General features: G+C 43.6%; 15 protein-coding genes and 2 long non-coding RNA genes across 26 annotated transcripts in view; 5 read left to right on the top strand and 12 right to left on the bottom strand.

Moving 5' to 3' along the window:
- Window positions 1–2497, bottom strand: part of LOC309441340 (UDP-glucuronosyltransferase 1A1-like) — a gene marked incomplete at its 5' end in the record, with an annotated part of 7829 nt that extends 5332 nt beyond the window's left edge. The window contains 2 exons of the mRNA XM_082055973.1: window positions 155–666; window positions 2146–2497. Coding sequence (XP_081912099.1) covers window positions 155–666; window positions 2146–2497 — 864 coding nt within the window. The remainder of the gene's footprint in view (window positions 1–154; window positions 667–2145) is intronic.
- A 3551-nt stretch (window positions 2498–6048) lies between these two features.
- On the bottom strand, window positions 6049–13904 carry LOC309441569 (UDP-glucuronosyltransferase 1A9-like). Its single transcript, XM_082056370.1, has 5 exons — window positions 13830–13904; window positions 9058–9189; window positions 8704–8791; window positions 7704–7923; window positions 6049–6347 (listed from the first exon to the last, which is right to left on the bottom strand). Exons 1-5 carry the CDS (start codon window positions 13887–13889, stop codon window positions 6050–6052), a joined length of 798 nt encoding a protein of 265 aa, XP_081912496.1. The 5' UTR covers window positions 13890–13904; the 3' UTR covers window position 6049.
- Window positions 13905–22438: 8534 nt separating this feature from the next.
- LOC309441623 (UDP-glucuronosyltransferase 1A8-like) lies at window positions 22439–52152 on the bottom strand (the record flags this gene model as incomplete). The annotated part of the gene is made up of 5 exons (XM_082056452.1): window positions 50855–52152; window positions 25373–25504; window positions 25019–25106; window positions 24093–24312; window positions 22439–22736 (listed from the first exon to the last, which is right to left on the bottom strand). Exons 1-5 carry the CDS (start codon window positions 51698–51700, stop codon window positions 22439–22441), a joined length of 1584 nt encoding a protein of 527 aa, XP_081912578.1. The 5' UTR covers window positions 51701–52152.
- On the top strand, window positions 22486–54815 carry LOC309441630. Its single transcript, XR_014184438.1, has 3 exons — window positions 22486–22621; window positions 54106–54339; window positions 54461–54815. It is a non-coding gene; the product is annotated as an uncharacterized lncRNA (long non-coding RNA).
- Window positions 35631–36592, bottom strand: LOC309440958 (UDP-glucuronosyltransferase 1A1-like; the record flags this gene model as incomplete). The annotated part of the gene is made up of 2 exons (XM_082055263.1): window positions 35631–35657; window positions 35732–36592. 2 exons carry the CDS (start codon window positions 36590–36592, stop codon window positions 35631–35633), a joined length of 888 nt encoding a protein of 295 aa, XP_081911389.1.
- Window positions 54816–57133: 2318 nt separating the features above from the next.
- On the bottom strand, window positions 57134–68246 carry LOC309441622 (UDP-glucuronosyltransferase 1A8-like). The gene is made up of 5 exons (XM_082056451.1): window positions 67283–68246; window positions 59433–59564; window positions 59079–59166; window positions 58062–58281; window positions 57134–57552 (listed from the first exon to the last, which is right to left on the bottom strand). The coding sequence occupies exons 1-5, from the start codon at window positions 68126–68128 to the stop codon at window positions 57255–57257; spliced, it is 1584 nt and encodes a 527-aa protein (XP_081912577.1). The 5' UTR covers window positions 68129–68246; the 3' UTR covers window positions 57134–57254.
- Window positions 68247–69209: 963 nt separating this feature from the next.
- LOC309441629 lies at window positions 69210–94806 on the top strand. 3 transcript variants are annotated; one of them, XR_014184435.1, is made up of 10 exons: window positions 69210–69382; window positions 72548–72765; window positions 73313–73386; window positions 74972–75102; window positions 89152–89385; window positions 90676–90742; window positions 91345–91510; window positions 92352–92482; window positions 94161–94394; window positions 94516–94806. It is a non-coding gene; the product is annotated as an uncharacterized lncRNA (long non-coding RNA). The 3 variants fall into 3 exon arrangements; XR_014184436.1 differs by lacking the exons at window positions 90676–90742; window positions 91345–91510; window positions 92352–92482; window positions 94161–94394; window positions 94516–94806 and adding an exon at window positions 89507–90438; XR_014184437.1 differs by lacking the exons at window positions 89152–89385; window positions 90676–90742; window positions 91345–91510; ... (1 more) ...; window positions 94161–94394; window positions 94516–94806 and adding exons at window positions 76800–77033; window positions 77155–78129.
- On the bottom strand, window positions 74920–87375 carry LOC309441626 (UDP-glucuronosyltransferase 1A8-like; the record flags this gene model as incomplete). Its single annotated transcript, XM_082056455.1, has 5 exons — window positions 85931–87375; window positions 77102–77233; window positions 76748–76835; window positions 75727–75946; window positions 74920–75217 (listed from the first exon to the last, which is right to left on the bottom strand). The coding sequence occupies exons 1-5, from the start codon at window positions 86981–86983 to the stop codon at window positions 74920–74922; spliced, it is 1791 nt and encodes a 596-aa protein (XP_081912581.1). The 5' UTR covers window positions 86984–87375.
- On the bottom strand, window positions 79317–85866 carry LOC309441624 (UDP-glucuronosyltransferase 1A6-like). The gene has a single exon (XM_082056453.1). It carries the CDS (start codon window positions 81125–81127, stop codon window positions 80249–80251), a length of 879 nt encoding a protein of 292 aa, XP_081912579.1. The 5' UTR covers window positions 81128–85866; the 3' UTR covers window positions 79317–80248.
- LOC309441627 (UDP-glucuronosyltransferase 1A8-like) lies at window positions 92300–98943 on the bottom strand (the record flags this gene model as incomplete). The annotated part of the gene is made up of 5 exons (XM_082056456.1): window positions 97987–98943; window positions 94463–94594; window positions 94109–94196; window positions 93107–93326; window positions 92300–92597 (listed from the first exon to the last, which is right to left on the bottom strand). Exons 1-5 carry the CDS (start codon window positions 98830–98832, stop codon window positions 92300–92302), a joined length of 1584 nt encoding a protein of 527 aa, XP_081912582.1. The 5' UTR covers window positions 98833–98943.
- Window positions 98944–103482: 4539 nt separating this feature from the next.
- USP40 (ubiquitin specific peptidase 40) lies at window positions 103483–176649 on the top strand. 6 transcript variants are annotated; one of them, XM_082056447.1, is made up of 32 exons: window positions 103483–103598; window positions 103848–103945; window positions 104147–104214; window positions 129211–129324; window positions 129906–130070; window positions 130639–130785; window positions 132583–132726; window positions 133650–133778; window positions 134294–134395; window positions 134737–134844; window positions 136514–136835; window positions 137360–137441; window positions 138203–138374; window positions 139202–139286; window positions 140331–140401; window positions 141579–141898; window positions 142834–142960; window positions 143569–143626; window positions 144301–144354; window positions 145160–145248; window positions 145911–145997; window positions 146809–146845; window positions 147806–147870; window positions 148472–148546; window positions 150391–150517; window positions 151371–151465; window positions 152618–152736; window positions 153129–153194; window positions 153438–153648; window positions 153787–153882; window positions 154698–154792; window positions 155107–157710. In XM_082056447.1, the coding sequence occupies exons 2-32, from the start codon at window positions 103915–103917 to the stop codon at window positions 155213–155215; spliced, it is 3570 nt and encodes a 1189-aa protein (XP_081912573.1). In that variant the 5' UTR covers window positions 103483–103598; window positions 103848–103914; the 3' UTR covers window positions 155216–157710. The 6 variants fall into 6 exon arrangements, with proteins under 6 accessions (XP_081912573.1, XP_081912570.1, XP_081912574.1 ...); XM_082056444.1 differs by lacking the exons at window positions 103483–103598; window positions 103848–103945; window positions 104147–104214 and adding exons at window positions 124114–124221; window positions 127722–127939; window positions 128489–128556; XM_082056448.1 differs by lacking the exons at window positions 103483–103598; window positions 103848–103945; window positions 104147–104214 and adding exons at window positions 124305–124452; window positions 127722–127939; window positions 128489–128556.
- On the bottom strand, window positions 104247–123300 carry LOC309441628 (UDP-glucuronosyltransferase 1A8-like). Its single transcript, XM_082056457.1, has 5 exons — window positions 121861–123300; window positions 112948–113079; window positions 112594–112681; window positions 111612–111831; window positions 104247–105545 (listed from the first exon to the last, which is right to left on the bottom strand). The coding sequence occupies exons 1-5, from the start codon at window positions 122701–122703 to the stop codon at window positions 105248–105250; spliced, it is 1581 nt and encodes a 526-aa protein (XP_081912583.1). The 5' UTR covers window positions 122704–123300; the 3' UTR covers window positions 104247–105247.
- On the bottom strand, window positions 112942–120931 carry LOC309441625 (UDP-glucuronosyltransferase 1A1-like). The gene has a single exon (XM_082056454.1). It carries the CDS (start codon window positions 117018–117020, stop codon window positions 116142–116144), a length of 879 nt encoding a protein of 292 aa, XP_081912580.1. The 5' UTR covers window positions 117021–120931; the 3' UTR covers window positions 112942–116141.
- LOC309440957 (anterior gradient protein 2-like) lies at window positions 159453–164165 on the bottom strand (the record flags this gene model as incomplete). The annotated part of the gene is made up of 6 exons (XM_082055262.1): window positions 159453–159502; window positions 160606–160669; window positions 161179–161255; window positions 162482–162534; window positions 162924–162987; window positions 164027–164165. 6 exons carry the CDS (start codon window positions 164163–164165, stop codon window positions 159453–159455), a joined length of 447 nt encoding a protein of 148 aa, XP_081911388.1.
- Window positions 176650–177991: 1342 nt separating the features above from the next.
- On the bottom strand, window positions 177992–183166 carry LOC309441339 (anterior gradient protein 3-like; the record flags this gene model as incomplete). The annotated part of the gene is made up of 7 exons (XM_082055972.1): window positions 177992–178041; window positions 178903–178986; window positions 179628–179691; window positions 180201–180277; window positions 181490–181542; window positions 181932–181995; window positions 183028–183166. 7 exons carry the CDS (start codon window positions 183164–183166, stop codon window positions 177992–177994), a joined length of 531 nt encoding a protein of 176 aa, XP_081912098.1.
- A 3587-nt stretch (window positions 183167–186753) lies between these two features.
- Window positions 186754–228373, top strand: TRAF3IP1 (TRAF3 interacting protein 1). Of its 2 annotated transcripts, XM_082055408.1 has the most exons (15): window positions 186754–186938; window positions 187715–187783; window positions 191832–191993; window positions 193754–193894; window positions 194062–194529; window positions 195525–195602; window positions 202531–202606; window positions 207720–207818; window positions 211750–211840; window positions 212551–212634; window positions 213273–213393; window positions 213540–213576; window positions 214482–214558; window positions 225079–225302; window positions 227968–228373. In XM_082055408.1, exons 1-15 carry the CDS (start codon window positions 186816–186818, stop codon window positions 228131–228133), a joined length of 2016 nt encoding a protein of 671 aa, XP_081911534.1. In that variant the 5' UTR covers window positions 186754–186815; the 3' UTR covers window positions 228134–228373. The 2 variants fall into 2 exon arrangements, with proteins under 2 accessions (XP_081911534.1, XP_081911535.1); XM_082055409.1 differs by lacking the exon at window positions 195525–195602.
- Window positions 228374–257320: 28947 nt separating this feature from the next.
- Window positions 257321–268123, top strand: ASB1 (ankyrin repeat and SOCS box containing 1). 2 transcript variants are annotated; one of them, XM_082056086.1, is made up of 5 exons: window positions 257321–257458; window positions 257601–257742; window positions 260683–260985; window positions 265421–265806; window positions 267699–268123. In XM_082056086.1, exons 1-5 carry the CDS (start codon window positions 257398–257400, stop codon window positions 267830–267832), a joined length of 1026 nt encoding a protein of 341 aa, XP_081912212.1. In that variant the 5' UTR covers window positions 257321–257397; the 3' UTR covers window positions 267833–268123. The 2 variants fall into 2 exon arrangements, with proteins under 2 accessions (XP_081912212.1, XP_081912213.1); XM_082056087.1 differs by lacking the exon at window positions 260683–260985.
- The last annotated feature ends 14614 nt before the right edge of the window (window positions 268124–282737 follow it).

The raw sequence follows: 282737 nt of genomic DNA, 5'->3' as shown, positions 1-282737 counted from the left end.
TCATCTATCAGAGCTACTTCCAAATCAAGCCATCCTGGTATTCGATCACATTTGTGCTCAAGCACAAATACTACTATAGGAAGCATTTAAAAAAGCAAATCTTAAATAATCACTAATAAATGCTATAATGCCCTTAATGGAAACAGCGACAAACCTTCGATAATGACTTCCTCTGAGCGCAGTTGATGCCTCCAACATAGACCATATTTGGCATTATTGGGCGCGGGTACTCAAAAACGAAGTCATATCTCATCAGCCAAATGGACGCTTTGCTAAACAGTTCCAGTACTGTTACTTCTCTTTGAAGAACCTCAGAAGCTACTTTCTCATATTTTGAATATAAGAGATAGCACAGCAAATCTTCTGAAATCCCAACCAGAAGGTTCTTCACACGCTCCGTAAATGTCATGTGATCTGAACTGGATGTGAAAGTCTTCGGCACATAAGAGAAAGGACTGGGGCACTGGGCGGCTTTGTAGTCCAAGGTACATGGAAGACCACGCATAAAGTACACTGAAGGGAGAGAGAGATTCTCAGCAAGAATTGGCCCACAGGGCATTACAGGATCCGTCATAATGGCATCAAATTTGGTATCATTGAGGTACTTCATTAGTTCTTTATTATACAAGAGTTGCCGACAAGCAGAAGAGAATATGTTGGTCAATTCTGACATATTGATGACTAAAAATGCAAATTTTTCTAGAATGGGAGAGTTATCAAAACTGTTTTCACCAATGGAATTGTAGCCTTCATCCAGAAACTCCTGTGTGTAAGGCACAGAGTATGTTTTGATGGTGAACGACTGTGAGCTGTTCAGGAGCAAATTGGCTTCAGGAATCACTGCAACAATTTCATGCCCTCTCTCCCAGAGTTTCTCCAGAACCACGCGCATGCTCAGCCAGTGACTTCCATCCTGAGGCACGACCAAGAGCTTCCCACCTTCTGCCAAACTCCAGAAAGAAAGAAAAAGAACAAGCCCGTTGGGTATCTGGTATCTCCACACAAATACCATGGTGCTGTTGGCAGGAAAATAAACAAACGAACTGTTCCTTCTTCTTCCAAGTCACGTATGAAAGCAAAATATCGTTGCACCTCAGTTATAACTTCGTGGTCTTTATACCTTCATGGTCTTTAATCCCTGTCTCCACAAAATGTTTACTGACAGAGGTTGGTGTTCAAAGATCATGTTTTAAACTGTGATAAAAGCATTTATAACAGTACTATCAAGGGATCTAAATCAAGAAGTACTTCCATGCATTTGTCTTATCTTAAATGATTCAGAACAATTAGCAGGGCCTTCAAATTGCAGAGGTAGCAGTTGTTTTTAAAGGGATTTTTCTGGATCAGGGCTGTTTGAGGTGAGTCGCTGTGCACATGACTGTCCTGTGCCAGATTTAAAGTCAGGAGCACTTCTCTCCAGCTTTTATGGCCACTGGGTTTCTCCAGAGAGTTTATAGTACAAGAAGCATGTGGTGCTATTGACACAGAAGACCTAGATCTCCAACCTTCCCTCTTACACCTTCGCTCAGAAAGGTGCCTGGAGTTCACAGGCGATGTTCTACACGCTGAGCAGGAGCTGGCACGCCAAGCAGTGGTGTCACCAAAGTTTGTGTAACACATTAACCAAACGCCTCTTTGTGTAGACAGTGATGCAGCAGAATATGCAGCTCTTGCTCAAGAGGGGAGCTCAACTCCGTAAGAGTCCATAGGTGAGCAGCTCAAGGTCAAAGATCTTTTTGAAGGCAATGATACCACAGCATATGTAGTCCTTGCTCAAGAAGGGCCGTAAGAGTTCATAGGTGAGAGGCTACAGGCCAAATAGTTATAGATGTTCTTAATAATACCTGCTTTACAAAAGAACTTTATAAGTCTTGGCTGTGGTATAAGCCAAGATAGTCCCACTCCAAGGACTTGTTTAGATAGCCAAAGCAGATTGATTTGCATGGGATTTCAGTGACTTATTAAATAATTCTTAAGAAACTGAGTTGACACGAAGGCAAATGATGCAATGGATAGTCAAGGGGTAGATGGGTGAGTAGGAGTAGGAAAGGATCTGTAAAGACAGCATCAAATCCTTAAGATATGTGACAAGCTCTTTGTTGTCCAGTAAGTGTGAACAGGTAGACAGGAACAAGGCAGAGGAATTTTTCACTAGTTCATGTGTTTTAAAAAATATTTCCAGAAAAGATCCTTCTTCAAACGCATTCTGGCCAGTTCTCCAGAAAGTGCGATCCAGCTCTTCCTGCGTGAAAGGCACTGGGTACGTTTTCATAACAAAATTCTTTGTTGGCTTTATGTGGAGAGTGATTTCAGGTGCTACGACGACTATTTCATGTCCCTTCTGCTTCAGACCATCCAACACTTCCCGCATGCTGAGCCAATGGCTCCCATCCACCGGCACCACCAGCAGCTTCCCACCAGCAGCCAAGCTGAGCATGGACAGGAGCAGAACCAGCGTTGCCGTGACTCGTGCATGAGCACTAAGCACCGGGACCATTTCTGCAGAAACCTGGTGAGTGCTGCCCACAAAGAAAACCACTGGTGACACTGAAGCAAGAGCACCAGCTCTGCGCTTTTAAGCAATCTGTGCTTCTGTCTAACTTTTGATCTTTGGAGTTATTTGCTGTGTGGTAAATGGATAATCACTGTTTAGATTAAAGGCTGCAGAACAAGAGATCAGTAATCTACATCATTGCATAGTAAATGTGGTGAGAGTGCCAGATATGCTCTGCCTGGTTCCATTAGAAAAGCTTTGGCAGCTCTGTTGCCTTTGAGCAGAATCTGCCAGGCCACCACAGCCCCTTCAGGCAAAGTGAGATTGACTTTTCTCTCAGATCTCACATAGCCATCACCACAGTCAAACCTTGTACATGGAGACAGTGCTTCTTAGCCTCAGAGTCCACAACCTGCAGCACTCCTGCTGATTCCAGCTTTGGAAATAGCCTTGGGAAGCAGACAAGTTCATTGACAAAGAAACAAGTAGTAAGGCAGCAAAGGTACACCAGGACAGAAGCCTGATGTGCCTTTCTCAGTAAGTAGCGGACCCTGCAACGATTTGCAAAGTTGTATGAATTATACCTGACTGCAAGGCTTCGACAGCCCCTCAGACTTGCCTGCTGCTCATCCATCACTCAGAAAGGCAGAGAGTACCAAGTAACTCAGCATCCAAGTGAGAGTGCACAGGGTGAGGCAGCACCAGGACCCATCTGTGGGTGTCTGGCCCTGGGATCCCTGCACAGAGGAGGAGGAGTAGGTGCTCCTGTGCAGGTTGCAGCTGTTTCTTGCTCTGCCCTTGAATAATGGGCATATTTAACTTCTCAGGGTGTCTTGCAAGGGACAGAGTCCTTCTGAGCGCTGTGTCCCTGTGGGCCCGGGGTCTTCTTGGACCCATCCGCCCAGACCACATATGGCAGTGGAAAAACCTCACTGCTGCCCTTGGGAACTGCCTGTAGCTGCAGAAAAATGTCAGCAATTCCTGTCATTTCCCACGGTCTGTCTGGTGGGAAGCAGAGAGAGATGCTGAGAGCATCCTCCCAGCAGAACCAGGGCTGCTCTGTCCCCCAGGACACCCCCATCCTGAAGCCAAAGAGGCTCTCACCTGTGTTTTGCAGTGGGGGGGTCTCCAGGTCACCAGAAAAGCCAGGGGCAGCACTGGCTTGCACTACCTTGTTTATTTTTTTTTTTTTCCCAGTCTTTCTTTTGCAAATCTGGATGTTAAAATCCAGGCAAAAATAAACACAGAAAATCTCTCTGGTTGTGAGCAGAACAGAACAGCTCTCCTTTCCTTTCACAGCTTCAATGGGGTGCTGTGTGAGTGCTCGGTGATGCTGAGAGGTTGCTGGAGGCTGGAGGTGATGGATGATGTGCAGGTGGTGTGGATGCCCATGAGAATTGGGCACTGCATGGGGACAGGCTGAGGAGCAGAGAGACCATCCTCTTGAACTAAAGTACATGCTTTTTCAAGCAGCAATAGAAAATAACAGCAGCAGGTACTTAGCAGGACACCTGTGCTGCCATAATGTACCTGGATGCCTCCGTCTGTTTTGAGCCCCAAATATTAACTTACATTTAAGGTCTTTTCTGACTTTTTCTATAAGTAGCAGTGTGGGGACTGTGGAAACCTCAGGATGTGACCTCTCAGCATGGACCAAGTCATGAGCCAGTGAGACAGTAATGCTGAGCAGTGGCTTTTGTGCACTGAGGTGGCTTTCACACTGTGGGGCATCGAACCTTTCCCTTCTCCAGCTCTCTCCATGACTGAACAATATCAAGAAGGAAGACGTAAGCACCGTTACTGTTAGTATTGTGGATTTGTTTATAGGGCTGGGGTTTGGGTCTTTACCTGAGCATCACTTACAAAGAGTAAATCAGTTGGGTTTGGTAAACAAAGGTGCTTACAAAGGTCTCATCACCTGACAGGTAAGCTCCAACTACAGCACTCTACCTGATGGGGAACTTGGGTAAATACCAGTGGCTTTAGAGCCACTTCCCTGTGTTTAGGATATTGTAAACACACACAAAACCCATTTAAGATGTGCGTCTAGCTTGGCTTATGTGACATATACAGAAAGCGTATAACATTTGCCTCTTCTATGACAACAACTACCCAAAGATTTCAAAGTGTTTGATAAACCTGATGGTCTTACACTAGAGCAAATTGTTCTCCGAAAGCCCTTGAAGCAAAGTCTTATGAAATCCCTATATACCCTCCATATCTCCATTGCAGCCGCAGGAGATTCAAACAGCCCCAGCGAGCACCAGTGACCAGGAGGGTTGTGAACAAGCCGTGCAGACAGGGATCAAGAGGGCGCAGCAGTTTGTGCAGGAGGGTGGGTGAGAAGGGCCGTGCACCCTCCTCGTAGGCCCACAGCCCAGGGGCCCATGACCAAGGTCTGCAAGGAGAAACTGGACCAGCAGCACACATTGGATACCGCAGTGGGTGACTGTCAGTTAAGGGGCGCTGAGGCACCATCTGCTGACCTGACAGGGAGTCAGGACAGGTGTGCTGCCTTCTGGGAGCTAAGGACTGACAAACATTCCTTAGCTGTCTCCTGAGATGAGAATGAGAAGACCAGCCACCTCAAATGTATGTACACCAATGCGCACAGCCTGGGGAGCAAACACGAGGAACTGGAGCTCCACAGCCATTCTGAAAGTTATGATATCATAGGAATAACTGGAAGATGGTGGGACAATTTACACAACTGCAGGACTGCAATGGATGGCTATAGGCTGTTCTGTAAAGACAGGCAGGGCAGAAGAGGAGGAGGAGGAGTAGTGCTTTATGTTAAGGAGAACCTTGAATGTATAGAAGTCAACTATGGTGATTGTGAAAGCCTTTCAAATGCCTCTGGGTCAAGATCACTTCCTATGACAAAATAACATGCTTGGTTGCTGTGGGGAGAGCAGTGGACGTTGTCTGCCTGGATTTCTCTGTTGCTTTAGGTGCTGTTTCCCACAGCCACCTCCTAGAGAAACTGATGTGTTACAGTCCACACAAGTGGTCTCTGCAGTGGGTGGGGAACTGGATGACAGGCGGCACCGAGAGGGTGGTCCTTTTCAAACTGACAACCTGTCATGAGTGGGGGCCCAATGCTGTTTAATGTCTTCATGAATGATCTGGAGGGTGGGATCAAGCATAGCCTGATGAAACGTGGTGATGATATCACACTAAGTGGGGAAGTAGACACTTTGGAAGGGAGAACCACCCTGCAGGGTGGAAAGGTTGAACCAGATGATCCTTGAGGTCCCTTCCAACCATGTATTCTATGTTTCCTAGAGCCCTTTGTAGAATAAGACATGGACTCCGGGAGCCTTGGACTCCACATTATCTTTCCAAACGACTGGAGTTATACAAGTTATTTTTAACAATCAATTCTTAATTAAAAGCAAAAATTATATCAGTGGAACAACCCCTCCTATGGTGCTATTTAAAGGAACACAATTATTTCCTGTCTGAAGGTCAGCAATTATTTGAGTGAAATTTGAGATGTTCTTGATCCTTCTGGTCTGGAGCAGAGTCCTTATTCCCTACCACTGGTTCCATCTGCTAGTGAGACTTTGCTTTGGTTGGCTTTCTTGCTCTTCCCTTCTTCGAGCAGCACCTGCGGCAGCAGAACAGGCAGCACTTCAGAGAAATGAAGAGGGAGAGGAGCACCACGGCCAGGAGGAAGGCGATGACGTCCAGGGAGTGGTACTGGATCCAGTTCAAGTCGTGAGCAGCGGGGCGCAGGTGTGGGGCCCCTTTGTGTCTCATTACAAACTCCACCCAGTGCACGGCCAGGTCCAGCGGGTGGATGGGTCTGTCGAGGTGAAGCTCAGAGAGGCGCTTGATGTTCTCTTTGTACCTGCCAAGGAAAGATGTTGGGTGTTTTCAGTGACTCCTGCTGCTGAGACTGAGACCTCAGAAAAAAGGCATGCAGTGTTAGTTGTGTGGTGGCCCACTGGGGTCTTCTCTGGTGGTGTCCTCCCACCCCATGAGAAGGATAATGGCAAAGATACAGGCTCAGAGAAGTGCTGTTTTCAGTGATAAACAAAGGAGAAAAGGTATGAGTAAAGAAGAAAAAGCTCAATTTGAGCTGTCAGCAAAATCTTTGGGGTGAAAGTACCTGGCTGAAATCTGAGACTGGGTGTAGAAAAGCCATCTAGCTGAAGATCATGATCTATTCTTATTGTAATTAGTAGTAGTAGTGTCATGTATTGTTATAAGAACAGTGGTTAGGAAACCATGGCAAAAGGTGCCATTTCTTAGAAACACATTGGGGGAGAGGATGCCAAGGACTGAGAGGCCCTAAAACCAACAGAGAATGGGAATGGGGAAGAGGACGGTATGTCCTACAGCTCCACTTCATTGTGATGCCTTAAAACACGTTGGGCACGCTGTCTACAGGACATAATGTCTAGTGTGGTTCCAGGTACCTCCTCAGTGTACCCAAGCACATTTTTCCTGCTCTGTGCTGGGATTGTCCAGCCTTTCTGAGCCAGGGAGCAGCTGACTGTGCTCATACAGCTCCTCATGAGCACTGTGTGTGTGTGGGGGGAAATGACTGAGAAAACAAATCTGTAAAACAAATGAGTGATAATAGCTATGTTTAGGGAACCCTGCCAGCTGGAGGGCAAAGTTTCTTGATGCAGAACAGTCTCAGGACCTATACAGAGGCACTGCAACTTGTCTCCTTCCTCCTGCTGCTGTGCAGGCAGCATCTCTGGGGAAGCCTCATGCAAAGAAAACCAGCCGGGCAGCTGAGCCTTTCAGTCTTTTCAGGCTGCCCACTGACTCATGTCACCACTGACTGGGGCAACAAAAGCAGTTTGCCACATCTGCCTTCACCGATTGCATTTTCTACCACATTGTATCAAAACCCTCTAGGTCACTGCTTGGTAAATTTGGCTTTAAGCAGGTGACGTATTTTTTGTCAACTTGATTTCTTCTACTGCACTTATACCCCATGTTCTCTGATACCTGCATCGTCTCATATCAGCCAGTTCTTGTCACCTGATGATTACAATCCTGGGCAGTGAGAAGGACAGTGCTGTTATGGGGACAGGACAAGGTTAACCCTGGGTAAGCATCAGCTTCTCAGTGATGTGGCTTTGATATAAGAAGGCATATAAGAACAGATTAGCGTTCTGTTAAGCTGGAAGCCAGAGTGCTGGTGTTACACAAGAGTAGAAGGAGAAGAGCTGTTTTTCTATATACTGACTTCTTATCATTAATAACTGCTTTCAGGGCAGTGGATATGTCCTGTGAAGTCATTTCAAGTATATTCAGCGTCAGTCCTGCTCCCCGTGACTCTATTCGCTTGGCGTTGTCCATCTGGTCTCCAAATAACGGCATTAGTACCATTGGCACTGCGTTGCATATGCCCTCGTAGATACCGTGTGAGCCTCCGTGGGTAATAAAGGCACGAGCCTTAGGGTGAGCTGTAGAGGAAAGACAGACTTGCTTAGCTTTTTGATTTCTTAAGTCACAGTAATGCATCCCTGGGGAAAGAACTTGGGCAAAATTAGCACTGGCAGTCATAAATCAAGAACTTTGGGCTGTCACGTGTATCATTACTTATGGACAGACTCAGGGCTGCAGAGAATGGGGCATTACAAGGGACTGAGTGAACCTTGGGTTGTAGAGCTCGCTCTTGGTTTGGGTAATCTCTGGAAAGCCTTGGATAATCCTCCAAAGCTTTTCAGATTTTAGGATGAAATCAGAGCCAAGTGATGTTAAGGAGGTTGTTACCATCACTTGTTTTTACCATGTCTTCCATTTGCTGGCTTTTCAGATGGCCCACAGCTGAGTCCTGTTGTCTAACCAACAAGTGTACACCTGCCAACAGCATGTACTATTTTACCACTTGAAAAGCCTGATGACCCGTCTGGAAATGCTCTCTCGGGCACCTTAAATTTTATGTTCAGTCCAGTAGATAAAAACATGATAAAAATGCACAGCTGGCTAGTCAGAGGTAAAGACCCCCATTTTTGACAGAAAGGGTAGTGAAGCGTTGGAACACCTTCCAAACAGTGGTCTTCCATAATTTGGCAATTTTGAAGTTGCAACCAGATAAGTTTCTAAACAGCAAAGGCCGAAAGTAAATCCTGTGACCCACAGTGATACAGGGACTCAGCAGAGATGATGCTAATGGGGCCTTACCATAGCAGTATCAGACTAAAAGAAACACGCTGGAGTCATTCAGGGTATCTCAGACCTACCTAGAAGATCATTCTGTGGCAGCCATTTGACGAGCTTCACGTTCTTTGGCAGGTTGTGAGGCACCTTTCCCGTGTATCGCCACAAAACCTGTCAAGACAAGTAAGCACAACATCAGTTCTCAGCAACTGGTCTCTTGCTGCTCCTCAGTGGGTTTGAAAAGCACAGCTAAAAACTTCCACGATGCACAAAACCTGTTTTGTCTTGCGGAGCAGCTGGGCTGATACTTCCTTCTGGCATCAGGGAGCAGGAGAAAGAAGGGAAGACCAAGCACACCAAAAAGCAAAGGTAATCATGTACTGTATTTGAAAAGAGCGTTGAATTGCTGTGCTGGAATTGGGAGAGGGAAACCATACCGTTTGAGGGACAGAGCCCAAGGCATCTGCAATTTCTTCGGCTTTCTTCATAGGAATCTCAGAGACCATGGAGCCCAGCGAGAAGACAACAATGCCATGTTCTCCAGAGGCATTCACAATGGCTTCAAATTCCTGCCAACACAGAGTGCATCCCGAGTCAAAGTCCTTTCCATGTTATGTGCTGTACTTTGTCACATTTGCACAAAACTGGGAAGACAATAATATGAGCAGCTAACACAACAAAGTTATGATCAGGAAATTCAGTTATCTATACAAAAATCAGTTCTGGGGGGAAAAAATGGGCAGTGGTGGATGAACAGAGTTATGGAGGTGTGCAGGATCGTTAGCAGAGGAGGGGCCCAGAGAAGATGAGAAGATACTGGAATGCCCACAGCCAGATCTGATCAGACTATAAACGGGCTTCCCACTGAAGATTCCCCTTGTGTGGTCTTCTCAGAGCAGCGGGTCTGTGCTGGAGCCCTCCCCTTAACTGGGACACTGTCTAAGTAAACTTCCCGGGATTGGAAGCGCCTGAGCTCCTCGTTTGGGTGACTGATAATCTACTAGATATATCCTTGAATAAGTCCTTGCCCATCAGGCAAGTGTAGTTCTTGCCGAACCAGGTGAGTGTTTGAGTACCTGACACGTGTGTTGTGTTCTGTGCTACTGTTTTCTGCCTTGCGGTCAGTGCTGCCCTTGGTGTTGTTCTGTGCGTCTGCTTAAAGCAAGTCCGAAACCAGCACAAACCCGATAACCAGTCAGAGAGGCGCAATTCTGAAAAAGAGCTGGAAATAGGTTGTTTGGAAGTGGAGTTATGGCGAGAGAGAGAGTGAGTGCGTTTGTTAGAACCAATGATTCAGCTCATGTTAACCAGAGCAAGATCCCTCCGCAGCGTTCCCCAAATTCGGAAATTGATTGCGAGCATAGACCCCGAAGATTGGGATGGAGACATATGGGGACAGCCTGAAAATAGTGTTGATGAAGAGGAGGTGGAGAAATAGGATGTGCGACCTCTTATTAAAACTGAGGCACGTACAGGACCATGGGGTGGACACCCCAAACTGCCATTTGTAGCACCCTGTGGATGGGACCTGATCTCACTGATTTGCAAGCTAAATTCTTACGCAAGCTGGGTGAAACAGAAACTTGATATGTTTGGCGTGTTTCACTAACAGGGGCTGATCAGATATTACTGAGTAATGAGCAAGCTGCGGGCTTTTGGTGACTTGGTGTGTTCTTCAGTGTTGGTCCGGATGGTGATCAGCCCATAACATCTCGTGTGGCTTACTGGGCTGGTGGCATGGATCCCAAGGAACGTGGGGAGCCCATCACCATTAGGATAAAAGGCTTATCAGAGCTGGCTGAGGGAGTTCAAAAGGCTGCTTGTATACAAGCAATGTATGAGGGAGGGCTGCCAAAAACTTTAAAGATATGTGCCCAGACCCTCAGGGAGAGAATTCAGGAGGCTATCAAGCGTAACAAGCAGAACAGCCAAAATGCCACTGCACGTGTATTAACCTTGGCTGAAATCGTGCACAATTTAGTCACCTACGGGTGTGAAATGGGATGGGTGGACCTGGGCGACAGCACAAACTGGAACAGGAGAGTTTGGAAAATGAGCCGCAAAACTCTCCACGAATGGTTCCCCCTCCGTTGGGAACCTGAGCCCTTCCACGGCTGGTGGTGCAAAGCAGGGCAGCCTGTGGCATCAGGCGCTTGCATTAGGGGTTTAATGACACTGCATTTATTGGGCCTGCGTTGAGTATAATTATATTGAATCACTGCCAATTTTTTAATCTGTTTTGTTTGTTCAATTTAAATACAAGAAGGACTAGGAGATCTGCCACTGGAATCCAAGAGCAAGAGCATTCTGATGAAGCATAAAAACAGCTGAAGGCTGGAGCAAGAATCCTACACCATAGAAAAATATTTGGTAAAGACAGGGAAGGGAAGACAAAACTGGAGGGAATTATTGCAGGCATCAGAGTTAAGTGGAATCAAATGAACTAAATGTCCCTGTAAGTCTGGCAACTGAAATGTTATATCTAAGGTCTGAGGGGATAACAGAGATCGACCCTGTCCTACCAGAATTCTCAGAAGACATGCTCTACATTAAGGCACCATAGATATCTGGTTGGGAGGTCAAGGTGCAGTTCTGTATAAACTCTCAGATATCTGGGAACTGCAAAATCCTCCCTAAATTACCAATGTGCTTTTGGTACAAAATTCTTTGGCAGTTCCTGATGCAGTGGAATGGGTATGGCTATTTCAGAGCATTTTCAGCACTATTTATTCTCTATGGGACCAGTCACATCAGTTTTACTCTGTTCTTTGAATGCTTTTGCATGACAAGGTCTGACTCTCTGCTCAGGAACGCCAGTACCATTAAGAAGCTTTTTGTAACACTGCTTTGGAAATAGGTGGGTTATTGTTCTAAAGCCTTTTTAACCAGGCTCTGCTTGTATAGGTGGGTTCTACACATGACCCTTATGAAATATCTGCAGTAGACATTAACCGAAAAATAAGAGAAAGCATTAAGAATTAGGAGGATTTCTTTGGGGAAAGTGGTAGATATCTCATACTTAGGAACTTCGGCATAGTTCAAGCAAAACATAGTTGCAGTCCAGATCTGGGACAGAGTATTTTGCACAGAAGATCTCTCGCTCCTTCGCTGGGTGATGGGGGTTTCACTCAGGTCTGCCACTGTCTGAAATTGCTGCAGAAATGGACCTCTGCTCAGGGCAGAAGACTAGCATTACCCCAGCTAGCACCAAGTCCTGTAAACAGGCATACTAAATTGAATTACTGGAAATAGGCTGCTGGAAAATACTGAGAGAAAAGCCCAGCTTTTCATGCTGCCAGGAGCTCCATCTCACGGTGAGAGTGAACAGTGCAGTCATAGCCAAGCTAGAGGGGATAAAAAAAGGTAACTAACCTGTGGTAACGCTTTTTCCTGAGTGCAGCTTATGCCTCCGATCAAGACCATATTAGGCATTAGGGGCCTGGGGTACTCAAACACAAAGTCCTATTTCATGAGCCAAACAGATGTGTGGTCGAACAGCTCAAGCATTGTTGCCTCTTGTTGGAGGAATTCCCTGATCAAACGATCATATGGTGAATAAAGAAAGCTGCAAGCCAGGGAACTGCTCAGGCTAGCTAGGAGGTTGCCGGTGCGCTGCAGGAACGCCATGCGGTCTGTGTAGCGAGTGAAGAACCTGGGAACGTAAGGAGGAGGATTTGGGCATTCCACAAATTTATCTCTGGCGCAAGCACCGTGATTTCATGTCCCCTCTCTCTGAGCCGCTCCACAACCGGGCGCATGCTGAGCCAGTGGCTGCCATCGATAGGGACAACCAAAAGCTTTCCTCCTTCAGAAAAGGTCCACAGGAGCAGGAAAAACACAGCTCAGGAGGCAAGAAGATTATGTCCTGGATTTGAAGAAGCCATTTTCCGTGAGCTGTCAGCGAAGTTTTAACCAGCTGCAAAACTGCTGCAGGGGATGAGGAATGAATAGCAGGGTACTTTGCACTTTGTTCTTCACTAAGGTAAGTGTTTAATGTTTAATGGACCATATGTCTGTGAGCAGAAACAAGGGTAATTTTTAACTGTGGGTAAAGACTGGATTTATCTTTGATGAAGACTGAAGGCTTTAAGCAACTGGGCACTGCAAGGTAAACTTGAATGCTTGAATTAATAGTAGAGGATTCAAATGCTCAAGATGAAGCCTCAAGCAGTCAGCAATGTCTCACACTGAAAGGCTGAACAGAGTTAAGATTGGGAGGTATCACCTGACTGAGCAATCTCTATCTTTTTAGCTTCCAGTTAATGATGAACTCCCTGCCTTGAGTCTGCTCAAGTGATTGGACACAGAACTTGGAACAGAAGTCTGACCCGTGGATTAACTTGTGCTCTCAGAACCTAAACAGGAAGCAATGAATTGACAGAGATTTGATATCCAGTGGGTTGATAAGGTTTATCTTCAGATTTGTTCCTATACTGTACCAGTTATCAAAGCAAAAGCCCTGAGTCTACAGTAGTAAAGGTGATACAAGCTCAGCAATAACTTCTGCTGCTGCAACACCACCGCGGTCTGAAGAACGCAGTAAATGACAGGCATCTGCATTATATGCACAGCCCACTAGGGAGATTTGAGCAAGTTAGGGAAGGAGGGTAGATACTTATAGTCCTGAAGGTTTCTGTTTCCAATCATCCTCTTCTACGCTTTCTTCCACAAATGTGGAAGGAGCTCCCTCTACTGTTTTTGATTGCCTACCCTGCTCGGATTTGGGGTATTCATGCACATTATTGATCTCTGTCGCACACTATCAGTGCCTGGGTATACCCACAGAGTTAATTCCACCTTTCTACTTTGTGCCCAGTTAAGTCTCCTACAATTAATCAATATTCCACAACTGTTAGGGGTATGAATATGATCTAGCATGATTTTGTCTTTTATCTGGATACAGTAGAACTGCCATGATTGTTTGACATTTCTTGATATGCTTCCAACAAGCTAAGCTATACCTAGGCAGCTGTATAGCTTAGACAACTTCACCTAAGCTCTTCCGGAGAGAAACCCTTCAGCTGCTCACAGTGCATTGAAGCTAAGGTCTTGTGATCATCTATCAGAGCTACTTCCAAATCAAGCCATCCTGGTATTCGATCACATTTGTGCTCAAGCACAAATACTACTAAAGGAAGCATTTAAAAAAGCAAATCTTAAATAATCACTAATAAATGCTATAATGCCCTTAATGGAAACAGCGACAAACCTTCGATAATGACTTCCTCTGAGCGCAGTTGATGCCTCCAACATAGACCATATTTGGCATTATTGGGCGCGGGTACTCAAAAACGAAGTCATATCTCATCAGCCAAATGGACGCTTTGCTAAACAGTTCCAGTACTGTTACTTCTCTTTGAAGAACCTCAGAAGCTACGTTCTCATATTTTAAATAAAACAGGTAGCACAACAAATCTTCTGAAATCCCAACCAGAAGGTTCTTCACACGCTCCGTAAATGTCATGTGATCTGAACTGGATGTGACAACTTCACCTAAGCTCTTCCCGAGAGAAACCCTTGAGCTGCTGTTTTTAAGGGGATTTTTCTGGATCAGGGTGGTTTGAGGTGAGTCACTGTGCACATTTCTGTCCTGTGCCAGATTTAAAGTCAGGAGCACTTCTTTCCAGCTTCTATGGCCTCTGAGTTTCTCCAGAGAGTTTATAGTACAAGAAGCATGTGGTGCTATTGACACAGAAGACCTAGATCTCCAACCTTCCCTCTTACACCTTTGCTCAGAAAGGTGCCTGGAGTTCACACGCGATGTTCTACACGCTGAGCAGGAACTGGCACGCCAAGCAGTGGTGTCACCAAAGTTTGTGTAACACATTAACCAAACACCTCTTTGTGTAGACAGTGATGCAGCAGAGTATGCAGCTCTTGCTCAAGAGCAGCCGTAAGAGTTCATAGGTGAGTAGCTCAAGGTCAAAGATCTTTTTAAAGGCAATGATACCACAGAATATGTGGTCCTTGCTCAAGAAGGGCCATAAGAGTTCATAGGTGAGAGGCTACAGGCTAAATGTTTTTAAAAGTTCTTAATATTACCTGCTTTTCAAAAGAAGTTAATAAGGCTTGGCTGTGGTATCCTGTGGAAATCCTGTTCTCTCTAACACTCGACTACAGCCTACAGCTATTCAGTGGGAAGTAACAACGCTGACAGAGCCCATCTTCTCTGGCTATCAGTGAATAGTATAATATGGGCTCCAAATGGCAGTTTGAAAGATTCAGACTGAACATTTGGAAAAAGCTTTTTACCTCTGAGCTTTTGAAGGTTTGCCTGTATAAGAGCATGGCTGACGTAATCTGATGTGGAAGATAGTCCCACTCCAGGGACTTGTTTAGATAGCTAAATCAGGTTGATTTGCATGGGATTTCAGTGAATTATTAAATTATTCTTAAGAAACTGAGTTAACACTACAGCAAATGATGCAATGGCTAGTCAAGGGGCAGATGGGTGAATTAAACAGGCCCTGCTAAACAAAATCCACACAAGATAAAGGAATGGTACGGTAGCTAAAAAAGAGCAGTTTCTGGGTGGAGAAGAGGAACTGTTTCAGACTCCGAATGAAGCAGACTTGATCAGAGAGAGCTCTGAATGGTTTCTTCGTGCTGTGCAGCAGCCTGGAAGAGTCGTCGTGGAGCAGGTAAGAGCGATGGGAAATCTGGTTCATGGATGTCTACCTTTGCTGGGTGTGACAAGCACATTTCGAGGGTAATACCAAGTGTGTCCTAAAAAGGTTCTCCATATGGCACGTTAAAAGTTATTCTAATAAGCCAGCAAGAAGGACTGTAACATCTAAGAACTCTACATTTGAGAGGAAGGAGTTTCAGGCACCAATACAGTCCCTTTCTGCAGCCTGTTTAAGCAGAACTTTCTGTCTAGATGACCATGAGGTGATATTAAAAGACCAAAAACTAAAGGAGGTGGACAGAAGGTATTGTCGTGTACCAGAGGGTTAGCTGCAGTACCTGTGAGTGCATTTTCACATTTCAGGAATGAAGAGGAACAGATCTCATGTGACAAGGCGATGCAGCATTACCTATGCCCTAAGGTGGTAGTAACATACTCCGGTAGGTACCACAAATTTGCACACATGCTGTTGCCCTATGCTAACGTATAAGGGGCCCTCGATTCTCTTATCTGATGTAAAGTCACTTCCAAGTTCTGCTAACATTTCAGCCAAATGTGTATTATCTGTGTAACACTAATATAGAGGATGCTTCAAAAGATTTCAAAGCAGCAGTATATTTCACAATGGCAACATGTTACAATTACACAAAAATTAACTAATAGTTTAATAAGTTATCAAGTTTTAGTAACTTTTTAATAAATGATCTATGTTTCCTGCACCTGGTGTATGGAAACTTTCAGCCCTGCCCTTTCAAGTGGTATAAGTTTCATTCATGGGTGGTTTGTGGTTGCAGAGATAGTGATTTGAAATTGGGTCCATCGTTTAAACAGCCTCTATAATGGTATAAACCAACATTAAACTGAAGAGGAAACAAAGAAAGGAAACAAACCAAACCATAACAATACAAAATCCCCCTCAACACACATCTCATGGCTAATGGCAGAATCATAAGAGTTCAAAAGTTGCATAACTGGATTTAGAGTAGCACGCAAACACCATTTCACATCTCTACGAGTCCAGAGACTGAAGTCCACTAACTGAACAGCAAGTTCGGGCAATTCCAAAGGCAAGGGTGATAAGAGATATCTATCACGAGAAAGTAAATCTGAAGGACAGGGTGGAGTGCTAAGGCTGTATGCTGTGATTACCTCTTTTGTAAGTCTGCAAATCCTGACAGGCAGAATGTACCTCTTATTAACCACCCAAATCCCTTTTACATTCATAGGTTCTGCCTACAAAAAATCTGATGGTGTTGAGAGGCTTTTGGTTTTTTTTTTTTTTTGAGAATGGTGTGAAAATTTGCTGCCTTTTGTTTGCTTTAAGTTTGCTGCCAACTCAGTCGGTGTTAGTCACAGGTTAAGTACGGGGAGAAACTCTGTATCAGTTCCCCTTTCACCACCGTTAAACTTTTCCAGATTTTATAGACCTCTGTCACGAATCCTCTGCCATAGTTTTTTTCATAGGTTTAGCTATATGGTTTATTGTGTCTCTGCTTTTCTAGACCGAGTGGCAATTTGGAATCCTCTTAATGCTTCATTTTTGCTGTATGAGATGCAGCTTTTTCTGAAAAATTAGCCCTATTTCATTGGTTTGCAAAGTCAAGATCTGAAAAACTTATTTAACAGGAATAGTTATTTCTAAACATAGAAGCTGTTCTGTTACTGTACAAACCACCAAATATATTTGAATACACATTCAAAAAATCTGAAATAAATCCAACGTTCATTTTATAAGAGTAAAGTAAGGTAACTTATACTACAGGTGAGACTGCAGCCAGCTGACTGAGGAGGTGATCCTTCTGTGTTCAGCACTTGGGAGACATGTGAAAATGTGTACCTGGTCTGGGGCTCTCCAGTACAAGAAAGACATTGGTGTGCTGGAGCAGGTCCAGCAAAAGCCAAGGGGATGGTTAGGGGCTGGGGACCACTGAGAAACATGAGCTTGCTCAGGATTCAGAAGAGAAGGCTGACAGGAGATCGTACTGCTGTCTTCAGCTCCCCTTGTGGGAAAGCATAAAGAAGACAGAACCCAGCTCTTCTCAAGGACTCACAGTGACAGGACAAGAGGCAACAGACACAAGCAGCCACATGGAAAATTGGAACTGGATACAATAATAAATTTTAGATATATTAAAGTGTTTTCACTATAATGGTCATAGGAGATATTCAAATACATTCAACATGACATAGAATGGAGCAACTTGAACTGGATATGCTTTGACTAGGAGGCTGGCTGAGAGGTCCTGCAAATGACCTTCCAAATGAAAGTATTTAAGGGTCTATGATAATTCAAAACATAGAGAATCCTTCTTTAAAGAAAAAAAGACAGGAATGTAGAGGAAATCAGCAATGACAAGTTGGTCCACAGGATGTGTTGAAGGACTGCCTTTGCAGCACATCAACAGCCCTGGGTGATGAAGCACTGAGCAACCTGCTCTAATGTCCAAGCTGGCTTTGGGCAGAGGCACAAGGCCAATGGCGAGTTTCCCAGAGCTAATTCCAGACACAGCTCTTTATCTGTCTTTATACTGTGAGATTAGGATGTCTTTACTGAAACAAGCACTGGTATCTCTTTGCAAAGCAATAGTAGTTTGAAATCTTTCTACTGTCAATTACCCACAGAAAGAGAATTTTCTAACTAAACCTACATTACGAATTTTCAAGAGTACACAAGAGCCTGCGAGAAGGACAAGAAAAAGGAGAGTATGACCCACCTGTGTCAGATTCTTGTGAGCACAAGTTACTCCACTAACCATGACCATGTTGGGCATCAATGGTCTCGGATAATGAAAAACAAAGTCTGTCCTGAAGAGCCAAATGGAAGCCTGGCGTAAGAGATCCATCACAGTCACGTCCCGCTGGAGGAATTCAGAAGCCAGTGTTGCGTATGGTTGAAAAACAAAATCACAGAGAAAATAATTTGGGATGTCAAATATTAGATTCTTCACCCGCTGGAGAAAGTTCATGCGATCTGTATGATCTGTGAACATCCTGGGGACATAGGAAGGAGGTCTGGGACACTGAGTGGCTCGTAAGTCTAAATCACATGGTAAGCGTTGCAATAAAAACACAGAAGGGAGTGAAAGATGCTCAGCCAGTATCGGCCCACAGAGTAGGAAAGGATCTGTAAAGACAGCATCAAACTGACTCTCCTTAAGATATGTGACAAGCTCTTTGTTGTACAGTAAGTGTGAACAGGTAGACAGGAACAAGGCAGAGGAATTTTTCACTAGTTCATGTGTTTTAGAAAATCTTTCCAGAAAAGATCCTTCTTCAAACGCATTCTGGCCAGTTCTCCAGAAAGTGCGATCCAGCTCTTCCTGCGTGAAAGGCACTGGGTACGTTTTCATAACAAAATTCTTTGTTGGCTTTATGTGGAGAGTGATTTCAGGTGCTACGACGACTATTTCATGTCCCTTCTGCTTCAGACCATCCAACACTTCCCGCATGCTGAGCCAATGGCTCCCATCCACCGGCACCACCAGCAGCTTCCCACCAGCAGCCAAGCTGAGCATGGACAGGAGCAGAACCAGCGTTGCCGTGACTCGTGCATGAGCACTAAGCACAGGGACCATTTCTGCAGAAACCTGGTGAGTGCTGCCCACAAAGAAAACCACTGGTGACCCTGAAGCAAGAGCACCAGCTCTGCGCTTTTAAGCAATCTGTGCTTCTGTTGAACTTTTGATCCTTGGAGTTATTTGCTGTGTGGTAAATGGATAATCACTGTTTAGATTAAAGGCTGCAGAACAAGAGATCAGTAATCTACATTGTTGCATAGTAAATGTGGTGAGAGTGCTAGATATGCTCTGCCTGGTTCTGTTAGAAAAGCTTTGGCGGCTCTGTTGCCTTTGAGCAGAATCTGCCAGGCCACCACAGCCCCTTCAGGCAAAGTGAGATTGACTTTTCTCTCAGATCTCACATAGCCGTCACTACGGTCAAACCTTGTACATGCAGACAGTGCTTCTTAGCTTCAGAGTCCACAACCTGCAGCATTCCTGCTGATTCCAGCTTTGGAAATAGCCTTGGGAAGCAGACAAGTTCATTGACTAAGAAACAAGTGGTAAGGCAGCAAAGGTACACCAGGACAGAAGCCTGATGTGCCTTTCTCAGTAAGTAGCGGACCCTGCAACGATTTGCAAAGTTGTATGGATTATACCTGACTGCAAGGCTTTGACAGCCCCTCAGACTTGCCTGCTGCTCATCCATCACTCAGAAAGGCAGAGAGTACCAAGTAACTCAGCATCCAAGTGAGAGTGCACAGGGTGAGGCAGCACCAGGACCCATCTGTGGGTGTCTGGCCCTGGGATCCCTGCACAGAGGAGGAGGAGTAGGTGCTCCTTTGCAGGTTGCAGCTGTTTCTTGCTCTGCCCTTGAATAATGGGCATATTTAACTTCTCAGGGTGTCTTGCAAGGGACAGAGTCCTTCTGAGCGCTGTGTCCCTGTGGGCCTGGGGTCTTCTTGGACCCATCCGCCCAGAGCTCCCATGGCAGTGGAAAAACCTCACTGCTGCCCTTGGGAACTGCCTGTAGCTGCAGAAAAATGTCAGCAATTCCTGTCATTTCCCGCGGTCTGGCTGGTGGGAAGCAGAGAGAGATGCTGAGAGCATCCTCCCAGCAGAACCAGGGCTGCTCTGTCCCCCAGGACACCCCCATTCTGAAGCCAAAGAGGCTCTCACCTGTGTTTTGCAGTGGGGGGGTCTCCAGGTCACCAGAAAAGCCAGGGGCAGCACTGGCTTGCACTGCCTTGTTTATTTTTCTTTTTTTTTTCTTTTTTCCCAGTCTTTCTTTTGCAAATGTGGATGTTAAAATCCAGGCAAAAATAAACACAGAAAATCTCTCTGGGTGTGAGCAGAACAGATCAGCTCTCCTCTCTTTCAGAGCTTCAAAGGGGTGCTGTGTGAGTGCTCAGCGATGCTGAGAGGCTGTTGGAGGTGGGAGGTGATGGATGAGGTGCAGGTGGTGTGGATGCCCATGAGAATTGGGCACTGCATGGGGACAGGCTGAGGAGCAGAGCGACCATCCTCTTGAACTAAAGTACACGCTTTTTCAAGCAGCCATAGAAAATAGCAGCAGGAGCTTAGCAGGACACCTGTGCTGCCATAATGTACCTGGATGCCTCCGTCTGTTTTGAGCCCCAAATATTAACTTACGTTTAAGGTCTTTTCTGACTTTTTCTATATGTAGCAGTGTGGGGACTGTGGAAACCTCAGGATGTGACCTCTCAGCATGGACCAAGTCATGAGCCAGTGAGACAGTAATGCTGAGCAGTGGCTTTTGTGCACTGAGGTGGCTTTCACACTGTGGGGCATCGAACCTTTCCCTTCTCCAGCTCTCTCTCCATGACCGAACAAGCATCCAGGTCCGTATCAAGATAGAAGACATAAGAGCCATTAGTGTTAGTATTGTGGATTTATTTGTAGGGCTGGGGTTTGGGTCTTTACCTGAGCATCACTTACAAAGAGTAAATCAGTTGGGTTTGATAAACAAAGGTGCTTACAAAGGTCTCATCACCTAACAGGTAAGCTCCAAATACAGCACTCTGCCTGATGGGGAACTTGGGTAAATACCAGTGGCTTTAGAGCCACTTCCCTGCCGAAACTTTAGTTGAGTTCAGGATATTGTAAACACACACAAAACCTATTTAAGATGTGCGTCTAGCTTGGCTTATGTGACGTATACAGTAAGCGTATAACATTTGCCTCTTCTGTGACAGCAGCTACACACAGATTCCAAAGTGCTTGATAAACCCGACAGTTTTACACTAGAGCAAATTGTTCTCCTAAAGCCCTTGAAGCAAAGTCTTATGAAATCCCTATATACCCTCCATATCTCCATTGCAGCCGCAGGAGATTCAAACAGCCCCAGCGAGCACCAGTGACCAGGAGGGTTGTGAACAAGCCGTGCAGACAGGGATCAAGAGGGCGCAGCAGTTTGTGCGGGAGGGTGGGTGAGAAGGGCCGTGCACCCTCCTCGTAGGCCCACAGCCCAGGGGCCCATGACCAAGGTCTGCAAGGAGAAACTGGACCAGCAGCACACATTGGATACCGCAGTGGGTGACTGTCAGTTAAGGGGCTCTGAGGCACCATCTGCTGACCTGACAGGGAGTCAGGACAGGTGTGCTGCCTTCTGGGAGCTAAGGACTGACAAACACTCCTTAGCTGTCTCCTGAGATGAGAACGAGAAGACCAGCCACCTCAAATGTATGTACACCAATGCGCACAGCCTGGGGAGCAAACATGAGGAACTGGAGCTCCACAGCCATTCTGAAAGTTATGATATCATAGGAATAACTGGAAGATGGTGGGACAATTTACACATCTGCAGGACTGCGATGGATGGCTATAGGCTGTTCTGTAAAGACAGGCAGGGCAGAAGAGGAGGAGGAGGAGTAGTGCTTTATGTTAAGGACAGCCTTGAATGTATAGAAGTCAAATATGGTGATTGTGGAAGCCTTTCAAATGCCTCTGGGTCAAGATCACTTCCTATGACAAAGTAACCTGTTTGGTTGCTGTGGGGAGAGCAGTGGACGTTGTCTGCCTGGATTTCTCTGTTGCTTTAGGTGCTGTTTCCCACAGCCACCTCCTAGAGAAACTGATGTGTTATAGTCCACACAAGTGGTCTCTGCAGTGGGTGGGGAACTGGATGACAGGCTGCACTCAGTGGGTGGTGGTAAATAGGTCCTTTTCAAACTGACAACCTGTCATGAGTGGGGGCCCAATGCTGTTTAATGTCTTCATGAATGATCTGGAGGGTGGGATCCAGTATAGCCTGATGAAACGTGCTGATGATACCACACTGAGTGGGGAAGTGGACACTTTTGGAAGGGCGAACCACCCTACAGGCTGGAGAGGTTGGACAAGATGACCCTTGAGGTCCCTTCCAACCTGGTATTCTATGATTCATAGAGAGGTTAAAAAAGTATGAGAGCCCTTTGTACACTAAGACAAGGAAGCCAGGAGCCTTGGACTCCACACTATCTTCCCAAATGACTGGAGCACTTCTATACAACTTATTTTTAACAATCAATTCTTAATTAAAAGCAAAAATTTTATCAGTGAAACAACCCCTCCTATGGTGCTATTTAAAGGAACACAATTATTTCCTGACAATTATTTGAGTGAAATTTGAGATGCTCTCTGATCCTTCTGGTCTGGAGCAGAGTCCTTATTCCCTACCACTGGTTCCATCTGCTAGTGAGACTTTGCTTTGGTTGGCTTTCTTGCTCTTCCCTTCTTCGAGCAGCACCTGCGGCAGCAAAACAGGCAGCACTTCAGAGAAATGAAGAGGGAGAGGAGCACCACGGCCAGGAGGAAGGCGATGACGTCCAGGGAGTGGTACTGGATCCAGTTCAAGTCGTGAGCAGCGGGGCGCAGGTGTGGGGCCCCTTTGTGTCTCATTACAAACTCCACCCAGTGCACGGCCAGGTCCAGCGGGTGGATGGGTCTGTCGAGGTGAAGCTCAGAGAGGCGCTTGATATTCTCTTTGTACCTGCCAAGGAAAGATGTTGGGTGTTTTCAGTGACTCCTGCTGCTGAGACTGAGACCCCAGAAAAAAGGCATGCAGTGTTAGTTGTCTGATGGCCCACTGGGGACTTCTCTGGTGGTGTCCTCCCACCCCATGAGAAGGATAATGGCAAAGATACAGGCCCAGAAAAGTGCTGTTTTCAATGATTAAACAAAGGAGAAAAGGTATGAGAAAAGAAGAAAAAGCTCAATTTGAGCTGTCAGCAAAATCTTTGGGGTGAAAGTACCTGGCTGAAATGTGAGACTGGGTGTAGAAAAGCCATCCAGCTGAAGATCTCGATCTATTATTATTATAATTAGTAGTAGTAGTAGTACGTATTGTTATAAGAACAGTGGTTAGGAAACCATGGCAAAAGGTGCCATTTCTTAGAAACACATCGGGGGAGAGGATGCCAAGGACTGAGAGGCCCTAAAACCAACGGAGAATGAGAGTGGGGAAGAGGAGGGTATGTCCTACAGCTCCACTTCTTTGTGATGCCTTAAAACACGTTGGGCACGCTGTCTACAGGACATAATGTCTAGTGTGGTTGCAGGTACCTCCTCAGTGTACCCAAGTACATTTTTCCTGCTCTGTGCTGGGATTGTCCAGCCTTTCTGAGCCAGGGAGCAGCTGACTGTGCTCATACAGCTCCTCATGAGCACTGTGTGTGTGGGGGGGGAAATGACTGAGAAAACAAATCTGTAAAACAAATGAGTGATAATAGCTATGTTTAGGGAACCCTGCCAGCTGGAAGGTAAAGTTTCTTGATGCAGAACAGCCTCAGGACTGTACAGAGGCACTGCAACTTGTCTCCTTCCTCCTGCTGCTGTGCAGGCAGCATCTGTGGGGAAGCCTCATGCAAAGAAAACCAGCCAGGCAGCTGAGCCTTTCAGTCTTTTCAGGCTGCCCACTGACTCATGTCACCACTGACTGGGGGAACAAAAGCAGTTTGCCACATCTGCCTTCACCGATTGCATTTTCTACCACATTGTATCAAAACCCTCTAGGTCACTGCCTGGTAAATTTGGCTATAAGCAGGTGACATATTTTTTGTCAACTTGGTTTCTTCTACTGCACTTTCACCCCATGTTCTCTGATACCTGCATCCTCTCATATCAGCCAGTTCTTGTCACCTGATGATTACAGTCCTGGGCAGTGAGAAGGACAGTGATGTTATGGGGACAGGACAAGGTTAACCCTGGGTAAGCATCAGCTTCTCAGTGATGTGGCTTTGATATAACAAGGCATCTAAGAACAGATTAGCATTCTGTTAAGCTGGAAGCCAGAGTGCTGGTGTTACACAACAGTAAAAGGAGAAGAGCTGTTTTTCTGTATACTGACTTCTTATCATTAATAACTGCTTTCAGGGCAGTGGATATGTCCTGTGAAGTCATTTCAAGTATATTCAGCGTCAGTCCTGCTCCCCGTGACTCTATTCGCTTGGCGTTGTCCATCTGGTCCCCAAATAACGGCATTAGTACCATTGGCACTGCATTGCATATGCCCTCGTAGATACCGTGTGAGCCTCCGTGGGTAATAAAGGCACGAGCCTTAGGGTGAGCTGTAGAGGAAAGACAGACTTGCTTAGCTTTTTGATTTCTTAAGTCACAGTAATGCATCCCTGGGGAAAGAACTTGGGCAAAATTAGCACTGGCAGTCATAAATCCAGAACTTTGGGCTGTCACGTGTATCATTACTTATGGACAGACGCAGGGCTGCAGAGAATGGGGCATTACAAGGGACTGAGTGAACCTTGGGTTGTAGAGCCCTTTCTTGGTTTGGGTAACCTCTGGAAAGCCTTGGATAATCCTCCAAAGCTTTTCAGATTTTAGGGTGAAATCAGAGCCAAGTGACTTTAAGCAGGATGCTACCATCACTTACTTTTTTACCATGTCTTCCATTTGCTGGCTTTTCAGATGGCCCACAGCTGAGTCCTGTTGTCTAACCAACAAGTGTACACCTGCCAACAGCATGTACTATTTCACCACTTGAAAAGCCTGATGACCCATCTGGAAATGCTCTCTCAGGCTCCTTAAATTTTATGTTCAGTCCAGTAGACAAAAACATGACAAAAACCCACAGCTGGCTATCCAGAGGTAAAGACCCCCGTTATTGAAAGAGTAGAGTCAATTGGTGGAACACCTTTCCAAATCCTTTGACCCACAGTGATACAGGGACTCAGCAGAGATGATGCTAATGGGGCCTTACCGCAGCAGTATCCGACTAAAAGAAACACGCTGGAGTCACTCAGGGTATCTCAGACCTACCTAGAAGATCATTCTGGGGCAGCCATTTGACGAGCTTCACGTTCTTTGGCAGGTTGGGTGGTGCCTTTCCCGTGTATCTCCACAAAACCTGTCAAGACAAGTAAGCACAACATCAGTTCTCAGCAACTGGTCTCTTGCTGCTCCTCAGTGGGTTTGAAAAGCACAGCTAAAAACCTCCACGATGCACAAAACCTGTTTTGTCTTGTGGAGCAGCTGGGCTGATACTTCCTTCTGGCATCAGGGAGCAGGAGAAAGAAGGGAAGACCAAGCACACCAAAAAGCAAAGGTAATCATGTACTGTATTTGAAAAGAGCGTTGAATTGCTGTGCTGGAATTGAGAGAGGGAAACCATACCGTTTGAGGGACAGAGCCCAAGGCATCTGCAATTTCTTCAGCTTTCTTCATAGGAATCTCAGAGACCATGGAGCCCAGCGAGAAGACAACAATGCCATGTTCTCCAGAGGCATTCACAATGGCTTCAAATTCCTGCCAACACAGAGTGCATCCCGAGTCAAAGTCCTTTCCACGTTATGTGCTGTACTTGGTCACATTCGCACAAAACTGGGAAGGCAATAAAATGAGCAGCTAACACATCAAAATTATGATCAGGAAATTTAGTTATCAATAGGAAAGTGAGTCCTGGGTGAAAAAAAATCGGCACAGGTGGATGAACAGAGTTATGGAGGTGTGTGAGTGTTTGCAGAATTGAAGCCTGAGCCAAAATGGACATGAGAAAATATTTACTCTAAAACCTTCATGCAGCAAAGCCTGCCTGATCACAGACAGCAGTTTCTGTGCAGTAAACAAGATCCTGTAGCAATACCCAGGTGAATATATTGTGCTTTATTTTCACATTTATTACAAGTCAGATGCTCTGGATTTGGAGTTGATGCTCTTCTTTTCAGACCACGTAGCTGCAAGAGAAAATGAAGATTTTTGCAAAGTGTTCTGACAGCAGAAAGCTCTAACTTCTAATATCTGCATTTTTTGTGCCTGCTTTGAGTATAATCATATTGAATCACTGCCAATTTTTTAATCTGTTTTGGTTTTTTTATTTAAATACGAGAAGGACTAGGAGATCTGCCACTGGACTTCAAGAACAAAAGGATTCTGTTGAAGCACAAAAACAGCCAAAGGCTGGAGCAAAAATGTTGCACCTTAGAAAAATATTTGGTAAGGCCAGGTAAGGACAGACAAAACTGGAGGGAATTACTGCAGGCATCAGAGTTAAGTGGAATAAAATGAACTAAATGTCCCTGTAAGTCTGGCAACTGAAATGTTATATCTAAGGTCTGAGGGGATAACAGGGATTGACCCTCTTAGTTTATGCCCCATTATGTATTTTTGTGGCTGACCAGAATGCCAAGGCTCTTTGCTTGAGACTGGATCCCACAGCGAAGGAGCCATTGAAGGTTTGGTGACAGCCGCATCCTGAAGAGCAGACCTCGTGCTCTCCTGGGGACAAGCAAGGTGAAATGCAGTTCTAATTTCAGGGCTTGGTTCTGTCCTACCAGACTTCTCAGAAGACGTGCTCTACCTTAAGGCACCATAGATATCTGGTTGGGAGTGCAGTTCTGTGTAAACTCACAGGCATCTGGAACTGCAAAATCCTCCCTAAATTACCAATGTGCTTTTGATACTAAATTCTTCGGCACTTCCTGATGCAGTGGAATGGGTATGGCTATTTCAGAGCATTTTCAGCACTGTTTATTCTCTATGGGACCAGTCACATCAGTTTTACTCGTTTCTTTAAACGTTTTTGCACGACAAGGTCTGACTCTCTGCTCAGGAACACCACTACCATTAGGAAACGTTTTGTAACACTGCTTTGGAAATAGGTGGGTTATTGTACTAAAGCCTTTTTAACCAGGCTCTGCTTGCATAGGTGAGTGCTACACATGACCTTTATGAAATATCTGCAGTAGACATTAACTGAAAAATAACAGAAAGCATTAAGAATTAGGAGGATTTCTTAGGGGAAAGTGACAGATATTCTATACTTAAGAAGGTGGGCATAGTTCTAGCAAAACACAGTTGCAGTCCAGATCTGGGACAGAGTATTTTGCACAAAAGATCTCTCGCTCCTTCGCTGGGTGATGGGGGTTTCACTCAGGTCTGCCACTGTCTGAAATTCCTGCCGAAATGGTCCTCTGCTCAAGGGCAGAAGACTAGCATTACCCCAGCTAGCACCAAGTCCTGTAAACAGGCATACTAAATTGAATTACTGGAAAGAGGCTGTTGGAAAATACTGAGGGAAAAGCCCAGCTTTTCATGCACGCTTCTGTGGGAATCTGGAGGCCTCCCACGAAATAACATATTCCTCATTGCCCAAGGGATGCAGAGATGCAAAATGCTTTCCTAGCCACTTCTACCTCACTCTTTCTCTTGTTATTTCTTGTTACTGCCAGGAGCTCCATCTCACGGTGAGAGTGAACAGTGCAGTCCTAGCCAAGCTAGAGGGGATAAAAAAAGGTAACTAACCTGTGGTAACGCTTTTTCCTGAGTGCAGCTTATGCCTCCGATCAAGACCATATTAGGCATTAGGGGCCTGGGGTACTCAAACACAAAGTCATATTTCATGAGCCAAACAGATGCGTGGCTGAACAGCTCGAGCATTGTTGCCTCTTGTTGGAGGAATTCCCTGATCAAACCATCATATGGTGAATAAAGAAAGCTGCAAGCCAGGGAACTGCTCAGGCTAGCTAGGAGGTTGCCGGTGCGCTGCAGGAACGCCATGCGGTCTGTGTAGCGAGTGAAGAACCTGGGAACGTAAGAAGGAGGATTTGGGCACAGGGTAGCGTGGAAGTCTAGGCTGCACGGCAGTCCCCGTAGGAGGTACACAGAAGGCAGGGAGAGGTGTTCAGCCACTATTTGTCCACATGGAAAAAAAGGATCCATAAAGACAGCATCAAATTTGCTTTCTTCAAGGTATTCAATCAGCTCTTTGTTAGACAGAAGATGTTTGCAGGAATCAAAGAACATGCTTGTAATATTTGCTATTTTTGAGAATTTTTCAAAGAAGGATTGGGGTGTGAAACTGCTATACCCCATCTTTTTAAATTCTGCCTCCACGTACTCCCTGGTATAAGACACAGAGTATGTTTTCACGGTATAATGCACCGATGAAGATGAATCTATCCGCAAATTTATCTCTGGTGCAAGCACCGTGATTTCATGTCCCCTCTCTCTGAGCCGCTCCACAACCGGGCGCATGCTGAGCCAGTGGCTGCCATCGATAGGGACAACCAAAAGCTTTCCTCCTTCAGAAAAGGTCCACAGGAGCAGGAAAAACACAGCCCAGGAGGCAAGAAGATTAAGTCCTGGATTTGAAGAAGCCATTTTCCGTGAGCTGTCAGCGAAGTTTTAACCAGCTGCAAAACTGCTGCAGGGGATGAGGAATGAATTGTGGGGTACTTTGCACTTTGTTCTTCACTAAGGTAAGTGTTTAATGTTTAATGGACCATATGTCTGTGAGCAGAAACAAGGGTAATTTTTAACTGTGGGTAAAGACGGGATTTGTCTTCTATGCAGAGTGAAGGCTTTAAGCAACTGGGCCTTTAAACAGTCAGCGATGTCTCACACTGAAAGGCTGAACAGAGTTAAGATTGGGAGGTATAACCTGACTGAGCATTCTCTATCTTATTAGCAAACAGTTAATGATGAACTCCCTGCCTTGAGTCTGCTCAAGTGATTGGACACAGAACTCGGAACAGAAGTCTGACCTGTGAATTAACTTGTGCTCTCAGAGCCTAAACGAGAAGCAATGAATTGACAGATATTTGATATCCAGTGGGTTGATAAGGTTTATCTTCAGATTTGTTTCTATACTGTACCAGTTATCAAAGCAAAAGCCCTGAGTCTACAGTAGTAAAGGTGACACAAGCTCAGCAATAACTTCTGCTGCTGCAACACCACCGTGGTCTGAAGAACGCAGTAAATGACAGGCATCTGCATTATATGCACAGCCCACTAGGGAGATTTGAACAAATTAGGGAAGGAGGGTAGATAGTTATAGTCCTGAAGGTTTCTGTTTCCAGTCATCCTCTTCTACGCTTTCTTCCACAAATGTGGAAGGAGCTCCCTCTACTGTTTTTGATTGCCTACCCTGCTCGGATTTGGGGTATTCATGCACATTATTGATCTCTGTCGCACACTATCAGTGCCTGGGTATACCCACAGAGTTAATTCCACCTTTCTACTTTGTGCCCAGTTAAGTCTCCTACAATTAATCTATATTCCACAACTGTTAGGGGTATGAATATGATCTAGCATGATTTTGTCATTTATCTAGATACAGTAGAACTGCCATAATTGTCTGACATTACTTGATATGCTTCCAACAAGCTAAGCTATACCTAGGCAGCTGTATAGCTTAGACAACTTCACCTAAGCTCTTCCGGAGAGAAACCCTTCAGCTGCTCACAGTGCAACGAAGCTAAGGTCTTGTGATCATCTATCAGAGCTACTTCCAAATCAAGCCATCCTGGTATTCGATCACATTTGTGCTCAAGCACAAATACTACTATAGGAAGCATTTAAAAAAGCAAATCTTAAATAATCACTAATAAATGCTATAATGCCCTTAATGGAAACAATGACAAACCTTCGATAATGACTTCCTCTGAGCACAGTTGATGCCTCCAACATAGACCATATTTGGCATTATTGGGCGCGGGTACTCAAAAACGAAGTCATATCTCATCAGCCAAATGGACGCTTTGCTAAACAGTTCCAGTACTGTTACTTCTCTTTGAAGAACCTCAGAAGCTACTTTCTCATATTTTAAATAAAAGAGGTAGCACAACAAATCTTCTGAAATCCCAACCAGAAGGTTCTTCACACGCTCCGTAAATGTCATGTGATCTGCACTGGATGTGAAAGTCTTCGGCACATAAGAGAAAGGACTGGGGCACTGGGCGGCTTTGTAGTCCAAGGTACATGGAAGACCACGCATAAAGTACACTGAAGGGAGAGAGAGATACTCAGCAACAATTGGTCCACAGGGCAATACAGGATCCGTCATAACGACATCAAATTTGGTATCATTGAGGTACTTCATTAGTTCTTTATTATTATAAGAGATGCCGACAAGAAGAAGAGAATATGTTCGTAAATTCTGACATATTGATGAGTAAAAATGCAGATTTTTCTAGAATGGGAGAGTTACCAAAACTGTTTTCACCAATGGAATTGTAGCTTTCATCCAGAAACTCCTGTGTGTAAGGCACAGAGTATGTTTTGATGGCTACAGGCCAAATGTTTATAAATGTTCTTAATATTACCTTCTTTTCAAAAGAACTTAATAAGTCTTGGCTGTGGTATAAGGCAAGATAGTCCTACTCCAAGGAGTTGTTTAGATAGCCAAATCAGATTGATTTGCATGGGATTTCAGTGACTTATTAAATTATTCTTAAGAAACTGAGTTGACACGACAGCCAATGATGCAATGGATAGTCAAGGGGTAGATGGGTGAATTAAATAGGCCCTGGTAAACAAAGCAGTGGGAGCACATGTGAAGGCACGTGAAAACTTTCAAGATAAACCTAGAAAAGCAGATATCTGCAGTTTGTGCTTGAAGAAGTGCCTGGCCAAGCAGATTTTATCTGTCATTAAGGAATATTGCATGGAAAGGGAAAAGGTGGATGCCAAAAGTTGGCAAATTTACAAATCCAAACAAGATAAAGGAATGGTACAGTAGCTAAAAAAGAGCAGTTTCTGGGTGGAGAAGAGGAACTGTTTCAGACTCCAAATGAAGCAGACTTGATCAGAGAGAGCTCTGAACGGTTTCTTCGTGCTGTGCAGCAGCCTGGAAGAGTCGTCGTGGAGCAGATAAGAGTGATGGGAAATCTGGTTCATGGATGTCTACCTTTGCTGAAGGTAGTTGGGTGTGACAAGCACATTTCAAGGCTAATACCAAGTGTGTCCTAAAAAGGTTCTCCATAGGGTACAATAAAAAAAGTTATTCTAATAAGCCAGCAAGAAGGACTATAACATCTAAGAACACTTCATTTGAGAGGAAGGAGATTCAGGCACTAATACAGTCCCTTTCTGCAGCCTGTTTAAGTGCCACAGGACAGCCTGTGCTCCAGATGGACAGACAGCAGCTCTGCAGAAAATTACCTGGAGTCTTTGTGGACAAGAAGATAAAGAAGATAAATAAGAATCAGCAGTGTGGCCTGCAGCCTTGAGACAATACTGTCCTGAGCTATACAGGTGAGACTGCAGCCAGCTGACTGAGGAGGTGATCCTTCTGTGTTCAGCACTTGGGAGACATGTGAAAATGTGTACCTAGTCTGGGGCTCTCCAGTACAAGAAAGACATTGGTGTGCTGGAGCAGGTCCAGCAAAAGCCAAGGGGATGGTTAGGGGCTGGGGACCACTGAGAAACATGAGCTTGCTCAGGATTCAGAAGAGAAGGCTGACAGGAGATCGTACTGCTGTCTTCAACTCCCCTTGTGGGAGAGCATAAAGAAGACAGAACCCAGCTCTTCTCAGGGACTCACAGTGACAGGACAAGAGGCAACAGACACAAGCAGCCACATGGAAAATTGGAACTGGATACAATAATAAATTTTAGATATATTAAAGTGTTTTCACTATAATGGTCATAGGAGGTATTCAAATACATTCAACATGACATAGAATGGAGCAATTTGAACTGGATATGCTTTGACTAGGAGGCTGGCTGAGAGCCCTGCAAGTGACCTTCCAAATGAAAGTATTTAAGGGTCTATGATAATTCAAAGCATAGAGAATCCTCCTTTAAAGAAAAAAAGACAGGAATGTAGAGGAAATCAGCAATGACAAGTTGGTCCACAGGATGTGTTGAAGGACTGCCTTTGCAGCACATCAACAGCCCTGGGTGATGAAGCACTGAGCAACCTGCTCTAATGTCCAAGCTGGCTTTGGGCAGAGGCACAAGGCCAATGGCGAGTTTCCCAGAGCTAATTCCAGACACAGCTCTTTATCTGTCTTTATACTGTGACATTAGGATGTCTTTACTGAAACAAGCACTGGTATCTCTTTGCAAAGAAATAGTAGTTTGAAATCCTTCTACTGTCAATTACCCACAGAAAGAGACTTTTCTAACTAAACCTACATTACGAATTTTCAAGGGTACGTGAGAACCTGCGAGAAGGACAAGAAAAAGGAGAGTATGACCCACCTGTGTCAGATTCTTGTGAGCACAAGTTACTCCACTAACCATGACCATGTTGGGCATCAATGGTCTTGGATAATGAAAAACAAAGTCTATCCTGAAGAGCCAAATGGAAGCCTGGCGTAAGAGATCCATCACAGTCACGTCCCGCTGGAGGAATTCAGAAGCCAGTGTTGCGTATGGTTGAAAGGCAAAATCACAGAGAGAAGAATTTTGGATGTCAAATATTAGATTCTTCACCCGCTGGAGAAAGTTCGTGCAATCTGTAAGGTGTGAACATCCTGGAGACATAAGAAGGGGGATTGGGACACGGAGTGGCTTGTAAGTCTAAATCACATGGTAAGAGTTGCAAAGAAAACACAGATGGGAGTGAAAGATGCTCAGCCAGTATCGGCCCACAGAGTAGGAAAGGATCTGTAAAGACAGCATCAAACTGACTCTCCTTAAGATATGTGACAAGCTCTTTGTTGTACAGTAAGTGTGAACAGGTAGACAGGAACAAAGCAGAGGAATTTTTCAGTAGTTCATGTGTTTTAAAAAATCTTTCCAGAAAAGATCCTTCTTCAAACGCATTCTGGCCAGTTCTCCAGAAAGTGCGATCCAGCTCTTCCTGCGTGAAAGGCACTGGGTACGTTTTCATAACAAAATTCTTTGTTGGCTTTATGTGGAGAGTGATTTCAGGTGCTACGACGACTATTTCATGTCCCTTCTGCTTCAGACCATCCAACACTTCCCGCATGCTGAGCCAATGGCTCCCATCCACCGGCACCACCAGCAGCTTCCCACCAGCAGCCAAGCTGAGCATGGACAGGAGCAGAACCAGCGTCGCCGTGACTCGTGCATGAGCACTAAGCACAGGGACCATTTCTGCAGAAACCTGGTGAGTGCTGCCCACAAAGAAAACCACTGGTGACCCTGAAGCAAGAGCACCAGCTCCGCTCTTTTAAGCAATCTCTGCTTCTGTCTAACTTTTGGTCCTTGGAGTTATTTGCTGTGTGGTAAATGGATAATCACTGTTTTGATTAAAGGCTGCAGAAAAGAGATCAGTAATCTACATTGTTGCATAGTAAATGTGGTGAGAGTGCCAGATATGCTCTGCCTGGTTCTATTAGAAAAGCTTTGGCAGCTCTGTTGCCTTTGAGCAGAATCTGCCAGGCCACCACAGCCCCTTCAGGCAAAGTGAGATTGACTTTTCTCTCAGATCTCACATAGCCATCACCACAGTCAAACCTTGTACATGGAGACAGTGCTTCTTAGCCTCAGAGTCCACAACCTGCAGCACTCCTGCTGATTCCAGCTTTGGAAATAGCCTTGGCAAGCAGACAAGTTCACTGACAAAGAAACAAGTGGTAAGGCAGCAAGGGTGCACCAGGACAGAAGCCTGATGTGCCTTTCTCAGTAAGCAGCGGACCCTGCAATGATTTGCAAAGTTGTATGGATTATACCTGACTGCAAGGCTTTGACAGCCCCTCAGACTTGCCTGCTGCTCATCCATCACTCACAAAGGAAGAGAGTACCAATTTACTCAACGTTACACAAAATGGCTTGAAATACACATAGTGAAAAGGCATCAACTGAGCATAATTTATAAGAGAAAAGGTATAGCTGCCTAATGGGAAAATGGAAAGTGGGGAAGAAAGTAAAGAAAAATAATTTCTTTCATGAGTATTTGCCTAACTCACTCAAACAGGAACTTGATTCCTATCCGCAATACAAAATTCCACACTTGTGAACACGTACGTCTATCAGAGCAAGAATGAAAAACACAGCATGACCCACCTGTGTTAGCTTCTTGTGAGCACAGTTTATTCCTCCAATTACAATGATGTTGGGCATCAAAGGTCTTGGATAATCTAACACAAAATCAAACCTCAAGAGCCAAATGGAACCCTGGCGTAAGAGATCCACCACAGTCACATCCCGCTGGAGGAATTCGGAAGCCAGTTTTGCGTACGGTTGAAAAACAAAATCACAGAGAAAATAATTTGGGATGTCATATATTAGGTTCTTCACCCGCTGGAGAAAGTTCATGTGATCTGTAAGTTCTGTGTACATCCTGGGGACATAAGAAGGGGGACTGGGACACTGAGTGGCTGGAAGGTCTAAACTACATGGTATGCCTCGCAAAAGAAACACAGACGGGAGTGAAAGATGCTCAGCCAGTATCGGCCCACACGGTAGAACAGGGTCTGTAAGGACGGCATCAAACTGACTCTCCTTGAGATACCTGAGAAGCATTTTGTTGTCCAGTAAGTGTGAACAGGTAGACAGGAACAAAGCAGAGGAATTTTTCAGTAGTTCACGTGTTTTAAAAAATTTTTCCAGAAAAGATCCTTCTTCAAACGCATTCTGGCCAGTTCTCCAGAAAGTGCGATCCAGCTCTTCATGCGTGAAAGGCACTGGGTACGTTTTCATAACAAAATTCTTTGTTGGCTTTATGTGGAGAGTGATTTCAGGTGCTACGACGACTATTTCATGTCCCTTCTGCTTCAGACCATCCAACACTTCCCGCATGCTGAGCCAATGGCTCCCATCCACCGGCACCACCAGCAGCTTCCCACCAGCAGCCAAGCTGAGCATGGACAGGAGCAGAACCAGCGTCGCCGTGACTCGTGCATGAGCACTAAGCACAGGGACCATTTCTGCAGAAACCTGGTGAGTGCTGCCCACAAAGAAAACCACTGGTGACACTGAAGCAAGAGCACCAGCTCTGTGCTCTTAAGCAATCTGTGCTTCTGTTTAACTTTTGATCCTTGGAGTTATTTGCTGTGTGGTAAATGGATAATCACTGTTTAGATTAAAGGCTGGAGAACAAGAGATCAGTAATCTACATCGTTGCATAGTAAATGTGGTGAGAGTGCCAGATATGCTCTGCCTGGTTCTATTAGAAAAGCTTTGGCAGCTCTGTTGCCTTTGAGCAGAATCTGCCAGGCCACCACAGCCCCTTCAGGCAAATTGAGATTGACTTTTCTCTCAGATCTCACATAGCCGTCACTACGGTCAAACCTTGTACATGGAGACAGTGCTTCTTAGTCTCAGAGTCCACAACCTGCAGCACTCCTGCTGATTCCAGCTTTGGAAATAGCCTTGGGAAGCAGACAAGTTCATTGACAAAGAAACAAGTGGTAAGGCAGCAAGGGTGCACCAGGACAGAAGCCTGATGTGCCTTTCTCAGTAAGTAGCAGACCCTGCAATGACTTGCAAAGTTGTATGGATTATACCTGACTGCAAGGCTTTGACAGCCCCTCAGACGTGCCTGCTGCTCATCTACCACTCACAAAGGAAGAGAGTACCAATTTACTCAACGTTACACAAAATGGCTTGAAGTACACATAATGAAAAAGCATCAACTGAGCATAATTTATAAGGGAAAAGGTATAGCTGCCTAATGGGAAAATGGAAAGTGGGGAAGAAAGTAGAGAAAAATAATTTATTTCATGAGTATTTGCCTAACTCACTCAAACAGGAACTTGATTCCTATCTGCAATACAAAATTCCACACTTGTGAACACGTACGTCTATCAGAGCAAGAATGAAAAACACAGCATGACCCACCTGTGTTAGCTTCTTGTGAGCACAGTTTACTCCTCCAATTACAATGATGTTGGGCATCAAAGGTCTTGGATAATCTAACACAAAATCAAACCTCAAGAGCCAAATGGAACCCTGGCGTAAGAGATCCACCACAGTCACATCCCGCTGGAGGAATTCAGAAGCCAGTTTTGCGTATGGTTGAAAGGCAAAATCACAGAGAAAATAATTTGGTATTTCAAAGATTAGATTCTTCACTCGCTGGAGAAAGTTCATGTGATCTGTAAGATCTGTGTACATCCTGGGGACATAAGAAGGGGGACTGGGACACTGAGTGGCTGGAAGGTCTAAACTACATGGTATGCCTCGCAAAAAAAACACAGACGGGAGTGAAAGATGCTCAGCCAGTATCGGCCCACACAGTAGTACAGGGTCTGTAAGGACGGCATCAAACTGACTCTCCTTGAGATACCTGAGAAGCTCTTTGTTGTACAGCAAGTGTGAACAGCTAGAGAGTGCAAGATCAGAGAATCTTTTCATGTTCTTGTATATTTTAAGAGATCTTTCCAGAAAAGTTCCTTCTTCAAGTACTGTTTGTACAAATGCTTCGAAAGATTCATGCATCTCTTCCTGTGTGTAAGGCACTGGGTACATTTTCATAACAAAATTATCTGTCGGCTTTATGTGGAGAGTGACTTCAGGTGCAACGACGACTATTTCATGTCCCTTCTGCTTCAGACCATCCAACGCTTCCCGCATGCTGAGCCAATGGCTCCCATCCACCGGCACCACCAGCAGCTTCCCACCAGCAGCCAAGCTGAGCATGGACAGGAGCAGAACCAGCGTCGCCGTGACTCGTGCATGAGCACTAAGCACCGGGACCATTTCTGCAGAAACCTGGTGAGTGCTGCCCACAAAGAAAACCACTGGTGACACTGAAGCAAGAGCACCAGCTCTGCACTTTTAAGCAATCTGTGCTTCTGTCTAACTTTTGATCTTTGGAGTTATTTGCTGTGTGGTAAATGTATAATCATTTAATTGATAAAGGGCTGCGTAATAAACATTTAATTCCAGCCAAGCCCACAGGCTTGTGGTGCGTGGTGGATGCACCAAATAAACCCTATCAATTTTTATTAGAGTAACAGTAAAGTGTGTCCTAGGAAGGAGGCAGGGTTGATTCTGGGTGGGACTGCACTTCTTCCCTCTGGATGAACCTTTTGCAAGTGCAGGAGATATGTCATGTGCTGCCCAGATAAAATATTCCTGGCTCTGTGCTTTTAAGCAAGCTGTGTTGTGGTTCTCTGAGTGGTCTTTAGATTTATTTGCTGTGTGGTAAATGTATAACTATGTGTATGGCAAAGATGGAATAAGGGGTGTTAAGGTACAGCCGATTTGGCAGACAACAATCAGAGTGGCAGCTAAACTGGGAAACACCCACTTCTTTGTAGTGGAGGAACACTAGGATTTAAGAAAATGTGGGATCCTTAAATAAATGGTCTGCTCAAAAATGCACAATAATTCCACAATTAACAGATCATTAATTTTCCAAACAAAGATTTTCAGTATAAGGAAAATCTTCCCCTCCTACCAGTCCAAATCATTTTTTATTTGTTAAAGGCTGGAAAAATATTAATGCTTCACATAGGAAATGGTCTGGTTTCTTATCCAGTTCTATATCTTGACACTGTAATGGAAATGGAAAATTGGCTACCGAAGTTCATTTCCCTGAAAGGCCTCTTTTTAGAAGGATGAAGTAGGAGTTGGAGGGAGGAAGGATAAAGGCATATTGTTTTGCCAGATACATTTAAAACTGGATTAGCAACTTTGAAATTCCATTCTGGATCAGCCTAGGAAGAGCACACTCTAGGGTCACGAAAGCAAACACTAATGCATAGACAGGATTTGCAGACAATCAGACATAATTATAATAATTATTGCACATAAGTAATTTTGACCATAGTGTAATTTACGATAGAGGTTGATGGTATGCACTAGAACTTTTTTAAGGACATTTACCAAATTACTGGATTTCTAGGTACACCCTTTGCAGGGAAACGTTTCAGAAGGCAGTGTGAGCTGCTGCAGATGGCTCAGTGCTGGGTAGCAGCTACGAAAACCTCCAATGGTTCTGCAGAAAATTGCGTAAGGAATCCATACAATAGAAGGATAAGCCTAGACTGACAAAGCAACTAGTCATGCATCATGACACTTTATTTCTAGATTATGGAAGGGTGGTTCTCCTAACCAAAAAGGTTCATTGTTTTTAAAAATCAGTTGTGAAAGTAAAACAAATAGTTTCAGATAATACCGATCTGGTAAAAATAAGCAGCAGAGTTGCCTGCTAAGTTGGGGATCACCCTCACTGGTGGGTGTGTGCCTTGTTAGGGAGAGTGCACTGATAAACTACTTCCAGCTCGCCCAAAGAAAACAACTGCATAAGCAAAAATGCTTAGATCCTGCTAATGCTATAGAAGACTACCTGCAAGAGTGGGAGAGAATTAAAATCAACCCAGTTTTTCACCTGTTTTGTCTTTACAGTATACCTTAATGCAAGTATAAATCCCACAAACTCAAGTATACAATTATACATAGAGCATTTGTAAACAGCCTTTTCCCTTCAAAGCTTAACATACTTCATAAAGGAAATCACTGACCTGAGATAAGGGCTTTTTCTTTCCACAATTTATACCTCCAATGAAAACTATGTTGGGCATCACTGGCATGGGATACTCAAAACCAAAATCCATTCTTTTAAGCCAAATAGATCCATGGCTTAAGAGCTCTTTCATTGTTACTGGTCTGTGGAGAACATCTGAGGCCAGAAGTTCAAATGGCAAATAGGCAAAATTGCAAAGAAAGGATTCTGATGATTTCAGAAATAAGTTTTCCACATGCTGTAGAAACGTCATGGGGTCTGAGCTGTCTGTAAATGTTCTTGGGATGTAGGAAGGAGGGTCTGGTCACTGGGTAGCCTGCAAATCAAAACTGCAGGGGAGTCCCCGCAAAAAGAAAACAGATGGGATAGAGAGATGCAGAGCCAGTATTTGTCCACATGGTACAATGGCATCTGTGAGAACAGCATTAAATTCACTCCCTTCAAGATATAGCATCAGATCCTTATTGTGCAGTAAATTGGTACAGGAAGAGATGTAGAGACTGGAGATGACTTGAACTTCTTCATAAAGCGCAGCAATCCTTTGAAGAAAAGGTCTTCTCTCAAAAAGATCATTCACAAATGAATGCATGCTTCCTCCCAGTTCTTCCCTCGTTAAAGGTACTGGATACATTTTGAGAGTGTTATTCAGACGCCTTCATGTTCAAGCTTACTTCTGGTCCGACAACAACAATTTCATGACCTTTCTGGCTGAGGGCCACCAGCAATGAGCACATGCTGAGCCAGTGACTCCCATCCATTGGTACCACCAACAACTTTCCACCAAGGGCTAAGCAAAACAGAGACAGGAAAACCACAACTCCTATAGAAACTAAATAACTGGATTTACTTACATGAGCCATGTTGCTAGAAATCCAAGGCTCATCTGCCCTGACATAACAGATTTTCAGGAGACCCCACAGCCCCTTGCCAGATTCTTGCATTCCCCTTAATGATCTGGTTTTCCCAGCAAAACCAGTCATTGTTCAAGGCACTGATGAGTCATTTAAGGAACAGTGATAAATCAGCTTGGGTTGGGCAGAACTGGGCTTGGTATCTGAGGCAGCCTTGTGATGAATCCTTTCTGATTCATTCCCTGAGCTGATGGATGTTGAATTGAAAATACAATCAGACTGTGTAAAAACAATATCGCAAGTCTTTGAATAGTGCTGGCACTTGGAAGTAACTGCGCTTGCAGATGTTAAAATGGCTTTCTTGCTTTCATTCTTCCCTTTCTTTTCGATAAGCATTTTACAGTTGTTCTGAAATGGTTGTCAAGTTTATATTTAAATCTAATTATAAAATTATGCCACTATACAGCACAATATCTGTGCAAATCCTAAGGAGGAGGCTCTGTGACTGACAGAGAGCTCAGCACTGAGGCCAGGGACACCACAAGGTACAAATTTATTACAATAAACAACATTGCAGCAGAGGCTTGTATCAGCAAAGGAAAACCCCTGAATCTGTGCTGTCAAGCACAATACCTCTTTGTTTTCATCCTGACCTACATCTCTGTGCTGCTCTCATTTATTTTCTTTCTTCAGGAGCAACAGAAAGGAAAAGCCACTCAGTTCTTCTTGTACCTAGTTAAATATAGGAAAGCCTGGACAGAAATAGCCAGCAACAGCCCTCTTGTTTCAGGCCAGGAATGGATTTTAAATGGTAAGAGGTGGTGTTACTACTTCAGATGAAAAACTAAAAGTAAGAGACGGTGTCTGAGCAGTTAATAAGTATTTCTGATAAACTTGGCAACCTGCAGGATTATATTGTTCCGTGAGATGTAACTGTGTGATTTAGAGGCATAGGTGGAAGACAAGAAGAAATCAGGATGGAAGAATCAGTACTTCTGCAATAAATATTGCTGCTGGACTATGATCTTTATCCCCTGAGCACCATGAGAGTGAGTTTGTCTTCAGAGGAAAGTCTGATTTTAATCTGGAGCTGCCACATGGCCACTCCTGGAGGATCTGCCTGGGATTGGCCCTGAGGAGCCCTTAAGCAGCTCTGATGGACAGAACAGATAGGAAAAAAACTCCTCTCATAAAAGCAGCGGTGTAGGGGGCTGGTGGTAATTTGAAAGGCTTTTGTGAAACAGCAAGTTCTGAACACTAGCAGCTCAACAGAAATGGGCAATACTTTCAATGGGCAGCATCAGGTGAAGTACCGGGAGGGGTAAAGCAAAGCCTGAGGGCGGTTAAGGTTGGCTCTGGCAAGGTTTGTAAAAGGCTTGTAAAATGCAAATCTGTTTTCTTGTGAAGCTTCACTCATTTGTGTTCACAAAGGCCCATGAATTTGGGGGAAGAGTAGGAGTGGTGATAGGCGGGAGGAATCCATCCCCTAAGACTCAAGGAAGGCTGGCAAGTGAAAAGAGTTCAAGGGAAAAATAGAAGAAAGTCTGTTTATTTTTAAGTAGCATTTACAAAGGATAAAACTTTATCCTTTCTAGGAAACAAAGCAATTTAGTGCATTTTTTGCATTAATTCCTGGGTGAGATGCTGTTTGTGTACCTGACTTCAGCTGGAACTGAACATAGCATAGCATGTGATCCCCTCATTGAACGAAATCCCTGTGTTGGGCAGACCCAAGGAAGGGAGATGGAATCACATCTCGTTCTCCTGGTCCACCATTCCACTCAGTTTTTGGCTATAGAGAAAGCATTAACCTAAATTATCTCTTTAGGCAAGAAATGTCCATATCAAACACACCATTGGACCTCACTCAGATGGTACAGGTGTATGACTGCCAGAACTTTTCCCATGTTATACCTTTCCCAGCCAGACACTGACCTGAGATAATGGTTTCCTCTGTCCACAGTTTATGCCTCCAATGAAAACCATATTGGGCATGACAGGCATAGGATATTCAAAGACAAAGTCAGTTCTCTTCAGCCAAATGGATCCATGACTTAAAAGCTGTGTAACTGTCATTGGCTTTTGGAGAAAGTTTGAGGCCAGGCTTTCAAATGGTGAGAAGAATATACTGCAGGTGAGATGGTCTGCAGTGGCGAGCAAGAAGTTCCTCATTCTCTGAGGAAATGTCATATGATCTGTATAGAGTGAGAAAAGTCGTGGGACATAGGATGCTGGGTCTGGACTCTGAGCAGCTTGAATGTCTATACCACACGGGATGCCCCGCAAGAAGAAAACAGTAGGGATAGAGAAGTGCAAAGCAACTATCTGTCCACAGGGTGTCAGAGGATCTGTAAAGATGGCGTCAAATTTACTTTCTTCGATGTATTTCATAATCTCTTTGTTGTACAGTAAGGAACTGCAGAAGGCTTCAAACATGGCAACAGTCTTTCTGAAATGAACCCAGGTATTCACAAATCTCGTCAGGAAGGGCTCTTCACTAAAACAGTTTTCACTGAGTGAGCGCATATGTTTTTCCATGTCTTCCTTTTTGAAAGGCACAGGATACATTTTCATTTTGTACATCTCCGAGGAATCTATCAGGATCCTGCTGTCTGGGGTGACGACGACTATTTCATGGCCTCTCGCGCCCAGCTCAGCCAGCACCTCCTTCATGCTCAGCCAGTGGCTGCCCTCCATGGGGATCACCAGCAGCTTCCCGGCGGTGGCAGCGCCCAGACGGCACAGGAGTGGCAGCAGCACTGCCAGCAACATGCTGCGAGTCCGACAGGCAGGGACTCATGCACAGAGGAGCCGGGTGGGTTCACAAGCTTTTGTAGCTATAGTCCACCTCTGCAAACAGCGCTTTCTGATGTTGCTTTGCCCTTTGGCTTGTCTGGCATTTCGGGCCCTCGCATGTTTGCACACAATGGCAGTTGCACTAGGTGATTAATGATTATAAAAGGTTGGGGAGGAGGTTCGTACTTCAGAAGCGGGCTTGTGTGAGCATGAGAAAGGTGTGTTTCCCATCATATACTTCACTCTCCTAAGCCGTGAGTACATCTCATTGCCACAGCCTTCTCCTTCCCATAGTAGGTCCATGACACTTCTTCCCACCAGCCACCTTTACTGACATGACATTTACTGACAGCGTGCTCTGAGATACATGGGAACCCCAGAAGGAAACACATCCACAGGGCAGATGGGCAAAAACACTGCTGGGATTACCCCACATGGTAGTACTGAGTCTAGGAAGCGTGCATCAAAATTAGGTTTTTTCCACCTAGTATTGGAGTTCTCTACGTCACTGAAGGCTGACAGAGTTGTCACAGAGTGTAGTAAACTGATATTCTTTTAATAAGTATTTTCTAATGCAGCTAAGGCAAGTTGTACAGCAAAACATAACTTATAGTAAAGATAAATATGAGGAATCAATGTTAAAGTACCTGGGTTTTGGGTTTTGCTTTTTTTTAATAACCAAAACCAGTTGGTACAACTGAAAAAATGAATTATTTTTTCCATTGATGCAAACATGCTTTTTTTTTTAAAGATAAGTAGCCAACAGAAAATCTTTCCACATCTCTATATATCTATCTAACCTCTTACCAAGTATAAAACTAAATTGCAAAACAGCAGGTCACCATTGTACCTCAGATAACATAAACTAACAACAGGTTTCTAATAATGAACCCATGAGTTCATGGTCCACGTCTGTTTACTTCATGACTGAAACAGTTAATGGACTCTGATCCTTCTTGATTGTAAACTGCTGGGGTTTTAGATGTTGATGATAATCTCTCATCATAAAAATTTAAAAATAGGTGGCTGGGCAGGTGCCTTTGGGTTACAATTTGCTTGTCCAGAACATTCAGGGCTCTACATTACTGGTGGAGCTTTCTGCATGCTTATATTCTCTAGCCTGGTGGGAAAGCTTTGATGTTATTGAGAACATGCCCTCCAAAAAGAACAGACAGCTCCATCACATGCACAGTCCCCAGTTTACAACAGTCCCCAGTTTACAACATAGGACTAACTTAATGGGAATTTTTCAAACAGCCCAGGAGAAGGTGATGTGCAGAAACAGATCTGCTGCTCATAACCTCTGAAAAGGCTGTCAGATGAACACTAGAAGATGATGTCTTCAAGCTAGACTGACAGATGAAGACAGACAGTCATGTGTATCCCATGTGGGGCATTTATAGATACCTGCTTGAGTCTTTAATAACCCCTTGGCAAATTTTCCCACTCCTGACTCCATGTCCTTTTGAAAGACTCCTTGCGACTCTCCTTCATTTGAACATATATAACCAGCCAGAGTAAACCCAGTGGCATTAGAGACTGTCCTGGTAAGCGGACAGGCTCTGCCACTGCCAACACAAGCACTAAACATACTTATCTGGACAAAAGGGGAGGATATTAGGGCTTTCTTCTACACCACTCCGTTTCACTAATACTTGCAATACTTGAATATCTCTTTGCTGCTCTTCTGACTGCTATAGAATATGCTGTACTTGATTCAGAGACGTGGTTGATATCCAAAAGCCTGAATGGGAATTTATAGAAGGCATCCCCACCCAGAAAAGCTTAAAAACAATTAAATAGCCTACAAAAGAAGGAGCAGATTCATTTTTAAAAGGCTTTCCTTGACACCTTTACATAATAGGAAGGATGTAAACGAATCAATCTGGCAGATGGATATGACAGAAAAAGAACTGATGAATAGCTAAAATGTTATTTCCTATAACCTTCAAAGTATATGAAAGGAAAATGGGTACGCAGAAGTATGGATGGACAGTCCACGAGACAGCTGGAAAGGGATGACACCATGGGGCAGACAGAGGGCAGACTGTGCTTATGGATGTTCTTCAGGCTCTTTCAGAGCAATATAGCCAAGTCCTTGGAGCCTGGTCTTGGTTGTAGGGACAGCTCTTATGGAGATGGACATGGCATAAAAAACCTCGATGAAATGGAAGCTACTACGTCTGGCTCCTGTTAGTAAAGAAAGTTTGCAGCTCACCAAAATTCAGGTGAGCTTCAGTTCAACAAAACAGCGTATTATTTGCATTAAAGTTACATGTCACTTGGATTTTCATATCTGATAAGACATTGGGTTTGCCAGCATATGATTTAACCTGAATGTTGGATACTAGGAAATAACATTTCTGCATCATGCAATATTTCTCATTAGCTTTCTATCTTTAAATACCAAGGTGCTGCCAGTTAGGTTTTGATCTAAGGATGCTCAAATATTTATGTTCTTGCCTTTTCAATAAAAACAAAACGAAATTTCATACCTGAGACAGTTTTTTCTTCTGATCACAGTTTATCCCTCCAATAAAAACCATGTTTGGCATCACCGGTCTCGGGAACTCAAACACAAAATCAAATCTCATTAGCCAAACAGATCCACGGCGTAGAAGGTCTGTAGCTGTCACTTTCTTTTGTAGTATCTCATTTGCAAGTTCTTCAAATAGAAATAATATAGGCTTACAGTAAATGACCTCCAGCAAATGGACTAGCATGTTCGTCACGCGTTGAGCAAATGTCATCTGATCTGAATGATTTAGGAAGGGTCTGGGGATATAAGAAGGAGGGGTTGGACACTGGGTAGCTTCAGAATCCATACCGCAAAAAAGTCCCCGCAAGAAGTACACAGAAGGCACTGAAAGATACTCAGCAATTATTGGTCCACACATCAGAACTGGATCCGTGAAAACCACATCAAATTTGCTCTCTCTCAAATACTGCATCATGTCTTTGTTGTGAAAAAGGCTCTCACAGTTGCTCAAAAATAATTTGGTAATTTCTAACGTGCCTTGATGTATTGAAATAATTTTATTCAAAATAGATTCTTCAGAAATATGAGCATTAACAAAGGACTTGAGCATAACAGAATAATCTTCCTCTGTGTAACGTACCGGATATTCTTTCACTGTATAATTCTGAGGCTCCTTTGGCTTCAAATACAAACTTGTTGATGGTACAACCACAACAACTTCATGTCCATTTTGCTGGAGTTTCCCCACCACTGGGCGCATGCTGAGCCAGTGACTTCCATCTTGAGGTACCACCAGGATCTTTCCACCTTCAGCAAAGATTAAAGATGATACCAGAAGAAGAAATATCCCAGTATGTTGGTAAAAACACTGAAATGGAAGACCCATTTCAGTGGAAGTAAACTGGAGAGTTCTGCTCTGTACACATCTGACATAGATCCATGCAAGCTCTAACTTGTCTGCAGGAAACTTATTGACTGCACAAGTAAACGTTTAACTTCCCAGTATCACTGTGGTTATCTGTCAATATTTAACTGCAATACAGGAAATGGGAGCATACTGCTCTTGAAAAGAGGTGTCCATCTTTGTACTTGTTATTAATTTTCAAGCTTGAAAGTATGTTAGCACGTTCCTTCCTTCGTGAAACTAAGAAGAGTGGGATTGTCATCATGTAATAATATTTGTAGTTAATGCCATTGACTTGGTAGGTACCCAGTGAGAAAAACCTGGTTTTGCTTTCAAAAGGCAACCTGTAAAATACACCCAGCAGAAGGAATGGAAATTGCAACACCATTTCTTTTATGGGCTAGCCTGAGAACACCTGACCAGTCTGTGAAGGTTGATAGGTTCCCACCCCCTGGAAGCTGTCAATACTGCATGTCCTATGAATATATCACAGCTACCAGGATGTACCATGCAATTCCAAATCTGAGGAGAAGAACAGTCCTGTTTGGCTTTTCTCTCCATGCTACTAGACAAAAAAAAAAAAAAAAAAAAGAAAAAAAGAAAAAACCACAGAAAAAACCCAAAACCAAAACAACAACAAAACAAAACACACACACCCCCCACACACACACACACAAACAAACAAACAAAAAACCACCTAAATGATGGTTTCAGGGCAAGTGAATGCAAAGGAGGCCATTGGAGACTTTTTGGGGATACAAAGAAGGAGCCTTGGTCTTGGTCACTGTCCTGAAAACCCTTTTTATATATTGTGAGCAAGACAAAATTTAGGAGGAGCTATAATATTTTTTACTAATCACACTGATAATACACATAGAAAGCCCCAACTTTGATGAGAAGTGGGGTCATCTCTTGGTTAAATTAGCCAGGAACTTGGTAGTCAGTCCTGTGGGTTTGAATCCACTCACAGGAAGGCACAAGCTATCGGTGGAGTTCATGTCTCCCGAGAGAGGAACTGATTTCTGGGCTGTTATAAAAAATATAGGTGGTAATACCCTGGTTAGTGTTTTCACTAAAGCTCTGTTAGGGTGGTGTGACTCCTTCTTTGCCGGCATTCACTGCCATCCCCTGGGAACATGCAGTGAACTGAGGCCCTCAAGGCTTTGCTGGAGGAATGTTTTGTCTTTATGCAAGTAAAAGCAATGCCAGAGCAGTCTTTTGGGTAGTGCTAAGGAAAAAATCCTTGCAAAGGGCACCTCTACCCCTTTCAGGTTGGAAGGGTGTGGTGCTCGTTATCAATTCCTGTGGTATGTGCAGGTGAGCAGCATGGAGTAGTTGAAGGAACAAAGGGCTCAAGAAGAGAGAACTTCTTGTATTGTGGCTGCTTCTTGCATCTAGGAGGTAAAGCTTTCCTGCTGGGTACTGAAGGATAGATATTTTATGTCAAACACAGCTGAAGCTCGGGTGACTCAGGACTGCGATTTATTTTCCTCCCAGGAGTATCTCTCACCACAGGACTTGTGTGGGTTACTCCAGGCTGTCTCTTTGAGCTGGCAAGGAGCATTGCTGTGCTGGAGCTTATCTCTGACTGGGACTGGTGGTGACCTGTGGATTTCTTCTAACCTGAGCAGAAAACAGTGAGTGGCACTAAGGAAAGAGGATATAGCAAATGGATACCTCAGCAGCCACTTGCTGTATGAGCAACACTAAAACTAAACTAAATGTTTTTGAGACAGCATGGAAATGTTGGTTTCAGTGCTGGATTTGTTTTCCTGTTGGTAGGTGAGATTGCTTGCCTCCTTGTGCTCTGGGTCTTGCAAACAGGATCAGGTTGCTAAAATGCACAAGCAATGATCTAATTTCATTTCCCAGGATTTGTATGATGGATGAGGCTTATATATGGACGAATCCTTGTGCAACTGAACCTACTCTTCTTATTTTTATTTTTTTATTTTTAATGCTAAACTGCATCAGGCAAAGGGATTCCAGTAAATGCAGAGTGGTAGTTGCTGATGCGAACCTGTCTGCTTTCCCCTATTATATTTTGCATAGCTATGCAGAGACACTGGCATTTGCCAGCACAGGATAAGATAGAATGTAGTTTGGCTAGCATGACTTTGGAGGAAAAATAACCCACAGAAGTGATGAGATGTTGACAGCCAGGAAGAGAGGGCTCAAAGAGTGAGAACTCTACACTGAAGAACTATGTTTTCCAGCTTCTTTCAATATCTCTTCAAAATATGAGAGGCACAGGGATGTGGACAAAAGCAGACTGAGGAGGACAGGGAGATGACGTGTTTGGTTAAAGCAGCTGTTTCAGGTTTATATATACTGCACACTAAAGATGTGCAACGCACAACGGCTAAACTTTCTTTTTCAAAAGTAGTGCTGATTGTATTGTCTGGTATTGTGTATTTTGATTTTGCAATATAAAGCAGATGAACATTATTGTCAGCTTTAAAAGTGTTCAACTTCCTTTACAAAAACATAAACAGTGACAGCTGGCTGCTCTGAACTGTCACTAGGTTCATCAACACCTTGAATATTGCATGAAAAAAGCAACCCTAGCATTTGGTTCATGAACAGTGTGATGACTACTGCTCCAGTGCTGAAAATGAAGAGATCCCCTATAGCTGTACTAGTCTGGTTAGCAAAGTAACAGTACCCGCAGACACAACAGGGTCCCTTCTGAGGTCTCACAAAGTGGCTTTTGTGTTGAACAGGCTTTTAAAAAGTGTTGCTTTGTGTACCAGGTATGTGTGCGTGCTTTGGTACTGCTTACTGTATTCTTCGGCTTCTTGTCAAAGTCTTTGTATTCTGCTTTAATTGCATGTTTCAGAGGACCAGTTAGGAATGCCTCCTTATCAGAGCGTCCTAGGTGCTGCTGGCTCTGGCAGGAGGGTTTCAGAACAGGACCTGTTTGCTTAATCCTTGTGCTGGAGGGACAAACCACAGGGTCTTTATTCAGCTCTACTTCTCCATTGCTTAACTACCTACTTAAACACTACTTAACTTAAAACTTAATGTCTCACTCTTTGAGCCCTTTGTTTCTCCAACTACTCTATGCTGCTCACCTGCACATACCACAGGAATTAATAACGAGCACCACACCCTTCAAACTAGAAAGGGGTACAGGTGCCCTTTGCAAGGATTTTTTCCTTAGCACCACCAAAACTTAATGTTTTAAGTTAACAAGTTGTTTGAATAAGTAACATGAATACAAGAAGCATTTTGAAAGGCTGCTATAGCTTACATTTCTGAACTTTGATCAAATTTTGTTCTTACACGCTGCACAAAATAGCAACTTCACAGTAACTTTGGCCAAAAGTGTCTCAGGGCTCACAGTCTGAGTTCATTTGCAATGTTCTCTTAATGAGGGACCATTTATCCTGCCAGCCTTCAGGTCCTTCTGGAGTCATTAGAGGCTGATGCTGGCATGGGACCTCTGCTCAGCCGAGATACCGGCTCTGACTTCCTGCGAGCCTTTTATCAGTCTTCCAGACACATTGGGATTTGGCAAGTGGATTGATGTGTCTGTTAATGAATATGTACTTGCTGCTGAGACAGATGCCTATGCGAAGTGGGACATGAGGAAGCCCAGCCTGCAGCAGCCACTGCAGTTATCTTAGTCAATTAGTGCAGTTTGTGTTCCCCCAGGTCCAGTCCTGTAGTCGCATGTTCTCCCACTCCTTTTACACAAGAGCACTGCAGGATGGAGAGGATCCTTATAGCTCAGGAGGGTCAGGGAACGCGGGATTTAATTCCCAGCTCGGTGCTGGATAAGACACGCTTGCCCAGTTCTGCAGAGGCAGGAGCTCCACAGCAGCCTGGTGCAGGTTCTCCACAGAACCGTGTGAGATATGGCAGCGAGGAGTCCTCTTCTGGAACGAGGCCACAGCGCCTGGTTTTTCTGCCTGTGCAAAACTGTGGACAGTGTTGAAAGGTCTGTGGCTTAAGCTTCTCGTCTGAGAAAATAAAATGCGTCTTCAATCTCTTGTTCTCTCTCCCTTTTCTGGTCATCCTTTTTGTTTTCTTGTTGAATAACGGGCTACTGTGTTTCAGAGAACTATCTATTCTAATAATACAATTGTATTTCTGAAAAGTCATGACCAGCCCAGGGTTTACTACTGTGTACGGATAAGCAGATTGGTTTTTTTTTTTCCCCATGCATGACTCACTTCACATTTGTTTACACTCTGCTGCATTATTGCCTTGCTACTGAGCACTGTTTGAAGTGAAAAAGGAGAAATTCTTCTGCTCTCTGCAGAACATGTTGCTGTAAAAGGTGGACTGAAGATACGCAAGTACTTTCAAGGTTTGGAACATGTGGTTTCCACCAAATGACAAATGTCAGTGTGAAGATGGGAGATGCCAGGTATAAAATGAGGGCAGGATGGCACTACCCTTGTAGTAAGCAACAAACTGCAGCTCTGAGACCTTCAGATATAGAAGTAAAGACTTAAGTCATGCAACCAGCAAGAATTTACATCTTAAATCTCAACCTATGAAGCAACAGTTTCTTGAGCCTAAAGTAAGACAATGTCATATTTATAATATTATTCTAGGATTTGAATTTACAATGTTATTCTTTATCAGGTTCAGTGGGCTCTGCAGAAGCCTGTCAAAGAGTATGAAAGGAATGTGAAAGAATGAAAAAAACATCAGCTCAAAACTGCTGTCCTGCAATTGTACAGTGAAATTGTGTGACCACAATTCAGAAGCAAGGCAGTAATTTCCTATCATAGGAAAGAGATTTGTGTCCTGCTTTGTGCCTGGAAAGAAGTGTCCAGTGCTATTAATTCTTTAGAGACCATATAGTAACTATCAAAATAGATTTAAATTTCTAGATTAGGTTTAAAAACCCTGCAGAACAATTCTGATAAAAGCAAATGTCAACAAACAGGTATGAAAACTTAGCTGAGTTTTCCATACAAGTGTATTTCACCAAATACACTCTTTCAGATTAATTCTTCCCATTTCAACAGGACATTTATGTTTCACCATGACCTACAAACAGAAACAACCTAGTTTGGAAGCCACAAGTCATGAAAACACAGACAAGGCAACTTAACTGACTTTACTGAGCACAGAGTTAAAAACAAAAGATGACTCTCAGAGCGTGGTCTTTGGGTTTTGGTCAGGTCAAAGAACGATGTCAGACTCCAGGAAAACAAAATAAAAATGCACGTAGTCGGTGAATATACATTCACAGAGGACGGTAATTTGTAGCTGGCCGATGAAGTCCATTTCTTGTTGGACTTGCCCCAAAATCCTCATTAATTCAAATAAGTCACCTACCTCCATGATGATAATTTGATTTCAGCCTGTGCAAAACAACTGCAAAAATCTGGCTGCATTAAATCATTACCAGAAGTATAAAACTTAATTAGCACTAAATTTCCAGACAAGCTGTAATCACATTCCATTGCAAAATGTGTAATTTGGAGGAAAAAGAACATACCTTAGGCAGTGGTTTCTTCTCAGCACAGTTTATACCTCCAATAAAGACCATATTGGGCATCACTGGTCTGACGTACTCAAACACAAAGTCATATCTCAGAAGCCAAATGGAAGCAGAGTTGAACATGTCTAGCAGGGATACATCTCTCTGAAGAACTTCGGAGGAAAACACTAGTGCTTCTTTGTAGAAACCGTTACAGTACCCAAGCTCCAGGAGGGAAACCAGTGCGTTTTCCACTCTCTGGAAAAAAGTCATGCGGTCTGAGTTGAAGGTGAATAGTCTCGGAGCGTAAGACAGAGGGCTTGGGCACTGCGCTGCTTCGTAGTGTAAGTTGCAAGGGAATCCTCTCATGAAGAACACAAACGGAAGAGCAAGATAATTAGAAATTGTTGCTCCACACATAAACACGGGGTCGGTTAGGACAGCATCAAAGCCACTTTGATTCAAGTACTGCAAAGTCTCCTTGTTCCTGAAAAGGTCCTTGCACTGAGCAAATAATATATGGAGAACGTGCACAGAGGCGTTGTACATCGCTAGAGTGTTCAGCGGAAAAGGCAAGTCCTTCAGGTGAGCAGCAAGGTAGTCACGAAAGCCATTATCCAGGTCTTCTACTGTGTAAGACACTGGGTATGTTTTTACCGTGTATGCCTCTGTCTTTCCTACCTGCCAGCTTACTTCTGGTGTAAGCACCACCACTTCATGTCCTCTCTCGGTGAGCTTTTCAACCACAGGCTTCATGCTAAGCCAGTGGCTTCCATCCATGGGCACCACCAGGAGTTTCCCTCCATCTGAGAGGCTGGGAATGAGGAGGATAAAAATCCAGGCACAGCAAAGCCGCAAAGTCATGTTCCTGTGGTGAGAGTGCACACTGTGAAAGCCTTCTTTAAACTGTAGCTTGGAGACACTTTTGAAGGAAGCCGATTGGCTTATCTGTTGAATTGTGCTTCTCTGTCTAGTTAATGATTTAGTGCTCTGGGTTGTGGGTTGTTTTTTTTTTATTATTCATTATTTGTAAAGCCAAATGCCATGACCCCTTTCTGTGCTGAGTCATTGGATTTCCTCAGCGTTCAATGGAGAACTAGCTCCTCAACCTGCCAGTCAGATTCATTCAGACTTCTCTCTTGAGCACGGATGTTCAGATAATTTCTCCGAGGACAGAACAAGACACTCTCAGGATAAAGGGAAAGGGCCGATGAGCCAACTCTTTGAGCTGGCAGGAATCTCCACAGTCTGCAATGACACCAAGAAGAGACACTGAGAGAGGCTGACTGAGGGGGAAAAGCTCTCAGATAGAAGTGAAAAAAGTACTCTCCTAATCTTTGGTGTTATAAAATGTAAGCACAAAAAAGATGAATAACTGAAATATGTTATTTCCAGATTTATATAAAACACACATTTGATCATTGGGAAGATGACCAGTTTAGTAAACAGTGTTTTCTCGTGAAAATTTTTTGTTTTGGTCTTGGTTTTGTTTTCTTTTGTTCTGGGTTTTTTAAAAGTATTTTAATTTTTATTGGCGGTGGGAGGTGGGTTGGTGTGTTCTTGTTTTTTTTTTTTATTTCTTGGCCACTCTGCATTTGCTGGCAAGGGGTAAACAGAGAGCTGTTAGGAAAAAGTCCTCTCCTCCTTCTGCAGCTGGAAGAATTTGCCATCCAAACCTCGTACACCCTTAATGTGAAGGGACTGGCTGCAAAGGCAAGTGCAGGACAAGCAGGGTGAAGTTAATCAGTACCTTAGAGGTGTTTCTGAGTGTTTGAGAGTTTGCCAGCAGCTCCCTGGTTGGCTTGGCTTTTTGGCAAGGGTTTCTTGGTTAGTTAAACTTTGCTGGGTTCAGGGGAGCGTGAGATAAGAATTGCTCTCCTCTCATACGTGCAAGAAGGCAGTAGAGACTTTGAATTTGGGTGAGAGGTCACGTAGCTGGGGGCTGCTGTGAGAGAAATGGACAAGCCCAAGGGAGAGAGGCTGAGCTGGGCAGCTGCAGTGAGAAGGAGCAACATTGTGCGTGACAGGTGTGATCACAGCGGATCACAGAGAGAGCCAGCACTGGCAGCAAAAGAGGTGCCGGCTGGGCCAGTCCAGGCTTGGTGCAGCATTACTGTGTTTCCCCAAAATAAGACCTACCCTGAAAACAAGCTTTAGCATGCTATTTCAGGATTTTGGAAGATGCTCGAAATATAAGCCCTGCTCAAAAAATAAGCCCTAGGTGCAGTTCATAAAAAACCATCAATCTAAATAGAGTCCAGGCAGCTATGCATGCCAATTAATTTTACTTTTTTTGCTATAGAATGCAGCAGGACAGATAGGGTTTGCTGAATTATCATGATGTTCCAGAAGATGGTGATATCACTGTATTTGAAAAAATGTTGATTTTTGTTCTTGAATATGGGTAGGTTGTCATACATGGAAAAAGGAAATAGAGTATAAGATATCCATGATGGAAATCAGCGTTTGGAGAGTTATAATGCTGCTCCAGAATGTGAGATGTGACTATACTTGAATAAATGTTGATTTTTTTGTTGTTGTTCAAGAATAAATGTAAATTGCTGCTCATGGAAAAATAAGACATTCCCTGAAAATAAGCCCTAATGCGTCTTTTGGAGCAAAAATTAATGTAAGACCCGGCCTTATTTTTGGGCAAACAGGGTAGGAAGGCAGCAGTGAGCACCTGCTTGTTGAAATGCGATGTATTTGATTCCAAGTTAAAAGTCTAGTCAGTCCTGTGCTAACAGGTGTTACCATCACTTACTTTTTTACCATGTCTTCCATTTGCTGGCTTTTCAGATGGCCCACAGCTGAGTCCTGTTGTCTAACCAACAAGTGTACTCCTGCCAACAGCATGTACTATTTTACCACTTGAAAAGCCTGATGACCCATCTGGAAATGCTCTCTCGGGCTCCTTAAATTTTATTTTCAGTCCAGTAGACAAAAACAGGACAAAAACCCACAGCTGGCCAGTCAGAGGTAAAGACCACCGTTTTTGACGGGTAGTGAAGCGTTGGAACACCTTCCAAACAGTGGTATTCCATAATTTGGCAAATTTGAAGTCGCAACCAGATAAGTTTCTAAACAGCAAAGGCCAAAAGTAAATCCTGTGACCCACAGTGATACAGGGACTCAGCAGAGATGATGCTAATGGGGCCTTACCGCAGCAGTATCAGACTAAAAGAAACACGCTGGAGTCAGGGTATCTCAGACCTACCTAGAAGATCATTCTGTGGCAGCCATTTGATGAGCTTCACATTCTTTGGCAGGTTGTGGGGCACCTTTCCCGTGTATCTCCACAAAACCTGTCAAGACAAGTAAGCACAACATCAGTTCTCAGCAACTGGTCTCTTGCTGCTCCTCAGTGGGTTTGAAAAGCACAGCTAAAAACTTCCTCGATGCACAAAACCTGTTTTGTCTTGCGGAGCAGCTGGGCTGATACTTCCTTCTGGCATCAGGGAGCAGGAGAAAGAAGGGAAGACCAAGCACACCAAAAAGCAAAGGTAATCATGTACTGTATTTAAAAAGAGCATTAAATTGCTGTGCTGGAACTGGGAGAGGGAAACCATACCGTTTGAGGGATGGAGCCCAAGGCATCTGCAATTTCTTCGGCTTTCTTCATAGGAATCTCAGAGACCATGGAGCCCAGCGAGAAGACAACAATGCCATGTTCTCCAGAGGCATTCACAATGGCTTCAAATTCCTGCCAACACAGAGTGCATCCCGAGTCAAATTCCTTTCCACGTTACGTGCTGTACTTTGTCACATTCGCAGAAAACTGGGAAGGCAATAAAATGAGCAGCTAACACATCAAAATTATGATCAGGAAATTTAGTTCTCTATAGGAAAATCAGTTCTGGGCAAAAAAGAACGGGCACAGGTGAATGAACAGAGTTATGGAGGTGTGTGAGTGTTTGCAGAATTGAAGCCTGAGCCATAATACACTATGGACATGAGAAAATATTTACTCTAAAACCTTCATGCAGCAAAGCCTGTCTGCTCACAGACAGCAGTTTCTGTGCAGTAAACAAGATGCTGTAGCAATACCCAGGTGAATATATTGTGCTTTATTTTCACATTTATTACAAGTCAGATGCTCTGGATTTGGAGTTGATGCTCTTCTTCTCAGACCAATGCAGGTGCAAGAGAAAATGAAGATTTTTGCAAAGTGTTCTGACAGCAGAAAGCTCTAACTTCTAATATCTGCATTTTTTGGGCCTGCTTTGAGCATAATCATATTGAATCACTGCCAATTTTTTAATCTGTTTTGTTTGTTTGATTTAAATAAAAGAAGGACTAGGAGACCTGCCACTGGAATCCAAGAGCAGAAGGATTCTGTTGAAGCATAAAAACAGCCAAAGGATGGAGCAAAAATCCTGCTAACATGAATGTTTTTAATTCACGTCTTTTTTATTACATTAGTGCATGCTTTTGCACAGATTTGACACCTGCTTTTAGAATGAACAGAATAAGATGAAAAAAGTTATAAACATTCTTCTGTTGGGACTTAAAGGTTCATCGTGTAGAGGTGGGTGGATTCAATTGCATATTTAAAGTAAATGGATTATTTTCTATTTTTAAGGGACTGTTTTGCCTTTACAATGTTTGGGGACTTATTTGAAGAGGACTTTTCCTTTATATCAAACAATCATTGTGGAAAAGGAAAGAAATCAATGCCTCAGTGGTATCAAAAATCAGGGTGGGGAGAATAATGCTTGACAGTTAAAATACAATAAATCTTTATAGAGGAGACATTGTCTTTTTTATAAATAGGGTTTTTTTTTTACAATTACAGAGCGCTGTTTTCTCTAGGACCTGAAGAACTTGGGACTCTGGATGTCAGCAGTAAACCAGATACAGAGGTATTTAAAACTTTTTTGTCATTAATCACTGCTCAGTGTTGGTTTGAAAGAATATTGCTTCAATTTGCATCAAACTCATGGGAATGAATGAAAACCTAATTTTGATACTGAAAGATAGTTTGGTTGGCTGATACTCTGTTTTGCATGCAGATGTAAGATTTCAGGGCCGTAGGCTTTTCCTTCAAAAGTAAGATATTGAGCCTGTTTCTGTTGAAATTGGTAACGGAGATGATTTTGTCTTCAAGTGGAGGAGGAACAATCCCAAATTCTGCACAGTCCTTTTTCAGATTTTTCTTTTCTGTAATTAAAGCTGTGGTGATAGGACTTACTGTTCACCAGAAAAAAAAAAAAAATGGAAATATGTGTGCGGTCCAGGTCATTGCACTGAGGGTCTCTGAAGGTTTAACATCCCACGCACGCCCAGATGGTATGAGACTGGAATTCGATGTTTGCTGAAGAAGTGCTTACTAAAATTGACTCCAGAATTTCATTCTTTAGTACTAGGGTTAAAGTGACACAACTGGTTGTTTGGAATTTTTTTTTCTTTGTAAGTCAAAGATAAATATAGGCAGCTGCGAGGTCTCGCTGGGTCTCATTTCCAGATGCACTGCTGTCACCTGGACCATGGGCACCGCAGAAGCTGCCACTTAGGGAGCGTGTGGAGCTGCAAAAGCTGCACTTTAAAAGCAGATCAGCTCTCATGCACCGTGGGGACTCCTTCTGCATGGCCCAAGGAAGAGGTTTCCACGTGTTTACCAAGGGCAGGAGGTGAGGAGGGGAAGGCAGAGGATGAAAAGCAACAGTTGGCATCAGTCCTGGACGGGGTGCAGGTGGTGTGGATGCCCATGAGAATTGGGCACTGCATGGGGACAGGCTGAGGAGCAGAGCGACCATCCTCTTGAACTAAAGTACATGCTCTTTCAAGCAGCAATAGAAAATAACAGCAGCAGGTACTTAGCAGGACACCTGTGCTGCCATAACGTACCTGGATGCCTCCGTATGTATGCCTCCGAATATTAACTTACGTTTAAGGTCTTTTCTGACTTTTTCTATATGTAGTAGTGTGGGGACTGTGGCAACCTCCAGATGTGACCTGTCATGAGTGGGTGCGCAACACTTTTTAATATCTTCATTAGTGATCTGGAGGGTAGGATCCAGCATAGCCTGATGAAACGTGCTGATGATACCACACTGAGTGGGGAAGTGGACACTTTGGAAGGAAGAACCACTCTGCAGGGTGGAAAGGTTGGACCAGATGATCCTTGAGGTCCCTTCCAACCTGGTATTCTACGATTCATAGAGAAGTAAAAAAAAAAAATGTCACCGTGAGCCCTTTGTACAGAAAGACGTGGAAGCCACGAGCCTTGGACTTCACACTATCTTCCCAAATGACTGGAGCACTTCTATACAAATTATTTTTAACAACCAATTGTAGTTTAAAGGAATGTTTTTATTTCCTGACTGAAAGTCAGCAATTATTTGAGTGAAATTTGAGATGTTCTCTGATCCTTCTGCTCTGGAGCAGAGTCCTTATTCCCTACCACTGGTTCCATCTGCTAGTGAGACTTTGCTTTGGTTGGCTTTCTTGCTCTTCCCTTCTTCGAGCAGCACCTGCGGCAGCAGAACAGGCAGCACTTCAGAGAAATGAAGAGGGAGAGGAGCACCACGGCCAGGAGGAAGGCGATGACGTCCAGGGAGTGGTACTGGATCCAGTTCAAGTCGTGAGCAGCGGGGCGCAGGTGTGGGGCCCCTTTGTGTCTCATTACAAACTCCACCCAGTGCACGGCCAGGTCCAGGGGGTGGATGGGTCTGTCGAGGTGAAGCTCAGAGAGGCGCTTGATGTTCTCTTTGTACCTGCCAAGGAAAGATGTTGGGTGTTTTCAGTGACTCCTGCTGCTGAGACTGAGACCCCAGAAAAAAGGCATGCAGTGTTAGTTGTCTGATGGCCCACTGGGGACTTCTCTGGTGGTGTCCTCCCACCCCATGAGAAGGATAATGGCAAAGATACAGGCTCAGAAAAGTGCTGTTTTTAGTGATAAACAAAGGAGAAAAGGTATGAGAAAAGAAGAAAAAGCTCAATTTGAGCTGTCAGCAAAATCTTTGGGCTGAAACTTCTCTGATACCTGCATCCTCTCAGATCAGCCAGTTCTTGTCACCTAATGATTATGACCCTGGGCAGTGAGAAGGACAGTGCTGTTACGGGGACAGCACAAGGTTAAGCCTGGGTAAGCGTCAGCTTCTCAGTGATGTAGCTTAGATATAAGAAGGCATGTAAGAACAGATTAGCATTCTGTTAAGCTGGAAGCCAGAGTGCTGGTGTTACACAACAGTAGAAGGTGAAAAGTTGCTTTTCTATTACTTACTTTTTATCATTAATAACTGCTTTCAGGGCAGTGGATAGGTCCTGTGAAGTCATTTCAATTATATTCAGTGTCAGTCCTGCTCCCCGTGACTCTACTCGCTTGGCGTTGTCCATCTGGTCTCCAAATAACGGCATTAGTACCATTGGCACTGCGTTGCATATCCCCTCGTAGATACCGTGTGAGCCTCCGTGGGTAATAAAGGCACGAGCCTTAGGGTGAGCTGTAGAGGAAAGACAGATTTGCTTAGCTTTTTGATTTCTTAAGTCACAGTAATGCATCCCTGGGGAAAGAACTTGGGCAAAATTAGCATTGGCAGTCATAAATCAAGAACTTTGGGCTGTTGTGTATCACTACTTATGGACAGACTCAGGGCTGCAGAGAATGGGGCATTACAAGGGACTGAGTGAACCTTGGGTTGTAGAGCCCTTTCTTGGTTTGGGCAATCTCTGGAAAGCCTTGGATAATCCTCCAAAGCTTTTCAGATTTTAGGATGAAATCAGAGCCAAGTGATGTTAAGGAGGATGTTACCCTCACTTACTTTTTTACCATGTCTTCCATTTGCTGGCTTTTCAGATGGCCCACAGCTGAGTCCTGTTGTCTAACCAACCAGTGTACTCCTGCCAACAGCATGTACTATTTTACCACTTGAAAAGCCTGATGACCCATCTGGAAATGCTCTCTCGGGCTCCTTAAATTTTATTTTCAGTCCAGTAGACAAAATATGACAAAAACGCACAGCTGGCTAGTCAGAGGTAAAGACCACCATTTTGACAGAAAGGGTAGTGAAGCGTTGGAACACCTTCCACACAGTGGTGTTTCATAATTTGGCAAATTTGAAGTCACAACCAGAGAAGTTTCTAAAGGATGAGCTCTGGTTCAAACAGCAAGGGCTGAAAGTAAATCCTGTGACCCACAGTGATACAGGGACTCAGCAGAGATGATGCTAATGGGGCCTTACCGCAGCAGTATCAGACTAAAAGAAACACATTGGAGTCACTCAAGGTATCTCAGACCTACCTAGAAGATCATTCTGTGGCAGCCATTTGACGAGTTTCACGTTCTTTGGCAGGTTGGGTGGTGCCTTTCCCGTGTATCTCCACAAAACCTGTCAAGACAAGTAAGCACAACATCAGTTCTCAGCAACTGGTCTCTTGCTGCTCCTCAGTGGGTTTGAAAAGCACAGCTAAAAACTTCCACGATGCACAAAACCTGTTTTGTCTTGCGGAGCAGCTGGGCTGATACTTCCTTCTGGCATCAGGGAGCAGGAGAAAGAAGGGAAGACCAAGCACACCAAAAAGCAAAGGTAATCATGTACTGTATTTGAAAAGAGCGTTGAATTGCTGTGCTGGAATTGGGAGAGGGAAACCATACCGTTTGAGGGACAGAGCCCAAGGCATCTGCAATTTCTTCGGCTTTCTTCATAGGAATCTCAGAAACCATGGAGCCCAGCGAGAAGACAACAATGCCATGTTCTCCAGAGGCATTCACAATAGCTTCAAATTCCTGCCAACACAGAGTGCATCCCGAGTCAAATTCCTTTCCACGTTACGTGCTGTACTTTGTCACATTCGCACAAAACTGGGAAGGCAATAAAATGAGCAGCTAACACATCAAAATAATGATCAAGAAATTTAGTTCTCTATAGGAAAATCAGTTCTGGGCGAAAAAGAACGGGCACAGGTGAATGAACAGAGTTATGGAGGTGTGTGAGTGTTTGCAGAATTGAAGCCTGAGCCATAATACACTATGGACATGAGAAAATATTTACTCTAAAACCTTCATGCAGCAAAGCCTGCCTGCTGACAGACAGCAGTTTCTGTGCAGTAAACAAGATCCTGTAGCAATACCCAGGTGAATATATTGTGCTTTATTTTCACATTTATTACAAGTCAGATGCTCTGGATTTGGAGTTGATGCTCTTCTTCTCAGACCAATGCAGGTGCAAGAGAAAATGAAGATTTTTGCAAAGTGTTCTGACAGCAGAAAGCTCTAACTTCTAAGATCTGCATTTTTTGGGCCTGCTTTGAGCATAATCATATTGAATCACTGCCAATTTTTTAATCTGTTTTGTTTGTTTGATTTAAATAAAAGAAGGACTAGGAGATCTGCCACTGGAATCCAAGAAAAATATTTGTTAAGGCCAGGGAAGGAGAGACAAAACTGGAGGGAATTACTGCAGGCATCAGAGTTAAGTGGAATAAAATGAACTAAATGTCCCTGAAAGTCTGGCAACTGAAATGTTATATCTAAGGTCTGAGGGGATAACAGGGATCGACCCTCTTAGTTTATGCCCCATTATGTATTTTTGTGGCTGACCAGAATGCCAAGGCTCTTTGCTTGAGACTGGATCCCACAGCGAAGGAGCCATTGAAGGTTTGGTGACAGCCGCATCCTGAAGAGCAGACCTCGTGCTCTCCTGGGGACAAGCAAGGTGAAATGCAGTTCTAATTTCAGGGCTTGGTTCTGTCTTACCAGACTTCTCAGAAGACGTGCTCTACATTAAGGTACCATAGAGATCTGGTTGGGTGTGTGGTTCTGTATAAACTCACAGATATTTGGGAACTGCAAAATCCTCCCTAAATTACCGAAGTGCTTTTGATACGAAATTCTTCGGCACTTCCTGATGCAGTGGAATGGGTATGGCTATTTCAGATCATATTTAGCACTGTTTATTCTCTATGGGACCAGTCACATCAGTTTTACTCCTTTCTTTACATGTTTTTGTGTATCAAGGTCTGACTCTCTCCTCAGGAATGTCACTACCATTAAGAAACTTTTTGTAACACTGCTTTGGAAATAGGTGGGTTATTGTACTAAAGTCTTTTTAACCAGGCTCTGCTTGCATAGGTGGGTGCTATACATGACCTTTATGAAATATCTGCAGTAGACATTAACTGAAAAATAAGAGAAAGCATTAAGAATTAGGAGGATTTCTTTGGGGAAAGTGACAGATATTCTATACTTAAGAAGCTGGGCATAGTTCTAGCAAAACATAGTTGCAGTCAGGATCCGGGACAGAGTATTTTGCACAAAAGATCTCTCGCTCCTTCGCTGGGTGATGGGGGTTTCACTCAGGTCTGCCACTGTCTGAAATTCCTGCAGAAATGGTCCTCTGCTCAAGGGCAGAAGACTAGCATTACCCCAGCTGGCACCAAGTCCTGTAAACAGGCATACAAAATCGAATTACTGGAAATAGGCTGCTGGAAAATACTGAGGGAAAAGCCCAGCTTTTCATGCACACTTCTGTGGGAATCTGGAGGCCTCCCACGAAATAACATATTCCTCATTGCCCAAGGGATGCAGAGGTGCAAAATGTATGTTTGTGGGCAGATACAAGGGTAATTTTGACTGTATGTAAAGAGTGGTTTTATCTTCAGGTCAGAGTGAAGGCTTTAAGCAACTGGGCACTGCAAGGTAAACTTGAACGCTTGAATTAACATTACAGGATTCAAATGCTCAAGATGAAGCCTCAAGCAGTCAGTGATGTCTCACACTGAAAGGCTGAACAGAGTTATGATTGGGAGATATCACCTGACTGAGCAATCTCTATCTTATTAGCAAACAGTTAATGATGAACTCCCTGCCTTGAGTCTGCTCAGCTGATTGGACACAGAACTCGGAACAGAGGTCTGACCCGTGGATTCCCTTGTGCTCTCAGAGTCTAAACAGGAAGCAATGAATTGACAGAGATTTGATATCCAGTGGGTTGATAAGGGGTATCTTCAGATTTGTTCCTATATTTTACCAGTTATCAAAGCAAAAGCCCTGAGTCTACAGTAGTAAAGGTGATACAAGCTCAGCAATAACTTCTGCTGTTGCAACACCACCATGGTCTGAAAAACAAAATAAAGGACAGGCATCTGCATTATATGCACAGCCCACTAGGGAGATTTGAACAAGTTAGGGAAGGAGGGTAGATACTTATACTCCTGAAGGTTTCTGTTTCCAGTCATCCTCTTCTATGCTTTCTTCCACAAATGTGGAAGGAGCTCCCTCTACTGTTTTTGATTGCCTACCCTGCTCGGATTTGGGGTATTCATGCAAATTATTGATCTCTGTCGCACAGTATCAGTGCCTGGGTATACCCACAGAGTTAATTCCACATTTCTACTTTGTGCCCAGTTAAGTCTCCTACAATTAATCAATATTCCACAACTGTTAGGGGTATGAATATGATCTAGCATGATTTTGTCGTTTATCTAGATACAGTAGAACTGCCATGATTGTCTGACATTACTTGATATGCTTCCAACAAGCTAAGCTATACCTAGGCAGCTGTATAGCTTAGACAACTTCACCTAAGCTCTTCCAGAGAGAAACCCTTCAGCTGCTCACAGTGAAACGAAGCTAAGGTCTTGTGATCATCTATCAGAGCTACTTCCAAATCAAGCCATCCTGGTATTCAATCACATTTGTGCTCAAGCACACATACTACTATAGGAAGCATTTAAAAAAGCAAATCTTAAATAATCACTAGTAAATGCTATAATGCCCTTAATGGAAACAGTGACAAACCTTCGATAATGACTTCCTCTGAGCGCAGTTGATGCCTCCAACATAGACCATATTTGGCATTATTGGGCGCGGGTACTCAAAAACGAAGTCATATCTCATCAGCCAAATGGATGCTTTGCTAAACAGTTCCAGTACTGTTATTTCTCTTTGAAGAACCTCAGAAGCTACTTTCTCATATTTTGAATATAAGAGATAGCACAGCAAATCTTCTGAAATCCCAACCAGAAGGTTCTTCACACGCTCCGTAAATGTCATGTGATCTGAACTGGATGTGAAAGTCTTCGGCACATAAGAGAAAGGACTGGGGCACTGGGCGGCTTTGTAGTCCAAGGTACATGGAAGACCACGCATAAAGTACACTGAAGGGAGAGAGAGATTCTCAGCAACAATTGGTCCACAGGGCAATACAGGATCCGTCATAACGGCATCAAATTTGGTATCATTGAGGTACTTCATTAGTTCTTTATTATATAAGAGATGCCAACAAGGCGAAGAGAATATGTTGGTAAATTCTGACATATTGATGAGTAAAAATGCAGATTTTTCTAGAATGGGAGAGTTACCAAAACTGTTTTCACCAATGGAATTGTAGCTTTCATCCAGAAACTCCTGTGTGTAAGGCACAGAGTATGTTTTGATACTGAATGACTGTGAGCTGTTCAGGAGCAAAGTGGCTTCAGGAATCACTGCAACAATTTCATGCCCTCTCTCCCAGAGTTTCTCCAGAACCACGCGCATGCTCAGCCAGTGACTTCCATCCTGAGGCACGACCAAGAGCTTCCCACCTTCTGCCAAACTCCAGAAAGAAAGAAAAAGAACAAGCCCATTGGGTATCTGGTATCTCCACACAAATACCATGGTGCTGTTGGCAGGAAAATAAACATATGAACTGTTCCTTCTTCTTCCAAGTCACATATGAAAGCAAAATATCGTTGCATCTCAGTTATACCTTTGTGGTCTTTATACCTTCGTGGTCTTTAATCCCTGTCTCCACAAAATGTTTACTGACAGAGGTTAGCGTTCAAAGCTCACGTTTTAAACTGTGATAAAAGCATTTATAATAGTACTATCAAGGGACCTAAAGCAAGAAGTACTTCCATGCATTTGTGTTATCTTAAATGATTCAGATCAATTAGCAGGGCCTTCAAATTGCAGAGGTAGCAGTTGTTTTTAAAGGGATTTTTCTGGATCAGGGCTGTTTGAGGTGAGTCACTGTGCACATGACTGTCCTGTGCCAGATTTAAAGTCAGGAGCACTTCTTCCCAGCTTTTGTGGCCACTGGGTTTCTCCAGAGAGTTTATAGTACAAGAAGCATGTGGTGCTATTGACACAGAAGACCTAGATCTCCAACCTTCCCTCTTACACCTTCGCTCAGAAAGGTGCCTGGAGTTCACACGCGATATTCTACACGCTGAGCAGGAGGTGGCACGCCAAGCAGTGGTGTCACCAAAGTTTGTGTAACACATTAACCAAACGCCTCTTTGTGTAGACAGTGATGCAGCAGAGTATGCAGCTCTTGCTCAAGAGGGGAGCTCAACTCCGTAAGAGTCCATAGGTGAGTAGCTCAAGGTCAAAGATCTTTTTGAAGGCAATGATACCACAGCATATGTGATCCTTGCTCAAGAAGGGCCGTAAGAGTTCATGTGAGGTGGCTACAGGCCAAATGTTTTTAAATGTTCTTAATAATACCTGCTTTTCAAAAGAAGTTAAGACTTGGCTGTGGTATAAGTCAAGAGAAGTCCCCACTTGTGTCCTGTGCTTACCAGAAGGGGAGGGCAGAATTTCTGAGTTGCTTCCACCTGTGTTACGACAAGATTTTTAAGGAAAAAGAAAACAAACCATGTTGGAGATCCTGTTCCCTATGACACTTGTCTACAGCCTACAGCTATTCAATGGAAAGTAACAATGATGACAGAGCCCAACTTGTCTGGCTATGAGTAAACAGTATAATATGGGCTCCACATGGCAGTTTGAAAGATTCAGACTGAACATTTGGAAAAAGCTTTTTACCTCTGAGCTTTTGAACTGAGGCCCTCGGGGCTTTGCTGGAGGAATGTTTTGTCTTTATGCAGGTAAAAGCTGCTGGAGATTCAGAGATAAAGAGTATTTCAAGTGCCATGATAAGAAGTGACCAAATCCCTTTGGAACTTGCTGTTATGTTACTTTCTCTGAACGTGGTATGACCTTCAAGAGCAAAATTAGCTGGCTGTAAACAGCCAATACACTCTCTGTGTGAGCACAAGTCTCTTGCCAGCATGGCTACATTTTCTTACGGACTCAAAAGATTATCTTGTTTTTGCACCAGACCATCAGAGAAAAGCTGTGGAAAAAGTGAGGCAGCGACAGGAAGAATTAAAAAAAAAAAACAGACGTTAACAAAGAATAGACAGACAAAGTATGCAGTTCTTGAGCTAGGACAGAAATGTCTCATTCATTTTTCAAAATAGCCTGTGTTATGTTCATTATCCACTAGCAAAGGGCACTTAATGTTTTAAGTTAACCAGTTGTTTGAGTAAGTAACATGAATACAAGAAGCATTTTGAAAGGCTGCTATAGCTTACATTTCTGAACTTTGATCAAATTTTGTTCTTACACGCTGCACAAAATAGCAACTTCACAGTAACTTTGGCCGAAAGTGTCTCAGGGCTCACAGTCTGAGTTCATTTGCAATTTTCTCTTAATGAGGGACCATTTATCCTGCCAGCCTTCAGGTCCTTCTGGAGTCATTAGAGGCTGATGCTGGCACGGGACCTCTGCTCAGCCGAGATACCGGCTCTGACTTCCTGCAAGCGTTGTATCAGTCTTCCAGACACATTGGGATTTGGCAAGTGGATTGATGTGTCTGTTAATGAATATGTACTTGCTGCTGAGACAGATGCCTATGTGAAGTGGGACATGAGGAAGCCCAGCCTGCAGCAGCCACTGCAGTTATCTTAGTCAATTAGTGCAGTTTGTGTTCCCCCAGGCCCAGTCCTGTAGTCGCATGTTCTCCCACTCCTTTTACACAAGAGCACTGCAGGATGGAGAGGATTCTTATAGCTCAGGAGGGTCAGGGAACACGGGATTTAATTCCCAGCTCGGTGCTGGATAAGACACACTTGCCCAGTTCTGCAGAGGCAGGAGCTCCACAGCAGCCTGGTGCAGGTTCTCCACAGAACCGTGTGAGATATGGCAGCGAGGAGTCCTCTTCTGGAATGAGGCCACAGCGCCTGGTTTTTCTGCCTGTGCAAAACTGTGGACAGTGTTGAAAGGTCTGTGGCTTAAGCTTCTTGTCTGAGAAAATAAAATGTGTCTTCAATCTCTTGTTCTCACTCCCTTTTCTGGTCATCCTTTTTGTTTTCTTGTTGAATAATGGGCTACTGTGTTCTAATAATACAATTGTATTTCTGAAAAGTCATGACCAGCCCAGGGTTTACTACTGTGTACAGATAAGCAGGTTGGTTTTTCTTCCCCATGCATGGCTCACTTCACATTTGTTTACACTCTGCTGCATTATTGCCTTGCTACTGGGCACTGTTCGAAGTGAAAAAGGAGAAATTCTTCTGCTCTCTGCAGAACATGTTGCTGTAAAAGATGGACTGAAGATACGCAAGTACTTTCAAGGTTTGGAACATGTGGTTTCCACCAAATGACAAATGTCAGTGTGAAGATGGGAGATGCCAGGTATAAAATGAGGGCAGGATGGCACTACCCTTGTAGTAAGCAATAAACTGCAGCTCTGAGACCTTCAGATATAGAACTAAAGACTTAAGTCATTCAACCAGCAAGAATTTACATCTTAAATCTCAAACTATGAAGCAACAGTTTCTTGAGCCTAATGTTCAGTGGGCTCTGCAGAAGCCTGTCAAAGAGTATGAAAGGAATGTGAAAGAATAAAAAAAACATCAGCTCAAAACTGCTGTCCGGCAATTGTACAGTGAAATTGTGTGACCACAATTCAGAAGCAAGGCAGTAATTTCCTATCATAGGAAAGAGATTTGTGTCCTGCTTTGTGCCTGGAAAGAAGTGTCCAGTGCTATTAATTCTGTAGAGACCATATAGTAAGTATCAAATTAGATTTAAATTTCTAGATTAGGATTAAAAACCCTGCAGAACAATTCTGGTAAAAGCAAATGTCAAGAATCAGGTATGAAAACTTAGCTGAGTTTTCCATACAAGTGTATTTCACCAAATACGCTCTTTCAGATTAATTCTTCCCATTTCAACAGGACATTTATGTTTCACCATGACCTACAAACAGAAACAATCTATTTTGGAAGCCACAAGTCGTCAAAACACAGACAAGGCAACTTAACTGACTTTACTGAGCACAGAGTTAAAAACAAAAGATGACTCTCAGAGCGTGGTCTTTGGGTTTTTGGTCAGGTCAAAGAAAGATGTCCAGGACAAAGAAAGCAAAGAAAGACTCCAGGAAAACAAAATAAAAATGCATTTAGTCGGTGAATATACATTCACAGAGGACGGTAATTTGTAGCTGGCCGATGAAGTCCATTTCTTGTTGGACTTGCCCAAAAATCCTCATTAATTCAAATAAGTCACCTACCTCCATGATGATAATTTGATTTCAACCTGTGCAAAACAACTGCAAAAATCTGGCTGCATTAAATCATTACCAGAAATATAAAACTTAATTAGCACTAAATTTCCAGACAAGATGTAATCACATTCCATTGCAAAATGTGTAATTTGGAGGAAAAAGAACATACCTTAGGCAGTGGTTTCTTCTCAGCACAGTTTATACCTCCAATAAAGACCATATTGGGCATCACTGGTCTGACGTACTCAAACACAAAGTCGTATCTCAGAAGCCAAATGGAAGCAGAGTTGAACATGTCTAGCAGGGATACATCTCTCTGAAGAACTTCGGAGGAAAACGCTAGTGCTTCTTTGTAGTAACCGTTACAGTACACAGGCTCCAGGAGGGAAACCAGTGCATTTTCCACTCTCTGGAAAAATGTCATGCGGTCCGAGTTGAAGGTGAATAGTCTCGGAGCGTAAGACAGAGGGCTTGGGCACTGCGCTGCTTCGTAGTGTAAGTTGCAAGGGAATCCTCTCATGAAGAACACAGACGGAAGTGCAAGATAATTAGAAATTGTTGCTCCACACATAAACACGGGGTCGGTTAGGACAGCATCAAAGCCACTTTGATTCAAGTACTGCAAAGTCTCCTTGTTCCTGAAAAGGTCCTTGCACTGAGCAAAGTCTATATGGGAAGCATGCACAGAGGCGTTGTACATCGCTAGAGTGTTCAGCGGAAAAGGCAAGTCCTTCAGGTGAACAGCAAGGTAGTCACGAAAGCCATTATCCAGGTCTTCTATTGTGTAAGACACTGGGTATGTTTTTACCGTGTATGCCTCTGTCTTTCCTACCTGCCAGCTTACTTCTGGTGTAAGCACCACCACTTCATGTCTTCTCTCGGTGAGCTTTTCAACCACAGGCTTCATGCTAAGCCAGTGGCTTCCATCCACGGGCACCACCAGGAGTTTCCCTCCATCTGAGAGGCTGGGAATGAGGAGGATAAAAATCCAGGCACAGCAAAGCCGCAAAGTCATGTTCCTGTGGTGAGAGTGCACACTGTGAAAGCCTTCTTTAAACTGTAGCTTGGAGACACTTTTGAAGGAAGCCAATTGGTTTATCTGGTGAATTGTCCTTCTCTGTCTAGTTAATGATTTAGTGACAAGGGGTGAGCAGAGAGCTGTTGGGAAAAAGTCCTCTCCTCCTTCTGCAGCTGGAAGAATTTGCCATCCAAACCTCGTACACCCTTAATGTGAAGGGAGCGGCTGCAAAGGCAAGTGCAGGACAAGCAGGGTGAAGTTAATCAGTACCTTAGAGGTGTTTCTGAGTGTTTGAGGGTTTGCCAGCAGCTCCCTGGTTGGCTTGGCTATTTGGCAAGGGTTTCTTGGTTAGTTAAACTTCGCTGGTTTCAAGGGAGCGTGAGATAAGAATTGCTCTCCTCTCAGACGTGCAAGAAGGTAGTAGGGACTTTGGGTTTGGGTAAGAGGCAGCGTAACTGGGGGTGCTGTGGGAGAAATGGACAAGCCCAAGGGAGAGGAGCTCGGGGAGGGGACTGGACCAGAAGGGCAGGAGGAGAAGCAGCCCCAGCAGCTGTGAGGTGCTGCCAGGCTGGTGCATGAGCTTCCCCCCTGCCTGTGTAATTCAGAAGGCTGGGCCGGGCCTGTCTGCTGGTGCCCTGGGAGCTTTGGGTCACGGTGGAGACGTCTCGCTCTCCTCCTCGGGCAGGTCCAACCCCCCAGCAGAAGCTGATTCTCCTCCAGGCCGCCACGCTGGCGAAGCAGTGCAGGCCCCGAGGTCTCCATGGCAACGCCGGAGGGGGTGGGTGTGAGGGCGGGAAACTACAGCCCCCAGAAGGCCTTGCGGGGAGGCCGCTCCTCCCGGCAAGCAGTGCGGCCGCCCGCGCCGCACTACGAGTCCCAGCGGGCCGTGCGCACTCTCCCGCCCTGGGGAAGCCGTTGCCGGGCAGTCTTCGGTTTGCATCGGCACCCGGTTCCTTCCCGCCGCTTGCAGGAGGCTTCCCCCGCTCTGTGGAGCGAGGAGGGGCAGCTGTTGTTGGCCAGGTGAGTGAAGTCCTGGCGCCGCGGCTTTGCGGTCCCAGCATGCTTTGCGCGGCGCCACAACAAAGATGGCGGCGGCGGGGCCGTGGCGGTTGGTGCCCGCCCGGGCTCCAGACGCTGCCTCTGGGCACTGAGTCGGGCAGGCGGTCCTGGGGTCGCTCCCCGGCGCTGCGGACCGGCCGGGGTGCAGGCGGCAGGCCTGGGGCCCCGGTCCTCGTTCTCTTTTCGGTACCGGTGAGTCCGGGCCCAGCCCCGTGGGGGCTCCGGGACTGGAAAGGGAAGGGCTGTAGGGAGGGCGGGGTCAGGATCGGATTGCTGTGGGGAGAGCACGGGTGCAGCGTCATGGGGGGTGTGAGAGGGGCCAGAGCCGAGGTACAACGTGGGAGGTTCCCACCTGGGGCTTTGGGATCTCCTTTCATGGACTTTCTCCAGCTTTGGCAGAGCAAGACCCTCGTAAGTGATGTGTGCTGAGTTGGCGCTGCTGTGTGAGGGCACTGGACCAGAGTGTTGTGGCTCAACCCGAGCTAGCAATACAACCACGATAGCTGCTCACTCACTCCCTGCCCCAATAGGGGAGAGAATCGAAAGGGAAGGGAGAAACTTGGACTGAGATAAACACAGTTTAATAAAATAACAAAATATGAATACACTACTAGTAAAGATATATATATATATGTATATATGTATAAAATAGAAATAAAAGATACTCAGGGCAATTCCTCATAAACACACTGAGGAGCCAGTGCCAGGAAACAGTACCTGGTCCCACAGCCAATCCCAGAGAGAGAAAAGAGGAAAAAGGCAGAAAGGCTCAGAGGCCTCTGCAAAACAGAAAAAGGCTGAACTAAAGTGCCTGATCCCAACTCCCCTGGCTGAGTGCCAGTGAGAGATTGAAAGAGAGGAAGGAGGAAGGCACAGCTCTCCTTATATCTGAAGCATTATGCTAATGGGATGGAATATTCTTATTGATCAGTCTGGATGTCAGTCAAGCTCTGCTCCATCTATGCCCCCATTCCCTAATCCCTCACACCTGTGGGCAGAGCATTCAGAGTGTCCTTGGCTCTCAGACCAGGACAATAAAAACATTAACTCTGTGCAGGGCTGTTATCTTATTGTTCTCAAACAAAGTCCAAATAATGAGTGTGCTAGCTATGGCAAAGAAAGGTTTCTAACTGCATGTAGAAAATTAACCCATTCTCAGTCAAACCAGCACACACAGTCATCATCCAGAAATTCATTCTGATCTGTATTGCCTTGTGGCTTTTAAGGGAAGGAAGCTGCTAGCAATGCTTTGAGGATCCTGAAATAAGGAGTGAGGGAGGATTTGGCACCGTCCTGCTGAAGTGCTGCTCTGGAGCTGTGGGTGGAACAGCAGGCTGTCAGTAAGATGATCACTGTCTCCTAGATATGCACCTGTTTATGGTGAACAAACCTATTAGAAGCAAGCTGTTGTGCATTCGGATGAGGAAAATAGGAAGAGTTGTAATCTTTGGTTGGTTAAAGTGCAGCAGGCCTGACTGGAAATTAAATGCAGTCTGAGGGGCAGTTTGGAAAGAGTCCTAAACCTTGAAGCATGGGAGGTGGGAGGTTTACAGGTTTTTGCGGGGCTTGTAGTGATCAAGGTATAAGAGCTGCATTCAGAGGAGGAAAACCTAATGCAAAGGGATCAAAATGATTTATTTCCTGTCCATATTCATTGAGAAGGTTCTCCAGCCATGTAATTTTATTTGGTGGGGATTTAGAAGGGGATATGCCTTGTATGAAGTGCTGAAGAAGCATTACAGAACAAGCAGAGTGAACATGGCCGTGCTGCTTCATAGTCAGCTGCCCTGAGCACAGCCCTTCACCTGAAAACTGCTCTAAAATGGGCTTAATGGAATGCTGTTTTGTACAAAGAATTGTAGCAGATGCCTGAAGATCTACTGGTTGGTCTGTCATCTACATTTAAATTTTCAAATGGTGTTCAATAAGGTTTGCTGCTGGAGGCTCTTAAAGAAGTTAAGCTGACACAGGAGAAGGTTATTGCTTGATTAAATAATTAGGTAAAAGATGGGAAACAGAAGATCAGCTGTCCCAGAGGGGAGTGAGGGGGAGTCTGTGTCTTTGCTAGAGAATGTGTTCAGCCTATTATAATCTATCAGGAAAAAACAGTGAATGCTGAGGTGATGCAACAGCAGGTAATATTAACCGTACATGAGTACAGAGAGATGCAGCATGAGGCAGAGAGAATCGCAACCTTACAGTTATGTATAGATATTAATGTAATGTGAGTGAACAGTGCTGGGGTTTGAAGTGAACACATAGGAGCTAAGTCTTGGGATAATAATGAACATTGCTTAAAGCAGTTTAGTGCTCAGCAGTTGTACAAAAAGAGAACAAACCAGAGAAGCATTATCTATAAATATATATATATATATATCTGAAATTGTCTATAGACATGGTTTGCACATATCTTGAACACTGCAGGCAGCTGCAGTCCTCTGATCTCAGAAATAGCAAGGCAGAAGGTTAAGGGGTTCAGTGGAGGTAGATAAGGATAATCAGAGACAGGGAACACATTCAGTTGTAGGACTGAATATGTGTTCATGGAGGCTTTTATCTGGAAGATAAGTTTGAGAGCAATATGATAAACTTCGGTAAACTCTTAAGTAGAATAAAGTTAGTTGGGGAGTGATTATTCACTGCTTCAGTATAATTCAAAATTACTCCCTGCTATTACAAGAGATACAGCATACCAAGTGAAATTACGGGGTGGCAAGTACAAAACAAAAGGAGGTTACTCTGGGAGTCCTGGTACATGCTAAGAGGTTGCAAGGATTCCAAAAAGATCTGTGAAAAAATCCCCATAAGTGGAATTAGATGTCATTGAGTTTGTGATTCAACTGTCTGGAAGCAAAGATGATGATTTCATAAAATACCACTGGATTTTGGACTGTTTATTACACTCGTCGCATCTGAACTGGTCAAGGCTACAGACAGGTTATATGTGCTCAGGGGTTTGTTGAGAGACAGCGCAGGGATTTTGATGAGTTTGAGAGGTTTTGCTCACCTTCCCTGCAGGAAAGTGGGCACCCTGAGCACTGGTTAATTATGGATGGTTAGAAGGCGCTGTTTGTTTTGATACGAGTGTTTTTGATGATGCAAAAATGAAATGCCATGTATTTGATTCCAAATTAAAAGTCTATTCAGGCCTGTGCTAATGTGAATGCTTTTAATTCATATAGTTTTTATTACATTAGTGCATGCTTTTGCACAGATTTGACACCTGCTTTTAGAATGAACAGAATAAGATGAAAAAAGTTATAAACATTCTTCTGTCAAGGCTTAAAGGTTCATCATGTAGAGGTGGGTGGATTCAATTGCATATTTAAAGTAAATGGATTATTTTCTATTTTTAAGGGACTGTTTTGCCTTCACAATGTTTGGGGACTTATTCGAAGAGGATTTTTCCTTTATTTCAAACAATCATCGTGGAAAAGGGAAGAAATCAAAGCCCAGAGATTCTGAGCCTCCAGCTCCGAGGGATTTCACCAACCTCAGTGGTATAAAAAATCAGGGTGGGACCTGCTACCTCAATTCCCTTCTGCAGACTCTGCTCTTCACACCTGAATTTAGAGGTAATGTGTTCAAAACAATCTTAAAATAGTGGTGGGATTGCTGTTTTACGGTGACTTGCATTTCTAGGTATTTAGTAAAAAAACGCCACAAACACAGTTTATTTGCAGAAACAGTTTGCTTCAGTTCACTTCAAAGAAGTTATTACAGAGTACGCAGAGCTGTTGGTCTGTAAAATTAGTACAAATTGTACAAATTAGTACAAAATTAGCACAAAATGTAACTACTGTAAGGATTATGTTTTCTCACAGATGGACAACTACAGATTGTGTAAATAAGAGAGGTTATTGCTGCCCATAAAGTATCATTCATTTTTTAATGCAACCACTACAATTCCTGAAAAAAACAGGTATTTTGCCATCTAAATACCTTGTGCTTTATTGTTATAGCTTGAGCCAGTTGTAAGGGTGACTGATGTTCAGAAATGTTGTTTCATATCATCTTAATTTGCCAAAAAGAAGAATAATGCGTGACGGCTAAAATAGAATAAATCCTTAAAGAGGAGACATTGTCTTTTTTATAAATAGGGTTTTGGTTTTTTTTTTGCAGTTACAGAGGCGCTGTTTTCTCTAGGACCTGGAGAACTTGGGACTCTGGATGTCAGCAGTAAACCAGATGCAAAGGTATTTAAAAGTATTTTGTCATTAATCACTGCTCAGTGTTGGTATGAAAGAATATTGCTTCAATTTGCATCAAACTCATGAGAATGAATGAAAACCTAATTTTGATACTGAAAGACAGTTTGGTTGGCTGATACTCTATTTTGCACCCAGATGTAAGATTTCAGGGCCGTAGGCTTTTCCTTCAAAAGTAAGATATTGAGCCTGTTTCTGTTGAAATTGGTAACGGAGATGATTTTGTCTTCAAGTGGAGGAGGAACAATCCCAAATTCTGCACAGTCCTTTTTCAGATTTTTCTTTTCTGTAATTAAAGCTGTGGTGATAGGACTTACTGTTCACCAGAAAAAGAAAAAAAATGGAAATATGTGTGCGGCCCAGGTCATTGCACTGAGGGTCTCTGAAGGTTTAACATCCCACGCACGCCCAGATGGTATGAGACTGGAATTTGATGTTTGCTGAAGAAGTGCTTACTAAAATTGACTCCAGAATTTCATTCTTTAGTATTAGGGTTAAAGTGACACAGCTGGTTGTTTAGAAATTTTTTTTTCTTTGTAAGTCAAAGATAAATATAGGCAGCTGCGAGGTCTCGCTGGGTCTCATTTCCAGATGCACTGCTGTCACCTGGACCATGGGCACCGTAGAAGCTGCCATTTAAGGAGTATGTGGAGCTGCAAAAGCTGCATTTTAAAAGCAGATCAGCTCTCATGCACCGTGGGGACTCCTTCTGCATGGCCCAAGGAAGAGGTTTTCACGTGTTTACCAAGGGCAGGAGGTGAGGAGGGGAAGGCAGAGGATGAAAAGCAACAATTGGCATCGGTCCTGGACGGGGTGTGGATGCCCATGAGAATTGGGCACTGCATGGGGACAGGCGACCATCCTCTTGAACTAAAGTACATGCTCTTTCAAGCAGCAATAGAAAATAACAGCAGCAGGTACTTAGCAGGACACCTGTGCTGCCATAGCGTACCTGGATGCCTCCGTATGTATGCCTCCGAATATTAACTTATATTAAGGTCTTTTCTGACTTTTTCTATATGTAGTAGTGTGGGGACTGTGGCAGCCTCCGGATGTGACCTGTCATGAGTGGGTGCGCAACACTTTTTAATATCTTCATTAGTGATCTGGAGGGTAGGATCCAGCATAGCCTGATGAAACGTGCTGATGATACCACACTGAGTGGGGCAGTGGACACTTTGGAAGGAAGAACCACCCTGCAGGGTGGAAAGGTTGGACCAGATGATCCTTGAGGTCCCTTCCAACCTGGTATTCTACGATTCATAGAGAGGTTAAAAAAAAAATGTCACCGTGAGCCCTTTGTACAGAAAGACGTGGAAGCCAGGAGCCTTGGACTTCACACTATCTTCCCAAATGACTGGAGCACTTCTATACAAATTATTTTTAATAACCAATTGTAGTTTAAAGGAAAGTTTTTATTTCCTGACTGAAAGTCATCAATTATTTGAGTGAAATTTGACATGTTCTCTGATCCTTCTGGTCTGGAGCAGCGTCCTTATTCCCTACCACTGGTTCCATCTGCTAGTGAGACTTTGCTTTGGTTGGCTTTCTTGCTCTTCCCTTCTTCGAGCAGCACCTGCGGCAGCAGAACAGGCAGCACTTCAGAGAAATGAAGAGGGAGAGGAGCACCACGGCCAGGAGGAAGGCGATGACGTCCAGGGAGTGGTACTGGATCCAGTTCAAGTCGTGAGCAGCGGGGCGCAGGTGTGGGGCCCCTTTGTGTCTCATTACAAACTCCACCCAGTGCACGGCCAGGTCCAAGGGGTGGATGGGTCTGTCGAGGTGAAGCTCAGAGAGGCGCTTGATGTTCTCTTTGTACCTGCCAAGGAAAGATGTTGGGTGTTTTCAGTGACTCCTGCTGCTGAGACTGAGACCCCAGAAAAAAGGCATGCCGTGTTAGTTGTCTGATGGCCCACTGGGGACTTCTCTGGTGGTGTCCTCCCACCCCATGAGAAGGATAATGGCAAAGATACAGGCTCAGAGAAGTGCTGTTTTCAGTGATAAACAAAGGAGAAAAGGTATGAGAAAAGAAGAAAAAGCTCAATTTGAGCTGTCAGCAAATTCTTTGGGCTGAAAGTTCTCTGATACCTGTATCCTCTCAGATCAGCCAGTTCTTGTCACCTAATGATTATGACCCTGGGCAGTGAGAAGGGCACTGCTGTTACGGCGACAGGACAAGGTTAACCCTGGGTAAGCGTCAGCTTCTGAGTGATGTAGCTTTGATATAAGAAGGCGAATAATAACAGATTAGCATTCTGTTAAGCTGGAAGCCAGAGTGCTGGTGTTACACAACAGTAGAAGGTGAAAAGTTGCTTTTCTATTACTTACTTTTTATCATTAATAACTGCTTTCAGGGCAGTGGATATGTCTTGTGAAGTCATTTCAAGTATATTCAGTGTCAGTCCTGCTCCCCGTGACTCTACTCGCTTGGCGTTGTCCATCTGGTCTCCAAATAAAGGCATTAGTACCATTGGCACTGCGTTGCATATGCCCTCGTAGATACCGTGTGAGCCTCCGTGGGTAATAAAGGCACGGGCCTTAGGGTGAGCTGTAGAGGAAAGACAGACTGGCTTAGCTTTTTGATTTCTTAAGTCACATTAACGCATTCCTGGGGAAAGACCTTGGGCAAAATTAGCACTGGCAGTCATAGATCAAGAACTTCGGGCTGTCACGTGTATCATTACTTATGGACAGACTCAGGGCTGCAGAGAATGGGGCATTACAAGGGACTGAGTGAACCTTGGGTTGTAGAGCCCTTTCTTGGTTTGGGTAATCTCTGGAAAGCCTTGGATAATCCTCCAAAGCTTTTCAGATTTTAGGATGAAATCAGAGCCAAGTGACTTTAAGCAGGATGCTACCATCACTTACTTTTTTACCATGTCTTCCATTTGCTGGCTTTTCAGATGGCCCACAGCTGAGTCCTGTTGTCTAACCAACAAGTGTACACCTGCCAACAGCATGTACTATATTACCACTTGAAAAGCCTGATGACCCGTCTGGAAATGCTCTGTCAGGCTCCTTAAATTTTATTTTCAGTCCAGTAGGCAAAAACATGACAAAAACCCACAGCTGGCTAGTCAGAGGTAAAGACCACTGTTTTTGACAGAAAGGGTAGTGAAGCGTTGGAACACCTTCCAAACAGTGGTGTTTCATAATTTGACAATTTTGAAGTCACAACCAGAGAAGTTTCTAAAGGATGAGCTCTGGTTCAAACAGCAAGGGCCGAAAGTAAATCCTGTGACCCACAGTGATACAGGGACTCAGCAGAGATGATGCTAATGGGGCCTTACCTCAGTAGTATCAGACTGAAAGAAACACGCTGGAGTCACTCAGGGTATCTCAGACCTACCTAGAAGATCATTCTGCGGCAGCCATTTGACGAGCTTCACGTTCTTTGGCAGGTTGGGTGGTGCCTTTCCCGTGTATCTCCACAAAACCTGTCAAGACAAGTAAGCACAACATCAGTTCTCAGCAACTGGTCTCTTGCTGCTCCTCAGTGGGTTTGAAAAGCACAGCTGAAAACTTCCACGATGCACAAAAGCTGTTTTGTCTTGTGGAGCAGCTGGGCTGATACTTCCTTCTGGCATCAGGGAGCAGGAGAAAGAAGGGAAGACCAAGCACACCAAAAAGCAAAGGTAATCATGTACTGTATTTGAAAAGAGCATTGAATTGCTGTGCTGGAATTGGGAGAGGGAAACCATACCGTTTGAGGGACAGAGCCCAAGGCATCTGCAATTTCTTCGGCTTTCTTCATAGGAATCTCAGAGACCATGGAGCCCAGCGAGAAGACAACAATGCCATGTTCTCCAGAGGCATTCACAATAGCTTCAAATTCCTGCCAACACAGAGTGCATCCTGAGTCAAATTCATTTCCACGTTACGTGCTGTACTTTGTCACATTCGCAGAAAACTGGGAAGGCAATAAAATGAGCAGCTAACACATCAAAATTATGATCAGGAAATTTAGTTCTCTATAGGAAAATCAGTTCTGGGCGAAAAAAAACTGGCACAGGTGAATGAACAGAGTTATGGAGGTGTGTGAGTGTTTGCAGAATTGAAGCCTGAGCCATAATACACTATGGACATGAGAAAATATTTACTCTAAAACCTTCATGCAGCAAAGCCTGCCTGCTGACAGACAGCAGTTTCTGTGCAGTAAACAAGATGCTGTAGCAATACCCAGGTGAATATATTGTGCTTTATTTTCACATTTATTACAAGTCAGATGCTCTGGATTTGGAGTTGATGCTCTTCTTTTCAGACCGTGTAGCTGCAAGAGAAAATGAAGATTTTTGCAAAGTGTTCTGACAGCAGAAAGCTCTAACTTCTAATATCTACATTTTTGGGGCCTGCTTTGAGTATAATCATATTGAATCACTGCCAATTTTTTAATCTGTTTTGTTTTTTGATTTAAATACGAGAAGGACTAGGAAATCTGCCACTGGACTTCAAGAACAAAAGGATATTGTTGAAGCATAAAAACAGCCAAAGGCTGGAGCAAAAATGTTGCACCTTAGAAAAATATTTGAGAAGGCCAGGGAAAGATAGACAAAACTGGAGGGAATTACTGCAGGCATCAGAGTTAAGTGGAATAAAATGAACTAAATGTCCCTGTAAGTCTGGCAACTGAAATGTTATATCTAAGCTCTGAGGGGATAACAGGGATCGACCGTCTTAGTTTATGCCCCATTATGTATTTTTGTGTCTGACCAGAATGCCAAGGCTCTTTGCTTGAGACTGGATCCCACAGAGAAGGAGCCATTGAAGGTTTGGTGACAGCCGCATCCTGAAGAGCAGACCTCTTGCTCTCCTGGGGGCAAGCAAGGTGAAATGCAGTTCTAATTTCAGAGCTTGGTTCTGTCTTACCAGACTTCTCAGAAGACGTGCTCTACATTAAGGCACCATAGATATCTGGTTGGGAGTGCAGTTCTGTGTGAACTCACAGGCATCTGGGAACTGCAGAATCCTCCCTAAATTACCCATGTGCTTTTGATACGAAATTCTTCGGCACTTCCTGATGCGGTGGAATAGATATGGCTATTTCAGAACATATTTAGCCCTGTTTATTCTCTATGGGACTAGTCACACCAGTTTTACTCCTTTCATTAGATGTTTTTGTGTACCAAGGTCTGGCTCTCCTCAGGAACGCCACTACCATTAAGAAACTTTTTGTAACACTGCTTTGGAAATAGGTGGGTTATTGCACTAAAGTCTTTTTAACCAGGCTCTGCTTGCACAGGTGGGTGCTACACATGACCTTTATGAAATATCTGCAGTAAACATTAACTGAAAAATAAGAGAAAACATTAAGAATTAGGAGGATTTCTTTGGGGAAAGTGACAGATATTCTTTACTTAAGAAGGTGGGCATAGTTCAAGCAAAACATCGTTGCAGTCAGGATCTGGGACAGAGTATTTTGCGCAAAAGTTCTCTCGCTCCTTCGCTGTCTGAAATTGCTGCAGAAATGGTCCTCTGCTCAAGGGCAGAAGACTAGCATTACCCCAGCTAGCACCAAGTCCTGTAAACAGGCATACAAAATCGAATTACTGGAAATAGGCTGCTGGAAAATACTGAGGGAAAAGCCCAGCTTTTCATGCACACTTCTGTGGGAATCTGGAGGCCTCCCATGAAATAACATGTTCCTCATTGCCCAAGGGATGTAGAGGTGCAAAATGTATGTTTGTGGGCAGATACAAGGGTAATTTTGACTGTAAAGAGTGGTTTTATCTTCAGGTCAGAGTGAAGGCTTTAAGCAACTGGGCACTGCAAGGTAAACTTGAACGCTTGAATTAACATTACAGGATTCAAATGCTCAAGATGAAGCCTCAAGCAGTCAGTGATGTCTCCCACTGAAAGGCTGAACAGAGTTAAGATTGGGAGGTATCACCTGACTGAGCAATCTCTATCTTTTTAGCATCCAGTTAATGATGAACTCCCTGCCTTGAGCCTGCTCAACTGATTGGACACAGAACTCGGAACAGAAGTCTGACCCGTGGATTCACTTGTGCTCTCAGAGTCTAAACAGAAAGCAATGAATTGACAGAGATTTGATATCCAGTGGGTTGATAAGGTTTATCTTCAGATTTGTTCCTATATTTTACCAATTATCAAAGCAAAAGCCCTGAGTCTACAGTAGTAAAGGTGATACAAGCTCAGCAATAATTTCTGCTGTTGCAACACCACCGTGGTCTGAAAAACAGAATAAAGGACAGGCATCTGCATTATATGCACAGCCCACTAGGGAGATTTGAACAAGTTAGGGAAAGAGGGTAAATCCTGAAGATTTCTGTTTCCAGTCATCCTCTTCTACGCATTCTTCCACAAATGAGGAAGGAGCTCCCTCTACTGTTTTTGGTTGCCTACCCTGCTCGGATTTGGGGTATTCATGCACTTTATTGATCTCTGTCGCAAAGTATCAGTGCCTGGGTATACCCACAGAGTTAATTCCACATTTCTACTTTGTGCCCAGTTAAGTCTCCTACAATTAATCAATATTCCACAACTGTTAGGGGTATGAATATGATCTAGCATGATTTTGTCGTTTATCTAGATACAGTAGAACCGCCATGATTGTCTGACATTACTTGATATGCTTCCAACAAGCTAAGCTATACCTAGGCAGCTGTATAGCTTAGACAACTTCACCTAAGCTCTTCCGGAGAGAAACCCTTCAGCTGCTCACAGTGCAACGAAGCTAAGGTCTTGTGATCATCTATCAGAGCCTGAGATTGCTACTTCCAAATCAAGCCATCCTGGTATTCGATCCCATTTGTGCTCAAGCACAAATACTACTATAGGAAGCATTTAAAAAAGCAAATTAAAAAAATCACTAATAAATGCTATAATGCCCTTAATGGAAACAGTGACAAACCTTCGATAATGACTTCCTCTGAGCGCAGTTGATGCCTCCAACATAGACCATATTTGGCATTATTGGGCGCGGGTACTCAAAAACGAAGTCATATCTCATCAGCCAAATGGATGCTTTGCTAAACAGTTCCAGTACTGTTACTTCTCTTTGAAGAACCTCAGAAGCTAAGTTCTCATATTTTAAATAAAAGAGATAGCACAACAAATCTTCTGAAATCCCAACCAGAAGGTTCTTCACACGCTCCGTAAATGTCATGTGATCTGAACTGGATGTGAAAGTCTTCGGCACATAAGAGAAAGGACTGGGGCACCGGGCGGCTTTGTAGTCCAAGGTACATGGAAGACCACGCATAAAGTACACTGAAGGGAGAGAGAGATACTCAGCAACAATTGGTCCACAGGGCAATACGGGATCCGTCATAACGGCATCAAATTTGGTATCATTGAGGTACTTCATTAGTTCTTTATTATATAAGAGATGCCGACAAGTAGAAGAGAATATGTTGGTAAATTCTGACATATTGATGAGTAAAAATGCAGATTTTTCTAGAATGGGAGAGTTATCAAAACTGTTTTCACCAATGGAATTGTAGCTTTCATCCAGAAACTCCTGTGTGTAAGGCACAGAGTATGTTTTGATGGTGAACGACTGTGAGCTGTTCAGGAGCAAAGTGGCTTCAGGAATCACTGCAACAATTTCATGCCCTCTCTCCCAGAGTTTCTCCAGAACCACGCGCATGCTCAGCCAGTGACTTCCATCCTGAGGCACGACCAAGAGCTTCCCACCTTCTGCCAAACTCCAGAAAGAAAGAAAAAGAACAAGCCCGTTGGGTATCTGGTATCTCCACACAAATACCATGGTGCTGTTGGCAGGAAAATAAACATATGAACTGTTCCTTCTTCTTCCAAGTCACATATGAAAGCAAAATATCGTTGCACCTCAGTTATAACTTCGTGGTCTTTATACCTTCGTGGTCTTTAATCCCTGTTTCCACAAAATGTTTACTGACAGAGGTTGCAGTTCAAAGATCATGGTTTAAACTGTGATAAAAGCATTTATAACAGTAATATCAAGGGATCTAAAGCAAGAAGTACTTCCATGCATTTGTGTTATCTTAAATGATTCAGAACAATTAGCAGGGCCTTCAAATTGCAGAGGTAGCAATTGTTTTTAAAGGGATTTTTCTGGATCAGGGCTGTTTGAGGTGAGTCACTGTGCACATGACTGTCCTGTGCCAGATTTAAAGTCAGGAGCACTTCTTTCCAGCTTTTACGGCCACTGGGTTTCTCCAGAGAGTTTATAGTACAAGACGTAGATCTCCAACCTTCCCTCTTACACCTTCGCTCAGAAAGGTGCGTGGAGGTCACAGGCGATGTTCTACACGCTGAGCAGGAGCTGGCACGCCAAGCAGTGGTGTCACCAAAGTTTGTGTAACACATTAGCCAAACGCCTCTTTGTGTAGACAGTGATGCAGCAGAGTATGCAGCTCTTGCTCAAGAGGGGAGCTCAACTCTGTAAGAGTCCATAGGTGAGCAGCTCAAGGTCAAAGATCTTTTTGAAGGCAATGATATCACAGAATATGTGGTCCTTGCTCAAGAAGGGCCGTAAGAGTTCATAGGTGAGAGGCTACAGGCCAAATGTTTATAAATGTTCTTAATAATACCTGCTTTACAAAAGAATTTTATAAGGCTTGGCTGTGGTATAAGCCAAGATAGTCCTACTCCAAGGACTTGTTTAGATAGGCAAATCAGATTGATTTGCATGGGATTTCAGTGACTTATTAAATTATTCTTAAGAAACTGAGTTGACACGACAGCCAATGATGCAATGGATAGTCAAGGGGTAGATGGGTGAATTAAATAGGCCCTGGTAAACAAAGCAGTGGGAGCACATGTGAAGGCACATGAAAACTTTCAAGATAAACCCAGAAGAGCAGATATCTGCAGTTTGTGCTTGAAGAAGTGCCTGGCCAAGCAGATTTTATCTGCCATTAAGGAATATTCCGTGGAAAGGGAAAAGGTGGATACCAAAAGTTGGCAAAATTACAAATCCAAACAAGATAAAGGAATGGTATGGTAGCTAAAAAAGAGCAGTTTCTGGGTGGAGAAGAGGAACTGTTTCGGACTCCAAATGAAGCAGACTTGATCAGAGAGAGCTCTGAACAGTTTCTTTGTGCTGTGCAGCAGCCTGGAAGAGTCGTCGTGGAGCAGGTAAGAGTGATGCTTTTCAAAAGAAGTTAAGACTTGGCTGTGGTATAAGTCAAGGGAAGTCCCCACTTGTGTCCTGTGCTTACCAGAAGGGGAGGGCAGAATTTCTGAGCTGCTTCCACATGTGTTATGATAAGATTTTTAAGGAAAAAGAAAACAAACCATGTTGGAGATCCTGTTCCATATAACACTTGTCTACAGCCTACAGCTATTCAATGGGAAGTAACAATGATGACAGAGCCCAACTTCTCTCGCTATCAGTAAATGGTATAATATGGGCTCCAAATGGCAGTTTGAAAGATTCAGACTGAACATTTGGAAAAAGCTTTTTACCTTTAAGCTTTTGAACTGAGGCCCTCAGGGCTTTGCTGGAGGAATGTTTTGTCTTTATGCAGGTAAAAGCAATGCCAGAGCAGTCTTTTGGTTGGTGCTAAGGAAAAGATCCTTGTCAGGAAAAAAGCTGATGCAAAACTATCAACAGCACGAAGGTTCTCCTGTTCCTTCCTTTTATAAGTGGTGGTGGGCTTCCCAGCATACTTAGTATGGAGGAACTAAACCCTGACAGGGTTTGTCTCAGTAGACCGCCAAAGGATGCCAGCACTGTTCTGTGTAGCACCCCACGGTCTCGCTGACGTGGAGGAACCACCTTTAGATATGGAGAACTGATTCCTAGAAAGGGCTAAATATGGAGGAGCGAGAGGCTGGAGATAGTTTTGTAAGGCACAGACAATGTGAACACTCAACAGATTTACAAATAATTCTCATTAAATGCTGGAGATTCAGAGATAAAGAGTATTTCAAGTGCCATGATAAGAAGTGACCAAATCCATTTGGAACTTGCTGTTATGTTACTATCTCTGAACTTGGTATGACCTTCAAGAGCAAAATTAGCTGGCTGTAAACAGCCAATAGAGTCTCTGTATGAGCACAAGTCTCTTGCCAGCATGGCTACATATTCTTACAGACTCAAAAGATTACCTAGTTTTTATACCAGACCATCAGAGAAAAGCTGTGGAAAAGGTGAGGCAGCGACAGGAAGAATTTTAAAAAAAATAATAGACGTTAACAAAGAATAGACAGACAAAGTATGCAGTTCTTGAGCTAGGACAGAAATGTCTCAGTCATTTTTCAAAATAGCCTGTGTTATGTTCATTATCCAGTAGCAAAGGGCACTTAATGTTTTAAGTTAACCAGTTGTTTGAATAAGTAACATGAACACAAGAAGCATTTAGAAAGGCTGCTATAGCTTACATTTCTCAGCTTGGATCAAATTTTGTTTTTACGCACTGCACAAAATAGCAACTTCACAGTAACTTTGGCCGAAAGTGTCTCAGGGCTCACAGTCTGAGTTCATTTGCAATGTTCTCTTAATGAGGGACCATTTATCCTGCCAGCCTTCAGGTCCTTCTGGAGTCATTAGAGGCTGATGCTGGCACAGGACCTCTGCTCGGCCGAGATACCGGCTCTGACTTCCTGTGAGCCTTGTATTTGACTTCCAAACACATTGGGATTTGGCAAGTGGATTTATGTGTCTGTTAATGAATATGTACTTGCTGCTGAGACAGATGCCTATGCAAAGTGGGACATGAGGAAGCCCAGCCTGCGGCAGCCAGTGCAGTTATCTTAGTCAATAAGTGCAGTTTGTGTTCCCCCAGGCCCAGTCCTGTAGTTGCATGTTCTCCCACTCCTTTTACACAAGAGCACTGCAGGATGGAGAGGATTCTTATAGCTCAGGAGGGTCAGGGAACGCGGGATTTAATTCCCAGCTCGGTGTGGATAAGACACACTTGCCCAGTTCTGCAGAGGCAGGAGCTCCACAGCAGCCTGGTGCAGGTTCTCCACAGAACCGTGTGAGATATGGCAGCAAGGAGTCCTTCTGGAATGAGGCCACAGCGCCTGGTTTTTCTGCCTGTGCAAAACTGTGGACAGTGTTGAAAGGTCTGTGGCTTAAGCTTCTCGTCTGAGAAAATAAAATGTGTCTTCAATCTCTTGTTCTCACTCCCTTTTCTGGTCATCCTTTTTGTTTTCTTGTTGAATAATGGGCTACTGTGTTTCAGAGAACTATCTATTCTAATAATACAATTGTATTTCTGAAAAGTCATGACCAGCCCAGGGTTTACTACTCTGTACAGATAAGCAGATTGGTTTTTTTTCCCCATGCGTGACTCACTTCACATTTGTTTACACTCTGCTGCATTATTGCCTTGCTACTGGGCACTGTTTGAAGTGAAAAAGGAGAAATTCTTCTGCTCTCTGCAGAACATGTTGCTGTAAAAGGTGGACTGAAGATACGCAAGTACTTTCAAGGTTTGGAACATGTGGTTTCCACCAAATGACAAATGTCAGTGTGAAGATGGGAGATGCCAGGTATAAAATGAGGGCAGGATGGCACTACCCTTGTAGTAAGCAACAAACTGCAGCTCTGAGACCTTCAGATAGAGAAGTAAAGACTTAAGTCATGCAACCAGCAAGAATTTACATCTTAAATCTCAAACTGTGAAGCAACAGTTTCTTGAGCCTAATGTAAGACAATGTCATATTTATAATATTATTCTAGGATTTGAATTTACAATGTTATTCTTTATCAAGTTCAGTGGACTCTGCAGAAGCCTGTCAAAGAGTATGAAAGGAATGTGAAAGAATGAAAAAAACATCAGCTCAAAACTGCTGTCCGGCAATTGTACAGTGAAATTGTGTGACCACAATTCAGAAGCAAGGCAGTAATTTCCTATCATAGGAAAGAGATTTGTGTCCTGCTTTGTGCCTGGAAAGAAGTGTCCAGTGCTATTAATTCTTTAGAGACCATATAGTAACTATCAAAATAGATTTAAATTTCTAGATTAGGATTAAAAACCCTGCAGAACAATTCTGGTAAAAGCAAGTGTCAAGAAACAGGTATGAAAACTTAGCTGAGTTTTCCATACAAGTGTATTTCACCAAATACACTCTTTCAGATTAATTCTTCCCATTTCAACAGGACATTTATGTTTCACCATGACCTACAAACAGAAACAATCTATTTTGGAAGCCACAAGTCGTCAAAACACAGACAAGGCAACTTAACTGACTTTACTGAGCACAGAGTTAAAAACAAAAGATGACTCTCAGAGCGTGGTCTTTGGGTTTTTGGTCAGGTCAAAGAAAGATGTCAGACTCCAGGAAAACAAAATAAAAATGCATTTAGTCGGTGAATATACATTCACAGAGTATGGTAATTTGTAGCTGGCCGATGAAGTCCATTTCTTGTTGGACTTGCCCCAAAATCCTCATTAATTCAAATAAGTCACCTACCTCCATGATGATAATTTGATTTCAGCCTGTGCAAAACAACTGCAAAAATCTGGCTGCATTAAATCATTACCAGAAATATAAAACTTAATTAGCACTAAATTTCCAGACAAGATGTAATCACATTCCATTGCAAAATGTGTAATTTGGAGGAAAAAGAACATACCTTAGGCAGTGGTTTCTTCTCAGCACAGTTTATACCTCCAATAAAGACCATATTGGGCATCACTGGTCTGACGTACTCAAACACAAAGTCGTATCTCAGAAGCCAAATGGAAGCAGAGTTGAACATGTCTAGCAGGGATACATCTCTCTGAAGAACTTCGGAGGAAAACACTAGTGCTTCTTTGTAGAAACCGTTACAGTACCCAAGCTCCAGGAGGGAAACCAGTGCATTTTCCACTCTCTGGAAAAATGTCATGCGGTCCGAGTTGAAGGTGAATAGTCTCGGAGCGTAAGACAGAGGGCTTGGGCACTGCGCTGCTTCGTAGTGTAAGTTGCAAGGGAATCCTCTCATGAAGAACACAGACGGAAGAGCAAGATACTTAGAAAGTGTTGCTCCACACATAAGGATGGGGTCAGTTAGGACAGCATCAAAGCCGCTTTGATTCAAGTACTGCAAAGTCTCCTTGTTCCTGAAAAGGTCCTTGCACTGAGCAAGGAACACATGGAAAACATGCACAGAGCTGTTGTACATCGCTAGAGTGTTCAGCGGAAAAGGCAAGTCCTTCAGGTGAGCAGCAAGGTAGTCACGAAAGCCATTATCCAGGTCTTCTACTGTGTGAGACACTGGGTATGTTTTCACCGTGTACGCCCCTGTCTTTCCTACCTGCCAGCTTACTTCTGGTGCAACCACCACCACTTCATGTCCTCTCTCGGTGAGCTTTTCAACCACAGGCTTCATGCTAAGCCAGTGGCTTCCATCCATGGGCACCACCAGGAGTTTCCCTCCATCTGAGAGGCTGGGAATGAGGAGGATAAAAATCCAGGCACAGCAAAGCCGCAAAGTCATGTTCCTGTGGTGAGAGTGCACACTGTGAAAGCCTTTTTCAAACTGTAGCTTGAAGACACTTTTAAAGGAAGCCAATCGGTTTATCTGGTGAATTGTCCTTCTCTGTCTAGTTAATGATTTAGTGCTCTGGGTTGTGGGTTGTTTTTTTTTATTATTAATCATTATTTGTAAAGCCAAATGCCATGACCCCTTTCTGTGCTGGGTCATTGGATTTCCTCAGCGTTCAATGGAGAACTAGCTCCTCAACCTGCCAGTCAGATTCATTCAGACTTCTCTCTTGAGCACGGATGTTCAGATAATTTCTCCGAGGACAGAACAAGACACTCTCAGGATAAAGGGAAAGGGCCGATGAGCCAACTCTTTGAGCTGGCAGGAATCTCCACAGTCTGCAATGACACCAAGAAGAGACACTGAGAGAGGCTGACTGAGGGGGAAAAGCTCTCAGATAGAAGTGAAAAAAAAAATACTCTCCTAATCTTTTGTGTTATAAAATGTAAGGGAAAAAATAGGAACACCTGAAATGTGTTATTTCCAGATTTACATAAAACACACATTTGGTCATTGGGAAGATGACCAGTTTAGTAAACAGTGTTTTCTCGTGAAAAGTTCTTTGTGTTTTGGTTTGGTTTTTGGTTTAGTTTTGGGGTTTGGTTTGGGGTTGATATGGTTTGGGGGTTTTTTTGGCCACTCTGCATTTGCTGACAAGGGGTGAGCAGAGAGCTGTTAGGAAAAAGTCCTCTCCTCCTTCTGCAGCTGGAAGAATTTGCCATCCAAACCTCGCACACCCTTAATGTGAAGGGAGCGGCTGCAAAGGCAAGTGCAGGACAAGCAGGGTGAAGTTAATCAGTACCTTAGAGGTGTTTCTGAGTGTTTGAGAGTTTGCCAGCAGCTCCCTGGTTGGCTTGGCTTTTTGGCAAGGGTTTCTTGGTTAGTTAAACTTCGCTGGGTTCAGGGGAGCGTGAGATAAGAATTGCTCTCCTCTCAGACGTGCAAGAAGGCAGTAGGGACTTTGGATTTGGGTAAGAGGTCACGTAGCTGGGGGCTGCTGTGAGAGAAATGGACAAGCCCAAGGGAGAGAGGCTGAGCTGGGCAGCTGCAGTGAGAAGGAGCAACATTGTGCGTGACAGGTGTGATCACAGCGGATCACAGAGAGAGACAGCACTGGCAGCAAAAGAGGTGCTGGCTGGGCCAGTCCAGGCTTGCTGCAGCATTACTGTGTTTCCCCAAAATAAGACCGACCCTGAAAACAAGCTCTAGCATGCTATTTCAGGATTTTGGAAGATGCTCGAAATATAAGCCCTGCTCCAAAAATAAGCCCTAGTTGCAGTTCATAAAGAACCATCAATTTAAATAGAGTCCAGGCAGCTATGCATGCCAATTAATTTTACTTTTTTTGCTATAGAATGCAGCAGGACAGATAGGGTTTGGAGAGTTATCATGATGTTCCATAAGATGGTGATATCACTGTATTTGAAAACAATGTTGATTTTTGTTCTTGAATATGGGTAGGTTGTCATACATGGAAAAAGGAAATAGAGTATAAGAAATCCATGATGGAAATCAGCGTTTGGAGAGTTATAATGCTGGTCCAGAATGTGAGACGTGACTATACTTGAATAAATGTTGATTTTTTTGTTGTTGTTCAAGAATAAATGTAAATTGCTGCTCATGGAAAAATAAGACATTCCCTGAAAATAAGCCCTAATGCGTATTTTGGAGCAAAAATTAATGTAAGACCCGGCCTTATTTTTGGGCAAACAGGGTAGGAAGGCAGCAGTGAGCACCTGCTTGTTGAAATGCGATGTATTTGATTCCAAGTTAAAAGTCTAGTCAGTCCTGTGCTAACAGGTGTTACCATCACTTACTTTTTTACCATGTCTTCCATTTGCTGGCTTTTCAGATGGCCCACAGCTGAGTCCTGTTGTCTAACCAACAAGTGTACTCCTGCCAACAGCATGTACTATTTTACCACTTGAAAAGCCTGATGACCCATCTGGAAATGCTCTCTCGGGCTCCTTAAATTTTATTTTCAGTCCAGTAGACAAAAACAGGACAAAAACCCACAGCTGGCCAGTCAGAGGTAAAGACCACCGTTTTTGACAGAAAGGGTAGTGAAGCGTTGGAACACCTTCCAAACAGTGGTATTCCATAATTTGGCAAATTTGAAGTCGCAACCAGATAAGTTTCTAAACAGCAAAGGCCAAAAGTAAATCCTGTGACCCACAGTGATACAGGGACTCAGCAGAGATGATGCTAATGGGGCCTTACCGCAGCAGTATCCGACTAAAAGAAACACGCTGGAGTCAGGGTATCTCAGACCTACCTAGAAGATCATTCTGCGGCAGCCATTTGATGAGCTTCACGTTCTTTGGCAGGTTGTGGGGCACCTTTCCCGTGTATCTCCACAAAACCTGTCAAGACAAGTAAGCACAACATCAGTTCTCAGCAACTGGTCTCTTGCTGCTCCTCAGTGGGTTTGAAAAGCACAGCTAAAAACTTCCTCGATGCACAAAACCTGTTTTGTCTTGCGGAGCAGCTGGGCTGATACTTCCTTCTGGCATCAGGGAGCAGGAGAAAGAAGGGAAGACCAAGCACACCAAAAAGCAAAGGTAATCATGTACTGTATTTGAAAAGAGCATTGAATTGCTGTGCTGGAACTGGGAGAGGGAAACCATACCGTTTGAGGAACGGAGCCCAAGGCATCTGCAATTTCTTCGGCTTTCGTCATAGGAATCTCAGAGACCATGGAGCCCAGCGAGAAGACAACAATGCCATGTTCTCCAGAGGCATTCACAATAGCTTCAAATTCCTGCCAATATAGAGTGCATCCCGAGTCAAATTCCTTTCCACGTTACGTGCTGTACTTTGTCACATTCGCACAAAACTGGGAAGGCAATAAAATGAGCAGCTAACACATCAAAATAATGATCAGGAAATTAAGTTCTCTATAGGAAAATCAGTTCTGGGCGTAAACAAACGAAACGGGCACAGATGAATGACAGAGTTATGGAGGTGAGTGTTTGCAGAATTGAAGCCTGAGCCATAATACACTATGGAGATGAGAAAATATTTATTCTAAAACCTTCATGCAGCAAAGCCTGCCTGCTCACAGACAGCAGTTTCTGTGCAGTAAACAAGATGCTGTATCAATACCCAGGTGTATATATTGTGCTTTATTTTCACATTTATTACAAGTCGGATGCTCTGGATTTGGAGTTGATGCTCTTCTTTTCAGACCATGTAGCTGCAAGGAAAATGAAGATTTTTGCAAAGTGTTCTGACAGCAGAAAGCTCTAACTTCTAATATCTGCATTTTTTGTGCCTGCTTTGAGTATAATCATATTGAATCACTGCCAATTTTTTAATCTGTTTGGTTTGTTTGATTTAAATAAAAGAAGGACTAGGAGATCTGCCACTGGAATCCAAGAGCAAAAGGATTCTGTTGAAGCATAAAAACAGCCAAAGGCTGGAGCAAATATTCTGCTAACATGAATGCTTTTAATTCACATCTTTTTTGATTACATTAGTGCATGCTTTTGCACAGATTTGACACCTGCTTTTAGAATGAACAGAATAAGATGAAAAAAGTTATAAACATTCGTCTGTTGGGACTTAAAGGTTCATCGTGTAGAGGTGGGTGGATTCAATTGCATATTTAAAGTAAATGGATTATTTTCTATTTTTAAGGGACTGTTTTGCCTTCACAATGTTTGGGGACTTATTTGAAGATGACTTTTCCTTTATTTCAAACAATCATTTTGCAAAAGGAAAGAAATTGAAGCCTCAGTGGTATCAAAAATCAGGGTGGGGAGAATATTGCTTGACAGTTAAAATACAATAAATCTTTATAGAGGAGACATTGTCTTTTTTTATAAATAGGGGTTTTTTTACAATTACAGAGCGCTGTTTTCTCTAGGACCTGAAGAGCTTGGGACTCTGGAGGACAGCAGTAAACCAGATACAGAGGTATTTAAAACTTTCCTGTCATTAATCACTGCTTAGTGTTGGTATGAAAGAATATTGCTTCAATTTGCATAAAACTCATGAGAATAAATGAAAACCTAATTTTGATACTGAAAGACAGTTTGGTTGGCTGATACTCTATTTTGCACCCAGATGTAAGATTTCAGGGCCGTAGGCTTTTCCTTCAAAAGTAAGATATTGAGCCTGTTTCTGTTGAAATTGGTAACGGAGATGATTTTGTCTTCAAGTGGAGGAGGAACAATCCCAAATTCTGCACAGTCCTTTTTCAGATTTTTCTTTTCTGTAATTAAAGCTGTGGTGATAGGACTTACTGTTCACCAGAAAAAGAAAAAAAATGGAAATATGTGTGCGGTCCAGGTCATTGCACTGAGGGTCTCTGAAGGTTTAACAGCCCACGCACGCCCAGATGGTATGAGACTGGGATTTGATGTTTGCTGAAGAAGTGCTTACTAAAATTGACTCCAGAATTTCATTCTTTAGTACTAGGGTTAAAGTGACACAGCTGGTTGTTTAGAAATTTTTTTTCTTTGTAAGTCAAAGATAAATATAGGCAGCTGCGAGGTCTCGCTGGGTCTCATTTCCAGATGCACTGCTGCCACCTGGAGCATGGGAACCCTAGAAGCTGCCACTTAAGGAGCGTGTGGAGCTGCAAAAGCTGCATTTTAAAAGCAGATCAGCTCTCATGCGCCGTGGGGACTCCCTCTGCATGGCCCAAGGAAGAGGTTTCCATGTGTTTACCAAGGGCAGGAGGTGAGGAGGGAAAGGCAGAGGATGAAAAGCAACAATTGGCATCGGTCCTGGACGGGGTGCAGGTGGTGTGGATGCCCATGAGAATTTGGCACTGCATGGGGACAGGCTGAGGAGCAGAGCGACCATCCTCTTGAACTAAAGTACATGCTCTTTCAAGCAGCAATAGAAAATAACAGCAGCAGGTACTTAGCAGGACACCTGTGCTGCCATAGCGTACCTGGATGCCTCCGTATGTATGCCTCCGAATATTAACTTATATTTAAGGTCTTTTCTGACTTTTTCTGTATGTAGCGGTGTGGGGACCGTGGCAGCCTCCGGATGTGACCTGTCATGAGTGGGTGCGCAACACTTTTTAATATCTTCATTAGTGATCTGGAGGGTAGGATCCAGCATAGCCTGATGAAACGTGCTGATGATACCACACTGAGTGGGGAAGTGGACACTTTGGAAGGAAAAACCACCCTGCAGGGTGGAAAGGTTGGACCAGATGACCCTTGAGGTCCCTTCCAACCTGGTATTCTATGATTCATAGAGAGGTAAAAAAAAAAAAATGTCACCGTGAGCCCTTTGTACAGAAAGACGTGGAAGCCAGGAGCCTTGGACTTCACACTGTCTTCCCAAATGACTGGAGCACTTCTATACAAATTATTTTTAACAACCAATTGTAGTTTAAAGGAATGTTTTTATTTCCTGACTGAAAGTCAGCAATTACTTGAGTGACATTTGAGATATTCTCTGATCCTTCTGGTCTGGAGCAGCGTCCTTATTCCCTACCACTGGTTCCATCTGCTAGTGAGACTTTGCTTTGGTTGGTTTTCTTGCTCTTCCCTTCTTCGAGCAGCACCTGCGGCAGCAGAACAGGCAGCACTTCAGAGAAATGAAGAGGGAGAGGAGCACCACGGCCAGGAGGAAGGTGATGACGTCCAGGGAGTGGTACTGGATCCAGTTCAAGTCGTGAGCAGCGGGGCGCAGGTGTGGGGCCCCTTTGTGTCTCATTACAAACTCCACCCAGTGCACGGCCAGGTCCAGGGGGTGGATGGGTCTGTCGAGGTGAAGCTCAGAGAGGCGCTTGATGTTCTCTTTGTACCTGCCAAGGAAAGATGTTGGGTGTTTTCAGTGACTCCTGCTGCTGAGACTGAGACCCCAGAAAAAAGGCATGCAGTGTTAGTTGTCTGATGGCCCACCGGGGACTTCTCTGGTGGTGTCCTCCCACCCCATGAGAAGCATAATGGCAAAAATACAGGCCCAGAAAAGTGCTGTTTTCAGTGATAAACAAAGGAGAAAAGGTATGAGAAAAGAAGAAAAAGCTCAATTTGAGCTGTCAGCAAAATCTCTGGGGTGAAAGTTCTCTGATACCTGTATCCTCTCAGATCAGCCAGTTCTTGTCACCTAATGATTATGACCCTGGGCAGTGAGAAGGACAGTGCTGTTACGGGGACAGGACAAGGTTAACCCTGGGTAAGCGTCAGCTTCTCAGTGATGTGGCTTTGATATAAGAAAGCATATAAGAACAGATTAGCATTCTGTTAAGCTGGAAGCCAGAGTGCTGGTGTTACACAACAGTAGAAGGCAAAAAGTTGCTTTTCTATTACTTACTTTTTATGATTAATAACTGCTTTCAGGGCAGTGGATATGTCTTGTGAAGTCATTTCAAATATATTCAGTGTCAGTCCTGCTCCCCGTGACTCTACTCGCTTGACGTTGTCCATCTGGTCTCCAAATAACGGCATTAGTACCATTGGCACTGCGTTGCATATGCCCTCGTAGATACCGTGTGAGCCTCCGTGGGTAATAAAGGCACGAGCCTTAGGGTGAGCTGTAGAGGAAAGACAGACTTGCTTAGCTTTTTGATTTCTTAAGTCACAGTAACGCATTCCTGGGGAAAGAATTTGGGCAAAATTAGCACTGGCAGTGATAAATCAAGAACTTTGGGCTGTCACTTATATCATTACTTATGGACAGACGCAGGGCTGCAGAGAATGGGGCATTACAAGGGACTGAGTGAACCTTGGGTTGTAGAGCCCTTTCTTGGTTTGGGTAATCTCTGGAAAGCCTTGGATAATCCTCCAAAGCTTTTCAGATTTTAGGATGAAATCAGAGCCAAGTGACTTTAAGCAGGATGCTACCATCACTTACTTTTTTACCATGTCTTCCATTTGCTGGCTTTTCAGATGGCCCACAGCTGAGTCCTGTTGTCTAACCAACAAGTGTACACCTGCCAACAGCATGTACTATTTTACCACTTAAAAAGCCTGATGACACATCTGGAAATGCTCTCTCAGGCTCCTTAAATTTTATTTTCAGTCCAGTAGACAAAAACATCATAAAAACGCACAGCTGGCTAGTCAGAGGTAAAGACCACCATTTTTGACAGAAAGGGTACTGAAGCGTTGGAACACCTTCCAAACAGTGTTGTTTCATAATTTGGCAATTTTGAAGTCACAACCAGATAAGTTTCTAAACAGCAAGGGCCGAAAGTAAATCCTGTGACCCACAGTGATACAGGGACTCAGCAGAGATGATGCTAATGGGGCCTTACCACAGCAGTATCAGACTAAAAGAAACACGCTGGAGTCACTCAGGGTATCTCAGACCTACCTAGAAGATCATTCTGTGGCAGCCATTTGACGAGCTTCACGTTCTTTGGCAGGTTGTGGGGCACCTTTCCCGTGTATCTCCACAAAACCTGTCAAGACAAGTAAGCACAACATCAGTTCTCAGCAACTGGTCTCTTGCTGCTCCTCAGTGGGTTTGAAAAGCACAGCTGAAAACTTCCACAATGCACAAAACCTGTTTTGTCTTGCGGAGCAGCTGGGCTGATACTTCCTTCTGGCATCAGGGAGCAGGAGAAAGAAGGGAAGACCAAGCACACCAAAAAGTAAAGGTAATCATATACTGTGTTTGAAAACACCATTGAATTGCTGTGCTGGAATTGGGAGAGGAGAAACATACCGTCTGAGGGACAGAGCCCAAGGCATCTGCAATTTCTTCGGCTTTCTTCATAGGAATCTCAGAAACCATGGAGCCCAGCGAGAAGACAACAATGCCATGTTCTCCAGAGGCATTCACAATAGCTTCAAATTCCTGCCAATATAGAGTGCATCCCGAGTCAAATTCCTTTCCACGTTACGTGCTGTACTTTGTCACATTCGCACAAAACTGGGAAGGCAATAAAGTGAGCAGCTAACACATCAAAATAATGATCAGAAAATTAAGTTCTCTATAGAAAAATCAGTTCTGGGCAAAAAAAACGGGCACAGATGAACAAACAGAGTTATGGAGGTGTGTGAGTGTTTGCAGAATTGAAGCCTGAGCCATAATACAGTATGGACATGAGAAAATATTTATCTATCTTCATGTAGTGAAGCCTGCCTGCTCGCAGACGGCAGTTTCTGTGCAGTAAACAAGATCCTGTAGCAATACCCAGGTGTATATATTGTGCTTTATTTTCACATTTATACAAGTCAGATGCTCTAGATTTAGAGCTGATGCTCTTCCTCTCAGGCCATGCAGGTGCAAGAGAAAATGAAGATTTTTGCAAAGTGTTCTGACAGCAGAAAGCTCTAACTTCTAATATCTGCATTTTTGGGCCTGCTTTGAGTATAATCATATTGAATCACTGCCAATTTTTTAATCTGTTTTGTTTGTTTGATTTAAAGAAAAGAAGGACTAGGAGATCTGCCACTGGAATCCAAGAAAAATATTTGGTAAGGCCAGGTAAGGACAGGCAAAACTGGAGGGAATTACTGCAGGCATCAGAGTTAAGTGGAATAAAATGAACTAAATGTCCCTGTAAGTCTGGCAACTGAAATGTTATATCTAAGGTCTGAGGGGATAACAGGGATCGACCCTCTTACTTTATGCCCCATTATGTATTTTTGTGTCTGACCAGAATGCCAAGGCTCTTTGCTTGAGACTGGATCCCACAGCGAAGGAGCCATTGAAGGTTTGGTGACAGCCGCATCCTGGAGAGCAGACCTCGTGCTCTCCTGGGGACAAGCAAGGTGAAATGCAGTTCTAATTCAGGGCTTGGTTCTGTCTTACCAGACTTCTCAGAAGACGTGCTCTACATTAAGGCTCCATAGATATCTGGTTGGGAGTGCAGTTCTGTGTAAACTCACAGGCATCTGGGAACTGCAAAATCCTCCCTAAATTACCAATGTGCTTTTGATACAAAATTCTTCAGCACTTCCTGATGCAGTGGAATGGGTATGGCTATTTCAGAGCATATTTAGCACTGTTTATTCTCTATGGGACCAGTCACGTCAGTTTTACTCCTTTCTTTAAACGTTTTTGCATGACAAGGTCTGACTCTCTGCTCAGGAACGCCACTACCATTAAGAAACTTTTTGTAACACTGCTTTGGAAATAGGTGGGTTATTGCACTAAAGTCTTTTTAACCAGGCTCTGCTTGCATAGGTGAGTGCTACACATGACCTTTATGAAATATCTGCAGTAGACATTAACTGAAAAATAACAAAAGCATTAAGTATTAGGAGAATTTATTTGGGGAAAGTGACAGATATTCTATACTTAAGAAGCTGGGCATAGTTCTAGCAAAACACAGTTGCAGTCCAGATCTAGGACAGAGTATTTTGCACAAAAGACCTTTCGCTCCTTCGCTGGGTGATGGGGGTTTCACTCAGGTCTGCCTCTGTCTGAAATTGCTGCCGAAATGGTCCTCTGCTCAAGGGTAGAAGACTAGCATTACCCCAGCTAGCACCAAGTCCTGTAAATAGACATACAAAATTGAGTTACTGGAAAGAGGCTGCTGGAAAATACTGAGGGAAAAGCCCAGCTTTTCATGCACACTTCTGTGGGAATCTGGAGGCCTCCCACGAAATAACATATTCCTCATTGCCCAAGGGATGCAGAGATGCAAAATGCTTTCCTAGCCACTTCTACCTCACTCTTTCTCTTGTTATTTCTTGTTACTGTCAGGAGCTCCAGGTGAGAGTGAACAGTGCAGTCATAGCTAAGCTAGAGGGGGTAAAAAAAGGTAACTAACCTGTGGTAACGCTTTTTCCTGAGTGCAGCTTATGCCTCCGATCAAGACCATATTAGGCATTAGGGGCCTGGGGTACTCAAACACAAAGTCCTATTTCATGAGCCAAACAGATGCGTGGCTGAACAGGTCGAGCATTGTTGCCTCTTGTTGGAGGAATTCCCTGATCAAACGATCATATGGTGAATAAAGAAAGCTGCAAGTCAGGGAACTGCTCAGGCTAGCTAGGAGGTTGCCGGTGTGCTGCAGGAACGCCATGCGGTCTGTGTAGCGAGTGAAGAACCTGGGAACGTAAGAAGGAGGATTTGGGCACAGGGTAGCATGGAAGTCTAGGCTGCACGGCACTCCCCGTAGGAGGTACACAGAAGGTAGGGAGAGGTGTTCAGCCACTATGAGGGCAGGATGGCACTACCCTTGTAGTAAGCAACAAACTGCAGCTCTGAGACCTTCAGATAGAGAAGTAAAGACTTAAGTCATGCAACCAGCAAGAATTTACATCTTAAATCTCAAACTATGAAGCAACAGTTTCTGGAGCCTAATGTAAGACAATGTCATATTTATAATATTATTCTAGGATTTGAATTTACAATGTTATTCCTTATCAAGTTCAGTGGACTCTGCAGAAGCCTGTCAAAGAGTATGAAAGAAATGTGAAAGAAAGAAAAAAACATCAGCTCAAAACTGCTGTCCTGCAATTGTACAGTGAAATTGTGTGACCACAATTCAGAAGCAAGGCAGTAATTTCCTATCATAGGAAAGAGATTTGTGTCCTGCTTTGTGCCTGGAAAGAAGTGTCCAGTGCTATTAATTCTTTAGAGACCATATAGGAACTATCAAAATAGATTTAAATTTCTAGATTAGGATTAAAAACCCTGCAGAACAATTCTGGTAAAAGCAAATGTCAAGAAACAGGTATGAAAACTTAGCTGAGTTTTGCATACAAGTGTATTTCACCAAATACACTCTTTCAGATTAATTCTTCCCATTTCAACAGGACATTTATGTTTCACCATGACCTACAAACAGAAACAACCTAGTTTGGAAGCCACAAGTCATGAAAACACAGACAAGGCAACTTAACTGACTTTACTGAGCACAGAGTTAAAAACAAAAGATGACTCTCAGAGCGTGGTCTTTGGGTTTTTGGTCAGGTCAAAGAAAGATGTCAGACTCCAGGAAAACAAAATAAAAATGCACGTAGTCGGTGAATATACATTCACAGAGGATGGTAATTTGTAGCTGGCCGATGAAGTCCATTTCTTGTTGGACTTGCCCCAAAATCCTCATTAATTCAAATAAGTCACCTACCTCCATGATGATAATTTGATTTCAGCCTGTGCAAAACAACTGCAAAAATCTGGCTGCATTAAATCATTACCAGAAATATAAAACTTAATTAGCACTAAATTTCCAGACAAGATGTAATCACATTCCATTGCAAAATGTGTAATTTGGAGGAAAAAGAACATACCTTAGGCAGTGGTTTCTTCTCAGCACAGTTTATACCTCCAATAAAGACCATATTGGGCATCACTGGTCTGACGTACTCAAACACAAAGTCATACCTCAGAAGCCAAATGGAAGCAGAGTTGAACATGTCTAGCAGGGATACATCTCTCTGAAGAACTTCGGAGGAAAACGCTAGTGCTTCTTTGTAGTAACCGTTACAGTACACAAGCTCCAGGAGGGAAACCAGTGCGTTTTCCACTCTCTGGAAAAAAGTCATGCGGTCCGAGTTGAAGGTGAATAGTCTCGGAGCGTAAGACAGAGGGCTTGGGCACTGCGCTGCTTCGTAGTGTAAGTTGCAAGGGAGTCCTCTCATGAAGAACACAAATGGAAGAGCAAGATACTTAGAAAGTGTTGCTCCACACATAAAGATGGGGTCAGTTAGGACAGCATCAAAGCCGCTTTGATTCAAGTACTGCAAAGTCTCCTTGTGCCTGAAAAGGTCCTTGCACTGAGTAAAGAACACATGGAAAACATGCACAGAGCCGTTGTACATCGCTAGAGTGTTCAGCGGAAAAGGCAAGTCCTTCAGGTAAGCAGCAAGGCACTCCGCAAAGCTATTATCCAGTTCTTCTAGTGTGCGAGACACTGGGTATGTTTTCACCGTGAATGCCCCTGTCTTTCCTACCTGCCAGCTTACTTCTGGTGCAACCACCACCACTTCATGTCCTCTCTCGGTGAGCTTTTCAACCACAGGCTTCATGCTAAGCCAGTGGCTTCCATCCATGGGCACCACCAGGAGTTTCCCTCCATCTGAGAAGCTGGGAATGAGGAGGATAAAAATCCAGGCACAGCAAAGCCGCAAAGTCATGTTCCTGTGGTGAGAGTACACACTGTGAAAGTCTTCTTCAAACTGTAGCCTGAAGACACTTTTGAAGGAAGCCAATTGGTTTCTCTCTCTGTCTAGTTAATGATTTGGTGCTCTGGGTTGTGGGTTGGATTTTTTTATTATTATTCATTATCTGTAAAGGCAAATGCCATGACTCCTTTCTGTGCTGAGTCATTGGATTTCCTCAGCGTTCTTTGTGGTTTGTTTTGGTTTTTGGTTTAGTTTTGGGGTTTGGTTTGGGGGTTGGTATGGTTTGGGGGTTTTTTGGCCACTCTGCATTTGCCGACAAGGGGTAGGCAGAGAGCTGTTGGGAAAAAGTCCTCCCTTTTGCAGCAGGAAGAATTTGCCATCCAAACCTCGCACACCCTTAATGTGAAGGGAGCGGCTGCAAAGGCAAGTGCAGGACAAGCAGGGTGAAGTTAATCAGTACCTTAGAGGTGTTTCTGAGTGTTTGAGAGTTTGCCAGCAGCTCCCTGGTTGGCTTGGCTATTTGGCAAGGGTTTCTTGGTTAGTTAAACTTCGCTGGGTTCAGGGGAGCGTGAGATAAGAATTGCTCTCCTCTCAGACGTGCAAGAAGGCAGTAGGGACTTTGGATGTGGGTAAGAGGCAGCATAGCTGGGGGCTGCTGTGGGAGAAATGGACAAGCCCAAGGGAGAGGAGCTCGGGGAGGGGACTGGACCAGAAGGGCACAGGAGAAGCAGCCCCAGCAGCTGTGAGGTGCTGCCAGGCTGGTGCATGAGCTTCCCCCCTGCCTGTGTAATTCAGAGGGCTGGGCAGGGCCTGTCTCCATGGCAACGCCCGGGGGCGGGAGGGGGGGTTAGCCCCCAGAAGGCCTTGCGGGGAGGCCGCGCCTCCCGGCAGGCAGTGCGGCCGCCCGCCCCGCACTACGAGTCCCAGCGGGCCGCGCGCACTCTCCCGCCCGGGGGAAGCCGTTGCCGGACAGTCTTCGGTTTGCATCGGCACCCGGTTCCTTCCCGCCGCTTCCCGAGGCTTCCCCCGCTCTGTGGAGCGAGGAGGGGCAGCTGTTGTTGGCCAGGTGAGTGAAGTCCTGGCGCCGCGGCTTTGCGGTCCCAGCATGCTTTGCGCGGCGCCACAACAAAGATGGCGGCGGCGGGGCCGTGGCGGTTGGTGCCTGCCCGGGCTCCAGACGCTGCCTCTGGGCACTGAGTCGGGCAGGCGGTCCTGGGGTCGCTCCCCGGCGCTGCGGACCGGCCGGGGTGCAGGCGGCAGGCCTGGGGCCCCGGTCCTCGTTCTCTTTGCGGTACCGGTGAGTCTGGGCCCAGCCCCGTGGGGGCTCCGGGACTGGAGAGGGAAGGGTTGTAGGGAGGGCGGGGGGCAGGATCGGATTGCTGTGGGGAGAGCACGGGTGCAGCGTTATGAGGGGTGTGAGAGGCGCCAGAGCCGAGTTACAACGTGGGAGGTTCCCACCTGGGGCTTTGGGATCTCCTTTCATGGACTTTCTCCAGCTTTGGCAGAGCAAGACCCTCGTAAGTGATGTGTGCTGAGTTGGCCCTGCTGTGTGAGGGCACTGGACCAGAGTGTTGTGGCTCAACCCGAGCCAGCAATACAACCACGATAGCTGCTCACTCACTCCCTGCCCCAATAGGGGAGAGACTCAAAAGGGAAGGGAGAAACTTGGATTGAGATAAACACAGTTTAATAAAATAACAAAATATGAATACACTACTAGTAAATATATGTATATGTATAAAATAGAAATAAAAGGTACTCAGGGCAATTCCTCACAAACACACTGAGGAGCCAGTGCCAGGAAACAGTACCTGGTCCCACAGCCAGTCCCAGAGAGAGAAAAGAGGAAAAAGGCAGAAAGGCTCAGAGGCCTCTGCAAAACAGAAAAAGGCTGAACTAAGATGCCTGATCCCAACTCCCCTGGCTGAGCACCAGAGAGAGAGTGAAAGAGAGGAAGGAGGAAGGCACAGCTCTCCTTATATCTGAAGCATGATGCTAATGGGATGGAATATTCTTATTGATCAGTCTGGATGTCAGTCAAGCTCTGCTCCATCTATGCCCCCATTCCCTAATCCCTCACACCTGTGGGCAGAGCATTCAGAGTGTCCTTGGCTCTCAGACCAGGACAATAAAAACATTAACTCTGTGCAGGGCTGTTATCTTCTTGTTCTCAAACAAAGTCCAAATAATGAGTGTGCTAGCTATGGCAAAGAAAGGTTTCTAACTGCATGTAGAAGATTAACCCATTCTCAGTCAAACCAGCACACACAGTCATCATCCAGAAATTCATTCTGATCTGTATTGCCTTGTGGCTTTTAAGGGAAGGAAGCTGCTAGCAATGCTTTGAGGATCCTGAAATAAGGAGCGAGGGAGGATTTGGCACCGTCCTGCTGAAGTGCTGCTCTGGAGCTGTGGGTGGAACAGCAGGCTGTCAGTAAGATGGTCACTGTCTCCTAGATATGCGCGTTTTTATGGTGAACAAACCTATTAGAATCAAGCTGTTGTGCATTTGGATGAGGAAAATAGGAAGAGTTGTAATCTTTGGTTGGTTAAAGTGCAGCAGGCCTGACTGGAAATTAAATGCAGTCTGAGGGGCAGTTTGGAAAGAGTCCTAAACCTGATTATTACATCTTGAAGCATGGGAGGTGGGCGCTTTACAGGTTTTTGCGGGGCTTGTAGTGATCAAGGTATAAGAGCTGCATTCAGAGGAGGAAAACCTAATGCAAAGGGATGAAAATGATTTATTTTTTGTCCGTATTCATTGAGAAGGTTCTCCAGCCACTTAATTTTATTTGGTGGGGATTTAGAAGGGATATGCATTGCATGAAGTGCTGAAGAAGCATTACAGAACAAGCAGAGTGAACATGGCCGTGCTGCTTCATAGTCAGCTGCCCTGAGCACAGCCCTTCACCTAAAAACTGCTCTAAAATGGGCTTAATGGAATGCTGTTTTGTACAAAGAATTGTAGCAGATGCCTGAAGATCTACTGGTTGGTCTGTCATCTACATTTAAATTTTCAAATGGTGTTCAATAAGGTTTGCTGCTGGAGGCTCTTAAAGAAGTTAAGCTGACACAGGAGAAGGTTATTGCTTGATTAAATAATTAGCTAAAAGATGGAAAACAGAAGATCAGCTGTCCCAGAGGGGAGTGAGGGGGAGCCTGTGTCTTTGCTACAGAATGTGTTCAGCATACTATAATCTATCAGGAAAAAACAGTGAATGCTGAGGTGGTTAATTTTTCTCGCGAAATCAACCAGTGTATTTCAGTAAACACATGTTGCATCAGTGAAGCTTCAAAGTCTTTGTGCTCATGCATGGCTGAGCGATGCAACAGCAGGTAATATTAAGGGTACATGAGTACAGAGAGATGCAGCATGAGACAGAGACAATCGCAACCGTACAGTTATGTATAGATATTAATGTAATGTGAGTGAACAGTGCTGGGGTTTGAAGTGAACACATAGGAGCTAGGTCTTGGGATAATAATGAACATTGCTTAAAGCAGTTTAGTGCTCAGCAGTTGTACAAAAAGAGAACAAACCAGAGAAGCATTATCTATAGAGATATATATATATATATCTCTAAAATTGTCTATAGACATGGTTTGCACATATCTTGAACATTGCAGGCAGCTGCAGTCCTCTGATCTCAGAAATAGCAAGGCAGAAGGTTAAGGGGTTCAGTGGAGGTAGATAAGGATAATCAGAGACAGGGAACACATTCAGTTGTAGGGCTGAATATGTGTTCATGGAGGCTTTTATCTGGAAGAGAAGTTTGAGAGCAATATGATAAACTTCTGTAAACTCTTAAGTAGAATAAAGTTAGTTGGGGAGTGATTATTCACTGCTTCAGTATAATTCAAAATTACTCCCTGCTATTACAAGAGATACAGCATACCAAGTGAAATTATGGGGTGGCAAGTACAAAACAAAAGGAGGTTACTGTGGGAGTCCTGGTACATGCTAAGAGGTTGCAAGGATTCCAAAAAGATCTGTGAAAAAATCCCCCTAAGTGGAATTAGATGTCATTGAGTTTGTGATTCAACTGTCTGGAAGCAAAGATGATGATTTCATAAAATACCACTGGATTTTGGACTGTTTATTACACTCGTCGCATCTGAACTGGCCAACGCTACAGACAGGTTATATGTGCTCAGGGGTTTGTTGAGAGACAGCGCAGGGATTTTGATGAGTTTGAGAGGTTTTGCTCACCTTTTCTGCAGAAAGTGGGCACCCTGAGCACTGGTTAATTATGGATGGTTAGAAGGAGCTGTTTGTTTTGATACGAGTGTTTTTGATAATGCAAAAATGAAATGCCATGTATTTGATTCCAAGTTAAAAGTCTATTCAGGCCTGTGCTAACATGAATGCTTTTAATTCATATATTTTTTTATTACGTTAGTGCATGCTTTTGCACAGATTTGACACCTGCTTTTAGAATGAACAGAATAAGATGAAAAAAGTTATAAACATTCTTCTGTCAGGACTTAAAGATTCATCATGTAGAGGTGGGTGGATTCAATTGCATATTTAAAGTAAATGGATTATTTTCTATTTTTAAGGGACTGTTTTGCCTTCACAATGTTTGGGGACTTATTTGAAGAGGATTTTTCCTTTATTTCAAACAATCATTGTGGAAAAGGGAAGAAATCAAAGCGCAGAGATTCCGAGCCTCCAGCTCCCAGGGATTTCACCAACCTCAGTGGTATAAAAAATCAGGGTGGGACCTGCTACCTCAATTCCCTTCTGCAGACTCTGCTCTTCACACCTGAATTTAGAGGTAATGTGTTCAAAACAATCTTAAAATAGTGGTGGAATTGCTGTTTTACGGTGACTTGCATTTCTAGTTATTTATTAAAAAAACGCCACAAACACAGTTTGTTTGCAGAAACAGTTTGCTTCAGTTCACTTCAAACCAGTTATTACAGAATACGCAGAGCTGTTGGTCTGTAAAATTAGTACAAATTGTACAAATTAGTACAAAATTAGCACAAAATGTAACTACTGTAAGGATTATGTTTTCTTACAGATGGACAACTACAGATTGTGTAAATAAGAGAGGTTATTGCTGCCCATAAAGTATCATTCATTTTTTAATGCAACCACTACAATTCCTGACAAAAACAGGTATTTTGCCATCTAAATACCTTGTGCTTTATTGTTATAGCTTGAGCCATTTGTAAGGGTGACTGATGTTCAGAAATGTTGTTTCATATCATCTTAATTTGCCAAAAAGAAGAATAATGCTTGACGGTTAAAATGCAATAAATCTTTAAAGAGGACACATTGTCTTTTTTATAAATAGGTTTTTTCTTTTTGCAATTACAGAGGCGCTGTTTTCTCTAGGACCTGAAGAACTTGGGACTCTGGATGACAGCAGTAAACCAGATGCCAAGGTATTTAAAACATTCCTGTCATTAATCACTGCTCAGTGTTGGTATGAAAGAATATTGCTTCAATTTGCATCAAACTCATGAGAATGAATGAAAACCTAATTTTGATACTGAAAAACAGTTTGGTTGGCTGATACTCTATTTTGCACCCAGATGTAAGATTTCAGGGCCGTAGGCTTTTCCTTCAAAAGTAAGATATTGAGCCTGTTTCTGTTGAAATTGGTAATGGAGATGATTTTGTCTTCAAGTGGAGGAGGAACAATCCCAAATTCTGCACAGTCCTTTTTCAGATTTTTCTTTTCTGTAATTAAAGCTGTGGTGATAGGACTTACTGTTCACCAGAAAAAGAAAAAAAATGGAAATATGTGTGCGGCCCAGGTCATTGCACTGAGGGTCTCTGAAGGTTTAACAGCCCACGCATGCCCAGATGGTACGAGACTGGAGGTACTTAGCAGGACACCTGTGCTGCCATAGCGTACCTGGATGCCTCCGAATATTAACTTACGTTTAAGTTCTTTTCTGACTTTTTCTATATGTAGTAGTATGGGGACTGTGGCAACCTCCGGATGTGACCTGTCATGAGTGGGTGCGCAACACTTTTTAATATCTTCATTAGTGATCTGGAGGGTAGGATCCAGCATAGCCTGATAAAACGTGCTGATGATACCACACTGAGTGGGGAAGTGGACACTTTGGAAGGAAAAACCACCCTGCAGGGTGGAAAGGTTGGACCAGATGACCCTTGAGGTCCCTTCCAACCTGGTATTCTATGATTCATAGAGAGGTAAAAAAAAAAAATGTCACCGTGAGCCCTTTGTACAGAGAGACCTGGAAGCCAGGAGCCTTGGACTTCACACTGTCTTCCCAAATGACTGGAGCACTTCTATACAAATTATTTTTAACAACCAATTCTAGTATAAAGGAATGTTTTTATTTCCTGACTGAAAGTCAGCAATTATTTGAGTGACATTTGAGATGTTCTCTGATCCATCTGGTCTGGAGCAGCGTCCTTATTCCCTACCACTGGTTCCATCTGCTAGTGAGACTTTGCTTTGGTTGGCTTTCTTGCTCTTCCCTTCTTCGAGCAGCACCTGCGGCAGCAGAACAGGCAGCACTTCAGAGAAATGAAGAGGGAGAGGAGCACCACGGCCAGGAGGAAGGCGATGACGTCCAGGGAGTGGTACTGGATCCAGTTCAAGTCGTGAGCAGCGGGGCGCAGGTGTGGGGCCCCTTTGTGTCTCATTACAAACTCCACCCAGTGCACGGCCAGGTCCAGGGGGTGGATGGGTCTGTCGAGGTGAAGCTCAGAGAGGCGCTTGATGTTCTCTTTGTACCTGCCAAGGAAAGATGTTGGGTGTTTTCAGTGACTCCTGCTGCTGAGACTGAGACCCCAGAAAAAAGGCATGCCGTGTTAGTTGTCTGGTGGCCCACTGGGGACTTCTCTGGTGGTGTCCTCCCACACCATGAGAGGGATAATGACAAAGATACAGGCCCAGAAAAGTGCTGTTTTCAGTGATAAACAAAGGAGAAAAGGTATGAGAAAAGAAGAAAAAGCTCAATTTGAGCTGTCAGCAAAATCTCTGGGGTGAAAGTTCTCTGATACCTGTATCCTCTCAGATCAGCCAGTTCTTGTCACCTAATGATTATGACCCTGGGCAGTGAGAAGGACAGTGCTGTTACGGGGACAGGACAAGGTTAACCCTGGGTAAGCGTCAGCTTCTCAGTGATGTAGCTTTGATATAAGAAAGCATATAAGAACAGATTAGTGTTCTGTTAAGCTGGAAGCCAGAGTGCTGGTGTTACACAACAGTAGAATGCAAAAAGTTGCTTCTCTATTACTTACTTTTTATCATTAATAACTGCTTTCAGGGCAGTGGATATGTCCTGTGAAGTCATTTCAAGTATATTCAGTGTCAGTCCTGCAGGTGCAAGAGAAAATGAAGATTTTTGCAAAGTGTTCTGACAGCAGAAAGCTCTGACTTCTAATATCTGCATTTTTTGGGCCTGCTTTGAGTATAATCATATTGAATCACTGACAATTTTTTAATCTGTTTTGTTTGTTTGATTTAAAGAAAAGAAGGACTAGGAGATCTGCCACTGGAATTCAAGAAAAATATTTGGTAAGGCCAGGTAAGGACAGGCAAAACTGGAGGGAGTTACTGCAGGCATCAGAGTTAAGTGGAATAAAATGAACTAAATGTCCCTGTAAGTCTGGCAACTGAAATGTTATATCTAAGGTCTGAGGGGATAACAGGGATCGACCCTCTTACTTTATGCCCCATTATGTATTTTTGTGGCTGACCAGAATGCCAAGGCTCTTTGCTTGAGACTGGATTCCACAGCGAAGGAGCCATTGAAGGTTTGGTGACAGCCGCATCCTGGAGAGCAGACCTCGTGCTCTCCTGGGGGCAAGCAAGGTGAAATGCAGTTCTAATTTCAGGGCTTGGTTCTGTCTTACCAGACTTCTCAGAAGACGTGCTCTACCTTAAGTAACCATAGATATCTGGTTGGGAGTGCAGTTCTGTGTAAACTCACAGGCATCTGGGAACTGCAGAATCCTCCCTAAATTACCAATGTGCCCTAAATTACCAACGTGCCTAAATTACCAATTACCAATTCTTCAGCACTTCCTGATGCAGTGGAATGGGTATGGCTATTTCAGAGCATATTTAGCACTGTTTATTCTCTATGGTACCAGTCACGTCAGTTTTACTCCTTTCTTTAAATGTTTTTGTGTACCAAGGTCTGACTTTCTCCTCAGGAATGCCACTACCATTAAGAAACTTTTTGTAACAGCTTTGGAAATAGGTGGGTTATTGTACTAAAGTCTTTTTAACCATGCTCTGCTTGTATAGGTGGGTGCTATACATGACCTTTATGAAATATCTGTAGCAGACATTAACTGAAAAATAAGAGAAAGCATTAAGAATTAGGAGGATTTCTTTGAGGAAGGTGACAGATATTCTTTACTTAAGAAGGTGGGCATAGTTCAACAAAACATAGTTGCAGTCAGGATCTGGGACAGAGTATTTTGCACAAAAGATCTCTCGCTCCTTCGCTGTCTGAAATTGCTGCAAGAGGAGGAGGAGTAGGTGCTCCTGTGCAGGTTGCTGCTGTTTCTTACTCTGCCCTTGAATAATGGGCATATTTAACTTCTCAGGGTGTCTTGCAAGGGACAGAGTCCTTCTGAGCGTTGTGTCCCTGTGGGCCCAGGGTCTTCTTGGACCCATCCATCCAGAGCTCCCATGGCAGTGGAAAAACCTCACTGCTGCCCTTGGGAACTGCCTGTAGCTGCAGAAAAATGTCAGCAATTCCTGTCATTTTCCGCGGTCTGGCTGGTGGGAAGCAGAGAGAGATGCTGAGAGCATCCTCCCAGCAGAACCAGGGCTGCTCTGTCCCCCAGGACTCCCCATCCTGAAGCCAAAGAGGCTCTCACCTGTGTTTTGCAGTGGGGGGGTCTCCAGGTCACCAGAAAAGCCAGGGGCAGCACTGGCTTGCACTGCCTTGTTTATTTTTCTTTTTTTTTTCCCCAGTCTTTCTTTTGCAAATGTGGATGTTAAAATCCAGGCAAAAATAAACACAGAAAATCTCCCTGGGTGTGAGCAGAACACATCAGCTCTTCTCTCCCTTCACAGCTTCAATGGGGTGCTGTTTGAGTGCTCAGCGATGCTGAGAGGCTGTTGGAGGTGGGAGGTGATGGATGAGGTGCAGGTGGTGTGGATGCCCATGAGAATTGGGCACTGCATGGGGACAGGCTGAGGAGCAGAGAGACCATCCTCTTGAACTAAGGTACATGCTTTTTCAAGCAGCAATAGAAAATAACAGCAGCAGGTACTTAGCAGGACACCTGTGCTGCCATAATGTACCTGGATGCCTCCGTCTGTTTTGAGCCCCAAATATTAACTTACATTTAAGGTCTTTTCTGACTTTTTCTATATGTAGCAGTGTGGGGACTGTGGCAAACTCAGGATGTGACCTCTCAGCATGGACCAAGTCATGAGCCAGTGAGACAGTAACGCTGAGCAGTGGCTTTTGTGCACTGAGGTGGCTTTCACACTGTGGGGCATCGAACCTTTCCCTTCTCCAGCTCTCTCCATGACTGAACAATATCAAGAAGGAAGACGTAAGCACCGTTACTGTTAGTATTGTGGATTTGTTTATAGGGCTGGGGTTTGGGTCTTTACCTGAGCATCACTTACAAAGAGTAAATCAGTTGGGTTTGATAAACAAAGGTGCTTACAAAGGTCTCATCACCTAACAGGTAAGCTCCAACTACAGCACTCTGCCTGATGGGGAACTTGGGTTAATACCAGTGGCTTTAGAGCCACTTCCCTGCCGAAACTTTAATTGAGTTCAGGATATTGTAAACACACACAAAACCCATTTAAGATGTGCGTCTAGCTTGGCTTATGTGACGTATACAGTAAGCGTATAACATTTGCCTCTTCTGTGACAGCAGCTACACACAGATTCCAAAGTGCTTGATAAACCTGACAGTTTTACACTAGAGCAAATTGTTCCCCTAAAGCCCTTGAAGCAAAATCTTGTGAAATCCCTATATACCCTCCATATCTCCATTGCAGCCGCAGGAGATTCAAACAGCCCCAGCGAGCACCAGTGACCAGGAGGGTTGTGAACAAGCCGTGCAGACAGGGATCAAGAGGGCGCAGCAGTTTGTGCGGGAGGGTGAGTGAGAAGGGCCGTGCACCCTCCTCGTAGGCCCACAGCCCAGGGGCCCATGAGCAAGGTCTGCAAGGAGTAACTGGACAAGCAGCACACATTGGATACCGCAGTGGGTGACTGTCAGTTAAGGGGTGCTGAGGCACCATCTGCTGACCTGACAGGGAGTCAGGACAGGTGTGCTGCCTTCTGGGAGCTAAGGACTGACAAACACTCCTTAGCTGTCTCCTGAGATGAGAACGAGAAGACCAGCCACCCAAAATGTATGTACACCAATGCGCACAGCCTGGGGAGCAAACACGAGGAACTGGAGCTCCACAGCCGTTCTGAAAGTTATGATATCATAGGAATAACTGGAAGATGGTGGGACAATTTACACATCTGCAGGACTGCGATGGATGGCTATAGGCTGTTCTGTAAAGACAGGCAGGGCAGAAGAGGAGGAGGAGGAGTAGTGCTTTATGTTAAGGAGAACCTTGAATGTATAGAAGTCAACTATGGTGATTGTGAAAGCCTTTCAAATGCCTCTGGGTCAAGATCACTTCCTATGACAAAATAACATGCTTGGTTGCTTTGGGGAGAGCAGTGGACGTTGTCTGCCTGGATTTCTCTGTTGCTTTAGGTGCTGTTTCCCACAGCCACCTCCTAGAGAAACTGATGTGTTACAGTCGACACAAGTGGTCCCTGCGGTGGGTGGGGAACTGGATGACAGGCTGCACCCAGAGGGTGGTGGTAAATAGGGAGTGGGGAAGTAGACACTTTGGAAGGGAGAACCACCCTGCAGGGTGGAAAGGTTGGACAAGATGATCCTTGAGGTCCCTTCCAACCAGGTATTCTATGTTTCCTAGAGCCCTTTGTACACTAAGACGAGGAAGCCAGGAGCCTTGGACTCCACGCTATCTTCCCAAATGACTGGAGCACTTCTATACAACTTATTTTTAACAATCAATTCTTAATTAAAAGCAAAAATTATATCAGTGAAACAACCCCTCCTATGGTGCTATTTAAAGGAATACAATTATTTCCTGACTGAAAGCCGGTAATTATTTGAGTGAAATTTGAGATGTTCTCTGATCCTTCTGGTCTGGTGCAGAGTCCTTATTCCCTACCACTGGTTCCATCTGCTAGTGAGACTTTGCTTTGGTTGGCGTTCTTGCTCTTCCCTTCTTCGAGCAGCACCTGCGGCAGCAGAACAGGCAGCACTTCAGAGAAATGAAGAGGGAGAGGAGCACCACGGCCAGGAGGAAGGCAATGACGTCCAGGGAGTGGTACTGGATCCAGTTCAAGTCGTGAGCAGCGGGGCGCAGGTGTGGGGCCCCTTTGTGTCTCATTACAAACTCCACCCAGTGCACGGCCAGGTCCAGGGGGTGGATGGGTCTGTCGAGGTGAAGCTCAGAGAGGCGCTTGATGTTCTCTTTGTACCTGCCAAGGAAAGATGTTGGGTGTTTTCAGTGACTCCTGCTGCTGAGACTGAGACCCCAGAAAAAAGGCATGCAGTGTTAGTTGTCTGATGGCCCACTGGGGACTTCTCTGGTGGTGTCTTCCCACCCCATGAGAAGGATAATGGCAAAGATACAGGCTCAGAGAAGTGCTGTTTTCAGTGATAAACAAAGGAGAAAAGGTATGAGAAAAGAAGAAAAAGCTCAATTTGAGCTGTCAGCAAAATCTTTGGGGTGAAAGTACCTGGCTGAAATGTGAGACTGGGTGTAGAAAAGCCATCCAGCTGAAGATCATGATCTATTCTTATTGTAATTAGTAGTAGTAATAGTATGTATTGTTATAAGAACAGTGGTTAGGAAACCATGGCAAAAGGTGCCATTTCTTAGAAACACATCAGGGGAGAGGATGCCAAGGACTGAGAGGCCCTAAAACCAACGGAGAATGGGAATGGGGAAGAGGAGGGTATGTCCTACAGCTCCACTTCTTTGTGATGCCTTAAAACACGTTGGGTACGCTGTCTGCAAGACACAATGTCTAGTGTGGTTGCAGGTACCTCCTCAGTGTACCCAAGCACATTTTCCCTGCTCTGTGCTGGGATTGTCCAGCCTTGCTGAGCCAGGGAGCAGCTGACTGTGCTCATACAGCTCCTCATGAGCACTGTGTGTGTGTGTGTGTGGGGAAATGACTGAGATAACAAATCTGTAAAATAAATGAACGATAATAGTTATGTTTAGGGAACCCTGCCAGCTGGAAGGCAAAGTTTCTTGATGCGGAACAGCCTCAGGAAACAGCCTCATGCAAAGAAAACCAGCCAGGCAGCTGAGCCTTTCAATCTTTTCAGGCTGCCCGCTGACTCATGTCACCACTGACTGGGGGAACAAAAGCAGTTTGCCACATCTGCCTTCACAGATTGCATTTTCTACCACATTGTATCAAAACCTTCTAGGTCACTGCCTGGTAAATTTGGCTTTAAGCAGGTGACATATTTTTTGTCAACTTGGTTTCTTCTACTGCACTTTCACCCCATGTTCTCTGATACCTGCATCCTCTCATATCAGCCAGTTCTTGTCACCTGATGATTACAATCCTGGGCAGTGAGAAGGACAGTGCTGTTATGGGGTCAGGACAAGGTTAACCCTGGGTAAGCATCAGCTTCTCAGTGATGTGGCTTTGATATAAGAAGGCATATAAGAACAGATTAGTGTTCTGTTAAGCTGGAAGCCAGAGTGCTGGAGTTACACAATAGAAAAAGGAGAAGAGCTGTTTTTCTATATACTGACTTCTTATCATTAATAACTGCTTTCAGGGCAGTGGATATGTCCTGTGAAGTCATTTCAAGTATATTCAGTGTCAGTCCTGCTCCCCGTGACTCTACTCGCTTGGCGTTGTCCATCTGGTCTCCAAAGAACGGCATTAGTACCATTGGCACTGCGTTGCATATGCCCTCGTAGATACCGTGTGAGCCTCCGTGGGTAATAAAGGCACGAGCCTTAGGGTGAGCTGTAGAGGAAAGACAGACTTGCTTAGCTTTTTGATTTCTTAAGTCACAGTAACGCATCCCTGGGGAAAGAACTTGGGCAAAATTAGCACTGGCAGTCATAGATCAAGAACTTTGGGCTGTCACGTGTATCATTACAAGGGACCGAGTGAACCTTGGGTTGTAGAGCCCTTTCTTGGTTTGGGTAATCTCTGGAAAGCCTTGGATAATCCTCCAAAGCTTCTCAGATTTTAGGATGAAATCAGAGCCAAGTGACTTTAAGCAGGATGCTACCATCACTTACTTTTTTACCATGTCTTCCATTTGCTGGCTTTTCAGATGGCCCACAGCTGAGTCCTGTTGTCTAACCAACAAGTGTACACCTGCCAACAGCATGTATTATTTTACCACTTGAAAAGCCTGATGACCCGTCTGGAAATGCTCTCTCGGGCTCCTTAAATTTTATTTTCGTTCCAGTAGACAAAAACGTGACAAAAACGCACAGCTGGCTAGTCAGAGGTAAAGACCACTGTTTTTGACAGAATGGGTACTGAAGCGTTGGAACACCTTCCAAACAGTGGTGTTTCATAATTTGGCAATTTTGAAGTCACAACCAGGTAAGTTTCTAAAGGATAAGCTCTAGTTCAAACAGCAAGGGCCGAAAGTAAATCCTGTGACCCACAGTGATACAGGGACTCAGCAGAGATGATGCTAATGAGGCCTTACCTCAGCAGTATCAGACTGAAAGAAACACGCTGGAGTCACTCAGGGTATCTCAGACCTACCTAGAAGATCATTCTGTGGCAGCCATTTGACGAGCTTCACGTTCTTTGGCAGGTTGTGGGGCACCTTTCCTGTGTATCTCCACAAAACCTGTCAAGACAAGTAAGCACAACATCAGTTCTCAGCAACTGGTCTCTTGCTGCTCTTCAGTGGGTTTGAAAAGCACAGCTGAAAACTTCCACGATGCACTAAACCTGTTTTGTCTTGCGGAGCAGCTGGGCTGATACTTCCTTCTGGCATCAGGGAGCAGGAGAAAGAAGGGAAGACCAAGCACACCAAAAAGCAAAGGTAATCATTTACTGTATTTGAAAAGAGCGTTGAATTGCTGTGCTGGAATTGGGAGAGGGAAACCATACCGTCTGAGGGACAGAGCCCAAGGCATCTGCAATTTCTTCGGCTTTCGTCATAGGAATCTGAGAGACCATGGAGCCCAGCGAGAAGACAACAATGCCATGTTCTCCAGAGGCATTCACAATGGCTTCAAATTCCTGCCAACACAGAGTGCATCCCAAGTCAAATTCCTTTCCATGTTATGTGCTCTACTTTGTCACATTTGCACATAACTGGGAAGGCAATAAAATGAGTAGCTAACACATCAAAATAATGATCAGGAAATTTAGTTCTCTATAGGAAAATCAGTTCTGGGTGAAAAAAAACGGGCACAGGTGGATGAACAGAGTTATGGAGGTATGTGAGTGTTTGCAGAATTGAAGCCTGAGCCATAATACACTATGGACATGAGAAAATATTTACTCTTAAACCTTCATGCAGCAAAGCCTGCCTGCTCACAGACAGCAGTTTCTGTGCAGTAAACAAGATCCTGTAGCAATACCCAGGTGAATATATTGTGCTTTATTTTCACATTTATTACAAGTCAGATGCTCTGGATTTGGAGTTGATGCTCTTCTTTTCAGACCATGTAGCTGCAAGAGAAAATGAAGATTTTTGCAAAGTGTTCTGACAGCAGAAAGCTCTGACTTCTAATATCTGCATTTTTGGGGCCTGCTTTGAGTATAATCATATTGAATCACTGCCAGTTATTTAATCTGTTTTGTTTGTTTGATTTATATACGAGAAGGACTAGGAAATCTGCCACTGGACTTCAAGAACAAAAGGATATTGTTGAAGCATAAAAACAGCCAAAGGCTGGAGCAAAAATGTTGCACCTTAGAAAAATATCTGATAAGGCCAGGGAAAGATAGACAAAACTGGAGGGAATTACTGCAGGCATCAGAGTTAAGTGGAATAAAATGAACTAAATGTCCCTGTAAGTCTGGCAACTGAAATGTTATATCTAAGGTCTGAGGGGATAACAGGGATCGACCCTCTTACTTTATGCCCCATTATGTATTTTTGTGGCTGACCAGAATGCCAAGGCTCTTTGCTTGAGACTGGATCCCACAGCGAAGGAGCCATTGAAGGTTTGGTGACAGCCGCATCCTGGAGAGCAGACCTCGTGCTCTCCTGGGGGCAAGCAAGGTGAAATGCAGTTCTAATTTCAGAGCTTGGTTCTGTCCTACCAGACTTCTCAGAAGACGTGCTCTACCTTAAGGCACCATAGATATCTGGTTGGGAGTGCAGTTCTGTGTAAACTCACAGGCATCTGGGAACTGCAGAATCCTCCCTGAATTACCCATGTGCTTTTGATACGAAATTCTTCGGCACTTCCTGATGCAGTGGAATAGATATGGCTATTTCAGAGCATATTTAGCCCTGTTTATTCTCTATGGGACTAGTCACACCAGTTTTACTCCTTTCATTAAATGTTTTTGTGTACCAAGGTCTGGCTCTCCTCAGGAACGCCACTACCATTAAGAAACTTTTTGTAACACTGCTTTGGAAATAGGTGGGTTATTGCACTAAAGTCTTTTTAACCAGGCTCTGCTTGTATAGGTGGGTGCTATACATGACCTTTATGAAATATCTGCAGTAGACATTAACTGAAAAATAAGATAAAGCATTAAGAATTAGGAGGATTTATTTGGGGAAAGTGACAGATATTCTATACTTAAGAAGCTGGGCATAGTTCTAGCAAAACATAGTTGCAGTCAGGATCTGGGACAGAGTATTTTGCACAAAAGATCTCTCGCTCCTTCGCTGGGTGATGGGGGTTTCACTCAGGTCTGCCACTGTCTGAAATTGCTGCAGAAATGGACCTCTGCTCAAGGGCAGAAGACTAGCATTACCCCAGCTAGCACCAAGTCCTGTAAATAGACATACAAAATTGAGTTACTGGAAAGAGGCTGCTGGAAAATACTGAGGGAAAAGCCCAGCTTTTCATGCACACTTCTGTGGGAATCTGGTGGCCTCCCATAAAATAACATGTTCCTCATTGTCCAAGGGATGCAGAGGTGCAAAATGTATGTTTGCGGGCAGATACAAGGGTAATTTTTACGGTATGTAAAGAGTGGTTTTATCTTCAGTGCAGAGTGAAGGCTTTAAGCAACTGGGCACTGCAAGGTAAACTTGAACGCTTGAATTAACATTACAGGATTCAAATGCTCAAGATGAAGCCTCAAGCAGTCAGTGATGTCTCCCACTGAAAGGCTGAACAGAGTTAAGATTGGGAGGTATCACCTGACTGAGCAATCTCTATCTTTTTAGCTTCCAGTTAATGATGAACTCCCTGCCTTGAGTCTGCTCAACTGATTGGACACAGAACTCGGAACAGAAGTCTGACCCGTGGATTCACTTGTGCTCTCAGAGTCTAAACAGGAAGCAATGAATTGACAGAGATTTGATATCCAGTGGGTTGATAAGGTTTATCTTCAGATTTGTTCCTATACTGTACCAGTTATCAAAGCAAAAGCCCTGAGTCTACAGTAGTAAAGGTGATACAAGCTCAGCAATAACTTCTGCTGTTGCAACACCACCGTGGTCTGAAAAGCAGAATAAAGGACAGGCATCTGGATTATATGCACAGCCCACTAGGGAGATTTGAACAAGTTAGGGAAAGAGGGTAGATACTTATACTCCTGAAGATTTCTGTTTCCAGTCATCGTCTTCTACGCTTTCTTCCACAAATGAGGAAGGAGCTCCCTCTACTGTTTTTGATTGCCTACCCTGCTCGGATTTGGGGTATTCATGCACATTATTGATCTCTATCGCACAGTATCAGTGCCTGGGTATACCCACAGAGTTAATTCCACATTTCTACTTTGTGCCCAGTTAAGTCTTCTACAATTAATCAATATTGCACAACTGTTAGGGGTATGAATATGATCTAGCATGATTTTGTCGTTTATCTAGATACAGTAGAACTGCCGTGATTGTCTGACATTTCTTGATATGCTTCCAACAAGCTAACCTATACCTAGGCAGCTGTATAGCTTAGACAACTTCACCTAAGCTCTTCCGGAGAGAAACCCTTCAGCTGCTCACAGTGCAACGAAGCTAAGGTCTTGTGATCATCTATCAGAGCCTGAGATTGCTACTTCCAAATCAAGCCATCCTGGTATTCGATCACATTTGTGCTCAAGCACAAATACTACTATAGGAAGCATTTAAAAAAGCAAATCTTAAATAATCACTGATAAATGCTATAATGCCCTTAATGGAAACAGCGACAAACCTTCGATAATGACTTCCTCTGAGCGCAGTTGATGCCTCCAACATAGACCATATTTGGCATTATTGGGCGCGGGTACTCAAAAACGAAGTCATATCTCATCAGCCAAATGGACGCTTTGCTAAACAGTTCCAGTACTGTTACTTCTCTTTGAAGAACCTCAGAAGCTAAGTTCTCATATTTTAAATAAAAGAGATAGCACAACAAATCTTCTGAAATCCCAACCAGAAGGTTCTTCACACGCTCCGTAAATGTCATGTGATCTGAACTGGATGTGAAAGTCTTCGGCACATAAGAGAAAGGACTGGGGCACTGGGCGGCTTTGTAGTCCAAGGTACATGGAAGACCACGCATAAAGTACACTGAAGGGAGAGAGAGATACTCAGCAACAATTGGTCCACAGGGCAATACAGGATCCGTCATAATGGCATCAAATTTGGTATCATTGAGGTACTTCATTAGTTCTTTATTATATAAGAGATGCCGACAAGTAGAAGAGAATATGTTGGTCAATTCTGACATATTGATGAGTAAAAATGCAAATTTTTCTAGAATGGGAGAGTTATCAAAACTGTTTTCACCAATGGAATTGTAGCTTTCATCCAGAAACTCCTGTGTGTAAGGCACAGAGTATGTTTTGATGGTGAACGACTGTGAGCTGTTCAGGAAAAAATTGGCTTCAGGAATCACTGCAACAATTTCATGCCCTCTCTCCCAGAGTTTCTCCAGAACCACGCGTATGCTCAGCCAGTGACTTCCATCCTGAGGCACGACCAAGAGCTTCCCACCTTCTGCCAAACTCCAGAAAGAAAGAAAAAGAACAAGCCCGTTGGGTATCTGGTATCTCCACACAAATACCATGGTGCTGTTGGCAGGAAAATAAACAAACGAACTGTTCCTTCTTCTTCCAAGTTACATATGAAAGCAAAATATCGTTGCACCTCAGTTATAACTTCGTGGTCTTTATACCTTCGTGGTCTTTAATCCCTGTCTCCACAAAATGTTTACTGACAGAGGTTGCAGTTCAAAGATCATGGTTTAAACTGTGATAAAAGCATTTATAACAGTACTATCAAGGGATCTAAAGCAAGAAGTACTTCCATGCATTTGTGTTATCTTAAATGATTCAGAACAATTAGCAGGGCCTTCAAATTGCAGAGGTAGCAGTTGCTTTTAAAGGGATTTTTCTGGATCAGGGCTGTTTGAGGTGAGTCACTGTGCACATGACTGTCCTGTGCCAGATTTAAAGTCAGGAGCACTTCTTTCCAGCTTTTGTGGCCACTGGGTTTCTCCAGAGAGTTTATAGTACAAGAAGCATGTGGTGCTATTGACACAGAAGACCTAGATCTCCAACCTTCCCTCTTTCACCTTTGCTCAGAAAGGTGCGTGGAGGTCACAGGCGATGTTCTACACGCTGAGCAGGAGCTGGCACGCCAAGCAGTGGTGTCACCAAAGTTTGTGTAACACATTAACCAAACGCCTCTTTGTGTAGATAGTGATGCAGCAGAGTATGCAGCTCTTGCTCAAGAGGGGAGCTCAACTCTGTAAGAGTCCATAGGTGAGCAGCTCAAGGTCAAAGATCTTTTTGAAGGCAATGATACCACAGAATATGTGGTCCTTGCTCAAGAAGGGCCGTAAGAGTTCATAGGTGAGAGGCTACAGGCCAAATGTTTATAAATGTTCTTAATAATACCTGCTTTACAAAAGAACTTTATAAGGCTTGGCTGTGGTATAAGCCAAGATAGTCCTACTCCAAGGACTTGTTTAGATAGGCAAATCAGATTGATTTGCATGGGATTTCAGTGACTTATTAAATTATTCTTAAGAAACTGAGTTGACACGACAGCAAATGATGCAATGGATAGTCAAGGGGTAGATGGGTGAATTAAATAGGCCCTGGTAAACAAAGCAGTGGGAGCACATGTGAAGGCACGTGAAAACTTTCAAGATAAACCTAGAAGAGCAGATATCTGCAGTTTGTGCTTGAAGAAGTGCCTGGCCAAGCAGATTTTATCTGCCATTAAGGAATATTTCATGGAAAGGGAAAAGGTGGATACCAAAAGTTGGCAAAATTACAAATCCACACAAGATAAAGGAATGATATGGTAGCTAAAAAAGAGCAGTTTCTGGGTGGAGAAGAGGAACTGTTTCAGACTCCAAATGAAGCAGACTTGATCAGAGAGAGCTCTGAACGGTTTCTTTGTGCTGTGCAGCAGCCTGGAAGAGTCGTCGTGGAGCAGGTAAGAGTGATGCTTTTCAAAAGAAGTTAAGACTTGGCTGTGGTATAAGTCAAGAGAAGTTCCCACTTGTGTCCTGTGCTTACCAGAAGGGGAGGGCAGAATTTCTGAGCTGCTTCCACATGTGTTATGATAAGATTTTTAAGGAAAAAGAAAACAAACCATGTTGGAGATCCTGTTCCATATAACACTTGTCTACAGCCTACAGCTATTCAATGGGAAGTAACAATGATGACAGAGCCCAACTTCTCTCGCTATCAGTAAATGGTATAATATGGGCTCCAAATGGCAGTTTGAAAGATTCAGACTGAACATTTGGAAAAAGCTTTTTACCTTTAAGCTTTTGAACTGAGGCCCTCAGGGCTTTGCTGGAAGAATGTTTTGTCTTTATGCAGGTAAAAGCAATGCCAGAGCAGTCTTTTGGTTGGTGCTAAGGAAAAGATCCTTGTCAAGAAAAAAGCTGATGCAAAACTATCAGCAGCACGAAGGTTCTCCTGTTCCTTCCTTTTATAAGTGGTGGTGGGCTTCCCAGCATATTTAGTATGGAGGAACTAAACCCTGACAGGGTTTGTCTCAGTAGACCGCCAAAGGATGCCAGCACTGTTCTGTGTAGCACCCCACGGTCTCGCTGACGTGGAGGAACCACCTTTAGATATGGAGAACTGATTCCTAGAAAGGGCTAAATATGGAGGAGCGAGAGGCTGGAGATAGTTTTGTAAGGCACAGACAATGTGAACACTCAACAGATTTACAAATAATTCTCATTAAATGCTGGAGATTCAGAGATAAAGAGTATTTCAAGTGCCATGATAAGAAGTGACCAAATCCATTTAGAACTTGCTGTTATGTTACTATCTCTGAACTTGGTATGACCTTCAAGAGCAAAATTAGCTGGCTGTAAACAGCCAATAGAGTCTCTGTATGAGCTGTATGAGCTGTCTCTTGCCAGTATGGCTACATATTCTTACAGACTCAAAAGATTACCTAGTTTTTATACCAGACCATCAGAGAAAAGCTGTGGAAAAGGTGAGGCAGCGACAGGAAGAATTTTAAAAAAAAAACCAGACGTTAACAAAGAATAGACAGACAAAGAAAGTATGCAGTTCTTGAGCTAGGACAGAAATGTCTCAGTCATTTTTCAAAATAGCCTGTGTTATGTTCATTATCCAGTAGCAAAGGGCACTTAATGTTTTAAGTTAACCAGTTGTTTGAATAAGTAACATGAACACAAGAAGCATTTTGAAAGGCTGCTATAGCTTACATTTCTCAACTTGGATCAAATTTTGTTTTTACGCACTGCACAAAATAGCAACTTCACAGTAACTTTGGCCGAAAGTGTCTCAGGGCTCACAGTCTGAGTTCATTTGCAATGTTCTCTTAATGAGGGACCATTTATCCTGCCAGCCTTCAGGTCCTTCTGGAGTCATTAGAGGCTGATGCTGGCACAGGACCTCTGCTCGGCCGAGATACCGGCTCTGACTTCCTGTGAGCCTTGTATTAGACTTCCAGACACATTGGGATTTGGCAAGTGGATTTATGTGTCTGTTAATGAATATGTACTTGCTGCTGAGACAGGTGCCTATGCAAAGTGGGACATGAGGAAGCCCAGCCTGCAGCAGCCACTGCAGTTATCTTAGTCAATTAGTGCAGTTGGTGTTCCCCCAGGCCCAGTCCTGTAGTTGCATGTTCTCCCACTCCTTTTACACAAGACCACTGCAGGATGGAGAGGATTCTTATAGCTCAGGAGGGTCAGGGAACGTGGGATTTAATTCCCAGCTCGGTGCTGGATAAGACACGCTTGCCCAGTTCTGCAGAGGCAGGAGCTCCTCAGCACCCTGGTGCAGGTTCTCCACAGAACCGTGTGAGATATGGCAGCGAGGAGTCCTCTTCTGGAACGAGGCCACGGCGCCTGGTTTTTCTGCCTGAGCAAAACTGTGGACAGTGTTGAAAGGTCTGTGGCTTAAGCTTCTCGTCTGAGAAAATAAAATGTGTCTTCAATCTCTTGTTCTCACTCCCTTTTCTGGTCATCCTTTTTGTTTTCTTGTTGAATAATGGGCTACTGTGTTTCAGAGAACTATCTATTCTAATAATACAATTGTATTTCTGAAAAGTCATGACCAGCCCAGGGTTTACTACTGTGTACGGATAAGCAGATTGGTTTTTTTTCCCCATGCATGACTCGCTTCACATTTGTTTACACTGTGCTGCATTATTGCCTTGCTACTGGGCACTGTTCAAAGTGAAAAAGGAGAAATTCTTCTGCTCTCTGCAGAACATGTTGCTGTAAAAGGTGGACTGAAGATACGCAAGTACTTTCAAGGTTTGGAACATGTGGTTTCCACCAAATGACAAATGTCAGTGTGAAGATGGGAGATGCCAGGTATAAAATGAGGGCAGGATGGCACTACCCTTGTAGTAAGCAACAAACTGCAGCTCTGAGACCTTCAGATAGAGAAGTAAAGACTTAAGTCATGCAACCAGCAAGAATTTACATCTTAAATCTCAAACTGTGAAGCAACAGTTTCTTGAGCCTAATGTAAGACAATGTCATATTTATAATATTCTAGGGTTTGAATTTACAATGTTATTCTCTATCAAGTTCAGTGGACTCTGCAGAAGCCTGTCGAAGAGTATGAAAGAGATGTGAAAGAATGAAAAAGACATCAGCTCAAAACTGCTGTCCTGCAATTGTACAGTGAAATTGTGTGACCACAATTCAGAAGCAAGGCAGTAATTTCCTATCATAGGAAAGAGATTTGTGTCCTGCTTTGTGCCTGGAAAGAAGTGTCCAGTGCTATTAATTCTTTAGAGACCATATAGGAACTATCAAAATAGATTTAGATTTCTAGATTAGGATCAAAAACCCTGCAGAACAATTCTGGTAAAAGCAAATGTCAAGAAACAGGTATGAAAACTTAGCTGAGTTTTGCATACAAGTGTATTTCACCAAATACACTCTTTCAGATTAATTCTTCCCATTTCAACAGGACATTTATGTTTCACCATGACCTACAAACAGAAACAACCTAGTTTGGAAGCCACAAGTCATGAAAACACAGACAAGGCAACTTAACTGACTTTACTGAGCACAGAGTTAAAAACAAAAGATGACTCTCAGAGCGTGGTCTTTGGGTTTTTGGTCAGGTCAAAGAAAGATGTCAGACTCCAGGAAAACAAAATAAAAATGCACGTAGTCGGTGAATATACATTCACAGAGGATGGTAATTTGTAGCTGGCCGATGAAGTCCATTTCTTGTTGGACTTGCCCAGAAATCCTCATTAATTCAAATAAGTCACCTACCTCCATGATGATAATTTGATTTCAGCCTGTGCAAAACAACTGCAAAAATCTGGCTGCATTAAATCATTACCAGAAATATAAAACTTAATTAGCACTAAATTTCCAGACAAGATGTAATCACATTCCATTGCAAAATGTGTAATTTGGAGGAAAAAGAACATACCTTAGGCAGTGGTTTCTTAGCACAGTTTATACCTCCAATAAAGACCATATTGGGCATCACTGGTCTGACATACTCAAACACAAAGTCATATCTCAGAAGCCAAATGGAAGCAGAGTTGAACATGTCTAGCAGGGATACATCTCTCTGAAGAACTTCAGAGGAAAACGCTAGTGCTTCTTTGTAGAAACCGTAACAGTACACAGGCTCCAGGAGGGAAACCAGTGCGTTTTCCACTCTCTGGAAAAATGTCATGCGGTCCGAGTTGAAGGTGAATAGTCTCGGAGCGTAAGACAGAGGGCTTGGGCACTGCGCTGCTTCGTAGTGTAAGTTGCAAGGGAATCCTCTCATGAAGAACACAGACGGAAGAGCAAGATACTTAGAAAGTGTTGCTCCACACATAAGGATGGGGTCAGTTAGGACAGCATCAAAGCCGCTTTGATTCAAGTACTGCAAAGTCTCCTTGTTCCTGAAAAGGTCCTTGCACTGAGTAAAGAACACATGGAAAACATGCACAGAGCTGTTGTACATCGCTAGAGTGTTCAGCGGAAAAGGCAAGTCCTTCAGGTGAGCAGCAAGGTAGTCACGAAAGCCATTATCCAGGTCTTCTACTGTGTGAGACACTGGGTATGTTTTCACCGTGTATGCCCCTGTCTTTCCTACCTGCCAGCTTACTTCTGGTGCAACCACCACCACTTCATGTCCTCTCTCGGTGAGCTTTTCAACCACAGGCTTCATGCTAAGCCAGTGGCTTCCATCCATGGGCACCACCAGGAGTTTCCCTCCATCTGAGAGGCTGGGAATGAGGAGGATAAAAATCCAGGCACAGCAAAGCCACAAAGTCATGTTCCTGTGGTGAGAGTACACACTGTGAAAGCCTTCTTCAAACTGTAGCTTGAAGACACTTTTGAAGGAAGCCAATTGGTTTATCTGTTGAATTGTCCTTCTCTGTCTAGTTAATGATTTAGTGCTCTGGGTTGTGGGTTGTTTTTTTTATTATTATTCATTATTTGTAAAGCCAAATGCCATGACCCCTTTCTGTGCTGGGTCATTGGATTTCCTCAGCGTTCAATGGAGAACTAGCTCCTCAACCTGCCAGTCAGATTCATTCAGACTTCTCTCTTGAGCACGGATGTTCAGATAATTTCTCTGAGGACAGAACAAGACACTCTCAGGATAAAGGGAAAGGGCCAATGAGCCAACTCTTTGAGCTGGCAGGAATCTCCACAGTCTGCAATGACACCAAGAAGAGACACTGAGACAGGCTGACTGAGGGGGAAAAGCTCTCAGATAGAAGTGAAAAAAAAAAATACTCTCCTAATCTTTTGTGTTATAAAATGTAAGGGAAAAAATAGGAACACCTGAAATGTGTTATTTCCAGATTTACATAAAACACACATTTGGTCATTGGGAAGATGACCAGTTTAGTAAACAGTGTTTTCTCGTGAAAAGTTCTTTGTGTTTTGGGGGTTGGTATGGTTTGGGGGTTTTTTTGGCCACTCTGCATTTGCCGACAAGGGGTGAGCAGAGAGCTGTTGGGAAAAAGTCCTCTCCCCCCTATTGCAGCTGGAAGAATTTGCCATCCAAACCTCGCAGCACCTTTAATGTGAAGGGAGCGGCTGCAAAGGCAAGTGCAGGACAAGCAGGGTGAAGTTAATCAGTACCTTAGAGGTGTTTCTGAGTGTTTGAGGGTTTGCCAGCAGCTCCCTGGTTGGCTTGGCTATTTGGCAAGGGTTTCTTGGTTAGTTAAACTTCGCTGGGTTCAGGGGAGCGTGAGATAAGAATTGCTGTCTTCTCAGACCTGCAAGAAGGCAGTAGGGACTTTGGATTTGGGTAAGAGGCAGCATAGCTGGGGGCTGCTGTGGGAGAAATGGACAAGCCCAAGGGAGAGGAGCTCGGGGAGGGGACTGGACCAGAAGGGCAGGAGGAGAAGCAGCCCCAGCAGCTGTGAGGTGCTGCCAGGCTGGTGCATGAGCTTCCCCCCTGCCTGTGTAATTCAGAAGGCTGGGCAGGGCCTGTCTGCTGGTGCCCTGGGAGCTTTGGGTCACGGTGGAGACGTCTCGCTCTCCTCCTCGGCCAGGTCCAACCGCCCAGCAGAAGCTGATTCTCCTCCAGGCCGCCACGCTGGCGAAGCAGCGCAGGCCCCGGGGTCTCCATGGCAACGCCGGGGGAGGTGGGTGTGACGGCGGGAAACTACAGCCCCCAGAAGGCACTATGACTCCCAGCGGGCCGTGCGCACTCTCCCGCCCGGGGGAAGCCGTTGCCGGGCAGTCTTCGGTTTGCATCGGCACCCCATTCCTTCCCGCCGCTTCCCGAGGCTTCCCCCGCTCTGTGGAGCGAGGAGGGGCAGCTGTTGTTGGCCAGGTGAGTGAAGTCCTGGCGCCGCGGCTTTGCGGTCCCAGCATGCTTTGCGCGGCGCCACAACAAAGATGGCGGCGGCGGGGCCGTGGCGGTTGGTGCCTGCCCGGGCCCCAGACGCTGCCTCTGGGCACTGAGTCGGGCAGGCGGTCCTGGGGTCGCTCCCTGGCGCTGCGGACCGGCCGGGGTGCAGGCGGCAGGCCTGGGGCCCCGGTCCTCGTTCTCTTTTCGGTACCGGTGAGTCCGGGCCCAGCCCCGTGGGGGCTCCGGGACTGGAGCACATGGCGGGTGGAGAGGGAGGGGTTGTAGGGAGGGTGGGGGCCAGGATCGGATTGCTGTGGGGAGGGCACGGGTGCAGCGTTATGAGGGGTGTGAGAGGCGCCAGAGCCGAGTTACAACGTGGGAGGTTCCCACCTGGGGCTTTGGGATCTCCTTTCATGGACTTTCTGCAACTTTGGCAGAGCAAGACCCTCGTAAGTGGTGTGTGCTGAGTTGGCGCTGCTGTGTGAGGGCACTGGACCAGAGTGTTGTGGCTTAACCCGAGCCAGCAATACAACCACGATAGCTGCTCACTCACTCCCTGCCCCGATAGGGGAGAGAATCAAAAGGGAAGGGAGAAACTTGGATTGAGATAAACACAGTTTAATAAAATAACAAAATATGAATACACTACTAGTAAATATATGTATATGTATAAAATAGAAATAAAAGGTACTCAGGGCAATTCCTCACAAACACACTGAGGAGCCAGTGCCAGGAAACAGTACCTGGTCCCACAGCCAATCCCAGAGAGAGAAAAGAGGAAAAAGGCAGAAAGGCTCAGAGGCCTCTGCAAAACAGAAAAAGGCTGAACTAAGATACCTGATCCCAACTCCCCTGGCTGAGCACCAGAGAGAGAGTGAAAGAGAGGAAGGAGGAAGGCACAGCTCTCCTTATATCTGAAGCATGATGCTAATGGGATGGAATATTCTTATTGATCAGTCTGGATGTCAGTCAAGCTCTGCTCCATCTATGCCCCCATTCCCTAATCCCTCACACCTGTGGGCAGAGCATTCAGAGTGTCCTTGGCTCTCAGACCAGGACAATAAAAACATTAACTCTGTGCAGGGCTGTTATCTTCTTGTTCTCAAACAAAGTCCAAATAATGAGTGTGCTAGCTATGGCAAAGAAAGGTTTCTAACTGCATGTAGAAGATTAACCCATTCTCAGTCAAACCAGCACACACAGTCATCATCCAGAAATTCATTCTGATCTGTATTGCCTTGTGGCTTTTAAGGGAAGGAAGCTGCTAGCAATGCTTTGAGGATCCTGAAATAAGGAGCGAGGGAGGATTTGGCACCGTGCTGCTCTGGAGCTGTGGGTGGAACAGCAGGCTGTCAGTAAGATGGTCACTGTCTCCTAGATATGCGCGTTTTTATGGTGAACAAACCTATTAGAATCAAGCTGTTGTGCATTTGGATGAGGGAAATAGGAAGAGTTGTAATCTTTGGTTGGTTAAAGTGCAGCAGGCCTGACTGGAAATTAAATGCAGTCTGAGGGGCAGTTTGGAAAGAGTCCTAAACCTGATTATTACATCTTGAAGCATGGGAGGTGGGCGCTTTACAGGTTTTTGCGGGGCTTGTAGTGATCAAGGTATAAGAGCTGCATTCAGAGGAGGAAAACCTAATGCAAAGGGATGAAAATGATTTATTTTTTGTCCGTATTCATTGAGAAGGTTCTCTTGCCACGTAATTTTATTTGGTGGGGATTTAGAAGGGGATATGCGTTGCATGAAGTGCTGAAGAAGCATTACAGAACAAGCAGAGTGAACATGGCCGTGCTGCTTCATAGTCAGCTGCCCTGAGCACAGCCCTTCACCTAAAAACTGCTCTAAAATGGGCTTAATGGAATGCTGTTTTGTACAAAGAATTGTAGCAGATGCCTGAAGATCTACTGGTTGGTCTGTCATCTACATTTAAATTTTCAAATGGTGTTCAATAAGGTTTGCTGCTGGAGGCTCTTAAAGAAGTTAAGCTGACACAGGAGAAGGTTATTGCTTGATTAAATAATTAGCTAAAAGATGGGAGACAGAAGATCAGCTGTCCCAGAGGGGAGTGAGGGGGAGTCTCTGTCTTTGTCAGAGCATGTGTTCAGCCTATTATAATCTATCAGGAAAAAACAGTGAATGCTGAGGTGGTTAATTTTTCTCGTGAAATCACACAGCGTATTTCAGTAAACACATGTTGCATCAGTGAAGCTTCAAAGTCTTTGTGCTCATGCGTGGCTGAGTGATGCAACAGCAGGTAATATTAAGGGTACATGAGTACAGAGAGATGCAGTATGAGGCAGAGACAATCGCAACCATACAGTTATGTATAGATATTAATGTAATGTGAGTAAACAGTGCTGGGGTTTGAAGTGAACACATAGGAGCTAGGTCTTGGGATAATAATGAACATTGCTTAAAGCAGTTTAGTGCTCAGCAGTTGTACAAAAAGAGAACAAACCAGAGAAACATTATCTATAAATTTATATATATATATATCTCTAAAATTGTCTATAGACATGGTTTGCACATATCTTGAACATTGCAGGCAGCTGCAGTCCTCTGATCTCAGAAATAGCAAGGCAGAAGGTTAAGGGGTTCAGTGGAGGTAGATAAGGATAATCAGAGACAGGGAACACATTCAGTTGTAGGGCTGAATATGTGTTCATGGAGGCTTTTATCTGGAAGAGAAGTTTGAGAGCAATATGATAAACTTCTGTAAACTCTTAAGTAGAATAATTTTAGTTGGGGAGTGATTATTCACTGCTTCAGTATAACTCAAAATTACTCCCTGCTATTACAAGAGATACAGCATACCAAGTGAAATTATGGGGTGGCAAATACAAAACAAAAGGAGGTTACTGTGGGAGTCCTGGTACATGCTAAGAGGTTGCAAGGATTCCAAAAAGATCTGTGAAAAAATCCCCCTAAGTGGAATTAGATGTCATTGAGTTTGTGATTCAACTGTCTGGAAGCAAAGATGATGATTTCATAAAATACCACTGGATTTTGGACTGTTTATTACACTCGTCGCATCTGAACTGGCCAACGCTACAGACAGGTTATATGTGCTCAGGGGTTTGTTGAGAGACAGCGCAGGGATTTTGATGAGTTTGAGAGGTTTTGCTCACCTTTCCTGCAGAAAGTGGGCACCCTGAGCACTGGTTAATTATGGATGGTTAGAAGGAGCTGTTTGTTTTGATACGAGTGTTTTTGATAATGCAAAAATGAAATGCCATGTATTTGATTCCAAGTTAAAAGTCTATTCAGGCCTGTGCTAACATGAATGCTTTTAATTCATATATTTTTTTATTATGTTAGTGCATGCTTTTGCACAGATTTGACACCTGCTTTTAGAATGAACAGAATAAGATGAAAAAAGTTATAAACATTCTTCTGTCAGGACTTAAAGGTTCATCATGTAGAGGTGGGTGGATTCAATTGCATATTTAAAGTAAATGGATTATTTTCTATTTTTAAGGGACTGTTTTGCCTTCACAATGTTTGGGGACTTATTTGAAGAGGATTTTTCCTTTATTTCAAACAATCATTGTGGAAAAGGGAAGAAATCAAAGCGCAGAGATTCCGAGCCTCCAGCTCCCAGGGATTTCACCAACCTCAGTGGTATAAAAAATCAGGGTGGGACCTGCTACCTCAATTCCCTTCTGCAGACTCTGCTCTTCACACCTGAATTTAGAGGTAATGTGTTCAAAACAATCTTAAAATAGTGGTGGAATTGCTGTTTTACGGTGACTTGCATTTCTAGTTATTTATTAAAAAAACGCCACAAACACAGTTTGTTTGCAGAAACAGTTTGCTTCAGTTCACTTCAAACCAGTTATTACAGAATACGCAGAGCTGTTGGTCTGTAAAATTAGTACAAATTGTACAAATTAGTACAAAATTAGCACAAAATGTAACTACTGTAAGGATTATGTTTTCTTACAGATGGACAACTACAGATTGTGTAAATAAGAGAGGTTATTGCTGCCCATAAAGTATCATTCATTTTTTAATGCAACCACTACAATTCCTGACAAAACCAGGTATTTTGCCATCTAAATACCTTGTGCTTTATTGTTATAGCTTGAGCCAGTTGTAAGGGTGACTGATGTTCAGAAATGTTGTTTCATATCATCTTAATTTGCCAAAAAGAAGAATAATGCTTGACGGTTAAAATGCAATAAATCTTTAAAGAGGACACATTGTCTTTTTTATAAATAGGGTTTTTTCTTTTTGCAATTACAGAGGCGCTGTTTTCTCTAGGACCTGAAGAACTTGGGACTCTGGATGACAGCAGTAAACCAGATGCAAAGGTATTTAAAACTATTTTGTCATTAATCACTGCTCAGTGTTGGTTTGAAAGAATATTGCTTCAATTTGCATCAAACTCATGAGAATGAATGAAAACCTAATTTTGATACTGAAAAACAGTTTGGTTGGCTGATACTCTATTTTGCACCCAGATGTAAGATTTCAGGGCCGTAGGCTTTTCCTTCAAAAGTAAGATATTGAGCCTGTTTCTGTTGAAATTGGTAATGGAGATGATTTTGTCTTCAAGTGGAGGAGGAACAATCCTGAATTCTGCACAGTCAACAAACCCTTTACCGAGCAAGGAGTTTGTTAAATCTGTACGTCGTGATGTCTTATCGCTGAGTTCTTAGGGTTTAGTGTCATGAAAAATATCAGAGAATGTTTCCCTTTGTTTTTTTTTTAGCCATGGTGGTAACTTAATTTTAATCCTTGTAGTTTTACTTTATCACAAGATGTATGTTCCATGACTATTTGGCTGAGTAAGATGAGACACTGTAGATTTTTGGGAACCAAGTCTGATGTTTTTGTGTGAATGAGTAACCTGTGTTAAGAAAGCCATAGGTAGTGGTTTATTACAAGTTTTGGACTTTTTAAATCTAAATGATTGGTTTGAAGACTTTCTGATTTGTTGGGTATGGTTTGTTTTTTATTTCTAGGTTCGATTAATTCCTTTACAACTTCAACGGTTATTTGCTCAGCTTCTGCTCTTGGACCAGCAGGCTGCATCTACAACAGACCTCACAGAGAGCTTCGGGTGGAACAGCCAGGAGGTACGAATCACCGTCAGTGATACCGTTGTTGATAAACTTCTTCCTGAAGGGAGAAGATTCTTTTTTTAAGTCTGACAATTAAGAAATACCTGAAAATACTTCAAGCTGTGGAGACAGCATTGAATTGGATCAACTATTGTTGTATACTGCTGTATCTCCACATGAAGTACATTCCAGTTGTTTACAGTGAGCAACAGAAGAAAATTGTTCCGTTAGATACAATTTCTGTAGCTTTTCCTTTGCTTTTACAGGAAGTTTTCTCCAAGAGTAATTTGGGTTCTTGTCCTCAAATCTTAGACTCTTACCTAAATTGAACTGTCCTCTTAGAGTTTAGTCTAAATCTACCCAACTGAAAGCATCTTGTGTGGGTTATAGTTTATGTACTTGTAGCTACTCAAAGAGCATAAGTAAATTAAGAATAAAAAAAATAATAAAGGTAGTAAATATATGGGTACTCGTTGAGCTGTCTTTATCACACTTAATATATGTTGGTTTTAAGCAGTAAGCAAAGCAGATGGCGCTATTTTATTTCTTCAAGTTTGTTTATTTTTGGTTTTTGTTTTGTTTGTTTAATCATGCAGGAAATGAGGCAGCATGATGTGCAGGAATTAAATCGGATTCTGTTCAGTGCTTTGGAAACTTCCCTTGTGGGGACTTCGGGTCATGACCTCATTAATCGATTGTACCATGGGATTGTTGTCAACCAGATTGTTTGTAAAGAGTGCAAGAATATCAGTGAAAGACAGGTAAAGCTAGAGGATTTTCCAGGTTAGGTTTCCGGTCAGTCTGTTGAAGATGTTTTAAATGTTCTTTATTTAAATCTCAAAAAATAATGCCGTCTTTGAGTGTCACTGATGGCCTTATTGAATCTAGGTAGTGTGCATTAGTTAGAGCACTGCAGACGTGAAAATATGAGAATTATTCATGACGTTGTTACGTCTTGGCTGGCATTTTCTAAACCACCTACTTCAGGCTGTGACTCAGAGGTAAAAAAACAAGTGTGATTGCATTTTCTGAGTTGATAAGCGTTGCCTTTGGTAGGTCTGGTTATTAGATAGCTGAACAATTAGGTAATAACAGTAAAACATATGTTTACAGTCTTTTATGGTCTTTGTAATGAAAAAAAAGGTGTCTTTTATTTATTTATCTTTTTTTTTAATTCTCTTCTGTGGATATATGGGATTATTTTCCCCATCAGCAACAAAGGCAGAATGAATGCTGACATCTGCTGTGGTGCATGGGGTGAATATCTTTCTAATTTACCATGAACTTACACTACTTACTACCTTATTTTTTTGTTGTACTTCTGCTTAGGAAGATTTCTTAGATCTAACAGTGGCAGTAAAAGGTGTAGCTGGCTTGGAGGAGGCTCTGTGGAACATGTATGTGGAAGAAGAGTATTTTGAAAATGAAAACTTGTATCGATGTGGAACCTGTGATAAACTTGTTGAAGCTTCAAAGGTAATGCATTGGTGATTCTCAGTGTTCCGTTTGCTAACAGTTAGAAACTTCGTTTACATTGCTGTGTCTGCCCTCTAACTCTAAACCAAAAAAACTTGTATCAGATGATATATAAGAGGAGGATGCTAAAATCTGACCTGTTTTTCTTTAAACCTCAGCAACTGTGTCAAGAAAAGCTCACGTGACTCATTTCTTGTCTTGAATATTGTTGCAGTCTTTATTCTAACCAATGGTGAATGGGATGGCATGTAGCTTCCAGAGTATTGCCTCATTCACACACCTCTACTGCCCCTGGCTTTGGGCATTTCAGAGGATAGGCTAAAAGGTAAGCTAGAGCATAAATTAAAAATAGATGGATGGAAATTCTCTCATAAAGAGTACAAATGGGAGACAAAAATAATGAATAGCTGTTGCTCTGCACAAGGAAATGGGATCTGTTGATCCAGCTATTGCATTTTTTTGCTGATACTGAACAGGTTCTTGCACTGAAAAATTAACACCTTTGTAGGTGTTTTTAGTATGTTCTGTAGTGCTAGAGCCTGCAGGTGCGTAAGAATGTATTCATGCAAGGAACCATTCAGACAAAACCGGGACACAGACAGACAGCTGTTGGTGTGCGCTGACATATTCTGCTGTCTTCCCAACAGCAAAGCCTTTGGCCTGCTGGGTGACTCTCTTCTGCAGCAGAATGAGTGGAATCCAACCCTTGTGTGCGTGCTCCTTAATGTGGGAGTGGGTGCAAAGCCGAGCTGAGTGCAAGTGAAGTTAATCAGTTATTTGGGATTTCATGACCTTTTGCCCAACCTCACGTGGCTTGATTAGAAGGGCTTGTTTGAGTTAAACTTTACTAGGTTCAAGGTAGTGCGAGAACACTTGCTAACCTCTCAAATGCGCTCATCCACGCAAGAAGGCAGTGGGAACTCTGATATCGGGTAAGAAGTAACATAGCTGGGGTATGCAATTTTAATTGTACAATCTGATTATCACTTGGAACACCATACAAAATCCTTTGTGCTACTGAGCTCTGCTATGTAGTCTTCACAACTGATACAAATGGAATACCTCATTTAGGGGATTTCTTAAACCATGTGTGTGTTCCTGGGAGGCTCTCCATCATGGCTCTGCAAATGGAGAGTTGGATGGAGACATTGGGAAGGCTCAGAAGTGTGTCTGTTGAACTTAAACTCAGAGGTGATACAAGATGGTTGGTGTTGCTTCACACCAAGGTTCTTGATGTGCTCACACACCATGTTGTTTGATATTGATCAATAATATTGCTTACTAAAATGGATTCTGTTGGCTTTGCTGTGTTGAAGGTCCTCTCTTGTATCAGTGAGGGTGACTTTAGCCTTTGCTTGGTTGTTCTGTGCAAGGGGCCAAGAGCAAAGGTATTGGGAAAATGCTGTATAGTCTGACTTCATAGGCAAGCACAAACCCAGGGGTCTGAAACAGTTCAAGAAAATCCTCTTGCGAGGAACACATGGGTTATGGAAATGTAATTACTGACTAGAGTTTCAGCAACGTCCTGCTTTGTTTTTTGTAGCAGGATAAAGTATGGGACTGGTGATCACCATTCAGGGAAGGTATAGGAAAGGTGTGGAAAGATCTTCATTGCTGTTAGGATGTCCAGTTGGTAGGGAAATTGAAAATTAGGGAAGACATCTTAAAAATGAAAACACTGGCCATGTCTGCCTGTTGGAACAAAGTTTTGTTGGAAAATAAAGAGTTGACCATAGCAAGGTAGAAACGCTGTTGTTATAACTGTGTGCTTACAGTTTTTTAAAAATCATTTTACAGTCTGCTAAACTACGCAAGTTGCCGCCTTTTCTCACCGTTTCCCTCCTGAGATTTAACTTTGACTTTGAGAAGTGTGAAAGATATAAGGAAACAAGCTGCTATACATTCCCCATCCAGATAAATCTGAGGCCTTTTTGCGAGCAGGTTTGTATTATTATGTTTGTTAAAGTTTCTACATACTCATCAGAGAACTAATATCTCAAGGACAAGTTATCTTTTATTTTGCATTTTGTCAGGGCAAGGTATTTGAGAAAATTTGTAGGGTTCTTCTGTGTCCCTAATTCCAAATGTATAGAATTCCAGTTTGTTTCCAAAAGACCACTTTCTAACTGACTGGGAAAGGGTATAATAATTACCTAAAATTTAATCTGACGTTTTCTTGTAAGAAAGATTATCACCTGGAAATGGAAGTTTATTTTTGTTTTGTCATTGTCTGATAACATAATATATAGATTTAGCTATATATGTTTCATGTGCCTGAATTTATTTAATTTTTCTTAGGAATCCATCTTTGCATTCATATGTGTGTATTTTGATTATAAACTGAGCAATACTGGTGCTTGATGACAATTTTTGATCGTTAAATAAATAAAGAATATACTTAATAGAGGCAGTGTTACTGAAAAAGGCATTTTTCTTGCTGAAATATTGTAATGCAAGCTTGGAAATTTCTCAGTGTTTGCATTTTAGGAAGCCTTTTTTTTCCCAGTTTGTTTGTGGACATAAATGTTTTCCATGTTTTTTCTCTAGTCTTTTAAACAAAATAAGTCTGGTTATGAATGAACACCTTGAGCTGTTCTTCTGTTTGCATCAATATTTCATTATTTTAGATTTCCAATATTGTTCAGAATCATGCCTAACAGGTTGCTTAATAAGCCTGTGCTTTGGTCCGTGGTTTGTGTCACTCCATGCTTGTGTTCCTCAGCACTCAAAACCCATTTCAATTTCTGCACATGCGAATGCAGACTGAAAAATACCTGAGGCTACACTGCTGGTATAAATCTGTCCTTGTGTGAAAGACTTACTGATATATGTTATTGTTACTGTTGTTGTTTTTCTTTTTTAAGACTGAAATGGATGATTCAGAGTACATATATGAGCTCTTCTCTGTTATTATACATAAAGGTGGCTGCTATGGAGGACACTATCATGTTTATATCAGAGATGTGGATGAATTAGGAAACTGGCAATTACAAGTAAGTCATGAAGGCTTTTCTTACTTGCTTGATATGTCTCGTTTTTCAGAAAAGTATTATGAGCTAGTGGATGAAATCTACATCCAAACTAATTAATATTTCAGTGAGGTGTTTGGTCTCTTACTTCATTGAGAAGGCTAGTGTTCAACAGTATATGATCTCTGTCAAGATTTTTTTAGCAAATGTTAGCTTTCTGATCTGCTGAACTATCTTATGTTACCAGGCTCACTTTTACTTTCCCAAATGAATTAATACTTTTGCTCAAGACTAGCACAGTGATTTTAGTGGATGGCTCTGTCTGGCTGTTGGTAAATAACACAAATGCCTTTTTTATTTAAAATTGATAGCAGATATTTTGTATAACAATATACAGCTGTCGCAGGTGGGAGAGGCAGCTTATCAGAACTTCCATCACACTTCTAAATTGCGGATGCTTATGTTAGTGCAGACTGTAATTGAAAACCACTAGCTGTGTGTGAAACGGTATTTGTGATTCTCTTATTTTTCTTATCCAGGAAGAAGAGGATAGGCTGATTGAAGATAAAGTTTTAAGAGATGTTGAAAATGCCAAAGAAACGGAAAATCCATTGGCAGTCTTAAAAGGGATTTTATCAGAGGTATGGTATGTAAAGAGTTTATTGCTTTGATTTTTTCATAATGGGAAACCTAGAAGAAGGGGCTGGTGTATGCAAGAGCGAGCAGGTTTAAGTGTATATAACGCTTCTGAACTTATTGTGAAACAGGCAAAACTTGTAAGCTGACTTTAATAGTGGCTCTTCATACAGAAAAGGGCCATTTTTGAGTATTTCTTCAGTTGCTTACCAAAGCCGTTTCAAAGGGTGATATTACATTGGCTTGTTTACAAACGGGGATGTTTAAGCACTTCAGAGTTGGCTTCTTTGTGCTGATCCCTTGACTTCTGTACCCTTTGTTATCTTGGTTTTTAATTTCTCTGTAGGAAGAATCAAAACAAATTCCTGTGGATAAATTAGGGCAGAAATTACTGGAGAAAAAAGGGGTGTCCTGGAATAAGAAATATCGAAAACAATATGGAGCATTACGAAAGGTAATATCCATGTATGTAAGTTTTTTACTGTTACGATAGCTTCACATTTATACTCCTATTGAATAGTCAGTAAGATAGAGCACGTGTAAGAGAGGTTTGTGAGATAAATTAGTACATGTGGGAGCATGAACAAGATTTTCCAGGAATTGTCTGCCTGAAAGCTTGTATCTTTTTTCCATCTATATGGTTGGCCTATAAAAAAAATGAACCTTTCCTACTGAACCTTGTGTCTGTGAATGAAGCTGCAACAACACTCTTACCACTTGAACAGAGAAGCACTTACGAGAATTAAAGGAGAAATACAGTACCTCTTCACAGTCATAACATAAATGAGGTTTTGAAAATACATGTCACTTTTTGGTTGATTAGGGCATATCCATAAAATCAGTACTTGCAGTAAAGTCTAGTTTGTCCAGTTGGTTACTGTATTTTCTAATACTTTAAGGAAAATACTTCAGCATTTGTGTTATGTGGAAAATTCATGTTTGACTGTGTTTTTAATAGAACTAACAATGCTGTTTTCACAATAATTATTTAAATGTAGTTGTGAAATCATTATGTGAGTCTTTGGCAGAGGTAGATGCTTTTCTGACTTTGACAGGGAAACGATAGAAACAAGTTGTGATCGACCCAGTATTAACCATTTCTAAGTTTGAGTGCTATTGTGGATATTACCCAAGTTGACTTTTCGCAAGTGCTAGATTTATACTAAAAGCACATTGATCAGTGCAGCATGTGCCTTATTTCAATAACTGTTTTGTTTTAGAAGTATCAGATGAGTTTTGGATTATGATTAAAACTGAAATTCAGATTTGGGGCATTTGTTTTTGTTTGTGTCTGTTTCTTTTCTTGAGGGATTGGGGTGTTTTTGTAGTTTTGGGGGGACTAGGATTTGAGTGTAGTTGTTGTCCACTTCTGCCCAACATCCTTCAAGAGCCACGATTTTGTTTTGTGTAATTTGGACACCAAGCTTGTTTGAAGTATCTGCTTGCTGCTAAAATGAAAGTAGAGAACAGAGTGGATAAGCTGAGCCAAACTGAGTAGGTTTGAAGTTCTTGAGATACCACAATGGGTGGCATTAATTTGGGTAAGATACAGCTCATCAGACCAGAATTGAGCTCAAGATCCTGGTCTAGTGAACACAAATGGGAGCAGTTGTGCAGAGACTAGAGAGTGAGAAATACCAGTGTTAGAGGGCTAAACTAGTTGGGATGTTACTCTGTGTGTCTGGTAAAGCAGAAACTATTTTTTTATTGTCTGTAGAGCATCATGCCCTGTCTTACCTTCCCAGGGATGGAGTGTATGCACTTGGGACAAGTGTTTTAAAAGGACTCCAGTGTCTCAAGCAATCTTTGGAATTCAGAAGTTAATCTGATTTAGTTCTTAGTGATTCATGGATGTTGCAAACAATTCTTTTGCAATTTCTCGCATGATAGTTTGAAACAAAGCTAGCAACAGCATATAAAAGATCAGGCAGATCAATGGTGGTAGGAAAATTACATTTTTTTCTGTCTAAACTGGGGAAATAAATGAGGAAATATCATAAAACCAAGTTTGAAGGAATGGGGTTTGTGTATTAATTTGAGGATGAATCAGGTGAAGTAGCTAATGCAGGCTGCTATACTTAAGACTGGGTATCTTCTTAATCTTGTCCTTCCTTTCCTTTTAGTATTTGCAAAGCCATCCTCAGATATTTCAGTTCAGTCCTGTTGAAAATAAGGTTGGTCTGAAGGAAAAACACAAGCTCGAGTTTAAGTCAGATTCTCAAGGACAAGATCTCCAAAGCCACCCTCAGAAGAATGATGTCCAGTGGAATTCAGAAAAAAAACCTACAGGGCCAAGGGACAGTTCTGCTGGTGGCCATTGGTTTGATCTGAATGATTCAAAAGTCCAGCCGATCAAGGAGAAGGATATTGAGAAACAATTTCAGGGTAAAGAGAGTGCCTACATGCTGTTTTATCGAAAATCTCAGTTGAAAAGACCACCTGAAGGTACACTAAGCTTATCTTGGTATTCTGGGGGCTTCCTTTGTTGGCAGTTTGTTTTATGGAGGACAAAGGCTGTTGGACCTTTCTTTCCTTTCCAAGAGCTTTCCAAGAGCTGAAAGTACATTTTCTTTCTATGCTCATTTGAAAAAAGGGTTACCTAAGATACACGGAGGATACCTCTAAGGAAGTAGTGACCAGTTAATTGACTGTAGCCAACGCTAAGTTTTTTCTAGTATGCTTCACAAATACTGGCAGAACTTCTACTGAAAAAAATACACGTTTTTGCTGACAGCATTCATGTATCAGTTTCTCTTAGGGCCAGATCGATGGGAAGAAGTAAAAGCACTTGTTTGTTTTTTTTGCATCATCTTGCAGTTTAATTTTCTCTATTACAAAAGGATGCAACATTATTGCTCTGACCTTTCAATGATTACCGTACTGTAATGTCTCATCTTGATTGCTTTTCTTGTTTGCCGAAATATATTTGAAGCAGCTGAGACCAAACTAGGCTATGTTATTTGTTGCAGCACGAGGAAATCCAAGGTACCAAATTCCTGAACACCTTCTGAATGAAATGAATGCTGCTAATACTGAACTGCAAAAAAAGAGGTATATTGATGTAAATGTACCTATCTCTTAAACAGCATTCTGAATCTGTAGATCTCCAAAGTGATATAAAATGAAAGAAACTCATTGAGCTAAGCCAGATACTAAAATGATTCAGTGCCATAGGGGTTAATGGAGGAATACGACTTGTATGCGCACATTCTGCCTTCACTGGTTCCCTGCCTCCCTGTTAGTGGTGTAACTGGGCATTCTACAGTATTTCAAGGGAAATTTACAGTTTAAAATTGTACCTTTTTTCCCTGTGAAAATCAATGTAATTCTGGAAGGAGAAAAGAATACTTATGTTTTTAGAGGGAGTTCTCCACTGGGAGAAGCGGGAATGACTTGCTTTACTGTGAAACAGCAGGTAAGTGGTATCCTTTGCCAGAAATGTGAAGGAGAGAGCTAGTGGTGTTCAGCTTGGTCAAAACTTCTCCTTCTGTTCAGGAACACGCAGTACTGATGATACTCCTGAATAAGGGTTAAGCTATCAAAATTTAGACACACACAGAAAACCCAAATGTTGTGTGATATTTTTGTACTGTGCAAATTTCACTCCTTTGTGTATTTGCTGCTACGTTTCGCATCATCTCTAGTCATCTTTAAACACCTCTGCATACCCCTTGGTGGAGGAGAGAATGTGTCAGTGACTTTAGTTGTGAGGATATGAGATCCAGGACAACTACACAGAAGCACCTCTGAGATAAGCTAGTTGTTTGTCAATATTAAATTCACCTGTTTATTGTTGTGTTATTCTTTCAAAGAGCGGAATGTGACTCAGCAAACAACGGCATTGATTTACACCTCCATTTGAGCTCATGTTATAAGTTTCATAATGGGGCTTTGCATCCTTCCCTTACTTGGAAAGACAGTGTTGTGGATTTGACTATTGATAGAAGAAAAACACTGGGAGACCTTCGACAATCAGTATTCCAGGTATTTGCTATATTTGATTAGTTCAAACAGTTTCTGCTTGAGCTACAACGATATTTACCTATGTATTTATATTGCAATTTTTACCTCAATGAGACATTTTCAACAGTAAATGTTATGTTAGGAAACTAAAAGCTATATGGATTTACATAGAAGGAAACATTGGTTTGAGAGCTGGTGTTGAAGTATTAAAGAAGCCATTAAATCGATGAAACTTCAATTATGCAGACTTTAAAAAGCTCTTATATGCTAATAATTCATATTTGGGCAGAATACATGTGGCGATGTATTGACACTTTGCAAACTATTCTTAACATTTCAGTTTGTGACAGATTTGTCTTTGTATTTTTAGGGAGCTAGCTGGCCTTTGAAGGAACTAATCAGAGTAGTGTAACAAAAAAGAATATAAGTTAAAAGAGATGGTTAGCTTAGCTATTGAATGTGGTATCTTTGCATTTGTTCTCTACTATGTTAAAGGAATATGACAATATGTAGAATGCCTTTTCATAGATATCCAAATCAAAGCTAATTTAATGTCAGGAAACCCTGTTTGCTTTTCCTGTACCTCACAACCTTTGGTTAGTGTCAAGTTGAAACATTATTTTTGTCTATCTGGTGACTACTCTGAAAGACCAAGTCCTAAATGCTTGTTTTCTTTGTTACTGGCCTTCTTGAAGTAAATAGTTGTGACTTGTAAAGTGTCAAAGTGAACTTAGTAGCCACGTTTTAACAGCTTTCAGCAAAGCTGTAATTTTGAGTGATGTGAGTTATTGATTGCTCATATTTTTATATATATATATATATTTTTAAAATCTATTATTCCCTATTAGATGTTGGAATCTTGGGAAGGAGACATGATTCTCAGTATTGCCAAGCCTTTACCAGCAGGACTGCATCTTTACCAGATGCTTGACGGTAAGACTACTACATACAAGGCTTCCATTGTATTTATATGTTGTATTTGCTGCAGGCATTGACCATTTAATATGCAAAACATCTTGAAGACATGTATTACTGAACACTCTTAAACTCATGTGCAAGCCCACTGCTGTGATTTAGGACACTCTTGTTAGAGAAATGAAGGGATTTCAGACCTTTATATGTAATCTTTGTTGGAAAGTATAGTAAGGCTGCAGATCTTATGCAAGTTAAACATATTTGGTGACAAAAATATTTGTTTCTATTTTAACCTTAATTTGCTTCTTAATGTTTGCTTTCATAGTAATTACCTAGTAGGCAGAAGAGAGGAGCCAGGTGTGACATCTGAGAAAAATGTAGGTTAAACTAAGCTGATGTAGGAATTTTGTAGAGCAAAATGCTTACCTAAAGAGTAGTTGAACAATTTATTAAGAGTATTGTGAGTTCTGTCTCCAGCTTTGCATTGTTATGCAATTTTAGGTGTTAGTCTTCAAAAATTCAGCCATTTAAAAATGTTATAGTCTTTGTGGCCTGTTTCAGAAAATGAGGGTTCTACCAGAGCATAGCCCAACTTTCTGTGATGTTGAAATCAAAATACACATATCCTTATAGCTGCTTTAAATATTCCTCCCCATTAGTATTTCAAAGAATGGGCTTGGAATGTACAGTATGTAACTTGTTTATTGAATCCAACCTTTTTATTTTCAGTCTATTGATTCACTGTTAAATCTCATGTAGATATTCCTGACAAGGCAGCTTGACCAGTCAAGTGTTACCTTGGGCCCCAGTTTGCAAGGGAAATGGAACTGGAACCTCCATGCTGCAGCTGTCTGTACTCAGCCAGAGTAGGGCTGTGCACCCACCTGTGCTGCTCTTCCCACAGGAAAGCAGCATAGCTTACTCTCTCTAAATGCTGATCACACAGAAGCGTTTGTTGTGATCCACTTGAGCCAGAGTAGAATGTGCCAGCATGTTTCAGTTTACCAGCTGACCCTGCTGTTTTGAGCAGGGGCAGTAACTTGATTATTTGCTCCTTTTTAGGAGATGAGCTGACGCTGGACAGCATTGGGCTGGCTGATGGAGCAGATGTCTTCGTGTGGAATGGGAAAGAGGTAAAAGAACCAAATACCCTCTCTCCTTGTCAGCTCTGAAGAGATAAGATGCAATCTCCAGACCCAGTTCTGGAGATGTTGGTTTGTTCTGCAGATGTGCTACTGCCATACCAACATTGGCTTTGGGGACACTACTTCAGCCGCATCTAGGATACTTCTTTTTACAGCTTGTCAGTGTACCTTGTGTGATGTACAATGTTCTGCTTGATAAAATTATAAACAGAATTATACTATGCAGAGTGCAATAGCATCAGGTTGATAGATACCTGTGGATATCCAAGGCCAGTTACAGTGGAGTGTATTCTGAAAACAACCGGTGCTTCTTGGAAGGAGATTGGGTGATAGTAATGCAATAACAAAAACTTATGCCCTGTAGGGAATCATTTCACATATAAAGTTAGACCTGTCAATGAATACTTTTGTATATGGCCTCCCTGGAATACTGTGCTCCTTTTCTAGTGTCCCATCTTCCTTTTAATGTAATATTAAGGCTTCTGCATAACTTTCAAATGCATGCTTCAGTGGTTATATAACATAGCATTTTATCCCATCTCTGTAATGAAATACAGTATTAGTTTTAAAAGACTTTTTAAATTGTAAAAGTATACATTTTTCTTTCTGATTTATCAACAAAAACCAAAACAAATAACAAAACCAAAAGAAAACCTCTAGCAACAGAGTCATTCTTGTCTTGGTTGTCTTGTCTTTCTGATATGGTCTTCACTACTCCAGCTTCCTGTGTGATTGAATTATTTTCAGCAAGAACCTATATTTTTTGCCTAGGTTGAATATATAGAAAGGCCAGATTTTAAAATCTCACTCTCTTGATCTGCCTCAGTCACACTTTTGGGTGGTTCTTTAATATCCTGAGGGACTAAATTCCTCTGTTCTTAATCTGATGGAGATCAAGCGTCCACTGGTTTCCCTGCTACTTTTACCAATATATTTACTGTATATGCAACCTTGGAACATACCTTAGCATTACGTTTTTTCTTCCCAGCACCTTTGTGTTATTCTGGTTGTTTGTTCAGTAGGCATTTGGTCAAAGGTGGTTTATTCCTAATGAGGAGAGAGGGTCCATCTTTTTGTCCAAATAATTTTATGATTGTCATTTATTGCTTTCCATTTTTTTCTGTATTTGATCACCACCGCATAAATCTTGCATTCCTTACCTCAGGTTGGTGGTACGAAAGTGATGACAGGCCCTGATCATGAACCCGTGGTCATAAACGTTCTTCGTTTAGTGGAGTATAATGAAGGAGGGAAGGGTCAACATTTCACAGAATCACAGCACGTCTTTTCATGCAGCACAAAACTGGGTGACCTGCGCAGAGCCTTGGCACCCTCAGGAGGAATCATGCTAAAGAATGGCTCAGGACCAGATAAAGAAGCTAAGAACTGGGAAGTTTTTCTTGAAGAAGATATGAAGGAAACAGTCAAAAGTGTTGGTCTGACAGATGGATGCTCAGTACTAATCTTAGACAGCCATGACCAGAGGTAACCATTTTGATCACAAGTATAATTAAACACCAGAGCAATTTTGGCAAAATCTGTTCAGTTAAAATTAGGCCATCTATATGTATATATTTTTTTAACTAATTTTCACTTTGAGCTTTTTAATTCAAGATAACATAATCTTAAATTTTGAGGATCAGCTGCTTATCAACTGTTAGATTTTCTTTGCTCTTGAAGTGCAGATGCAGCCACATCCTTTGACTTACACTTGCAAAGGGAAAAACCTAGCAGGAACAACTTGTGCCCAATGTGCTGGCACCGTCTTTGGCATAACCTGAATTTCTGAGGCTTGAGTCGTGTGGTTCTCCGAGGGAGTTGGTGTGACAAGAAAACAGAGCAGTATCAGAAAGAGTATTGCCTGAATCTCCCAGTTGAATCTGAAGTTGCCAGGGGCAAATTTCTGGTCTCATTTACTTTCCCAGTGTATAGCCCTGAGGTTACATTCCTCTTTTCAGAGACATGTATATGTGCTTGTTATGTAAATTCTGATTTCCTAGTTGAAACAGCACTGACACATTGAGATTAAATCAAGCAGTGAGAGGGTTCTTCACCAAGGACTGTTACTGTATATATGTACTGTAGCAAGGAGAGAGAGAAAAATCTCAAGTTTTAGTTATAACTAGGTATATTTTTACCGTATTTTGTTTCAGAAGCCTTAAATCCAGCCTCAGAAAGTGACTTAGACTCTGAAGTACCTTCAGGAGCTTCAGTCCCATTGAAAACCAGTTACCAAAACATAGCCCAGAGGTGCCTGGATGCTGCCTGAGGCCTCTGACTCTTACTCTGCTATGTGCCATCTCTATTAATGACCTAGACATTATTTTGATGTATTTCAGAGCTTTGGTATTTAGCGATCTAGCCCAGACAATGTGTAACTTTCCTGTCTTTGATGAATTTTGCACTACTCGTTTTTACAGCTTCGTGAATGTGTCAAGCGGCAATTTGACGGCTTTTACATATGACATCAGCTGGCTCCAAGTTAAAAACTTCTGCAGAGAGGATGACGAAGAGAAGCACGTTAAAATTACTGCCACTATTGAAACAGTAAGGATGTGATTCTTCGGGGGTGTAACACAGGCTGTTTCCCTGAAAAGCTTGGCCAGTGCACGTGTGCCAATGAATGAGGAGTGAATTTAGCCTCAGGGATGAAGTTTTCCTGTGATGAGAATAGCGTGCAACTTGGAGTTACCCTTACTGGGATACTTTGTGTGCTGTGCAATAAGGCTATAATGCTGATAACTTAAACCAGCTGTTTTTTGCAAGGGGTGGACCTCTCTGGTACATTTTCTGCCTTTTGATTTTTTTCCTGTTACAGAAAATATGAAGTGCTATGTAGTTTTGCTCACAAAATTACCGTTTGTGCAAAATTAGTCTTTTGATAAATCCATAAATTAAATGACACTTTATTTTCTTTGGAATCCTGTTTTTAGGGAAAATTTCCACAAATGTGTAATGATATCAATGCATTTACTTATTATATCTATTTGGTATGATAATGTGAAATGTTTTCTCACCTGAACAGAGTGTTAACAGCAATAAGAACATAAATAGGATGCATTTCAGGTGAAGGCTGCCTTTTGTGGGCTGGCATTTGAACAGCGGGTGTGTTACTGGCATTCTGTATTAGAGGTGTTAATATTGCTTTCTTTCAGGTGATGTCAGATATCAAAAAGAAAGCAATACGGGAGCTTCAGCTAGAGGAGGAACTAGGTAAGTGTTCAACAGCTTTACTTTTAGATCTGGTAATGTTAGAATTTACTGGCTGACTTTCTGCTTTTTGCATCAGACTATTCAAAACAACAAATCGACTGCTGTTAGGTGGGTATTTTTTGGAAATAAAGAGGGTGCGGAGGACTTCAAATTCATCTAATTCTGAATAAAATTATTATTTTTCCTAACTTAAAAAAGTTGGTGTAAGTCTTGATTAAAATGTATTTTCTGAAACTCTTATTTTTCAGAAACTGTTTTAGTAGGAATTATCAAGTCATCTTACTAAAGTTCTACACTGAGAATTGAAGTAGGGTTTTTTGTAACCTTATTCCTTTCTTTAAGACACTCCAATTTTCTTTCTTTAAAGTTTTTGCTGATGCCTTAACCTTTGAAAGCACTTGGTCAGTTTTGTAGTATTTTCCTGATTGTGGATAACAGCTGGTTTCAAAGAGAAAGTAAACTTTTGCTAAAAGGATAAAAACAGGGACTGTTCATGAAGTCTCTAGGCACCTCTTTCCAATTGTACTTTTGCTTTAATACCTCCAGAGCGAGGCCTCTATGATAAACCTGTTGTTGCCATTAATCTTAAATACGTTATCTGTCTAAACTTCTGAGCCAAATTTCTCCTCATTTGAATTACTTAATACATCTCTTTCCTGCCCTTTTTGTTACAGCAAATGACAGCTGTCTCAGACCTGTTAGCGGAAATGGGAAACTTCTGTCTCCAGGTAAATTTATTTATTTAATCAATATTCAGTAAGATGTTCAATTGGGAGAATTTCAGCTTCCCTTTGTCCTTCCCTGGGAGAAGTACACATATATAACTCCACTAATTTTCAGGCTTAACTTCAGTTAAGCAGCTCTGTGGGTTTTGTTTTGGTTTGTTTTCCACCGGTTTTACTATTTATTAACAGTACCAATACAAAGCTAGAGGCTAAACTTAAATGTTCAGCTTCATTTTACTAGTCGCATCCCTAATGAGTAAGACTGATCAGCATACCTGCCATTGTTTATTGAGCCCTGGCCATGTGCTTCAAGACTTGAAATTAACAGAAAGTTCTTTTTCCAATACTTATTTTACAAATTGAAAACTCTCTAAGTGATTTGTGTTGAATCACAAAATGTAGTAGTGGAGTAGTCAAGCAGTAGACAGGGAGCCCTGGGAGGCTGGAAAATGTCAGTCCCTGGAGGTGTTCAGAGCTTCACTGGAAAAAGCCCAGAGTGAACTGATCTGACGTCAGGGTGCTTTCTGCTCTGAGCAAGGGTTTGGTCCAGACAATCTACAAAGGTATATTCCAACCTGAATTCTTCTGTCTCCCCATATACAAGGGGTGGTGGGGAGGAACTGTTATACAAATGTTTCTTTGCTGTGGTTGTAGGGTGCTGACAGATCCAATATCAACACTGTGGACATGAAGTTCTCTAAATGTCACTAAACATTTTTATCTTACTCTAAAGAGCAGCATAATAGAACAGATACTTTCAGGAAGCATCAGCTTATGATGTTCTCTGTATTTTTTGTCCTTCCTGAAGTGCCTGAGGATTATACTGTCAAGGAGGCAGAACTGAAAATGGGAAGCTTGCTGGGGCTGTGTCACGGGCAAGCTCCAACATCCACTCAGGTATAGTACTGCTGTGACTGAAGAGAGTCTCGTGCTGCTTTTCTGCTTTGTTTGCATTTCCCAATATTTTATGTAGTCCTCTTTTTACTCTTTTAGTGGTTGTAAATGGCATGGAAATAAATGCTCAGTGACGCTGAGAATCATACATATTGGCACAAAGGCTCACACCATTTATCTTGGTTGCAGAAGGCCAAGAACATATATATGACCAGTTAATATAGCTCATTTGACTAGTGGTAAATCGTTTATCATTAGTCTGTTTGTGGTTGTTCAGCTTTGGTGCTCTGTGTGTATACTTTTGTAAAGAGCACAAAGTAAGAAAAGGGAGATATTGTTCTTGATATCTACAAGTTTTAAATACGGAAGAGGAAAAAATAGTTGTATATTTCTAAAGATCAGAATGCTAGCAGGTTTTTCTTTCTCATTTGCAGCAGGCTAAGTGTGTGTGCAGATAGTTAATGAACATCTGCTGATGGCCATAACTCAATTGCATGTGCTCCTGTTTGTCCTCCTTAGATTATTTGCTTTAGCTCAAAGGAGTTTGTGGTGTTTGACTGATGGCAGGTTTGCATTAGCTGGTGTGTGTATGCATTAGGGGGTGTTACATCACAGTATTTTCATACTTAAATATGTATTCTGATAGCTTATACTTGCTTCTTTAGCTCTTCCTGTATTTTATTGTTGGGAGTGACCAAAATGCAGGCCCTGAGATGGAGATAGTTGTGGAAGAGACTGTGTCTGTCAAAGAGGTAAGTCTGTCTGTTTTTAAAAGCTTTTGTCATGCCAGGGTCAGGTCTGCTGCTCCTGGAGAACTTTGCATTATACCAGTGTGTCACTTCAGGTCATCAGGAGACACCGAGGCAAAGGAAGCATTTCAGCTCCAACAGGCCGGTGGGGAAGAATGCCTTGATCTTTCCCCAAGTAGTAAAGAGACCTCCTTGCTTTTTCCCAAGGATGAACACAGCCTGACTGCTTTGTGCGTGGTTCACTGCTTCTTTTATACACAGCAGTGCTCAGAGTGATCTGCAGTCACGGCAGAGCCAGCCACAGTTCTGTTGTGTTCTAGTTCATCCCACTCTGAATGCGCAGAACTGGGGTAAAAAGGGTCAGGAAGAGCTGTGGGCAGAGCCAAGGAAGCAGTTCTGGGTACTGCTAGGCCAGACTTCTGGACCAGAGTCCCAGCGTGAACGAGTAGTGGCTGGAACCTCTTGAGTTTGCAGGCTTGAGTTCTAAAAGGTGCATCTTCAACCTCTGGGACGGAATTTGCTCAAGTGAAGTAGCAAGCTCACAGCACAATCTTTTGATTTTCTAACAGTTTGTAAAAGCTGACTCACCGGAGGTAGTTAATTTTTTGCCTGAAAGCAACCTCATATTTAAAGGGTTTAATATATAGCTGAAATACACCATGTCTGTGTAATTATGTTGTTGTTTTTAGGAATTCACCATGAATCAGTTGCTTAGTTTTTATGTTAGAATATTCTAGTGTGGATTTGCTGCAAACTTGTATTTTGCAACCTATATGTTGAGACAAGTCTCACTGTATGGCTTTTTTTTTTTCAGTGTCTAAATTTAATGCTGGAAAAAGCTGGATTATCAGGTTAGTTCTATGTGCTATTATTTAATGATTTTTAAAGGAATTTCCAGATTTCTAAGACAGCTCTTGCTGCCCTAAAACTTAAAAGTCAATAAGTTTATGACAGTGATCTATGTGCCGTAGTAATGTGAGGAGGGGAAAGAATGATCAGCTTGCAGTCTTGCTGTGATAAAAGCTGGCTGTGCAGTTAGTTGCTCTCAAAAATCAGTTTAAAGCTTTGTATTTAATCAAAATATGGCAAACCCCACAGTTCCTAGACTACTTGCCTGGGTGCCTGTGCAGATGGAGGAATTTGGCTGCTTTGACATGATTTTCTATCAGAGTGGGAACCAGTGCATGAGAATAACTGCAAAAAATAATTTTTGTTTTCTTTGCAAAAACAAGCTATTCAAAATGAGATCATAGTTGCTCATTATTTGGGAATCTGAGCGATAGCAGTTTTTGTTACTAAGATTTTATGTGAGGATTAAGGCGGAGAAATAGGCAGCAGTAGCATGGCACATGAATTTCCTGGCTGAACAGCTCTTGCCATTGATGCTGACAGGGAGGAAGGAGGAGAAGAGACTTGGAGTGATGTTGTTCTCCAGCTTTCGTTCTAAACATTCATTTAATACTGAATTTGTGTTACAATGGAGTGATGGTTGCAAAATCAGCCACACGCCAAAAACCATAGAAGCTCACCTGAAGGACGTTCCTGTCAGGATATACATGGACTGTCCCAAGTAAAAATTAAATATTGTACCCTTGGTACATGTACAGCTGAGTTGAAGTAGTTAATAATGTCTTGAAATAAACGTAACCTGGGAAAGGATGTGAAGGTGGTTCAATTTGTCAGAGTGATGTTAGGAAAACAAGAAACAAGCAAGAGAACTTCTTAATGCTTATTCAGGTTTTTGAAATGTTTTTTCAAAGCAGTGTTGTTGACTAATTAGTTTTGCATATGTATGTTTTTGTTTTTGTTAGGTGACAACTGGCATTTGAGAAGGATGGACTGGTGCTATGAAGCAGGGGAAGCATTAAGTCAGGAAGTAAGAGGATCCTATTATGTTTGACTTGAATCATGCTGTAGTCTATTGACTTCATTTTTCCGTAGAGATTTTCCGTGGAGGGATCTGCCGTAAAGCAAATGTGTGGTGGTTTTGTGTGTGCTACATCAGTACACACATTGTTTTATTTTCACAGGGCCTTATGAAGTCAGTGTTGGGGTGACCATGGTTAAGATGTAAATCTTGTGCACCTGCCTTATTTTCAGGGACTAGGATTCAGCTGTACCCGCATAGTTTTTTTTTTCTAAAGTCTGGGCTTCCTGTGCATTGAAGATAATTCTGCAAAGAAGCATGAGGTGTCAGCTGTTGAGCTGCAGAGGTGCAAAGGAAATCCAGAGCTCAGCAGGATGCTCTGGAAGGGGCTGCTGCAGAGCAGACTCCTGTAGGTGCAGCACTGTGTGCTGCTGCAAAGCTGTCTGCAGCTGCTGGGTATTAAATGGATGTTTCTGTGCCCTTTGATGGAAAAGCAAAACACCTTGGAATTTTGGCATGCATGGCTTAAATAACCACCAACATATATTTTAGGAAACAAAGCACCAGAAAGTGTAGCCTCACCCAGATGCTGTGCTTTTTCTTCCTACAGAATGCCACTCTGAAGGAACTTAATGTTTGCAGAGGAGATACGTTGGTTGTAACGGAAGGAAAGCTTCCACCAAAGGTAAAAGAAGAGAGATGGTGTTCTTTAGTTTCTTGACAGTGTCTGGAGATGTGAATATGATAGTAGTTTGTTTTGTTTGTTTGTTTGTTTGTTTTCTCTTGCTTATTTTAAAAATATTTCAGTTGAAAAAATCTAATCTTTAATAATAATGCTTTTTGTAGTTTTAAAGATTTTATTTCAAACATTTATAATATTCCTAGTCTACCTATTCTTCTTTCAACTTGTGTAGTAAGAGGCTTCCCAATGGCAGCGTATTTATCTAGGAGTGTGTTGAGGTTAATTTCAAACATTTAGAATATTCTTAATCTATCTATTCTTCTTTCAACTTGTGTAGTAAGAGGCTTCCCATTGCAGCATATTTGACTAGAAGTGCGTTCAGGTTAATCAGTATTTCTGGCACACAAGGTTGTTGTGAGGGCACAACTCTTAGGCTACTGCTTCTTCACAAAATCAGCCGTCTCTCTGCCCTCTTTTCTTGATTCATTGCTCTTCTTTTTGTGCTGCTGTGGAGAGTCAGGCTTCACCTTCACCACCCTTTTCCTCAGACTGAAGGAACTACAGTTCAAGGCTGCGGGGACCTCCTTGGTGGCCTCCAGGGGAGGGTGCACGTCCCCTCGGCGCAGCAGCCAGATGGAAGCGCTGTCTTCTGCTCCCCTTTTCTTGGGCCTCAGAGCTGAGGAGATGGCACCCGGTCGGGAGGGGTGGGGTAGGGAAGCGGGTAGAGGAGTGGGAGAGAAGGTCTCATGCTGCTCACGGTGATCCACAGGAGGATTGCTGACTGCCAGGCGGTGGAAGAGCTGAGGCTGCAGGGTGGCTGCCGTGGAGGTTGGGCGTCCAGCTAATGCCAGGTGTGGAGGCTGCACCGTCAGTAACACGCTCGCCAGGTGCGCTTGCGCCAGCGTAGTGTCTTGAAGGGGAGCCCTGGCACGGTGTAGTGGTGCCAGGGGAGCCATGTTGGGGATGGATCCACTTCCATCGGCTCTTCTTGTTCTTGGGGTGGATCCACCTCCATTGGCTCTACATCATCAGCCGCATGAGCGTTGCCCATCACTCCCATGCAGCTGATGGTGCCTCCCCTCCAACACGGCCTCCTCTTCCTCCACAGTACCTGCAGCCACATCTCTCTTCTCCGGCTCAAATGCGAGCAGCCACGCACTTTGCTGCGCTGAAAGCACTTTGCACCGGCCATCGCTGCTGTGAGAGAACCTCAGAGCTCCGTGAGTTCTGGGTCAACTGTCCTTGTACTGAAACTGATTCTGGAACAGAATGCGCTGAGGTGGTTTGTGACTTCACTTGGATGGTGATGTGGCCGAAGATGGCTGTTTTGGGAGTTGAGGGGCCTGTGACCTGAAACGTGCCCTAATGTGGGAGAAGGAGAAGGTTGCGGGGCTGAGGAGCCCCATTCCTGGCGATGGCTCCCTGTGCCATTCTGCTGCCCCTTGGGCCCAGGGACTGCCCTCCCCCTTCCCTCTAAATTCGTGTTTTTGCTTACATTGTGCTTTTGAGATTCTCATGCTGAAGCTTTCCTGCAGAGACACAGTGGTACAAGATTTCCAGTTTATCCAATAAATTTTTGAGTTCTTCACAAATATTGTTCATAAAGCATCTGATCTTTACCCCCTGTATGGATTACATAAAGCTCAGATTTTTGCCTTGCGTAGGCCAAGTCTCATACAAGTGGCTGCATGAGAACAAGTGAGAACTTATGATGTGGGATCATAGATGAATGCTTATGCTTTTACAAAAGCTCAGATTTGAACAAGTCTTCCTGAGATGAAGATAAAATTTTTCCTTGTCTGCCTTGGAACACATAAGCTAACCAGTACTTTCTGTTCATTTTTCAGGGTTTCCTGAAAATACCCATCTGGTGGTTCAAGCCTTCAAGTCATATGAAACATGGAGAGAATGCACAAGAGCAAGTGAATGGGGTGACCTGCAAGATGGATGCTTTGCAGGTGTCTCCTGCAGGAGGTGAGCTTGGTCAGTTTTTGAAAGGAATCGTATGGCCACCTTGTCTGTGATTGCACTGACAGCCTTGAGTTAAAACTAAAACTTTGATCCAAAGCCTTAAAATGTTTCTAAAACCTATGAGTGACTGTCCAAGTTTCAGCAGAATTATGGTGAAAGGAGACACTTGGGATACAGATGCTATTTTTCACAAGGCCACGAATGCTGTATGATTCTGTTCTGACATTTCTTAGCTGCCTGTGGTCAAGGGCAAGATTAAATTTTGAAGCAAGAGCTCTTTACCCGTCAGTAGATAAAATGGCTTCTCCATACCTGAGGGCCCTGGTAGTATTGTAAAGCATCTGCTCACTGAGCATACAGGTGACTGGCTTCAAATGCCAGTGTTGCTGAGACTTCCTTCACTACTGAGTTGTGTTGCAGAGCAGGTCCCATCTCCTTTTAGAAGGTTGCTTTGTATTGTTCTCATTTTCTCTCAAACTTTTTCAGAGTTTTATTTTTTCCCCTAATGATTTCAGCAGCATAGGAAAGAGCAGATTACACCTTGCTTGCATCAAGGTCTGCATTTCCGAGTCATAACCAATAATTAAGGTTATTTACCAATGTGAATAACTGGTCTTAGTTTCAGAATTTGCAGTTGAGGATCAGTTTGAATTCTTCCTGTTTGGCAACTAACAGGATGTATTTTTACCAACTATATATTATGTTTCTTGAACTGCACTCCCCCAAAAAATTGAGGTCAGGTCCCTTCTCTAAGTGAAATCTCACTTTGAGGTGACTGTTATCTCTTAGGATGATAAACAAAGTCGCGTTGACTCTTCTGTTTCTTTCTTCCTCCCCCGTCTCTCATCATCTAAAGATTCACCAGAATCCCTCCACACAGACACGGATCTTTGTTATGCTGGCAGTCTAGAGATAGAAGGAGAAGCTTCTTTGGAAGATCTGAAGATGCAGGTTAGATGTTCTCCTGTGCTGAAATGTACAGTGGCACTGTGATGAAGTGAGCTCTATTAATACCTATTTTTTATTTCCTTTTCCCTTGTCTCCAGTATGTTGTGATATGGCATTTGCTTATATGCCATGTTCAGTGGTAAGTACCAAGAGGCAGTTGGAGCATGTAGCTCAGAGACTTCCTTAGTATGTCCCTTGCAGTTGCCATTATACCTGTCATGTGTCCTGACCTGCAAAAGCCTTGTTGCACTTCATGGGGAACTTTGGCTTGCAGCCCTCTCTTTATTTCACAGTGTAAAAATCCCTCATGAGAAGCACACGCATACAAGCACTTCCTAAAAAGCCACTTTCCATTTTCACATTGTTCCTGTATTAGTTTTCTGCGTTGTCTTTTTTTTTTTTTTTTTTTTTTAAATGAATAAAAAATTGCTTTTGATGCACAGAATGTCACAATTGTCATTCAGGAAGGTACAGCTTAGTTTCTTTAGCTAGAAACCAAGGTGCCTTTCTATGTTTTTTTTTAACCATATAAGTATGATTTTAATACACTGAAGAACCCCAAACCAACCAAACCAAAACCCCACCCGAAAGGAGAAAAAGACATAAACCAATCCTTTAATGAGGCTCATTATCGTTTAGCCAGTTGGTTGTTCTACTTAAACTGCCTAGGAAAGGATATCTCATTGGATTCTGATCCATTCCAGCACTCTTCGGGTATGACATCAGTGTCAGTCTCTGCCAAACTATCACTATGAAAAACTGACCATTTGCATCTTGTGAACAAGGAAAATTGTCTTAGCATGGAAAGAGTGTTGTGTCCTTGAGACGGGCTTAAAGGAGTCTGCTCAGCACTTGTCTAGAGATTGGGGCAATGACTCTGCCAGCCTCATTCCCTCCCAGTTATATAAATTTAGGTTGAAAAAAGAAATTCAGTACTTTTGAAAAATAAGTTGAGAAATGTTGGGAGGGAGTGAAGTCCAACTTGCTTTGAGGTTGAAAAGCCAATATGTCGATCATGGCCACTACCTGTAAGTCACAAACACCTTGCCCTATTTGCGATTGCTTCAGTATGGCATTAAGAATTGGTGAAGTGGTTTTCTTTTTATCCAAGGAGACTGGCTGCTGAAATTATTGAAGAAACATTTCTTTTTTCAGGCTCTGACCTTACCATGCTGCCAGGAACAGGTTGTCCCACTGCCCTCATTTCTCAGAGCATGGACAGTGGACAGTAAGCGCCCAGGCAAGCTCTTACGGAACAACAGGCAGCAACTCAAGTAGGTTTCTTATTGAACGCTCAGGCAGCATTTGCAACAGGCTGAGTGTTGATGGGTTGTGGGATGGATTGGTGGGGAAATAATGAGCTCAGTGAAATGCCAACAGGAAGCTCATTTCTGGTTACATTAATGGTGAGCACATTTTTTTTTAATGTCAGAGGGGGAGCTGTGAGCATAAGCAGATTGTACCATGCTTATTCAGCTGAGCTTTATTTTAGGTGTTTTTAAATGCAATTTTTTCTTTTTGTCCAAGTTTTTAATTTTTGTTCCAATAGTCTCTTGTTTTGGTTTTCCAGAGAAGAACAAATCTACTTGACTAGAACTGTGATTTTTCTTCTTGGGAACTTTAAATATATGACTAGTCATGTGTATAATCTTTGTTTTGTTTCCAGCCACTATAAGCTGGGTGCCAGAGTGGAAATCTGCATCGAACCTTTGCAAAAAGAAGAGCATTTGGGGTAGGATCTCAAGATCCTTATTTCTTACAGCAATGCATTTGAGATGAGACTTAATTGAGCAGCTATTAACTTAAATACTGTCTGTGAGGATTACAGATACCAGGATGCAACAAGACTTGAGCTTATGTTTTGTTTTCCACAAAGAAAAATAAGGGAGGGCAGGAGGGGTGAGTGAAAACTGGGAATTCTGGGTTCTGAAAGCAGGACTCACAAGAAGGGTCTGTTTTCTCTTCCTGCTGACAGGCCCCTTGAGCTGCTGCTTCGAGTCCAGATGGGCATCCCAGGGGAGAGGGACTACTATGACTCCACGGATTTGGTGTGGGATATCTCCAAAGAATGCACAGCCTGGGCACTGAGGCAACGAGTGGCTTCTCACTATTGTCTCCCTGTAGATAAAATTGAAATAGCCAAATACTTCCCTGACAGATTTGAGTGGCTACCAATATCGAGCTGGGTAAGATCTGGAATGACACAATCCAAGTGTTGTTTGAGACAAGTATGTGTTGGTTTGTAATGCAGTTCTTGAGCAAATGTGTTTCAGGAGACTTTTGAAATCTGCCATGTACCAATCTTCTGCTTTGATTTTCTTCAGACACAGCAAATTTCAAAGAGGAAACGGAAGAAAAAACAGGAGAGTTTACAGTCAGCGCCTTATCACCTGAAAGATGGAGACGTCATTGGGGTGAAGGTAAACCAGCCTTGCTTTAATTGTTGCACAAGGATTAGGTTCAGACACTGTGCCCTTTGCAGTATCTTAATTTCTTCCTGGTTTTCCTGCATCCTGCTACGTCTTTATGAAAGTACTGGTATGTGGACCTCAACAGTACATTGTGTGGAGAGGAAACTTGTTGCTACTAGTGCTCTTTCTTCTGCTGTTCTTAACCAGCCTGATGGAAGTTTCATGCTTTTCCCCTTGGATATTGGTGCAGCCACTTTCTGCTCTGTGCTTGAACACTATCCAGAAGAATGTGAATCTTTTCTCTTGCCCTAATTTTATTGACTGTGGTGGGTTTTGTTTGTTCTTTTTTTCCCAACTTGGAGTAAAATCCAAGAGTGGTGCCCTTTAAAAATCATATTATAAATTTAAACCCATTACATTTTCCAAAGAATTATTGCAGATCTAGTCATGTTTTAAAGGAAGAATTACACAGCAGCATATCGAGCTCTGAAATAGCAATAAGGCTTATTTAGGACACCTCTGGGAGAACATACATACTCTCTGGCTTTTAAAGCAGTAGGTGAAAAGTCCGATGTCCTTTTGTGAAGCCTTAAATTATGGAGGGAAATCTCAAATAAGACAAATTCACTGCTAAATGTAACAACTAAACAGAGGAGTCTTTTTTTTTTTTTTTTCCTTCTTGAGTCTTTTCCACTTAGCTTGAAGTTAATTGCTGTAAAACTAGTTAGAGGAAATGCTCTGAGCATTAATTATGTAAACTGAGCAACATACGGGAAATAGTTTGAGCTTGTAATTTTCACCTGCCAAATCCTTTTTTACCACAGAACCTTCTCCTTGATGACACTAAGGACTTCAGCACAGTGAGAGATGATGTTGGAAAAGAGAAACAAAGGCAGCTTGCATTAGAAAAAAAGAAAAGGTATTGAGTACTTGCATGTATTTTTCTTTAAAATATGTAAACTGGTCTTTGCTAATATTTGGACTCACTTGATACCTGGATAATTCTTTGGGAGAGGGCTAACTGGCTGCTCTCAGAGCACACAATTCCAGTAGTTCTGAAAGAAGCTCTCAGTTAATTCAAACTCCTGGCTTCAAGTGTCACATTTCTACACCGAGCCTCTGTTTTTATTCTTGCAACACACCACAACATTCCTCCCTGCCTCTGGAGATGCACAACATTGGTGCTATGGCTCAGCACTAATACTAGGCGTTTTTTTCTGTTTTCTTTAACAGTCGGCAAGCTGAACGCTTACAGGACCGTGTTTTCTCTGAGGAGAAGCTGAATATGAAGCACCGTAAACCAGAAGTGGCTCTTTCTATCAACGTGGGCGTTTTCAGATAGCACCAGGAGATGCTTTGCTGAGCAGACCTTACTACCGATGTGCTGAATTGGAATGGAGTTACCTCAACTGGACCAGCAAGAGGGTCTTTCCCAAAGTGTCTTCAAGAATCACCAGGACAAACTGGATATAGAGTTCAGGATAACGCTGATTTTTCTTCTGGTCTCTCTTGGGGAAGTGCTTTAGCATCCCTTTGTCAATGTGGTACTTACTCTCAGGCTAGGTGAACGCACTTGATCCACAAGAAAACGGATTAATATATTGTGTAACCTTTTGGTGATTGTTTTGTAATCACCCTAAATACTTTTTTTTTTTTTTTTTTTCTGATCAGATGCTGATGTCTTGCACCTTCACTACAGAGTTTGCTGGATTTTTTAATGTAGTCATAATCATCTCTTTTGAGAATTATTTTTTCATTTCTGATCACTGAAGTTTCAAGCAATACCAGAATTTGCTTTTGTCTCTTTATATATAAACCTCAGTCTGTAGCAGCCGGAGTCAGATTCCAGGAGTGAAGGAAATGTGGAAATCTCTGGGCCAAGGGTGCTAAATAAGCTCTAAATGGGCAAGTTGAGAATTTGTCAAGCTCTAAAACCTGAAGACCTTTTGTGATACAGAACAACAGTGCAGTAACCGTAAGGTTTCTAGCGTTATTTTGTTGTCCATCAGCTTCATTAACAACAAATGGGTGGAAAAAATGGGCAGATCTGATGTTTGGCCTTCAATGTGTTTTATTGTATTTAGGAGAAGGCTTGCATTTATTTTCAGTACTCTTCTTCAGAGCACTTTCCCTCATTTGTCTTTTGAATTTTTCTAATATTCTTTGTTACTCTTGAGCTCATGTTTCTCTTGGTCTCCCGAAGCTGATTTCCAGTCTCTATAACAGATGAGGATCTGCACGACTGACAACTGGCTGAACTCAGTATCAAAGGTTCTAGAGTATTGAGCAAAATGTGTACTGAATGCTCGGGAGATTGGATCTCCAGATTGAGAACATGTGTAAGTAGCTGATGAGAGACCACATTTTCCTAACCCTGAGGCTGGGAATCAGGGTTTACTTGAAGCTGATGTTTCAGCATCTTTATCAAAACTTTTCTAACGGTTACAGTACTTAAACTGTACTTCCCCCACTGCAAGTGTCTCTTTATAACTTAATATCCAGTCAGGTTCACAATTTTCTTAGAGCACAGCTAGTACTGACAAATTAACCCAAACTCTTCACAGAGTTAATTGTTTATAATCAAATTCTAAACGTGTTTTCAATGAGAAGGTGAAGGAAGATAACAGGTGAGCATTTCTGGGCAGCAGTCAGGTGCTGGTGGCACCTCAAGAGCTTGGCTTTCACAGCTGGGAACCCGTGCAAGTGCATCATGGTATCAAGTGAAGTCTGTTCTCAAACGCTGCAGGGCTGTCTTGGACTGCAATCCTGTTCTGAAATGAGCAAAGCAATCACTCAAAAGTAGCTTTTGAACATTGCCTTAAGTATCCTTAATGAAAGCTGAGATAATGAGAGGACAAAGACCAAGTTGCTTTTGGAGTTTCAGTTAATTCATGTATGTGTAGAAGATTTTGTAGTAGCAGATGCCCGTACAGCAGACTGCTAAAACGTTGGCTAATGTGAGAAGGCCTCTCATTTACCTTTTCTAGGTTAGCAATATTCTGGTATTTTAGAAAGTTTAAAGGCAAAAACTGACACTCAGCTATCAAAAAAAAAAAAAAGGCAAAAGCACCTTAAAGCATATCATCAGTATTTATTTCTTTGCATATCTTTAAAGTTCAGCAGGTGCTTCTGCACTTTGACTGATGGATACAAGGGAGGGATATTTCAGTCTCCTCACTGTTTTGGCTGTAGATAGGCTGTACTTTAATCTTGAAAGCCTAGTTTTACGGATCCATTTTCTGACTGACATGAGGGCAGCCAATTGCTTTCCCCATCTTATTTTGCGCCTTTGCCTTCTACCATGTCACAAGTGTTCTTGCAAGCCAGGGCCGACAGGAATGATCGCACGTGCTGGTCACTAAGGTAAGCAAGAAAGGTTTGTGTTTGCAGGTTGTTCCATTGCATTGCACTTACTTTGCTGTCACTTGATTCCTTCCAGTTCTGTGCTGGGCAGCTGTATGGAGCTCAGCCTTCCCACCCGCCTTTAATAGCTCTCGTCTCTTCTTGAAAACACAAAGTTTGGAGAAATCGCAGTACAGATTCCAAGTGCTAACGTGTGGGTTTTAGTACGTGCCTTGGTTCAAGTGTAATGTAGCAGCACCTGCACTGAGTCTTGGATTATTTCTAATGTGTATTTTTTTTTTCTTAGAATTATTGTGGTTCATTCCACAATGAGACAGTTCACTAAAAATGGGGGTGGAGAGAGGGAACACCTTTTTAAAATGGAGTCTTTGTGATTCCACAGTTTATGATGGTTATATTCCAAAGCCTGGAAAAGCTTTCACCTTTATTTTTCAAGTGTTCTTCAGAAAATAAAAAGTCATTTCTATATGTCTATTTGATTTGTCCGTGTATGTCTCAGTGGTACACTGGTTGGGAATGCCATGAATCGTTTTCTAACATGTGATGGAGCACAATGTTCATGAAGCTTTCATTTCCAAGTCTGTTCCTAAGACAACATTCCGATCTCTGTGCGAGAAGTTTCCCCAGCGCGGCTGGGGTTGTGCAAGGACCTGGGTTCATTTGGAGGACTGGGGTTTCGATGCAACTTAAAGTCAGCTCTAGGAATCTTATTGTGACAAAATTGGTGGGTGTTCTTTTTCTTTTCCTTATAACTCCTCCCAATTACTGAGGTGACTGTGGAGCAGGAAGAAGTGGCCAGTTCAAAAGCCAAGTCCTTGTCCCCCACTTCACTCCTCCCTCAGTGGCCACTGAGCAGAGCTGCTGCGTTCTGGAGGGTGTTGCAGGTACAAACCCCAAGCAGGAGCGATGGTGTGGAGGGTGTCCGGGACAGGAGGCTGCAGGCTGGGCTGGGGCAAAGCTCTGTGGTTCTGGGACATTGCCTGTCACTGAGGAGTTAACCTGCAGCTGTATCCAAGGCCACCACATCTGGAGGAAACAATACCAATGTGGGTTTGCAAGCCAGCTTAGAGAGACCTTGAGGTGTGACTTCTGTGAAATTAGACCTCTGCTCTTCATGCCTCAACACTCCTCCCATCCACCAGCCCTTTTCCTCATAAATAGAAAGGTATTTATTCGCTACCGTGGTTTATTTTCCCATCAGATGCTCGTGACAGGGACAGGCTGTGATGTTTGGATTCTAAGTAGGTAGAGCCTCCATAGTTTCTGTTAAACTGACACCTGCTGTTCTGATTTAGCTAATACACTTAGGATTATTACTGCAGAAAAAAGAATATAGCTGTAGCTATAAGGTATGTATGGAGTGTACCTTCCTTTGGGGTGGTGTACAGGACCACTGAGTGTTCTGCAGTCGTAATTTAAGTGATTTACAAATTCTTCATTTTCTTACCATACACTGTGAGCACGGCTGGAGGATGAATGTATTTTGTTAACAGCCAGGTTGTGATTAAGAGGGACTTGCTCCGTTCTGCACAGTGTTGGTGGTGGGTTTTTGTTGGTTGGTTTGGTTGGTTTGGTTTTGTTTGGTTGGTTTGGTTTTGGTTTTTAGTTATGGCTGTGCCCATAAACTTATGTGGAGACCAAAGAAAGAAAATTTGGAAAGGAAATGGGCTGATCCTTTATTTTTGTTGTTTGAATTATGCAGCAAAAGTTTTAAGAAAGAATAATAAAACAGTTCTCTGAAACTCAAATGAGTGAGCATGGCAATTCACAAAGCAACAGAAAGACAAAACCTATCTTAATGTGGACTGTAGTTCCATGCTTTTGTTTTTTACTGTACTAAAAGGCTTTCAAAGTGAAATACGTATGGGTTAAAATGACAGGGAAAAAAAAATTGTGTGGTGCAAAAATGACCAATAAGTAGAAGGTAGCTGGGCACACACAGGACAAATTTAGAAAAGACATCTATAATGTAAGTATCCCTTCCAGAATTATGCTAATTGGAGTCAAGATATGTTTGTAAACACTAGCAAAGAAAATTATTCTCTGTTAATGATAATCATAGCGTCATGAAGATAAACTGCTATTTAAAAATGAGTGGGTGGCGCCTCATTCTGGGTACCAGTTGCCCCATGGGGTCTCTGAGCTCTTGTGCTGGGGCTCTTGGCGTCCCTGGGGCTGTTCTCTCTGTCCCCTGTGTGGATGGTGCTGCCCCTTCCTCAGAGCTCGGTGTGCAGGAGCAGCTTCGCTTGTCTCATGTTGTCAATCACTGCGGAGAGATCACTGAAGATAATGAAGGTGGACAGGTAAGATTCCCCCATCTACACAGCTCAAGGTCAGAAATTAAAGCCACTCTGGATAGCTAGACTGGAAAGAGTGGTGCAGATGCTCTTTTCTACATTCTGCAGGTGTCTCGTGAGGCTCAAAGCTTTGTCGGAGTGTCAGACAAAAGTCTGTGTGCTACTGAGGTGGAAAAACTATCGAAGAGGACTGTGAACCCAAATCACAGGATTGTTCTTTGCCTAATTGTCTGTGGGAAGGGGTTTGTTCTGTTACCCACAGATTTTAAAGCTGGCTTATCCAAATGTGCTGTGATCTGGGGATGGAGACCTCAGGAAAACACAATCTTCTAAGCGTTGTTAAGTGGGCAGCCAGGAGAGGGGAGTGCAGAGACACCAACCCTTAGGAACTAATTCCAGTCTGGGTCCAATGTGTCTTTTTAAACTTTGGTTACTGTTGGGATGAGATGTATCTAAACAGCTTCTGCAGTTCTGGTTATGAACCTGAGCAGCCCATTCAAGTCTGCAAATGCCTTAAACCATAGCAGGTGGGGGTTTGGGGGCCAAACTTACATGGCTTTTGGAAACTCCCCCAGCAGGGTTTAGACACTGAAAACTACTCTCCCTGTACTTTACTACCCAGTTCTTCAGAAATTTTTTTTTACATACAAGCCTTGTCTGGTGGCTCAAGAGTCTTGTCCACTGTCCCCTTTGCGCTCAGAAGTTCAAAGGTAAGTTTGCCTTTTTTTATAGTTGTGGGTCACGATTGGTGAAGGGCCTTTGTCCGTGGACAGAGCATTTCCCGCTCATCTGAGGACAGGCTCAGAGTAAGAGGCTGCGTTCAGATGTTGTGGCCGGTGTCACAGACAGAACTCTTAGAGGATGTGTGTTCAGTGTCAGTAGCAGTGACACGCAGTTCATTTCCCCTTGTGGAACAAGACTCTTGGGGTCCTGTTGCCTTGGAAATTCTGAGTTATTCGTACAGCTTTTTTTACTCAAAAGAACATGAGGTACTTCTTGGAGTGAAGTGAATTCAATAAAACCCTATAGAAAAACTGCTGCCCTGATTATCGCCCTGACCCCAGCGACTCACCCACAAAGAGGATCCGAGGGACGTAATGGCCATCGGGCGCCATGTTGTCATCGCTGCTGGAATGCTGTTGGAGTTACACAGCCTCTTAGTGACAGGTCCCTGTCCCAGCACTACACAGCAACTGAATCAGCTGTGCTTGTCTCGTCTGCCAACAACTAACAGCTCTGGTGTGATCAAACACAGAGTTTCTCTGTTCTGCCCAAGCTGTCCCGTGCCAGATGTTTGAGGATGAGGACAGAGCACTCTGGCGGGTAACACAGTCTGATGACTGCGTATTTTTTTTTATTCCCTTTTTTTCCTTTTATGAGTATATGACCTGTTGTCGGAGAATACAAAATAGTATTCGCATACAAATAAGTATATGTATGGAAATGTCTCCTTGTCCACTCTCCATGGAGGAACTGTGGTGGTATTTTGCAAACCCTGTTGTACATTTCCCTGAGAAACAGGAGAAAGAGGAGAATTTCAAATCCAACTTAAGAGCTGTTCAAACTGTATTGATTTCTGCGTTTAATGTGGCTCATTCCATTCCCCAGTAAACATTTTGATTAGTATTTTAAACTTCAGACTTACCACCAGATTGAGCATCATAAAGTCCTCCTGAGCCATCTGCTGAATCTCTGGGCTAGAAGCAAATGCTTTCCTTAAAGCTAAAAGAAAGACAAACACATTATTCAGCTTGGAAAAAAAAACGGGATCACAGCTTTTCATAGTTTTCCAGCATCTTATATAGATTCTAAATACACCTGTAAATGACCGGCACTGCTTTCTGATGTGCACATGGCACACAGAGTTTGAAGGACTTGGTTCTTGTGAAATAAAATGCAAAAGACATGTAGTCCTTGAGAAACTGAAAAGCTGGTGTACAGACATATTTCCCTCCCAGTGGCTGAGCAGGTATGAAGGCACATGGCTTGGCTTTATTTTATCTTATCTATTTTATCTATTATTTTATCTATATTTTATATTTTTTTTTTTACTATTGGCCCTGCACTACAGAGCCATCTGTACAATTTATGCTGTAGGCATCTGGGGGAACAAATCCTCAGAGAAATTTCATTTAAAATGGTGGGACCAGGCTTCTCTGACAAACCTCACTTTGTCCTCAATACCGAGGAGGTTATCAAGTGACAGTGAGTGATCTGACACACTCTTTGGCAGGAGGCCTCGTAAGGAGTAAAGAGAAGGTGTGTAGAACACATGGTAGCTGACGCTCTTGCAGGTCAGAAGATGATTTGAGCTTTCTAATGCTGTCAGCTATTGCGCTTCTAAGATTTTTGTCTGCAGATGAAAATATGCCACTAGAGGCATGTTACAGCCTCTGCGAAGCAGTGAATATATAAAGATAATTTTCTTGGTGTCTGACTCCCCCTTCCTGCAGGATACCTGTAACTTCCAAGCCATGGTACGGAACAGTGCAATGGAGGCAGCGCCATGCCCAACCTCACTCGCTTGACACAGTCAACTTTCACACTTTCTTTCTTGGGGGGATACAACTTCCCCAAGCTTTTTAATCACATGAGCTGCTGATTTCCACGCTTGCTTGGGCCCAGGGCTGGAGTTGGGAGCAGGCAGGAAGGAGAATTGACAGAACATCAGGGTTAGGAAAGAGAATAAAGTAGGAAAGCTCAGTGTCCACCTGCCTTTTTCATAGCCATGTGTCTCTGCCAGGGAAGTTTTGATGCAGAGCACGTTATTGCTCAGAAAAACTTTACAACTGTTTTATTCCAAGGGTTCGCAGTGGATTTACTGTCTCTCCCTCTTTCCCTGTGTGTTCTGGAAAGGCTTCACACCAAGGGCTCAAATGCTTTGTAAGAAAGGAGTGATGAAAAGATGTGGATCCCCCAGGTTGTGTGGAGGGGTTTGCATTGCTCACCTTGACTGTAAGGACACTCTTCCAAGTGGTGAATAACCATCAGTGGATTCTTGCTGAAACGACATTGCAGGAAAGGAGCGGGGAGGCAATTCAGACCTTTTACAGACCACACTTGAAAGAGTAAAGGCACTGAGTTGCTCCAGGGATGTATTTACATTTGGAGGAGCAATAGCAACTGGGCTACTAGGGACATGTGGACACAGTCACACATGAAGGGGCCTCTGACTGAGAAAGTAACACTGGAGGCAATGCAAAGGCATCTGCTCATCTTCCAGAAGGTGAGCTCTCACCAAAATCTTCTTCAGCCTCTGCACCATACAGCAAAATACAACCTGCATCTTGCTTGCAAGGTGTAAGGCTCGGTTCACACATCATGTTAGACCCTAGCTTTGCTCTGTGCAGTTAAGTGTATGAAATGGCATAACAAGAATGAAGGAATTACCTGTGTTTTGATCGTGCTAAACCTTCTTCATATGTCTGCACCCATTCAATGTCGTCTCCCCAGCCTGTTGAGAGCACCCTTAGTTAATTGTCTGGTCCGTATGGATGAGAATGTTCTGCTGAACAGGGAGCTCAAGCCATATTTACAATTGGGTGGCACAAACCAGGCACCTTCCCTCAGGGTGTCCAGACCCTCCACGTGGTTTGTGGGCTCCAGGAGAGCCCCAAGCAGAAAGGTGCAAAGAAACAGCAGATAGTGAAGGGGGGTGAAACCTCAGCTTTGCTCAGGCTCGGGAGGTGGTTTAGGATTACAGACAGTTATTTTATTTCCAGCCACTTGAAAGCTGGAACCCAGAGTTCCTCCCTGCCCATGTCCAACCTCTCGAAGCACTGAACCAGCCTTGCTGCCTGTGTATGGCTTCCCGCAACAAGGGATTGCTTGATGGGCTGGGGAATGGAAGGATGCAAGCGCATTTTCGGTGTGAAGTGCTTGGATATTACTTGATGGAAAAAGCCTGGACCTGCCTCTGGAGCCCCTTCCAATGACTACAGCGCCCTGCTCATACCCTGCATCATCCAAAGGAGAATCAAGAGAGGAAGAAGAGGTATCTGCTGCCCATGCCTGGCCAACCATGCTGGTAGGAAAGTGAACAGCAGAAGGGTTGAGCTTGCTGCAACCTGGCTGTATGGTCTGCTTTGGCTTAACATGCCTTTGGAGGGGTGGGAACTGGTGGGGCTGCATCCTGAGTTAAGCCTCTGAAAGCTGCTGCAGCAGCCGCTCAGCAGCCAGTGTAGCATCCTGGCTCTTGGCTCTGTCCCTAGCCCAGGTCTGGAGCAGAGCACCTGGACCTGTTCCCAAGCACAGAGCGTGAGGACTCTTCTCCCGTGCTGAACGCACCAGTGCTCTTGGCCACGGTGGAAACGGCACTTGTGAAAGTTCAGTTTGGGCTTCTGCTTTGGAATGGCAACATAGTGTGGGATCTACGAGCTGCTGCTCTCAGGCATTTGCCTGCCTGGATATATGGGCTGAGGTGCACAGAAGACGCTGTGAACAGAGGGAAATAGGGCTGTTTCAGGACTGCCTCAAGCATCCCAGTCACTCACCTCGAGAGAGTGTCTGTGGGGTCCGTACCTGAGCCGGGCTTTCTTCCTCTTCATCACGGAGCTGCTGGATCTTCCTCTGTGCAGCCAGCGTTAGGCTGTTGCAGAGAAGGAGGGAACCCAGGAACAGAAAGGTGTGCATGCTTCTGGCTGGCAACAGCTGAGGGAGAAGGATCAGCTCAGGCAGGCAGAAACTGACAAGTACCTGAAACCTTCAGGCAAAGAAAAAAAGAGGTCCATGAAACATTCATCTCCCTGTCAAAAATGGTCTGACTTCAAGGCTGACACTCAAGCAGGAGCTTGGGGAGCCTCTGGAGTGACTCTAAGAGTTTATCTTGCTAGTTAATCTCATCAAGAAAAAAAAAGCTGTATCTGTCTGCACTTATGCCTGCAGCCTCCCTTGTTGCTGAATTCCAACATTTGTTCGCACATTTCCTACCACTAATACAAATACAGAGATAAGCTGCTCAGTCCACTATGAAGTCTTCAGCCAAGCATGGATCAGCCAGAGCTCTAGGTAAGTTTGGTAGGAAATAAGGTGGCAGAGAGGCAATGCAGATCAGGTCATCTCTCTCCGAAGACCTGAATGCACGAGCATGAGGTGCCAGCTGTTGAGCTGCAGAGGTGCAAAGGAAATCCAGAGCTCAGCAGGATGCTCTGGAAGGGGCTGCTGCAGAGCAGACTCCTGTAGGTGCAGCACTGTGTGCTGCTGCAAAGCTGTCTGCAGCTGCTGGGTATTAAATGGATGTTTCTGTGCCCTTTGATGGAAAAGCAAAACACCTTGGAATTTTGGCATGCATGGCTTAAATAACCACCAACATATATTTTAGGAAACAAAGCACCAGAAAGTGTAGCCTCACCAGTATGCTGTGCTTTTTCTTCCTACAGAATGCCACTCTGAAGGAACTTAATGTTTGCAGAGAAGATACGTTGGTTGTAACGGAAGGAAAGCTTCCACCAAAGGTAAAAGAAGAGAGATGGTGTTCTTTAGTTTCTTGACAGTGTCTGGAGATGTGAATATGATAGTAGTTTGTTTTGTTTGTTTGTTTGTTTGTTTGTTTTCTCTTGCTTATTTTAAAAATATTTCAGTTGAAAAAATCTAATCTTTAATAATAATGCTTTTTGTAGTTTTAAAGATTTTATTTCAAACATTTATAATATTCCTAGTCTACCTATTCTTCTTTCAACTTGTGTAGTGAGAGGCTTCCCAATGGCAGTGTATTTATCTAGGAGTGTGTTGAGGTTAATTTCAAACATTTAGAATATTCTTAGTCTATCTATTCTTCTTTCAACTTGTGTAGTAAGAGGCTTCCCGTTGCAGCATCTTTGCCGTCTCTCTGCCCTCTTTTCTTGATTCATTGCTCTTCTTTTTGTGCTGCTGTGGAGAGTCAGGCTTCACCTTCACCGCCCTTTTCCTCAGACTGAAGGAACTACTGAGGCTGCGGGGACCTCCTTGGTGGCCTCCAGGGGAGGGCGCACGTCCCCTCGGCGAAGCAGCCAGATGGAAGCCCTGTCTTCTGCTCCCCTTTTCTTGGGCCTCAGAGCCGAGGAGATGGCACCCGGTCAGGAGGGGTGGAGTAGGGAAGCGGGTAGAGGAGTGGGAGAGAAGGTCTCACGCTGCTCATCGTGATCCACAGGAGGATTGCTGACTGCCAGGCGGTGGAAGAGCTGAGGCTGCAGGGTGGCTGCCGTGGAGGTTGGGCGTCCAGCTAACGGAGGGCGTGGAGGCTGCACCGTCAGTAACACGCTCGCCAGGTGCGCTTGCGCCAGCGTAGTGTCTTGAAGGGGAGCCCTGGCACGGTGTAGTGGTGCCAGGGGAGCCATGATGGGGATGGATCCACTTCCATCGGCTCTTCTTGTTCTTGGGGTGGATCCACCTCCATTGGCTCCACATCATCAGACGCATGAGTGCTGCCCATCACTCCCATGCGGCTGATGGTGCCTCCCCTCCAACACGGCCTCCTCTTCCTCCACAGTACCTGCAGCCACATCTCTCTTCTCCGGCTCAAATGCGAGCAGCCACGCGCTTTGCTGCGCTGAAAGCACTTTGCACCGGCCATCGCTGCTGCGAGAGAACCTCAGAGCTCTGTGAGTTCTGGGTCAACTGTCCTTGTACTGAAACTGATTCTGGAACAGAATGCGCTGAGGTGGTTTGTGACTTCACTTGGATGGTGATGTGGCCGAAGATGGCTGTTTTGGGAGTTGAGGGGCCTGTGACCTGAAACGTGCCCTAATGTGGGAGAAGGAGAAGGTTGCGGGGCTGAGGAGCCCCATTCCTGGCGATGGCTCCCTGTGCCATTCTGCTGCCCCTTGGGCCCAGGGACTGCCCTCCCCTTTCCTCTGAACTCATGTTTTCACTTACATTGTGCTTTTGTGATTCTCATGCTGAAGCTTTTCTGCAGAGACACAGTGGTACAAGATTTTCAGTTTATCCAATAAATTTTTGAGTTCTTCACAAATATTGTTCATAAAGCATCTGATCTTTACCCCCTGTATGGATTACATAAAGCTCAGATTTTTGCCTTGCGTAGGCCAAGTCTCATACAAGTGGCTGCATGAGAACAAGTGAGAACTTATGATGTGGGATCATAGATGAATGCTTATGCTTTTACAAAAGCTCAGATTTGAACAAGTATCACAGTATCACAGTATCACAGTATGTTTGGGATTGGAAGGGACCTCAATAGATCATCTAGTCCTAAGCCCTGCTGGAGCAGGAACACCTAGGTGAGGTCGCACAGGAACATGTCCAGGCGGGTTTTGAATGTCTCCAGAGAAGGAGACTCCACAACTTCCCTGGGCAGCCTGTTCCAGTGTCTGTCACCCTTACTGAGAAAAAGTTTCTTCTCAAATTTAAGTGGAACCTCTTGTGTTCCAGCTTGATCCCATTACCCCTTGTCCTATCATTGTTTGCCACTGAGAAGAGCCTGGCTCCATCCTCATGGCACTCACCCTTTATATATTTATAAACATTAATAAGGTCCCCCCTTAGTCTCCTCTTCTCCAAACTAAAGAGACACAGCTCCCTCAGCCTTTCTTCATAAGGGAGGTGCTCCACTCCCTCAATCATCTTCGTTGCCCTACGCTGGACCCTCTCCAGCAGTTCCCTGTCCTTCTTGAACTGAGGGGCCCAGAACTGGACACAATATTCCAGATGTGGTCTCACCAGGGCGGAGTAGAGGGGAAGGAGAACCTCTCTCGATCTACTAACCACCCCCCTTCTAATACACTCCAGGATGCCATTGGCTTTCCTGGCCACAAGGACACAGTGCTGGCTCATGGTCATCCTGTTGTCCACCAGGACCCCCAGGTCCCTTTCCCCTACACTGCTCTCTAATATGTAATCTCCCAACCTATACTGGAACCTGGGGTTGTTCCTGCCCAGGTGCAGGACTCTACACTTGCCCTTGTTAAATTTCATTAGGTTATTCCCCGCCCAACTCTCCAGCCTGTCCAGGTCCCGCTGGATGGCAGCACAGCCTTCTGGCGTGTCAGCCACTCCTCCCAGCTTAGTGTCATCAGCAAACTTGCTGATAGTATACTCAATTCGCTCGTCCAAATCGTTAATGAATATATTGAATAATATTGGCCCCAGTACTGACTCCTGAGGCACTCTACTAGATACTGGCCTCCAACTAGACTCCGCACCATTGACTACCACTCTCTGGCTTCTCTCCCTAAGCCAGTTTGCAACCCACCTCACTACCCTAATGTCTAGACCACAGCTCCTCAACTTAGCTGTGAGGATGCTGTGGGAGACTGTGTCAAAGGCTTTACTGAAGTCAAGGTAGACCACATCCACCACTCTGCCATCATCCATCCACCTTGTTACATTCTCAGAAAAGGCTATGAGGTTGGTCAAGCATGACCTACCCTTGGTAAAGCCATGCTGACTGCCCCTAATAACGCTCTTATCCTTGATATGCCTTGAGATGGCACCAAGGACAAGCTGTTCCATTACTTTCCCAGGGACAGAGGTGAGGCTGACCGGTCTATAATTACCCGGATGATCCTTCTTGCCCTTTTTGAAGACTGCAGTGACATTTGCTTTCCTCCAATCCTCGGGCACCTCTCCCGTTTCCCAAGACTTGGCAAAGATGATGGAGAGCGGTCCAGCAATGACTTCAGCCAGCTCCCTCAGCACCCGCGGATGCATCCCATCTGGACCCATGGATTTATGGATGTCCAGACTATTTAATTGCTCCCTAACCCAGTCCTCATCGACTAAAGCAAACTCCTCCATTGACCTGGCTTCATCCGGGGTCCAAGGGGTACAGGGCTCCCCAGGACAGCCTCCGGCAGAGTAGACAGAAACAAAGAAGGCGTTCAGTAATTCTGCCTTCTCTGTATCTTCCGCCACCAGGGCACCCACCCCTTTCATCAGTGGGCCTACATTGCCTCTGGTATTAGTTTTATCTGCTATGTATTTGAAAAAGTTTTTTTTGCTGTCCTTGACCCCTCTCGCCAGCTGTAATTCTAAGGAGGCCTTGGCTATCCTAGCTGCCTTCCTACATCCTCTAACAGCAGCCTTATATTCCTCCCAAGTGGCCAGCCCCTGCTTCCATGACCTGTAAACTCTCCTCTTCTGCTTGAGCATACCCAACAGATCCCTATTCAACCACGCAGGCCTCCTGGCTCCCTTCCTTGACTTCCTACGTGTGGGGATGCTCTGATCCTGAGCGTGGAAGAAGCAATCTCTGAATGCCACCCAGCTATCTTGGGCCCCTTTTCCTTCAAGCAGTCTTGCCCATGGGATTTCCCCCAGCAATTGCTTGAAAAGGCCAAAGTTAGCCCTGCTAAAGTCCAGGGTTGCAATTCTACTTGCTATTCTGTTCCCGCCACACGAGATGCTGAACTCCACCATCTCGTGGTCACTGCAACCCCGGCAGCCCTCAACCTTTACTGCTTCGACCAGACCCTCCTTGTTAGTGAGGATGAGATCCAGCAGTGCACCTCGCGTAGTTGGCTCCTCCACCATCTGCATGAGGAAGTTATCATCAATGCACTGGAGGAACCTCCTGGACTGTGGCTGGCTGGCTGAATGGTCCTTCCAGCAAACATCAGGGAAGTTAAAATCACCCACAACAACCATGGCCTGTGACTGTGAGGCCACTCTCGGCTGCCCATAGAAGGCCTCATCAACTTCCTCAGCCTGATCTGGTGGCCTGTAACAGACGCCCACAACAGTGTCAGCCCTGCCAGCCTGCCCCTTGATCCTGACCCATCTCTTCCTGAGATGAAGATAAAATTTTTCCTTGTCTGCCTTGGAACACATAAGCTAACCAGTACTTTCTGTTCATTTTTCAGGGTTTCCTGAAAATAGCCATCTTGTGGTTCAAGCCTTCAAGTCATATGAAACATGGAGAGAATGCACAAGAGCAAGTGAATGGGGTGACCTGCAAGATGGATGCTTTGCAGGTGTCTCCTGCAGGAGGTGAGCTTGGTCAGTTTTTGAAAGGAATCGTATGGCCACCTTGTCTGTGATTGCACTGACAGCCTTGAGTTAAAACTAAAACTTTGATCCAAAGCCTTAAAATGTTTCTAAAACCTATGAGTGACTGTCCAAGTTTCAGCAGAATTATGGTGAAAGGAGACACTTGGGATACAGATGCTATTTTTCACAAGGCCACGAATGCTGTATGATTCTGTTCTGACATTTCTTAGCTGCCTGTGGTCAAGGGTAAGATGAAATTTTGAAGCAAGAGCTCTTTACCCGTCAGTAGATAAAATGGCTTCTCCATACCTGAGGGCCCTGGCAGTATTGTAAAACATCTGCTCACTGAGCATACAGGTGACTGGCTTCAAATGCCAGTGTTGCTGAGACTTCCTTCACTACTGAGTTGTGTTGCAGAGCAGGTCCCATCTCCTTTTAGAAGGTTGCTTTGTATTGTTCTCATTTTCTCTCAAACTTTTTCAGAGTTTTATTTTTTCCCCTAATGATTTCAGCAGCATAGGAAAGAGCAGATTTAACCTTCCTTGCATCAGGGTCTGCATTTCCGAGTCATAACCAATAATTAAGGTTATTTACCAATGTGAATAACTGGTCTTAGTTTCAGAATTTGCAGTTGAGGATCAGTTTGAATTCTTCCTGTTTGGCAACTAACAGGATGTATTTTTACCAACTATATATTATGTTTCTTGAACTGCACTCCCCCAAAAAATTGAGGTCAGGTCCCTTCTCTAAGTGAAATCTCACTTTGAGGTGACTCTTATCTCTTAGGATGATAAACAAAGTCGCGTTGACTCTTCTGTTTCTTTCTTCCTCCCCCGTCTCTCATCATCTAAAGATTCACCAGAATCCCTCCACACAGACACGGATCTTTGTTATGCTGGCAGTCTAGAGATAGAAGGAGAAGCTTCTTTGGAAGATCTGAAGATGCAGGTTAGATGTTCTCCTGTGTTGAAATGTACAGTGGCACTGTGATGAAGTGAGCTCTATTAATGCCTATTTTTTATTTCCTTTTCCCTTGTCTCCAGTATGTTGTGATATGGCATTTGCTTATATGCCATGTTCAGTGGTAAGTACCAAGAGGCAGTTAGAGCATGTAGCTCAGAGACTTCCTTAGTATGTCCCTTGCAGTTGCCATTATACCTGTCATGTGTCCTGACCTGCAAAAGCCTTGTTGCACTTCATGGGGAACTTTGGCTTGCAGCCCTCTCTTTATTTCACAGTGTAAAAATCCTTCGTGAGAAGCACACGCATACAAGCACTTCCTAAAAAGCCACTTTCCATTTTCACGTTGTTCCTGTATTAGTTTTCTGCGTTGTCTTTTTTTTTTTTTTTTTTTTTTTTTTTTTTAATGAGTAAAGAATTGCTTTTGATGCACAGAAGGTCACAATTTTCATTCAGGAAGGTACAGCTTAGTTTCTTTAGGTAGAAACTAAGGTGCCTTTCTATGCTTTTTTTTAACCATATAAGTATGATTTTAATACACTGAAGAACCCCAAACCAACCAAACCAAAACCCCTCCCGAAAGGAGAAAAAGACATAAAACAATCCTTTAATGAGGCTCATTATCGTTTAGCCAGTTGGTTGTTCTACTTAAACTGCCTAGGAAAGGATATCTCATTGGATTCTGATCCATCCCAACGCTTACTCTTTTGGGTACAACATCAGTGTCAGTCTCTGCCAAACTATCGCTATGAAAAACTGACCATTTGCATCTTGTGAACAAGGAAAATTGTCTTAGCATGGAAAGAGTGTTGTGTCCTTGAGACGGGCTTAAAGGAATTTGCTCAGCACCTGTCTAGAGATTGGGGCAATGACTCTGCCAGCCTCATTCCCTCCCAGTTATATAAATTTAGGTTGAAAAAAGAAATTCAGTACTTTTGAAAAATAAGTTGAGAAATGTTGGGAGGGAGTGAAGTCCAACTTGCTTTGAGGTTGAAAAGCCAATATGTCGATCATGGCCACTACATGTAAGTCACAAACACCTTGCCCTATTTGTGATTGCTTCAGTATGGCATTAAGAATTGATGAAGTGGTTTTCTTTTTGTCCAAGGAGACTGGCTGCTGAAATTATTGAAGAAACATTTCTTTTTTCAGGCTCTGACCTTACCATGCTGCCAGGAACAGGTTGTCCCACTGCCCTCGTTTCTCAGAGCATGGACAGTGGACAGTAAGCGCCCAGGCAAGCTCTTACGGATCAACAGGCAGCAACTCAAGTAGGTTTCTTATTGAACGCTCAGGCAGCATTTGCAACAGGCTGAGTGTTGATGGGTTGTGGGATGGATTGGTGGGGAAATAATGAGCTCAGTGAAATGCCGACAGAAAGCTCATTTCTGGTTACATTAATGGTGAGCGCATTTTTTTTTAATGTCAGAGGGGGAGCTGTGAGCGTAAGCAGATTGTACCATGCTTATTCAGCTGAGCTTTATTTTAGGTGTTTTTAAATGCAATTTTTTCTTTTTGTCCAAGTTTTTAATTTTTGTTCCAATAGTCTCTTGTTTTGGTTTTCCAGAGAAGAACAAATCTACTTGACTAGAACTGTGATTTTTCTTCTTGGGAACTTTAAATATATGACTAGTCATGTCTATAATCTTTGTTTTGTTTCCAGCCACTATAAGCTGGGTGCCAGAGTGGAAATCTGCATCGAACCTTTGCAAAAAGAAGAGCATTTGGGTTAGGATCTCAAGATCCTTATTTCTTACAGCAATGCATTTGAGATGAGACTTAATTGAGCAGCTATTAACTTAAATACTGTCTGTGAGGATTACAGATACCAGGTTGCAACAAGACTTGAGCTTATGTTTTGTTTTCCACAAAGAAAAATAAGGGAGGGCAGGAGGGGTGAAAACTGGGAATTCTGGGTTCTGAAAGCAGGACTCACAAGAAGGGTTTGTTTTCTCTTCCTGCTGACAGGCCCCGTGAGCTGCTGCTTCGAGTCCAGATGGGCATCCCAGGGGAGAGGGACTACTATGACTCCACGGATTTGGTGTGGGATATCTCCAAAGAATGCACAGCCTGGGCACTGAGGCAACGAGTGGCTTCTCACTATTGTCTCCCTGTAGATAAAATTGAAATAGCCAAATACTTCCCTGACAGATTTGAGTGGCTGCCAATATTGAGCTGGGTAAGATCTGGAATGACACAATCCAAGTGTTGTTTGAGACAAGTATGTGTTGGTTTGTAATGCAGTTGTTGAGCAAATGTATTTCAGGAGACTTTTGAAATCTGCCATGTACCAATCTTCTGCTTTGATTTTCTTCAGACACAGCAAATTTCAAAGAGGAAACGGAGGAAAAAACAGGAGAGTTTACAGTCAGCGCCTTATCACCTGAAAGATGGAGACGTCATTGGGGTGAAGGTAAACCAACCTTGCTTTAATTGTTGCACAAGGATTAGGTTCAGACACTGTGCCCTTTGCAGTATCTTAATTTCTTCCTGGTTTTCCTGCATCCTACTACATCTTTATGAAAGTACTGGTATGTGGACCTCAACAGTACATTGTGTGGAGAGGAAACTTGTTGCTACTAGTGCTCTTTCTTCTGCTGTTCTTAACCAGCCTGATGGAAGTTTCATGCTTTTCCCCTTGGATATTGGTGCAGCCACTTTCTGCTCTGTGCTTGAACACTATCCAGAAGAATGTGAATCTTTTCTCTTGCCCTAATTTTATTGACTGTGGTGGGTTTTCTTTGTTTTTTTTTTCCCAGCTTGGAGTAAAATCCAAGAGTGGTGCCCTTTAAAAATCATATTATAAATTTAAACCCATTACATTTTCCAAAGAATTACTGCAGATCTAGTCATGTTTTAAAGGAAGAATTACACAGCAGCATATCGAGCTCTGAAATAGCAATAAGGCTTATTTAGGACACCTCTGGGAGAACATACATACTCTCTGGCTTTTAAAGCAGTAGGTGAAAAGTCCGATGTCCTTTTGTGAAGCCTTAAATTATGGAGGGAAATCTCAAATAAGACAAATTCACTGTTAAATGTAATAACTAGACAGAGGAGTCTTTTTTTTTATTTCTTTTTTTGCCTTCTTGAGTCTTTTCCACTTAGCTTGAAGTTAATTGCTGTAAAACTAGTTAGAGGAAATGCTCTGAGCATTCATTGTGTAAACTGAGCAACATCTGGGAAATAGTTTGAGCTTAGAATGTTCATCTGCCAAATCCTTTTTTACCACAGAACCTTCTCCTTGATGACACTAAGGACTTCAGCACAGTGAGAGATGATGTTGGAAAAGAGAAACAAAGGCAGCTTGCATTGGAAAAAAAGAAAAGGTATTGAGTACTTGCATGTATTTTTCTTTAAAATGTTTAAACTGGTCTTTGCTAATATTTGGACTCACTTGATACCTGGATAATTCTTTGGGAGAGGGCTAACTGGCTGCTCTCAGAGCACACAATTCCAGTAGTTCTGAAAGAAGCTCTCAGTTAATTCAAACTCCTGGCTTCAAGTGTCACATTTCTACACCGAGCCCCTGTTTTCATTCTTGCAACACACCACAACATTCCTCCCTGCCTCCGGAGATGCACAACATTGGTGCTATGGCTCAGCACTAATACTAGGCGTTTTTTTCTGTTTTCTTTAACAGTCGGCAAGCTGAACGCTTACAGGACCGTGTTTTCTCTGAGGAGAAGCTGAATATGAAGCACCGTAAACCAGAAGTGGCTCTTTCTATCAACGTGGGCGTTTTCAGATAGCACCAGGAGATGCTTTGCTGAGCAGACCTTACTACCGATGTGCTGAATTGGAATGGAGTTACCTCAACTGGACCAGCAAGAGGGTCTTTCCCAAAGTGTCTTCAAGAATCACCAAGACAAACTGGATATAGAGTTCAGGATAACGCTGATTTTTCTTCTGGTCTCTCTTGGGGAAGTGCTTTACCATCCCTTTGTCAATGTGGTACTTACTCTCAGGCTAGGTGAACGCACTTGATCCACAAGAAAACGGATTAATATATTGTGTAACCTTTTGGTGATTGTTTTGTAATCACCCTAAATACTTTTTTTTTTTTTTTTTTTCTGATCAGATGCTGATGTCTTGCACCTTCACTACAGAGTTTGCTGGATTTTTTAATGTAGTCATAATCATCTCTTTTGAGAATTATTTTTTCATTTCTGATCACTGAAGTTTCAAGCAATACCAGAATTTGCTTTTGTCTCTTTATATATAAACCTCAGTCTGTAGCAGCCGGAGTCAGATTCCAGGAGTGAAGGAAATGTGGAAATCTCTGGGCCAAGGGTGCTAAATAAGCTCTAAATGGGCAAGTTGAGAATTTGTCAAGCTCTAAAACCTGAAGACCTTTTGTGATACAGAACAACAGTGCAGTAACCGTAAGGTTTCTAGCGTTATTTTGTTGTCCATCAGCTTCATTAACAACAAATGGGTGGAAAAAATGGGCAGATCTGATGTTTGGCCTTCAATGTGTTTTATTGTATTTAGGAGAAGGCTTGCATTTATTTTCAGTACTCTTCTTCAGAGCACTTTCCCTCATTTGTCTTTTGAATTTTTCTAATATCCTTTGTTACTCTTGAGCTCATGTTTCTCTTGGTCTCCCGAAGCTGATTTCCAGTCTCTGTAACAGACGGGGATCTGCACGACTGACAACTGGCTGAACTCAGTATCAAAGGTTCTGGAGTATTGAGCAAAATGTGTACTGAATGCTCGGGAGATTGGATCTCCAGATTGAGAACATGTGTAAGTAGCTGATGAGAGACCACATTTTCCTAACCCTGAGGCTGGGAGTCGGGGTTTACTTGAAGCTGATGTTTCAGCATCTTTATCAAAACTTTTCTAACGGTTACAGTACTTAAACTGTACTTCCCCCACTGCAAGTGTCTCTTTATAACTTAATATCCAGTCAGGTTCGCAATTTTCTTAGAGCACAGCTAGTACTGACAAATTAACCCAAACTCTTCACGGAGTTAATTGTTTATAATCAAATTCTAAACGTGTTTTCAATGAGGAGGTGAAGGAAGATAACAGGTGAGCATTTCTGGGCAGCAGTCAGGTGCTGGTGGCACCTCAAGAGCTTGGCTTTCACAGCTGGGAACCCGTGCAAGTGCATCATGGTATCAAGTGAAGTCTGTTCTCAAACGCTGCAGGGCTGTCTTGGACTGCAGTCCTGTTCTGAAATGAGCAAAACAATCGCTCAAAAGTAGCTTTTGAACATTGCCTTAAGTATCCTTAATGAAAGCTGAGATAATGAGAGGACAAAGACCAAGTTGCTTTTGGAGTTTCAGTTAATTCATGTATGTGTAGAAGATTTTGTAGCAGCAGATGCCCGTACAGCAGACTGCTAAAACGTTGGTTAATGTAAGAAGACCTCTCATTTACCTTTTCTAGGTTAGCAATATTCTGGTATTTTAGAAAGTTTAAAGGCAAAAACTGACACTCAGCTATCAAAAAAAAAAAAGGCAAAAGCACCTTAAAGCATATCATCAGTATTTATTTCCTTGCATATCTTTAAAGTTCAGCAGGTGCTTCTGCACTTTGACTGATGGATACAAGGGAGGGATATTTCAGTCTCCTCACTGTTTTGGCTGTAGATAGGCTGTACTTGAATCTTGAAAGCCTAGTTTTACGGATCCATTTTCTGACTGACGTGGGGGCAGCCAATTGCTTTCCCCATCTTATTTTGCGCCTTTGCCTTCTACCATGTCACAAGTGTTCTTGCAAGCCAGGGCCGACAGGAATGATCGCACGTGCTGGTCACCAAGGTAAGCAAGAAAGGTTTGTGTTTGCAGGTTGTTCCATTGCATTGCACTTACTTTGCTGTCACTTGATTCCTTCCAGTTCTGTGCTGGGCAGCTGTACGGAGCTCAGCCTTCCCACCCGCCTTTAATAGCTCTCGTCTCTTCTTGAAAACACAAAGTTTGGAGAAATCGCAGTACAGATTCCAAGTGCTAACGTGTGGGTTTTAGTACGTGCCTTGGTTCAAGTGTAATGTAGCAGCACCTGCACTGAGTCTTGGATTATTTCTAATGTGTATTTTTTTTTTCTTAGAATTATTGTGGTTCATTCCACAATGAGACAGTTCACTAAAAATGGGGGTGGAGAGAGGGGACACCTTTTTAAAATGGAGTCTTTGTGATTCCACAGTTTATGATGGTTATATTCCAAAGCCTGGAAAAGCTTTCACCTTTATTTTTCAAGTGTTCTTCAGAAAATAAAAAGTCATTTCTATATGTCTATTTGATTTGTCCGTGTATGTCTCAGTGGTACACTGGCTGGGAATGCCATGAATCGTTTTCTAACATGTGATGGAGCACAATGTTCATGAAGCTTTCATTTCCAAGTCTGTTCCTAAGACAACATTCCGATCTCTGTGCGAGAAGTTTCCCCAGCCCGGCTGGGGTTGTGCAAGGACCTGGGTTCATTTGGAGGACTGGGGTTTCGATGCAACTTAAAGTCAGCTCTGGGAATCTTATTGTGACAAAATTGGTGGGTGTTCTTTTTCTTTTCCTTATAACTCCTCCCAATTACTGAGGTGACTGTGGAGCAGGAAGAAGTGGCCAGTTCAAAAGCCAAGTCCTTGTCCCCCACTTCACTCCTCCCTCAGTGGCCACTGAGCAGAGCTGCTGCGTTCTGGAGGGTGTTGCAGGTACAAACCCCAAGCAGGAGCGATGGTGTGGGGGGTGTCCGGGACAGGAGGCTGCAGGCTGGGCTGGGGCAAAGCTCTGTGGTTCTGGGACATTGCCTGTCACTGAGGAGTTAACCTGCAGCTGTATCCAAGGCCACCACATCTGGAGGAAACAATACCAATGTGGGTTGGCAAGCCAGCTTAGAGAGACCTTGAGATGTGACTTCTGCGAAATTAGACCTCTGCTCTTCATGCCTCAACACTCCTCCCATCCACCAGCCCTTTTCCTCATAAATAGAAAGGTATTTATTCGCTACCGTGGTTTATTTTCCCATCAGATGCTCGTGACAGGGACAGGCTGTGATGTTTGGATTCTAAGTAGGTAGAGCCTCCATAGTTTCTGTTAAACTGACACCTGCTGTTCTGATTTAGCTAATACACTTAGGATTATTACTGCAGAAAAAAGAATATAGCTGTAGCTATAAGGTATGTATGGAGTGTACCTTCCTTTGGGGTGGTGTACAGGACCACTGAGGGTTCTGCAGTCGTAATTTAAGTGATTTACAAATTCTTCATTTTCTTACCATACACTGTGAGCACGGCTGGGAAAAAAAATAGTGTGGTGCAAAAATGACCAATAAGTAGAAGGTAGCTGGGCACACACAGGACAAATTTAGAAAAGACATCTACAATGTGAGTATCCCTTCCAGAATTATGCTAATTGGAGTCAAGAAATGTTTGTAAACACTAGCAAAGAAAATTATTCTCTGTTAATGATAATCATAGTGTCATGAAGATAAACTGCTATTTAAAAATGAGTGGGTGGCGCCTCATCCTGGGTACCAGTTGCCCCATGGGGTCTCTGAGCTCTTGTGCTGGGGCTCTTGGCGTCCCTGGGGCTGTTCTCTCTGTCCCCTGTGTGGATGGTGCTGCCCCTTCCTCAGAGCTCGGTGTGCAGGAGCAGCTTCGCTTGTCTCATGTTGTCAATCACTGTGGAGAAAGCACTGAGGATAATGAAGGTGGACAGGTAAGATTCCCCCATCTACACAGCTCAAGGTCAGAAATTAAAGCCACTCTGGATAGCTAGACTGGAAAGAGTGGTGCAGATGCTCTTTTCTACATTCTGCAGGTGTCTCGTGAGGCTCAAAGCTTTGTCGGAGTGTCAGACAAAAGTCTGTGTGCTACTGAGGTGGAAAAACTATCGAAGAGGACTGAGAACCCAAATCACAGGATTGTTCTTTGCCTAATTGTCTGTGGGAAGGGGTTTGTTCTGTTACCCACAGATTTTAAAGCTGGCTCATCCAAATAGGCTGTGATCTGGGGATGGAGACCTCAGGAAAACACAATCTTCTAAGCGTTGTTAAGTGGGCAGCCAGGAGAGGGGAGTGCAGAGACACCAACCCTTAGGAACTAATTCCAGTCTGGGTCCAATGTGTCTTTTTAAACTTTGGTTACTGTTGGGATGAGATGTATCTAAACAGCTTCTGCAGTTCTGGTTATGAACCTGAGCAGCCCATTCAAGTCCGCAAATGCCTTAAACCATAGCAGGTGGGGGTTTGGGGGCCAAACTTACATGGCTTTTGGAAACTCCCCCAGCAGGGTTTAGACACTGAAAACTACTCTCCCTGTACTTTACTACCCAGTTCTTCAGAAATTTTTTTTTTTTTTTTTTTTTCCCCAGAAGGCACACTAAATTTACTTCATGTTTATAAGGGGCTTTGAACTTTTTGTACTGCAGAAATAGATCCAGCATTTCTTGAGATTCTCCGATTCCCTTTTCCTTTAACCACTTTTTCTTGTATAACCTTCAGATGGCTAAAAAGGGATCATTGAGGTGCCCATTTCACTCACAGGTCGAAATATCTTCTGGTTCACAAGTGTACATCCTGTTCCAGTATTTGCTAGTTAGATCAGCTCGAACCATCATTGAAGGATCTTGGGGTGGGAAAAGAAGTAAGAGACATGAGCAACAAAGGTTTTGTGAAGTGGCACAGTGGTGAATAATTTTGTGATGGTAAATGCCTTTTGAAATGGTGTTGATTTGCCTTTTCGTGGCAGGAAAGGTACATCTGGAAGCACCAGGCTCTCAGCAGCTTGACTTTAATGAGGAAGTCTGCTTCTGAAATCTGTCGTGAGTAGATGCTCTACATACAAGCCTTGTCTGGTGGCTCAAGAGTCTTGTCCACTGTCCCCTTTGCACTCAGAAGTTCAAAGGTAAGTTTGCCTTTTTTTATAGTTGTGGGTCACGATTGGTGAAGGGCCTTTGTCCGTGGACAGAGCATTTCCCGCTCGTCTGAGGACAGGCTCAGAGTAAGAGGCTGCGTTCAGATGTTGTGGCCGGTGTCACAGACAGAACTCTTAGAGGATGTGTGTTCAGTGTCAGTAGCAGTGACATGCAGTTCATTTCCCCTTGTGGAACAAGACTCTTGGGGTCCTGTTGCTTTTGAAATTCTGAGTTATTCCTACAGCTTTTTTTACTCAAAAGAACACGAGGTACTTCTTGGAGTGAAGTAAATTCAATAAAACCCTATAGAAAAACTGCTGCCCTGATTATCGCCCTGACCCCAGCGACTCACCCACAAAGAGGATCCGAGGGACGTAATGGCCATCGGGCGCCATGTTGTCATCGCTGCTGGAATGCTGTTGGAGTTACACAGCCTCTTAGTGACAGGTCCCTGTCCCAGCACTACACAGCAACTGAATCAGCTGTGCTTGTCTCGTCTGCCAACAACTAACAGCTCTGGTGTGATCAAACACAGAGTTTCTCTGTTCTGCCCAAGCTGCCCCGTGCCAGATGTTTGAGGATGAGGACAGAGCACTCTGGCGGGTAACACAGTCTGATGACTGCATATTTTTTCTTTACTCCCTTTTTTTCCTTTTATGAGTATATGACCTGTTGTCGGAGAATACAAAATAGTATTTGCATACAAATAAGTATATGTGTGGAAATGTCTCCTTGTCCCCTCTCCATGGAGGAACTGTGGTGGTATTTTGCGAACCCTGTTGTACATTCCCAGAGAAACAGGAGAAAGAGGAGAATTTCAAATCCAACTTAAGAGCTGTGCAAACTGAATTGATTTCTGCTTTTAATGTGGCTCATTCCATTCCCCAGTAAACATTTTGATTAGTATTTTAAACTTCAGACTTACCACCAGATTGAGCATGATAAAGTCCTCCTGAGCCATCTGCTGGATCTCTGGGCTAGAAGCAGATGCTTTCCTTAAAGCTAAAAGAAAGACAAACACATTATTCGGCTTGGAAAAAAAACCGGGATCACAGCTTTTCATAGTTTTCCAGCGTCTTATATAGATTCTAAATACACCTGTAAATGACCGGCACTGCTTTCTGATGTGCACATGGCACACAGAGTTTGGAGGACTTGGTTCTTGTGAAATAAAATGCAAAAGACATGTAGTCCTTGAGAAACTGAAAAGCTGGTGTACAGACATATTTCCCTCCCAGTGGCTGAGCAGGTATGAAGGCACATGGCTTGGCTTTATTTTATCTATTATTTTATCTATATTTTATATTTTTTTTTTTACTATTGGCCCTGCACTACAGAGCCATCTGTACAATTTATGCTGTAGGCATCTGGGGGAACAAATCCTCAGAGAAATTTCATTTAAAATGGTGGGACCAGGCTTCTCTGACAAACCTCACTTTGTCCTCAATACCGAGGAGGTTATCAAGTGACAGTGAGTGATCTGACACACCCTTTGGCAGGAGGCCTCGTAAGGAGTAAAGAGAAGGTGTGTAGAACACATGGTAGCTGATGCTCTTGCAGGTCAGAAGATGATTTGAGCTTTCTAATGCTGTCAGCTATTGCGCTTCTAAGATTTTTGTCTGCAGATGAAAACATGCCACTAGAGGCATGTTACAGCCTCTGCGAAGCAGTGAATATATAAAGATAATTTTCTTGGTGTCTGACTCCCCCTTCCTGCAGGATACCTGTAACTTCAAAGCCATGGTACGGAACAGTGCAATGGAGGCAGCGCCATGCCCAACCTCACTCGCTTGACACAGTCAACTTTCACACTTTCTTTCTTGGGGGGATACAACTTCCCCAAGCTTTTTAATCACATGAGCTGCTGATTTCCACGCTTGCTTGGGCCCAGGGCTGGAGTTGGGAGCAGGCAGGAAGGAGAATTGACAGAACATCAGGGTTAGGAAAGAGAATAAAGTAGGAAAGCCCAGTGTCCACCTGCCTTTTTCATAGCCATGTGTCTCTGCCAGGGAAGTTTTGATGCAGAGCACATTATTGCTCAGAAAAACTTTACAACTGTTTTATTCCAAGGGTTCGCAGTGGATTTACTGTCTCTCCCCCTTTCCCTGTGTGTTCTGGAAAGGCTTCACACCAAGGGCTCAAATGCTTTGTAAGGAAGGAGTGATGAAAAAATGTGGATCCCCCAGGTTGTGTGGAGGGGTTTGCATTGCTCACCTTGACTGTAAGGACACTCTTCCAAGTGGTGAATAACCATCAGTGGCTTCTTGCTGAAACGACATTGCAGGAAAGGAGCGGGGAGGCAATTCAGACCTTTTACAGACCACACTTGAAAGAGTAAAGGCACTGAGGAGCTCCAGGGATGTGTTTACATTTGGAGGAGCAATAGCAACTGGGCTACTAGGGACATGTGGACACAGTCACACATGAAGGGGCCTCTGACTGAGAAAGTAACACTGGAGGCAATGCAAAGGCATCTGCTCATCTTCCAGAAGGTGAGCTCTCACCAAAATCTTCTTCAGCCTCTGCACCATACAGCAAAATACAACCTGCATCTTGCTTGCAAGGTGTAAGGCTCGGTTCACACATCATGTTAGACCCTAGCTTTGCTCTGTGCAGTTAAGTGTACGAAATGGCATAACAAGAATTAAGGAATTACCTGTGTTTTGATCGTGCTAAACCTTCTTCATATGTCTGCACCCATTCAATGTCGTCTCCCCAGCCTGTTGAGAGCACCCTTAGTTAATTGTCTGGTCCGTATGGATGAGAATGTTCTGCTGAACAGGGAGCTCAAGCCATATTTACAATTGGGTGGCACAAACCAGGCACCTTCCCTCAGGGTGTCCAGACCCTCCACGTGGTTTGTGGGCTCCAGGAGAGCCCCAAGCAGAAAGGTGCAAAGAAACAGCAGATAGTGAAGGGGGGTGAAACCTCAGCTTTGCTCAGGAGGTGGTTTAGGATTACAGACAGTTATTTTCTTTCCAGCCACTTGAAAGCTGGATCCCAGACTTCCTCCCTGCCCATGTCCAACCTCTCGAAGCACTGAACCAGGCTTGCTGCCTGTGTATGGCTTCCCGCAACAAGGGATTGCTTGATGGGCTGGGGAATGGAAGGATGCAAGCGCGTTTTTGGTGTGAAGTGCCTGGATATTACTTGATGGAAAAAGCCTGGACCTGCCTCTGGAGCCGCCTTCCATGACTACAGCGCCCTGCTCATGCCCTGCATCATCCAAAGGAGAATCAAGAGAGGAAGAAGAAGTATCTGCTGCCCATGCCTGGCCAACCATGCTGGTAGGAAAGTGAACAGCAGAAGGGTTGAGCTTGCTGCAACCTGGCTGTATGGTCTGCTTTGGCTTAGCATGCCTTTGGAGGGGTGGGGACTGGTGGGGCTGCATCCTGAGTTGAGCCTCTGAAAGCTGCTGCAGCAGCCGCTCAGCAGCCAGTGTAGCATCCTGGCTCTTGGCTCTGTCCCCAGCCCAGGTCTGGAGCAGAGCACCTGGACCTGTTCCCAAGCACAGAGCGTGAGGACTCTTCTCCCGTGCTGAACGCACCAGTGCTCTTGGCCACGGTGGAAACGGCACTTGTGAAAGTTCAGTTTGGGCTTCTGCTTTGGAATGGGAACATAGTGTGGGATCTACCAGCTGCTGCTCTCAGGCATTTGCCTGCCTGGATATATGGGCTGAGGTGCACAGTAGACACTGTGACAGAGGGAAATAGAGGTGTTTCAGGACTGCCTCAAGCATCCCAGTCACTCACCTCGAGAGAGTGTCTGTGGGGTCCGTACCTGAGCCGGGCTTTCTTCCTCTTCATCACGGAGCTGCTGGATCTTCCTCTGTGCAGCCAGCGTTAGGCTGTTGCAGAGAAGGAGGGAACACAGGAACAGAAAGGTGTGCATGCTTCTGGCTGGCAACAGCTGAGGGAGAAGGATCAGCTCAGGCAGGCAGAAACTGACAAGTACCTGAAACCTTCAGGCAAAGAAAAAAGAGGTCCATGAAACATTCATCTCCCTGTCAAAAATGGTCTGACTTCAAGGCTGACACTCAAGCAGGAGCTTGGGGAGCCTCTGGAGTGACTCTAAGAGTTTATCTTGCTAGTTAATCTCATCAAGAAAAAAAAAGCTGTATCTGTCTGCACTTATCCCTGCAGCCTCCCTTGTTGCTGAATTCCAACATTTGTTCACATGTTTCCTACCACTAATACAAATACAGAAATAAGCTGATCAGTCCACTATGAAGTCTTCAGCCAAGCATGGATCAGCCAGAGCTCTAGGTAAGTTTGATAGGAAATAAGATGGCAGAGAGGCAATGCAGATCAGGTCATCTCTCTCCGAAGACCTGAATGCACTTGGAGCCAGGTGTGCGACTTGGAAAACACAGGCTGAAATAGTGATGGGGCAGCAGGTGCCCTCTGTCCCATCAGCAGCCCCTTTCATCATGTGAAATCTCTCTATGTTAGCTGCTTTGGCCCAGCAGCCCCTCCTCACTCAGGGTACAGTTTGGTGGTGTAATAACGAGCAATCACATGCAGCAAAAGCCCAGCCATGAAGAGGACCCTGCCAGAAAAGAAACACTTGGTCCTCCCCAGCAATGAGATAATCTCATAAAGAGAACTGGTCTCTCACCTGGCAGCTCCTGCTGAAGCTTCAACACGGGTATCCTTGCTGCAGGCTCTCTCCTCCAGCTCAGGTAGGGCAAGGTCTCTTTATATCTCTGTATTTGCACAATACCTGGGTATGAACATCAGCTGAAATTCCAGGATATCCTGCTCCTGCCAAGGCAGAGAGCAACCTTTTAACAAAAGCTTTCTTCAATCAGCCCAGCATGTTTTTAATTGAGGTATATTGATTTATGAAAGCATTCACACGGAGTTTATGGTAGGCACACCTCGCTCCTTGGGGGTGGGCTGCGGGTCTCCAGGTACAGTGAAGTCTCACAAAGTGAGAGATACACAGGGGATCTGCATACAGCTCTCCTGACACCCTTCATGCCAAGAGTAGTGCAGAATGCAAATTCCTGTAAGGAAAACAAAGAATTAAGAATAAAAAGAAATGACAGTGTAAACAAAGTGGTATGGACCCAGGAGGTCAGGGTAAGGTTTTAGAAGAGCTGGAGATATTGTGTCCCCTCTGTTCCTAATGCTTGGTTACTCAAGCAGAGGAATTCTTGTTCTAAAGCTGTTTTGTGTGAATGCCTTTCCTTGGCACTTTTTGACAAAACAGGGCCTGCATTTAAGGTCCAGCAGGACTTGGATTTTCAACTTGAGTGCTTGCTTGTCTTTCCCGAATGACATGGGACAACAGCCCTGGGCTGTTTCCTGGCCTGACCCTGTGGCTGGCGATGGCTGTGCTCACAGAAGGGGGGCAAGTTCTTCTTTGGAGTCCTCTGTGCAAAAGGAGCAGCTCTTTCCTTTGACTTGCTCTCTGCTCTCACCTCCTCAAACCTTTTCATTGAGCCTGTGTATCAGGTCCCAGGTTCAGGGGGTTGTATACGTATGTTCTTCTGAGCCTGAGTTGTGTAGCAGAAGACGGACGATATTTCAGTAAAATTCAAAAGTTCTGCTTATTTGCAAAACCAGACTACAAAAATGCAAACATGCTGCAGTGCTATGAATGACAAGCTTTTCTGAATAACAAGAGAAATTAAAGCCATTATGGACAGCTTTAACAGAGGTTGGTGAAAGGAAACTAAGCACACCTCTCATGGAAAGTACTGGTTTTAGTTTCAGTTATGGCAGGGCAGATATAATAGATCACAGCATAACTGCAGGCATGGTATATTACATTGCTCCAGTAGACCCAAAGGCAATGGTTTCTCCTGATAAAAGAAATCTGATTGTGCAACACGCACCCATTAATTGTAAAATTCTTTTTATTTAATAGGATAAATCAAATAAGCTTTTCCATTAACACCCCTTGGAGTAAACATGTGGCAGCTTATTGTGGTTTGGGTCTTATCCAACACATCAAACACAACAGGCCAAATCAAATTCATGCTAAGATCCTGAGTGGTCCCTTCCATTAAATATCTTAAGCAGGTAAAGATAAGAAGAACAAAATACCTTTAAAAGTTTTGTGTAGAACCTGTACTGAAACAATTAAAGCTAGTGGGAAATATCTGCCTAAGAAATCACACAGTTCTGTTTGTCCAGTCGTTATCTCCACACAAAACGTATTTAAGGTGTATTTTATCAACTGATTGCTTTATTAATCTGAAAAACAACAACTCACAAAGGCAATTCACCTCATTCCTCTCTCGCTTCCCACAGCAAAGCCCTCCTGAGACACAGCAGCTTTTTATCACCTCGAGGATGGGAAGGAAATGAGGCACAAACCAGGGGCCATGCCAAGCCCCAAAACACGTATGTAAGAAGCCAGGACCTCAGCTGGCAGGAAAAAAAGGTTTGCTGAGATTTATCCTGTCTTTAAGAAGCTGAAAAGGCACAGAAGATGCCTACGACTGTGTATGACTTGTTACCAGGTAGGCTGATGCAAAGACATAAGTTTGCCATAGATTTTATCCTAGCAGATGTGGTTCAGAATTGGAAGTGAAGTGTGTTTTAAAGTGTGAAGTCTCTTTGGCTTCATGTGAATGGGCAACTCCAAATGCGCGCTTTGAATCTATACGCATGTTTGCTCTTCTTCCTATACAAATAGTTAATATTCTGATTAATGCAATTAACTCTGCTTTCTGTACCGCTGCACACCCAGCACATCGCTTGCTGTTGGACAGAAAGCTGCTTCCATTGGTGAACAGTTCTAAATCTGGGTTAAGCAACGGGGTGTCCTTCACGTATATGTATATATATTTATATATGCGTGTATAGATATATGTATATATATGTGTGTATGTGTATATATGTATATATACATACTTGTTGCAAAACAACCCTGTTGTAACCAATCTTGCTCCGAAACTGACATGGCAGTTGCAGGGTTCAGAGTGGTCATCATGGAGAGGGCAGCATCATCTTGCTCTAGCAAAATAGCTTGGTATTTTGGGAGCCTGATACCCCATTTCCCCAAAAATAAGCCCTATCCTGAAAATAAGCCCCAGCATGATTTTTCAGGATTTTTTGAGGATGCTTGAAATAAAAGCCCTAATTGCAGTTCATTAAAAAGGTCAATTTAAATAGTGTCCAGGTAGCTATACATGTAAAAAAAAAAAAAAATTGGCAACAGAATGCAGCAGGACAGATGTAAGAATGTGATGACATGGCTGTATTTGAATAAATGTTGATATTTTTGTTGTTGTTGTTCAAGAATAAATGTAGATTGTTGTTCAAGGAAAGTAAGACATCCTAAACCCTAACGCATCTTTTGGAGCAAAAATCAATATAAGATCCCGTCTTATTTTCGTGGAAACAGGGTTGGGGACACCCATAACCGCCTTTTATTCTTTTATTTTCTAAACACAAAGTTGCCCTTCGCAACCGCCCCCCCCCCCCACCCCGGCTCTGCGCCTGCGCGCCGCGGCCGCGGGGCATGCCGGGAACGCTGGGGCCGGCGGCGGCGGCCGCGGGGAGGGCGGCGCGGTCCCGCCGCCGCTATGAACGAGGCGGTGGTGCGGCGGACGCAGGAGTCCTTGGGCCGGGTGATCCGCAAGCCGCCGCTGACCGAGCGGCTGCTGGGGAAGCCGCCGTTCCGCTACCTGCACGACGTGATCACCGAGGTTGAGCAACCTCAGGGAGCCGGCCCGCGGGCCCGCGCCGCCGGTTGCCAGGCAACAGCGCCCTGCCTGCGGGCTCGGCCGCCCCCTGGCGGGCGGGGGGGGTGAAGACTGGGGGGACGCGGGGGTTTGGGGGAACACCCGGGGAGCGGAGCGATGTCCCGGCCGGGATGTGGACCCCCGGCACCTCCCCGGGGCATGCGCAGGGCTGGGCGGTCACTCCTGCTCCCAGCAGCGAGTGAAGCTCCGGGGTTCCGGAGTAGCGGCTGAATCTCAGGGGGTTTAGGGTGCTTGGTGACGGAGAAGAGCAGACAAGGGGTCTGACTCCTTCCTTCAGCCTGGCGTCGGTTTGATCTTCCGTGAGACTTGCTCATTGGTTGTTTTTCTATCTCCTATTTTAAAATTAAAAAAAAAAGCCTTAATTTTAATATTTACCACACAGCTGCTTTTTTATATACTCACATGTAAAGAAATCAATAAGGGAATAATGCAGACCCGTGTTTAAAATGCATGTGCCGGTGCCTACATTGTGAATCTCACCAACCATCGTGTTAAAGACGGAATTAATCAGGCAGGCCTGAGCTGTAAGCAAGGATTAAGTGTCCTTGTTCTATCAGAGACACAGCAGAACTCTGAACCTGCTCTAGAAATAGTTCTAAATGATATATCTATCACCTCTGAAAGCAAATAAGGCCAACATATTTCCCATTGTCACACAAGCCTTATTGTACAGAGGCCTTCAGATATTCTTAACTTACTTTTTTTCTTCTGTTTTGAAGGTAATTAGAGTGACAGGTTTTATGAAAGGACTTTACACAGATTTTGAATTGAAATCAGAGAATGTTAAGGTGGGTATGAAAGTATGAAACATCCTTATTTATTTAGCTGTAATATTAGTATTCTTTGAAACTTGCCGCAGGGTACTCTTGGTCTTTTCTGTGTTCAGTGTCAAGGACTTGTCTTTAGTTTTGTGAAGAAGCTGTAAAAGCTGTTGCCTGTTGGTTACATTATTCATGGGGTGAACACCTATAGATTGCATTTGTGGATGTGACACAAACAAGTTGTCATGTGTAAAGAACTGTTTCTGTAAAGATCTCAAAGCAGTGGGTTTTAATCTACAACCAGGTCTCGGTTTCCCAAATATTGTTGTGTTATAGATGAAAAGTATCATCATGAACACTAGAAATTTACAAGCAGCTTTCTAAAGAGTCTGGTGGTCTCTCAATTGAATGTGTAGGTTTATATTTATTGCTTTATAGTAGATGTGTGTGTATACAAATATGATGTAAATATTCTTGCTTAATATCCCTGGAGTTGCTGAGACATTAACTTGGTATATACATTCCACAATGGGCTTATTACAGTATACAAAGAGCTAATTACGGCAGGAGGATGTTAATGTTATTATTGAAAGTTGTTTTTCTTAAGTACAAGGGTGACTTTGGTCTCTGCTGCTCTTCCATTGTCTGCTGCTCTACTGAGCTGATGCTGACTTCACCTACCAACTTGTTTGGAAACTTTGGTCGCTTATTTGTGGCAAATACCACAGTGTTTGTATGTCGCTAGTTAGACAGCTACATCTGTTGGTGATTGTTCAACATAGCAACTGAAAGTACGAAGTTTGTGAGCCTGGCTTGTCGCTCGTACAGCCAGGTGCATGGGTGTTTTATGCACTTCTTGAAGCTGATTATTGATTTGTGTGTTTATTTCTGTGACTGTTGATATTGTTATACAATGGGTTTATTGTTTTTATCGGTACTGTCCCTATTGAAGCTTGTCCATAGTTTCTGTGTTGAAGAGCAGGTTAGCACATGCTGCCTCTTCTTTGGAGAGCACTGTGTTTTATTTGTGGGTTGAAAAAGCAGCTTTCCTAGCAACTCCTGAGTAGGTTTTTGTCAGTACCTACATACTGTGATAGCTGCAAAGTTGCACCAAACTTGGGTGCCTCTCTGAGAATTTCTCTCACAGTCCATAAGATCGTGGTTTTCAAGAGTTCAGGCAGAGGAGTCCAAAATGGTGTGATGTGGGGGGAAAACATCTCTAGCCTGTGTTCCTCTTTTCGAAACACTGGTCAGGAGGGAGACTTGGCTGCCACAGGATGCTTCCTTACTGCGATTTCTGTTGGAGTTGTAGAAAATCAGGAGAGACCAAAACTGCCCCCAGAGAGCTAGAGTCTGAGAGCAGTTGTATATATTTCTATGCAAGGGTGAACTGCTTTGTGTAACTCCAGGAAATAATACTCATCTGGTGTGATGATCTGACGGTAGATGCACAGAGTTGGAAAGGGCAGGAGGCTTTCTGAAAAAAAGAAAAGGTCTGTACCCACCATGAAATAGTCCCAGTGCTGCAGTCCAGCGTCTGCTATGGGCTGGGAAAAACTGGACAGAGTTTGCAAGCTGGCTGTGCTGTGCTGTTGCAGTTCGCGTGATCCATTCTCTGTGGCAGCTGGGGCTGGCTCCTGGTCTGGACATATCCCCTTTCGTGCTGCGCTCTGTCATGCACACATACGTGCAGCAACTGTCTTCGTTTCTAGTTTCAACTCACCTCCTCCACCTGGATATAGCAATGGGGTCCTAAAGTACCCACTGTTTCTTCTTTGCTACCTTTTATGTCTCCACTGTTGGGATAACACATATTTCATGGATAGCTGGTCGCCTCCTCCCATGTGGATGGGAGGCAGGCTGGAAGCATCCCACGAGCCAGATGTGCCCTGCAGAGCATGCACATAGACCTCACTGAGTTCTGCTTTGTTTCAGGGATGTACAGTCAAAGCAATCAATGAAAGAGAGATGTAAGGGAAATGGAAACTGCGAGGACGCCTACGTGGGGAGATATTCCTGCCTGCGTGTTTATCAGAAAGGTTCTTCTTGTTTGCTTTAGTAAAAAGTTTTCTCTTATAAATGGAAAGATTTGGTATCAGGCTTGCACTTTTAATCTTCCGCATCAGCTTTATATATATATATACACAAATAAGTCTTTATATGAAAAGTCTTGCTGCTTGGAATAGCGGAGATATCTTTGTTTGAAAGCTACCCAGTAAAAAAATATTTTCTTAAGCTCTGGACACTGTTTCAGATGGTTGTTTCTGTTTTGATAGAACTTTGTTTACTGATGCCGGTAGGAGCACTGGATTTCTCATTGGGTTCTTGAGGATTTCTTATATGGACAGAACACATTGATAATGTAACTGCTGAAAATGATGAGGATGCAGGAGAAAATTTTGGATCTTTATTTGAAAACTTGTTTGGTTTAGAATAGTGTCCTGTCTCCTTCCCTAAATTAATAGATTGCATATGTTCTTGGAAGGATGGATAATTACTTTAATAGAAGGTTGCAGTATTTCCTTCTTTCCTTTTTTATTTTTGAATGCAGGGAGCACTGGTGAGGGTGAAGTGCTCCTTATGTTAACGGAGACAATCTGAAAATCCCAGTTCTGTGGCAGTTCTTTGTTTTAATCCTTTTGGAAGAGTCAAAGATGGGAAGAACGTAGACTCCAGAGACTGTCTTCCCATGTGTTGCACTATCATTTACGTGTTTGCAGCAGAACCTGGTTCTTGTTTATAGAGGGTGGCTCTGGGACTTGAGATGACACATGAACAGCTCTATGCAGCTCTGGTGCCACAGGGGTAGATGATGCTCCCAAATGTCCTGTAAAGAGTGTTGGCCTTGCTCAGCTGAGGAAACACTGGCTTCTGTTGCTTTCCTCTGTACATCTGTCGAATTAGATCTGTGTCGTTCCGTATCTGTGCACCTGAGATACTCTGACAGTGCAAAATCAGGTGTTTTACAGGATAGTAACAACTGCTCCTTTTCTGAATTAACTGAAATGGCAGTGGTCCACTTTTCAGTTATCAGTTTGAGTGCTGTAGTTTATATTCTTTTGAACCAGTGCCTATTAGAACATGTATGCAGAGTTCTTTTCACATGGGTTTACTTTTTAACAGGTGAGTAGAATACTTTATCCCCACTCATGACTGTAAAGGATGAGTGAGTAGACTTCTGTGCTGGGCGTGGTAATATTCCTTGAATTTTATTATGTTTTATTAATGAAACCCCCTTTTTTACCCCCTGAATATTCTGCAGCTGCAGAGGCTTCACACCATGATTTCATTCTCTGGGCCAGGAACTCTACAATAAAATTTTACTGGGTGGGGGTTGGTTTATTTTGTCTTTATTTTTTTCTTATGATTTTGCATAATCACCAACAGGCATAATCTCTACTGAAGGGCACTTGAGGAAAGTTGTTTGTAAAGTATAATTATAAAACTAAAACACATCTGGTAATTGCAGAGATAAAAATATGTGCCTGTATCCCTTTCCCACCATGTTTCATCTGTTTTCTTTAGTCACTTTAAGTCTGGTTTGTAAACTATGTGTGCAAATATGTAAAGCCCTCAATTTAGACTCTCCCATAACTTTGTGACTTTTGTGCTGAAAAATGTTCAGGGCAGGAACTGTCCTGAGTAATATCTGCTGTAACAGTCCTGTTACAATTCTTTAGAGATTCTTTTGTTAATACTTGCAATCATTTCTTAAACAAAGCTTTATCTCCTTTACCATGTAATGCTTGAAAATAGAGTGCCAAGGGTCTTACAGCAGTCTTAAAATGCAATGGAGCTAAGTGATAAACATATTAAAAAGACAAAGTTATACTTTCATTTTGGTTATTGCAGTTCAATGTTCATCCATTATCAAAAATTTCATTGCTTAATCAAAAATAAATAGCTAATTAGAAATCTGGGCCAGCCCTCTTTCCTGACCTTACAAACCATGTGCTGCTCTTGTACAGATGCTTTCTGCAACTATTCCTCTCATCAGATTTTTTTTCCAGTCTTTAAGTGGTGTGTGGAGTTATTTTGAAGTCTCAGTATTCTTTCTGAATTGCTCTTTCACCAGGATAAAGATGCCAAAATCAGCTTCCTTCGGAAGGCAATTGATGCTGTTGTAATGGTAACAGGAGAGCCACTGTCAGTGAAACCAGAGCGTGTTGTGGCCGGACACGAACCTGAAAAAACCAATGAATTTCTTCAAGCAATTGGGAAGTGTTGCTTAAATAAAGTAGGACATTACTATATGTATTTTGTACACATAGTGATTTATTATCAGGGCTTATTTGTAATAAACTTCATTGACACTCATCTGCTGTTTTTAGTTACACAAGATACACATTGGGTCACCACCATAATAAAAACAGATAGATGGTATATGACCCTTAGCAGAGTTTGAGCCAGGTCTCCCTTCAGATATGTTCTGGATATTTTAGTGCTTTTAATGTATACTGTTTTTTATTTTTCACCTTATTAACATTTATTAGGTTTGAAGAACAATATGAAGCCTCAGAACTTGTAAAATTTTGGGATGCAGACAAATTAATTATATGACCAGATGCTGCCACCTTTGACTTTATTTACTTTAGAATTTCAGTCAAATTTCTTAATTCTCTAATGAAAGTAATTTTTCCTATATGCTGCCTTTTTTTTTTTTTTTTTAATTTTTATTTTTATTTTATTGAATGTGGAAATGCAGCAAAAAAGAAATGTGAAAACCTGTTAAAAATAACTGCAGGGTCAGTTCTTAAAATAATTGTTGCATTCTTAAAATAATTGTTGCATTAAGAGTAATGAAGAGCATTTGCATGTAGGTGTTACAGAGATTTTTGAAATACAAATGTATTATCTAAACCCCTTGAATTAGTAAGTGTGAAGAAATAGTGTATAATTAACTGTGAAATACTACAGTGCTTACAGACTGTCTGCAAGTTTAGTTTGGATTATTTTTGTCTGATAATCTACTAATAGAATTTTATGTTATTTTGTTTTAATTAGCTGAGTGCTGTGAGCATTTTAATTATTAATTGCTTGAGATCAGAAAGTTGATAAACATATGCACAGAGATTGGACGAGTTTGAAAATGTGCTTGATGGAACAGCGTTGTAGAATGTTGTGATGAGATTTAATATCTAGAGGATACAGTCTACCCATTTGAGCCAAGATAATTATCACCTTGGCTTTTGTTGTGAAACACAAGCTTGATGTGCATTGGGAATGAAATTTCCTTCAGTCTCTAGCTTGATACTTTTAGTGCTGAGCTGAGAACACCGCTTAGTTACTTAGTTCAGGCAAGTGTTGCTGGTGTGCAGAAGATAGTCTCCAAATTCATAGTTTTGTATTTACATAGTTTTTGTATTTACAAACCAGGAGAGAATCAGGAGTCAACCCCCAGGGCAATATCAGTTTTAGTGATCTAAAAGCTGTTCCTGTTTCAGGAAGAATTCCTTGGCAAGGTGATTTTTTTTTTTCTTTTTTTTTTTTTGGTTAATATAGTCAAAGTCTTTGCCACTTGGACATGAAAACATGTTAACTTTCTGTTTAAATTATCTAATTAATAATTGCTCATCATCTTAGCAAATAAACTAGGTGCAGAAACTGAGCACTAACTGCAGCTTATTGGAAGTCATTCTTAATGTACTTTTCTTTAGTGACTGTTGCTGATTGAGCAAATATTAGGTGAAATTGGAGTGACCTAAAAGTGGATGCAATTACAACATAGTGTGGTTTTCAGAGTGTTTAACCAATTTAGCAGTTATGGTATAAGGTTTTGACTCTCATTTACATTACCATTTTGAAAACCATTTGGTTTGTTGCAAAGAGATTTATTATTGTGCTATAATACATAAAACCACCATATATTTATATAGTTCTGGCACATACAGTCAAATTGTTACAAGAATTACAAGGAGGTATTGATTACAGAGACAGGAAGGAGGTATTTAGTAAAATAATTTACTCATTTCTATAAAGTTTTTCTATTCCTTGCAGTTGTCCAGTGATGCTGCTGTAAAAAAGATCTTAGCTGGGGAAAGAGCTGATGCTAAAGGGAAACCTCCATCCTCTAAATCTCGAGATAAAGAAAGCAGAGGATCCAAACCAGAAGAACAAAAGCGCCATAAGGATAAAGAGGTTGGCATCTGCAACTTTTGCGGGGTACAAGGGCTACTGCTTTTTATGGTTTATTTTTTTGTCGTTTGTTTGTTTTTTTTGGCTTGCATTTTTTACTGTGGAAAGTAACTACGTGATAAGATTTGCCATGTACTGGAATTAATTTTTAGCTTTTATTTTCTGTTTAGGGTAGAGGAGACATTGAAATTAAAGAGAGAAGTTCAAGCAGAGACAGAAAACCCAAAGGAGATTTGAAAGAGAGTGAAGAAAGAGAAAAGGAAAGTGATAAACAGAAGGATAATGAAGACAGGCACAAAGACCCTGAAAAAGACACCTTTAAGGAAGGTGGAAAACAAGAAAGGGAAAGAAGCAAAAGCAGAACAACCAAGCAAGGAAGAGAAACAGAAAACAACAAGGGAAAAGGAGACATAGAACGAGATGATCTCAAGCGTGATAAAGGACAGGAAAGGGAGAAAAAAGATGAAGCAGGAAGAGAAAAGGACTCACTGAAAGGAAGAGACAAAGAAAAGGCTAGGGACAGAGAACGAGAGAAAGACAGAGAGAGAGGAAAAGATCGGCAAAGGGAGAGACAAAGGGAAAGAGAAAAAGATGGGGAGCATTTAAGAGAACATGGAAAGGATAAAGCAGAGAAAAAGGTAATTGAAATCTTATTTCAGAGAACAGTAATGACTTGAGCCATCAGACTCATCTGACTGTGTTTCCTAAAGACCTGATCAGAAGTTTCTTTTCTGCACACCTCGTGTCTGAATCCTTCTGATCACAACACATTACTTTTGGCAGAGAGGGGTGGCAGCGACTGTTGGAACTGTGTACTTACATCCTCATGTGTCTTCCCAGTAATGCATGGTGTTGTTGCAGCTGTAGCCAGATTTTAGATAAGCCGGGGCTGAAGAGAGTTCCTTGGGGCAATAATTAGTCATTAACATCTCTCTTGAGCTTACTTCTGTAGCAGGACACACATGATGGAATTGTATGTCTGTATTTGTTTTCTTTCTGGCTTTGTAGATTAAGCTGCTTGCTTTCAGCTTGATTTTTATTTATTATTTTCTTTTTCCTGTTGGGAAGCCCATCTAGGTTCTTGCAAAGGTGCTCTATTTGCAGTGGACTCTGCACATCACGTTGCATCTTTGAGAAGGAACACATTCACCATTTCTCCATACTTCAGATCTCAGTGTGAAGTCCTAAACTGCCTCAGGAGCCATCACTTCATTGCTTTTCATATTGTTCTTTTTATCTTCTCTCTTCCTCCATTGAGTATTTCCTGTTCTCCTTTTTTCTTCTGTGCTTGTTAATGGTGGAAATTTGGAACTAATGGACACCAAAGGTGCTTCTGTGAGGGGGTAGTAGTTTAATTTTGTTAGATATGAGAAAGCACTTCTGTCAGTACCTGTCTGCTGGCCTTAAGGATTCTTACTTTCTGGTATTACTCAGAAAGAACAATGTTAAACTGTTGATTTTGCTTGGTCAGTCACCTGTGCAGGTGAGTCGAGGTGAAGAGGGCAGGTAGGTGGATAAGAACACTGTTGTGAAGTGCTCAGTTCTACTCCATGCTAATTTCCACTTTCACGTTATTCAGGTAAGCAGCTCCCTTCTCAGCACACTGAATCTAAAGCAGTTAATTTCTTGTCAGTCAGCAGATGCTGAGGAATCCTCGCGTAGAAGAATGCAGAAGCCCACTAAAGACAGCAAGTGCCAGCCAGATAATGAGGTTAGTAGTACAGAAGATCTGGGAGGGTGAATATTGAAAGTGTTGCATTTTAGAATGATTTGGGAGGCTGCACGGAAGGAACGTAGGATTGAAAGGTAGGTAGTTGACAAGTTTTAGGGCTGTAAAATAGATGCTTGCCTGGTTTTATTTATTTATAAATTTAGCTGAGCTTGGGCAAAAAACCATCTACTTGGTTTACTTCATTTTCCGGATTTTAGTTCTGTGTATTGATATGTTGGGTACTTCAGGAAAAAAAAACCAGTTATTTGTTCAAGTTTTCTTTATATTCCTCTGAATCTTTCCTGGAAAGCTGTTAGGATTATTTTTTATTTGTACTTTAAGAGAAGTTACTGTTTTGGCAAGAAAACGAGTCCAGTGTTGTGTCTGGGCCTACATTTTGCAGCTGGATGATGGAAGGGTAGAATAGCAACTCACTGATTTCCTCTGAACAGTAGCTGTTGCTTGTGATACCATTGTGTCTGCATCTGCTGCTTCTTGATGACCTGAGGCAATTTGGGGAATTATGAAGCCATATGGCTAAATGTTTAAAGAGCGAGGCTTCAATAAATTAACCTAAAGCAGCTCAGGGTAGGAAAAAATAAGCAGGATCCCAAGTCTAGCAGGAGTCTCTGCTGAGAGCCTATGGGCCACTGACATCATTGTGTCTTCTACATGAGATGACAAATTTATAGCTATCCTTTGACTGAAATCCAACCAAACTTTTTAAATTATTGGCACTTGGAGGGAGAGCTTATAAAACAGTTTTTAGCCTGAAGCAAACGTTCATGGCCAAGTTAAACTTCCTGCAAATTTGGTCTCTAATGGAAATTCTGAGCCTCATCCCAAACTATCGTCGTGCTCTTGGGCACCACAATAATACATTGGGGCAGTAAAGTTTCATTTCCCGTCTTAAGTGCTTTTGGGAGTGATTCCAAGGCATATGGGTTTATTACCTTAAATCTAGGTGACATGCTTTTCCTTTGCTTGCTTGCATAACAGTAGACGCTGCTTAGTTTTTAGGTGATGAAAACACACACTTTAGACCGGTGCATGACAAATGGACGTCTTCTTAAAACTGTGCCAGAAAGGAATGAAATGTAAATGTTCCCAATGAATTTTTAGAGCTGGAGAGCTAAGATAGCTGCACAAAGTGATTTAGAGGAAATTCCAGCATGAAATGAATTCTGATGGATTGGGGTTGATCATCCTATCCTCACAGTAGTTTTGCAGCAGGGTAATGCCTTTATTTCCAGGGATTTACCCTGATTTAAACTCCTGTAACTCCATTTAAGTCACATGGCAGAGAAACAAGTGTACTAAAAAGAAGGGAAACAGTTTGTGTCTTTATGCACCTGGAGAGTATTGAGTCGTAGTTTGTAGTCTCTGCTGCATAATTAATAAATCTTCCTCATCTGTCTTTAGCTTTTTGAAAATATAATACAAGCGAAACAATTGCAGGAGCCCCTCTCAAGCAATGGCTGATATGCCAGTACCGAACACGTCACCCACTCTTTTCTGCCCTGAGGATTAACCTCCCCTTGTTTACTGGTTTGTTCCTGTCACGCTCACTTGCTGCCTTACCCTGGCTCCTCGTCCCACTCTGGATTTTTATCCTCGCTCTCGTAGCCACAGCTTCTCTTTCTTTCCAAGCCTAGTCTTATGTGGCTTCATGGTGTTATGAGCTATTTGTCTTCCACTTGGTTTTTATCTTCCTTCTTTCATATTTGAATTAGGCTCTTTCTTCAGACACACTGCTTGGCAGCATAAGGACATAGAAACAGTGTGGGGGGAAAAAGCAGTGGGGAAATGGCAACTTTTATTTCTTTGAGATGTCTGTGGAATTTCAGGCTGAATGGCTGCTATGCTGCATTTACTTTAGAGAAAAAATTAATTTAGCGCTTTTTTTTTCCCATATCCTACATGTGCAGCAAAGCTGTCACTTAAAGCTTAGTTCCTGGCTTTGCTCCTGTGAGATTAGGAGTCTAAATAAGATTCTATCCATATTCATGCAAGCCTTAATTTTTCTTGCTGCTAATTATCAGAGGCTAGCTTTAAAATGCTACTTAAATTTTGACAGGTTGACCTTTTTTTTTTTTCCTAAATGTATTTTCTTGGTACCGAAGAAACTCTCTATGTTACCCAGCATGTAATAATCATCACGTGAGTATCTATAATTTTCTGGAACTAAAAGAAAGCAAATATTCGTCGGAATTAAGAAGAGACATTTGGCTTACACATGGCCATCAGAAGAAGGCTCCTTGCTGCTTCAAGGCTACTGTTTGTGATCAGAGCGAGTTGTATTCTGTTAGGTCTCAGTCCATCTCAAGCAAAAGTCTAGTTTAAAATGGAAGCATCGTAACATGACTGACTGACCTCCTAAGTAATAAAGATAACTTTGTCTTTTGACAAAAGGTGATCGAGGTCATAGAGCTTCTGAGTGTATGGTGCTGTTTATATGAAAGTGGCTGCAGAACAGGTATGTCATTTACCCCTCAGGCCAAACACATTGGAAAAGTCTCTTCTATTTTACAGATGGCTGCCGAAACTCTTGGCTGAAGCTTTTTCTAATATCCTGTCACTTTTGGCCACTTCTCTAATGACTTTTATTTTTGCCTACAAACTGTATTGCTCTGGAACTGGTCACTTGAATCAGCATCTAAGTCATATCTAATAAACTTCTATTTCTGTTGCAACTCATCTCAACTGTATAATGAAACAACTACTGAATGAAAAAAAGACATAACTGCCCCAGAAGCAGCAGGAGAGAATTGTTATGTGGAAATCTACTGGATGTGCCTCTGATGTTTTTGTTCCAGTGCTGTGAACGACCCTCTTTTTTTGGTGTCAGTTATTCATCACTGGCTCATGTAACAGAAACCTATCATTAAAACTTAGACTTTAAAAAGTGGGATTTTTCTAACAGTTCTTTTTGCATTTGAAAGGTTTTAATTAGCAGAAGCTAACACCAATAAAAACACTTTGTGAGCCTTCAGTTGAGGAGAAGGTAATTGATCAATATTTTCCTAATAAGTTTTATCACTACAGCAAAGCGACCTTAGCAAATAGACATCTTGCCTTGTTGCTGTTGCACACTAATAAATTATACCTGTTAATAATGATAGCCATTTTAGGAATAAATACTGGGAACAAAGTTTGAGGGAAAGAGCAAAGACAGTTTTTGAGGGATATGTAGCTTGCAGTAAAAGCATTAGCAATGAGCTGTGTTTATTTGCTGAGGAATAGGCTGTTGTACAATATTTAAAAGTGTATTTGTGTATATGGTTTTATTTATGTAAAACATCTAATATTTATATACATAGTATTTACATTACACATGGAAATATAGCTCTGGGCACTGTGGATGTAATTAAAAGCCATCCAAAACATTGTGGAGAGATAGAATCACAGAATCATTTCAGTTGGAAGAGACCCTCAGGATCATTGAGTCCAGCCATAGATGATTGAGTTATATTCCTGTTCACAGACTTAGTTATTTTTTTTATTTTTAGTGAACTGTTGATGCATCTGATGAATTAGAGGGGGAAAATACCAGTGACTTATTTATGTAATGAGTTGTCCCCTCTCTTGCTTGGATAGGAGTGTTTTTTCTGCTTTTTGACTGCCGATGCATGGAGCTGCCGTGGCTAGGGGAGGTGTGTGTTGAGCATGTACAGAATTCGTTATGAGTGCAGTATAAAAGTCACCGATAGCAACTGTTCATGGCATCTAATAAATAGACAGTTTGGTTGTTGCATGGAAAGGAGAAGGAACTGGCAGTTTGGCAGGTTGTCTTTTCAGAGCATATTTCTCTTCTTGACCTCCTGAAACATAAGAAATTGTTGTTTTCTTCTATCTTACATTAAAAGTCAACCTATTTAAAGTTTAATAATAAGGACAAAGTAGCAGTTTGGATGGTTCACAGCAGGCTGCTGTATCCTCTCCAAGTAGAAACATAATTACTCAAAACTGGGAAATGTTCATACATCTAGGATTCCACTTTAATATGTTTTTTCCAGGATGGTGTGAGATGAAGTGTAAGATTTTGTTTTAATGGCTCCAGTGACTGCTTTTCAAAGTCTTGGAGCCTATGAATGTTTAAGAAGAAAAACGACCTATTTTATCTCCCTTTGGAAAGACTCAAATCATAAATATTGTGGGATTTATGTTTTTGTGTGCTACCATAGTGATTAAATTTTAGCTTTTACTTTGCACCTGTTGCCAGTGTGCACATGTGGCTCTACAAAAATGTTAAGCGGTGTTTGTAGTCACTACCTGACATAAATAAATGACTGAATCCACTCCTCCAGAAGCCTCAGCACCTATTCTCAACTCCTTCCCCACCTGTGCTAATAATTACATCACCCCAGGAGCTGCTGAAGTCTGAGTGAACCAGATGTGGCCTGTGGGCCTGTAGAGCCAGACTCTGATGGTATGTAAGCTTTACTTTTGCTCCTTGCATAGTGTCATGGTTGTGAAAGATGGTAGTAATTAAGATGAACCGAGATTAAAATTAACTACTTGAATATTAGCTATGCATTTTGGACTTCTGTCTATTTTTCTTTATAATATGGCAGCCTTCTCTAAAGAGTGAAGCAAAAACATTAGTAGCTCTGGTTGTGGGTCAAATAATAATTGTAATAAACCAGTGAAGACAGTGAAAGTGAAAACTAGTTCATGTCAAAGCAGGACTGTGTACAGGCCATTCAGCTAGATTTTTACAGAACATAGGATGTGGGGCTTGCTTTTGGCTGATCAAATACCTTGAAATTCTGAGCACAACTGTTATATGACATTCATGGAGGTGAAGGAGATGTAGTTTCCAAAGGACCTAAACTAACTGTTGAAGCCGACTCTAGTGTAGACTTCTGATTAAGCATCTCCAAACAGTTAAATTTTTCAGTTGCATACCGTGATTATCTGTTGTTAAGGAGCATTTCCCCTTCGTTTGTCAAGAACTTTGGTTGAGCTCATGGTGCATTATAGCATATAGAAAAGCAACATTTGCCTTCAAAGCAAACTTATCACCATGTTCCTGACATGCCAACTTAATTCCTGTCCTTCCTGTAGCTGTGTCTCCAGCACCAGTGGGTACGTTACTGTAAGCTTGTAGAGGTGGGATGTTTCTCTTGCATGTGCACCTAAAGTAGTTGGAGTAAAAATACATGCCAGCATCCTATGTTTTTAAACATCTTGTAGTGCTATTTTCCATTATGACATATATGGTCCATTGCCCAGTATGCAAGATGTTATGGAAAATGAATGTTTTACATGGTGTAATTTGACAATTTTCTCTTGCAGGCTGATGGAACATATAATGTTAACATTTGCATAGAAATGGAAGAATTTGTAATTCTCATTTATGTTATCAATATAGTCAGTAGGGCTGCCAATAAATCTTGGGTGTAAACTGCATGGACTATTAATTCATGCAAACTAGAAAAAGTAGATAAGGAGGAAATCCTGTGAGGTGCTAAACATATTTCAGGATTTTCGCTAAGATGCAGAGATGTGTTATAGGGATAGAAAGCACAGAAACATAAAATGGTATTTATAATCACCTATTCATCTATTGTGTGCAGAGGTGGTTGCTTCCTCGTTAGAAACAAATGTTGCTAAAAAAATCAGGGAGTTAGGTAAAAGGGACAGGAAAGTTATCATAGAATAGAAACATAGAATTGTTTCGGTTGGAAGAGACCCTCAGGATCGTTGAGTCCAACCACAACCTAACTGCAGCACTAAACCATGTCCCTAAGAACCTCATCTAAATGCCTTTTAGACACCTGCAGGGATGGTGACTCCACCACTTCCCTGGGCAGCCTGTTCTAAGTTACTAGAAGCACGAATGGCTTGTTGGAAGCTACTAGTTTATTAGTATGTACATCTGCTCCTTCTGCTGGCCAAGGTTGGTGTAAGGGGATGGGCTGACTCCTTCCCACCTTGATCCCGTACCCAGGAGCATTGTTGGTCTGGCAGGAGCCCTCCTTTACACCTTGCACCTTCTCTAGAGGCATTTGGGCCTTGGCTGTGCAGCAGGTAGTAGTAAATGTGTAGTATACCCTGCCTGTAGCAGTGGCAGCTCTCACAGACTTGCCCTTCCACAACACGGTGCCTTTGCAGAAAGTGTTGGCAGTCAGGTGTTCTTGGCTTCAGGCACTGTAAGCTATATCCAGAGAAAACAAAATCATTCTTGTGTATGCTCACCTGCTTTAATTTCCTGGCCTCTCCGAATCATTTTCGGCCTAAGGTCAAAGTCCTTAGAAGTGGCGTGAATTTTCCTCCAGTTTGATCTTTGCCACTTTTGAACTCTCATCGTCCTTCCTGTAACAGTCGCATGTTCAGGTCATTCGTTTCTTGTTTGCTGGACTTTCTGGCAGGACCCATTTCTCAGTTCTTCCATGACCTTTGTCCAGGAAAGCTGCCACTTAACTAAAGGACTATGCAGGTCTAGTGGCATAGTTTTTTAGTCTTTGCTTCTAGTTTGGAATGAAGTTTAAAAGACTTCCCAGAAGGTTGAAGAGGAACTATGTAGCTGATGTAGTTGAAACATATGGGTGATCATAAGCATCTTATTCCTTTTGGTAGCTCACTGGTAACTGAGCTTTGTGTCCCGAGACCAGAAGTGGCATCGTAGATGCTCCACAGGTTTCACAAGATTGCTCGGCCTTGAGTAATTTTAGTTCACATTTGGAAGTTGTTTTTACAAGAATGAAATCTAATCATATAGGTTCATTTAAAAGCAAATAGCTAGCCTGTATCCAGAAAAAATACCTGCGGACTTTGAGGAAAATAGACTTGACATAGTCTTATATGTGTGGGTCAGTTTTGTAAGTGAATATTTTTTATGTATAATATACGTAGATAGAAAGCAACACATATAGGTGAAGTTTATATATAAATATATACATTTGTGGGCTTTTTTTTTTTTTAGAGTGAAAGTCCTGCAGGAATATCAAGGCAGCCTTCAACAAAAGGATCAAGGCAACATGCCAGACCCGGAGGAGAAGGTAACTAGAGGGAGGATATTATTTCTATTAAATATGCTGGAGGGTTATTGAATAGGAATAGCATAAATACTTAAATATCCGTGTTTATTATTTTCAGTGCTTGTTTTATACTCCCACTCTGCATTTATGAATCCAATAGGCAATTTTTCTGCATGGGTTTGGTACATAGAAAGTGCTACTAGGTTCAATTTGCTCTCATCCCACATGCACAACTGCAGATGTAAATTCGGCCTGCTCTTGATATGTATTTTCTCTTGGAGTGCCCTTTTTTAGATGGTCTACAACTATTTATTTTTCTGTTCTTTTCCCGAGAACTGTTTCTTTGCTTCATTATCTAGCAAGTTCAGACAGATATGTCTTCCAAAATTTTGGGAGGCTTTTTTTTTATCCCTTTCACTGAGGATTAGAGTATGTCTGCATTAATAAAATTATTGCATGTTACCTTTACATAAAGTCACAGGTAAAGGTTTGTTAAATGTTTACTATAGAGCAGTATTTTTGTTTTAGTATGACTTAAGATACATTGTTTAAGGTTGTTTTAATAAGATGAAAGACACTTGTGTGTATCCTTTAGGGATAAATCGTACAGCCATGAACCCTGAATTTGTAACTTCTTCACTTACTAATACTTAGGAAGAGTTCTCTTCCTTAATTTGGCTAGGGAATCCAAACTTCATTTATTTTCTGATCTCTTCAATTGTTTCTCAAGGATCTGAAGTCTTAATGTTTGGTGTGTATAAGTTTTGGGTTTATAAATGAAGAGATCATATTTGTCAAAAAAAAAATGACCAAAAGGAAAAAGGCTCATTCCCTGAGATTAACTGAATACTGGCCAGTGCAAAAAGAAATTTCCCGGGGTATTTGTTTGCTAAGCGATATATTAAGCCATCCACATTTGTGTAAACTTTCTGGGGTTTCTTTGGTGCAAAGGTGGTGGGGTGAATTCAAGATTAGCCAAAACCTTTCTGAGTGATTTCCATAGCTTGGGACATTTACAGTACTGCAAGAGTAAGCTGGAGAACATGTGAAGATAAGGTGTTAGGCAGAACCTCTGGCATTTGATGATTAGAGAAGATTTCTCAGAGTATTGAAACAGTGGCACATGTTTGTAGATCTTTGACTTTCTCCGATGTCTGTCGTTAGAGCTGTGGTCAGCTGTGTTGCACCTGGGCTGGTGTTAGGAGCTTGTGATTTGGGTTGTAACAGGAAGGAATCCTGTCCCATGTCACCTTCTACAGCAGCTCAGCCGTGTGTAAGGAACCAAGCCCTTTGGCATTTCTGCTGAGAGTGCTGGAAAAGAAAGGCCGGATATTGATTTGTTATTGAGGAATTATCAGGAGGAAAAGAGGATCTGTAAAGGGCCTGTCTCTTTGTGCTGGGCAGGAGCTGCGCCTGGTTGCCCCTGATGGGTGTGTGGTGTCAGGACTCCAGAATGAATCCTGGCTGTGCTGGTCTGGACAGCAGACAAGGAGGTAGTTCTGGAGTCATCTTGTCCTTATGTCGGTGCTAGATCTGTCCAGACTGTCACTTGTGATAAGAGATCTGTGGTATCCATGCTTGCCCAGTAGGAGGTGGATTGATGTAAACTGTAATTGTATTGATTACAGGCCATTTTACCAACCTTTGGATGGTAACTTCTTCTGAGTCTTTGTTGACTGGAGCTATTTAGCAAACGGTATAATCATCAATAAACATTCCTTCTCATCTGCGTGGCACCTGCATTAGTCATTTCTCCTTGTCCCTTTAGGCAAGACTGAAGTGAAGATTTTAGTCCTGGAATAGTTTTGACTGAGTATAACGGACAGTTGTTCTAGGCTTTACAAATAAGTAAATAATTTTATTTTAGCTGTTAATGTATTTCATTGCAATTGCTTATGTCACCAGCTTTTAAAAATACTGTATTTGCATACTAAATGGAAACTAGATTCTCTTCAGAATATCCCAAGTACTTAATACTTTCACATCAGGAAGAAAGGAATCTAAACTTATTACTGCTAGTCCTTTGTGTAGGAAGGCCAATAGAAGGAGGCTGGAGAAACACATAGGTAAGGAATAAAACCAGCTGCTAACCAGAGCTCATGTGATGACAGTGCAACTGCAAGACCTGCTTATTTACCTTGATTCAAGTTTTCTGTCAATGATTTTGTGCCCTGGGAGATGATATTTTATTTTTAATGAAGAATCCAATATACATAAGTTAGTTTAACACATCAGTTCAGAAGATACAATAACACCTGTGAATTGATACCTGTTAAACAGCTAATTCTGGCTAAAGACGTACTGTTTAGACTAATGAAGCACGAAGATCTTAATACACTCAATCTGCCAATGTCACTATTTTTAATCTATATAAAGAGATTCTGTGTTGCTGTATCATCACAACCACCTATGGGGTTTTTTTTGGTTTGTGTTTTAGTAGGTTTCCATGTGTCTGAAGTAAAATCCTGAAGTTGTATCAGAGTTTGGGTAGTGTTTTCATATCAACCAATAGCCACGTTTTCAAAAGGGCTTTGGGGAAAAAATAAAAGAACGTTTAGATACCTTAAATACTTTGAGAAAGGTCTGGCACTTTGGACATGAACGTCTGTTGACTTAGGGGCTTAATTCAAGTTGGTGCTTGAAAATTGAAAATTTTATGTCACATCTCATGTACTTATGTGCTGTGAGGTTTTAATAATTTTGTAGATGAAAAATACCATCTGGATTCCATTAAATGTAGTCTTATTTTACTACTTAGTGATCCTTAGCTGATCCTATAATTTTTTTATTTCCCAAGATTTGAATATTTGTTTTATAGCCTGAACTAGCACTGAACTACGGTGACCAGACATGCCCCATTTTATAGGAACATCCCTTCTTTAAAATCAGGATCCAGTTTTTCTGATAAATGAAATATGGTTAACGACTTATCCTGTGTTTTGGTTTTAGGGTAAATATTTTAATATACTCATCTTTTCATGATGCAGCAGGTCAGCACACTCAAATTTCAGTTTAACTCTGTGAGAAATACTTTTGGGCATTAGCCCTCAGCAGAGCTGCAATTGGTGAGTAAGGCTGCTCCAGTAAGTCATCCAGAGCGTAGTAAAAACCTTCTGGAGTGATGTGGATGCCTGTTGCACAGTCGTTTCTGTAGTTATTGTTGACAACAATCAGAGCTTCCTATGTTTTCTAGTATTAACTGGAGATAAATAAACGCACAACAAGAGAACACACAAGGGCTAGTGTCACGACTGAACATGTAATAAAGAAAACAACTGGTGAATGGAGTTAAGCAAAACCAGGTATTTTTGTTATCCTAGTAATGAAAACAAGTTATACCAACATTTGCTTACTTCCAGTACAAACAAATTCCTAACGGTATTGGAGCAAATGTGTGGTTTCTTTTTTTTCTAATATAGTTAATGTTACATTTATTACTACTCAGGCAAAGACTGCTTTTATAGTTGCAACATGCCTTGCAGCAAAACTTGGATCATGGAATAGAGACCATTTTTGCTAATTTAAAAGCTGATTGGTAAATAGAACATGATTTTATTTTAAAGGTGCATTTGGTCTTAATGGCGACCTGAACAGGTTTCCTTTCAGACATTGAATTAGTTTCTAAATGAAAATGGTGGAGTAAACTGCTTCGCTTTCCACTGTTGGTTTGGCTTTTCTGCTGAGCTCCAGAGCTTCTGGGTAGCTTGTAGCACTGATGGATAGGTAGGTGATGAATGTTTAAATGCTCTTTCAGTTTTATTAAACAACGACTCACCCTGGCCTTAGCACAGGTAAAGTGCTTCTTGACCTTTCTCTGCTGCGTATTAATCTCCTCCTAAACTAGTAGAACTCAGTATTCCTACTGCAACGGGGGGAGTAGATCCTCTGCTATTGATCTGTATGTCCTGAAAGCTTCAGCTTTATGTTGTGTGCAGTAGTTTCATTGCTGGTTTTGAAAGTTTTGGATGTTCCAACCCAAGCATTAGGCAGGACTCTGTCTAGTAAAACTTTTCCTGTGCACTCAGATCTATTTGCTGGTTTGTTCTGGTGGTGGAAACATCGCCTGAGGTGTTGTGGCTGTAGATGGGGGCCTTGGAATCCGTTCTTTACCTTTGCATTACAGTTACCTGTTTGCAGATAAGGAGACCTGGAAATGGTGCGTTCAGTTCCTGGGTAGTGCTTCGGGTACCTCTATTTTAAGCACTTTCTGTATCTATTATCTTGTCTATTTCTGAATTTGTTCTACTTCTGTTGCGTTTTGAGGAGTGTGAGAACTGAACATATTACTCCAAGTAAAGGCGGGGTATGTGTGTATATATATATATATGTATACATAGATATATTTAATAAGACTAAAGCGAAATATTTTACCCATTTAACTTTTCGTGACCACGTGTGTTCAGTGCACTGGTATATTTTCAGGAATTATGTATAACCGGTACTGAAAAATTTCTCCATTGCGTCCCTCTGCCCTGAATGTCTCTTCTCCCTGGGCAGATAATTTAGAAATCAGATGTATACCTGAATATTTCAGCCTTCTTCTGCTGAGTGTTACTTGGCTTTTGTCAGTGTTGTTCTGTTGTAACTGGGGGAATTAATTTAAGGTAATTGGTAGATTAAATGTTCTTTCATTTCTTTACAAAAATAAAACTGTTTTAGGTAACATCAGAGGTGAATAACATTTGTGAACCAGGCGCTTCTATGGCATTACCAGCAAGTTATGGACTTCAGCTTCCAGACATCAGCTTTTCTTGCTTGAAATTTCTCAATGGCTTTAGTATGAAATGTATTTAAAACTAAAGCCTTTGAAACAAACTGAAGTGCATTATGCATTCCAAGGAGTATGTGTACAATATTGTGTATTGTAGCAATTATGAGGTAAATATTGTAACTATAGGTAAATATTTACTTTTTTAAGGTAAGTATTGTGTTGTTCCAGCTATTGATAAGGAGTTAAATCAGTGGTCATGTAAAAAGTCTTTGTGAAGTTTGAATGTTATTAATTTACACTCAGGATGGCTTCTTAAACTAGGATGGCCCTTAAAGAAATAGTAACAGGTATTTAGCATGGCTTTTTATTTTAAATTTTTATTGTATCTTTGGTTTCATTTGATTATAAACTGTTTTGTTATAGGAACTGTGGAAACAAAGAGCATGCCAGATAGGATTTCAGAGGACAATGCTGCTAAACTGCAAGAGAAAGCTGAACCAGGACTTGCAGTAAAACAGAAAGGTGGGGAGAATAAAAACTTGACTGCCTTGGAAAGTTTAACTTGAGTGCTGTGGAGTCGAACTTGAATCCATGCAGCTAAATGATTTAAGGAGGGTGATTTACACTTAATCCAACTGCTGCCCTGTGTTTTAATCACATCTTGTGATTAATGTCCTGTTTTGAAAACTGTGTGTTCCTTGATAAAACAGTTACTTGACATTCTCTCCTTCCTTACCCTTATGCAAGTTTTCAAAGAGGCCAGTGCTTACAGTGTCCTGAGGAAAATGCAGAGCTGCTGTGCCTGAATCCCTTGGTGACTTGTTCTGTGTGAGAACTGAATCATTGCACGTTGCCTTTTTGTACAAATATTTGGGAGTCTCAGTGTTTGCATTTTACAGGATTTTAGAGGAAAATTCATCTCTGCATTCTTGTTTCTTCATTTGTTTTTCAAGTTGTATATAGCTCCCAAGACAAAGGTTGTTCGTGAGGTATTTGTATCCAGCTATGGTATTTGTGGAGCTATAGAAGCAAAATGTAGGAGGAAGAACTGAGATTTAAGCAAAAAGCTACATTTTTGTTTTCTCCGGATCCAGATGCTTGACCTAGTTGGGACAGTGGATACCATGTACGTGGGAGGTCAAAGGCTCTTTCCCAGTCCACCTGTGGCCTTCAGGGCCTCGTAGCTGTGTCAGTCTAATGAAATGTAGATGGTTGGCCAAGACATTTGTGTGACCTTACACAACTGGGAGAACTTCCACGCTAATTCGTCTTAATCTTTTGGAGCTGTTTTGTCTATTGGAATCTATCTGTTATGGAATATATCTTCATATTCCTCTCTTTCTAATTTGAGTGTTTGTAAGAGGAGAACCCCAGGTTCATTATTGATTTGGGTTGGATTCTCAGGTGGTGTAAGAACCAAATATTGTATTAACTGTTCTTTATTTTCAGCTTTATTCAATAAGATGGTGTAATGTATTAGTGCATTAGTGAACCTTAATTTTTTCTAAGTTCTTATAGAAATGAAATAGTTGTTCATACACCTAATTGCTTTCATAGTTGGAATGTAGAATCAAGTGTGACAATCGATAAGAACAGTCATTGCAGATAGCTAATTTGGTTGCGTGTTTGGCCAGTAATCATAAAGAGATGAACGATCCCTTCTGCTGTCTATTTGAGTCTTCAACTGCAAATTGAAGTTGTGCAAATTTCCAAAGGAAGAATCGTTTATAGGATTTTAAAAACATTGTTTACTGGATGAAATAAACTTATTTTCCTGGACCTTTTGGAGTTTCATTTCTTCATTCTGCTTCAGTCTTATATTCTGTTTCTGAGCATTGAGGCTCTGAATGTTTCCATTGTGGTGGGTTTTCTTTTTCTTTATAAACGAGGATTTGTCAGCATATCAGTTGTTCTCCCGTGGTGTCCTCCATTAGGAATCCTCACTGGCTAGTTCATGGCAGCGTCTTAAATAAGTGTATGTTTAAAGCTTTCTGGCAAAGGAGTGTTCTGGCTGTCTCAGCTATTTGCTCATATGCCCCTGAAGTTACTTAGGTTCCACTTTCTTTAGACACGTGCACATAAATGCTAGCAAGAGATAGGCCAAGAGGAAACGGCCTCAAGTTGCACCAGGGGAGGTTTAGATTGGATGTTAGGAAAAAATTCTTCATGGAAAGGGTTGTTGGGCATTGGAACAGGCTGCCCAGGGAAGTGGTGGAGTCACCATCTCTGGAGGGGTTTAAGAGGTGTTTAGACAAGGTTCTTGGGGACATGGTTTAGTGCCAAAGCTAGGTTATGGTTGAACTCGATGATCCTGAGGGTCTCTTCCAACCAAAATGATTCTATGCATAAGCACTGTCTCATTTGCTTACATAGCTGGTCCACGATACTGTTTGGTTGTGCATTAGATTTGTCCTCCAGTGAACTCCAATGGAATTAAATGGAAACTGGGTGTTGAGACTGCTTGAAAATCACAGTCACTGCTGTTCCACAACTCCAAACCTACCTTTGGAGTTAGAGAAGAGCTGAAGATAGTTCTTCCACAAGGTTTTCAAGGGCTTAGGTGGTACCTTGTAACACTTTTTTTTAAGTAGTCCCTTCTGTGAACTGCCTCTGAATTTCCTCTGGACCTTTAATTTTCATATTTGTGGACTGTGTAAACTTACTTTGAGGGGTGAGCAGTCCCCATGCTTTAGTAGTTCTAAGTAGACTGGCATGGCTTTGCCTCTCAAATCTGTTGTACCGTTCACACATCTCATTCAGCTTTCAGGAGCGTCTGCTTGGAGACAAATCAAGACAAATATTTTGATCCTCCAATGTCTTTTGACTTTCAAAAAAGTTTCATTTCTGATGAATGTGTTTTGCTTGGTGACCAGAATAGTGATGTCTTTAGCAGAGAAGTGTGAGTTTGTTGGAAACTACTCCCTAATGTGTTTGTCCCTGTTCTTCTGGTCCCGGTAGCAGTTCCCAAGTAAGAGGTTGGCTATAGTTCTTGTGTTCTTCATGCCTGACTTGGTCAGATTATTATTATTAAAGAATTTGTACATCTTCTTTGAAAAATCAACATCCTTGTTATTTCCAGGTGAATTTGCCAGCTACTCAGAGACAACATAGTGACAAAAGATCAGCACTGAACATACCAGTGATAGTTAAAAACTTCTAATAGAAAAAAATACGGCCTTTAAATAAAGCCCTTTTCTAGTTTAGTGCATTTTTTTCCTTTTATGCTATGGATTAAATAATTTTTAAACTGTAACAAAACATAATTTAGCTGTGTTTGAATGCTTTCAGTGGCCTTTTTCCAAGTAGCTTCTATTTAAAATGATACCAAAATCCATCTATGAAAGTGCTTTCTGCTTTGGATTAAGTGTTTTTTGGGGAAAAAAAAAGTAATAGTTTATGAGAACTTTATGGGTTCTAACTTGAAAATAAGCAGAACCTGTGGGGAACTGTTTGCAATATATTACAGGTAGTTATTGCAACAACTAGATTAATAAAAAGTACTTTTTCCATTTTCTTAATGTCAGTACATGACATTATTTCCCTTCTATTAGTTGTTGCATTTATGACTTCTGTTCATATTAAAAGTGAAAGTGATCCACAAAACTTCTCCTCAAATAACTGGATAATTGGGCCAGTAACAGTCAGTGAATCTGGAAATCTGGTATACGGGGGGTCCTGAAGCATCCCTTGGTTGGCTCAGTGCAGGTGTGACAGCGCTGGGCTGTGATACCGTCACCGTTCTGACATTTGAGAGATAAACTGGTCAGAGTAACTCAGTGGGAAACCTATCAACTGGGAAGCAGCGGTTAAACTGGTTCTGTCTTGATTTAAATTGCGAATGGGGTCAACTCTATGGAGAACATAATTGTGGTGGGATTACAGGACAAGCCCTCAAATCATAGAATCCTTGATGTAGAAGGGGACAGACAGACAGAGGTCAGCCAGTGCAACCCCCTGCTCAAATCTAGGTCAACTAAGAATACCAGTAGACTAAAATAAGAAGTTAAGGTAAACAAAAGAAAGGTTAAAAAAACCCAACGTAATAGAGAATACAGATTTTTTTAAATAATATTTTTTCTTTTATGATTTTGTGTAATGAGCAACTTGAAATATTGCAGATGTTACCATGCAACTATGGAAGAATTGAGTGAGGTGATGTCATTTTCATAGATGAGGGAATTTCACAATATTAAGAAACAAAGAATAAAGTTTGAACGCCATTTCAGTGTCCCTTTTGAATTGTGAATGTTGAGAGATGTTTAAAGATGGGAAGCTCACAAGATATTTAACTTTTATATAAGCTTACAGAATTTTATTTCTAATTTTAAAAGTTTGTCATGTGATGCATTTTGTGAGCACACATTCAAGTATTGTGCTGATAGGGTCAGTCATAAGAAAAGTTAGATTTGCCTTGACAGCTAAGCGAAAATTGTTTGCTTGTTTCATTTAATAGAAGGAGAAGCAGAGAACTTGGCTCCTGAGCAGGCTGCAGTATCTGAAAATGCTGAAGTACCTCATGATCTTCCACCTCAGCCCATCCAAAGGTTTGTTCCTATCATTTATTCTGTTTGCCTCAAACTATGATGTGTATGGAGGTCATACAGTCAGTCCATTTGAAAACAGCAGGGAAACTTGGAACAAGACATTTCTGCTAGTGGTATCACATAATAAATATTAGCCCACATATGCTTGCCTTTATTCATTTTCATTTCCTTCTACAAAGCAAATTTTTAACTTTGTGAAGTGTTTCTGACTTATTTTCTTAATCCATGAAGTGCTCCAATGTAACATTAAAATATGAGGGATACATGGAGAGTCTAATGAGAAGAACATTGCATTGCATACACACAATTGCCTTTTAAATCCCAATTTACTTTTTCTTTGCCTGGCAAAGTGTAACAGTATCACTTGTGAAAATCTTTTTTTTCCATTTATTCTGCAGGGTGTCCTGTTAATGCTAAATTTGTTGTTAATGGTAAATAACTGTGCTGTACACAAGTTATTTTTTAGTGAGACAAAGCAGAAGGTGGTTCTGCACAAAATCATAATTTTTTATTTTAGGACACATTTTCTAGATTTTCCTAGACTCCTACTGGTATAACAAGTATTGCAATATTGGATTGCATACTGGGGATGTTTTCAGTGTTTTTATGCTTTGGTTAGTTTACTCAGCTCGTGTGTGTGTACATCTGTTCCTTTGGATGACACGATGCTGCTGCTTCTAGTAAATGAAAATTCCTCTTTGTAATTGCAGACGTATTCCCCGTCCTAGCAGTGCAAGACCAGCACCGCCCCGAGTAAAACGTCAAGAAAGCTCAGAGGTCTTACCTCCAGAAAGGTAAGGAATGTGGGAGATGGAGAGCAGATGTTTCTAGCTCTTGTGCCCCAATATTCTCAGATCTTCTGTGCCTCACCAGCTGCTCAACAGCTTTAGGATGGATCATCCCACTCTTCACTGACTCAGAGTGGAAAATTCAAGCCTGATTTATTTATCTTATTGTTTCTGCAAATCCTGTGCATTATCTAAAAGCTGTGGTTGGTAGTCACATGTAAAAGTTCAAAAATATACCTATTTTTTGTTTGCCTTTGGGAACTCTGAAACAGATAACCATAGAACATTAATCTAAACTGCGACTAGAAGAGATCTGTGAAACGTGCAGTGCATATCCCATGTTCAAAAAAGGCTGAAACAGCCATTTGAAACTACGGACCAAATGGCTTACATGATCTCTGATAAGTGCCAGTCACTGAAGTGGTGTGTTTAGAAGGAAGATAGACATCCTTCTGCAAGAGAAAGATGGCAAAACTGTTTTCAGAGTTGGGCAGTGGATGGAAATGACAGAATTTGAGGTGCTTTTAGTTGGTGCTGCTTTATTTTGTGAAAGGGAGGGCACTGCTCTCTCTTCTATTCTGCATAGATCTTAATAGGTTGGGGCAGATCTTAATAGGTTTTAATTTTCATTGTTTCTCTTGCAGGAGTGGTAGTGGTAAAACAGCCTCAAATGTGATCACAGACCAGCAGGTTCCTGATGATGATGATGACCAGTTCGTGGTGGAGGCAGCACCACCACTGCCAGAAATGCCAGGAATGGAAATGGTCTGTTCGTGTTGAAAATTACAGAACCTTTTTCCATACTTTGTAATTTACCTGTTTAAGTAGCTTCTAGCTGAATATTTTTGAATAGCTGTATATTACAGCAATGTAAACTTCTTGTAACTAAAACTCTCTTCCTGCCTGTGTAGGAGCCAGAAGTGGAGCTGGTTGAGGATGAAAAGCATGGTATGTTAGCTTTTACATATGTTTTTATATATATATATATATATAGCATAAAACCATGGTTTTAAACAACATGCTGAACAATTAGAATGCTGAATTAAACAGCAAAATACCTCCTATGGGTAGGAGCTTGCAACTTTTGCAAGAGAAAACAGAAATAATTTATCAAATGCAGTCTTGTTTAGTTGAGAAATATTTGCCACTGATGTTAAGTACAGTTTTTCTATACATCTTTAAATGTCAGCAGGATTTTAAAATCTGCATAAAAGTGATAATTTTTATTTGAGGGCCAGGTACAGCTTGTCAGCTCTGAGATATGAGATGGAGTTGGCTGTTCAAGGCAAGTTAGAGAAAAGCTTTTGGAAAAATTGGTGGACTGGTTCTTAACATTTTTGCTTATTTGTAACGTCAGATCTCTGATTCAGGGACTTCCGTTATGGTTACACTGGATGTGATTTCGGCAGATATAGTTACTGTATCCAAAGATTCTGGCAAACGAATGTGTATATCTGTCTATATAGTTATCTTTATCCATAGATTCTGGCAAACGAATGTGTATATCTGTCTATATACTTATCATATGCAGTTCTTGAATTCTTCCAAAAGAGGGGTGCAAAAGAAAAGCCTTTTGTTAATACAGCTCAAGGGCCTGGTTCTGCACCAAGACTCATTCAATAGATGATACCGATGATACAGTTTGATTTTAGAGGATGCTGGAGAAAACAGATGAAATAATAAATAGCTTGTATCTCAGTGATTTAAGTATATAACAGAATGCTGTTCATGTTGCTCTAAAAATTGTTTACATTGAAAAAAATTAAGGAGTTGGCTTTGGTTTTATTGTCCAAATGTTTAAAATGATATTTTTGTGCCAACCAACCCTGAGAAATATACTGATTTTTCAACAGGTGGGCTTGTAAAGAGAATCCTAGAAACAAAGAAAGATTATGAGGCATCACAGAAATCATCAAAGACAACAGAGAGGGTAAGATGGTAATGGCTTTCATAGACCTGTGAATATTAAATATTGTAATTGTGACCTTTTTCTCTGCCTTAAATGTGTTTTTTCCATTTATGAGCAAGCTTTCTTCCTTGATGCCTTGATGTGTTATGCTGCTTCTTTTCTCCATTAAGCTGTCAGATATTGTCACCATCTCTGTGTGGTGCTCTTTCTCACATTTAATTTTTGTGGTGTTTTGTTTTCTTCTTTTATTTTTTTTCCTAGTTTGGTTTTCCTGGGAGCCTTCTTTAGCCTTTTATTGTTTTCCAGAACAAAGTCTGCTTTTTTCAGCCTTGCCCTAGGTGTAGTAGGGCATGCTCTGCATTTGTACAGCTGCAACATTATTGTTTCAGTCTCTGGATGTTTAAAGAACAGTATCATACTGCTCAGCAATCATTATCATTGTCTTAAAAAAAAGGGATTTCTGGTGTTGTTAACCATATAAAGCATTTTTGTATCACCAAATATTTCCCTCATAACATCCTAGCACACCCCAGCATTCAGGTCTGAATGTATGAAGTGATTTGATTTTATTTGATTTTTTCCCACTATCAATAGTTTGGAATGGGAAGTTTTTGTTGTTTTTGGCTTTTTGTGTTGCTTGGGTTTTTTTTGTTTTATTTTGATCTCTTAGACCCCTCGGTCAGTTGCCAAGGGGAGATGCGCCGGAGCCAACCTCATCCACATTGGAGCAGCCGTCTGAAAACAGTAGTGACTTTTGAACCCTTGACCACTTGACTGTCTCTCTTGGCTTTATCAACTATAGTAATTTGCGATGAGTAATGATATTATGAAAGCTTATGAGGAAAGTGTACAACGAAAAAAATAAATGTCCCTAAGGAACTAAAGCCATGGTGGCCAGCAGACTGTTTTGAAAACTCAGTTTGACCTTATAATCGCCTCTACAATCTGCAGCAAAAGTGACACAGTGTTAACTTTTAGGATTGGAATTTTGGACGGGTAAAATCAACAATTCTCTTCTCTGAAACAGAGATACTACCATATACTTTTGTGTACAGTGGTAATGGGTTGTGCTGCCATACAGAGAAGCATTTTAATTTCTTCCCCAGCAAACTGAGAAAGTTGGGATGGCAGATCAGACCCTTGCGGGAGTATCTTCCTATCCAAAGTTTGGGATTATCTGAGATCCGGGCCCGCTTGGCTGGAAGAAAATTCTTTCCAGGGCTGAGATTATAGAAAGAAATGAATTAGTAAAATAGGAAAATACCTTTAGTTTTCCTGTTCACGATCTGTTATGAATAATTACAGATTTATCCAACTTGCTGAATTATAGACTGTTTACTACAAACGTGCGACTTGTAACGTCTGTGTACTGATCATTGAAACACTGTTGGCTGTTTCTAATGAATGTGTCTGACGTGAAAATTCACCTGCTTGAATAAGTTCTGTCTTTATATAACTGCTCGGAGAAAAGGAAGGTTAAAATTATGTTGCTGTTTATGCAGTAGCTGTAAAGGTGGTTACTGGAATGTGTGTTTAGCTGGCACTTGCGAGAAAGGGAGATTCAGCTGTTCCTGGTTTTGTAACTAGGTGGTGCTGTTGAATCAGTCTCAAGACTAAGTGTTGGGACAGCATTAGTTGTTCATTTAATAATGCCTTCCACCACTACATAATTGTGCTGTAGGCTGTACTGTTTGGTCTTGTATCCTGTCAGCTCAAGCACTGGACATAGAAAGGGACAATGAGGGCACGTTTACAAAACCACATGGATTTCATGCTCAGGAAGCTTCCTCTGGTGTTTGTGCTAAATTTTCTGGGGCTTTTTCTGAATAAGACTAAATGATTCCCTTTTAACCCTTAGATTTTTTTTAAAATGCACGCAGACAATTGCATCCTCCTACAATAACCGTTTAGTCCCGTTGCCTGTTTTCAGTCTAAAACATTCATTCAGTCCTTGTTTGTCTTTTGTTGCATCTTTTGAAGCATTGACCTGTGTTAGCAGCACTGATAATAGACAACTAATTCTGGAAAAAAACGTGCTGACTTCCTGGTCCATCACGTGAAAACTTGCATGCAGCGCTGAGCTCCTGGAATATCATCTGATCTCCTATCCAAGCAGCTGGCTGCAAGTGCGCTAGGTTTCTTTGCTGCTACTGCTTTTCAAATTATTTTGAAGAAGGTGCTGTGATCCAGAGAGGAGAAGCTTAGTTCTCCTGACAGCAGAGAGAAAATCAATGGAAAAGAGGATTAAAAATGCTCGGGGTTAGTGACTGGGACTTGACAGATGTAGTACAGAAAACACGAGCTGGAGACATTACTGAATCCTGGGAATTTATTTTACAGGGTAGAGACACTATGATGCGGGAGACAGTAAAAAATACATTGCCAATGTGGTGTTGCCTCTGGGAATATTTCAGGGACCAGATATGCAGAGGGTGGCAGGTAGGGGTCTGGCATGCTCGTGTGGCCATATATCACCTGTGAGCATGGCTCATCTCTGAGTGATGTTCCTAACATCACGAGGAAGACAGCGGCAGGATTTTCTTCTCGCAAGACTGCAGACCAGCAGTTTTGGGGAGGAACAGTTACAGGTCTGTGGAATCTTTTTGGAGAGAGGCAGCAAAAGTAATTAAAGAAGGAAGAGTTTCAAGTGGTTTATTCCAGCCAAGTGGTCTCCAAGTGGAACCACGTCCTGTGGTGTTGGTGGGACTGTGAGAGCGGGTCGGTGAACTCTGTGCTGTGTTCAAGTGGCCGTAGGTTCTGTGCCAGGTCTGGCTCTGCAGTCTGCTGGGAAGCAGCATCCGTCTGACATTTGACCATTTCTCCCCAGACTGTCAGCTCTTTTATTTAATTTGTTTTCCATCGAACTCTCCAGAAGAAATATCTTCTACACCAGTGTGCAACTGTATTCCAAAACGTTATGCATTGGAGAGTGGTATGGAGTTGTACTTCTTTATTCTGGAGTAAGATAACCAAAAGTACAGTGAAAACGTGAAAGAATTCTTGTTTTGGGAAATCACATGTGGTGAAATGACAGTCATCCTTGTGTCTGTCAGTGAGAATGTTCATCTTTCCTTGTTTCATTAGACTATTCAATACATACAAAATGAATGAAATATTTTCCTAGTTATATTCATTAGTCTTTAAAGCCTTGTTCTTCTGCCAGTTGGGAAAATGAAGGGAGAAAAAAATCAGTTTATAGTCTGAGTGCTGGAACTTTTGGCTAATACTTTATTAAGTCCAATATTCAGCAATAAAGTGATTAATGGATCTACCTGATTTATTATGGATTAATCAACTAGAAATTAGGTGAAGTTGGTGAATTAATACTTAATCCAAAGGTAACACTGGTGAACTCTTGGGGATGTTTCACACCTTTACTTCTAACTGCTGAGGAGCATTTATTTGTGTTAAAAGCATTCCTCTGAAACCTGGTATGTGCTGCATTTCCCAAACATGCATTTGCTTTTTAAGAAGTTCTATAAAAAAAAAGAAAAGAACAGAAGAGTGAGAGTTTCATAATGTAGGTTTTGCATGTGCAGAAACTTAAAATAATATACATAATTTTCAGGTCAAACAAAGAGGTCATTCTGGAAATACACAAGATTTTTGCTGTCTTGATTAGCTGTGTTCAGCCTAACAAATTCCTAAAAAGACTTCCTAAATGTATTTGTTTAGAATGTAACCCTCTAATGTTAAACAGAGAAAGAAACAGATGTTACATTTTGTATTCCACTTCATTTATTTGATGTGTGGAAAATGTAAGCAGGTTATTAAATAGGTTAAGCAAGTGGGATCACAGAATTCCCATCTTTGCCCTACCAAATACAGTTCACAGGCTTCAGAAAAGAGGCAGCTTTGAGGTTTCTGCAGGGAACAAGTGATATTGAATAGCTTAGCACCTGGATAATATTAATGTTAATTACAAATGTGATAAATTAAGTATGCACTTCTAAGCTTAGAACAAATACAATCATTGCTGATTCTGTTTGTTTAAAGTTCTTCAGGCCACTGATTTTTTTACATTAATCCATCAGCTGCACGACATTGGGTGTCACCTCCAGTCAGTGCAATTAGTAACGTGTCGTGTTAACCAGATGTGATCCTATGTCCCACCACTTCAGTATTTTGAAGAGGCTCAACATTCAAACGCACAACTTCTCAGCATCCTGCCAGCTTAATATGTCACAAGAAATGCTGACAGTAAAATTGAATAGGAGTTACCTGCAGAAGGGCTTTCATCTTTGTGTGACAGCTCTGTTTATGATGATGTGACATTAACAGAGTGATCTGAATAAAGCCTCAGTGAGAAATTTTTGGTGTAAGTGTGGAACTTCTCAAAATTAAGAAGGGTATCCAGCAGTCTGGTTATGGACAAGCACTGTAAGAGCTTAAATTGAATGAGTGTACACGTGAGAGTCCTTGTTATACTACTACCAGCTCTCAGGAAAAAAAAAACTGGTCCCCAAGTAATTGTGTTTCAAGCTGAGAACACGGGATTAGGAATTTTGTCACTCTTGTGATATTCCTGCTATCATGGCTCCTTTGCTGTGGCCTTTGCGCACCAAATGTTCTCTTGCATGGGTACAGTATAGATACAACATGAGACAGCAAATGGGTATGTTAAACAGAAGAGGATATATAAAAGTGCAGTGAGCTGTGATCTCCATCCCTAGGAGAGGATGCTGTGCAGCAGCTTTGTGCTGTGGGACACAGTAGAGGTGACTTTGACCTATTTCAAGAAGCTTCTCAATGGATTTGGCTGGGATATTCTTCTGGGGCATAGACCAGTGTGAAAGCAGTTGTTTGACACAAGGAACATGCTTATTGCAAATTCTTTTTGAACAAGAAAGAGGCTGTTCTTTCAAGAGAAGGAGGTTGTGGACCCAGAGTTTCAGCAGGGTGAGCAGAAAAGGAAATCTGGGCAGGACTGGTGCCCAAAATGCCATGATGGCTAAATTAGTACCCTCTGTTGTTGTTAATTACTGCTAGAGTTGTCTATTGGCATGTGTGTGGTCAGGCTTGTAGAATTCTGCTTAATGTGCCGAATACTGCACCAAATATGCAAGGTTTTATGAACCCACTTTTTTCTAACATGGACTGAATGGGAAGGAAGATAAACTGGCTTTGGGGGCTGAGGTGGGGTATTTATGTACATCTGAAAAGTCCAGCTCTTTTTAAAGGTATCAAATGTGAACTAGGGGGAGAAGCCCCCCTAGTTCCCCTCCGAAAGTCCCCCTCCAAGTCCCCTCCGAAAAAAGAAAGCCTCCTTTCAAGAGCTCTCCTTTTCTTTTGGTGCCTTCCAACTTAGAAACAGGTCAGACTAGCTCTGGTAAATCTAGTGGTAAAGAACATTGTGTCTCCGATTCCATGGCCTGTTACTGAACTCGGTACCTGGCATAAGCAGAAAAAGCATCCTGCTCATTTGAAATGATTTAACATTCACAGAAACACGGAGAGAATAGTAAAAGTGTTTCTTATGGTGATCCCTAGAGAATAGTTACAATTGACTTTAAATGCAGACTCTGTAAAAACCAGGAAAAGAAAACACCCTTTATGATAAAAAAATATTTTGTACAATTAAAAACAAAACCCCACTTTGTTGGTTTTGCATTGAATGTATCAAAATTACTTGTCCAAAATGAAGTTTCTGTCCTGTCCCATAGAAAAAGGTAGGGGGAAAATTGTGTAGCTCAATAAAACTATGATTACTTGGGTCTGTTTTCATAATGAGGCAAAATACAATAGGTAAAAGGGGCTGTAGAAACTATTAAGTGCTTGATGGATGCTTGTTCTAATTTGATTCATATTTTAAAACTGTTAATTTTTTTTAAATGGAAACAAAGGAGAAACTATATAAAAGTAAGCAAATACTGTCTCTAGAAAGAAACTTTTCAAACAGTGAGGGGAAAACAAACATCATCTCTTTAGCTTAGTAGATGTCAGGCACTTCAGATGCCCTCAGCAGCCCAGCTATAGGATGGATGTCTTGTGAATGATCCATTTTATGGAGCTGTGCACACCGCAATATTTATACTAATTGCTTTAGCAAGGGTAAATTAAACACAAGTGCATTCTGGTGGGTTCTGGAGCCCTGTTGAAAATTTCCCCTTCACTGAAGAAAAAGAAAATTCTTGGTTTTTAATTTCTCGGGTCTCTGCATCCGAGTCCACGTTGTGTTCTGTTCGCATTGAGGTAATGGGAAAGGCAGACTTTTTCCCAGGAATCCAAAATAAACATTTATCTTGGTGCCTTATGAAAAACACGAAGGAGAGGAAGCGTGTTGGGTCTACAGAAGTGATATAGGCTTTTATATGGGGGTAATTTATTGATTCTTGGGCTTTTGTGAAAGGAGAGTTCATTGAGGTGTACGGCCTAATTAAATAGACTGGAACAATTCTGATTCTGGAGTTTTTCTTAAAACTGAATATATCCTGTTAGGTGTTTGTGCAGAATGAGCAAAGGTGGCATTCAGGACTGTTACCACCCACGTTGCCTGTTGTAATAAACCATCTGCCATAATTCTTAGTGATTTAAAAGAGTGGCCCACGTAGATTTTTAATGCATAACTGTAATTATGAAACTGAGAACAGACAATATGGCCGTTTTACCCCCCTTAATTACTTATAATCAGCAATAGCTGGCAAAGCTTGAGTTCTTCGTGGTGATAATTCTCTGTCCTGAGCTCAGCGTTCTGTAGACTGCAGGAAATATAACATGGTGTGTTTGTAGAACAAGTGTTAGTGAAAGGAAAGAAAGGATCGATGGGTATTTTTTAACTCGTGTGAGGAGGGATGACAATGTGCCAGCTGAGCTACTGCACCTTCAGGTGCTCGGAAGTTTGTCTTGGTACCTTGAAATTTACGTGCTTCTCTTCAGAGAGAGATATACTAAAAAACTCTTGGATGTTCTTGCACCATTTAGATATACAGCACGTGTTTCAAAGACGCTTTTTTAACAAGCCTGTTGATGTACCTCTTTAAGTCTGATTAGTATTCAATAGTGGTAGTATGTTTCAGTACTTGAAATAGATTTTGATGGGATAATATTTTGTCCTCCTTATGTCAGTTTTGAAGAATTGAACTACACAAAGAGTATGCTGGAGTTGCAAGGACACTAACATTATTTTTGAATATTTACTAATACACTTTAAAGGCATTTTGCACATTCATAGAAAATATTTCACAGTCTTTTATTTCCACCTGAGCTTTTCGAGCAGCTGTGTATTTTAGCATGGCATATTTCAAATGGTTTTAATGTATACAATTCTTGTTTGCTTGTTTAGTGAATTGTGGGATTTTTCACTTATTTCTTTTTTTCATGCCATATTTTCTGGTGTTGGGAAGTGTGGCTGATGGGACTGTCTGGGTATAGGGGAGATCATGCCTGCATAACAAGAACGTAAACCACTGAACTTGGCATTTGGAAAATAAAAATGAAGTATTCTTCAGGTTTTCACACACCCAACTATATCCTCAGATAGTGGACTGGCTGAGTGTTCTTGCTTCTCAGTTGTATTTGAAAAAAATTCCTTATCTCTTGGCTGTGGCTTCTTATAGGGGTGGCAGGGAGGGAAGTAAGTGGTACATGCACTTGAGAGGAGAGGAAAAACATAACAAAAAGACTTCTGGGAAGCTGTTGGTTATGATGCAGTGCTGCTCTGCTGCTGAACTGAAGGTGAGTTTCTTTATATGTAACTTCTCAGTTAGGTGTGGGAAGTATGTGCCACGGGTTGAGCCTTCTCTACGGCTTTGATGGTGCACAACACGTAGCAAGAACTTGTCTAGGAAAAATGACTTGGAATAGAGAGCAACACTGTGAGACTGCAGATCTGTTCATACATGTTTACTACCTGCAGCAAGGTGGTGAGGCAAAAGAATATTTCCAGGAGAGAAACTCTTGCCAACCTGAGATGTGTGCTGAGTCTGAGGCTGCTGTGCAGGACCCTGTTCTGTTGTCTGCACCTTCAGGGGCACCGGGGAAAAAGCTTTATTCTCTGGGGAGCTGCAAGGTCAACAGGGAGAAAAGCTTTATGACATTGATGGAAATGTCGTTGGCCATTGTGCTCAGAGCTTGGCCAAGGAGAAGACCCAGGGGAGAAGATCTGCTCCTCACTGAGTGGTTCCTGGTTGAGTTGACCACTGCAGGGGTTCCTGGTTGGGTTGCTCCTTGTTGAGTTGCTTCTGGTTAGGTTGGTCTTCACTGAGTGGCTCCTGGTTGGGTTGTCCATTGAGTTGCTCCTTGTTGAGGGGTTCAAGGTTGGGTTGCTCCTGGTTGAGCTGATCACTGCGGGGGTTCTACACTACTCTTCCGAGCAGCTGTGCTCGGAACGGGGGTGCTCACCAGTTCTCGAGGGATGAAACAGGTCAAGATGCAGCATTTTCATCTTTGCATCCTAAAGGATAGCAAACACACGGATGGCTTCAGAAAGTATCTAAATAATGTATTTTATGTAATGGAGTATAATGAAACACCTGCTTCTGTGAGAGAAGTATGGACTGAGTAAGAAGGAATTAAGATTAGTGTTATTTTTAACAGTTTAGCCAGCTCTCGTGAATTGACTTAGGAAGCAAAGGTCACAAGTTCAGTAGCATTTGTCACTTCAGCCCAGTTCCTAATTAAACAACTTTAACATTATAAAATCGCAGTAAACTCAGAAGTCCCACAGTTTTCATGCGCTGCATGTGTGGTAAAACACAAGCATCAGACGTAAGTAAATCACAGCCTTCAAATCTTTAGAAGTATTTTTCTAAAATATATATACATATATATATATATATATCTCTCTGAGTTCACCGGTAAGCCAAGGGCTGCCGAAATGTGTTTGGCATTAGTCCCTGCTGCCAGCTGAACAAACAGTTCACAGCTCGCACAGGAAGACAATCCCATGGGGTAGGAGGGCAGGAGGGGACAGCGTGGTAGATTTGGTGTCCCAGCACGAGAGGACACTGCCACCTCTGTGTTTATCCAGCACTGGGAACTCTGCTTAGGAATTGGTTGAGCCTGCGGTTGGGGTGGTAGGGAAAGAGCTTTCTAGTTTTCTGGTGTATGCTAAATGAGCAAAATTACTCTAAATAAACTTTACTTAAAGCTTGATGTGTCTTAGAGAAAAAACTCAATTTGGGAATTTGACTTGTGGGGCTCTTGGAAAGAAATAAAAAATTAGACTGTTTTTCTTGAAGGGGGAGAGAAAGCAGCGGACGTTTTTTGAATGGTGATTGTTGTTTTCAGGGAGGGCTTTCCTGGAATAAGGTTATTACAGTGTGTTAGCAATGTGGCATCATTTTGCTCTTTTTATGGCATCCTTTTGCTCTTCGTGACTTCGCCACTGTACCAAACACTTTCCCCGTATTTAACTTGCAGTAAGCCAGGAGGCTTCAGGAGATTGACCACAGAGACTCTGCTGGCGGCACATGAGGGAAGTGCACACCAGACCGAATTATTTTTGAGCAGTCGAGTTTATTGAGGCCACATCTGCAGCCTGCATGATTTTACAACCACTGTTAACAGAAGTACAAGGCACGGAATACCCGCCGTCTACTTGAGCCGTGCAGCATGAAGTGCTGTTATTAGGAGCTGGTGATCCGGCTGCAAACAGTGGAGGGGGAGAAGCATCCTGAAGGGAGCGATTTGGAGAAGCAGGAGGAGCCCGTGCCCTTCAGCATCTGCTGTAGCCCCCAAGTAGCAGCAAAACACCGTGGCAAGCAGGTCCAATGAACGTTTATGGTGCAGCAGCCTGTAACATGAGTGGGGATGCTTCTGCTTCTCCAAATGACTGCCTTTCAGGTTTCAGAATCCTCTTTCTCCAGAGTTTAACATGACTTGTTTTTCAGTGTCGTTATGCATGATGATCTGCAGCAGTACTGAGTAAATGCCAACTCACCAAGTGCTGGGGCAGGACTCTGGAGTGATGCTGGGACAGTCCAGCATTGCCCCACAGAGCGGGCAGGGGGAGGTTGGATGGATGGATGGATGGATGGATGGATGGATGGATGGATGGATGTGTGATTTACACAGCAAACGTGTTGGCAGCCAGTGGTAGCAGCAGATTGATAGCTACAAGTGTTGTTGAGTATTACATGTCTGTTAAGGGCTTCTGTTCAATGATTAAGCCACAGAACTTTCCCTTTAAATGTATAGGAATAAGTTGAAGTGATGCTGAATGAGAAGGACGTTCCCTCTCCCTACACCCGCTGCTTTGGGGGAGATCATGTCAAAAATAAGAACATCAGTGAGATCATTTATGGGATCCAATACTAATTTTACTTTTGTGCACTTGTGATCTGAAGAGCAATTTAATTTTGCTGATGCTGTTGCAGAGCTTTCTAGCAGCCCCAGTAGCAGTGTTAGTCTGGACATGGCAGCTCTCTGCTCATCTCTTGCTAGACTGTTGCTTCACTTCTTCTCTTTCCTGCAGACTGTCATAAACATTTATCCAGACCCTTCACCATTAGCAGCCTCTAAAACTTCCTTCATTAAGTACCTCATGTGCAACAAATATTTTTCCAAATTTTGATGCTTTCCTTCTTCATCCTTTCTATCAGGAGAAGCCCTTTGTGTCGGAAGCAGCTCAGAAGAGAGAGAGAGACTTGGTAGCCAAAGAAATCGAGAAGTTTCAGGTGTCTATTCAGACTCTGTGCCGCAATGCGCTGACGCTTGGCAGGATCATGGATTACATGCAGGAAGACATGGATGCCATGAAGAACGAGCTGCAGATGTGGCGGCAGGAGAACAGGCAGCACGCAGAAGCTCTGCAGAAAGAGCAAAGGTGAGTGTGCTCAGGGACAGTTTGCTTTATCTCTCGAGACAAGTTTCTGGCTTTAGGAGAGGAAAGAGTTTTGCTTCCTTTTTCCAAGCAAATTTGTCATCATTTTTGTGGTTTGGGGAATTTTTTTTTGCAGTCTAATTTTTTTTTTTTTTAAGTGTTAAAGTCTTAAGGGCTTTTCAGCTCAATTTCATATGAAGTAGATGACAGCAGAAATGCAAATGTTTTTGTGAGGTGAGAGGCCTTGATGCTTTGTTTTCTTTTTCTTACAACTATATAAGAAGCAATAGGGGTAGAGCTCAGTAAAGAAACTATGTTTTGCATCAGGACAAGTAGTGGGTTCCTGAGTCACAACCTGCTCTCTTTGTGCCACTGAATTAGTGTGTTCTTGCACTGTTTTTAATAACAGTTGTTGTCTGTGTGAGATTAAAAAACAACACTGAACAGCCAGGAGAGTGAAGGTAACGTGCACAATAGATACAAGGAGGTCAGGCCTAGAAACAGTTTCTTTGTCCTTACTTTTCTCACCAATGGGTCTTTATTCTCCTTGAAAACAGAATGTCCCTTCCAGTTGTGTGTCCTCTGATCTTAAACATGAGTTAGATATCAGTCTTCTTGGATTCACAGTCAGCCTAGATAGATTTGCTGCTCCCTAGATCCATGTGCTTTATTCACGCAGAAGCAAGTATGCGTGGTATTCTTAGCTAATTCCTATCTTGGTAGGTAGCAACGTGTTAAATGTTGGAAATTTACAGTTGCTGGCTTAGTCCACTGCTGGGGTGGGAATTAGGGCTTTGGTTCACATATAAAGTGTAATGATGTTAATTCCTTGCACTTACATAGCACCTTCTAGCCCAAAACCTTGACAGGCATTAAAACCAGTGGTTGGCCTCAGAATGCACCATCCCTGCAAAGAGAGAGGAAATGGTGTTTGGCTTTATTTTCCAGTTGGAGAAACTGAGGCATTGACTCACTCACCTTTGCACCACAACTAGCGACAGGGAGTAAGTCTTGGGCTTTTCTCCAGGCATGTACTTGCTCAGTGCATCCCCTCTGGCCTCACCAAACAAGTCATTTATACCTCAGCTGGTTTCTCAGCCCAGCGACTGTACGTGCTTCACTGGACTCGTATGTTCTGCTGAGTTCCCAGGCACGGTGTGCTGAGGACCAGACTGTCTCCTTGATATTGGTGCAGAAGGAGAGGGGGAGTGGGAAGAAGGAACTGCCCAGCTGGTTTTGTTTGCAGATTCATGTCAAGCCAAGCTTGACAATAGTCAAGCTGCTGTGTGCGAGACTGCAGTCAGGCTGGCATCGCCTCAGCACAGCCACTCGGTTCCCTTTCGGGAACTAAGATCACTGCGCCTTACCCCTGCACTCTGCAAAATTTCATCAGTGTAGTGCTAAGGCCTGTCCAGTCCTTCAGCAAAGAATTACAGAGTATCAGACATGAAAAAGACAATGCTTCCCATATGTGCTGGGATTTGGATGCGTGTCTTTGTTTTTTTGCTTCTGTGCAAGACAATTGAAGGATCCCATTGGGGAAATGGTGGTGCAGTTTCTAGTGATGCTTTCTGTGATTTATGCTAATGTGGGAGAAAAGAGGGGAAACTAAATGATGTTGAGATGCTGACTTTAGCTAATGAGTCCTCAAAGTGACCGGGTAATCCAGAATGACAGCAGGCTAGTTCAGTCTGTCATTTCCCTGGCCGTTCAGCGTTCCTGAAGATCAGCAAAGCATTATGGAAAGGGGCACTTTTGTTTTAAAGTCAAACAGCCCCATTCACATATGATGCCTCAGTGTACTTGTTTATTAGAACAGGATGTATTAAATTTTCTGTCAGTGTAGGATTGCCTGCCCTTGTCAGCAGCCAGCGATGGGTCAGTTTTCATATACCTTTCCTGTTTTCAGGCATCTACCTGCTGTAGCTTGGTGCTGCTGGCAGCTGCTGGTTTGTTGCAGGAAATAGCTGGTAACAGGCCAGCAACCTCCACAGCAGTTGTATTTGTCCCTCTCTGCCACTGCTTCTGTCCTTTGAGCTCTTGTGGTGAGGCCCAAAAGGATAGTTGCTACCATGTGTACCATGGTAGGACCCAGGGGCCCCTGTGAAATGTGGGTGTCTTTAAGTCATAGAACGGTTTGGGTCAGAATGGGCTTTTAAAGATCATCTAGTCCAACCCCACTGCCATGGACATCTTGCAATAAACCAGGTTGCTCAAAGCTCCATCCAGCCTGACTTTGAACACTTTCCAAAGATGGGGCATCCACAGCTTCTCTGGTCCTTGTTGGGGTATATCCCACAGAGTCAAGTGCTGCTTCATCCCTGGGACAGGTGACTGCAGCTTTTGGCTGGGTGAAACAAAGTGTTTGTCATGTGTATAGTGTGGGGTGAAATAACTGCAAAGCAAAGAGATTTTAGCAGAAAAGCTAAATTAGTCAAGAAGTGATTGTTAACTGTTGGATTGTGGGTGATCTCTCTTCAACAATATTCCTTCTCTGTCCATGTTGTTAGCTTTGTGCTTCTTATTCTACACTTTCTTTCAGGAAGGGTTGGCACAACTTAAATTCTTTCCCAGTTTTCAGGTATTGAATGTACTTTTTATAGAGGCTTACGGAACTTGAAGCAGCATAATGTTCCCAATAACATTAGGCTCTTTGTGTGTCTTTCAGCATCACAGACAGTGCTGTAGAACCATTAAAAGCTGATCTGGCTGAACTGGAACAGTTGATTAAAGACCAGCAAGACAAGATCTGTGCTGTAAAAGCTAATATTTTAAGGAATGAAGAAAAAATCCGGAGGATGGTTCTTAGCATAAACCTGTCTTCAAGAAGGTGAAGAAGAAGGGGAAAAAAAAAGCCTTGGGACTGACTGACATTCCTACCAAATGAAAACAAAATAGTGGAGAAGACTAAGATATGCCTTGTTTAGATATAAAATGTTTAGGGACCAGAAGCCTTTAAATTATATGAAATCCCATTGTTGCATTGATCTTTAGATGTTGCTGTTACGCAGGATAAAAATTATATTCATTTGAATGCTCATGTTGCAGAGCTATTAAAATAATTTGTTTGTTTATTTGTGAACTGCTGTTACTTGCTTACCAGGTGTTCACAGCTTCTTTCCCAGTTTCTGAGCCGCTTCCCTCTGCATCTTCTCCTCATTTCCACTGAGGCTGCTGTCGGACACGCTGTCATGAAAAATGGGTATTGGATACTTCTTTTGCCCTCTGAAAAAAAAACGTTCCAAGCTCCTGCAGGTCAGAAGGTTCCTCAGTCCTGTTTGTTATTAACAGGCAAAATTATCTACAAAACAATGCCACAAGATCAAGAAGTAAGGCCTTGTGCAGCTTGCAGTTCTTTGCATCATTACAGAGATGATGTCATGTTTTCAAAGCTATCAGGAATCTTACAGGGAACAGCTGAAAATGCAATGCAAGCATCACCGTGTAAGGGAGCAGAAGTATTTTATCTGCACAGGTGTTAATTCCATTTTTATTGCATATGTTCATTTGGAAAGGATCAATTAAAGTACCTGTTTCCTCCCAAATGCATGTTCCTGTAACTTTTTATATGTGAATAATTCCACTGATTTTTTTTTTAGTTAGCTGCAGGTGTCTGTACTGTTTTCCTAATGACCTCTTGACTGTACTGCATGTTAGAGTTCAGCTTTATTTATTCCTAAATCTGCAAAGTGTATTAGTGTAGACACAACTATCTGACACTGCACTGAGCACAGAAGGCTTTAGTCCCCTGCAAGGCTGTTCTCTCCAGACTTTGATAATGTGCGAGCACATTTTCTCCTCCTGTGTTGTTTGGGTTGTGTATGAAGTGCTAGTGTCCTTTTATTTTCCTTCTTTGATTGGCAAATCTGTGGGTTGTTTTTTGTTTTGTTTTCTTCTTGGTTTCTTTTCCTGGTACCTGGACCTTGAAAAACCTACCAGAGAGATCATCATCAAATAACGTGAGTATTGAGTGTGCTACATACAGACAGTGTAAAGGGCAGGATGCTTTGCTGCATGGGAGTTTGGTGGGGCTGGAGTGGAACTAGGGGACTTGTGAAGGAACAGAAAAAATATTCTGATCTGTTCTTAACAGCACATGACATTATGCTCTTTGTTTTTGAATTATCACTTTGATTTTTTTTTTTTTTTTTTATTTCAATATGTGAACTTAAATGGTGAAGCAATATTCTGGGTAGGGTCCAGAGAGGCAGGACTCCTGCAGTGACCCTGCATTGCTTCTCACCCAGAGCTGGAGCCTTCCCACTGTGTCCTGGGTCTCATTACACAAAGGAAAAAGGGTTCAGGATGTCAGCCACCCCAGAGCCCAAGCCTGCATGGTCAATATGGAACCCTGGAGCAGTTTGAGTGCCCCCTCCCTTCTCTCTTTACATACCTACATGAACAAATCCAGGTTGGATCCCTGAGATCCCTGAGCCTCTGGTCTCTCGGTGCTTCTGTTGCCACCGCTGGAAGACACCCTTTGAAAGCGCAGAGAGATTTGTCACCTGTCCCTCAGCCTTTGTCACCCCCTTGGTGCCACTACTGCACCCATTCTGCACCCAGACAAGACCAGTGTGGTGCTGCTGGAGCATGGGGCTGGCAGGAGAGCAGTGAGAGAAGACCAGCAGCGCGGTGTTTCAAGTGTTCTCCAGGGACATGAAGTGACTTCAGCTCTGCCCTGCATTAAACAGGATTTAAATAATGACTTTTCCTTTCCCTCAGCTACTCCATTTTCACGAATTTCAGGCTCTGTCTCCTTGTCCTGTGTGCTCTTCACGTTGTGACATGACCCATGCATTCATCTGTCCTTGCGTTTAGAAGTGACTGAGCCTTGAACTGGGCTAAAAACCTAGGGCTCATGTAAACCTAGAGGCACTGATTTGGTTCCTGGGAGAACTTAAGGATGACTTCTTGCACCTTTATGTACCTGTTTACAGATGCTTTCTGCATCAAATATAACTTCAAACAAGAAATTGGTTAGTGTTAGGGTTTAATAACGCCTAACGTTTTCTGCAGCTGGCTCTCTGTCTAGGTGTGCTTTGTTCTCCAGTGTGATGAGATGGAGCTAGTGCCCTGGAGCTGAGGCTTGATTTAATTTTAAAGGCAGGTTGAGGATGCAGCCGTGAAAAAAGCAAATAAACAGCTGTGCCTCATGAAGGGGAAAAGAATCGCTCTGAAAATGAATAGAGAAAAGCATTTGTGTGTGCGTCTGCCTGTGTCTCTCTTGCACACGACGCCTCACCTATGCCTTGGGCTTGCATTTCAGCCTGTGGGTGGTTCATTAGCAAAGGAAACTTTGCGAGCGCGGTGGTTTGGGGTTTAGAACCCTTACATTGTCAGGCCCTTCTGGCGCTAATGGAGCCTGACAGTTCTGGGAAGCAGGGCTTGTATTTCACAACATGCCTGACATTCCTCTCTCATGCAGGTTGGAGGTGGCTGCCAGCCCCCCTGGCTTAGGGCTGAGGAACATTTCTCAGTTGACAAGGTAGAGCTGCTGGCATGATCCTCCCAGACTCAGGTCTGGGAGTAGAGAAGGCTGGAAGGGGACAGTGGGATGAGTTCAGAGATCTCCATCTAGGGACATCAGTGAGTGCTCTGGCTGGTGGAGACAGTTCCCTAGGGTGGGAATGGAGGAGACTAAGTGCTGTGTTCAACAGCGCAGAGAAAAGGAAACCTGAAGGGTTAAAATGCGTGAAATGGGACTCGGGCAGAGTTTAGTTACCAGAAGGTCTAGCTATGCTTGTGGGGGACCCACTCTCACCTGGGACCTCAACCCTCAGTTCTGGAGACATCTGTGCCAGGTGTCCTGAGCCCAAATGTGCTGGTCCTGATGGGACATGGTCCTGCTTGAAGGCATGTATTACAGATGTGGAATTAACAGTTTTGCAAAGGAGCAGCTCTTGCCAGAGCTGACGCTGGAGTGTTTGTGTTTCAGCCTCGGAGGTAAAGGCTGTGTGGTTTGTCTCTTCTCGAGCTGTGGCTCCAGGCTGCCTTCTGACCTGCGAAGACAGTTCTACCACTGTTCACATCTCATTGTCCTCACCAGCCTGGGCAAAAGGAACACCAATATCACTATCTCTGCCTTGAAATCTGAAATTCCTGATCACATCTGTGCAACCCAGGGCATACCAGCTCAAACGCAGCCGTGATGCACGTGTCCCCAAGTCAGATCTGGGTTTCTCCAGTCTGTTGAGTTGGTACCTGAAGGTGCTGTAGCTCCCCCTGATCTGGCTCAGCAATGCTGGGTTGCCCTGCTGCTGGGGATCTGAATAGCAGATGGAAATTCCTCCTGCTGTCAAAGCCAGGAGGACTGAGAGAGGGACACGTTGCTTCCTTCATGGCCTGCTCTTGCCTTCAGCCAACTCCTCGCTGCAACTTGCTGTATTGGATTTCTTCCTTCGTGAAGCCAAAATAACTCAGAGGCCTCGGAAACAGTCTCTTGCCTATTGGGTTACTTCCCATGAGCACATCTTGGAATGCAAAGGGGAAAATGCCAATTACTTTTAAATGCTTTAGAATTGCAAAGCTCTAGCTGTATTTCTACGTCGGTAGAGAAAAGCCTGGCATTTGCAAGCCAGACAGCCCCAACATGATTTAAGGGATGCAGCCCATTGAAAGCTAATTGAAACTGGGCTCCCAAATAGCTTTGCTTTAAAAATTAGAAAGCCTCAGTGTTTTTTTTTACTTTTCTTTTTTTCCCAAAGCAGCTTGGCAATGACCACAGCCTGGTGTTGCTGCTGTGGCTGCAGAAGAGGGCAGGACCATGGTTGTGTAGAGCCCAGTAACTGCAGGGCTACTGCGGTGTTTCAAGGGCTTTTGGGAATGCACCCTTCTGCCCCAGAAGAGCCCAAGGGGATGGACTAGCTCTGGGACCTTGCGTGTCTTAGTCGGTTGGACCCTGTCTCAGCTGGATTTACACTCTCATCTCCTCTTCTTGGAGTCTGAATGCACGTGTGGAGGTGAGTCAGTTGAGTATATGTGATGGACTTGGGAGATGCCAACCATGGAATGGTCTTCAGCTCTCTTGAGAGCCCCAGGCATGTCCCACAACGCCCCGGATAGCGACACTGAGCCGTGCCTCTCCCCAAAGTGCTTCCTGACATGTTTTGTGAAAAAATACTAAGAAATAACATTTCCGTTTTCCAGTGCGAAATTTAATTAGAAGGAATTACAAGATATGGTTTATAGTTTAATTTAATGTGATGAAAAAAGGATTAGCTCCCTCCTCTTCCTCCCCAAATCCCAACCTAGGACAATGGCAGCCTGACCTCCAATTGCGTCCAACAGCCACAGAAGGAAAACACTTACCAAGAAGAAAAGGGAGAGAAATTCCACCCCAGATTTACGACTTGCGAAGCAGAGGTCGCACAGATTAGCCTTATTTTGTGTTGCGCTGGGTCGCACAGACTTGACTTTGTTGTGTGCCTGGGAATGGGCTGAAAACTGATTTTTTGACTGCTTTTGCAGATTGCTTGTGTGCTCAGGTGCTACCTTGGGCCACTGAGACCCTTGGTTGTATGAACGTGGTGAAGTGTGTGTTCAGACTGTTGCAGAGCAAGTTTAATCAAACTAACTTTTAAATTGTTTTCTACTAGCCGTATTCTTTTGTTTGAATAACCTGTTTTAGCATGAGTAGCCAAACTTAGCATGAGTGGTGAGGCTCACTGCAATTCCAGGCTGCATATTGTGAACTTATCTTAACCTCATTGGGTATGGGGGGTGTTGAAGGCCAGTAACAGCAGATAGAGGGGAAACTCTGTCAGCGAAGGCTGCAAACCATCTAGATAAGAACAGTAAAACAGCTGCCTGGAGGACAGAAAGAAGAGAATTCAGTAAGAAACAAAGAAGCTCCAGAATAACCATTGGACCAAAAGGCACGTGAAGGACATATGAAGAGCAGGCGTGCAGATTGTGAGGGTTTAAAAGCCATCTTTGGCTTTACAAGGGACAGCAGCACCTGAGCATGTATGGTGACAACTTCTCCTTGAAGCCAGGGAGAAAACAGACATGTTCTGCAAATGACTCTCCCTCTCCAAGGAAAGCGGGTGTCTTTTTCTTTTTTCAGCTTTTGAAGAAGTGGAAATTTAAAGAAAAGTGTTGGTAGATTTTTCTTTTCCTTTTTCTCTTTTCTTTTCTCCCTGTTCTCTCCTTCCTCCCAAGAGGATGTTATAGAGGCAATGACCAAATCAAATCTACTTCGAGGGGCCTGTGTACCCATCTTTACTGCAAGGTCTGCATAAATCATAGCATAATAACACAGAGAGGGGAATCTACGCAGGAGAAACTACTTAAATACCTGAAATAATGGATACAATCCAAAACCTGAGACAAACAGAAGGAATTTCACTTTCCTGAGAAGAACAGCAGATACAGGGTACACCAGGACCTGTCGTCTCGCTGTCTCCTGCTGAACCACATTTAGGGAGGTCTCGTGCTGTGGAAGGGAAGGGCCCTTGCTTTCCATCCGGTGTAACTGCTTTTTTCCTTGAAAGGCTAATTATGGACATAAATTCCTCCCTCCTCAGAAGGCCAGAAGAGCCCGTTCCAGATGACCGGGATATAAACCAAAAGAACTTCTCTTGATTTAATGGTAAAGGCACATTTTAACAGAGCTCTTTTTGTTTCAGAAGATGGACCCGGTCTAGGAGGAAATGGATGGGAAGTGGTACAGGCGAGCAGCATGCAGGAGCTGCACAGTGTCTCTCAATTCCTGGGCTGGCAGCCGAGCCACAGGGACTGTTTTCTGGCTAACAGCTTGAAGTCAGGTTAGGTTGGTAGCAAGAAGTGCTAAATTTCTTCTGTGCTTTCAGGTTTCTCTGCTTTTTGGAACAGCATCTGCTGATGCTGGAGACCAAGTGTCGGCTGTGCTTGGGAGGAGCTGGGGATACACAGCGTCTTGCAGAGCTGTCTGCGAAGGAGAAGCTGTTTGGATAAGAAGCGGTAGCTCCAAGCAGGAGATTCCAAGCTGGTCTGGCTTTAACCCTGAGAGAGAGAAAGGAAGTCATTCCATCCAATTCAAATAATCTCGGCGGTACTTCCAGTGCACGTTACAGAGCTGGAAACTGGAGTCAACCTGAGGTAGGTCCTGGGTCAGCATCAGTGCATGGAGCATAGGAACACACAGGGAAGAACCAAAAGTGACAGAGATCGATGAGCAGACATTTTGTTTTCTTTTTCTTACAAATATATAAGGAGCAAAGGGCGAAGAGCTTAGTAAACAAACTAAGTTTTGAATCGGGACAGCGTGGTAGATTTGGTGTCCCAGCACGAGAGGACACTGCCGCCTCTGTGTTTATCCAGCCGCTGGGAACTCTGCTTAGGAATTGGTTGATCCTGCAGTTGGGGTGGTAGGGAAAGAGCTTTCTAGTTTTCCAGCATTCCATTGAATGACCAAAATGACTCTTAAATAAATTTTACTTAAAATTTGGTGTGTATTAAAGAAAAAACTCAGTTTGGGAATTTAACCTGTAGTGCTTTTGGAAAGAAAGAAAGAAAGAAAAAAAAATAGGTTGTTTTTCTTGAAGGGGGAGAGAAAGCAGCAGATATTTCTTGAATGGTGATTGTTGTTTTCAGGGAGGGCTTTCCTGGAATAAGGTTATTACAGTGTGTTAGCAACGTGGCATCCTTTTGCTCTTTTTATGGCATCCTTTTGCTCTTCGTGACTTCGCCACTGTACCAAACACTTTCCCCGTATTTAACTTGCAGTAAGCCAGGAGGCTTCAGGAGATTGACCACAGAGACTCTGCTGGCGGCACATGAGGGAAGTGCACACCAGACCGAATTATTTTTGAGCAGTCGAGTTTATTGAGGCCACATCTGCAGCCTGCATGATTTTACAACCACTGTTAACGGAAGTACAAGGCACGGAATACCCGCCGTCTACTTGAGCCGTGCAGCATGAAGTGCTGTTATTAGGAGCTGGTGATCCGGCTGCAAACAGTGGAGGGGGAGAAGCATCCTGAAGGGAGCGATTTGGAGAAGCAGGAGGAGCCCGTGCCCTTCAGCATCTGCTGTAGCCCCCAAGTAGCAGCAAAACACCGTGGCAAGCAGGTCCAATGAACGTTTATGGTGCAGCAGCCTGTAACATGAGTGGGGATGCTTCTGCTTCTCCAAATGACTGCCTTTCAGGTTTCAGAATCCTCTTTCTCCAGAGTTTAACATGACTTGTTTTTCAGTGTTGTTATGCAGGGAGAGGATGGATGGATGGATGGATGGATGGATGGATGGACGGATGGATGGACGTGGATGGATGTGTGATTTACACAGCAAACATGTTGGCAGCCAGTGGTAGCAGCAGATTGATAGCTACAAGTGTTGAGTATTACATGTCTGTTAAGGGCTTCTGTTCAACAATTAAGCCACAGAAATTTCCCTTTAAAAATAATAAGTTGAAGTGACACTGAATGAGAAGGACGTTCCCTCTCCCTACACCCGCTGCTTTGGGGGAGATCATGTCAAAAATGAGAACATCAGTGAGATAATTTATGGGATCACAGAATCACAGAATGTCAGGGATTGGAAGGGACCTCGAAAGCTCATCCAGTCCAATGCCCCCATGGAGCAGGAACACCCAGATGAGGTTACACAGGAAGGTGTCCAGGCGGGTTTGAATGTCTGCAGAGAAGGAGACTCCACAACCCCTGTGGGCAGCCTGTTCCAGCGTCTGTTACCCTCACTGAGAAGAAGTTTCTTCTCAAATTTAAGTGGAACCTCTTGTGTTCCAATTTAAACTTTTTTACTTTTGTGCACTTGTGATCTGAAGAGCAATTTAATTTTGCTGATGCTGTTGCAGAGCTTTCTAGCAGCCCCAGTAGCAGTGTTGGTCTGGACATGGCAGCTCTCTGCTCATCTCTTGCTAGACTGTTGCTTCACTTCTTCTCTTTCCTGCAGACTGTCATAAACATTTATCCAGACCCTTCACCATTAGCAGCCTCTAAAACTTCCTTCATTAAGTACCTCATGTGCAACAAACATCTTTCCAAGTTTTGATGCTTTCCTTCTTCATCCTTTCTATCAGGAGAAGCCCTTTGTGTCGGAAGCAGCTCAGAAGAGAGAGAGAGACTTGGTAGCCAAAGAAATCGAGAAGTTTCAGGTGTCTATTCAGACTCTGTGCCGCAATGCGCTGACGCTTGGCAGGATCATGGATTACATGCAGGAAGACATGGATGCCATGAAGAACGAGCTGCAGATGTGGCGGCAGGAGAACAGGCAGCACGCAGAAGCTCTGCAGAAAGAGCAAAGGTGAGTGTGCTCAGGGACAGTTTGCTTTATCTCTCGAGACAAGTTTCTGGCTTTAGGAGAAGAAAGAGTTTTGCTTCCTTTTTCCAAGCAAATTTGTCATCTTTTTGTTGTTTGTTTGTTTTAGTAATTTTTTTCCTGTCTGAATTGTTTGTTTGAAGTGTTAAAGTATTAAGAGCTTTTCAGAAAGAAAATGCCCATCCATTGCCTGGGCCAGCACTTCACCCAAAGTCTGAGGATGTGGAGAACAAAGCATGAATCCTCCAACATCCTGAAGAGTCTTGTGAGTCTGATGACTGCTCATCAGAAAAATGGGGTTAAAGCCAAGTATGTTTGAAACAACAGACCTTGTCAACACAGCACTCATAGTTAAATGTGTGTATAGAAATGTACATATATTGCAGCATGGGGAGAAAGGTGAAAGTAAACAGACTGGCAGGAAATAGTAAGTATAAAAATGCCTTGATGAACTTATTTCTCCTGGCCTTCATTTGCACAGGTATTAAAATCTGTAAATTTCAGAAATCAAAACAAAATGCTTGTGCAAGTGTTTCAACATATACGTTGACCTGAAAATAATTAATACAATAGAGGGTTTTGACTTTTCATCAACACTGGTGGAAATAGCTGAAGACTGTGCTACCGCACTGGTGCTTGTGTCTGGAAAGTCCCAGCAGGTACTGGGAAATGGTGGCTCTGAGTTTAGAAAAAACATAAAGCCAGGCCTATCTCACTCTGGCTTTTACTGGAGCAAAGTGAGACCTCATTTCTTCTCTCACTGGTTTTATAGCCGTGTTGGTTCATGATCACCCACGACCCCATCATCACAGATTCACTGTCTAGTGCAACGTGTAAATCTGCACTGCTGAAGCTCTTTGGGTTTATTGTAACTGCAGACTCACATCCTGGCTGTTTGTGTGTTGTCTCTGTAGAGATTTTGGAGGAGGAGAGATAGACGAGAGGAAAAAAATGTTCCCTTTCACATATCAGTTCATCTGGAATTCTTTTGCAGCTGATGTGGAGCTCAAGATGACTCTTGCTATGTTATATTTAGCTGTAAACCCCAACTGTGCTTGGATTTTCCTCTGCATTTCTTGCAGGAGGGATTTTCTTCCCATCCTCTGTTTTGCATCCTTTCCAGATTTGACTCTGTCGTGCTCACCTCTTGCAAGCCAGTCTCTTCACTGATAATTACGCTTGGAGGTGGGAGGAGAAGACAACTGCAAGGAGGGAAGGATGTTATTTAGGTTGGACAAAGCTGCGTAGTCCTCAGGATGTCCAGATTGATGTAGCAGGCAGGTTTATTTGTTCTACACACACTAAGGGTTGTATTAATGCTTCTTGTTGCACCTGGCAAGGCGGGAGCTGAATAAAAGTACCTCTCTGTCCCACCAGTTTGAGTCGTCAGCAAACAGCCATGGGCCCAAACAGAAAAGTCTTGACAGGAGAGCAAAGGGATGCCTGTTTTGGAGGATGCACCAAGAAACCTTGATTTAAAGTGATCCTGAGCAGCCTTGATGCAAGGAAGCTGCTGAACAGAGAAAAGCCAGAGGAGATTTTCCAATCGTGACAGGTTTTCAGTGTGATGAAGCTGTGGCTGCCACCATGCATGGATTGAGTGGGACAAGGCAGAGGAGAGCAAGAAATGCCCCCTCAGTGTCCTCATCATCCCTGATGGGGTCCTGGTGGCTGTAGAGGCAGCTCAGCTGAGGAGCACCTTGTGCCAGAGACCAGCTTTGGAGCCAGGAGGAATTCATGGGCCACCCAACATCAGCAGTTCATAGGTAGCCCTGTGCTGATGAGGTAGCCTGGGAGGAAGGAAAGGTGTTCTCCTCCAGTTTTAGTGCTCCCTGGCTCTCAGCTTTCATTCCCGTCTACAGAAGCGTCAAGAAAGGGCTGGTTTTATGTTTAACTCCCTTAGACAGAGGGCTGTAAACTCAGAGCCCACGTTAATAGGATACTTGTCTTCTGGAGCCAAATGGAGCTAAATACTGTTCTACTGTGCTGCGTTTTATATCTGCTGGTAGGAGTGACCAAAAGCTGTGTGGGAATGTGCGTTCAATGTGTTATTTTGTTAAAATGTCACTTTCTCAAGTATCATGTGCTGTATTTGCACAGGGCTTGCGGGCTCTCAGTATGCGACTGTGGAGAGCAACTGGAGCACAGGACCACCCGAAGGCATCCAGCTGCTTCCAGTGGAGGGGGGACAGCCCGCAGGGGAAGGCACGTGTGAACTTCCACCGCTGGCCTTGGTGTCCATGTCTGCTGTTGTCTGGGCTTTGTGAGAAAGACGCTGCATGATGCAGGGGAGAAGATGTCTCTCCTGTGGGACAAAAGTGCTTGGAGAGGGAAGGAGTCCCTCCAGAAGACCAGGTTCATGTAGATGGGATGGGTTGATGGCCATGTAGGGGCGAGTCCCAGTCACCTGCTGGTGCTTCTGCAGAAAAGGAGTTGGGGAGGTGGGAAGTTCTGTTGCACTGTTAAAGGCAACAACACTTTTGGGTTATTAAGTGCAGATTTCTGTGCCCGATTAAGGCTGAAATTTGCTGAGAATGGAGGGGGGGTTTGTGTCAGGTGTCTAATGCCCGCTGGGCTTCACTTTCAGCTCACTTCCAGGTCCTGCCCAGAAAATTTGTCCTTAATTATTTTGTGCAAGGGCAAAGTGCCCTTTCTCATGTCAAATATGTAATTTGCTTTCCCGCCACATTTTTGTCTTTCCTACTGTGGACCCCCACACATTTGTATACTCACAGCACTTGCTTTGACTGTCTCATGGAGCTTGGCTCTCTTTTGACACCCTTGCACTCATTGTCAAGGCTGTAGGCACACTTGACTGGAAAGCTATAAGGTCAAGTAGGTCAACCACCGATGCATCTGCTTGGTGATGGTCCCATTGGTTGCTCTGAAGTCCCTGGGTGGTAAAGAACATTAGAAGACTGTGAGGCAGTTGCTTAAGAAATTGCCTTCTCTAGAGCTTTGGAAGATAGAGCATCCCTAGGCTCAAAAGCAGGGATCAATCAACATTGACATGGACATTTATATCTGATTTGCTCTGAATCTTATGGAGGTGGTTGTCTTAGAGGTCTTGAAGCATTTCTTTTGCTGTAACAGGAAACAGGCTGTTATGTATTGTGCTAGTCTCTGTCTGGCCAAGAAGATCAACATCTCGGCAGACATCCAAAATCAGGCAGTCACATCTCAGGCTTTGGAAGAACTGGACTCGTGAGGAGGAAATCTGGGAGTGAGCCTAACCCATCCTTGGAGAAGTGCAGAAGAGGCCATTCAATGGAAACTGCCTTGCTTGGCACAAAAGGCATCCAAAATGGCAGGGCCACTTGAAAAGTGGATGGTAGTACAACTGCTGTTGAGTCAAAGGACTGTGTCAATTCATCTATTAGGAGTGGCTAAACTGCCTCCTGATGGCTGAGAGCAGCTTTTGTGGTGGGGCAGGGACATCGTGCATCTTGTAAGTACATTGCAGGAAGGCTGGCTGCCCCTGCAAGCCTTAGGTTTGGAGGAAGGATAGTCTGACAGGTTGCCTTGGGACACAGGAGCTTTGCAGGCAGCTCTTTCCATGAATGTTCCTGCCTGGCAGTTCTTTTCTGATCCAGTGGTGCTACCAGGGATCTCTTTCTCCCGTATCTTTTTCTCCTGTCTTGTGTCAACTGCAGGCTGGACATCTGGGTTTCCAAGCCAGGGCTCAGAGTGAAAGACAGACTTGTGCCACCAGAAATCAATCTGTGGGGGTGATGAATGGGACAACTCCAAGGCAGCCCTTACAGGGCAGGAGGAGCAAAGTGTTGTTCGAGGTAACTAGAGCCCTACCTTGGGGTTGGGACTGTTCTGTTGGGACTACCATGTCTGGGGCCCTGGGGGTGCCTTGGGACCAGCGTGGTGCAGTAACAGGAACGAGGACTGATTCAAATAAGACAAGTGATATGTTACCTTTAACACCAGGGAAAACAGAAATGGCTCAGGGAAGCTGAGACAACATTTCTGGAGCAACGTAAGGTTTTTTTTAAACGATTTCCTGATTACTTTGACTGCTTGATCTTACAGCCTGAGTATTGCCCCGGTGTTATTTCTTTGGATTTCATTTCCTAAGACGTCCTGAAGAGCAGGGAGTGAAAAATAAAATAAAAACCTGGCATGTATTTTACAAGCTGTGCCGGCATCTCCCACAGATCCCATCAACCCTTTGAACCACAGCTGCTCCGATAGCTGAGGTCACTGGAAAGGCTCCTACTGACTTTAGGGACCTTTGAACCCAATCTGTAAGTAGAGATGCACTTGCAAGCGTGACTGAAAAGCCATTTTGGTGGAAAGGCTCCCACTGGCTCCAGGAGAGGTTGGGTCACAGCCTGGCCATGGACTCTTGTGATGGAGGAGCCCCCTTCATAACACCATTGCTGCTGGATGCACTGCAAGCTAACAAAGCTGCATCAGCTCTGTACCACCCACTGCCTGACAGCAGGGGAAGGAGAGGCACCTCATTTTCAAGTCTTTGGGGTGGATCAGGGTTTTCAGCCCATGGCTGGGCTCCAGTCATCTTCCTAGAAGGTTTGCAGCAGCTCCGCAGCATCAGCTTTTTTCATTTATGCTCCACAACAAGAAGTGTGGTTAGAAATTTTTTTGAATGGGGAAAGTTTCTTGCCTCAGGCCAAGCACAGAAATGTGGAATGGATTTGGATCAAACTTTTTTTCGTTGTTGTTTTCTTTTGGAATTTTATTTAAAGAAAAAAAAAATAGCACCTTGAGCAATAGCTGAAGCATGGAAAATTTCATCCCAAAAGGTGGATGCTTTGTGAAATTATGAGCATGTAAAAACAGGTGGTTAAACTGAAATGGTTTTACAGATTTAAGTACAGAGGGTGCTACCAAAAACCCGTTATAAATCCTGCAGTGAACTCTTCTTGAAAGGCAGAGGTAGAAGAACAGGCCATCAGCAAGTAACCTGAACCACTAGCAAACCCACAGGCGGCTCCAGAACTGGTAAAGAAGCCAAGCAAAATGAGAAGAGGCTTTCTGAAAGGTCAGCAAGGGAGCCAAGTCCAGGCCCAGGCTTCAGTATTTAAACTGAGTCTCAAAAACTACACCCCAGTGACTGGTATCTGGCTGGGACAAACTTTACTTGCAGCACCTGATCCAAAACCTGCTCGAGTCAATGGCAAGCACTCTGCAAACTTCTCAGAGTGTTGGATCAGGGCCTTAAACGTGCAGCCAGGAGGAAAAACATGTAAGGGCTGTGCTGCAGCATGAGGCGAGGAGGAAGGGCTGGTGCTATGCAAGAGCCAGAACCATGCTGCCCGTCGCCATGAAAACCAGTGGTTGTGCTGCTGGAGGTGGGAATAGGGTCCTGGGGAGAAGAAGGTCACAGTGAGTTGGAGGTCTGGAGCTGTGAGAGATCAGGAGGGAAGGCTTTACAGTTGTTATTGATGTCATTACAGCTAAGGGGGCTAATTACATCAAGGCTTTGCTGCACAAGGTGCTGTGTAAATACATGACAGGAGAGGGGCCCCGTCCTGTGCTGCTCTTGGTTGGCACAGAAGAGGGGTAGCGGTGCTTTTCAGCTACCTGGGTGGTGTCCAGTGAGCACGATGTGTGGCTGTCACTGTCCTCTCTGTGATGGACTGTGCTCCTCCTGGAGCCCGAGGCCTCAGAAACACACATTTTTGGGTGTAAGAAAGAAATAGATAGTAAGAAAATAGATTTGCTTGTTCAGTTAGCAGAATGATCTGTGAGTGAAAGTCCACTTTCAGTGGATGAACGTGCCCACACGGGTGTCTGTATTCTCTAAGGGACGCTTGACTCAATTGCCTATACTGGCAGGCTGCCTATTGTCTTCATATGTCCAGACTGTTTTCCTGTGCATTCAAAATATAATATCTGTTTGCTTTTTTGTCTTATCTCTTGTTCACATGTCCTCACAGAAATGCAGGACCCCCGCAGCATGCCTTGGGAAACCCAGCTCATCTCAACAGTTCAGCCACAGAGCCCCGCCAAGGAAACATGCACCGGGAAGCATCCACCCTTTGTGCAGACCTGATGTAGCTCAGCAAGGACCTGCCAGGTAATGAGATGCTGCTCCCAGTCCCCTGACTCCCTCGTGTTCAACCTTGTCCCACCTCAGGGATCCAGAGCATGGAAGGGGGGCAGGCAGTGGTGCTCCCACTTGACACCTCACTCATTCATTATTAGTGTGAGCTGGCGTGCTGCTTTTAGGCTCTCTGGGTCACTAGGAATGAGCTGATTTCTGTCGTGCTGCTAAAATGTAAGTGTGATTATGAAGTGTTATGATATATGGTCTGCAGAGTTTTACAGCTGTGTCTTAAAGGGCTCATAATAAGATTTTTTTAAAAAAAGGGGGTGGTGGGCTTAAACTGGAAGCCAGGAGTATCGCCAAATTAAGGAGTACAATGGCAATGCTAATTAAAACTCTGCAGAGAGAAGCGGGGAAGGAAATTACCTCACTCCCAGTGCTGTCACAGGGTGGTTATTGCCCAGGGACAAAATAATAGACAGGCAAACCAGAGATTGGAGAGACCAGCTTGGGTCATAAGAGAGAAAGCCTTAACATCTCCTCTCTCCCCAGGATGCAGGTGGGCATCCTTGCCTTGTCAGGACAGCCAGGAGGGGCAGACCAGCTATAGAGAATGTGCTGGTAGCCTGAGCACTTTGGTGTGGGGAAGCTATTAAAGAAAATTTCAACCAAGGTGAAAAGTGGGAGCCTGTGGCACTTGGTCCTAAGCACTTACACTAATTTTTTTCACATTAGACAATCAATCTTTTTACCATCTACAGAGGAAGTTGGTTGAAAGTGTTTCTCTGTAATTCTTGTCTCATGAAACCATGGGTGCAGGCTCCATGCTCTCCACCTTGGTAAAGAAGTGTGGGAAGTCCAGTAGCCAAGAGATGGTGTGCTCCATGAGAGCCTGCAAGAGCTTCCTCCAGGTCCTGGATGTAGGTGAGGTAATCAGGTGTCTAGGCTGTAAAGTACAGTTTGCATGGTTGAGTAGCACTGAAAAAGAGGGGTTGAGATTTAGGCATTGGACCCCTCACAGTCAAACCATGAAAAAAGTCATAAATGAGCAAGGCAATCACCAGAGCAAAAGCTGGGACCTTGGCTTTACCAGCAAGGAAGGAGTTGTAAGGTTGCCTTTTTCCTGCAGAAGCAGATTGTTTCCCTGTGCACTCAGGAGGTCACACCAGTCTATTTTTGCCCTATTGTCTTAACCTTTCTTCACATGTCCTTTACAGAAACGCAGGACCCCGCCACCATGCGTTGACCCCTCACAGCTTTGTCTTCAATCCTTGTGAAGCAGGATGGGTCTTGAAGTTTCTCCACCAACATCTTCAAGAAGGGCTTTGTTCTGCCACCTAGTTTTGACTCAGAGTAGCATCTCTCTTTCCAAGCCCAGACAGGACCTTGGACCTCACATCCCTCTGGAAAGCTCCAGGCCTTTTACTCATGCCTTGGCTCCAAGCTTGAGTTTTTCCTTCAAAGCAATCCCACTGGAAAGTATTTAGGAACTGCTAGCCTTGCTCTTCCCCATTTCATCTGTTCAACACAGCACCTTCCATTCTCTTTGAGTTTTAGGAGTTAATTAGGTGAGTTGGTGCTTTCTGATCACAGCTACAACTTCAGCACCTTCTGTGGTGAAGCTGCAGCCTTTTGAGGTGACTTCAAGTCCACCATCCAGTTTTTCTTAGAGGTAAATAAGAGTAAGACTTTTTTACATGATGCTACTGAGCTGGGCTGCTACATTACACAGCTCAATCCAGGTCAGCCCAAAATCCAGATAAATTTAAATCAGACATCAAGCCCTGCCAAAGACTTGCAGATCAAAGCAATGAGAGTATTGGCATGGCAACACAATAATGTTGACTACGTTGGCGTCCTCTCCAGTTCCACAACGGAGCTCTGTCAGTCTGGGACAGGTCATCTCCCTTCCATCGCTCTGATTTAAATTGCTAACAATTCACAGCACCATATTTGTAGGGGTTTTTTTCAACAGTGGAGCTAGGGCTTGCAACAGTGCCAATAGAGATCAATGGTAATTATAGAGGAGAATTAGCAGTGGCTAATAATGACTATTTTTCCCACTGTTGGAGACCAGCTTTCTTATATGATCAGGTACAACTTTCTCCTCCTGTGTTACTTGCCTACAGTACTTTCTGTGTATTTCCTAAGTGTATTTGGCAGCGTGAAATGCCACACCACATTTCATGACATTGGAAGACTCACTTTCACAGAGTTAAAGAATGGTCCTTACAGACTAATTTGTGGTCCTTACAGACTAATGCACTATCTCAAGTGAACAGTGAAAATATCCTGTCACCATGACGAGTAAGTAACCAGGATAGGTTTTTGTAGCTGGCAAAGCTGATCCACCATACTCTGCATATGGGAAAGCTGATTTCTCTGTGTTTTTTAGAATTTTTTAAATTATTATTACTTTTGTTTGTTTGTTCCATGTCTAAATAACTCAAAGCCTTTCCTCCATGTTCTGGAATTATGTAATTTTCAAGGTGGTGAAACCTCACAGCAGCAGGAGCTGAATGAGTTCACAGAGAGCTGATCCCACCTACTTGCAAGAACCGTGCTACATTTACTTCTGCTGGTTTAATGGTGGAGAGGAAAAGGAAGGAAGAGGACATTTCGACAAAGGATCTGGCAGCACAGCATGTAAGGTAGGGATGATTTGAAGGCAGCTCCAAATCAGCCCAATGCAATTAGGACCAAAAATGCACCAGAATTTACCTACTCTTGAAGACACTGTCTTCTCTTAAGCTGAAAGACTGTTTTATTAGGACAACTCTTACCATCAGAAGCTTCTAGACCTGAGCTTTTCTTCAAGGACCATGCACAAACCTTGACTAGGTTTCTAGCTGTACAGCTGGTCACTCCTCTGGAGCTCAGAGTCTGGGAAGGACAACTGACTCTTCCCTTTTTTAACCTGAGCCTATTTGTGCCCCGCTTGTCACTGTCCCGTGTCCTAATACATCTCCTTTGCTGCAGCACTGGGACCTGGGTGCCCAGCAGCAGCCCTTGTTTCAAGCCTCCTAGAAGAAAACCAGGCTCCAGTAGCAGGGAGCTAACAGCTTTTCTTTGTGTTTCAGAGGTCAAAGCTGCTGAAGATGAAGTTTGAAGGTGAAATGATAGGTGCAAGCCCCAGAAATGAGCAGTTTGCAGGTGACAAAGTGCCCTGGGTTGGAGTTCCCAGCTGTCTTTGTCACTTCCTAGGGGAAAGAAAGAAAGAAACACTCAAGCCTGACCAAAGCTTCTCCTGGAGGATACATTTCCCGGGAACTCTCGCTTTGATGGCTGTGAAATCCATAAAGCTTTTCTACTTGTATCTGGGAAACTACAGTCAAGCTCCGGTGGGGCTGTCCTTGGTTAAATAAATGACAGTAAAAATAACTCATAAATGCAACACCAACATGGCCATGTAAATCAACACCTGGAGTGCCCGCTTAAGGTAAGGTGCCTCCTATTGCGGGGTGGTCTGGAAAGGATTCATCCTGCAAGTGAAATCCAGTCAAGAGGGAGGAGGCAAAGTCCCATCCAAATCTGACTCACAAATCCACCAGCAATTTCATTTCAGAATAGATACAAGGGTTTAACGTGGCTGTCAGCAGCATTCTTCAGGTTGCACTGCTGCATGAAAGAGAGTGTTAGAACCTGGGACTTAAACTAAACAGATTTCCTATAGGAAACACACACAAAATTACATTGCTTCTAAAGTTACTTTTATAGACGTTTTCCCTGAGAAATATTTCTCCCTGGAAAAATAAATTCACAGGATGTAATTAAAACAGTTATATGTGTACACTGGAATGGCCTCCTTTAAGTGCTTCACCAAATGCACCACTAATAAAGGAATGAAAGCCAGCTTTGTTTAAATCTATTAATAACAATATGTATTAATTATAAAATGAGACATTGTTCTGTTAGTTTATGGTTATGAAAATAGCCTTTAATAAGGCTGAGACTGGAGTACTCAGCTTTTCAGTTGTCTGCATTGTTAAAAAGGCTTTGAAAATCTACCATAATCTACTTCTTTTACTTGTCAAACCCTGACCCGATAAAGGCAATGGGTATCAGATTCCATACCCCATGGATTCTGGTAATAACCAGGTGCTGATGACCATAGTTTTTCTGCTTTTCTTGCCATTTTCTTTGTTTTCAACTTTTGTTAAAAAAAAAAAAAAAGAAAAAAAAGGGGGCAATTGCTTTGTATCAGAGTTGAACTTTCTCACTTTGGGAAACAAAGCCTTAAGAGGTTTGTATTAATCCATCTCTGCACTGAGTGGGTGCACTGGTGCTCCCAAATGTACTCAGATAATTAGGGATAATAATTATCTCAGGTCCATACACCCCAGCTCCCCAGTCCAGCAACGGGGTGGCAAATCTACTCCGCCAGCTTTGCCAAGTGCCTGGGCTACAACACCCCCTTCTTCTGCCTGGAAAAAGGGTCCTTAAGGGCGCAGAGATGTTGCAGCCTGATGCCAAGCCAGGGGTAGCTTTTTCCTCGTGTGTTTTCCTAATGTCACAGAGGCACCCCAGCAATTTGGTGCAGCTGGGCAGAGGGGCATCAGTCTCATTTCAGGGAGTGATTTGGAGAACCCAGGAGAAGCGTTTGCAGGAGGGAATCAGTGCAGCAGAAGAAACATCCCTGCCTGCCCTTCTTCTCTGCGTGCTCCTTATGCAGGCCATCTTTCTTAATAGGGATACAAGCTAAAAGCCAAAAGGCAAAATTACACCTTTATACCAGTACAAGTACAATATGTTTTTATTGCTATAGCTGTTCTGATCCTCGATAAAACATTTCCATGTTCTTTGGGCATGACTGGCCATATTTTCTGTATCATTCTCAAGCAGAGCTGGGTGACATTTCTAATGCATCTCCAGCACAGGACCTCTTCTTGAGGGGACAGGTAAGAAGTTGGAGTCAGTTGTTAAAAGAAATGTTGCATTGCTGAGGGAGGAGAGACTTGAAGAGGTATTATCAGAATGGTCAATGTTATTTCTTTACTGGAGGCTGATTTTTGGTAACCGAAACATTTTAAATAGCCTCTCCAGAGCCACTCCAATAAGAGAAAAAGACAAAAGAAGCAGAGAAAAATTGAACAGGGGTTGGTCTGAAATACCCTGAAACAGAAACCCCTTCCCTGGGAAGGAAGGGGAGCAAGGGAAGGTGGTTAAATGTGTGGAGCCGAGAGTCAATTTTCATTTCTTAATTAGCTCTAAACCCCCGTGCCCTGCCACCGCCAGTGAGAGCCCGGCCAGGGAACGCCGCCCACACGTCGCTTCGCAGCTGTTCAGCATCGCTGCATCTGAGCGAGGAAAACAATTGGGGAAATGTTTTATGTTCACACTCCACCTCGGAGGTAGGCCGGCGTCCAGAGCGTGCCGTAAAACAGGCAGGAATGCCGCTGGTTGGAAACGCGCTCGTAATTCTTGTGCCCCTCTTTCCAAAAGACACCTTTCTTCGTTTAATTGTTTTAAAACCGCAGCATGTTCACATTACCCTCCGCGGAAATCACAGCTGAAAATGACTTTGTAGTTTCTTTTTTTAGCGTTGGGATTTGAGTAGGGGGTAGTTCTTGCTTTGTTTAGTTTCCTTAAATCCCCCCCTCACTGCAACAGCCGGGGGCTTCTTTTCCCCTTTTATTCTCCTAGGGCTCAATTCAATAAATATACATCCGGCTCCTTCGCGGTTGTAGTCCGGCTTGATGAAATTGCGCTAGGCACTTCCAAGAAAAGGATGTTTATTTTTCTCTGCTGATTCGGTTAGGCTGGTCCAGGTCTCCTGTGCCCAGAGAGCCGCTCCATAAAGAGACCCTTGTGATCACGGCGGGGACGCTGTGTCAGCTGGTAAGTGCCTGCACTCACTCAACACGGGGATTCTCTTACTGCAGAGCCGGGGCTGCGGGCGGGCGGCTGTATTTTCTATATACAACACACGGGGAAAAAAAGCACGTTAAGAGCACAGTGTTAAGGTGGGAAAGTCAAGCACTTGCAAGGCAGATACAGCTAGAGCTGTCTGGAGAGCAGGCTTAATTCATCTGTTTATGTGAGCACATTATGAAACAGTCTCCTATTTTTGCATCGTCCCATGCTTGTTTTGTAGTTAACAGCGTTTTCTAGGTTTTGCTAGAACTTGCCACCTTCACAATGTGCTTTCTCCACAGGTGTCCAGCACCATGGAGATCCTGATGCTTGTTCCTAGCTGGATGCAGCAGTGAGGTTGGGCATCTCCAAAAGCACAGCCTCTGAAGGAAGGTGGAGGTGTAGATGCTACTATGTGGGACTCAGTGAGCCTTTCATCACTAATGCAGGTTTATGAGTTTGTTGTTCAATGCTGGAGAGACCAAATTTCATGGCAGACCTCATTTGAGGCAGCAGTCCTGTTCCAAGTCACTGGGGGCTGCACCCTTGGGCCTGGATCTGGACTGCCTTGAAGTGTCTTGATGGGTTGGACTAGAAGATCTTTAAAGTTCCCTTCCAAAGCAAACCATTCTATGATTTCTATGACCTATCCACTGTTTGACTTCTCTGTGTGTCAGGAGAAAAAAGCTGGTTTGGGACATTTTCATAGAATCATAGAATTTTGCAGTGAAGTATGAAAGCCTGGCAATCTGCAGTGTGGATGGACTCATGCAGGAAAGCCAGATGCATTCAAATGCCAGTAGTTCAGGGTGGTTCCTGTTCCCTTTGAACCTGGCACTGAACGTTCACAGAATAAACCACGTTCTTTGCCTGAGAGACCTTCAACCAAAGCCAAAAGGCAAAGGAAATCTCATGCCAGCATTGCCAGCAGTAAGCATTGGGAAATCAGGAGTCAGGTCTCTCCTGACCCTTAGTTCCTGATCTGAAGTTGATTTTGCAAAGCATCAGATTAAAACCAAGCCATTTTTGCCTTCCCATTCACATTTTCAAATTTTCTACCCAGTGATGAGACCCCCAATATATTTTTGAACGAAAGCTGTGTGCCTTGTAGAGCATCCCTGGCTCTGCTTTCTGTGATACGGGGTGGTGTACGTAAGATTCTGGTCCATAAAAAGAGACAATGAAACCAATTGACTAACTTTGAACAAAGATCCTGATCCTGTCTGTTGTTGTTTAACATTTTAAAAAACACGAAAGATTTTGAGATGAGACTTGTCTCCTCTGCATTAACACTCCTCTTGTGATGCAGAAAGCCCCAGGGCTGTACCAGACCTTTCCTTGGCTAGAGCCAAAGTCTACAGCCTTGCTGTAGCGTATATGAAAGCACTGGAGTTGCCTTGTATTTGACTTTTTTGCCTAGGAGCTAATGTACATTTTCAATGTCTTCAGCAACGCTGCTAGCAAAGTGATGCACAAACATTCCCATATTATTCAGCGAATTGTGTCATGGTCTCCTTTTTTCTCAATTTGGGGATTAATTTTGGTCTCAGTGGAGCCAGCATCTTCTCTAACCTAGCTGAAGTACCTATTTTTAAAAGTGTACTTTTATGAAACAGAGGATTTCCGTTGTCAGGTTTACCTAGGGATGCATCGCCTTGGTGAAAGGCATCAGAGCTGTGAGTCCAGCGTAATGGAAAGAACACCAGAGGCTGGGCATCAGGCACTTGATGGTGCCAGGTTTCCCTTCCCACATCACCTCTGCTTATTGCTTTAACCAATAATCCCTCCTGCTGGATTGTTCTCACTGCTGATAGCAGTTCCCCTCCCCATTTCCATACTTTCCGTAATGGATTCATTTTCCTCTAATTATTGAACAGCCAGGACTCTGCTCCAAACATTCCCTTTGCTTACTTAACGTTATAAATAGAAAACTCTGTGGGGGCTTTAGCCATTTGTTTTGCTCTTCAGCACAGTGTCTTTGGCATTATGAACACTGAGAGCAAATGCGAGGGAGGTGAAACCTGCCCCATCTTATTGCTCAGTGGAGCCAGTTTACCTCTTCTCTGCAAGAGATGGGGTGCAGCCCTGGGGAAAGGGGGCACATCCCACTGCAGAGGGGCTGACAATGGCTTTGCTCAGGGCAGAGGGATGCAGGGGACACTGGCCAGACTCGGAGGAAGAGGGAGGGACAGGGCAGGCTGCAGAGAAGTGTTTTGCACATGCGTTAGACCACGTTGGAAATGAACTTTTCTCCTCCCCAGCTCTTACAGCTCCTTTCTGTTTTTCCTGCTCTTGCTTTTCCTTGACATTTTTCTTCTGACAATCCCACAGAGGTGGTGGAAGAAGTTGTTCAAAGGGCAAAAACAAAGGGGAAAAAGCTTTCTAGTTTTACTTTCCCATCAAAATCTGAGTATTTTCTGAAGATAAAAAAAACAGGGAAAAAATATAAATAAATCCCTTTTGTCTGCAAGTCCCCTGGTGGGAGTGGAGGAGGTTTGACTGAAATGTTCCTGCGTGACTCATTTCTGGGCAGCACTTTGCCGTCAATGGAAACTTGTCCTCGGTAGATTTTATGTTATTTTCTAACCTGCCTGCAAGGAGGTGTTTCGTTTGTTGACCGAGGTAAAGGAGGCGCCTGCTTCTCCTTTGATATTCCCACATCTGCCATCAGAGGAAGGCTCCAGATGGCCGTTTCTCCTGGAAAAAGTGGTGATTAAAAACTCCACTGGTGTCTCCCTCCCCTGCCTCATGCTGGGATGTCTCTGATGGTGCCTCAAGCTGTTGATGGTGATGGCCTGATCACAGTAATGCACCCAGGAAAGTAAATACCCACAAGCACAGTTGTTCCATGAGCTGAAGACCTGTGGCCAAAGTACATGCTGCATCCTTTCTCACGTGCTGGGCATCCCTGAGAGAATGGGCTCATGTAAACCCTTCCTCAGGTCCTCTGTGCTTCGAGGTGGGCTCTCCTGAGGAGCTCCTGCAGGGCAGTACTGCACTACTGGAAAAGGATTTATTGAGCTGGAGCCTTTTATGCCCTTAGCAGAAGTAAATGCTAGGAGAAGAATGAGAAAAAAGCATGAACTCCAGCTCTCTCTGAGGTGGTGCTGTAATTTTATTGGGAGAAATTAAAGGGGCATGTAGGACAATGATGGTCCAGTTTCCTTATAAATAGGCACCTTCTGGTTAAGGCTAAAAATACTAAAAAGCAAACATCCAAGGACGAGGGATGTGATGTGACACACACCTCTTTAGGCAGAACCGGTGTGAAATACAACCTTTCTTTGGCCATTTTGCCTTATTAGTGTCATTGTGTGATGAAGCTAGTGTAACCTTTCCTTTGGGACCATGTTGGGGTTAACATCCCCCATGCAGGTGAGATGTTCACGGCCTGTCAGCACCCACACTCAGGCTACCGATTTTATCTGTGTTTACCCTGGTGGTTCTTCACTCTATTTTAACCCTTCTTCCCCACTTTCAGCACTGATCGTACCAGTCTGCTGAGAGCAGCAGGGTTACCATTGATCTCTGTCTCATTTTGTGCCCCGCGCCAAGGTGATAAATGGGTGGGATTTTGAGATCTCTGCTTTTCTGTGGTGTTACAGGATAACCTCCACTCCATGTCCTGCACTTTCTTATGGTCAAGACTGAAGGAGCAAAGTCCTGGACAAAATACAGCTAGCTCATGCATCAGCCCTGCCTCTTTTCTGTCAAGACAGTCATTATTTATGCATGTCATTTGCCATGTAATTAACTTACTGGACTCCAAGCAACCTATCTGTTGTCATCTTTGTGATTACAGCCCCTGTCCTAATGACAGTCCCAGATGCTGGAATTAAGTTATCCTCCCATCTCTGATTCCTGTTTTCTGTTGCAGCCCCTTGTTAATGTACATCTTCATCTCCACTTTAGAAACTACACAAATTCTGCAGAAAAATGTTAAGCTGTTCTGAAAATGGGGGGTTTCCCCCATACACTTTCCCCACAGATGCATTTATCACCAGGGCAACTTAACTTTAGAGTTCACTAAAAATTCAAGCTGTTGGCTTAGATCCAGGAGGGGAGAAGTTTTATAGACTGAGCTAAGCGTGAATTACAGTTATGGTTATAGCATATTTTTATTTCTTTTTTTTTTTTTTTTTTTTTTTTTTAAGAACAGCTTGACCGTTACTCTGGCACCGAAGCAGTTACAATTGCTCAGTATTTCATAACGCAGCTTTCTTCTGCTGCTTGGCAGGTCTGGGAGGAACCGAGGGGGATTTAAAAGGTGGTGTCTCTGGAAAGGGCGCTGGAGGAGATGGTGGTGGTGGGGCTAACCGCTCTTTTTAGTGTCAGGTATAAATAATTGTCCTTTTCAGTCACAGGGAGCCCAGCCTGGCTGCAAGACTCTCAAGATGTCCTTGTTAATCCAGAAATGAGACAGAAGAAGGTGTATTTCTTAGTCTTGAGCTGTGCAGTCTGGCACTAAACGCAAGCACTGGTTTAATCCCAGGAGTAAAAGCAGTGGGTTAATTGGAGTTCAGCCCTACCCCCTACTCTTCTCCTCCAGCATGTTCAGGTGACACAGACCTCCTAGGTCATCAGAGGGGGCTTGCACAGCCTTGAAACTGGAAACTCTTGTTTGCAATAATCGCAGTGACAAAGTGCAGAAAGATGGGTTAAGCCGTGGGTCTTTGTACATCTTTGTTTGCTTTACAAGTGCCTGGTGCTCACAGGGGCTGCAGAAGGGAGACAGGAAGGTAGAGAGAGGAGCAGGTTAGGGGACATGTACCCAGGTCCTGCAGGACAGGGGCTCTCTAGCAGTGCCCCAAGAGATAGGCTGGTTCCTTCCTGATGCGAGTGGTGCTGGATGGGAATTCAGCACCCTGTTTTCGGGAGCGGGATGGGACCAGAGGGGTGAACAGCCGGTTTCACCTGGAGAATGAGGAGCACGGTTGGGAGAGGATGGCAAGCAGGAGGATGTGCCTGCTCAGGAGAGGCAGCTGGAAATGTTAGTGAATGTGGACAGGTGCTTGAGCAAGCTGCCCATGGTTGAGGGCTCCTCTGGAGAATCAGTTTTACTTGCCATTTACTTATTTTTATACTTCTTTTCTCTTTCATGGCTTACAGTGTTAGGAGCTGGAGAAAAGGTCTTGCCTAATGAGCGACCCAGCGCGTGTTGGCTGTGTTGGTTTACTGGCTATTTTTACCTACTGGAAGCTCTCCTTGAGAAGGTCATGGCCCCAGTCGCTGGGTGGATTGGTTTTCAGGTGGGGTGGGATCGGTGCAGCAGTCCGAAAGGCCACTCACAGATAATGAACTGCTGGCCATGGAGAGAATGGCCAAATGAGCTCACCTGCTGTGGCTGCTTGTCCCTTCTGGTGGTGGGCCTGGCCAGGGCAGGTGTCAAGAAGTACTATGCCACATGCTCCAAGATAGGAAGTCAGCAGACCCCAATCCCTCTGGAGCTCTGCTGGTTTGTGCCAGTGGAGGATCTGCCTGGTGTACTTCAAACAAGCAGCAACTGCCTTTTGCAGCTTTGAGAAGCAGTCCATGGACTTGAGCACTGGCAGGAAGCCAGTGCTGATTATTATTAGGATAATGGGATAATTCAGGCTGAAAGGGACCTCAGGAGGTCATCTAGACCAACCTCTTGGTCTTGCCTGGTGTACCTCAAACAAGCAGCAACTGCCTTTTGCAGCTTTGAGAAGCAGTCCATGGACTTGAGAACTGGCAGGAAGCATTGGCTGATTATTATTAGGATAATGGGATAATTCAGGCTGAAAGGGACCTCAGGAGGTCATCTAGACCAACCTCTTGGTGGGGCAGGCTGAAACAACAGCCAGAGATGCCCACAGCCTATGCCCTTGGCTTCCAAGAGATATGTCTGGTAGGAGCAGCTGGGTAGGCTGGACCTAAAATTACTTCTGCAGACTTGGCCAAATGCTAACCTGCTTGAAAATTTACATTTTTCCATTGCACTAAAGAGTGATACAGACTTACATTACCTTGTATTTCTACAGTGGATTTCTCTTGTACACCTACAAATTCCCAGTGCTGGCCATTTCTGAGGCCAAGACAGTAATCACAGTCACTCCCTTTCCACCACCCCTGCATAAGAACTTGTTATGTCAGCTTGGGATGAGTTGGTTTTCATATGCATTTAGGGAGAAAAAAAACAAAAAAAAAGGAGAGAAAAAAGCCTGGTTCTGGAGATAAACTGCTAGAAAGTATAATGGGATATGGTGTGTAAAAACTTTCTGCCTTTCATTGCAGCATTTCTCTAAGTAAATAAACACATACAAATACATGGATGAGAGAGAAGACAGTGGTTTAACAGAGACATTTTCTGCCAGAAGAACTGAATGAACCTCAGGTCATGAGCAATCTGGGCACTGGTGTTCCAGCTTTGTCTGTGCTGTTTACCAGCCACTTAGTTCCTCTCTGGCACTTTGCTTTGTCCACAGGGACAACCATACTGCAAGTAAACACTGCTGAGTCCTCTGCTCCTCCTTCTTGCCTGTCTGCACTTTACACCTGGGAGAAGAGAAAAGCGTCGGCTCCAGATGACACAGAGTGAGTAAACAAATCTACTTTAAAGAAAAATTATGCTGAGCAGGAGCTGTCTGTTCCTAAAAGCTTTGAAAACTGGCATTGTGTTCTTGCTGGGAAGGCACTAAAGCACAAAGATTTCTGTCCCTTGCAATAACTATCCCCTTGTGCACACAGGCATTATGGCTTTTGGTCCCAGGCCACGTGGGCCCATGGACTAATGTGCCTTTTTGCTCTGGATGAAACCTCATTGCTGGCCAGCAGTCCAGTGCAATGCTTTGCAGCTCGGGGATCTCATTAAATCTAGTCCCATTAAATCTGTGAGGGCAATGCAACAGCTATAAAGGTGCTGTGGTCTGTCTTTTTCTATCATCAGGCCCAGCAACAAGAAACCGAGATGTATATGGCTGCTCCCCCCCAATAAAGCCTCTGTAGCTGGATGCAGTTGTAGATTGGGGTTAGAAACAAAGTAATGTTCTGCTTGAACAGGAGCCCATTGAAGGGTGTTGGGTCTGCTCTGTTGTCCCAGGGAACGCGGGATGCTTGCAAACTCAGCATAGGCATCTCCTAAAGAGTGGGAGATAGGTAGGCAGGCCCACCTCAGAAAGCCCTGCCTGAGCCCATCCCAACCCTAGAAAGCCTTTGACGAAGGTCGGGGAGCACAGACCAAGCTGAGAGCTTGGAGCTCCACCTCACCTCATTGTCTGGCTTCCAGATCTGGTCTCTTTGACTCAAGGAGTGCTAAACAGACATCGAGTCAGGTTTCCAGACCAGCAGCCAATTCATTTCAGGGGATGTTTCTTGGCCCTGGGTCTGCCTTGTCTAATGGCACGAGGACTGCAGGCAGGAGGAGGTGGCAGTGCTAGCCAGCACTGGTGGCTGCTGAAAATCCCATCGATTCCTTTCCCCTTTTGATCTTTCACCGGGCAAGGGAAACAGGTTTGATTTGCAGATCGTGCCTGTCTCCCTCACATTGCTTGAGCCCAAATAATAACACAGGAAATCGTGTTTGCAGCCAGATTCTGGTGTCTGTGGACTGATATCCTGCCACGGGGCAGCAGGAAAGCTAGATGGATTACCACTGTTCCCCTCTGGCACTGGGGGACTCAAAAACCTGTGCTCAGAAGCCAAGAGTGTGTCTGAAACACTCGGAGAGCGGCTCTTCTCCAAGGTGCCAATGCGACGAGCTGCTATGGCAGCTCTCCTGTGAGCGTTGCCCTGGGAGGAGGTTGGGTTCAGCGGGAACCACTTTCCTTGCAGACCTTCTGTGTGTTGTGCGCACATCTTTCCATGCACCTTCTCCTGCCTTTCCACTCCCAAAGTTCCTGTGCGGGTGCCTGGTGTGTCCTCTGCTACTTTGAGGGTGCAGCTTTGGGCACTGCACTTGAAGCTCCCTGGTGGGGTTTAAGCAAAACAGCTGCTTTTTGCTCAGACCCTGCAGGCCTGGATGTTTCTCAGGGGTGTTTTCATAAGCGATTGCCTTTCTGCTGCAACGCTGTCCACCCTCATACAGGCTCTTTTCTCCCTCAGGCTTGCAGCAACCTGATGAAAGACCCCAGGAGTTGTGCTGCGGGGAAAAAAACCAAACCAAACCAAAACAAAACAAAAACCACAAAACCAGGAGAATATGATAACAAAAAACTTTCTGTGCAGCTTTTAGCCATATTTAGCCTAAGGAAAGAAATTCTGTCCACTCCACCAGCTTTCCAACACTCGGCAGCCCTCCTGCAGAGGCACAGGTGGCGGCCAATTTCAAAATCGTTGTCACCATTCTTAATGAAATGTATTTATATGTTTCTGAACGAATGTATTCAAAAACATGAGACACTCCCAGCTGGAACTGGTCAGCAATAGGGGTAACCCAAGGATTGCTGTCTGCTTTGAAGACTTGCTTTTGAGCGGTCAAATCCAGATTACCTAGTTCTGGGGGCAGCATAGTAAGACGATTTCCCTGTATATGAAATTCCTTGAGCTGAGTGAGCTCGTCAATTTCTCACCGTGGGGCTGCTCCGGGCAGCGCTGTAAATGATCAGCCCCATGTTTGCCCGTTGCTGGAAGAAGGAGCCCCCAGGCCGCTCTACCAGCGAGCGGCCCGGCTCCCAGTGCTGGGCGGAAAAAACACCTCGCGATTCCCCGGGGGTGGGGGGTGAAGGCCCCGCTCTGCCTCCCCGGCCGGGCTCCGGGCGGAAGGCGCAGGCCGGGCCGCCCACCCGCGGAGGTGCCGCCGCGGGGCGGGTCTGAAGGACGAAAGGCTCCGGCGGCGCCGCGAAGCGCTCCGCTGCCGCCGGGGGAAAAACCACCTTAACGCGGAGGCAGGAAGCGGCCGGGCCGGCAGGCACCAATCAGGCCGGCCCGGGGAGGGAGGGACGGAGGGCTGTGGCAGCGCCAGCGGCCGGGGGAGCGGAGGCCGAGCCGGCCCGGCGGTGCGAGGGGCCCATGGCAGAGGGCGGACCCCCCGGCGGCGCGGACGCGCCCGCCGCCTCCAGCGGGCAGGCAGGTAACGTGGGGGGGTGAGCGGCCGGTGCCGCCGCCGGCACGGGGGCACCTTTCGGGCTCGCCTTGTGCCGGGAGGGGACGGGACAGCCCCCGCCAGCCCGGGCAGGGCTCAGCCCGGCTCCCCCGCTCTCTCTCCAGCGCAGGTCGTAACCTGAAGGAGTGGCTGCGGGAGCAGTTTTGCGACCACCCCCTCGAGCACTGCGAGGACACCCGGCTGCACGACGCGGCCTACGTGGGGGACCTGCCCACCCTCAAGAGCTTGCTGCAGGAGGAGAGCTTCCAAAGGTGAGGGGGCTCTGACACCCCACCCTGCCCGCACCCTCACCTCGGCCACCCTCACGGGGGACGAGGGTGCGAGGTCTCGCTTAGATTTTGGCTGGGGACTCCCTGGGGCTGCTGAGCCCACACCTATCTAACCTAGTGGTTAGTAGGTCAGAGAGGTTCTCCTTCCCCTCTGCCCTGGTGAGACCACACCTGGAATATTGTGTCCAGTTGTGGCCCCTCAGTTCCAGCAGGACAGGGAACTGCTGGAGAGAGTCCAGCGCAGGGCAACAAAGATGCTGAAGGGAGTGGAGCATCTCCCGTGTGAGGAAAGGCTGAGGGAGCTGGGGCTCTGGAGCTTGGAGGAGACTGAGGGGTGACCTCATTAATATTTATAAATATGTAAAGGGTGAGTGTCATGAGGATGGAGCCAGGCTCTTCTTGGTGACAACCAATGATAAGACAAGAGGTAATGGGTACAAACCGGAACACAAGAGGTTCCCCTTAAATATGAGAAGAAACTTCTCAGTGAGGATGACAGACACTGGCCCAGGCTGTCCAGGGAGGTTGTGGAGTCTCCTACTCTGCAGACATTCAAATCCACCTGGACACCTTCCTGTCTAACCTCATCTGGGCGTTCCTGCTCCAGCAGGGGGATTGGACTGGATGAGCTTTCAAGGTCCCTGCCAGTCTCTAACATTCTGTGATTCTGTGTGATCTCCCCTTAGCCTGCTCCTTTTGGAGTTTTTTGGGTTGGGAGGATGCTCAGCTTGCCCCTGAAATCATCCCCCCGTGGGCTCCCAGGAGACAAATGTCAAGCCAGTTAGCAAGCGTGCGGCGGACACGCACAGGCTCTGTCCCAATTGGTGTGGAAATGTAATACCACGAAAATAGGAGCCTACTTGTAATGGGAAAAACATATAAAAGGGATTACAATTGAACATAAACCTGAAACACCCCATGTTATAAAATCTGCCCAGTGTAAGTCTGTGACCACGGGGATAGTTAATTAATTTTCTTGCACCATGGAGAAAACTGCTTGGAGTGCAGAATGTCTCCCAGCCTCAAAAAAAAGTGGCCTTTCAGCAAAAATGAGAATGAACCAGCCCCTCTTTCTGCCACCTGGGCAGCTGGGGCTCTTCGGTGCCTTGGTCCCCCTTATTTTTGTCCCATGCTGTGTGGGAACCCTGTAGCAGTAGGACCAGGCATCCTTTCTTGCAGGAAATGTAAAGTTTGGCTGGAGGAGGAGGGCTGGACCTGCAGCACCATCACACAGGTGGTGGAGTAAACAGAGAAGTGACTTCTTTGAATTTGGGGGTAGGGATAGGGATCCCCAAACCACCAAGGTTAAAGGGAGCATTTTCTCGTAAGGCTTGACAGGTCAGGGCTTGGTACAGGGTTTGTACTACTCTTCCTAAAATGCAGTTGCAGAAAAAAATTGTGACATCGCTGTCCTAGCAAACTCTGTAAATGCACTGTATAAAAACTGCTTTGTCCTGTACCAGTTACACGGCCTGGGTGGAGCGAGCTAGGAGAGCAAATCCACTGCTGCTCTGGCTAAAGAGCACTTTCGCCAGCCTACGTTGGCCTTAAAGAAATCCCTCTTTTCTGCATGTTCCTGCTAGAATGGTACCTGCCGTGACTTGCAGAGAAACTGGGAGTGAGTTCTGTATGTTTATGAGATTTATAGGGCTAACCTGAGATCTGGGTGAGCATGACGACTAATACAGGTTATTTCAGAGGGGATCTAAGCAGCCGCCAGTCAGAGATATCTCTTCTGTAAATGGGCAAAGGCTCTTATGCCAATACAGCCCTCCAATAAGGATGCTAATGGCCTACTGATGCTGTTCGGTGCAGGATGGTGGCACCTCCCAAGCTTGCTCCGTGCTGGCAGGGCTGAGTTTCCCTGGACTTGTGTTTATGTAATATGGTGCCTGGCTAAGTGTGGATTTTGCCAGCAGTGGGATACAGATGTACGCCTGCATTTCCATACATTGCTCCCCTCCTCCTCTTGTTGTTTCCTTGCTGCTTTTGTAACCTTCTGCCACTCTTGGAGCAGCTTGAATTAAACAGTGGTGATCCCCAGCTTGACCACTTCTGATTTGGGACATCTGCCTTTAAAAAAGGGAGTAGGAAGTATTTTTTTTAAATTATTTTTATTGGTAATTTTGACCGAGTTTGGAGGCAAGGTTTGTCCTTCACTGTGGATATGTGCAGCTCCTGACACAGCAGAGCTGCCATAAAGCCCATCTTCCTGGCACTCCTCTGACACAGGCTGTAGTTTCTGTAGACAATTGAATTAAACAGTATTCCCTGAAAATAAAACAGTTTCAGAACAAATATGAGGCCTTGGTACTTATTTTTAAAATGTTCTTTAAGCTTCAATGGTTGTTTGCCGATACCCTTATCTCTAGGCAGGCTGAATATAGCTATAGCTAAATGGAAAGTTAAATGTATTCATGAGGTGCTAATGTCTACATCCTATTATTTGCAGTCTGTCAGAGAAAGCAAAAGCAACTACAAATAGCGCTATGCCAGAAACTGGTTTATTGACAAACAGTGTTGCTTCAGCATGCGATGAACTGGTTCATTCCAAAGTGGTCACACTTGTTGATGACAAGAGGCTTTGTATTTGAATACGGCACGTCTTTTGGTCCATGTGAAAACGAGTTTGAACCGTTAAATATTTTCTGACACTTTGGAGTTACTGTTGCTCTTCCCATTTTCTTTAGGTCAACATATTAGGTCAACACATAGTTTCTAGCTACCTACATGCAGTGCCTAGTCAGGTTATAGCCCGGAGCTTTTCAGGACTGCTATAAAGCACCAAAAAGGGGGAGGAAGATCTTCAAGGGAGCTGTTAGTGCTCTCCCAGCATCCTCCTCCGCAGCTGGGGTAGATGGGGTGGTGCAAGGATGCAGGAGGCACTGTCTGACCCAACGCTTTCCCCCCACACGATGCCAGCCGGATCAACGAGAAGTCGGTGTGGTGCTGTGGCTGGCTGCCCTGCACGCCGCTGCGCATCGCGGCCACCGCCGGCCACGGGCCCTGTGTCGACTTCCTCCTCCGCAAAGGGGCCGAGATCGACTTGGTGGATGTGAAAGGGCAGACCGCCCTCTACGTAGCTGTGGTCAACGGGCACCTCGAGTGTGCCAAGATCCTCCTGGAAGCCGGCGCTGACCCCAACGGCAGCCGGCACCACCGCAGCACCCCTGTGTACCATGCGGCACGCGTGGGCCGGGCAGACATCCTCCGGGAGCTGATCAGGTGAGAGCTGCGTTCCTGGTGGGGAGAGGAGTTGCTCTACTGCCCTCTCGTATTCCTTTGTGATCTTCTCCCCCATGGGGATCGGAGCATCCGTTCCCTCCTTGCATGCCTTGTGTGTCCATGGGCCTGGCGATGCTGGTGAAGAGATGGGCTGGAGAAAGGGTGGAGAGAAGCCCAAAGGGACATCTTTGTCTTCCCCATCTCCTGGTCCTAGTGACAGGCCTATGCCCTGCTGTGTGAGTCCCATGACTGTTCTCCTAAGAAAAAGCCCAAGTGAGGTGTCTCCATTTGAGTCCACCATCCATTATTCAATCAGAGCCACATTTTGCAAAGTATCTTCCCTCCCCTGTGCTTTTACTATCAGCTCCATGCCCCTGATTGAATCTACAAGCAAGTTGGATCTTCCAGTGAACTAAAAATTGTTTGGAAACACCTCTCTCTTTTGCGTAGCTTGGCTGCTGTGACCATTTTTAGGAGATATACTTGTTGCTTGCACTGGCCATTGTTGCCTGCCTGGTGTTTGCCCATCACTGGGACACCTTCCATGCATGTGATTCTGTTTCTCCTTGCCAGATACTCGATGCACAGCTCAGTCGAAGGGCTTCTCTGGGGCAGGGAGTGACAGCCACCACTATGAGGTGATGAATACTCACCTTAGCTGGGCGGTGGGTGGCTGGAGACCTCCTGTCCCCCAGAAAATTTCCACTGCAGCACCAGCAGTGAGTGGGCTCAAGGTCTAGCAATAGACTCTGCAGAATTGAACTTCTTCCTCTGTGGCATGCCGTGACACTTCCTTTCTTCTGAACTGGAAGCTTTTTGTGTAGAGGAACATGCTGAACAACTATATGGGCCATTGATGCCAAATAATAAGGGATCATAAGGGCAAAATACAGGTTGTAGAAAGAAATTGTAAAAGAGAAGAAGGTATGTTGGGATTCACACAGAAACACTCTCCAAGGAATCTCTTCAGTGATCGCAGGTGCTAGAGTACAACAACCAAGAGGATTTGAATAGAAAAATTTTGAAATACTTGGGGGTTTTCTCCTTTCCTTTTTGCTTGTGGGGAAGTTAATTTTCATGCAAGTGCAGCTCTAAGGAAGCCAACAAGTAGAAAGGAGGGGGGACAGTCCCCTCTCCATGCTGCTTTTTCTGCAGACTGAGGGAAAGATGTTCCCCTCACCACGTGCTTGTTGGTACAAGGTTCAGCTCACACGCTGCATTCCTGAGAATCTCCCCTGACATATCCGCTAAGGCAGGGTGAAACGTAGCAAATGGTATTTCAGCAGCACATGGAGAGCTGAGGCATTGATTTATGTGTCTACTCCTTGGGATACCTTGCCAGCAATATTAAAAGCAAGATTTTGGAAAACTTTCAGGATTAAAAATTAACTGGAGTTTGTCCAGTATATTTTTATTAGACAGTGTCTCTCCCAAGGCTGCTAAGCTAATACCAAATTGTCAGATTGCCCAAAATTTCAAATATCTTGGAGTACAGATTTCACAGATCTGTTCAGAGTTGCTTACTTTAAAATGCAGTCTTATGTTACGAAGCTCACTCAGAGATTTTAAAAATGTTGATCTAAAGGATTTGGCAGGGGGAATAAAATGAGGAAGACACTCTTACTGAGATATAAGGAAATACTTGAGCATATTCAGCTCGGGAGAGCCTCAGTGTCCTGAAAAGAAAGCCCAGCCCAGGTCAGGCTTACCACAGGTGTCTAAACATCCCTTTTTTTTTTTTTTTAATCATAAAGTAGCACAATCAGGATTCCTGAATCCTACCAGAATTGCTGAACCAGCTAACCAAGCGATAGGTGAAACTGTATCCATTAATAGTAAATATATACATAGCTATGGAATGGTGATCCATTTTATGAGGCGGCTGGTGGAAATATTTATGGTTATATTGCCTGGGTATAGATTACTTTCCTAACAGCTTGTGATGTGATCATGCTGTGATGGAATCGGACCATTGCATTGTACTCGCAGTGTAACTGAGCATATTAAGGAGGAGAGGACCCTTTTGCCACACTAAAACGGTGAAAAGGAGATCTGTCAAATCATCTGATGCCTCAGGCACATGCCTAACTGTGAAAAAAGCAGAATTTTGTATCCTGCTTTGAGCTAGGGGTTTCCACCGAAGCTTTTGATGACAATAATGGAAAAAAAAAAGGGACTGAAATGAAGGTGTATACCTGCTGTCTGGTGAGGACCGTGGCCATAGGAGGCAGTGGCCCTACAGCATCCCTACAGAAGTCTCACAGCAGCACAGATTACTCGATCCGAATGCTCGTGTAGTTTGATATTAAGAGATTTGTTTATCTATGGCGAACATGTGCCTGTGGAAAACAGACACCTTTACTTATTTAGGCCTCTGTGCTCTAACGTAAGTGATGCAGATTGAGCAAAGTGCTGGGGAAGTCCCCAAGAGATGGGCATGTCCCCTTAGTGTGCAGTGATCCCTGGGCTAGCTGCCTGGCCTGGGAGGTGAAGCTTGGTCCTGTGGCTGGTGCAAGGACCAGCTCACACTTGGCAACGTCATTACTGCCTCACTCTGTCTTTTCTCTGCATTTCTCCACCCCACCAGTCTCCTGAGATCTCAGCCAAGATGTTCATGCTTGGGAGAGCATGTGCATTAGGGTAAAAATACCCTGCATGCCATTTGCAGCTCTTAAATAAGCTTCCTTGGCCCTTGTTCTGCACATGCTTAATTTAAATGAGACTATTCCTGCCCTCGGAACTGATGTATTTGTTTAAGTATTTGGTGTATAGGGAACCAGCCCCTCCTGGGTTCAGCAAGAGCTGCGCTTGCCTTGCGGCAGGATTTATCCTCAGGTGGTTTCCTTATTTGTTTTATTAACTGCAGAAAGGAATATAATGCTATCTAGGAAGACAGAGAAAACTAGTCCTCTGAGTGCTCAGTTTGCAATTTTGGGAGGGGTACCGGTGGGGAAAGGAACCTTTTATTCCTCTGTGGGGAGAAGGGACAGGGCTTTGTTTGCTCTGCAGTGCTGCAGTTAAAACCAGCTACTCCTTAGGGGGTTGTGTTGTCTTCCTCCTTCTTCCCCCCTCAAGCTGCACGCAAAGTAGGTGGAGTTAGAGTGTCCCCATTGCTTGGGTGTTAACCAGCCTGGGGGAAATAAGTGCTTATTTCTGCTGTCCCTTCTTTCCTCAGCATTGCCAGTTTTCAAATTCCATACTTTTTACAGAGAGCAACACTTGGCCTTTTTGCTCCCATTTATTTGGCCCCATGCTTCACTTCCTAAAAAAAAAAATAAAAAACCCACCAAAAAAAAAGAGCCAAAGCCAATAAGCCCTGTCTTCTACTTGTTCACAACTTTGTGCCATCTGTACTTCCCAAATGAAATATGCTGCAGGCGCTGCTCCTGTTTGATGCTGATGTCCATTGAGCAGGGCTTTAGCCAGCTCATGTGCCTTCTCTGTGCCACAGCGAGCCCAAGCCCTTGCTCTGGCCACAGGGCTTATGGAGCAGCTGGGACACTGTGGCACCACGCAGTGCAGATGTGAGGTAGGGGCTTCTCCGTGGGGTAGGGTGAGGCAGGAGCCAGTTGTAAAAGGCTCGAGAGGTTTGCTGCTGCAGCTCGTGGAGGCCTCCTGTTTGTCGCCCTCGGAGTGCTGGCCAGTGAGCTGTAATCTCTTGTGTGGTATCTAGTATAATATATAACCTGTGAGCAGAGCTGTGCAGGAGGGAGGGCGGAAGGTCTGACGCAATTACTTTGGGTTTTTCCAGTTTCCTGCGTGCTCAGAGTTGGTGGGTACATCCCTTCCGCTGAGCTGAATAGCGGGGAAGAGGTCGCTTTTTGACTCCTGATGGGATTTCACCACCCCAGCTCCTTCAGGAGCAGGATTTTGTTGTATATGTTTCACTGCTGAGTGCAGATTTCTGTTTCCATTTCCCTGCTGTTTGTGACAGTCAGATCGATTGCTGCTATTGCTTTTCAGCCTATTTTATCCCGGTGGGGAAGTTATTTCACAGCATCTCTTCAACTGAGCCATTTGGAGACATCCCTGCTCCCCAGCCAGCTCTTTAGCATCCAGCATTACGTGGTGCTGGCTCAGGGCTCAGCCGTCCCTTGTGCCAAGGCTTGGCACATCCCTCAGGAGGGTAGGGAAAGATGTTCCTCAGCTGTGCTCTCCCAAGCCTGGGCTGTTGTGGGCAGAGAAACAACTTTGCTACTTGAAGATCAGATCGCACTGGTTATGGCATCCCCTCTCAGAAGCCCTGCCAGGCCCTTCTCAGGGTAGGTACAGGCAGGTTTTGGGAGGTGGGCCCCAGATGTATCAAAGACAGTCAGAGTGCTCATCCTTGACGTGTCCTTCAGCCTCAGCCCTTGCCATTTTGTCACCCTGGGGTTCAGTTGCAATGCTTTTGCCTTGGTTTCCAAACCTCAGCTCTTCTTTCTCCCCCGCCCAGGTACGGCGCAGACGTGGATGTGAATCACCACGTCGCTTCCCGGGTCCCCAGCCTCTCCGTGCGGCCCCTCACCACGCTGGTGGTCTGCCCGCTGTACATCAGCGCCGCCTACCACAACCTCCAGTGCTTCCAACTGCTGCTTCAGGCAGGAGCCAACCCGGATTTTAACTGCTGTGGGCCCATCAACATCCAAGGCTTCTCCCGGGGCTCCCCGGTGTGCGTGATGGACGCTGTCCTGCGGCATGGCTGTGAAGCGGCGTTTGTCCACCTCTTGATTGACTTTGGAGCCAATCTGAACCTGGTGAAAGTGGAAGCCTTGGGAGTTGAATCCACAGGAAGGGTCAAAGTCAACCCTGAGGCTCTGGAGGTGTTCAAAGAAGCAAGGGGTAAGTGGCTTTGACCTACAGCTGGTTTTATCTACCTCTAGATTCAGGAGAACACTTTGAAGAGTTTATTTGGTTAGTTAGGAGATGCCAAGATGGTAGGGTGTGTGCTACCATCTTCTTTTGGGTCTGTTTGTTCAAGTGCCTTTAGCAAAAAGATAATGTAAGCAGTTTATACCTAACTTAAAAGTGTAAAACAATTCTAGCACACAGAACAGATAACTGGGATTTAACAAGCTGTTAAGCTGGGCGTTAATGACTTCACCACCCCGGATACACCTCCCCAGGAGGCATTACTGGCCAGGCAGGCATCAGGCAGGAGAGGACTGAGGGGCTGGCTTCTGCGGCTCTCTGGCACGGATCCTCAGGGCTGCAGAGCTGCTGCCTCCAGCTCTGTCAACACCCATCACTCAACAGAATGGCTTCCCCATAAGCCTCCAGCTACACTCCCTGTTTTTCTCCTGTTGCGTTTTGTGTGTTTGTGTGGTGCTTTCCCTCTTGAGTCCTTCAGCTACCAATGGTGCCTATCAGCAGCCTGACCTCTGTAACTTTACATTTTTTTTAATCTTTTTCCCAGCTCTTTTCCCTTGCCCAGCGGTGTCCTCAGCAGCCTTAGGCAAGGTTAGGCAGTGTGGTGCTGTCAGGGCTGGATTTTGGGTCTGCAAACCACAAGCAGGTGATGATATATCCAGTGAGACCCAGTTCTCCCAAGCCGTGGAGATGTGCCCTTGCTGTTCTTGAGTGACCCTGTGCTCTGCAGGGGCTGCCCAGAGAGGGACCTGAGAGGTAGTTGTATCTGGACAGGCTACTTGGGAAGTAAAGCCACAATTAGCGGTAGCAAATGGTGGGGAGAGCTTAGATGGTGGTGGAAAAAGGTGGGGAAAAAGCTGGCTTTTTAAAATTTAGCATCCTCTGGGAAGCAAATGAGTTACAAAAGAAGTAAACCAGAACCTCAACATGCCTAAATTTACCTGCTGTTTCTTTCTTTTTTATAATAAAAGCAACATCAATACAGTGCACACCCTTGTTCCAGCAAGGACAGCACCTCGTAAAACCGCCAAGCTCAGCTGGCGAGGGCCAGGGCTTTGCACGAGGGCTGGAAGTGGGGTTTTCTCTCTTGAACTCCAGAGAAATCTGAAAGGGATTCAGGGTGTGGGATACAACTCCCAGCCCCCACCCCAAAATTATTGAGCTTTGCACATGTCTAGTTTTTAAACCTGCCCACACTTTAGATGAGAGGAGGCACACATAAGCCGAAGCAGGTGGTTTCCATTAAGCCTGGGTTTAGGAGGCAAATGGGGCTCTTCAGGTGGAGCATGCAGGATAATAGAGTGGTACCTTGGAGGTCCAGTTCCTGAATCAACATGGGCGCCACCATCCTCTTGTCCCTGTCCTGGAAGAGCTCTCCATGAACTGAGAAGCAGCCCTCAAAAGAAAGCTGGGCTAAGACCTGAGCTGGCTGTCAATGCTTTTGATTCCCAGGGGGTGGCTTAGAGCAAAAATAAAGTCCACATAGTTTTACAATGATCAGATTAGTGTAAAGCCTCTCCTGGTGTAGGTTCAGCCATCATCTCTTGAACCCTGCTATGCAGGGGCTGACTCTGTGGTCACAACCCCGTGCAGTCCCCAGCTTGCCCATCCAAACTGCCCATATGCTGGCTGCCATTGCTCCAAATCTTTGGCCAAAAGGTTTGGGCTCCTCACAGGGAGGATTTGTGCATGCTCAGCTCTCCTGCGCTGCCTCTGTGTTGCTGCACAGGGCATGGCCTCGGTGTCTGGAAGGGGTAAATCTCTCCTCAGCCATCAGCCAGAGCTCAGCACTATTTACACACTGTTGTCCCTCTCTCTTCATCTCTCTGTCCCTCAATAGTTTTTCTCTGTTTTCTTCATTGCAGGCCGCACTCGGAGCCTCTTGTCTCTCTGCCGCATAGCTGTACGAAGAATACTTGGCAAATCTCGTCTGGATCTGATCCATATCCTTCCAATCCCAGACCCCATTAAACAATTTTTACTTCATGAACACAGTTAAAGGGCAACTGGCTGCTTTCTGGGACAGTTTGGTTTGGTAAATGAGTGCGCTGACAAAGCCAGGTGCCAATCCTAACCCTTCGCCCACAGTGAAATATTGTATTGCTCATGGAGTGCACATAATTCCCTGCCCCTGTGGTTTTTCCTCTCCAAATTTAGGGTGCAGTGATTTTGTGTGTCTATTCTTAAGCTCCCGGTTTTCTAACTGGTGATCTCTTTTTTGCAACTGGTTGTGCGATAAGGCCAATAAGCGTGTGTGGCTGTTACAGGAGCAAATACAATATATCCTATAGCTGTTAGCGTATGTCCATTTGTTATGACTCTACCTCTGTTATTGCTCTGTGGTTCACACACCTTGGGTCTCAGCAGCACTTCTGCGTGGGGAAAGTGTCCGTACTTAAGCCTTTTCTCTTGCTATAGCATACAAGGGAGTCTCTCCTTGCCTTGGTAAGGGTTTTACAACAGCACTGTTCTCTTTCCGCCGTCAGTACCTGGCCTTTATTTTCTCTGCGGGTTTGTGGTTGCTGCTATAAAAGTGGGTGTATTTTCTGCTGTCCTCTTCTGGTGTGAAATGCATCAAGTTTCCTGTCCAGCGCTGTTGCGTTACTTGGAAAATTGTATCCATGTCTCTATGTGCTGCAAGGTAGCTGCTGACTTGGCTTTCTTCGTGTAGAGGCCCCATCGCACAGAGGGGAGAGTAACAGAATGTGTAATCCTGTCGTGTCTGAGTCGTTTCTGCAGAGCACCAGATCTGCTGGGGAAGCTTGGCTCTCCGTCCAGCACTGATGGACAAGGCAGGGCTGGCCGGTCCTCCCCCCGACTGCCTGGAACCGGGTCAAGTCTCGTAACCACTGTCGTAACATGGATGAAAAAATGTGGAGAGAAACGGAAAAAAGGTGGTTTCACCTCTGGAGGCTGATTAGCTACACAGCCTGTTGTGGAGATGTCACCTGTGGTTCAACTGCTACTGCAGTGGTGGTGGGACAAGGACTGCAATACTCACATGAAGCCAGCACAAGAACCTGAAAGATTTCTGGGGTACCTTTTGGAAAAGCAGTTGCCAAAATAATCTTCTGTTCACTGTAAAATCGGTTTGATAATTTGGGAGTGACCAGGAGTGACAGAGGAGGGATTGCTAAATTAAACTGTTGCATTGCTGTGCTGGATGGTGATTGATGCAATGCGTGTGAATCTGTCTGTGGTTATGAAGAAAAAGACACCAAAATGATCTCTAAAATGCCTGCTTGCAATATTGCAGTGATTATGGTATAATGAAGGTCCAGTAAAGCAGCTGACAGTGCACAGCACATAGAAATAGAAGTTCCTACCCACTTTTTACTCCATAACCCACTTAAGAGGTCTTTTTGTTTGCCTGCTGCTTCTACCAGCATTGTGAGAAAGGGAGAAGAAAGGACTTTTTGTCTTTTCTTGAAGAGTTAGGAGGTTACGTGCTTCTAACAGCAGTGTTGCATCCAGCAGACTGGGGTCCTTTGATTTCCAGTGCCCCTACGTTGCTGTTTGCCCTCGTGTCGCAATCTCACAGAAAAGTGTGATTCTGTAGTGAGTCGACAGCCTTTCGTGGGGATCTCAAGGTCAGCCGGCTCCTTAAAGGTGGACACGTAGTCATTGTATAGGAAACACTGTCAGAATAGCAGCTTCAAAAGGACAGAGGTGATGGTCTCTCGGGATCTTGGATAAAACATCAGGTGATAATTGGTACCTGCTTTTACTTGATTGATCTAAGTTCTTTCTAGTCCCTGTGTTGTAAGTTGATTTTTTTGGACAGTTTTTCTTTGCCAGTTGTTCTTCCCCTGCCCATGCCATTGGAAAGGGTATTATTTCAGATGTGATCCTAAAGGTGCTGGGGATTTATTTATTGTATGGTGTTTGTGCTTGGGAAGCTGCTGTTGAGAGCTGAGTTAGACACGGAATGGCAAGGACATTAAGATCCTTTCCTGGGAATGATATCGAGCTCTGCTCACTCTTCTCCCTGTCCCTCAGCAGTAATGGAGAAGTGGGCTTGTTTAAGCTACCTCATGTTTTGGATGCCTTTGGCTGGCAGCTGTGGTTATCCCGCCACTTGAGGAGCAGATCCTCACGGCTGCCCCATAGATTTGCCACGTGGACTTGCCCCATAGGTTTTGACACTAGTTACAAAATGCTCTTTTTCCAGAGGTATCAATAAAGGCAAAACCACAGGTCAGTTTCTGGTCCTCCCACTATGGGATGTGTTTAGGATGGAGTTCAATAAGCAACAGTGGGCTTTCTTGTGTGTTTTATTATCTGCTGAAGTACACGTGCCTTTCCTGACATTGCTGTGCTCCCTGATTTTAAGCTAAAGTGGCAAAATTTGTCCTGCTGAGCATGTCGCTGTTGAGAACAGGCTAAAGCATGGTAGTTACACACAGTGCTCAGATACCAAAGCAGAGGATACTTTCAAAACCCTCACCAGGTGAGATACAGTGACAGGGGTATGTAGCTGTAGGCATGTAGGCTTTCAAGGTGAGAAGGCAGCAGTATTGTGCTTTTTCCCTTTCGGGCTTGCAGATGGTTTAGGTTTTCACCACGCTGGAGGCCAGGGCAGCCCATGAGCATGTTGCCTGAGAGCCGTGTGCTTGCTTTATAGAAGTGTTAACATGCCTGAAAGATGCAAACAGGTTGTAAAGCCTCTTGTCACCTTGCTGGTGGAACCATAATGTTTTGCAGGAGCTGAACATGCTTTCTGGCTCCAGTGTGTAGAGGCAGAAGGTGAGGGAGGTTGTCTTGAGAAAGTGCCATGGCAACAGCTTCTTTGGGTCAAATTTTTTCCCCCTTGATTTTTACTTTTTCAAACAGTTTTGCAACCCAGTCACACATTAGTGCCTTTTGGGAGAAGGTAGTAGGGTGGATGTAGAAGGTGTATACTCCGCTGGGGAGAACTCACCCCACCTGGAATGAGCTATGGTGAAATGCCACGGTGTGAATGATGGAGAGTGGCCTGAAGAAATCTGGAGAATTCAGTTGTTAGGGGTGTGGTTAACTCAGTGTATGATGTAACTTGAGAATCTCGTTAAAGCTGAGCCTCTGCAGATGACCTGTTACAATTTCTGTTACAGCTGCCTTCAGTATTTGATCTCCTGGCCGTTGTGCCCTTTCCTGACACTGTCCTACTCATGGACATAACTTCCATGTGAAGGAAACTGAGAAGAGCACCCTCTCCCCATGCTCTGAGTCAATACCTGGTGCTGATACGGTTCCTTTGTAGGTCCTACCAGTAAGCCCAAGCCAGGCTGGGGCTGGGGACTTTGGCCTCGGTGTATGGGTAGGTCTTTCCACCTCAAGCTTGAAGGACTACATAGGTGTTTAAATCCAGCTGATGGAGAGTCCAAAGGATTCCCCTGACCTTGGATATCTCCAGCCTCCAATTCACAGGCCAAAGGATACTTCTCCTAAAGTTCAATAATCACTTGGATATTTGCAGAATCAAAGCTTTGAAGTGCAGGAGACATTTTGCCAGGACTCCCATCCAACTCCCATTTAACTGAGGGTCTGTGCCTCCAGCAAAGCTTTGCCTAAGTGGAGTGGTTTAATACATAGACTTTGAAGATCTCTAATTTTAATTGTAGTGAGATAATGAATCTCAAAATAGATTCATGATATTGGCATCCTGTCCTGTAGGGCCAAAACCTATATCCTCTAGCTGTCCCTGCCCTTTTAAACCCAAGGAATAACAGTCTTCCAATATGAAATCCGAGTAATATATGCCTATATCTTCACACAATATGAACAACATTGATTTTTGCCTTAACTCAGACTTCACAATTTCCTCCTATGTAGCAAAGCATTTTCTTTTGTAAAAGTATTCTTTTATATGTTTTCCATGGGGTAAGCTCAGGTGAGATGAGTAACAAATTAATATCTGAAGTCATGGGTGGGAAACTAAACATTTCTGCAGTGTACATCCACTATATTGAAGAACAATAATATATAAATATATATAATATAAAGTGTGTGTTGTGTGGCCTTGCTGTAAGCTTGGGTGAGATGGGATAACAAGATTTGGAAAATGTTTAAAACACCAGAACAGATCAGGAATTAGCAAAGCAGATCCAAAGCAAGTCTTTTTCATGTGGGCTTTCTACTTGTCTTTGTTGCTATAGGGGATTTCCAGAGCACAAAGTGCTGGTAGTCAGTAACCAAATATAATTTCCTGCTCTTTTGCAAAAGGCAGAGGAAAAGCATCTGTTGGTCTGAAGTGTGGTGTTTGTGTGTTTTATTTTGTTTTGTTTTGTTTTTTTCCCATTCTCAAAATCAAGCAAAGCACTTTTTACACCAAAACCAGCCTTTGAGGTACAGAACCTCTTTTTAGCCCTTTCCGTTCCAGTGAAGAAAGCAGTGTAAGAGCCTACCGAGGACAGAGTAGAGGTGACAAGAGTCCCGCTTCAATGAGAGCTCGTCCATGCTCTGTTGATTTTTGCCTGGCGTTAGATGATCGTGCACAGCAGCGAGATCAGATCGGAGAGTATAAAGATGTTCCAGTGCAAGAGCACGGCTGTCTCTGTCTAATTCTTTACTTCGCCATGGGGAGGGGGGAGTCTCGCTCTGTGCAGTGGAGGGCAGGGACTGGATTTGCAAAAGCCTGAAGTCCTCCTGGGAGGCTGCAGCTGAGTCCTCTGCATGTTCTGTAGCCACTGGAGGGGGCCGGAGAACCGCGCTGCCTGCGAGGGGTGACAGGCAAACACGCAGGGTCCGGTCAGCGTCATTGCCAACTCCTGCCTGGCCACCGTTGGACAATTTTCAGGAGGGATGTGGCAGCCAAATCAAAATGTAAATCATCGTGAACGCGCAAAGGAGCCCCCAAAATCCTCTTTGGTAAGCTTGCACATCCTCTCAGTGGGGCTGACCTGCCCTTTCCTCGGGGTGCTGTGGCATCCTGTGCCTGTGCAGGGTGGCTGCTGTCACCCACTGCTGCTCAGAGTGCAGCTCTTGGTGTTACACCTGTTCCTTCAAAACACGCTGAAAAAAGCTCTTCAGATCACAGAATCACAGAATGTCAGGGATTGGAAGGGACCTCGAAAGCTCATCCAGTCCAATCCCCCACCGGAGCAGGAACACCCAGATGAGGTTACACAGGAAGGTGTCCAGGTGGGTTTGAATGTCTGCAGAGAAGGAGACTCCACAACCTCCCTGGGCACAGCCTGTTCCAGGCTCTGTCACCCTTACTGAGAAGAAGGTTCTTCTCAAATTTAAGTGGAACCTTTTGTTTTCCAGTTTGTACCCATACCCCTTTGTCCTGTCATTGGTTGTCACCGAGAAGAGCCTGGCTCCATCCACATGACACTCACCCTTTATATATCTGTAATCATTAATGAGGTCACCCCTCAGTCTCCTCTCCTCCAAGCTAGAGACCTCTCATTTCCTCACATCTCTCATTTCTGCACGTGCTTTCTTGGTACCCAGCTCTGGAAATGTCGCTCGCCCAGTTTGTCCTGGCATGAAAGTTCTCTGAAGTCAGTATAATTCCTCAAAATATTTTGATTCTTATAACTTAGCTTCTTCTGCTGTTTTCATTGGAGAACTCCCCACCAGCTTAAGCTGCAAGCATTTCTGATGGTAGCTCGGTTCTTCCTAGGGGTTAGCAGATGTGCAGGCTCCGTCTGCAACACCTGGACAAATTGCTTTTTTTGTTTCAGGTGGTAGAAAACGCATTTCAGGTACCTGAGGGTTTAGTCCCTGCAGTTGTCTCCAGTGAGGGGCGCAAACCCTTTTTTAGGATTCCTGCTCTTTTTACTTGGGAGATATCTGTCTGAGCTGGTGCCAGGATTTCCTCTAAAGGCAAAAAGAGAGTTTTTCCTAAATTGGAATAAAATTATTAAATGATATGGAATTATGGTGATTAAAAACAAAGCAAAACAAGCCCTAATTTGAAATTCTTCAGCCTTGATATTCCTCCAAGCTCCCTCCTGCCTCCCAGTGCATCACCCTCCAGGCTGGTACCCACAGCCCTCCTGGACAACAGATTTATCTTCAACAGGGAGAGATCTGTGTGTCTGAGCTGCAAACTTTATTTTGCATTAAATGTAGAATTTTCTAAAGGGCTGCTAGACTCTGGCTGTGATTTTGCATGCTATTAACCTGTCCCCTCTTGGTTATCTCTCTGGAGCAGACAGGCTGGGGCTTCTGGTCACCTCTCACTGAATTTTGTGTATGGTTGGGGAGGCGAGCTCATGGGTGAGTCTGGCCTTGGTTTATATAACAGCATTGCAACATTTTCCTTATTACTCACACTCATCAATCAGATCTTAATATTCAATGCAGAGTTCCCTTTCCTGCAGCAACAAGGAAGAGATTTCACCTTGCGCTGAGTGATGCTCAAATATTTGCTCTGGGCTGTAAGAACCAACCAACGCTGTAGTAAATCTCAGGCAACCACAAAGTATCTCCTCTAGCACGCGTAACTTCCACTCCCCCAGCCACTGCCGGGGAAGCCACTACTTGGTTAACTCTTTATTTTTGTTTGCTATCAGCTCCTTCAGGCTTACTTTCCCTCCCAAATAAGTTCTCTGTCCTCTGCACATTGCAGCCTGTGGTGTGTGCCTGAGCGACAGGGCAGCACAGGCAGATGCCCGGCTCCTGTGGCCCATCATCATTGCACTGCGGAGCTCATTAACCCGTACATTAATTTCCCGTTGCGTTCACCACTTTTTTCCCCCAAAGCATACATACAAGCCGGATTTGTGCTGTTCTAGTTTGCACGTTTTTGTTTTGTTTTGTTGTTGTCTTTTTTTTTTTTTTTTTTTTTTTTTTTGGTGTATGCTTTAGAGACAAATGAAATCTGCTTTTGTTTACTGGAAAGTATGCTTTATTTTCCCATCATCGAGCATCTGGTGTTTGTAAAATGCACAACAAATCTTTCCAACGGAAAATTAGCCAGCCTGAGTGTGCCTGACCAGGAGTTCACGTGTGCCACGATCCTCATCCTAAAGACATACTAAAACATCCAAACCCAAAAAGTGCCAGCCCAACACACTGCACTTGGGTAGAAAGCTACAGATAAAATGCAGGAAATTCACATTTCCTATCAAATGTATGTTTAGAGAAGGCTGTGGGTTACTGCAAGGCTCAAATAATAAGCCTTTGCCTAAAAAGCTTTGTGCAAGAAGGCAGCAGTGACAGGTGGTGCATACCTGTGAGTTCCAGGGACAAGCATCTCCAAATATTTTCATGAGATGCTTCTGTCACTAGGAAGTCAGAGAGAAAAATGAAGCTGAGATGGGTAAGGTGGAGCAGGACAGATGTTGTAGTTGATTCATGGCTTCAGCCCCTCCCCAGAAGGTAGCAGGATGATGTACGATCTGTACACAGTCCACTCCCCATGGCACAGCCTCTCTGTAAGCTTTTCAAACATACCGGGGTGAGGTGATGCTTGCAGACACGGCATTTTCTCTGATGGCGTCTTTCCACCATGATCTGAAAGCTGCCGAGGGAATTTTGGAAGCTGGTTTCCAGCCATGATTCGCTTGGCCAACTCTGCACTTGCCTTTAATTTTAATAATTTGGCGACATCCATTTATTTAATATTTTGCAAAGCGGGCCTGCGTTTGCTCAGAGAAAATGAGAGTTGAAGGATGGTAAAATGCCTTCATAAATTGGAAGTTAACTTAAGAAATGGCTTTAAAAAGCACCGAGCGCTGCTGGCTCCATGCGGTGGTGTCACAGCATTGAGAGGTGTGGTACCAGTTGGAGGCTCAGAAGATGAAGGAGCCACAGGGATTGTTTTGTGGGTGTTTCTGGACTTTCTGGTTTTGTTTGCAGTTGGACCGTAATAGTAGATTCAGCCCTTGCTTCATTTCAACAAGTCTTCATTTTGGAAACCAAACATTTCCTATCAGTGTGAAAGCAGCTTCTGAAAGTTTTCTCTTATATTTGATCATATCAGTGTTATCCCCTGACACTAACTGTAGTGGGATGTTTTGTGATGCAATATTTAATTTTTTAATTTTTATTTTCAAGTTATTAATGATAGCTGCAGCTTGCTCTCGATTGGGACATACATCAAATTAATTTGTTAAAATTATTTTTTTTTTTCTTAATGAGAGCGGTTTTACTTTGTTCCCTGTTGTCCTAGGATGAGGTTAAAGATTGGGTGCTGTAATAGATACCAGGCATGTTTTCAGGGGTTGCTTGGACACTACTGAAATTGCCGGGCAGTGCTTGGCAGGATGGAGCTGCTGGGCCAGGACTGTCTGGAGATGTCTCTGAGCCTTATGGCTGTGTAACAGGGATCTTCCTCACATCTCAACACTACCGTAGCACTCGGATACACACCTCCAGATACTTCTTGTTGAGCTGGAAAGGAATTCTGCTTTATAAAAAATGTGTTGTAAGACTTTCTGTTGTTTCAAGGCATTCGAGTCCTTACCTTCATCAAAGCAACCAATAAAGCCTCCTATAAATGCTACCTAGCAAAGCAGAAGTTTCCAATTACCCTTGCTCCACTCCTAGTGTCAGTTCCTATAATTGCCAACCCCCATTAGTGCAAATTTTCTTAAAGCCAAAGCATCAAAGCAGAAGTTCTTCTTTGCCTCAGTTGGTGACTGACACCACTCTGAAGGTGGGTTCTCTTGAGCTTGGTGGACTTGATCCTGTTAAGTTTATAGTTGGACTCGATGATCTTAAAGGTCTTTTCCAAACTGAATGAGTCTGTGATTCTGTCTGCGTCGTCACATGTACCAACTGTTCTTTCCCTGCCTGCTGCAGCATCTCCATGGCCTTCACAACATGATACCGCAGTGTCCTCTCCAAATCTCCCATCATTTAAACCAGAACTGTAGCCTAAAAGCCATCTGTGAAATCTGAAAGTTGAGAATTATTTTTAACTTGGTAGCCTGAGACAGTGTCTGGTGCCTCTTGCTGGGAGTTTTTCTTGCTGGGTGTTCGGTGAACTTTGGGTTTAGTCCATCATAAACTTTCAGTTTAGTGATAACCCTAAATATTTCATGCATCATGATGCAAAGATGTCAGCAAGACCCATTGTGCCAATGCAAACAATGCTAGGAAGTTTTACTGTTCCCATTGCTGGTGCATGAACCTTGTTCCTCTTCAGTCTGTGTCTGTACATTGAGAGAGGCCCAAAGACATAAGGTGCAGGTAAATGTAAGTCTCATAACATTATGCTATCTAAATACAAAAAATAGGACAGTTGAAGGTTATTTGTGCATTCAGACTGCTGTAACATTGAAAGGAGCTCTGTGCTGGTGTGAACCACTGCAGGTTTGTCTTTACGTCCCAGCAGAGAGTATTTGAAATGCCACAGAAACATGGTGCATATGCATCATACCGCTTTGAACCAGCACAGAGTTCACTGGGCAGAGTTTGCTGGGCAGCCTTGGCTGGACATACTTTTACATGGGATCCTCTCCGGGTTCCAGTGGGAATATGGACAACACAACCCTGCTGTTTGGAAGCAATGACTTAATTGGCGATGCATTCATTTCCAAGGTCAGTGAAAATGGTAAATGTGCTGGCACATGGGACATCAATGGGTGTACACTGTGAATTTGGCTCTTCTTATGTTCCTTTTCTCTGGTATGAAAAATGATTCATCCGGCTTTGAAGTACCCACTCTTAGCATGGGTCAGATGTTTAAACATAACTAAGGATATTATATGGGCTAATTAATTCAAGGCATCTGGCGTGCATATCATTCTGCAGATAGGTTTCCATGGAAAACAGTTTATATGCCATGAGTGTCATCAGAAGATTAGATTACAAATCAGATGGATCTTGTGTTCTTGTAGACACCACCTCTTTTTAAAATGAGGTTTAGGCTACTAGGTGGAGCTGGCTAAACAGCCCTGGCTGCTTGGGTGCCTGTGTGGCCCCTGAGCGTTTGGCATTTCAAATCTACAGCCACACTCCTCCCTGCAGCATCTGCTGCTCGCAAGAAGATATTCCTGTTATTTCTGTGCAGATGCCTCTAGGTGTGCATCAGAGCATCAGCTTTTTATCTTTCAAGTGTCTAAAGCTGCCTGCTTGCCTTCTCTAGAGCCAACAAGAAGAAAGGGGATAGAGCAATGAGCTCTCTGGCTTAACGTGGCTCAGACATGGGCAGTATGTACGACCCTGGGAGCCTCCAGACCCTGTTTTCACTGTGGGCAAATGCCATGTCTGCTTGGTGTGATTCACCACCGGCAGGAATGTATGATGCCGGGATGCAGGAAGTCCAAGGTCAGCGATTCGTTTCCCTGCAACCACCGACCACTGACGTTGCTTTGTCCCCACTGGGGGTAGGGAGAAAGGATTTTTTTCGCCAAACTACCCCAAATATTGAAGTCCCTGCATGTTTCAGCAATTACTCATTCTCTCTCAAAACAGAAGTAGCCCCTGAAAGGATGGGTCAGAGCTTCCCTTCGTGCAAGTCGGTGTGGTCCATTGGAGAAGCAAAACCAATTCGTACCAGAAGATTCTAATTAGTTCAGGAATTTAAAAGCCCAGTGGAAAACTGGGTTCGGGCAAACACTGTTTTATTTCGATGTCTGAGATGGTACTGCACCTTTTGCTCTTGTTTTCAAACCGCCTCCGCTATCCACCTTCAAATTTAACAAGGAGCTGTGAATCATGGGCCCTTCAAGTCTGGATGATAATGTCTGTAGCGGGAGCACACCAGGTCCCAGAGCAATGCTGAAAGCCTCTCTGTGCAGCACAACCTCACCAGGTTTTTTGTCTCCAGACAGATAGGAGGCATGCAGCATTTGCTTTTTTGGGTGTCTTATGGCTTGGGGGACTTCCATCAGGCTGCAATTCAGCAGGAGCTGGTCTCCTCCTGGTGCTGCCAAGATCCAGGAGTTAATTCTTATTCCATGAGAAGGCCAGAGCTTGCATCCAGCCAGTTCCCTGGGGTGCAGAGAAAGAAACTCTGAGAAATAAACACAGACGCAAACAAACACCAGACTTGGCACACGGCTTCGCAGGCAATGGGAATATCTTTTAGATTCCCGCCGAGGTAATTGGACAGCAAGGAAGCTTCCCTGCTCTGCCCTTTGGCTCCCAAGGAGGGTCCGCTTGCCAAAACGCTTTGTGGCCCCTGGAGCCGCGCCTGGGCTGGAGCTTGCACCCCTGAGGTCGCCCCCACGTTCACTGCGTTCCCCATCTGACCCATTCCCAAGGATGTGCACTGAGCCTCCTCCCCAAGAAATCCACCCTCTTGTCATGCGTTTTATTCCAGTTCTTGGTGTTCCGCATGAGAAGGCTTCCCTAAATCTCCCTTACGTCACCTTACACCTACTGAGGTTGTCCTTTCTGTGGGGTGGTTCCCGTAGCTTGAGTGGGGTCTGGTCCTGGCTTGCAGGTACCGCTGTGTGTGATGATGCCTCCTTTCTCCTGCATTGTTCCACACCTTCCTTGAAATGCGAGACCCAACCCCAGGCCCAGCTGAGATCTCACCAGCACTTGAATAAGCAGAAGGGCAATCCTTATACACCAGACCCTGGAGGCTTTCCCCCACAATGGCTTTACTCTGCAGGGCAGTGGTGCCAGTGTTTATTCAGGCCTTCAGAAATCATGGGAATATGGAAAAACTCACACTGTACAAACCTTGTCTTTCTGAGTTGTTGTGTTTTTCCCCCAGTTTCCTCTTGGTTTCTGCAGCTTTGCAACTATTTTGCAGATTTTTAAATGCTTGCCAGATTTCCTCCTCAATCAGGAGGGAGAGGAATGTTGCTCCTTACCCTCCGAACCGCGGCATTTCAGCAGGTGAAATTCGGCGAGCTCCATCGTTCGATGTGTTGCCACAGGCATCATCCGTGGTGTGTAGTGGCCTGGGGGGGTCCAACAAAACCCCTGTGGAGGGAAACAGAAACACATGGGGCTAAACAGCTGCAACACTCAACATGGGCAGCCAGATTTCAGGTTAATTGTGAGTTTGTTCCGATTTTACCCCTGTGCCTCACATGAAGTGATACAGGCTAATATTCCTCTGTAATTCTGTGGTTTCCTTTTCTTTTGGTATTGATGAAGCTCATTTCAAAAACCACTTTCAAGTGTAAATGGAAGCCCATCCATGCATGGGGCAAGAAAAATGAATTTTTAAGTGGCAACTAAAAGGATTTAACTATGCAGAGTCTAGTAAATGCCCACTTTGGGGAACAAGTGGCTGTTTTGCAGCTTAGGCTGGAAATGCTTTTAAAAAATAGATCATTTACCAAAAGTGAAAGGCAGTTTATTTCTCGTGGATCATTCTTCAGGCGGGAACAGTTTTCCTCAGGACTGCCTCTGTATCCGAGAAGCTCAACCATGCTTCATGCCAAGCAGGGAAAGTTACACCCTATGGTTTTTGAATTACAAATGGGAAATCCATACTGTTTTGGAATAAACACCACTGGCCATTATAAAGTCTATTTGGTTACTATTTGGTTACAACTGCATAAGGAACAGCTCTAGGGGAAAAAAAAGAAGCAGCAGTAACAGTCAATCGTCACTTTTTTTTTTCCCCTGCCTGGAAAACTTGGAGTTTTATGGCCTACAAACCACAAATTAGAATTGCAGGCAGATAAAGCTTCACTATAAATCCCACTAATGCCAATGCCTGTTGGTGACTGCAAGGAGGCGGTTGTCAAAATGCCCCTTTGGCAGTTGCCTGCCTGAATGGGACCTTTCTTACCAGCCAGGATCACCAGGTGGGTCTGGACCCCTTTGGAAAGAAAGAGCATCCCTGGTACGACAGCCACACCGCTATGGGGACCCCCGGGCAACCAAGGGTCCCTGGGTAGGGACAAATAAGGAACCTGCTCCTGCCCTCAGCACCTGCCATCCCAGTAAGTCTTGGATGACTCCTTTAGGATTTCCCCCAACCTCCACATTCTCCAAGGAGCCAGCCCCAAACCTGTGTTGTCCATTCCTTCCTGGGGAAAGCAGATTGCTTGGCCAGGTAGGAAGACTTGAGCCAGCTTGTCATCAGAAAATGAATCCCTGTGCTTATTTGTCCTTTTTCCTAGGAAGATTTCTCTGATTTCTGACCCAAACCCCTCTGGCTGTGGTTTAAGCTGGTGCTCTGCTCTTCACCATGCCACGCTGCAGCAGAGGGCACAACCCTCCACAAATGTCTTGTTCACAGGGGCCAGGATAAGGTCACTGGATGGAAAATACATTTCAGAAATCCTGGATTGGATTCAATTGCTCAAAGATGTTGCCATTTTAGGACCAGTGAGTTAGGCTGCCATGTCTCCCACTGCTGCTCCACAAGGATACAGGACCTCTGCCACATCTGCCAGCGCTGCTGTCTTGGGTAACCCAGAGGAGCTTCATGCATGAGACTCCCATGTTTAGGAAGGAACCCAAAAGGTCTCAGGTTGCCTTGGGTACTTCAATGCACACTCATGGTGTTTGTTCACAGCTTGGGTGGCTTCCAGAAGGAAACAGGAACAGCCCAAGGCTGCAGTTGCTCCTCCAGGAACCAAGAGGGTGGTAGGAAAGGCTTTAACTCTGTTAGGCATGTCTGAGACATCATTATCTGGGATCTTGTGTGATCCTGGTCTGATCCAGTCACTGTTTGAGGAGTACAGGCCACTGTTTTGACTTTTGCATTCCTGCTTACACAGGCATTTTCAGAAGTACTTCAATGTCTTAGGTGTCAGGGGAATGTATGTTCCTAAATCACTGATGGACATGGGGAAAACTTGTCACCTCCAAAGCCAACAGGACTACAGTCTGAGCTGGTACATTTTGTCATTGAGATGTTTGATGCATGGAGCCCTGCTGGCTTCTCTTTGCCATTTGAGCCCAGAACTCACCATCTTACTGATGGGAGGAAGTGCTGAGTTTATCTTTGCTAATAAGGAGGAGCTCACAACCATTTTCTTTTATACATGCAATTGTTCTTTGCATTTAAATGCAGATTTAAATGCATTTACATACCGGAGGCTTTTTCTGTCCTTTCAGCCATGAATAATTACAAATTGTTCTTGGTAACCAGAGGAGATGTGCAGGGCAGCATGACACCCTTTCCCAGCTGGGATTCTGCAGAATAATTTTCCTTCAAGACATTCACACATGGCAGATAGGAATGCCAGGGGAGCATTAGGGGAATCTTGAGACCTTGTGGCCTGCCTTATGTTTGTCAAGGCGTGAGTTTTGTTGCTTACAAACACATTTGGACTCCTGAAGTAGGACTTCAAAGGGGTACGGAGCCATTTCAGGGCATCCCATAACCATTCTTTAAAGTATGCATTGAAAAAATGAGGAAAAAAAAAAAGTGCTTTTTTTCGTTGCTTTCCATGCCAACAGCAGAGATGGAGTATTGCTTACAGTGAGCTGTATTTCAGGATACATATATATATATATTTAATAAAGGCATTCCTGGCAACTACCAAGCATTGGAAAGACAGGTTTACAACTAAAGTCCACACAAGGCCCATAGCGATAAGACTTTGGTTTTGCTGGCTGACTTGGAAACTAATGTTAGGGGTGGGCACTGTGTGTCAGTTATTCACATTTCTTCCTTTTTTCTTTCTTTTTTTTTTTTTCTTTTTTTAATTTCCCATTAACCATCACCATTAGCAATTGCACTCAAACAAACAAACAAATAAGTGCATTTAAATACTGGAGTTTTTTCTGTTCTTTCAGCCATGAATAGCTACAAAATAATCACCAAAGTCTGGTTTCACTCAGCAAATGTTTCCAGGTTTTGTTTTCTTTTTAAATAATTCTGGGTTCTAGCAGTCCCACCCCCCCACACCCCCGCTTTTATTTTTTTGGAGGCAATATTTCAGCTGGTCTCATTTACTGATGCCTGGCACAGCACGATCAGAAAGTGTGTGAGCTTCCTTAAGGCATTTCATCTTTACAATGAACCTTTTCCCTGCCTTTGCTTGTAGCCCAAACACGCAACTTTTCCAAGCATAGGTGGCCCCAAACTACACCCTGCTGCA

This window comes from Streptopelia decaocto (assembly GCF_964273445.1).
Source record: "Streptopelia decaocto genome assembly, chromosome: 6".
NCBI lineage: Eukaryota > Metazoa > Chordata > Aves > Columbiformes > Columbidae > Streptopelia > Streptopelia decaocto.
The sequence above is the reverse complement of the archived record's forward strand: the minus strand, read 5'-3'. Positions and strand labels throughout refer to the sequence as shown.

Coding starts and splice junctions, on each gene's coding strand:
- TRAF3IP1 (XM_082055408.1), top strand. CDS start 186,816: ATGAACGAGGCGGTGGTGCGGCGGACGCAGGAGTCCTTGGGCCGGGTG. Junction 186,939..187,714: donor TGCACGACGTGATCACCGAG/GTTGAGCAACCT, acceptor TCTGTTTTGAAG/GTAATTAGAGTGACAGGTTT. Junction 207,819..211,749: donor ACTTGCAGTAAAACAGAAAG/GTGGGGAGAATA, acceptor TTCATTTAATAG/AAGGAGAAGCAGAGAACTTG.
- LOC309441624 (XM_082056453.1), bottom strand. CDS start 81,127: ATGGTATTTGTGTGGAGATACCAGATACCCAACGGGCTTGTTCTTTTT.
- LOC309441625 (XM_082056454.1), bottom strand. CDS start 117,020: ATGGTATTTGTGTGGAGATACCAGATACCCAACGGGCTTGTTCTTTTT.
- USP40 (XM_082056445.1), top strand. CDS start 127,741: ATGTTTGGGGACTTATTTGAAGAGGATTTTTCCTTTATTTCAAACAAT. Junction 136,836..137,359: donor GTTGAAAAGACCACCTGAAG/GTACACTAAGCT, acceptor TATTTGTTGCAG/CACGAGGAAATCCAAGGTAC. Junction 142,961..143,568: donor TTACTGCCACTATTGAAACA/GTAAGGATGTGA, acceptor GCTTTCTTTCAG/GTGATGTCAGATATCAAAAA.
- LOC309441628 (XM_082056457.1), bottom strand. CDS start 122,703: ATGACTTTGTGGCTTTGCTGTGCCTGGATTTTTATCCTCCTCATTCCC. Junction 113,080..121,860: donor CTAAGAAACCACTGCCTAAG/GTATGTTCTTTT, acceptor CTGTGTTGGCAG/GAATTTGAAGCCATTGTGAA. Junction 112,682..112,947: donor TGGGCTCTGTCCCTCAGACG/GTATGGTTTCCC, acceptor TTGTCTTGACAG/GTTTTGTGGAGATACACAGG.
- ASB1 (XM_082056086.1), top strand. CDS start 257,398: ATGGCAGAGGGCGGACCCCCCGGCGGCGCGGACGCGCCCGCCGCCTCC. Junction 260,986..265,420: donor ATCCTCCGGGAGCTGATCAG/GTGAGAGCTGCG, acceptor TCCCCCGCCCAG/GTACGGCGCAGACGTGGATG. Junction 265,807..267,698: donor GGTGTTCAAAGAAGCAAGGG/GTAAGTGGCTTT, acceptor TCTTCATTGCAG/GCCGCACTCGGAGCCTCTTG.
- LOC309441622 (XM_082056451.1), bottom strand. CDS start 68,128: ATGACTTTGCGGCTTTGCTGTGCCTGGATTTTTATCCTCCTCATTCCC. Junction 59,167..59,432: donor TGGGCTCTGTCCCTCAAACG/GTATGGTTTCCC, acceptor TTGTCTTGACAG/GTTTTGTGGAGATACACGGG. Junction 57,553..58,061: donor GCAGTTATTAATGATAAAAA/GTAAGTAATAGA, acceptor TTTCCTTGGCAG/GTACAAAGAGAACATCAAGC.
- LOC309441569 (XM_082056370.1), bottom strand. CDS start 13,889: ATGCCAAATATGGTCTATGTTGGAGGCATCAACTGCGCTCAGAGGAAG. Junction 9,190..13,829: donor AGAGGAAGTCATTATCGAAG/GTTTGTCGCTGT, acceptor CTGTGTTGGCAG/GAATTTGAAGCCATTGTGAA. Junction 8,792..9,057: donor TGGGCTCTGTCCCTCAAACG/GTATGGTTTCCC, acceptor TTGTCTTGACAG/GTTTTGTGGCGATACACGGG.